The following is a 288,358-nucleotide window of genomic DNA, read 5'->3' as shown; positions in this document are numbered from 1 at the left end:
CTCGTAGTTGTCCTTGTCAGCTGGGTTGACCTGAAGAGTCAAAGTTCAAAGGGTATAGGTTAATAATTTGAAAAAGCTTTCAGACAAGTTTATCAATGTGGGTTGTGGGTTTGATCCCCGACACGGCACTAATGTCTTTAAGCAAGGCATTACTCTTCGTTTGCCACTCCATACCCAGGAGAAAAATGGGGACCTGATAGGATGACAAAAGCCTTTGTGTTCGTAATTACCAAAGGTCATCACGATGACCATATGGTAGGACTACTTCCCAGGGAGTAGAGATGGTGCACATTGTGCATGAATGAATCCGATGACTGGTGCAATAATATCTGTAAAGCGCTAAGAAACAGTATTTTGTATTGAGCGCTACATACATGTAAATCCAGATTATTACATCATTATTATAATTATTATTTTTTACTAGCTTACCCCGTTCTCTTCGGTAGCCAAAGCCGAGTAGAGGTTGCAGAAGGAAGCTACTCCGTTAAGCTCCGAGATGGTGACCAGCTCCTTGCAGTTGTGACGTTTGAAGTCCTGTATCTTCATCAGGTACTTGTCGATGAGGTGCTGAATGATGTCTTGTTGTTGCTATTGAAGAGGAATGGTAGCAAACGTATGTGGATTAACACAATAACATTACACTTTAACAGTGGCTGATTGAATGATGAAGGATTTGATCAGTGAACTTTTACAAACTTTTTTTCTTCAACATCCAATGACAAATGCTGATGCTAAATAAAAGATTTGCAACCCTTGTAACTACAGTACCTAGACATGTTTTTTATCATTAATTTTACACTTTGAAGCAAATAAAACAACAAAAACAGATCTTAATCAAAGATCCCATCTATGCAGATAGAGATTTCATTTTTACAGCATTAATTGATATTCTTTCACTTATTTTACATCAAAGACTAGTAGAGTCGAACCCGCTTTAGTGATCACTTGTCTACAAAGACCACATTTTTTGTTTCCCTTGAAAATGGTTTCTCGTTGAAACATGTACTAAAGGAACCTGTCTACAAAGACAACTTTTCGTGTCTCCCTTCGGTGGTCGCTATAAACAGGTTTGAAAGTATTATGAAGCATAGCCAAACAACTATCCCATAAGGAAAACTACCCTCTCCCCCTAAATTGATACCTTGTAAATAATATCTGTTATATTCTACATACTAAGAATCTTGCTCTACGATTGGTCAAAAGTAAATCACGTGATGAAAGATAGTTCGCCCATTATTGATGGGAGAAGCAAAAAGTTCGTTTAACTGTGTAGATAGTACTACTATCTACACAGTGTAGATAGTACTACTATCTACACAGTGCAACACACTTTCACTGAAGATAGAGGTACTATCTACACAGGGCAACGCACTTTCACTGAAGATTATCCAAAAGCGCACTAAAACAGGCGTAATTAAGCGCGCATTACCAATGAGCGCAATTAAATAAAACACATACGCGCACCGTACCCTCAAGTGGTTGGGTTAAACTTAAAATTTTTTGTTGTGAATTTGGGCCTAGGTGTCTTTTATGTAGATGCATACACGTCCTTTTCTTTTTGTAGTTAAATTGTTTTAGATGTGGAATATAAAGCAAATAACCACCTTTTGGTTTCAGGCGATTGCAAACTATCACTTCCTCGTCGATCAGAATGTATACGCTATCTTTCCTCAGCTTCGCTTCGGAAAGATAGCTACACCCAGATCGCCTCGGAAGTGATAGTTTGTCCCATCACCTTCACCAACGGTAATTATTTGCTTACTATCTAATAACATATATGTGATTTGTAAGGTGCCAAATCCACCTGAAATAAATGCTCAAGGCACACCATCTATGATCTTGTCTATAGGGGAACGATGGTCGTTCAAAAGAGAAAACAAAAGGAGTACGAAAATCAGCTGAAGATTTGAGATCAAGTTTCATACCTTGTCCTTGATCTTAGAGAGCCATGAGGTCACGTAAGATTGATAGCCGAGGTCAGCGTAGTCGGTGTACACCATACCGCAACGGCTTACAGTAGCAGGAGACGCTACCGCTAAATCTTCAGTCTCAAACAGCAGGGTCACCTGATACACAAACAGAATCACAATATTACATAACTATGAAACTGGTGGAAAATTTAAACACAATTTCTACTTCTCCTTTGAATAGCTCATATTGTGTTCCAATTAAATCTGTAAAATCAGCTTTTTTTTTCTTTCTACTCTGCATATGACGATAGCGTCACTTTGATACAAGAGTTAATTTGGCCTTTTCTCCGCCTAAGGGCTCCCCATGCATCCTTCATTTGATTTTTTACTATTAATACAACCATTCAAGGTTATTAGAATTTTACATGTTTAAATGTCCATATGAAATTCTATTGTATTTTGTTCCAAATTAGGACTACATTTGGACCATCTCCTGGGCAGTGGGCTTTGCAATACATCTGTCATTTCACTCTGCGGGCAGAGAAAGTCGCACTGCTTGAAGACCCTATCCAATGAAAATACAACTTTATATCAATAGAAAGCTGAATGGATGTAGAATACAAACATAAAGGAATGACAAATATTTTCCCTTTCAGTATTGCACAAAATCAGATTAAAACCTCATTTTCGTCCCCCTTCCAAATTAAGGGTCAACAGGGATCAGAATCACCATAGTTACGGTGACGACAAAACATGTAGAACAATCAGCTTGCCTGCAAAGCTGAGGCGATGAGCCGTGCTTCTTAATTAATGTAAAGTCATTATGTATGCACACTCCACATGAGATGATACCATCAAGTCGATAGCTAGTGTTCAGCTCGACAAATTGCAATTTTCAAAGCTTTAGATTTTGAGTTGTCAGATGATAAACCTAGATCCTTACGATACTCCTATCACTTCACTGTAACAGAAATACTATAAATATTATAAATATTCCCTTTGCTATAAGACAATCAATGGATATTTTCCACATACCTGATCAGGCATAGCAATACGTTCACCGTTGATGAGAGTCAAGACCTTGTTGTCGTCCATAACAGAGTTCATGCTTTCAATCCACAGGGTGTCGACGGGAGCATCAAAGAGTAGCCATTTCTCATCGGGCTTCTCATCTAGGTGAGTCAGGGAAAGTCAAAGAAAGAGAAGGGACTACCTAGTTAATAAAGCATGTATGACTGATTAGGATTGTTTCAAAGAAAAATAGTACCCTTTGGTAAAACCCCAAATGTTAACATTTTCAGTATCCCTTTATTTACATTGCACAAAAAATGTTTTGACAAAATTTATCTTCATAATCATCATCATTACTATCGCCGTCATGGTCATAATCATCATCACCATCATGATCTTCCTCATTGTAATCATCATCATCCATCATCTTTACCATAATTTTCAGCAAATGTCAATATTTTAAACACAATTATTTTGTTAATACTGTCATGGTTGTTTTCATCATCAACATCATTGTTACTTTATCATCACACGATCATCATCTGCAACATTACAGCCAAATTTATAATCATCATCATCATCATCATCATCATTTCCCACACCACCATCACCATCCCCATGATAATAATAATAATCATATCAGTCACATATGTATTCTACCTAATACTACGCCTCTAAGTGCTTTACATAGTAATTATCATTACCCCGGTCATTTGATTCAATTGCTTACGCAATGTTAGTGCACACGCTCCGCTTCCTGGGGAGGGTTCCGGCCAGGTGCCATTTTACAAGTGCTCACATATGCCAATCCAATATCCTAGACACTTACCAGCACAAGTTTGTCTCATAACGTTAGACAGGACCCCGTCCGTCCATTCATTTGTGTTGAGATCAAACTCTCCGTACAACTCTCCTAGAGACAGCGCTTTAGGGTTGATGGGAAACTCCTACAAACAAAAACAAAAGGAGTCGATGGTCAGTCATTGAATTTTTTTAAAATCTAGCAAACACTTCCACTGAGTATTCAACACTACAAATATTATCCTTTATCAGTGCAAAACAATAAAACAGCAAAGTAATGAGTAAAGAAAGATAACCAGAACGTCAATGACATAGCGCTCATCCGCATCTCGCAACAACAAATATCGTAAATTTTATGGTACACTTTTGAACTGGTCAAAAATTTAAAATTTGATACCCTGGAAGGGACATAATTTTATTCAGCTCTACAAGATTAGATAGAAACTAAAGGAACAAAACTTTAAAAATGAAATGAAGGAGAAGAAGCATTTTTTGTTATTTTTGGAATAAATTTGAATAAATTACCATAATTAATCAATGGAGCAAAATCTCAAAATTCTGTGTATATTTTTAGTAAACCAAATTTAGCTCTACCAGATAGAGCAAACCAAATCAAAATCGGTCAAAAATATGAAGAAGAAGCATTTTTTGTGATTTTAAAATTATTTTTGGAATAAATTTGCATAAAATACCATAATTAATCAATGGAGCAAAATCTCAAAATTCTGTGTAGAAGTTTAGTGTACCAAAGTTAGCTCTTCCAGATAAAGCAAACCAAATCAAAATCGGTCGAGAAATGAAGGAGAAGAATCATTTTTTGTGATTTTGAATAAATTTGCATAAATTAGCATAGATAATGAATTTCACGATTCTGTGGAGAAGTTTTAAATCTTTTTTCTAGAAATTTTTTTCTAGTCTTAACACTCCTTTCGCTATACAATGATTCTTTGAACGTTTTCTTTATAGAAGTTTCGTATAACTTTTCTGTAGTCTGATCATGCTATAATATGTAGTTTTGATGAGCAAGTGATGATTACTTATTATGCAGGCATACAAAGCAAGCTTTTGTGAGTTTGTTTATATTTTGCTGATTGAAATACCCTATCTACTCCATGAAAAACTATCAATAATCAATTTAAAACCTATATTTATTGACATGCTATTCTTTTACCGGAGTGTTATTCTGAAAATCATGTTATATTTTACGTTAGCAAAATGGTGTTCATTGTCTAAACAAATCAAAATTAGGACAATTAAGACATTGGTTAATGTCCGGACTTAGCTGGTTGTGTTTGCGCTTAGTCAAAAGAGACATCTGTGCAAGCACATGTTGTAAGTGTAAGTTCTGTGCAATTTGGATGTGTTACCTCTATCAACCTCATTTTCCCTAACATCAAAGATAACATCGTTTTCAGAATACAGCTTCAGCAGCTCAAAGTTAGCTTAAAGGCATTGTTTAACAATGATCCAGTTTTTCAAATCTGAGATGCGGCCCTACGTGTCTGTGATATGGTGTAATATTAAAGCCCTACAAAAATTGCGCTTCAAAATGATCATGAAGTGCTTCAAAAAATTAAAAATAGACTGTAGTGTTCTAAAAACTGTGGGGAAAACAGTTTTTGAAATTTTGTGATTGGCTTGTAAATGTCATGGCAATTCCTGACTGACCTAGAGGTTTAAAATTATAATAGCAGCATCAGCTAAATCCAGGATTTATTTGAGAATCTGAGGCAAAGATACCCAATCCCTTTAATGAATTCCGTACCTTGACAAGATTGTAGGTGTCATCGCCTTCTTTCTTCAGCCTGGACAGCGTCGACTGGAGGATACGCCACGACGTCGTCTTCCCGCTGTTGGTCTTACCGACGATCATGACGGAGTGACGGGAGTTCTTGGTCTCGTAAAGCTGTATGACCTTGAGGACGGATGATGGGAGGGGCTGAAGGCCAGCGTTGACCAGCTCTGACTCGATCACCACTTTCATCTGGTATTGAGAAAGAAAAAGATAATTATAACGAGAAAGAAGATGAGTTGATAAAGTGCATAACTAATAGACGGTGCAATCTCTCTTTGCCATTAACAATACAACTAAAACAAAGGCACCTACTTTACAAAGTGCTATTATTACTCAGCTGCTCTAAGGTGCTCAACACATTCAAGGAATAAATTCCTTTCATGTTCTACACCTGGGTGGTAAATGTGGATTGATGTCTAGATCTTGCCCTAATCTCTACATATTCCTTCATCATTCATGAAATGGAGTACACATAACAAAACCACCTACACGCCAATAGCCCGAGTTCCCAAATGACATTAAATCTATACCGTGATCTAAACCGTAGGTTAAACATCCACGATGGACTGAATTAGCATATATAAGCATGTAATCGTTAGAGTCTTATTGGCCACTGGACATGAGAACACGCGCATACTACGCTTGTGGAGGTTTAGACCATCGATTCAGATAAACCTCCTTTGAATTTGGGCCAACGAGTTCTCTTTTCACGTCTTGGTTTAATCTGAACGTACCTTTCCGTATTCGATCACCGGAGCATCGATGCCAGGGAAGAGATCAGAAACAATACCGTTGAAGAGAGGGAGATCATTTGTGGTCATCTTGGGAGTGTTCATGTCTTTCATGGCCAACAAAAGCACCTAGAAAAACAAAAGAAGTGAGTGAGTGTTTACAGATATTTCATATATGGAAAGTCAAATCTACCTTTTGCAGTACTTTATAGTTAACCACTTATATGGGATACTATACCTAAATATTTTTTTACTTGCTCAACTACATCCGCTTTAAAAAAAAAACTTAAAGATCATCTCATACTTGAATATGAATGATTTATATCAGTCGCAATAATCTGATTATTTTATCTACATATTTCTGATACTGTACTTGTTTTTTCTGTTGTGTTTGTTATATGTTTGAAGTAAAACTGAAAATATTTCTGCAAACTATTAACATTTTTCTTTGTGGGAATTTACCCCACAAGGCCTATCAGGCTTTATTCTAATTCTCTCTTTTCATTTTCCAATTTAATTTGTACTTGTGTATTTGCATCAAAATTGTTCATATTTATAGATGCATATTTTTCTGTTTTTTATTCGAGAATGAAATAAAATAAATGAAAGATGAAAGAAATGACAATTATTTCAAGTTATCTTCTTATTACCCGGCATATCTATATGTATGTATGTAAGTTCTGCTGGCAAGATCGTTGCTCTTTAATAAATTTGGTTTTTGATCTCTTTGTTCTTGCAACATAAATATTAACTGCATGCCATACCTCTTCATCTGGGAGATTGGGGAATCCCCTCTTCTTCCTGCCAGCGTAGCGCAGCACGGAGGTGAGAGCACGTAAACCAAAGTCATAATGGTCCTGCTTGGACAGCTGCTGCACGGCCAGCGAGTACAGAGTGTGGACTTTCTTGGCCAGAACCTGTTTAAGATGAGACAAGCAGTATTTCATTATAAACATCAATGCTATAAAACAACAACAAAAAGTAAGCACTATTCTACCGTATTTGCCGGCAATAAGGCTGCAGCGCCGCATAGGCCGCACCCCAACTTTGACATTTCAAAGAGGGAAAAAAATTTCGTCTTCATGTCAACAATGCAAGATAAAATTGTTGGTAAGATGTGTTGAAATGTCCTGTACCAAATTCATGCTGGTTTTGACTTGATTTTTTTTTTTTTTACTCTTTCGCCGCAAAGGCCGCACCCCGACTTTTTGGTATTTTCTATTCCAAAAATACTGCGGCCCTTACGCCGGCAAATACGGTATGCAACTCTAGAAAAAAACCTTGTCTTATCGTCTTCCCCAGTATCATATCTGCGCATGCACTGACCTGCGCAGAGTTGGAAGGAAGGTTAATTGCCATCTGTTTTCGAACATATTTGATGTAGAGTCAATTGGTTGAAAATCACATTCAGTCTATTTTGGAGTTGTGTATTATTGCAACTTCCTATTTCAAGCGGCCATACTGTACATCATTAGCACTTCTTTCACAGGCTCATTTATATACTTCACTTCAGAAAAACAAGGGCCAGTAATATGTCAGAAATATATTTTACTGGTAAGAACAGGCAAGTAAGATCTTTGCTCTTTAATGAGAAAAGATTTGTTGGGGTTTACTTGTACATGTTTCTATATGATTCCACGGTTTATATCGTGTTTTTTTTTAAAAGATGAAACGTCGTATTTTCAAGAGCCAAAATCATATTTCGTTGGTTGGCATCTCTGTAAGTGCCTTTAAAAAACGTCTCTAACACAAGCTAAAAACCATTTGCATTTGCAATGAATTGCAATAAGGAAATATAAGTCTCTCTTACCCTGGTATTCCCTAACCCTTCACCAAAGAGGATGGTTTCAGCAATCATAGCAGAGTCAGGAACGACCATAGAGATAGGTCTGAACGTGGATTTTTATCCCTGGACACCGACAAGCCCGAAAGCTTTTAGTAAGGCCTCGAAACCCATTTTTTTCAAGCAAATGTGTAGTCCATGACTACTGGAGGAGCGGGCGCCTTTGAATATTTGAAACAGATAAATGGCGCCATACAAGTCTCATTCATCAACATTCATACACAGTAAAGGCCTTAAAAAAAACTGCCACAAAATGAAAACTATTTAAAATGAAAGGGATGAAGTAAATATATATCTATCTTACCCTGGTATTATTGAAACCTTCACCAAAGAGGATGATTTCAGCAATCATAGCAGAGTCAGGAACGACCATAGAGATAGGTCTGAACATGGATTTGAGATTGTCTGGCAACTCAGAACGTCCAGCGTATCCTGCAAATGATGAGGAAAAAACGATAAAGAGAGAAGGGTGCAAGGGAGTGGGGCAGAAAAGCACAAAGAGGAAAAAAAATCTTTGAAAAAAGGTGCGTTTTCTACTTGCAATTTAGGGAAATGCACTTTAAATTTATTTAAGATAATCAAATGGAGGTAAATCTTCTTTCTTACTGCAGTAGTCAATACAAATTTAACTTACAACTCTTATTACATCAGTTTTCCTACGATTCAAATTAGATTTATGCAAAATTCAATCAAAGAGCAGCACTGAAAAAGACATACGTCAACATAGGCAGAAGCGAATGAGTTAGAAATCTTAAACTCAACATAAACCGTTTAAACTAATGGAAAAACACTATGGCCTGAATTCACAACGGAGCTCTGACTGTGTCGGGTTTATTTTGCATTAATTTTCGACCATGGGTTATGTAAATGAAGATTTAAACCATGAGTTAAATTCAAACCTCTTTTGTGAATTTGGGCCTTAATTAAATAACAATCATTGTTTGTGCTTTATTCCGATAAGTGACAGATAAATAGATTCTGTATGTCTCTATTTAATTTTATTATTTGATCTCGTACCAATCACCGGTTTATTTTCAAAATTGAATATTAATTCTGTATGTCTCTATTTAATTTTATTATTTGATCTCGTACCAATCACCGGTTTATTTTCAAAATTGAATATTCTGTTAAGTAATATTTAACCCTTCAACTCACCAGGGTTCATGGTGATGAAGATACCACAGGACCAGACCAGGTTGATCTCCCGCCCCTCAAAGACAAAGCGAGAGGACCCCGCAGCTAGGGCAGAGAGGATGGAGAGAATCTGCTGGGCCACCACGGACAATACCTCAATGTTGATACGGTTGAACTCATCAAAGCAACCCCAGGCGCCAGTCTACACAAAAGAGAATGGTTTGGTTGGTTGATTTGTTTTACCTGACTGCTAAGAAAGCATGTGTGTGCTTCTAAGTAAGCAATCAGGGGACCAACGGCTTTAAAGGCATCGTTTAACAATGTTAAATCTTAGATGCATGGCCCTACGTGTTATCAGTGTCTGTGATATGGTGTAATATTGAAGCCCTCAAAAAATTGCCCTTCAAAATGATCATGAAGTGCCTCAAAAAAGTAAAAATCTTTGAGTGACTGGTTTTACCATACTCATTTTTTCCAATAGACTGTAGTGTTATCAAATTTTGTTTCATAATCTGAGGCAATGTTACTGAGTCACTTTCACGGGGACATGTAATTCATATCCTGTAATACAGAGTTACTGATCGATCTTTTGGCTTTTATCATATAGTTCTTACCTGAGCTAAACCAGAGAACATCCGTCCCATAGACTTGAAATCCAGACCCTCTGAACAATTGACCACGATGACATAGTTGCCCAGGGCCTTGCCCAGATCTTTGACGGTCTCGGTCTTGCCGGTACCGGCCGGTCCCTTGGGGCTACCGCCACGGTGGAGATGCAGAGCAGTGGTCAGGGTCATGTAACACCTGAAAAGAAGCGAGAGAGGAGATAAGATGAGTTTGTATTGCAAAATTCTAGTTCAGTTCAGTTCAGTCTAATTCAGTTCATTACAAATCAGTTCAATTGTTCATATTATGTCAACTCTGTTCTGTGTTATTTTTCCAGTTCACATTGGTCATTTATTCATTCTGTTTAGTTCAGTTCATTCCATTCCGTTCCATTCCATTCCATTCAATTCAGTTCAGTTCAGTTTAGCTCTGGCCAGGCCAAGTCAACTCATTTGAGTCGTACAATTAAGTTCAGTTCATTTTGATTCCATTGATCAAAAAAGGTCATTGAATTAAAATCAGAACATTTTAGTTCACTTTACTTTGCTTCAGTGCAAATCAAATCAATGCAATGCAGGTCAGTTTATGTCAGTTCTTGACAGATCATGCAGGTCAGGTCATTTTCATTTAAACTCTTTGGCCCGAATTCACAAAGCAAGGTTTGAGCTCAGACCAAGGTTTGAGCTCAAACCTCCTTTTGTTTCGCCAAACCTCCTTTTGTTCTTTACAAACCAGGTTTGTAAAAAACGCGTAAAACGCGTCATATGACATACGAAAACCAAGGTTTGTCGACAAACCTCCTTTGTGAATTCGGGCCATTTAGTACATTGGGACAGCTTATAAACAGCTCATGGTTAGCTGAGATCAGTTCAGTTCAGATAAGATCAGTTCAGTTAAGTTCAGTTAGTTCAGTTCAGTTCATTTCAGTTCATTTTTAGTTATGTTCAGTTTGGTTAGTTCAGTTCAGTGCAGTTCAAGTCGGTTTGGTTAGTTCAGTTCAGTTCAGTTAAAATCAGTTCAGTTCAGTTCGGTTAGTTCATTACGGTTCCATTCAATTCAGTTCACCCATTCAATTCAAACCTACCTGTCAGTCAATGGAGTGATAACCAGACGTCCAGAGTTGCCCAAGTACTCGTATCCATACTGGAACTGAGTGTTAGTCTGCCTCACCACGCAGTCATCAATCTCCTTGTCCCAATAGACACGGAGCTGCATCAGCCATTCAAAGGCGGTCACATCGTTCACACTGGCCTTGATCAGCTTCTCGATCACATCCCTGGCGTGGACCTCGATGGTGACCAGGGCCACCACCTTGGCTCGTACCATCTTGGGCAAGTTGCCCCGGATCATCTCTGAGAACTTGTTCAGCATGGAGATCTGGAAGAAGGCATCACAAATAAGAATTGATGATAATAATGATAAGAATAACTACATCTAGATCTATGAATGTCTCTTAAAGGTAAAGACCAGTTCTGGTCATGCGATTGCATTGTGATCATCTAGCATATAAGTATTGGTGTGTTCTGCAAGGTTCTGGAATCATCAAAATGATAAGAAATTTGGCCCAGTCTTGGTAAAGTTACAAGCACTGTACACAGAAAAATGTATATGGGACTACGCGACACGTGCGCGATATCTATCAGGGCCCGTAGCGTTGATGGTATCTTTACCATTATTGATAACTTCCATGGTAACCTCAATAAGATCGGCTGTTGGGTGATGTTGCCATGGTAGTAGTTAATATTGATGTCATAGTTACCGTCAGTGGTAAGTTTTATCACACGGGGCCCATGACATAGCATCAACATTGAAGCTGAAGAAATCTTTTTACCTGTTTCTTCTTCATACTCTTGAGTGCTTTCTTGTCTCCTCTTTCCTTGGTAGTGGCCAGGGCTTTAGTGACATCAGCAGTCCATTGCATTTGACTTGATGTGATCAACATCTATAAGAACAAAGGAAGGCATACAGGCTAACTACATATATCTGGTAAATACAATGTAAAATATCTACATATGTCTGGTAAATACAATGTAAACTATCTACATATATCAGGTAAATACAATGTAAACTGTCTACACATGTCTGGTGAATACAAATTAAACTATCTACACATGTCTGGTAAATACAAAGTAGAATATCTACACATGTTTGGTAAATACCATATACACTGTCTACATATGTCTGGTAAATACAATGTAAACCATCTACACACACATGTCTGGTAAATATAATGTAAACTATCTACACACACATGTCTGGTAAATAAAATGTAAACTATCTGCACATATCTGGTAAATACAATGTTAAACTGAGGTGATCTTACCTGTCCAGGCCATTCCTTGGCCCACTTGTCTCTCTTGCTGAGACTCTTCTTCAGAGCGATCTTACACTGCTTGAGGATATCCTTCAAAGTCCATCTCATCGTCCTCTCAATGTCACACAGCCATGCCTGTCAAAAATAAATTTAGTATAGTGACGGTAGCATGTTAAATCTTTGATTGATACAAATAATTAACATGAAATGAACATTTATTCTCTTTTAACAGTCATTCTTCATATGATTCTTCATATCGTTCATCGATTTAATAAATATAAAATTGTATTAATAGTAATGCTTCTATTCATACATTCATTTTCATTTTGATGCAATGCAACTTATGTCCACTGAGGTATTCACAAATACATAAATACAGATTACAACTAGATCATTCATAGCCCTTGTAAATTTGATGTTTGTGTTTTTCATAACTCAAGAATGAAAGGTGAACTGGTTGAATTAAGACCCTTGGTGAATACTTACTTTGATGTAAGCTTTGATATACAGTCAAACCTGTCTATAGCGACCACCCAAGGGAAACACAAAAAGTGGTCTTTGTAGACAGGTTCCTTTAGTACATGATTCAATGAGAAACCATTATCAAGGGAAACAACAAATGTGGCCTTTGTAGACAGGTGGTCTTTGTAGACAGGTGGTCACTAAAGCAGGTTTGACTGTATGTCACATTCACAAAAAAACATAAATTGGGACAACATAAAAATATTACAAAAGTTAGTAAGGTATGAATTATTTAGCTGTACAATGTTTATGTGCAAATATTTGTCCTTCCACTTATTCAGTCATTATTTAATCACTACGTTTCTCCATATCATGCTGTCTATTACTAATACGTTCATTTAATGTCAACACTATTAGATATAGATGTAGTTTCACTACTCACAACCCAAAAGCATCTAAACTAATCATCCAAGTCAGACAAACTGTACAGCCATAATATAACTGTTCTTATCTTACACCAGATGACTATTAAAATATTAACATAATAAAACATTTTCATATGTGCTTTTTGCCGGTATACCATTAATATATCCTACATTAATTGCTTGATTTACCTCAACAGGGCCCTCTAGGAGCACCGGGTGTCCAAACTCCACATACTCTCCGTCGGCCGAGTACATTCCCTGGGCCTCAAACTTCTGAGTGATACCCATCTTGTGCATCTTAAGGGTCTTGATGTTATCGAAACATTTCTTCAGATGTGGCTGAACCTATTTGTAGAAGAAAAAAAAAGGTTGAGAGAATTTTTAAGAAAATGAATTAACTAAAGCAATGAGAAAAAAAACATATGATCTTGGTATGCTAGTAATATCGCCTAGGCCTTAGCCTCTGATTGTTATGTTTTGTTTGTGCAATTCCACTAATGTAGTCAAAGCATTATTGGAAAGAGCCCATACATGCTCTTTTTCCTTTTGGGGTTACAAAGAGAAAAAAAAGATCAAATACTACGATTGCAGTATTTAAGATATATATAAAATGTTTAAGTACTAACAAAAAATGAGTGTATATATTAAAAACAAGTGGAGGCATGCAATTACAGATAAAGAGGCCTTTACAGCGAATGCCTTCATATTTGATTACAAATAAAGAACTTGTTCCCTCATATCCAACACTGACTCCCCCGATTAATTTTTATCTCACATCTTTGAGATTTATTTTACAGCTATGACAGGTTTGGCTAAGCCATTAACTTACTGCTTCAGGATTCTTTGACTGGCCAAGGATCTCTAGGAGGTCGTCATTGGAGAGGAAGTAGAAGCGAGGGAAGATCTGTCTCTTGGTCTCCAGGTACATGTCTAGAGATTTCTGGATCTCTTCTAGCTTGTTGTTCATCTCATTCAATGTCTCCAGTAAACCTGCATGTTAAACAGAATTGAAAAGATACCTTAATCCGTTTCATAACAGGAATTATTATTTTAGGGCTACCTTGATCACATATTGTTCTTTAAATTGGAAACAGTCATATTCATCTTTTATTGCTACATTGTTAAAGTATAATGTAATGTCTTTGAAAACAATATACATGGGAAAGAATGTTGGCAAAAAGTTGGAAAAATCACCAATTTTGATTGAGAAACAATGATTTTAAATTACGTTTGTGTTGCCAACTTAGGGATTTTAGAGCTTATTGGCCTTTTTAAAACTCCCATTCTCATTCAACGTCTCCAGTAGATCTGTGTATTAAACAGAATGAAAAAGATATGTTTAACCCATTGACTGGGGAATCAGATCTAACCGATACACATCTGTAAAACCTATTGCACTTAGAAACACACATGATAGCATGCTAATCATAACAAGAAGGCTATCAGTACCAAGAGAAAAAAGATTGCCCACTGATTTCTTTCTTAAACCAGATTAAAGGGCGATGGCTCATTGGTAGAGTAGTTGGCTTGTAACTAGGAGGTCCCAGATTCGAAACCAATTCAACAAGCTAGTGACCTTTGGTAATGCATTAATCCTTATTACCAAGAGCATCGTAGAGGACTTAAAGCCGTCAATCCCCTGGTTGCTTACTTACGAGTAAACCTATATTTTCTTAGCAGTCAGGTAAAACAAACCAACCAACCAACCAAGATAAAAATTGACTAGAAACTGTATTCAATGCTTTCATGTGAATTCTTTTGATATATTTACCTTCATGGTGTGTGCCCCGTAGAGCATTGTTGTCCTTGTGTAGCCTGGACATGATGATCTTCCAGTTGGCGTTAACGCTGTCAAACTCCGCTGACTCACGAGGGAGCTGCTTACGGATATCTTCACCCAAGAAGATGTTCTACACAGTTACAAAATAAAATTGGGAATTTCTTTTATGGCTAGGACATCAATCACATGCTTAGTAGACGTATGATATGGTGTCTGCAATTGACTAATTATTCCTTTCATATAGCATTAGCAAGTCATGAGAAATTCTTCAAAATTTTCAATTAGATGGTCTAAAGTTAAAGTGGTTGAATATTGAGCATAATAAATTTACTTAGGTCCAAAATAAACCGTTATTTTGTCAAGTTCAATTCAATCACACCTTTGCACTTCTTCCTTCCTTCCAACTGACCAACTTCCCCACCAATCCAACTATCCTAACCAACCAACCAACCAATCAATCTATCAATCAGACATGTTCAAGTACAGTTTGGTGAAGGATGATTAAGATTCACATGTGAAGATTTTGAACCCCTACCTCTAGGTACATCCACTGTCTCTGGACAGTCAGGGTCATCTCTATGACCTCCAGGATATGTGACAGGGTCCTCTCCCAGTAGTCCACCTCCTTCTCAAAGGCCTTGACGAAGCGGGAGGCTTTCATCGTTGACAGGGTCACCTGGTTGTCCTCAAGGACCTGGAAGACCTCATCGGTGGCTCTGTGAAAATGAAAGGTCAAGGGTTAACAGGAAGGTCAAAGGTCAAAGGTTAGTGGAAGGTGAAGGTTAATGGCAGTTTAAATGAAAAAGTGTGAAGGCTAAAACAAATTCTCATTGGTAACTCTGTGAGAATTGGAGGTCGACAGTTAATGAAAGATCAAAAATAAATGCAAACAGATTCTTAAAGATAGCAGCATTAACTATCCCACTTGTTATAACTGGTCCAAAAGATATCTAGAGGATTACTAGTAAAGGTCGGCTGGAGTGATATGATTAAGGCAGTCCAGATTCCAGAGGGTTGTATTGAATCAAGTCTTTAAATGGTTTGTTACAGCTAGACCAAACAAGACCGAAACATTGATTATTTGCAACCATCATTACCCATATGACACAAAATCAAGTAGCCAATTATCAAACTTTTTTGAGCATTGCTTTCCACTCAACATTACCAAAACGGCCAGCATAGCCAACTTACTTCAGTCTGTAATGGCCTCTGTCTTTGTAAGGTGATACATCAAGGATTGTCTCCTCCCATACATCTCTGATCCCTGACAGAGACTGCTCAATGGCCAACTCTTTACTGGCTGCACCGGATATCTCGGACACCTTCTCGGCGTGGGCGTCGAACCCCAGCTCAATGATCCTCTCAAGTGTGAACTCATCGGCTGTATGGTCAAACGTCTTCTCGAGCTCATCTGATGATGGGTTGCACAAAGAGAAAGATGGGAATTAGAAATCTGAACCTACTACATTCCTACTGACATACCACCAAAAAGAAGAGCTTGTTGAGCTCCAATTATATCCCATTATACTGTCATGGAAATCTATGCTATTATGGGACATTTCTCTCTACCAGACTCAGAGCTGTATGGTCAAACATCTTCTCAAGCTCATCTGATGATGGGTTGGGAAAGAAAAAGGGCAGATTTGGAAGTTAGAGTTGGTAAAACTTCGAAATCAAAACATACTATACTCCTACTGACATACCACCCAAAAAGAAGAGCTTGTTGAGCTCCAATTATATCCCATTATACTGTCACGGCAACCTATGCTATTATAGGACCTTTCTCTCTACCAGAGTCAGATGAAAGTTATGAAAGAAATCCCATGAACATCTATCACACTTCTTCACAGTCATTTAAAATTTGAACTTGATTTCAACAGCTAATATCTGAAAATGGATAACTGGGTGAAATAACCACTTACGTATCAGAACATATTACACGGTGAGGACCAGATATATATCACAATTTTGCAATATTTTTCTTTCAAAATATTGAACACACTATCCGCAGTCTCAAATGAAGAATGAAATATGGCAAAAAAGGTGTCTCTGTTCTTTACCTTGCAATTGCTGCCAATGACGTTGTCTCATGGCATGGTTGTGAAGATCTGTGACTAGGGGCATCGTACGACGGAACTGATCCACACGGTTCTTGGAGAAATCCACAACCTCCCAACTTTTGTCCTGATCAGAAACAAAGAATAAATTTTTAAGGTATTGCACACTTTAGGTGTATCCCAAATGATTATGGGACAACATGGTTATGGGACAACAACAACAATGTTTTGGTTATACACAAATTATGACAAAATCAAAAAATTATCTTTTAAGAATCAGAAGGGTGTCGAGATATTGCTCAGATGTTTAGATAGGTGCAGGAAAACCACTGTGTTTTTTTAACGCCGTGTAAAGTTTAATATACTTCCCATTTATGTTTCTTATAACACAGAGCTGGGTGAATACGTTGAAGTCTGTAGTTGCGCACAGTTGCTATTCATTTACACGTTTAAAAAAACAACATGGAGGCATTTTGCGGCAGTTTACTGTGTCTTATCTGAACAAGCCTTTGGTCACCAAGGATCAAAACCCAACATAAGCCTCTTCACATCACCTAGTAGATGCTTTGTGTTCCTTGCCAAACCTGACTCAACTGACACTAAGAGGAAAGGATTTCAAGGACTTCTATTGTACACTGAATGCAAAGGCGTCAACCTAAAGGTATGTATGTCTGTTTGTACTCTATATTCTTGCCATGATGAATTTAAGTACACATGTAGCAGTGGAATTTAGTTTGAAGAGTTATTACCTTCATTTAAAAATAAAAAGGATAGTCTTTGAGCCTCTTTGGCATCATGTATGAACCAATCACCAGGATGTACGAATGTGCTCTCTCACCTTGAGTTCTCTGCTGAGTTTATTGAGCTTCTTGAAGAGTTGACCGGCAGTCATCTCCATCTCCGTGGTAACCAGGGATGCAAATGTGCCGACCTTCCACGTGTTCCATAGCTCCTCCCACTCCTTGGTCAGCTGCCATACGTTCTCAATGAAGTCCAAGTCCTATCAAATAAGAATTATCAAGGAATATTTCTTATCATCGGTGTCATTGGCTAGCGGATAAGTTAATAGACTATAGATACATTTAATCACTAGAGGGTGAGTCAAATTACCAAGCTAATTTGACTATCCATCCTCCGAATCTTGATCCTCAAAAGAGTATTCAATGCCAGTAGTCCAGACAGACTTGACTTGAGGCCTTTTGCGTAAAAGTCACATATAAACTCAGCTTTTAACAAAATCAAGTGCAACTATATTTTCAACAAATCAGGATGGCCTACTTCAGATTTGCATTTAATTTCTGAAGTTCCATATCTTTTGCTCTCATCCCTGGTCTCAAAAGTTTAGCTTAGATTCAACTAAAATTTAAACCGAACTTTAATTTCAACCAGTCAGGAGTGCCTATTCAGGACTTCTGGCAAGTTCTGGGCCCCGTTTTACAAAGAGCTGCGATTGAACCAAATCAATCGCAAGGCCTCCAATCAATAGCAAGTTTGCAGTCTCCTACATGTATCTCTTATATCTCTTATGTTCATAGTTGAGATTGATATCAATCGCAAATAAGTTGCATAAGACCCTTGACTTGCATATGTTAAACAAATACAACCATCATACCTTATCTAGCTGTTGGATCTCTTTAGAAGGAGGCTGGTCAATCTTGAAGATGTTCAGCCCTCGCCTGATGGTCGCTTCCTGGGCCTTCAGGTCAGTGACCTTTTCCCTGGTCGCAGCAATGGACACCAGCGCATCGTCACACGACATCTGACTGCTGAACGGACCTGATATATTAGAAGCAGAATATAAATCAAGGTTCAAAGTCAATTCAGAAATTAGATGAAAGGATTGCCACATTGACGGTATTTATAGGGCAAAATTGATCACATATTTTTTTTCAAATTGGTAACTATAATATTGTCATTTTTATCACTAAAATGATTGAATGATATATAATGTCTCTGAAAACAATTTACACGGTCAAGAGTGTTGTGGATTTTTTTTTTTTAAACGACCAGTTTTTATCGATTTTCTTTTTTAAATATCTCAATGTGTTGCTAATTTAGGGGTTTTAAAACCCATTTTCCTTATTGAAATTCCTAGCATCAAATAAAAACAAAAATGGATGCAGTGTGTGTAGACATCTTTTACCTTTCTACTTGTGGTCATCTGGTATATTTTTAGGGCTCTCAATAAAAAGTTATTGAGCCAAACCACAAAATGTAGAATAATTGTTGCGAAAGGGTTAATTAAAAACGTAATGACTGAACCGCTCTACCAAGACACATTAAATGCAAAGTTTAATAGTTCAAGACTTCACCACTTGTTTAAAAGTCTTCTAGGTTTCAGGCTGGTTTCAGGCTGGGATTTGAACCCTAATCCTCTCTATTAAAAAAAAAGTGACTACTTCACCAAGACACATTTGACCTGTCTACTTGCAAAGTTCAATAGTTCTGGGGGGTGTTTCACAAATCTTGTCATCAGTGACATATGACAATTGTTCTTATAAGCTACTGAAATCCTTGCTTCTGATTGGTTCTCAGCAGATTAATTGCCACTGATGTTTGTCATTTGTCATTGAAAAAAGGCTTTGTGAAAAGGGTCCCTGGGCTTTACCACTTGTTTGGAAGTCCTCCAGGGTCTGATGGGAGGTTTTCTTGAACTCTTCTGCAGAGTGGATCAGACCCGTCTTGAACTTCTCCTTGTGTTTCTTGAGCATTACGTCGCTGTCGATCAGGCACTCCTGGAAGGACACCCACTCATTTCCAAGGTCGTCCAAGGTAGCTCGGACCTGCGGAAGATACCAAAGTAGGATGTTGAGACCAACTTAAGGTGTCTCCTCATGCACTATGGAATCATGGTATCTAGTTTGACCTGTTTTTTTAACACTAAATATGATTGCAACTTCCATTATCATGACACCAACTCAATTGTCAACTCCATTTTAAAGGGCAACCCAACCTCTGTATTGAGTTAATTAGTATAAAGAAATGAATAAGAGAAACAGAATGGCGGAAGTTTAAAATAAATCCAATCGATAATAAGAAAGTGTTTGGAATATGAGATAACTATATCTAAGCAAATCTCAAATTGGCAATTTGGTCAGTGGATTGTGACATATGCATGGACTTCCCTCCTGTTTGTCAAGTACAAAAATACCATTAATTTCTGTTTTCTCCTAAGTGCTTTCTTCCATTCATTTACACCTAGATGGAGAGAAGCAAACCTGGATTATTAATTGGATTCTAAATGGGTACCCAGTAGGATGTGAAAGTTAATGTAGTTGGATTAGCAAGTGGCGCTTGTAAAATGGCGACTGGCTAGAATGCTCCCCAGGGAGTGGAAAATGTGCATACAATGTGTTGCGGGTAAACCTGAATCTGCGATGACCGGATATATGTGCTGCGCCTAGAACCAAAATATTAGGCACATAGTGAGCTATTATTATTATTATTGCTGTCTTGCCGAGGGGAGTTGGTGCCGGACTGGGATTCGAACCCCAACCTTTAGATTGAAAGTCAAGTGACTGAACCACCACACCATATCAGTTTGAATTTTCACATCATTACAGCCAAAGCCACCTACGTTATCTGGGATAGGGACGTCGTATTTCTCTAGGATTGAGAACTGCTCGTAGAGGGGAGGGAAGCGAGCTTCGATGCCGGACTGGTCTTTCTGAAGCTCTTCCAACAGTTCTAAGCTGTCGCCTAACTCATCTAGTGTCTGTGGAGGCTTGCTCAGTCTGTAAATGTAAATAGTAAATGTAAATGTAAATATAAATAGTGAATGTAAATAGTAAATGTAAATGGTAAGTGTAAGTGAAAAAAGTAAATGTAAATAGTAAATGTAAATAGTAAATGTAAATAGTAAATGTAAATCTAAATGTAAATGTAAATAGTAAATGTAAATGTAAATGTTTTTCATAACACTACAGTCTATCGGGGAAAACGAGTATGGTTAAACCGATCACTCAAAGATTTTTACTTTTTTGAGGCACTTCTTGATCATATTGAAGCGCAATTTTTTAAGAGCTTCAATATTACACCATATCACAGACACTGATAACACCTAGGGCCGTGCATCTCAGATTTAACATTGTTAAATGATGCCTTGAACATGCATTTTCGTTTAAAAAAGTTTCATCTCCAGTTTCTGCTGGCAATGGGGTAATAACTAAGACAATTCAAATTTAAAAAATAAATGTCAAAACATTCCTTTTATGATTTCTTACTTTTCTTGGTTCTCCTTGAGGAACTTGTGAAGGTCAGAGAGCTTCTGGCTAGCCATCTCAGCAAGGAGAGTGGTGAACTTATTTTGCCACTCATTACAGTGGCTCAGTAGTGCAAACTTGAGTGGAGAGCAGTCAAGCATGACAAACTGAATGTTGAGAACAGTCTCTTCCTTCTGGACATTGTTAGCCACCTCTGTGTATCTGTTAGGTTAAGGAATATTAAAATGTTTAGTTTGACACTGCATTTCTCACTGCATTATTCTAAGTACAGTACATGTAGCATCCTTCTGAAATTGCCTTTTCTTATTAAATGAACAAATTTAGGCACAAAATATATAGAAATTCATAATTGTATTTCTAGCATGGTACACTAAAAATACAGCAATCAATCAAGCTATTTGACTATCTCACCTTCCAATATCCGCATCAAAGGATGAGACAGGGGGCTCACACTTCTGATACCTTCTGATGAATGCATCCTTGTTGACCTCCCAGATCTCACGGTAGCTGTGTACATAATGGAAAATGAAAGAAGAATCATTATTCCATCTACAAAACCAAGACTAACTTTCAAAAAATGTCATGCTCCACCATAGGATAAAGAGTATTTGCCATGATAAACCAAAAATGGATTGGTAACACATGCACTGCTTTAAACTCATTTAATGGCAAATTTGAAAGTTCCAATTTCTAGCATGTCATTCATTTGCAGATCATCATACGTAATAGTCTCCAACAATGGGAGTATGGCAAAATTATCTTTATATAAAAACTGAATTCTTTTCTTACCTATCCCATGTACCCAGGTATGTCATGAGATGTTGAGCGTTGGCTTGCATACCGGTATTGATACTCTTCTGAATCTTCTTGGTTTCTTCATCATTCTCTATCACGACATAGATAGGCTGATGAGAGAAAAGGACAGGAAATAATTGAAATTCGATTCATATTCATCGTTATCTATTACAACAAAGATAGGCTGAGGAGAGAAGGACAAGAATCATTTCAAACACGATTAGTATCTCTTTCACTTTCTGTTTATATATCCCAAATAAATGAAACTGACTATATAGTGTACACAATGGTTACTACAGATTCTCTGACACACGTGCATGTACAGTATAGCCTTTCTTCTTTAAGTGTGTTTCCCATATTTGGACCAACAAAAGAGATTATCTTGGAAACTTACAGAGCTTCTTTGTATGTGATAACTTCATCAAGATGATTTACAAGTGTAAATATCCATGTTATTGTTATATTCATTTAAAATCAAAACTCAAAATGACAAATGATAGTTCTTGAAAACCTCGCAAAAATGTTCACTCATGCAACTTTGGCTGGAATGTGTAACATATATGGCAAAAAATATAGGAATCAAACAAAGCAGGCACATCTAAAATTCAATGTTTCCTCTTTTTTATGTAGCCATCTTTTCAGAAGACACAACTTCCTCCAAGTATCTCTCACTGTATTACTTAAAATCACAACTATTTCTGCAAACATCACAAGCCCAGCCACTAAAGCTTCATGGCCATCACAGTACATTAGACCTGTTTATGTAAATCTATCTTATTTCATGGTGGCTGTCCAGACAAACCCACTAGGGTTTTTATACAGCAACCAAATTCCAATTTTTTTTACTGTCAATATTTTACTATTATGTTAACTTCAACCAAAGTATAATAATTATGTATATGTAGTACTTCCATTATATCTACTGCATGTTGATGTTACTGTTTTTATTATGGAATTATGGAATTGAATTGAATTGACCTACCTCTTTCTGCGATCTTTTCCTGGTCAGGAGATCCGGCAATCGTTGGATGACGGACACGGCAGCCGTCAGCTTGCTGCTTGTGTTCATGACGATGAGTGCAAGGTTCTTCAGGGTGGGGGAGAACTCAACCTGGATAAAAGAAAATCGGATGAGATATTTGCATATGACATAGAGATGTGCGATGTTTGCCCAGAATACGGAAATTCGAGGGGGATAATGTTATATGTTTTGGGCGCTTCGACGTTTTGCTTCTGCTGACTGTTCCACTCAATATTCAACTTATTTTCTCAATTAGCCATGTTTATTAAAGTATGATTCGAATTAGTGACTTTGTGGCCAATTCAAGGATTTGAAAGCAAATTCATCTGTCAAACTTTCTCTGCTCTTTCTTTCTATTTAGGCACCCAGTTTATCTTTTAGACTCTAAAGCGATATAGAGCCACACCCCAACAATTGTGCAATTGCCCTGCACGTGTCAATAGCATTAAATAGGATGTATGCCAATGTATAGGGTAAGTGAAAGTGACATAAGCCAGGGTAATCATATGATTGCAGGGCCCTTAGGGAGGAATGACAATACGGCAGTATCAGTCATCAGTTTTAATACTAATGAGGCTACCCTGGGTAAACAAGACATATCATCATCATCATATCATAAAAATATTCCATGATTTCTCACCTTTGTCTTATCAAGGACCACTTTGACCCTGAAGAGGGGGTTCGGGGTACTCTTGCCGTCCCCGTTGATGGCCCTAGAGAGCTCCTGGAGGGACCACTTGACATTGAGACGGAACGCTTCTTCCACCATCCTGTCCATCTTCTCTGTGTAACGATGCCAGTAACCTTGAACCTAAAGCAGACAAAAATGAAGATAGATTCCCCATTCAGAAGTGGAATACTATACATTTCTGCGATGATAGTCCGCTTTGTGCAAAAACTCTGCAGCTTAATGTGATATTCACTGTCTGACATCACCAATATGTATACTAATTTGTTTAGGATGTAAGTTGTCTAGAATAAGAAACATTGTACCTTGCAGCTACGCTCCACAGGAAATTATGATGAATGGGATTTTTGTTTTAATGTAGGTGGTCATCCCACAATAGGAATACTTTATCAACATTCCTTTAGCTATACGTACTGCCCAGCAGTCAGTAGTGAAATTGAAGCCTGCAGTTTCGACCAATCAGAGGCCTAGAACCTTCATATGCTGTATAGAATATATTTATATAGCACTTGAGTATATCAAGCTCTCTATAAATCGAGGGGGAGTGTTTCACAAAGATCCTAAGTTGAACTTATACTCTAAGTTGGAATTAAATATGGAGAGCCATTTGTAGCCTTAAAATAAAATATATTTAAAAGCAAAAATTTAAGTATTTTAGACTTTTCAAAAATTATGCATCAAGAACTTGAAATCTCCCATGATAATAGAACATATGAATGATTTGAATCCACATTTTGCGCCTTTTAAAATAACTTTTACAAAATATTTCAAAGAGGCTAACGGCTTTTCATAATTTTTAAGTCCACCTTAGAGATAAGTTCAACTTAGGATCGTTGTGAAACACCCCCTAGATGAACTTCTGCAGGATTCCTACCTCTTGACCGTCCGCCCTGAACACCTCATAGGTCTGTCTCATAGTGTTGACGATCTCCTCGTGGATCATCTGCAGTCGTTTGGTCGCGTTGGTCCGATGAAGCTTCTGCTCCTCCTCAAACTCCATGTCCTCATAGATGCGCTTCCCGTCGATCTTGACGAGCAACGTCTCGCTGATCCGCTTGCAGCTGCGCGAGATGGTCAGGTTGGCGATCTTGTAGTCGTCCACAATCGCTTGAACCTGATAGAAAAGTGGATAAAACATTGATGGATATATGGATTAAGAGGATTAAGCCATCACTAAACAGGGACTCTGGGTTCCTATTGTCACCTATCTTTGGTCCAGTGATCACAGGACACCAAGATGCAGCTAAGAAAACGTGTGACATAGACTGATCACTTAGCTTGAGAAAGTCTACAGGAGTGGACAATAGCTTGCACAACAAATTCAAGGTTGGTAGAAGCTTAAATAACTAGATTTGATCATTATCCTCAACCAATGAAAGTTTTGTGTATCATTGATGGAGTCATCGGACAGCAGTGTTAAGAAACAATGTCGTACCAGACATGAGTTGTCTTTACACTGAAGAATACTCTACGATGATTACAGTGCTACAAGAATAATTTAATCAAAGTTATAAAGGGCTAGTATTCTAAACTGCTTGATTTTTAAACTGTTGTAATCTACCACCTACTCACTATCAGTTCTTGGGGCTAATACAAATGTATTTGATTGACTGTAGAAATTCACCTGATAGATACCTATTAAATGCTTCTCTTTAAAATCAGTTTTAGAATTACCATGTGAACAAAAGAATCGCAAAAGCCATAGGGTCAGTCAATGCCTGAACCTAATCTACACATATCTGACTGAGCATATCTTTAAGTACCATCCGATTTCTTTCATCTTTAACGATGCGCTTTATCGTTGCTTTAATCAAAACTATCATGCATCTTTATTAGACGAAAAATAAACATTTGGATGTAAATACTGTTATCATTCACGTACCTTGCCGGCATGCAATCTACACTCTGCTACAAAGAAGTCTGAGATACCCTTGGAGGCCCAGGTGAGCTTGGTCAGGCCTGGATGGATCTTCTTGTCAAGGTGCCGAATCCGTTCCTTGAAGAGCCCCCTCTCCTCCAAGGACAAGGCGGCTATTATTCTGAAATAGCAGAGGGAAGGAGACATAAGATAAGCATGAGGTCAAGGAGGACATATCTGTGGATGTTACGTTACAGTACGATTTACAATAATCTTGTAAAGATAGTACTATTTGGCTTTTTGATATGGTCAAACAAGTCTTTGAATACTTCAGTAAGTCTTAGAATGTCAGTAAATGCAAACTCTAATGAACAAACTCAATAAAAATTAACAAAGCTTGAAAGGGAGAAGAAAAAAAAAAATATTATTAGAAAACTATAAACAACTTTCTTGTCTTTCAAAATATCCTAGGTGTTCATGAGCAATTACACTGGAAGTACCCTTCCCAGTCAAACATATGATTTGCTTGCTGAAAGATGTAGCGCACCACTATTATTGGGATTTGGAGAGCTATATGAGACAGGAAGAGTTCACAAGGTGATTGAACTTGCCATCCTGAAATAAAGTGTTGATCTTACCTCTGGGCTGAATTTACTTCAAAACACTTTTTTTAAATATAAATATAGTGACAAATAGATTTAAAAGACGGGAACGTGTCTTCAGCATTTAAGATTTTAAATGTGGACCTTTTGCAAATTAGATTATTAATTTTTCCATGACCTATAGCTAATATTAACGACATCAATGAGGTTGCTAACCTGTTGTAATCTCTGACGACCAGTAGGACGTTCTCTCTGAGGTTCCTTAAATCTTCTCTCTTCTGGTAAACCTCTGTGACGTAGTGAGGAATCTCAAACATCAACTTCTCCCAATACTGGATCTCGTTGAACATCTTCAACAGATTCCTGTACAAGGCAAAAAGAATGGATTTAAAAAACATCATCAACTACAACGACAATTGACAAATACAGATCTGAATTTCTGTATAAAAAAATCTACACTAGTGGCTATAGTTCAAATCAAAGAGATACAGATTAGAGAACTGAAGTGATCAGATCTTTAAAATAATTTAGTACTTTAGGATACTCATGGTCTGCGATTTAGAGTCAGTTTGAAATTCTGTTTAAGGATTTAAAAGTCAAACTTTGAAAAATACATTCAAACCTGTCTATAATGGCCACTATTCATGTTTCCCTTGGGCGGTCGCTATAGACAGGTTTGACTGTAAAAGTATTATCAATAGAAAGGTAAAATAATAGTGGACACTGGAATTCTGTAAAGCTAATCAATCTGTGTCAGTTTTGTATAACTGCAACATAACATATAGTGGCTACTATTAAACTGAAGAAAGAATTCCTAAACCTCATGAATAAAGTGCAGGAGGCAAGTTGATTTTCCCTGCACTAAGTTTTCTAAGCTCCTTTTACACTTTGCTTCTCTAAATCTTTCAACCATACAGTGCCACTACTTTTTAAAAATTAAGAATACAAAATTAGATAGCTTCAAACCGGGCCATGTCTTGTAAAGAGTTGCGATTGATCAAAATCAATCGCAAGTTTGCAGTCCCCTATCTCTTATGTACATAGCTGCCATTAATGGCAACTGTTTATAAGACGGGACCAGCGTTTAATCATAGTACTTCTTTCAAACTACTTGTCTCCAAGCAAGTTGATCCTTTCTGAATTTTTTGAAGAAGACAAAAATACAACATGCAACCTAGAAATGCTGGTATATTTTAAACCTACAACACCAGTGGCAGATTTGATCAATGAGGGTAATTATAGACTAACCTGTCAAAGTTGACATCCAGCATGCCCATCTTCTCATTGCTACGGCACAGGAGAGGGCTGTCCAGGAGCTTGATGGATTCCTTGTCCACGGTGGCGGCCCACTCGTTGAAGGTCTTCCGGATGAATTCATCCAGGGCGGTGCTGAGCTGGCTGTACTGGGTCCGGGTCTCGGCGCCGCTCCCGATGTTAGGCAAGAAGTAGGCTTTATTGAGCACCTATGGAGATGGTAAAAATTTGAAGGGATTAAAGGAAATACTCGTACAAATTCACCGTAAAATCTGAAGTACTGGGTGCAGCATCGTCTTTCTTCATTTCAACAAATCTTTAAAATATATCATAAAATTCTAAATCTAAATGTTACAAGGGAATATTTACAAAGAAGGAAAAAAGAACTTCACTTCATTATCAAAACTAAATGATGGTCTCCAGTCGTAAATGATCATATCTGATCGATGCATGTCTGTAAAAAAAAAACATAACATACACATACACACACATCCACCGACCAGACCCATCCGTACACTAGCTTTAAAGACCTGGCCAAAAGAGCCTGGCCTACATACTGCGGCTTGAGCAAGCCCAGGTCAAAAACCTTCCTCATACTGTATGTGACAATCAAACAGAAATTCCTTCATTTCAAGATCAAATCTACACCTTACCTCCATACATCTATCTATCCTCCTCTTCAAGGACCTGGCCCAGTGAGCCTGGCCCGCATAGTGGGGCTTGAGGAAGCCCAGGTCCGGAATCTTCTTGGTGAATTCTTTCTTGACGGCGTTGAGTTCATTGTTGAAGAGATGATACACCTCCACAGTCTTCTTGTCAATGGTTCTACGGATAGCCTAAATATGAGAGATACAGCATGAAAAGTGTATTATTCACTGTTAAAATATACTTTAATAACTTTTAATATATATTTAAATAAACTGAACTCGAAATCCACCCCCTTTTCCCCCTCCCATCCCCCCTCCCCCCAAAAAGGCAATAAATTTCAATCAAGGCAGGATGAATGGATGAATTGCAAGTTCTAATCTTTACAGATGAATACAGTGGAAAATGAAGCCATTAATAAGTGACGTATTGGTTTCAAATATTTGTCATAACACTTTGCTAGCAAATATTCAACTCAATTTTCTATAATTGTAATTAATACAGGATTTATACAGGAAATATAAGGGATAATGTATTCAGGTCTTAGCCACTGAAAACTACAATTTCCAGAAAGCCATGAAAAGTTCTAACCAAGTCCTACACAAACTTGAAATTTTACTCCAACCTACATCATCCCCTTCCATATCCTATCAATTATCTAAATGACTGAAAATATTTTTGAGGTCATAATGGATGCTACATCAATATTATCAATATTATTATTTATTCGGCATCCTGAGGATACAATCAAATGAAGACATGAGATTCAGCATCCCAAAGTTGCCTGGAGGGAAAAAAGGAATGTAAAATTTGTATGACCCTTTTGTCTTTCCCATTAACTCGTAAAAACACACTAGGGGATACCTTGAACATTAATTATAAAAACAAAATATAACCGCTTCCCCTTCGCAATGATATGAATTTTGCATCAATTCAAAACTTGTTAGATTCTTTGGGTGACTTCTTTAACCCACGAACAAGGAGATGCATATATCTCACCTCTCTGGACGAGAGATGCTGGAAGGCATCCAGGAGTTCCACTCCCTGTTCCACCGTCTTGGCCGTCTCGAAGGCCGTCGTGATGACATTCTGCATCATGACCTCCAAATCTTTGATTCCTGCTCGAAATCTGTCAGATACAAGAAGAAAAAAAAGATGGTTAGGGTCACTTGTTTGGTTGTTTGTTTATTTATTTAAATACTGTGATAAAAAACATGCTTTCAGCTTAGCATAGCTGTTTTTCAGCATGTCCGTACATAGTACATTAAAATACATATGAATTAACCTGAACTGGATAACTGGGTTATTTTCTTGAATGGATCTTTTCTCCATATGACACTTTCGCAGTGTATATCATATATGTTTATGTTTGTAATTCCTTTTTGTGTATTAGACTACTCTTCACTTTGTTTTATATACAGTATGTCATCTTAAAGTTGTTTTTCCTATGAATTTATGTTCAATTTGGTGTCTATATATGATCTGTTTTATGTTTGCAACACAGACTTGCTGAAAAGCAGTCTTTTAAGGTTGATATAAGTTTCACTATTGTGATGTATACCGGCGAATTTTAAGTGTTCATATTATTATTATTACTATCAATAAACTTTGTATGAATTAAAATGAAGAAAATTTCATTCTCTTACTTGTTGTAGTCATCATGCCACGAGGTTGCTTTCACATCCAAGATTGTCTTCTTCACGTTCCTCAGGATCAGCAGATTCTTGGCGAACGCTGCCTCGATCTCAAGCAGTCCTCGCGTGACCTCTGGCCCCCTTTGACCTGCAAAGGTCGGCATGGGTATCTTGTCCCCGTCGTTCATCCTGGCAAAGTGGATCTGGCACTCGCACACCTGTGAAAATTAGGTAAATGTTATGATACATCATTGAGTATGTCTGTTTTATGGATTAATGTGCTTTTCACTGATGGCTTGATAGTAGAGTCCTTCACTTCTACCAAGAAATCAACATTTGACTGCAGAATAATAGTTGCCATATATGAGAGAATCATCCAAATGTAATATGACAATTAATGGCTTAAAAAATTTTAATAAGGAAGAAAGTTCCAGTGCAGTTTTTGTTGTTGTTGTTGTTGTCACAAAAACTCAATATTAGAGAGCAAAACAGATTTACAATAACTATGGGTACACAAGTAGAGATTACAAGGAATGGATTATTTATGGTTACACAAATTTTCTTTAGGGCATAATTCACACACATACCTTTACCGGCCACCTACATCATGATTGACTTATCTTTCAAAACACTGACATTTTTCAAAAATTACACAACTTTACACAGGTTTACTGCACGTTCTTTTAAAGCGTCGTTAAGCATACTGCACTTCACATCTATGTGTCTCATAACAAACAGATAGGTGAGTTCACACAGGACCACTGTTGAGATCAAACACTGTTTTTACCCCCACTCTCCATTCATTTCATACACACACAAAATAATCCATCATGATTTACAAGGGCATATGTGAACAAGTCTTCAATGTTTCATCTGAAGGGCTCCAGGGGGGTGTTTCATAAAGCTGTTCGTAAAATTACGCATGAATTTACAAATGACTTAAATATGAAAAGCCAAATGGGATGCTCAATCACTTTTATTAACTGCATCAACTAATGTTGAACTGTGCAGATGAAGATTAACATTCTTGTTATAACAAACATTTTTAATGCAAAGTATATTTTTGCCATAATTTAATTGAGGTTATTGGAAATATAGTCACACTTTGTTAGAACATCAGGAAAAACTTTGGGCATCCTATCTGGCATTTCATATTTAAGTCATTTGTAAAGTCATGCGTAACTTTACGGACAGCTTTATGAAACACCCCCAGGCCACATTAATGCACTGAATATACGTTTTATTTTACCTCCAGAAGGTCCTTGCACCTCTGAACGAAGGCATCCACCTGAGCAAAGATACTGCTCTGATCCAGAACCCAACTATCTGATGAGAACCGATGATGCATCTGCCGAATCTGCAAGAAGAATATGAAGAACACATTTACTGGGTGCTTCAGTGTCTCAGGGGCCCGTTTCACAAAACTTGTCATCAGCGACAAATGACAGTCTTTACTGAAATCCTTGCTTCTGATTGGTTGTCAGCAGATTTTTCACTGATTTTTGTTATTTTTCATTGAAAAAAGGCTTTGTAAAACAGGTCCCAGGCCTACTAATCCCAGAGGGAATGTTTTTTCCTCCTCTCAAACTAAATGATATTAACCAAGCAATTCTGTTGCTTGCCCCCTCCCCCCTCTCATTACCTCTTCTCCTTTTTTTTGTTGCTGCATGTGCCAAACTGCTTCTTTCAATTGAGAAATTTCAGTGTGCAAGAAGTCAGCGAGTAAAACTGTACCTTATTTAAAGAAATGGAGACCAACGAAAATCTGTTTCCTTGAATTGCTTATATCAGACAGTATTCAAGGTTGCTTTTCACTACTGGATACCCATTACTAAACATGTGGGTCAAGTGAGACATATGCCTAATCTCTTCTGAGAGTATGAACACTTGGTTTGGACCCAGGACCCACACGTTTGAAATCCAAGGGCACAAACCACTGAACCACACTCACCCATGCGTACTGTTCTTTCCACTGCTTACAGCACTCGATACTCTCATGAACTTAGGATCCTCATAATTGGAACCCAAGGGCACTTACCACTGAACCACACTAACCCATGCGTACTGTTCTTTCCACTGCTTACAGCACTTGATAGTTTCATGAACCCAGGACCCTCATAAATGGAATCCAAGGGCACAAACCACTGAACCACACTCACCCATGCGTACTGTTCTTTCCACTGCTTACAGCACTCAATACTCTCATGGACCCAGGACCCTCATAATAGGAATCCAAGGGCACAAACCATTAACCACACTCACCCATGCGTACTGCTCTTTCCACTGCTTACAGCACTCAATACTCTCATGGAGGCTGTTCATGGATGATTTGACGCAGCCATCGAAGAGACGATCTAAGGAGATGTCTTTACAGCAACGCTTGATGATCTCGTTACTTATCTGTAAAAAGCAACATGGATAAGAAATGGTCAGTACGATTCATTGTTGTTGTTGTTTTTTTTTTAAAGAAACCTCAGGGGTGTTTCACAAAGATCGACTTTAAGTTGGACTTAACTATGGCAGGCCGTTTATGCCACTATTTGCTTTCACCATTTACTGGCATTGGTCTCAAGGGACGTACATATCATAGTCACATATCTACAGAATTTACACTTTTTAATAGTTCATTATTAAAGAAAAATATTATCTACAGATCATAATGGTGAGAGCAAACAGGGGCATTAGCGGCCTGCCATAGTTAAGTCCAACTTAGAGTCGATCATTGTTTTTGTGAAACACTCCCCATATCATTAATTCATTGTTAAAACAAATCTTGTGGTAATTAAGAACCAGAGGGACGTCAATACAGGATCCACCTGGTTGCCGAAGGCCCATGGATTTGGTATATCATCTACTTCAGTATCATCTCTGATTCTGGTGTATATCTTTAGGCCCTAGTTTTTTATCCTGTAATGGAAGCAATCTCACACCAGCAAGTCTACTCATATCTATTTGAAACGATGCAAAATACTTTTCATTATCTATTACTTCTGTTAAATAAATATATGGGAAATATACCAGGAAAATATGGGCCCTGTTTCATAAAGCTTGTTATCAATAACATGTTGCAATATGTGTTATATGCTACTGAAATTGAAGCATTTGATTGACTGAGAGCAATTTTTTTATAGAAATGTGACAGTTATTATTGATAGCAAGATTTATGAAACAGGACCCTGCTTACATGTAACTCTCTTACTCAATGTGAAAATGCACAACCTCAGTGAATAAATGAACCCAGAAATGAATCTAGAAAACAGATTTTGTTGTGTTGGAAGGTTTCTGTGAATAAAAAAGCAGTCTGAACTCTGTTCCTTCTAATGAATAAATCAACAAGAATGCACAAAGTCTTAAATAGGCATTGTTTAACAATGTTTCCAGCTTTACAAATCTGAGATGCATGGCCCTACATGTTATCAGTGTCTGTGATATGGTGTAATATTGAAGCCCTAAAGAAATTGCGCTACAAAATGATCATGAAGTGCCTCAAAAAGTAAGAATCTTTGAGTAACCGGTTTTACCATACTCTTTTTCCCCAAAAGATTGTAGTGTTATACACAACGGTTTTTGAAATTTTGAATTCCAATCATAAATATCTTGGTAATTAAACATGCGTTTGGCTTGTAAAAGTGATGGGATTCATTTCTGACCTAAAGGTTTATAATTATGATTGCAGCGGGAGCTAATTAGATCCAGGATTTTCTTTAGAATCAGAGGCAAAGATACTCAATCCCTTTAAAGAGCATTTGGGTTAAGATCTCACCTTCCTGAATAGACCCGTCAGCCTCTCCCTGCTCTTGTAGTGGTCTGAGTTAACCCATATCATCCTGACCCTGTTGATGATGCCGGGCAGCATGTTGGGGATGTCTGCTGGCTTGGCCTTGTTGAGTTCCTCGCACTTCTCCGACAGGGTGGAGAGGAACTTGAGGTTGCTCTGTGCTTGAGCAGATCCATCCTGCAAACATGGAGAATAGCAATCAAAAAACAATACTTTATACATTTTTAATGGCATTGAACACTAATGCTTCTTAGGGCTGCACAAGTTCATTCAGAGATTCCGGTTGCATTTCTTCAATCTGCTCTATTCGTATAAGAGTAGGGGGAAACCCCGGTGTAGTGGTCCACCTGCACACCCCAGTATACCAGATGGACCTTGTGGAAGATTAACCCTGTGCTAAACAAGTTATCAAATAAAGTCTACTACTACTACAATCGGCTTGAAGACATATACATGTAGATGCATAGATGTTTAAAAAAACCTTAGCCCTATAACCTTTTGCTTGATTCAACATCTTCATAACACTGGAGAATTGACATTTCATGACTGCATAATACATTACTCAAAATGTGACTATTTTCTAATTAAATTATCAGAACTCATCACAAACATGAAATTCTTTTCAACCCATTCACTACTCAATTCTCCCATTACCATAGGCTTAACACAAAAATTGCCCAGTTCCTGTAGACAGTGGGTTAATAGACGTTCATTTCTGATAGATTAGAGCTTCTCCTCCATACCTGAATCAGTTTGGAGAGTTTCTTGAAGGGGCTGACGTAGGATGATTTGGCCTGTTCAAGGATGGCCTGCACCCTTAGGACCCCGTCCTTTTGTAGCTGTTCACTGATCCCCGACAGGTCCTGGCACCGGCTTCTCCAGAACTGGATCTCTTCCAGGGGACCGGCGTTCTCAGAGGTCTCGATGGCATCCTGTGAGGCCAGGACCTCCTTGATCTGTCTGGTCCAGTGCACCATGGCAGCTGTCATGAATATTCATAATATTAATCAGTATGGCAGCTATTATGAATATTCATGTTATTGATCAATATGGCAGCTGTCATGAATATTCATTCATCAATCAGTATAGCAGCTATCATCAATATTTGCATCAGAAATCAGTATGGCAGCTGTCATGATTATTCGATGTAGATGACTTTCATCATGCTTAATACAAGTTTCTTCAATTCTAGAAAATAAAGAAACCAAATATATTGCTCCCAAAGAAAGGAAGATATTGGTGTGCCTGCAAAATGTGTTGAATTTGTTTCAATGGAACACGAGAAGAAGGGCAAGTCCAAGAAGTTTGTTCCATAATTTTATTTTTCATTTTTTAGTATGCCTGATCAATGTTTTAGATTTATACCCCTGCTAGAGGCTGGATTAGACCAAATATGAAATGAAATGACACATTTGAAGTCTGTATACTTTTGTTAAAAACTATTCAATACTTGGTAATGTATATGACATCAATGACCGAATACCTCAGACTTTCCTAGAAATTCTCAAATACTGGGTAAAGAATTTCAATACTCACTTTCTAGTCTTTGTACAAGTTCCTTGTCCTTGGCGGCCTTCTCCGGTGGAATGTTCATGCCTTCTTTGGGGATGTAGAGGACAGTGTGTCCCTGGATCTTATAATGTGTGTCTGTCAGACTGGCCATGAACCTGTGAAGCTGTGCGGAGAAATCATTCTTAATGCCTGGTTGAGGTGGGAGAGGGGAGAGTTCTAGTTAAGGAAAATAACATGTTACCCCTTGCAGTGCCAGAAAGTTTTCAAGCATATATTTCAACAATAAAAAGGAAAAAAAGAAAACATTTCATGACATAAGTTTTTCACTCAGAGTCAATTTTCACTTTTCATCTTGGTACCAAAATGTTTATGAGATCTTACTTCACCAGTAAACTCTGGTCAAGTTGTTTTATTTTTTTTAAATAATAATTTTTAGCTCTTGTTCCAGTTCACATCATATTTTTGGCTTCTCACAGAAGCAACATTCAAATAACATGCGACTACATCTCGTTAACTTGAATTTCTTTGAATCCTGTTAAAGATTTGTAACTTTTTTCAGTTTACTCATTGCCAACAGTGAACCGGGTGGCTCCCATTTAAGGCTATGGGAAAGAGAGAATACAACCTACTTGCTACCATTGGCATTTTAGGTAAATTAATAAATAGATGGGAGTACGTACTGTAATCAAAAGCATGGGAATTAACTAAAAAATTGGGGCTTGATCGCCCATGCTGCGGGCAATGCCACCGTGGTAGTTTTTTTGATATTATAGAAATAGAATGTGGGTCATACTATACAAAATGTACAGTGCAGTATACTGAATATGCCTTCTTTTTTAAATCTTGGGAAATGACCCAGTTTAACATGGCGAATGTGAACGAGGTTTTAACATCATATGAAAGGATACTGTCAGGCCAGGTGGTGTTATCGAAGAAGAGCGGTGCGAAGATACTGTGCATGATCCTCAGGAGGCTCTCCACGTGGCCGCTCCTGACCGTGCCGTACTGCACCGCCTTCTCCACGTTCGCTCCGGTCATCTTGACCCCGGGTCGCCGGATGAAGTAGTTGAGCTCCTCCACCCCCTGCGGGGGGATGTTGTTGCTGACGACAAGGCCCATCTGGGGGTCGACAAACACGGTGAGGAGCCGGTCGTTGGAGGCTGGGTCGAAGAAGGCGTCGATGGTCTCGTGGTGGGCGTCGGCCCACATGTCTGGCTCGCTGGCTGCAAGGATAACCCTCTGTTTCACAAAGTCAACCTGGAATTCACCAATTTGCAAAACAATGATGTTATTATGGAGTCTTTGTTAATATCGAGTCTTTGGTGAACAAAGTTAAACATAAAACAACTTTAAACATCCTAAATTAGTTGATTTAACAGCTATTACTCCATTTTTCAATGCAATGTGAACAAAAATTCTAAGCTTGTTTCTAGGTCATCACTCACTATATATTTTCCTGTACAACCTGTTTCTTTGACCTTGTTAAGAGTTAATACAGTCAAACCTGTCTATAGCGACTGCCCTAGGGAAACACAAAGAGTGGTCTTTGTAGGCAGGTTCCTTTAGTACATGTTTTAATAAGAAACCATTTTCAAGGGAAACAAGAAATGTGCTTGTTGTAGACAGGTAGTCAATAAAGCAGGTTCGAATGTATTATGCAAATACATTAAGTATATTGCTATATTTTTCTTTGATGATTAAAACAAAAGTAAAATGAAAATGAATGACACTAACAAAGATGGATGAGATTGATAACTCATTGTAAACTGCATAAATAAAAACACAATTTACACTGTAAGCATAACATTTACCCCCCCCCCCCCCCAAACCCATCAACTATTGATATAAATAACAAGGCCTTGGAGAGCCAAAGAAAGTCTCAATTCTCAATTCTTACACATTATGATGTTTCCTACATAGATCTCATAAAATCAGCAAGGGAGATCATGAAACCCAAACAGTACTTTAGTATAATAAGTAATTAGTTGACACTGCAGTACATTCTCTATAAAAGCTGGAAGACCTCTGAAACATCTAATCAACACTTACATAATCAATATGAACTGGGGTAGGTGCTTCATCGTGCCCTATTGAAGGAGAGCTACCATTTGCAAAGGCCATGTCTCCTCCATTCATCAGATCACCACTGGTAGTATGGTGGGAACCTGAGGCTGGTGTGGCCGTCATTCTTCCTGCTCCTGTTTCAGTAAAGGGGAAAAAGATTTTAAAAAGATAATGAAACAGCTGTTATAAAGATCGCTCAAGGGAGTGAAAACAGGGAGCCTTTATAAAAGCTAGGAGGGTGTTTCACAAAGCCTTTTTCCAATGACAAATGACAAATATCAGTGACAAATCTGCTGATTACCAATCAGAAGCAAGGATTTCACTAGCTTATAACAAAACTGTTATTTGTCACTGATGACAAGTTTTCTGGAACACCCTCCTGGAAGGAGGGGAGTTGGGTCTGCCTGTCGAACCAAAGGTTGTGGGTTCAAATCTATCCCAGTTGGAGGACTGAAGCCTGCATTGTGTGTTTTAAAAGGCGTCCTTCCCCTATGTCAAAGAATGCAGGCTATGTTAAGTGGAAAACACTCTGTCCCTAGGATTTTAAATGGAGGCCGCATGTAGAGGAGAGTCACCACCTTTGCATGTTGAAAATCCACTGCACTATTCTTATCAGAGTAGGGGAAAACCCAGGTGTAATGGTCCACCTGCACACTCCCAATCAGTTATAATGGGAGGAGAGACCCAAGGGTTTCACAGTGATTCTGTTCACTTTTCGCCTTCCAGGCACAGGTGATGCTAAATAATAATAATATTAATACAATAAGTTTTGATGATGGAAGACTGACAGAAAATATTTCCAAAATGTCCATCACAGAATTGTACTCAGGAAATGTACAATAAACAATTATACATTCAAGATTGTTTCTTCCTTTTCATACTTTCCTCCGGTTTGTAAGTGTGTGTGATGACTGAGAAGCATAAGAAATAGTTTCCTTACAGATATTTTGAGGATCTACATAGTTTTCATATATATGTACAGTATCTCTGGAATTATTTCAAATGCCTAACCGATATACAGTCAAATCTGTCTACAGCGACCGCCCAAGGGAAACACAAAAAGTGGTCTTTGTAGACAGGTTCCTATCGTACATGTGTCAATAAGAAACCATTTTCAAGGGAAACAAGAAATGTGGTCTTTGTAGACAGGTGGTCACTAAAGCAGGTTTGACTGTACATGTATACATACCTGAGGTCAATGCACTTCTGGGTTCGGACCCCTCGGGTAGTTTGATGGCTGGTGGAGACTCTGACTTGCGCCCGTTTGGTAGACCGTTCTGCACGGGGGTCTGCGGGGTCTCCTCCTCCACCCCGTTGGTCAGGGGCTCTTCATTGGTGGCAGGGGCTGCTTCAGCTGAATCTGCCATCTTCTCTTGATACTACAATATCACAGGTGGCGATTCCTTTAAAAAAAGAGAGAGAAGGGGGAAGCAAAAAATCGCACATTAAAAAAAAAGACAACTCACTGTTATGTACTAAATGCGTGTGCATGAAGTTAGCGACCAATTAATTAGAGATTACAGTCGATAACTTCACGCACGCTTGCGCGTCGGCACCTTTTCGTCTGTACAGTATGTTATTGTATTGTAATTTGTGCAGCGATTTGCCATGAAACCTGTGTGTGAGAAAGTGTTTATTATATGAAAATGACAAGAAAATTGACACGAAACAGGTAGATCTAATAAACAATATTTTCTTCATTTTGGGTAGGCTATGTTTTAGTACGATATCTCCATGCCGGAGTTACAGGTCAAATTTTGGATAGGTTTCTGAACAAGCGCCGAACATTGTTCTCATTCAATTTCAAATTCAAATTGTCATGCGATTTTTGGCACACTTTGACTTAGACTAGACCTACTCTTCAGAATATCATATTAAACATTAGTCTTAGAGTTAGAGCAATATTAAAGGAAATCTTTGTCAGTTTCAAGTCAAATATTACTAGGCCTATTATTAGGTGCGGAGACTTCGAGGGTTCCGTCTACTCTAAGACATTCATAGAATTCGCTGTCATCTCGTCGCACAATTCCGCAAGACCAAGGCTCAAGCCCAGACCGCGGCCGAGCCAAGGGCAAGAGTAGACGTAGTCGACCGACACAGATGCAGACCGAGGTGCCGAAGGCGAAGCTAGACACAATTTTCAAGATTTTGCAGCTAATCTACTATCTCCTGTTTAATAACATTTCGACATTAATTAATTGTAACATTTATACATCAGCTTAATGAGATATTTACCTATTTTCACTTTGCTGCATTCTCAAAACTTATAATAAAAGCATTTCTACTTGCACTCTCGTTTTCGTAACTGATTATTGGCGATGCAGCTTCGCTTGTGATCACCCTGACGACAACATATTTTATTAAAAAATTGGCAACACTGTAAAGACTTACTTTCTTAAATTGATATAAATATTTATTTATACATTAATTTTTATATTTTCAAAACAAATTAAACTATTTAGGAGCTAATAATATTTTATAATTGTAAATATTAGGTCAAAATATTGTAAAAGTGTTATTTTGTATATTTTTGTTGTCGGAGTTTATAGCGATTCGTAATTTGAATGGTGTATATCCCCTATTCCATTATTATATTGCGATCGCAAAAGCTACGGGGGCCCTGGAAAGAGACTGGTGACTTAAGTGATTGTTCTAATAGGTTTCTGCATGTTTTGAAAATCATGTACACTACTCAACTGCATTTTCTTCCTATTCCCACTCCCGAGAAAAACAAACTTTATTTAGAGGTTTAAATGGGTAATAATAATAATAATAATAATAATAATAGTGGGTTCTCTACTTCCTCTCTGATTTTCTTCTTCTCATTATTATATATTTTATTTCAATTCATCATCATCATTATTGTACAATATCATCATTATTTTGTTAAACACATTACTCGTATTGTAATTAATATTATTATTATCATATTTATTAGGGGCCTATTATCATTATTATTATTATTAGGGCCTATTATTATTATTATATAACAAGGATACTTGAAATCCCTGGGGTGCGTATACTGCATATAATGAGGGAGGGGTAGGGGCTGGGAGGGTAGCCCCCTCCCCTCCAATAAAATTCAAAAATGATTTGAATTATGCTTATTTCTCCCTTTTGCCCATTATACCACCCGGTGGTGATGATTTTTTTTTCTTTCTGACACCAACCCTCTCACAAATTTTCTGCTCGTTATACTACTGCTTGAAATAGTGAGGGGCATTGTGCCCCCCCCCCCCCTCCGGAGCACCGACAAATTCAAATTAAAATTCACACTTTATTGATTTCAATCCAAACTGGCGAGGGCAGAGGCCCAGGGGGGGGGGGGCTAATTCGTAAGATAATATTAGCGGTGAATCAGCTTATTCGGACACAGTCCATATTTCCTTGTGCATTCCATTTCCCCTTATACTCCTATTTCTCTCACTTTTTTTGTTTACATATTTCTCTGCTATCTTTATGAATTCTCTTTCTATACCTTTTCCATAATTGTGTATCATCATTTTCTATGGATATCATCATTTTCTTTCCTCTTTACTTTTACATAATTTGTTCATTTTTTTTCTTCTGCGCTTTTTCTTTTTTTTCTCTTCACGTTGGCCCGTTTCTTGATCGGAGGCCGATTTCTTTCTTCCCACTTTCTGTTCTCGGTACATTGTCTTCTGAGCCGCTGTATCAAAAGCCGTCCATTCTTTCTCTATAATTTTTTAATTTTTTCTTTCCTCTGATCTCTTTTCACCCTTCTGCTTATTTAAACAATTTCCTTATCTTCAACTTATCCTCTTTCTTGTTTCTTCATTTTCATTTTCTCTTCTTTGTTTTGGTTAAATATCATATTGAATTAAATTGGAGATTTTTCTACAAGATTACTGGTGCAACGGATGCCAGTATTAGCTTATATTTTCACATAGACAATCATGTGTAGATAAGATCATAATTTTTAACCCTTTAACCTTCATCTTTTTCTGCAATATATCTTAGCTAATAATTATTCAATATACTTAAGCCTAATAATTAGTCACTTCCAGTTGTATATTCGCATGATACAGTATATTTGCAATATTATCAATTCTTTATATTTGTAAAGCGCTTAGAGACATTTGTATTAAGCGCTATATACAAATTAAATATTATTATCATTATTATTATTAGTATGTATCATTGAATTGAATTTATTAAATTGAATTTATTTTCTTCTGCAAAACTCACAAATCAAATTACATTTGAATATCAGGCGCGTATGCAGGGGGTGTTTTGGGGGATAAACCCCCCTTCAATTAAATTTTGTTTTTGCTCAAGGGAGGGCGGGGGGTGCTGAGTAAAAATATATATATATATATATTGATATATTTTAAATTAATGCTCCGTAACCCCCCCCCCCCCTTGAGCGAAATATCTGTCAGCGCGATTTTCAATTTTTCAAACACCCTCCTTCGCCACTGACATATAATATACAAAATATAATAATTTGTTTGAACGTATACACAATATAATAATAATAATAGAAATGTTGACAAAATGTAACTGATGACACACTATCGAGAAATATTCATTAATAAATTTGCAGAAGAAGAAAAGAAGAAGGGCTGGATATATTTATATCCAGCCCACTGTTTTGACTTATAACAATTTGTGTCCAGTTTATTATCTTCAATGACTGTTGATGACATTATGTTTTATATTTATGACTGGATATACCAGGTGATGTTATTGTTTACTCTGAAAACTATTTCGACTCGGCCATTGAAATTTTAATCACTACATTTCTATTCAATTAAATTACTTCACTGTTCGTGGACCTCGAAATATACCCTATCGGTCTACTGATCTGTTGCCCCCCCCCCCCCCAAGCCGGACTTTGTAATATTCGGGCAATTAACCCACACCTAAATTTCGGGCAACGAGATGCCCTACCTAGCAAGGTGCCCGAATATCCACACATTTATTTTCGAGCTGCGAGATCAGTGGCGTAATGAGCGAAACATTAATTTTGAGGGGCTGTGACTCGGGTATCAATCCCTTAAAACTTTGGGGGGAGGGGGGGGGGGGGGGGGGTGGGGGGGAGAAAAGAAGTTTATCACCGTATTTTCCCCGAAATGAGACAATTTTTCATTTTATGTTATTCACATTTTTGATTATCATCGAAGCGCCCTTTAATTACTTATACACTCGATTTTTCCCGATTTTTTTGTTTTGTTTTGTTTTTTGGTTGTTGTTTGAAATATTGCAACTAAATTTAAGGCCTCTTTTGATCTCCTGACAGGTAAATAATACTCTAAGCCTTCTTTGCTCTATTTCTATTTGGATAAGCAGCGTAAAATAATCACTAATGAGTTTAACCACTGAACATTTCAAGGGACAACTATATACTCAAAGAATATGCATATTTAAGGTTTACGGCTATATAGGGGTTATATAGTATATTTCGTGAGGTCACGGCGCAGCAACTTAGAAGGGAGACTTTCCCTTGTTATACTTTAGTAGTGAAACTTTGCATTACATAATATTTCAGAGCCTAAAGGGGCCTAAAGGCTGGTATAAAACTATAGGGGAATTAGAATTAGATCATTCCCTACCACTGTAAGACAATCGTGATTAAACAAACATTTATTGCATTCGAGAGATTAGGAGGGGAGTTAATTATTACATGTACAAAGTACATACATATTTCAGAGCCTAAATTAAGGCTGGTATAAAACTATAGGGGAACGGGAATTAGAGTTATTCCCTATACCATTGTAAGAAAATCGTAATTAAACAAATATTTATTGCATTCGAGAGATTAGGAGGGGAGTTAATTACTACATGTACAAACATGCAGCCATATATACTAGATGGTCTCCTGTAACTGTGTAGTAACGCATTTTTCTAAGGCTTTAGAAAGGGCATGGACTTCATACATTTTCAATGAACCGGGGTGGGTGCTTCATCGTGCCCCAATAAAGGAGAGCTACCATTTGCAAAGGCCCGACAAAACTTACATTTGACGGTAGGCCTACGTAAGGGATTGTTACAAAAGAAAGTGGCTGGGGTAAAACGGCATGAAATTTTAAAGGAAGCTCTTTTCCCCTTCTTAAATGCTTCTTCTATTCATACTTCCTTCTTTATATCTTTCTTCTTTCCTTAATTCTTCCGTTTTCCTTTTCTCCCTTTAATTTTTTTGTTTGGGGCAACTTCGGAAGTTTTAAGGGGACAGAAGCCCCCAACCACCTAGGCCTCCAGTAGGCATAGTGGCATACGCCACTGTGAGCAAGATGCGCTAGACTTTAGTGTCATATAAGGGCAGGTTAAAGTGCCCGAATATGAATTTTTCAAAATATGAAGAAATTTATTTTATTTTGATTTGCGCGTTCGCTTGTGAGAGTCAGAGAGTGTGTAGTCCTAGCTGAAAAGGACTATTGGTAATCTTTCTTAAGCTTATTACTTTCTTGAGCTTCTTTCTTGTGTTTTCGTTTATCAAATTACTTTCGTTTAGCGCTTTTTCTTTTTCATAATTTATAAATGATGATTTTGCGGGATTTTGCGATTTATACTCGTTTCTCATTGTGCGCTGAAAAATTTACTTGGTTTTATCCAAACCCTTGAGCAAAAAGGGAAAAAGGTAGATTTGTGGTGACCATCATTTTTGTTGTTGCCAGGGGTGCCCCCCTTTTTTTTACCAGGGGGGGGGGGGTGGGGCGCCAGTCGCCCGTCGTCCCTAGCTCCCCCACCCGTGGATCCTCGCCTGTTCCAATGCATGCATGCATGAACCTCGCCTCTTTTGGGTGACTGTACTGTTGGCGCGCTGCTTTGTGATTAATCCATGTATATTGCCTCTTGGCGGCTCTTGACGGTTGTAAGCGGCTTTCGACGGCTCTTAAAGCTGACATGTACATAGTAGCAAAGCGCAGCGAGCAGACATGTACGGTAGAAGCGTTGATCTCGATGACTCTTTGCGAATTGTTGCGGTCCATTGCGGCTTCTAAAACGGATGAAAACAACATTGACCCTGGCACTCTAGGAACAAATATTCAGGGTTTTATCTACATTATTGGAGACATTGGACATCTTTGAAGAAATCACTTGCTTTGCAGACATATTTTCTTTGAGAAAGAGGATAAAATGGACTCAGAAAGTGATACAGAAGAATTTTATGACGCCCCAGAAGAAGTCTCTTCCAGTCCTGCCAGGCAAGTAGAGTTTTACGTTGTCCCGTGTATCCATTGCAGTGTAGTGTTTTTTGTGCTTATTTATTGACGATGAAATTTAATTCACTCGGCTCAGCCTCAGTTCACTAAAAATGTACGACTTCCGTGGCGTGATTGTCCGAGGTCCGTGCTCTAAATCCTTCTATTTCATAAATAACTGGTTTCCTATTTATGTTTTATTAGCATGATTAGAGGTCTAGATCTAGTGTTTGGTGTCATATTTTTTTACAATGGCTTCACTTTCAGTGACTTTCAGTTTCACTTTTAATTTAATTAGTCTAGGCCCTAATTAATAATAATTAATATTGCTTTTAATTATTCAAGCTTTGCCTTTCCCTGGCCTTGGATTTGAGTTTTGCTTTTCAATTTGACTTGATTTCCAATAATTTTCATTCATAAATTTTAACCTGTTTTGTTTTGGGTAGTTTGAATATTTTGTTGGTTCAGACAAGCTTTCTACTATCTAGTTTAATTCTATGGCATGAATAACAATTGTGATGTTGCGTTTTGGTTATAATTTTATGACATTTTAAAAGTGATTATCATGAATTTTCTGTTTCTGTTGTTAAGGAAAGCGGCAAGAGAGCGAGGAAACCGGCAGTCAACCACCAACCAGTATGAAGACGAGTTGCGTCATTTGGAGGAGGAGAAAAGAAAAGCGGAAGAGAAGAGAGAGAAAGAGGATGCCATTATGCAACACAAGATAAGGGAACTGGAGGAGAAGAAGAGAGAAGAACAAGAAAGAGAAGAGCAGGTGGGTTTTTCAAATGATTTCAAATGAACAAAAGTCTGTGTTTCATGACTAGAATGTATACCAACTGTAATGAGTGACATAAGTTGTCTCAAGAGTAATTGTTTTTCTATTTGTAGGTTCTGCACAGTTAGTGTTAAATCTGTTAATGATATTATAGGGATTGATATCGTGATAACCGATACCGATACCGATATGATCGGGAGAGGGATGGAGAGAGGAGAAAATGGACGATTGTCTGTAAGATTCCGATTGTTGTTTCTAAGGCCGTTGTCGCCTTATTAAAGGTGTTTTTAACCCAATTCCTGTCTGAGATCTAATCCTTCCTGTCTGTACATAGTGAACCCCCTTATACTGGCGTAATCGGCAGGGATTTCTTTGTGCTATGGCTTTTTTGGAAATCTAAGGATTGGGTGAGAAATTAATTGACACGGTTGTTTCATGCAGTGTGTGACTGTTGCCCCACTTATTGTGCAGGCCTATAGGCCTACGTAGTGCTTGTTGATTTAGCAGTAGATCTAGGGTCTAGATCTAGGTCTAGACTCTACAGATAGACTAATCAAAGTTAAGGTAGCTATTAAACAAGTAGTCTAGTATTGAAGTAACATTAAAAATGAAATAGAAAAATAAATAAATACATAGGGTCTAGACTAGACTAAATAAATAAAAGTTTGATTAAAATAGTAGATTTAGAAGTCTAGACCACTCTCACTAACCAAAAACCATACACTAAAACACACACGTTCAATAGGTCACTAAATTAAATTTAAACTAGATCTAGACTAGTCTAGTATAATATTCAGTGCTCAATAAAAGATAAAATTAACCATGACAGACCGATCAGCATATCTCGGCAGATTTACAGCTGAGCACATAGCACACTTGTGTGAATTGAATCATATTGATACCAATGCTGTAAAGACCAAGCAAGAGCGGATCTCATGTTTATGTGATTTGCCTAAGCTGGTAGAGGATGAACCAAAAAATACAGGTGTGGGTGTGGATGACCTTTTGCGGGTCATGAAGCACCTTGAAGATTCTCATCATCATGAGACTGAGAAACTATGCAAATCCTTACTGTCTGCTGCAATCGGTAGCTCTGCACAAACTGGTCCTCCGTTAAAGGGATTACATCAGCTAAGTAACGATGATGATATGGTGTGCTACCTTAGCACTTTTGAGCGACTAGCCCTGGCAGCAAACAAGCCAAAGAGTGAATGGCCTCGGCTGTTAGAACCATATCTTACTGGAAGAGCTCAGCAGGCATTCCACGCCCTGAGTACTAGAGAACAAAACAACTATGATGATGTTGTCCTGGCCATAAAGAGAAGGTACCACCTCACTCCGGAGGCATACAGAATAAAGTTCAAAAAAGAACATAAGAAGACCAATGAAAGTTATGAAGAATTCGCTAGTCATTTACAAGATTATTTTTTGAAGTGGGTTGAGATACTCCAGGAGGCAGTAGAGATGCCTGAAGTCTCTAAAGGGCTCAATCTGGTCATGATTGACCAATTCTTAGAGAGAGTACCCGATGAAGTATTGAGGTTAAAACTAAGGGAGCTACAAGCCACATCTCTCATGGTAGTTGCGCGCAAGGCGGACGAATTAGTAATCCAGAGGGGGGCGAATGCGGGTAACACAACCCCAGTTAGTGATCCCTCCACTCCACGACGGACAGGTGCAGGCAGTAACCCCACGGGACGTAGATCCTTTAATGCTGCCTGCTACCGGTGTGGCCAGCTCGGGCACAGAATTGCCAACTGTCCGGTACCTCCGGGGGCCACAGGGTCGGGTTTCCAGGGAGGACCTCCACAGGGCTTTACTCGAGAACCGTCACCAAGGTGCAATTTCATTGCAAAGGATAGGGGTGATGCTACAATTGCAGATGTTGTTGTTCAGGGTCTAGATGACAGAGTGGTGAAGACCCAAGCCCTGCTGGACTCGGGGTCAGAGGTTTCCCTGGTTTTCAGATTTCAGTTTGAAGGGAATGGTGTTGTATAAGAATGAATGTGTAGTTATCCCCAAGGCACTTCAGAATGCAGTGTTAGTTGAGTGTCATTGCAAGCCAATAGCTGGGCATCTTGGGAGAAAGAAGACACTTCAAAGGTTGAAGTCGATGGGTCTCTGGTGGAGTGGTATGTCGCAGTATGTAAGAAGCTTTATTCGCAGTTGTAAGGTTTGTCTTCAAACAAAGCCTTCTTACCAGAGACGTCAAGGGAAGATGTTGTCTAGTACCTCCACGAGGCCTTGGGAAAAGGTTGGTGTAGATCTCATGGGGCCTTTGCCAAAGTCGTATGCTGGGCATGAGTATATTCTGGTGGCTGTCGACCATTTCTCAAAGTTTGTGGAGATTCTGCCTTTGAAGTCAGCTACCAGCCAGTCGGTTGCAACCACTCTAGTGAGGGAGCTGTTCTGCAGATATGGACCTCCAGGAGCCCTGCTCTCGGACAATGGCCCCCAATTCAGAGGGAAGGTTCTGCGAGCTGTCTGCACAGATTGGGGGATTGAGCAGATCTTCATCACGCCATATCACCCCCAAACGAACTGGGTCGAAAGGGTGAATCGTAACATCAAGGCCATGCTTCAAGCTTACACCGGATCTGACCATCGACAGTGGGATGTTCATCTCGCTGAACTCGCCTTTGCCCTGAACAGCAGTAGTCATGACACACTTGGTGTAGAACCATCAGTAGTTATGTTTGGACGGCGCTTGGCTTCTCCCTTGACTAACCGCCTGCAGACTGAGGGAAACAAAGACATTCCTACGCAAGAAGAAATCGCACACAATCGTCGACGCGCTGTTAGTAGCTCCAAACAATACTACGACCAGAGCCGTGATGAGTGCCGCATCACTGAAGGAAGCCAAGTCATGGTGAAGACTAAACCTCTATCAAATGCGGAAAAGAACTTCTCAGCTAAGCTAGCACCACGATGGACTGGGCCGTTTGTTGTGCAGAAAAAACTAACCCCAGTGAATTTTCTTGTGGTGAACGCTGCCAACAAGAAGATAACTCGCATTGTTCATGTGGACCAATTGAAAGGGTGCTAATTACTTCGAACATAGACTTCGCATGTTGTCAACGCTGTTAAAATTGTCGCTTATTGTAGCATATTGGATCAGGACTGGTTGAAAGTTCGCGACTCACGATTACATTGACTTACCTCTATAGCCGAGTAAGATTGCAGTTTGGTCGAGAGCGGGACTGTCACAGTTGGGCTATGGATCGCGAAACTAAATGGACGCTAAGTTTAATTGATCTGGACTCTTAATATAGATTCTAACAGACTCTTATTTCAACTGATGTTATATGTTTAATGTCAACCATTTATATTGGTGCGTGCCCATGTGCTTTAATTCTGGCTCGTGCAGAATTATGCACTCTTCAGAATTGTTGATGACTATTATAATATTAACATGTCGGATCCTTATCTTTACAGTTAAAGGATAAATACAACCGGTTGGAAATTGTTGAAAATTGGAACTGTATATAAACTTGTGATTCCCTGCGAATTTTCTGTCTTTGCATCTAGTGTTTTTACTTAGAGTTATACATGTACACTGAATTTTTGTGCACATGAAATTGTTATACAGTATGTACACAGAATTTGTGTTTCAAAAGATAAACGAAACAAAAGGACTACCAATTGAGTGTAGTTTATAATTTACACATATACAGATGTTAGTTTTGCTAACGTCCTACACTTTGGTAAACACTATATCTGACCTGACATTGGGTATAACAATATATATATAATATATTGTTATATATATTTAAATGTTTTTGCCGGACCTGCTGAACGGATTTAAATTAATAGAGGATACGAAGTATGTTTAGTTGTCATTCATCCTACACTTTAGCCATGCAGGTAGGGATAAATTACAAATTTGTCTAAGGGTTATTTCTTTTAGAAAGAAATCAAACAAAAGAGCACTCAGCTGTGCTGGTGCTGTGTTACTTCTTTTGATTTTTCTTTGAAAAGGTATTCATGGATATGTTTGAACATGTTCAGACGATAATCTGTATTGGACGTTTTTTCTTGTTGGTTTTTGGCATTATGTATTTTGCATCTCTGTTTTAAAGGGGGAAAAGCTATCCTTTGGGGTGCGGTGTTCGTTATTCTTACAGTGTACATTTTTTGAGTACTGATGGTATCTTGCGCAGACAAGCGAACTGGGTGTATAGATTTACCCTGAACTCAACATAGAAAGAGTCGATAGCGATCACAGCAAATTAAGAGAACTGGTGGTCGTCTGTTTTGTCTGTACGCGCGCTTGGTTGCAAAATTGTTGCTTCACATGTATATGTCTCGGGCGAGATTTGGCTTGTTTTATGAGCAGTTTGGAAATGTTTGAATATAATTTGAAAAAACCCTGTAGGGTATTTTTGGTGGGGGAGAGTATAGGGATTGATATCGTGATAACCGATACCGATACCGATATGATCGGGAGAGGGATGGAGAGAGGAGAAAATGGACGATTGTCTGTAAGATTCCGATTGTTGTTTCTAAGGCCGTTGTCGCCTTATTAAAGGTGTTTTTAACCCAATTCCTGTCTGAGATCTAATCCTTCCTGTCTGTACATAGTGAACCCCCTTATAATATGACCGGGGAAAGAGAGTGGTTCCACATGTCATTTTAGACTTGGCCCCAATCGTTCCAAATTCAAAATATGACGTTTGTATATTTGTGTAAGATCATATCACAACAACTGATGAATTATCTCCTTGAAATATTGAATAGAAGTCAAGAAGAAGTATCAATCATTTTATTATGAATGATTTGGCGTCAGCTTTGCCTGGGAGGGGAAGAGCAAAGGTAATCACTATGACTCTTGGGGTCCCCCTGCCTTTTCCCTTTATAACTGAATTGGCTCAGTCAGTAGAGCGTCCCCCTCACAACCGGGAGGTCGTGGGTTCGAACCCTGGCCACGTCATACCACAAGACGTTAAAAGACGGGAGTTGATGCTACCTTGTTTGGTGTTCAACAATAAGGGATAGAGCAACGTCGATCTGGCGCTGTTCAGTGGCTACAGGGCTCACGATCAATTGGGCAAAAAGAATTTTCATTTTCGGTTTAACTTAATAAAATTTGGAGTGGACCTTAACAGATTATTATTATTACAGGTATTATTATTATTATTAGTATTATATTTCTTTCCATTATTTTGACACAGAGGCTTAGAGAAGAGATGGAAAGATTACAGAAAGAGAGAGAGGCAGAAGTAAAGAGACGATTGGAAGAGGAAGAGCGGCAAAGAGAAGAGCAGGTACATGTACATGTGTAATATTTTGACCCGTAGACATAAAAACTCGGTGGCATTCATAATATCCTGTTTTTGTTGAGCTCTCATCTTAATTAATTAATTAATTAATTAATTTATTTATTTATTTATTTATTTATTTATTTATTTATTTATTTATTTATTTATTTATTTATTTATTTATTTATTTAATTATTTCTGCATGGTTCAACAGTTTACATTGTATGATCATGACCATCATGGTAGTAAATACTAGGAGATTACGATCATTACCAGTATACATTTGCAATTGTAAATAACACAGAAGCATACAGAGGTACGACAATATAAGCTTAAAGGGATAGTTGAGTTCTGTATTCAGACCGCAAATGCCTTCAAAGTGCATTGTTATTGCTCTTATTCTTATCTATGACATTTCTAGTGCCCTTTTAGAACCTAAAATTGCTATGAAGGTAATTTTAGACCCCAAAATGTGTGAAATTTAGCCATGACGATCATACCAATTCAGCTCCACTTTCAAAAAACATGGTGACTGTTAATTGATTATTTTATTAAAAATAACAATAAATGGGTCGGCTGGTTCTGCGTAACACGCAACACGAAAAAGCCAACATCGGCATTGGCTGAAATATGACGTAAAAGGCGTTATTTCGTTTTTTTCAACGGTTTTTTCAAATTTGTCAAAATAACTAATATTTGCGGTGGTACACAAGTATTAGAAATCGTTATATTTCAGCCGTCTCTGAACCGATTTTGATCAAACAAAGATGATTTTGTCATTTAAATATGTTCTTTCAAATTTGACACTCAGTTTTCATTATCTCACAAAAAAATATTTTGTGTAGCGCCCTCTGCAACAGAACTCAACTATCCCTTTAATGCTTGAGAGATTGCCACACCTTATCATGTCTGATTGTACTATGTAGTGTGCCTGAAGAATATCTTTAATATCAGTGTTTGAATTAATTTTCATTTATTTCCATTAGCATGACAAATTGATGTAATATAAACAAAGATAAAATACGTAATATCATAACAGATAATGATATCAAAATTCAAAATTTACGTAAAAGCATTCAAAATAGAATATGAAAGTATTTAACCGTATTACAAATGGAAAATGGTGCATCCGTAAAAGCCAATAAGGCTTGACAATTGAATGCACCAGACGCAGAAGTGATAATAACATGCTTAGAAAAAAAAGGAGGAAAAAAATGGAGGGATATCATTTTACTGTGAGAGATGTGGTCTTTAAATAATACATTATAAAGAGAGAGAAGACGTTCATGTAAAGTCTTTTGAATGAATTGTTAAATCGGACAGACTGTAAAATAGCAGGTAGGGAATTCCAAATTTTAGGACCAACCCTAACAGAGAATCGATCTATAAATTGAATTTAATATATTGATTAATGGTCTTTTATTGAGAAAATGTGCTAGAAATATGATATGTGATCCATGTCGTGTATCACTTGATGAGGAAATGAAATTGAGCCCGTCATGTTTGAGAAGAAAATGAACATAAGTTCAAATTACAGCTATTTGATATTCGTCCTTGAAAACGAACTTTCAGCTATATTAGCAGCACGTGTTTGAACTCAGATATCAATGATATCAGACCATGTGCATTGTATGTGTACATGTACATGTAGACTTTGAAGTCTGAACAGCCCCCTGTGTAGAAAATGTAGAGGTGTCCTCATTTTGTAGTCCATTCACACAACTTTCTTTTTAATGTAAAAGGTTGAAAGGTTGATCCTAGCCTGGCACTACTGTCCTATGGCAAGATGTCAATCTGCATTTTGCACTATCTACCGAGATGCGATGTGAATAGGGTCCTCAGGCGTACTGCTTTACCAGAGTATAGAATTGTAGCTCACCAGGGGCGTGTTTTACAAAGATCCTAAGTTGAATTCATCTCTAAGTTGGACTTAACAATTATGGAAAGTTGTTAGCATCTATGAAAATATTTTTATAAAAGTTATTTTTATATGCATAAAATGTTGATTCAAATCCTTCATATTTTCTATTATCATGGGAAATTTCTAAAAGTCTAAAATACTTGAATTTTTGCTTTTGAATATATTTTTTTAAAGGCTACAAACGACTCTCCATAAGATAAGTTCGACTTTAATAGGATCTTTGTGAAACACCCCCAGGAGTGTTTTCTTACGTATGACACAAGTGCTTTCCAAAAATGACTCTGATTAAATAATTCCTTCTTCAACATTACAGGAAGCTGAAGATCGCCGCCAAGAAGCCATTAGGAGGAGAAAGCGATTGGAACAGATGAGGCGCAACGAAGATGGTGAAGTGAGTTATGAAATCTTTCTATGTTCTGATAGGATATGTTGTACAGTTCTAGGTAATGAAATAAAATAGTCCATGAGGACATTTGATAATGGTGTGTTACATGTAGCTCAGTCAGTCGAGCGTCCGCCTCACAACCGGGAGGTCGTAGGTTCAAACCCCGGTCGCGTCATACCAAAAGACGTTAAAAGACGGGAGTTGCTGCTACCTTGTTTGGCGTTCAAAAATAAGGGATAGAGCAATGTCGATCTGGCGCTGCTCAGTGGCTGCCGGGCTCACGATCACTTGGGCAAAAAGAATTTCCATTTTCGGTTTAACCAAATAAAATTTGGATTGGACTTTAAAAGATGAATATTATTATTATTATTATTATTATTATTATGGTGGTGATAGATATCATGACCAAATAACAGTTGGCAAAGGTTGCATGTATGTGGACAGTATTTTTGTCCTTGTGGAGATCTTGATGTGATAACAAAGGACAGTGTTTGTTGACAGAAAGAAACAAAATGTTGAATTACCGGTACTGAGATTGTCGACTTGAAGGATATGGAATTGCCTTTGAGCCAAATCTTCAACTCTCTTTAAAGAGGGTGCAGCATGACGAGACTATGTGTCTTTCCCGTGGCCTGACTCGGGGCCAATCGGGTATAAATAGACTACGGACGATGCGACCGCAGTATTCACGTGTGTGCAACATACACGATACCGAAGCGTGAGGAGAACTTTGGTCTGTTTGGCGAACACTAGCGCTCCCTGACCGTTAATCTAGTCCATTCGTTCACGAGCAGTTGTCCGAAAGAAGTTGTAGATGGCGTTAACCAGTATTGGCCATGCTACACCCCCTTTAAGTGCACAGACATTGTATTGACTATATGTAACTTCTTAACTTTAAATTAACAAGTTATCAGTCAAAGATAAATGAAAGAGGTGACTTCCCTTGCAGGAGATTGCTGGCACCATACCTGGTAACCAGGGACAGCCGGACCTTGGGATGCCCTCGGATGCAGAACCCACAGCGGAGGAATCCAATCAAGCGACAGACCAATCCCAGGACCAGGATCTCTCGCAGAGGCTGGAGCGAGAACCTGGTCTGGCTAACCGGAACGTGGAACCGGACGTCATCGCGAGCACCAAAGAGCGCCCTAGTGAGCTCCCGCTGTCGGGAGCTGCGCCCTCCTCGCCCAGTGCGGACGAGCCAAGCCCCTCGAGTGCGGCTCCCGCCCAAGATGATATGCCTCCACCTGTCGCTCCTCCTAGGAGAAAGAAGAAGCAGAAGAAGATAGCGGAGATTCCGAGGCAGGAGAGCTTCGAAAGCCAGACAAGCTCGGCCCTTTCCATCTCATTTAGAGAGGTAATACCATTGTTTTATCAGAGTTTAAAGCCTGGCTGCACTAGTTTGGCCAGAAGGGATTAGACCTCCCTGCGTGATCATTAACAGGTGGTAATCTCATCAAATCAGCTCTCACTTAACATAAGAAAAAGGGGATCATTGGGGACCAACGGGTACTGTTTAGGCGTTGTTTGCTGTATATATAGAGGGCGCAAGTAGCTATAAGTAGTGCAGTGGGGCTTTAACATGATGTAGTTTCCATTCTATCTTCTCTGTGTGTTTTGATGCAGTAAATGAATACAATGTAATAAATTCTCTAAAGAGGTATGATCAAACAGAATTGATGATGGATAATTTGAATATGTTTCTGTGTCAATTTGAAATTTGGTTTGTTACAAGTAGGTCGAAAGAGAAAAAGTTTCATTTTATGTCATACTTTTTTCCTTTTAGGTAGATAGTCTTTATATACCTTTAATAAATATACATGTTCCTGTGATATAGTCTTTTAATTAGAAAGATCTCCAGGGAAAGACAGAAAAACCAGAAATGCTAAAAATCAAGATTTTTCAAATAAAATGAGAAAAGTTCAGGAGGGAAAAAGGAAAATCAAAAATTACATACTGTACCAGTATTTAAATATCTTGAAAATCTGACCAAAAATAATTTATAGTGCTTGAAAAGTAGGAGTTTGAATTGTGTTAGTGTTACTGTTCACTACTCTCATTTCGGTCTGATTTCTCAATGTCTGAATGTTTGTTCATGTTTTTTAAAACTTCCTTGCGACATCTTTGAACAAACAAACAAAAAATATAGTAAGTCGATTGCTAAAGCAACTTTGTCTTGTACTTTGTAAAGGATCTTGCAGTTGGTAATCACTGTTACATCGCCTCTAATCGGCACATCATTTCATTTGTTCAATATTCAAACATAGGCTGGTACGTGCCATATAATTATTTTGTAATAATTACCACTGTATACACAAGCTACATTGATTATTGTTAATTTGTGATTACTCACAAAACTATACCACTTGTGATTTTCTTGTACATAATTGTTTTATTTATGTATTGTGAAACAAAATGTTCATGTATATGAATGAAGTTCAAATTCAAATTCAATATAGCCGTCCGAGGAAGGATCATTGGCAGGGGGTGATGAGCAACCCATCGGTCTGCCCCCGGAGAGTCAAAGCCGGCCCCTCAGCGGTCTCCTGACGCCCACCACCACCATCGAGAGCATAACGAGGGAGCTTGAGCACTCTTTGGATCTAGCCAGCGCGGTGCACGGGGGAGACTACATCGTATTCCATAAGGTGAGACAGACCTTAATAATAATAAAAGGCATTTATATAGCGCCGTCTATCTAGAAATTCTATTCCGAAGCGCACAATTTAATTATTACCACGGCTTTAGCCTAGCTGCCATTACAGCGCTCTAGCATTTCAAGGAATTAATTCCTGCCAGGTACCCATTTACCTCACCTGGGTCGAGTGTGGCAGATTAATGCCTTGCCAAAGGACATTAGTACCTTGTCGGTATCGAACCACGACCTTTGAATTTCAAGTCAAGTGCTTAAACCACTAGATTCGACACTTGACTGTTGTAAAAATCTTGCAATGGGACAACTCGCTTCTTTGATTTGTACCCGCCATATACATTCCATAGATTTGTTTAATTTATTAATTTATTTATTTAAAAAAAATTATTTATAAGACATCACCCGCCACCCAAATTGGAGATTCTTTTACAATCATAATAAATAAAATAGATAATAAATAATAATAATAATAGGCATTTCTATAGTGCCTAAATAACCCCAGGTTTTCGCCTAGCTACCATTACAGCGCTCTAGCTTTTCAAGGAATTAAATCCTGCCAGCTACCCATTTACATCACCTTGGTCGAATGTGGCAAATTAAGATTAATGCCTTGCCAAAGGACATTAGTGCCGTGTAGGGCATTAAAAACCACAATATAGATACATAAACTAATTACTATAATACATTAGTATCAGTGAAAATGCAATGTTTTTGACAAATGACACAAGCCAGGACGTCAATTAAGGTTTATCATGATAAATATCAGCTATAGCAACAGGTTGTGACATACATGTATATGTTTAGTGATTAGACAGGTAAAAATTGACATAGATGTATTATAAACTTTATACACTTTGAGTATTACTTAATTTATCTGTTAGTCCTTCTTGGATGATGAGAGTTTCTTGTATACTACTGACATATGCCTCTCATGGCACGTAGAACTTTACGCATTGAGCGCTGTACATTTATAAAATGCGCTCCCATGACATTGGCCGAACCGCTCGAGTGGCTTTGAATTTAAGTGAGAGAGGGCCTACTTAACTTAAGCGCAACTTAATTGCAATGGAAATGCTAATACATAATATTACATAACACACTGACATGTCATGCTTTAAACAGGTGACGCACTTCACACATAACTGACGCACACTCAGCATAGGTGCACACAAAAGATAGAAAAATTAACAAACATGTCAGTATGAGAAAATGAGAATTTTTCAAGCTTTTCAATAAAAAGGGCCCTTGTAGGCGCCAATTTAATGAAATGAGGCTGAGATCGAATGAACGCTAAATGTATCACATACATGTACCTCAATCTTATTCAACATCGAAGAGAGTTTATTTATTCTCATTGTTAGCATTATTCTTGCAATGATGTCGTAGCATGGAACAGATAGGTCTTGAGCATTGGCATCTTAAAAAGTCTTTTTTTTTTATCTCTGATGAACAGTTTGGTAGTTTATTTTCTGAGCATGAATTTGCAATATGACTATACCCCTCTCTGTGTCTCCTTTTCTATATCTATCGACTGCCACCTCACTCTCTCTCTCTCCATCTCTTCGTTAAAACCATAGATCATTTGAAAAAAAACAGGCAGACCACCTCATTCGTCTTTCAAGTGACAAATTCTTATCTCGTGTTTAATTTTTTTCGTTCCGTGTAACTTCTCATGAACTTTCATATATTTAATGTATTTACCTTGTGAGGTGCCTTGAGCATCCCTTAGGGTGGATATGTGCGCTTTATAAATGATGTTATTATTATTATTATGAATTTTCAAAGACTTCTTTTTATATTATTTCTTTCAGGACACCCAAAGCATCAAGGGAGAATCCAGGCAAGATCTGAAAGTTCAGCGGGCCATGCCGAAAGGGGTCAAACAGGGCGGGGCTCCTGTCAGCACCACATCTCAGCCCCCCGAAAAACCAAGCAGGGGCGCATCTCAGCCCCCTGAAAAACCAAGCAGGGGCAACACCCCCGAGACGGAGAAACTACTCAAGTATTACAACCTGATGCAGGGACAGTCCATGACGGGGGAGGAACTGACGGATGAGGTAATGAAAAGGGGTTTATTCCTGTTTGGTCTACAACCAGTTTGTCTAAGTACTACCCAATTAGTCTCTTCCCATATGGTCCACATCCAGCCCGTCATTTTGTCTACTTATTACTTGGTCTGATGACCATTTAGGCTAATAGTCTTTTGGTCTAATTTCCATTCGGTCTAATCTTTTAATCGGAATTTCATTTGTTTTTAATGGGCTAGTTGATGACAGGGGAGGTACTGACTGATGAGGTAATGATAAGGGATTCATTGTCGTTTGGTCTACAACCAGTTTGTCTAAGTACTACCAAATTAGTCTATTCCCATATGGTCTACATTCAGCCCGTCTACTATCCACTAAAATGTGGAATAACAGGGTATGTGAAAGTCTCCACATATACACACACAATCAGTTTATCTTCATCACCTTGCAGCAGCACTTACACTGGAAGAAGAAGAAGAAGAAGAATTTTATCTATTAATCTTTTGGTCTAATGACCATTAAGGCTAATAGTCTTTTGGTCTAATTTTCATTTGGTCTAATCTCAAATAGGTCTACTACCTATGGTCTAATAATCATTTAATTGTACATGTAAATGTGTAGAGGTGTCTTGGTCGAGTGGATACATGTATGTCACCGGACTGTCGATCACAAGGTCCGCAGTTTGAGTCCCGCCGCGGCACTACTATCCTTTGGCAAGACATTGATCTACATTTGCCACTCTCAACCCTGGTGATGTAAATGGGTACCTGGCAGGAATTCCTTGAAATGCTTGAGCGCTGTAATGGCAGCACAGCTAAAGCCGAGGGTAATAATATCCAAGTTTGGAAGTGCTTAGAGCCTTAATTGTACTTTCCGCTATATGAAAGCTGAGTATTATTTTGCCCGTTATCCATATGGTCTAATAATGATTTAATTGTAAATAATAATAATCTTTAAATGATTAAATTAGAAATGCAATCTTCCCCCCCCCCCCCAAAGGAAATTCTATCGCAAGTGATCGTTAAGAACCTGGACAACGGTGAGACAGTGCCTTTGCTTCTGGCTGAGGAGAGACTACCACAGTGCGTTAACCCTCTCTCCCTTCACATCATGCGAATCACCTCAGAATATGTCAGGTAAGATTGTACATAATAATAATAGGTCCTTTTTATATTGCGCAGCTACTGTGTAAATATACTCTACTGAGCATAAAACAAAGTATCATATATTATTAGAATTCAAAAGACTTTTGATTAAGGACCCATTACTAAACAGTCTTATAATATAAGTTACAAACAGTCATTATTTGATAAGTTATTCATTATATAGATATTCATTGTTTATTGTCCATGTATGGAGATTAATCTTGTAAAATACATGAATTATCAAAGGAAAATCTGGATACATAAAAAAAAAGGATAAAGAGATAGATAAAAATGGATCATTATTGTCATTATTACTTTATTTATTTGTTTCTTCATTCTATTCAGTAATTCAAGTCTAGACAAGGAGGCTGGCAGTGATGGAGAGAAGGAGACTGGTGCCACTGAAGTTGCTCACCAGATCAAGGAAAAGAAGTAAGATCAAAGAAAGATATTACACCAGTCTTCAATGTTTTCAATGCCCTAACCAAATAAAAGCTGCAACTTATCAGTTATAAATTTTATTTTTAACATCAGATACATGCTTTCTTGATTCATTGTAATTTGTCACTTTACCAAACGGAAGTGAAATATTTATTTTTACAAAATTGTATTTAGCACAGTATTTTAGTACAATTTTAGGCCGAAAGGATACTGTAAAAAAAAGAAAGAAAAGAAGAAAAAAAATCTCATTTAGCATTTGTTTAGTCTTATTCAAAAGTGTGAGCATTTGTGATAATCTTAATTGAAATATAATGAAAAATTCTTGGCCAAAATCTAGAACTGTTTCATTCATGGTTATCTATTACAGTCAAACTTGCTTTAGTGACCACCTGTCTACAAAGACCACATTTTTGTTTTCCTTGAAAATGGTTTCTCATTGAAACATATGAAGGGACCTGTCTTCAAAGATCACTTTTTGTGTTTTCCTTGGGCGGTCGCTATAGACAGGTTTGACTGTATTTATTCTTAATTTAGGAATAGTGCCCTTGAATGAAAGTAGATAGAAATTTTGCTCTCATAGTTAAGTGACTGTACAGGAAATTCTGTTCCGGTGTTCTGAAGCTGAAAATGCATTGATTTTATTAATTATAAAAAACAAAACTTTTCTAATCTCAGGAAAAAGCTTAAGAAGTTCCTTGGGAAGACGGTGCACAAGTTAAAGACAGCTGCAGATGAAGCATTCCGGCACGACGATCAGGAAATAAGCGAAGAAGAATCAATACCAGACACCCGCTACTGCAAGGTATATATCTCTCTTTCGTATTCTCTCGAGTCTACGTCAACTTTCATGTCAGCCCTCATGGCTTTCCTGATCCCAGTGCCAATGATGATCACTCTTATCTAGTTTCAAGACGGAGCTGACAAACAAATCGTTTGTTGGAGACATCCTTACTCACCTGAGGCACACTGATATGATACCATACATTTGTATTGACAGCAAATGAAATAAAACTGATAAATGTTATCAATCTGTTTAAGAAAAAAAAAGGCTTTCCTGATCCCAGCTACGACATCATCTCAAGAATGATGAATTTTAATGCCAAAAAAAGGCTAATGGTTTATAATCTGAATTTGAAACACTGACTAGTCTATACGAATCTCAAATTGGCAGTTTGGTCAGTGGATTGTGACATAGTCACAGACTCTTTTCCCATTGTCGTGTACAAAAATATCATTGATTGATGTTTTTCTTCTACATAATGGCATATTTGTCTGCACTTGGTCTCGAACCCTGGACCTCCCAATAACGAGGCCACTGCTCTACAACTGATCAATTTCATACAGTTAAACATGTATATGAAGACCGCTCAAAAGATACATGAAAAGGGGTCTTTATAGGCTGGTGGTCTTTATGTACAGATTCATTTAGTACATGTTTCAATGAGAAACCATATTCAACAGGAAACATAACATGTGGTCTTTATAGACAGGTAGTCTTTCTATATAGGAGGTGGTTGCTAATACTACTACTAATAAAAATAATCCGCTTTTATATAGCGCTTAATATATCAACGATGTCTCTAAGCGCTTTACAGATATATTAGTACCCCTGACATCAGATTCAGGCTTGCCCGCACACAATGTATGCACATTCTCCACTCCCGTGGAAGCATTCCAGCCAGGCGCCAATTTACAGAAGCTCACAATGCTGAGCAAACTATATTAACTTTCGGATCCTACCGGATACCCATTCAACACCTGGGTGGAGAGTGGCAAATCTAGAGTAACGCCTCGCTAAAGCAGGTTTGACTTTATTTGACCTTTGCACTTCTTTTCTTCCCGTAGTTCAAGGCAGCGTCCAGTCACAAGGGTAGCTATGACTTTGATCAGCTTGTTAACTGTCAGGATCTGAGTGGCGAACACACAGGAGCCATCTGGACTATGAGGTTCTCCCACTGTGGAAGACTACTGGTAAGTCTTCTAGATCAGGGGTTCTTATAGGACAATCCAACCCTTGTAATAAATTCATTTGTACAAAAATGGTTAATAATTAATTTCTGTATTTCTCTTAAAGCTAATCTTGAGCTCTAGTATGAGAATAGTATGTCGAGAGAACACAGCTATAATTCATTCTGGATTGTTGATCCTGCAGTAGATTGTTTGTTTGAACTATTAAAATTAAAAAAAAAAACTCACAAAACCTTGCTTGAAATTATCTTCAATAAAAACCGCAACCCCTTTGAAAGTAGTGACCTGTGTTAGCAGGGATTTGCACCGTGACAGTCCCAAAACTTGTGAAAGGGCCAAAAAGTATAATGGCAAAATTTTAGTCATTATTCTTTTCAAGTTTGATGATGATGATTTTTTCTTTGCCAACTACCACTAGGCTACAGGAGGGCAGGACCACCTGCTGCGGGTGTGGGTGCTCAAGGACTACTACAAGTACTTTGACGACATGCGGCAGCGCTACAACAACGAGTCGCGGGCCAAGTCGGCAACCCAGGGCAGCTCGGACAGCTCCAGCTCCAGCCTGGAGCGGGACCGCAAGCCCGAGGAGATCGAGGAGGAGCGGGAGCAGCTCAAGAAGGAGGTGATGGAGATGGAGGGCTCCATCGAGAAGGAGAAGGAGGAGGAGGCCAGGAGGGCGGCCGAGGAGGACGTGGATGGAGCGCAGGAGGAGAACGGGGAGGCCGTCTTCGCCAAGGCGCCGTTCTTCACCTACTCGGGTCACACGGCGGATCTCCTCGATATCTCGTGGTCGAAGGTAAGTGATGGAGATGTTTTGGGGATCAAGACTAGTCGTGATTATAGTTGAATCATATGCCGAGTCCCAGAAAGGTTTCAACTCATAACTTGTTCATAAGAATTAACACCCTTAAGGCTAACAGCAGATAATATTCAATTTAAAGGGATAACAAATTAAAGCAAAACAAAATAGAACAATTTTTGTTTGAACTCAATGTTGCTATCCATTTTATTTAGCATTGTTCCCCTACTTGTATTGCAAGAGCAAAAATTAGATTAAAAATTTAGATGATTTTAGATGCTATTTATCAATCTCTATATTCCATTAGTTTTTTTTTTTATATACCTTATAAATAGATTGTCATTCACTGATTGGTCAAGACTATATCACATGATAAGGAGCATCTCGATCTATCATTGCGTCGTTCTATCAAACCCTGTGATAGTACTCCAAAGCCCTGTGATAGAACTCCTAACCCCTGCGCGACTTTCGCACACACACAGAGCGCACAAGATTCCCCCCAGCACGCAACTCACGCGTTGTCACGGCGCTCTAGCTCAAAATGGTTTCTTCATGTCAACACAGCTCAAACCAAATTTGTTGTATTTTCTCGTGGTAAAGTTCGAAAAATTCATATATTTAAATTTGATGATGATATTGTAGAAGTTGTTGATGAAAACGTCCATCTTGGAACGGATGAGGTATATAAAACAAATATGGACTGCTCTGTGATCGGTTGGTGGTGGGAATTATCACTTCCTCGGTGGTGTTCATACCGGCCGTTCTATCGCCCCTCGGCCCTGCCACGGGGGTGATAGAAGGGCCGATATGAACACCACCTTGGGAGTGATAATTCCCACCATCATCCTCATGAGCAGTCAATATTTGTATACTAGTAAGTAGAATATTTCTGTGAAATTTGATTTCTTTCTTCTTTTCAGATAGACATGTGTCTAGATACAAAGATACTCTACTCTATTCCTGATTAATCCATTTCATTCCATTTAAACAGAAGGTTAGTATAAGATTGAATTAATTCAGTTCCCTTTTAAAAATTTTATTTCAATTTATCTCTTCACCTTCACAATCTCAGAACTACTTCATTCTATCGTCGTCCATGGACAAGATGGTTCGTTTGTGGCATGTCTCACGCAGTGAATGTCTCTGTTGCTTCCAACACATTGACTTTGTGACTGCTATCGCCTTCCATCCAAGGGTAGGTTTAATTGAATTGAATTTATTAAACCATATACAGTGAAACCTGTCTATAAAGACCACCAAAGGGAGACAAGAAAAGTGGTCTTTATAGGCAGGTGGTCCTTATATACAGGTTCGTTTAGTACATGTTTTGATGAGAAACCATGTTCCGGAGAAACAAAAAATGTGGTCTTTGTAGACAGGTGGTCTTTCTATACAGGTGATCGCTAAAGAATGTTTGACTGTACATGTAAAAGCAAATTATAAAATAGAAAATAGAATACATCAAACATACAAAATACAAAGCAAATATATATATTGCTTATAAAATAGGGCCCCCACAAAAAACAAATTTATTTAAAAATAATTCAGTCACCATACCCACACACGCACACATAAAAACTACTGCATACACAATTTCTTAAAACAGAAAAAAATGTAAATGTATTATAAATTTTCTCCAAGTGGCTAATATTTACATTCATTTATTTTCTATTTCTAATCTGTTAAAATGTTCTAAACGAAAAGCAAAATGATTGATGTTTACTGTCTAGAAGGAAAGAAATATTAGACAAAGTCAACCCTTTGTTTTTTTCACAGTTAAGCTATTAAATGATCTGAAATACCCACAAATATATGCCACCTTCTTAGAAATTCCATGAGCTCTTTGTTTGAAATGCATTCTCTATGTGACAGAATTGACATCAATCAAATCCAATTTCTATATTCTTAGGATGATCGTTACTTTCTGAGCGGCTCGTTGGACGGCAAGCTCCGTCTCTGGAACATTCCCGACAAGAAGGTCGCACTCTGGAACGAGGTCGACGGCCCAACCAAGCTCATCACGGCAGCCAACTTCATCCAGAACGGCAGGTTCTCGGTCGTGGGTACCTACGACGGTAGATGCATCTTCTATGATACAGAGGTAAGTGAGGGGAGGTGGCAGCTCATCTAGTTTTATTGTCAAATTAACTTTTGATCGGCCAGCTGATGCTGTCATGAAAAGTTGCAATTAAACTTGATAGTAATACAGTCAAACCTGTCTATAGCGACTGTCCAAGGGAAACACAAAACGTGGTCTTTGTAGACAGGTGGTCACTAAACCAGGTTTGACTGTATATCATACTGTATACTGGTCACCAATGATGGTAGATCATCTTTTATGAAAGTGAAGTGAGAGCAAGACGTTTGCAACTTCCTTGGAAATTGAATGTTCATGTTTTTGTGACAAATACATTATTTGACTGATCAGGGGAGTGTTTCACAGAGACTAAGATCTACTTGAAGTTGAACTTAACTATGGCAGGCCATTCACGCCACTGGTTGCTCTCACCATTATGATATTTAGAATGAATGAACTATCAAAAAATGTAAATTCGTAGATTTGTGACCATGATTTGAACGTCCCTTGAGAGACCAATGCCAGTAAATGGTGAGAGAGACCATTGGCACAAATGGCCTGCCATAGTTAAGTCCAACTTAAAGTTGGTTTTAGTCTTTGTGAAACATTCCCCAGACCTTCTATTAGGCTGTCTCATAGCCAATTAATATATGTCATTGAGGGTCACAGACATCGTTGATGTTGATTATGTTTAAGAATTTTTTGTGTTACTTTTCTGTACAATATTTGAGGTTATAAAAAAAGTTTCACATCATCACCAATATATACTATGTTATGTTCCTAAATTGCAAGTAGAAAAAACACAAGAGGCCAGCATTAAATCTACTTCATGTCATTTTCTTTGTAATTTGTCTTCCTTTCTCTACTATAGCACTTGAAATACTACACCCAGATCCACGTGAGGTCAACGAGGGGTCGCAATGCCAAGGGGCGTAAGATCACAGCTATTGAGCCCCTCCCAGGTCAAGACAAGGTCAGTTGATGTAGAGGTTGTCGGTAGGATGGATGTTAAAGAGAAGGTTGAGTTCTGGGGAGAGGTGAAAAATAATTTGTGAGCATTATCATTGTTATTATGCAAGTGTTGAAGAACATCAGAGAAAAAATGTTACCTAAAAGACATGGCTCTTAAAATGCCTTCATATTATAAATATGACAAGTAACAGCTTAAAAATGAGGGCCGATTTTTATGCCACATGTTTGTGTAGTCCCATATACATTTTCTGTGTACAGTGCTTGTTACTTTACCAAGACTGGGCCAATTGTTTGTATCATTTTGATGACTCCAGAACCTTGCAGTACACACCAATACTTATATGCTACACCATCAGCTTTTTCTGATCAATTCCACACCGTTTCTTTCACAATGCAATTGCATGACCAGGACTCAACCTTATCTTTAAGGCTGTCAGAGGTTGGATTGGATTTTTAAATTGCATGTACAGTGAAACCTGTCTATAAAGACTACCCAAGGGAGACAAAAAATGTGGTCTTTGTAGGCAGGTGGTCACTAAAGCAGGTTTGACTGTAATATGAATTGCATGTATTTATCCATCAACAAGATATGATATTCACTAGCTGTGTGTTTTGATACTTCTCAAGTAGTTACATGTATGATCTACAAAATAAATAGAATACATGTTAAAACCTATAACTTCAGGAATAATAATAATATTCTGGATTGATATAGCGCTTGATACAAAATACCATCTTTTAACGCTTTACAATTACTACCCCGGGTCATTGGATTCATTCTTGCGTTATGTGCACCATCTCCCCTTTCCTGGGGAGTATTCCTACCATATGATCACAAGGCTATTGCGCAATCTTACATACTGATGTCGTGTACATGGGGAGTACATTTGTTACATTCCTTTGAAAATCATGCAGTCATATCTGTGAGGACATTGCCTTTTCCTTTCAATTGTCAGATTCTCGTCACTTCCAACGATTCCCGGATACGGCTGTATGACCTGCGTGACCTCTCACTGTCATGCAAGTACAAAGGTTGCGCCAACGTCAGCAGTCAAATCAAGGCATCTTTCAGGTGAGTTGACTTTAGCTTTGATAATACAAATATTAATATTCCATGCTCAATTAGCACTTGATACATCAACAATGTCTCTAAGCACTTCACAGATATATTACTACCCCTGTCGGATATAGGCCTGCCCGCACACAATGTATGCATATTCTCTACTCCCTGTGGATCATTCCAGTCAGGCGCCAGTTTACAGATGCTCATAATGCTGAGCAAACAACATTAACGTTCAGATCTTACCGGTTGCCCAATTAACACCTGGGTGGAGAGTGGCAAATGTAGATTAACATCTTGCCAAAGGACGTTAGTGTTGGGCTGGATCCCAGCATAGGCAGGTACCTTTTCAGAAAATCTTGGTCATCGTCATCTTTATCACCATCGTCAGTGGTGTTTTAGTTTTGTCTCTATGATGTGTGTTTTTAAAACTCCTTTTCCAGTCACAATCATCGTTATATTATCTGCGGATCTGAGGACCATGCCTTCTATATATGGAAGACGCACTATGACTTTGCCAAGTTTACATCGGTCAGAAGAGACCGCAATGACTTCTGGGAGTCCATTAGAGGTAAGGATGTAATATAATGTCATGAGGGCTTAAAGGTATAGCCCAGTTTTAGAAATGCCCCCCTCCCAGTCTCAAAAAATGAAATGGAAGCTCTTATTACCAATCATGTGAAAGAATATTTTTTGACTAATACGTAAAGATACAAATTTTGCCGGGAAACCGCCTACTAATTGATATATTTGATAAATTACTATATTTATCCGGACCGGATTGATATCGTGCACGTGTCGCGTAGTCCCATATACATCTTTCTGTGTACAGTGCTTGTAACTTTACCAAGACTGGGCCAAATTTCTTATCATTTTGACGAATCCAGAACCTTGCAGTACACACCAATACTTATATGCTAGATGATCAACCTTTTCTAATCGATTCCACAACGTTTCTTTCACAATGCAATCGCATGACCAGAACTAGTCTTTATCTTTAATGGCGGCAATGCACATCATCAACTCACACAAAATCTCAGGTTATTCTAAAAGATCATTCAGATATGACGGGGCATATCTGAACTTAATTGCTGTCAATTTGGATCAATCTTAATGCTTTGCAAGTTTGGGCCCAGATTTATTGCAGATATGACTTGTGTGAAATGGATTTTGGTTGTGTTATACCCTATGACTGGCATTGGAATGCAGTACCAGGATAATATGTAATCTTTCAAAAGAACAAAAAGAATTTTTAATGAAATTTTGATATACATATACATCTCCTTTGTTAACTTAGTCATGCATATCATCATCTTTTCTTTAAAGGATTCATACATGTAGATCTTATTTAGTATTCATCGTGATAACTTATTACCATTACTCCCCATTTTTGTTCTGTAGTTCACGATGCAGTGACGACATCCGTAGTCTTCTCTCCAAACCCCAAGCTCGTCCTCGGACCCGCTCCCTCGGCCATCCAGACCGCTTCGGGTCTTGACCCCCAGCAGCTGGTCAAGGGGTCATCCTCCCCCTCCCCTACCTCCAAGAAGGACCGATCGGACTCGGTCAAGGGGGAGCCAGGAGCGAAGGAGGGCAAGCATTCATCGCTGAAACGGCCGCCAGATCTTGGCGAGGTGCTCGTCTCTGCAGACTTCAACGGAGCGATCAAAGTCTTCATCAAACATCCAAAATAAGCATCTCCATCTCGATCAGAGAGAGAGAGAGAGCGCATCACATCTCTCTTTCTCTCTCTCTCTCTCTCTCTCTCTCGAACCTCCATGCCAGTTGTTGCCGATGGTTACAGGGTCATGTCCTGTGCAGATGCTAAATTTTAATGGAGCGATCAAATTCTTCATAAAACATCCAAAATAAGATCCAGATAGCATCTCCATCTCGATCGGAGAGAGAGAGAGAGTACATCACATCTCTCTTTCTCTCTGTGTGGAGAACCTTCATGCCAGTTGTTGCCATGGTTACAGGGTCGTGTCCTGTGCAGGTGCTACATTTTGTAAGAGTGCAGAGATGCCTGTAGTCCGGCTGTAGTCTAGTTTCAGGCCCTGACAACTTCCAATTTCAGGCTTTTTCAGGCTTTATATTGTACAGCACATATGGGGATTTAACGTGTTCTGGCTTATTGTCAGGCTCGGTGAGTAAAGCCGACTGGCACCCCTGCATTTAAGAGTGCAGAGATGCCTGTACTCCAGCTACAGTCTGGTTACAGGTCCAGGGGGTGTTTGACAAAGATCCTAAGTTGGACTTATCTCTAAGTTGGACTGAACAATTATGGAGAGCCATTTGTAGCCTTAAAATATAATATATTCAAAAGTGAAAATTCAAGTATTTTAGACTTTTCATGAATTTCACATCAAGAACATGAAATTTCCCATGATAATTGAAAATATGAATGATTTGAATCAACATTTTTTGCCTTTTAAAATAATTTTAGAAAGATATTTTCAAAGGTGCTAACGGCTTTCCATAGTTGTTAAGTTCAACTTAGGATTTTTGTGAAACACCCCCCTGGTACCTCCCCATTCTCAGGCTTCAGAAGGCTATCTTCATGGAGCCTCCTATTGTACAGCACATATGGGACTTCAGCATGTCAGAATCTCCTTTCAGGGCCCCTGTTTCACAAAACTTGTTATCAATAACAAGTTACAATTACTGTTATAAGCTACTGAAATCGTGGCATTTGATTGGCTGAGAGCCAATTTGTCATAGATACTTGCATTTGTTATTGATAAGAAGTTTCATGAAACAGGGCCCAGGCTCACCGGGTGAAACCAACCAGTGTCCATGAAGAAAGACTGCTTGAATAATTTGCATACGGACAAGATGAAAAGTGCCATCAATCAATCTTTGTAGGGTGTCTGTGTCGCCCTTCAGACAGTGAACTGGACCCCCCCCCCCTCCCTCCCTCCACTTCCTCTTTTTTTTATCTCCATGGGGAGGTTGGGGAATCTACATGTGCCACTCTCCACCCAGGTGCTTAATGGGTACCGGTAGGAAGGAATTCCTTGACTGCTGTGATCACCGTAGCCAAGGCAATAGCTGAGTGCCTTGAGCACCTACGTGGTCGATATGTACCCTACAAAACATCAAATACTGTATTATTGTTGTTATTTCTGAACTTCATATATGTATGTATGTAATATAAACTAAACATGTATTGTGTATGTAATTAGAAGAGATTAACTTCATATGCATACTGTCTTTTTTATCCCTTTTTGTAATGTCTTCTTTTTGGAAGAAGGGTAACCTTTCACCCATGTGTGAATTATCAAATGATGGTCTCAAAACTGTAGGAGACTTGATGAAAACCCGCCCTGTCATATTATTTGTTGAGAGGCAGAAGGTCAAAGGTAAAATTATACTGAACTTAACTTTCCATCATTACATACAATGTGATACAAACTCATTTGCATTTGCACATATCAAATTGAAAGTGTGGTAAATGCATTGGATTTTTATAAAAATGTGTGCTGTATGTGCTCGTAGCTGTAAAATTCATTTTTTATAAGCTTAAGGTCATTGTCAGTTTCATAAATTAATGTAAAACCGATATTCATAATGTCGTTTATATTTGTCAGTGATTTTTGATAAGCAGGTCACTGGAAGTATTTAATACTTAGGAATACATAGGATTATGATTACATAAAAAATTTATTGCATATGCATGTAGGTGGGGTGTGTTTTTTATGCAACAGTGTTAATGTGACAGTATTTATCTCATGTTTTATTTCTCTTTAAATGAAAAACATTGTTTATGTTAATGGGCATTGGAAAAGAAGTTCCCTGAACAAAACAGTATGAATTATCCATAAATGCTTCCATTTATATTTGTTTACAAATGCATGATGCAGAATTATTATTTGGTTATTAAAAATATATTTACTTGTTTTGTATTTATGCCTACATTTTAATAAGTTACATGTTGTTCCTTGAAAACAATGAGAACATGGCTAGTTTATATCATTTTATAGTATGGCATGTGGTTATGTATATTATATATTATATATTTTGTTTTATATTGCTTTATATCTATTTGCCATCATTGTTTTGTAGCTGTATTTCCATCTCGGTCACTTGACAAATGAGGCCGATTTTTATGTAACAGGTTTTTTTTCTTTTAAACACAGAATTGTTTAATCTGTATAATTATGCCACACATATAATCTCCCTGTTCTAAAGTGTGTATTTATCGTGGGATAGATATGACAAAAGTTTCAAAATTATTTAAGGGGGTGGGGGTCACAAGGGCTTGGTTTTGTATGTACTGGTTTTCCTTTTGTGTACTTAAGGGTGTGCCAGATTGAGTTTTGGGGGAGTGGGAGGAGGGGGGGGGGGCAGGTGTGCCCCTCTCCTGGATCTGGTACTGATACAAAAATGATATCGCATGGAATCTTGAGAGTTAATAGAGAACCTGCACTTTTAAGTCCTATCCTAGGGACTTAATTTGTTGTCCTGAGTCAATTAATATGAGACCTTCCATGTGCATTGAGCTCCCTCTCCCCTGTTTTTTTCTCAAATGGTTGATACAACCATTCAGCTTAGAAATGTCACTTTTCGTTCATTAGTTCCATCTGTATAAAACAAGTCACTGTAAAAAGGTATTATGTTACCTCCCCTCTCCATTTGTAATTTGACTATTATTAATATATCACTTAACACAGTTGGTCACAATGCATTTATTTAGACACATACGTTCATTCATTATCATTATATTTAAAGCATTCATAATTATCCAAAATTAATGGCAGGATTAATGACAGTGGGCAAAGTAAAACATGGGTCGAACTTGGGTCCACCAATTTATGGTATGCCAAATGTCAAATTTTTTATTTGGTATGAATTAATGTAATTCTGTTTAAAGATTTTTTTTTTAAATGAAGAAAAAAAAATAATGAAATTAATTTAATTAAGTCATGAAATGAAAAAAGAACTCAACTTTATGACATTATTACTTATGTTTATTGATTTCTATAAAGTACTGTCAGGGGTCATCTATCTTTAATGTAAAAATGTGACCACTTGGCACTCCATAATAAATTTCTCGCATTGCCTAACCGACTTCAACCTAGGAGCCAGTTTCACAAAGCCATCATAAGTCTAACTGTAACATCCCCATAGAATCGTGAGAATTTACACATGTTTCTATCGGATGTCTGCGAACTTAAGACTTTTGACAGTTTTGAGAAACTGGCCCCTGATTCCAAACAGACCGATTTTCTTCCATTCAGGCTAATATACATTTTTGTTATATCTATTATCGTTCTGGTTTTTATCTCGTTGGTTTGACTGAAGAATGAATCAGTCGATCAAATCGACCTTCTTCTAAGAAAGGTTGAGAGTGGCAAATGTGAATTAGAGTCTTGCAAATGTGAATTAATGTCTGGCAAATGTGGATTAGAGTCTTGCAAATGCGAATTAATGTCTGGCAAATGTGGATTAGAGTCTTGCAAATGCGAATTAATGTCTGGCAAATGTGGATTAGAGTCTTGCAAATGTGGATTAATGTCTGGCAAATTTGGATTAATGTCTGGCAAATGTGGATTAATGTCTGGCATTCATCTACATTAGTCACTCTCCACCCAGTTGGAAAGTTATACCCAATAGTGATTCTAATAAGCGCTATATAAAAACTGAGTATTACTATTATTATCATTATAAGCTAAAGCGCTACATTCTTGGGCCCAAGCTGTGACTGGGGTAGACATGTGCGCTATATAAGAGGTCACCATTACCATTAAACATAACATGGATTAGGGCTGGCATACTTTTATGATTACCCGTCAACATGTATGTATATTCGCAATCTTTATCATGTTCATCGTGTATTTATCTTTGTTATGTTGCTCTGCGATGGTAATTTGTATATTCCTTTGCATTCTATATAATACAACTGGGGGGTGTTTCACAAAGACTAAGATCGACTTTAGGTTGGACTTAACTATGGCAGGCAATTCATGCCACTAGTTGCTCTCACCATTCGTCTCTCAATTATGATCTTCAGATAATATTTTTTCCTTTAATAATGAACCATCAAAAAATGTAAATTCTGTAGATTAGTGACCACGGTTTGTACCGTCCCTTGAGAGACCAATGCCAGTAAATAGTGAGAGCAAACAGTGGCATGAACAGCCTGCCATAGTTAAGTCCAACTTAAAGTTAATCTTAGTCTTTGTGAAACACTCCCCTGATCTGTAATTTATGCGTGGCTTTATGTATATGCAACGGGAGTGAAAGATGAGCACAGAGTCTGTGTATTGTAGGGGGGTAATGAGGAAATTCATCTTGAATATTTGATATATTTGGAGATGGTCAAGTGTACAGTGATGGTGATACCTAATTCCAATTTTTTGATCATGCATATTCAGAGAAAATAAATGATTTGTGCAATAGCAAAACTGATTGTATATCTTTTTTGTAAAGTAGAAATTTATTCTTTTTTTTTGTTTGTTCTTTTTGTTTAACCATGTTCATGTACATGGGGCTTTTGAATTTGATTAGGAGCTGAGATAAGAAAGAGAGAGTGAGGGAGGGAGGGAGAGAGACATGAATAGTGAGAGATAAAAGAGATAAGGTTAAAAAGAAAGGGAGAGATTAGAGAGAGAGAGAGAGAGAGAGAGAGAGAGAGAAGGGGGGTAGAAGAGATAAAAATGGTGAGAGATAAAAGAGAAAAGGTTACAAAGAGAGAGAGAGAAAAAAAAAGTGGGAGAGAGGTAAGAGAGATAGGAGGGAGGTAGTCTGAGAGAGAGATATATATATATATATATATATATATATATATATATATATATATATATAGGAGTAGCGAGAGATAAAAGAGATAAGGTTATAAATAATAAATAATAATAATTATAGTGCTTACATAGCGCCCAAAACTTTGTCAGAAGTCTCTAAGCGCTCTACAATAGTGCAGCATAATTACCCTGGCTTTAGCAGTGCAGCTGTTACGCGCGCTGCGTTTCAAGGAATAAATTCCTACCAGGTACCCATTTACTTCACCTGGGTGGAGTGTGGCAAATGTAGATTAATGTCTTGCCAAAGGACATTAGTGCAGCGGCGGGACTCGAACCACGGACCTTGTGATCGACAGTCCGGCGACGTATTCACTCGACCACAACACCTCTAAAGAGAGGGAGAGATGAGAGAGAGAGAGAGAGAGATGAGAGAGAGAGAGAGAGAGAGAGAGAGAGAGAGAGAGAGAGGGGGGGATAGAAGAGAGATAGGAATAGTGAGAGATAAAAGAGATGAATAAGGTTAGAAAGAGAGGGAGAGAAAAGAGTGATAGGAGAGAGAGAGAGAGAAAGAGGGGGGCAAGAGAGATGAGAGGGAGATTATGAGAGAGATAGGAGAGAGAGAGAAAGAAAGATAGAGGAGAGATACTGGCGAGAGATATGAGGTAGATAATGAGAGAGAAAGGAGAGAGAGAGAGAGAGAGAGAGAGAGAGAGAGAGAGAGAAATAGGGGGGGGGAGAGAAAGAGGGGGTGGGGATTAAAATTAGCAAGTTAATTGGATGTTGAAAAGTAACGATTCCAAATTTCCAGGGGCTATTTCGTATCCTGAAAATTACTTATTCTCTGCATTTTGTTTGATTCTTTTTTTTAAACGAATTGAAATGATAATAAGATTGGCCGGTGTTACAACAGGTCTACTCGCTCTGGATTATATATTCTTTTGTTCATTACACTTAAAGTCTTAAAGTCTTTGACATTGTACAAAAAAAGCTTTGCTACAAGAGGGCAACTACCATTTATTATCATGGTAGTTTGTACTTAGAAAGTCTTCTTGATAAAGCATATAACGGTGAGCTTCTCTGTTTCCGTAATGATCTCTTTTGCGCCCTTTGACTGTGACATGCCTGCCTTCTGTCTGCGGATTATACCCCAAAATCCTTTTACTTTTGGGACACACTCAATGCCTTTTTACAAAAGGGCAACCCTCCTTGAGCAATAGTATACAACCATGTTAAAAAGAATCTTTTGTGAAAGAAAAGAACACCGATATAGTGCATGTATGCGTAAGCAAATGAATGGGGAAAGGGAACTCGAGAGCTTTCTCTTTTACGTAACGCACGACGGGAGCTTTTGGACGTACTGTATGGTATGTGCGCCATAAATGCGTACACGTAATGTATAGCTACCTAGTAGATCCACACCGGTGTTCACTCTTGCCGGCGGATCAGAGAGTAATGCTAAGGAATTTTGATTCAGTCATATTTATATATTATTTATTCACGGTGTATATATCATAGGCTTCTGAGCAGTCAACATTTTTGAAATAGTGTGCTATTCTACAGCTTCGCAAGCTGAGAGTTATAACTTGACACGCGCCAAACTGGTGGATAATTCTCTTACGGATTTTGCAGACGACGAGGAACTATATGAAATCGAAATAAAACCGGCATTACAGCGATCGTCTCATGGTGCTCCTTTAGATATCTGGTTGCAAATGATGTCATCTGGTAAAGGCACCGAAACGAGATCGTTGGCGATGTCACGATCAGTCGATGTCAATTCACAATCAGACATGAAAGATGTCATAAAGGTAATTGAGAATATTTGTTGTGATTGAAACGATGAGAGCTATACTGACTATAATGTGCCGATTTCAGAATGATTTATATCTCTCTCTTTCTCCTATTTCATCATACCTCTTCCCCTATTTTATTATTTTCACCAGATCATTTTATATAGGGTCATTTTCATATTTCTTTTTTTCTCTTCATTTCTCATACAGTATTCTCCCCTCCTTAATTCTCCTCTTCACCTTCGTCATGATGTTCCTCTCCTCCCCACTTTTCACTTTCACTCAGAATCATCATCATCATCATCATCATCATCACCATCATCATCATCATCATCATCACCATCATCATCATCATCACTATCATCATTATCATCATCATCATCATCATCATCACCATCATCACTATCACCATCATCACCATCATCACCATCATCATCATCATCATCATCACCATCATCATCATCATCATCATCACCATCATCATCATCATCATCACCATCATCATCATCATCATCATCATCACTATCACCATCATCACCATCATCATCACCACCATCACCATCATCACCATCACCATCATCACCATCATCATCATCATCACCATCATCACCATCATCACCATCATCATCATCATCATTATCATCATCACCATCATCATCATCACCATCATTATCACTATCACCATCATCACCATCATCATCACCACCATCACCATCATCACTATCACCACCATCATTGTTGTCAACATCTCGATCGTTCACATTCTTTAGTGCTTCTGCTGGACAAAATTTCTTCTTCAGTTGTTGGCCCTTAATATAATAGGCTATCTTTAGTTTCATCTCCTCTTCAATCTGACATTATCTTTAAAAAATTTTTTTTCTTTAGTTATCCGTTTTATATATTTTGATTTCCATATGTTTCTTCATTTATGCTAGCAATTGAATATTATGCAAGAGACTATATGAATATTAAATTGCAAACTATAATAAGAAACTGTCAGTTGTAGCAGTTATTGTAGTGGCAGTGCATGTACATGTATAATAGAAGTAGTAGTAGTAGTAGTAGTAGTAGTAGTTAGCAGTCTTCGTCGTCATCGTCATAGTACGTAACAGCTCAATCAACTGCATGAGCAGGATATATAAATACCACCACGATAATAAATAAATTTAATTACACATATACATTAGTTTCGAATCATGGATTTATGCCAAAGTACATTTAAATACTAATTTCTTTTCCGGATATTTCGAAAACGATGTTTATAATTAACTGTCAATTTAATACAAATGTTATCGAGTCAATGTCAACACAAATTGTCTCAATTTCCTTCAATGCACTAAAGAGGCTAAAAACAGGTAACATTTGATTTACATTACATTTGTGTTACCTCCTCTTCAGATTCGTATATATTTATATCACTTTCAGACGAAATATCAAGGAAGGGGGAGGGGGGGGGGGGGGGGGGGGGAGGGGGGGAGGGGGGAGGTACATGTAGAAGGGGAAGAGAAAAATAAGGAATCAATATCAATTTTAGTAGGCAAAGATATCGACAGAGGTGATTGTTGCCCATAAAGTTTGAATAATTTTTCGTATCTCTTTTCATAAAATGTTTGCGACAAAATGATTTATTCTTGCTAGATTCTTAGATAAATATTTCTTTCAAAACTTATATATATATATATATATATATATATATATATTTCTTTCAGAACAAATATCGGGTGGGGGTTGAAAATGGTAGGAGGGAAAGATAAAATAGGAATCAGTATTATTTTTAGTTGGCAAAGGTATAGACAGATCAAGAGGTATATATCTACACTGTTGCCAATGAAGTTGTAGCAATATTAATTTTCTCACCTCTTGTCATCAAATGATTGTGATAACATGGTTTATTGTTGATAGATAATCTTAGATCTTCTCAGAACTTCAGGGTTAAAAGTATAGACCAGTTTCGGAATATGTTTTGACTAATACGTGGTGATACAAATTTTGCCGGGAAACCGCCTACTAATTGATGTATTTTGTAAATTATCATATCGATCCGGCCTGGATAGATATTGCGAATGTATTTCAAATTGAACATTTGGGCATATATTTCTGCTTTTTTGCGAATGTAGGTTGAAGTATTGCGATCTAAACCTCTGAAGGCAATATTTAAACAATATTGAATAGACATTTTTCACCCAAAATCCTTGAACCGCAATTTTACCACTACCAGTCTTTACCTTAAATCTTTGTTGATCAATAAACTTTTGAGGAAGTACAAAACTTTATCAATAAAAAATAAACCCCTTTCTTAAAATAACTAGGAGGTAAGAAAAAATTGTTCCAACTTTAAGGGCATCAGTTTTGTTTTTTTCTCTTTCAAATGAGAAGGGTATGTTATAACTTCAGAATGAAACCTTGTTTTTTCTCCAAACGTCCTTGCCATGTTCGTGTATTTTGGCAACCATGCGTCAACTTTTGCCCTCCATTCTTTCTCTTTAGAATTTGGATAATGGAGTGTTCTTAACCAAAGGATACAATGAGAGTGTGCATATGAGTCCATACAATCGACTAGCATTGTTACTTTGTGTAAATAATAAATCAGATGGTAATCTGTACCTTCAGCCTTCTGTGTATTTGAATCGATGGGCGAGGGCTGCGCTATTATGAATATTCATTTTTAAAACAACTGGTGGAGTGGAATAATTACCCCCTCACATTTTGGGTATAGAGACAAGGTATCGAATGACGTAAATGTGGCACATGACGAGGCAGGTTCGTTTACAAGCTGAATGTTAGAAAAACAGAACATATCACTCCTAAATTGATGAATAATACCTTGAAAATTGCACAACAAAATTAAAATTAATATACACTACATGTAATTGAATTATAAATAAAATCTCCTTAGTTCTGAAGTTTATGAGCTAGTCACAATGTCTGACAATTCTATTGAAAAGCGTATTGAAATGTAAATTAATGTTTTATGTCACCTTTTGAAATACTAAGATCATATCAGACACTTCGGGTAATTGAAGGATGTACATTTTTTACATGTAACTTTTTGAAGTTTACTTTGCTTTCAATGAAATTATTATTTTCAGTACAGATGCTTTATTTTACTATTCAATCACATAAAGCAGGCGATGTGTTTGCTTTATACATTCGACATTGTCATGCCGCTTAAGATTAATTATTGCAGAGTGACACATGACATGTCTTCCACGAAAATGCCAATTTGTAGACTGTGGAGAATGTTAAGGGGGCATTGTTGTATGGGTGGGGTCTGTCTTTACCCACTTTAAACGCATTCTTGACCTCTTGGCGACTGCTAGTATAGTTCAAATGTCTCTCATGTTTGCAAAGTGTAGCTATGCCACTCAGGGTAAATATGGGGTCAAGATACAAAAGGGCAAGAATGGAAAAGGCCATGATTCTATTCAAATGTTCTTCATGAGAGCAAACATCTTCTTCCACTTGTCCTCTGTGAGATAAGTATTTGGGTAAACTCTTCATCATTCATACCCCTTCCACGTGGTATCGTTGCGTTGTCTAGATACCAGCGGTGGGAATATAGGAGAGGGGCTTATAAATGGGTGTGGTCCATGCAGTAGCGGTTTAAGCCCCCCCCCCCCCACAGCTTAAAAATAAATAAATTGCAAGGCACATATAGGAAATGATTGTAAGAACCAAAGGTCCTCAATCCCCTTCTCCCAACAAATTATTTCTCCAGAACCGCCTTCGATGCGGCCCTTTCCATACGTGGCAGTATGATTAAAGGAGGAACATATTATGGATGCCTCAAAATATTTAAAAATGTTGATACTAATGATTTCCTGGCAGCAGGGATGTCGATCTTTGTCTTACAGTAACTAATAAATTGTAATTATGATTTGGACGTAAAATGCAGCAACGGTGTGTATAACTGTAATGAAGTGTCCAAATAAAGAAACTGGAAAGTTGATATTCAGGGAAAAAGACGCCACGCAGATTTCTCGTGACTAAATGTTGCCTGTATGCAGTGGTGCTTGTAGCAAGATTGTACGACACAGGCATGCACCTGCAACAATTGTTCCTCGTCAGTTTCCTACTCAACCAAATTTCGACTCCAACCCTGGACCTAAAGCTGTACCTAAGCCTATAGACCTAAGCCTAAACCTAACCTGAATCCTATTTGCAACCCTTACCATAACCCTTTGATGAACTAAAGCCCCGATCAATTGTCGTAGAAGCAATTTATTGTTTGGTCACCCGTACAAGTGCAGGGACACAGCGTAGACATATTACTATGTCAAAGGCACAATATTCCCTTTTGAATGGCAAGAAATTGCGGGAGAGGGAAAGAGATAGAAAAGGAGTAAAAAGGTTAAGGAGGGGTGCCATGGTAATATGAATAAGGACAATATTTTATGACTCGTTCCTCAACAATTTTTTCCTCAAGGATTTCATACAACCTAATCTAGTCAGGGGTGGATATAGGGGGGGGGGGGGGTTCGGCGGTTTACCCCCCCCCCCCCCTGGGCGCCCAAGTGAAAAAAGAGGGAAAAGAGGGGGGGGGGGGGAGAAGAAGAACAAAAAGAAGGAAAAAAAGCAAAAGAGTAAAACGGCGCGATATTTGGAAAGTCCTGGATCCGCCACTGGGTCAACCCCCCCCTTGTCAAAAAGCTAGATGCGCCCCTGCTAGTAACTATACCGTTGCCCCCCGTGATAACAGTGCCCCTTCAAAATGCCGAACCCATATGCTACGCCGCTTCCCTGACGCCTATGAATAAATTGGTATAACATTTTACAGATGGGTGTGGTTCTATTGTGTCACACAGTCAATGAAAGAAATTTATGAATGAAGTTTTAAGCATTTTGGTACACTCGTTGTTCTACCCGTGTGAAATACCGTTGCTTTGTTCCACGAGGGTGGGAGGAGGGCGCTGGCGGCAGTGAGAAAGAAGAAGTAAATATTTAAGTACTTGGAGGACATCAGCTGTCGGCTAAATGCTAGCGCTGGACGCTTAATGTAAAGTTTTAATGAAGCTTCTATATTCACGGTTAAAGTTCGTTTGTTGTAACTGGTGTAGATTTGTTGAAGGAAGGGGAGGGGGGGGGGGGGTGATAGGGTTAAAGTCTTCATGGATGATGGACATTTTTTCATTTAGCGGATGAGCAGGGGGGGGGGCATCCACTGTGCCCTTGTGTGCCTTGGCTACGCCTATGTTTGTAGTTGACGACGTAATATATACAAGAATGTTGCTGGTCTAGATTAACTTATTTATGACTGAGATAACCTTTTCTACTTGTACAAAAATGCGTAATTTGTCTAGTATGGCCTTCTGCCTTTAAAATCGCCTCTAGTTTCAATTTTAATTTTGAATTGTTGTATCCACAGAAGTGTCCAAATTAACACATTTATTTTCAGTAAAATGATTGTAACGTGGTGTTTCACACTGACTATACAGTGGCGTACCCACCTTGTTTAAGCAATGTATTTTACTTTTGGCGGTGTGGAAGGATTTTACACAGGATTACCAAAATTCTATTTTGAATATCGGTATCTTGATTTTAGAAAAGGAGAATGTGTGCTATACACACATCATGAATTATTCTGTATAATAGCAGTTTTCAGCATTGAAGTATAACTGAATCATAATCACATTTACAAAAGCTTAGATACAATGAAAAAAGATCAACGTTGGAACTTAAAAAAAAAAACGCTACCCATCTTTGAAAGAATGTAGTAGCAGTCTGTGTAGTAGTGATGCATTTTCTTCTCATGAGGGTGATATGCCGTTTGCCCACGAGGCGTCATTTCGAAAGCGTCATTAATGATATATCCCAGGACCAAAATCCAGTTGAAACCAATTGGAGCAAAACCAATTGAAACCAGTTGCCAACTGGTTTCAATAGGGAAATTGGAACAACTGGTTCCTATTGAAACCAGTTGCCAACTGGTTCCAATTGAAACCAGTTGAAATAAATTGCCAACTGGTTCCAGTTGCCTAATTGGTTTCAACTGGAACCAGTTGTTCCAATTTCCCTATTGAAACCAGTTGGCTTCAACTGGTTTCAACTGGTTTCAACTGGTTTCAAATGGTTTCAATTGGATCCAATTGAAACTTACAGTTGGCATAAACTTAATTAGTTATAAGTTAATTAGCTCTTGCACTAATTATCGCTCATGTCAACACAGAATCATTGTTATATGTGTCTACATTAAGTACAATGTAAAGGGCATTATAATATGCAGACCATATAATATATTTAACAAGGAAGGCATTGCCATTATATATGTTTGTATTTGATGTATTTTGTACATGGTTAGTGTTTTACTAATCAACTTTTAATCTGTGTAATTAAAAAAATATGTTACTAATGAACATGCTTATCATTGCTTATTAATCTTTATATTTATCTAAAACAAATGCATTACTTGCAAATGAAAATTAATTAATAAGTACATTGTAAATCAAAAAAAAATTACATAAAACATTGTTCTGCACACAAGCATATAATATGCAAATTAACTGGTTTCAATTGGATCCAGTTGGGTAACTGGAAATATTTCCAATTGGAACCAATTGGGTAACTGGAATGAATTCTAACTGGAACCAGTTGGGTAACTGGAAATTACTTCTAACTGGAAATGAATGCTAACTGGAACCAATTGGGTAACTGGAAATGAATTCTAACTGCAACCAGTTGGGTAACTGGAAATGACTTCTAACTGGAAATGAATTCTAACTGGAACCAGTTGGGTAACTGGAAATAAATTCTAACTGGAACCAGTTGGGTAACTGGAAATGACTTCTAACTGGAACCAGTTGGTAACTGGAAATGACTTCTAACTGGAAATGAATGCTAACTGGAACCAGTTGGGTAACTGGAAATGAATTCTAACTGGAACCAGTTGGGTAACTGGAAATGAATTCTAACTGGAACCAGTAACTGGAAATGACTTCTAACTGGAAATGAATGCTAACTGGAACCAGTTGGGTAACTGGAAATGACTTCTAACTGGAACCAATTGGGTAACTGGAAATGAATTCTAACTGGAACCAGTTGGGTAACTGGAAATGAATTCTAACTGGAACCAGTAACTGGAAATGACTTCTAACTGGAAATGAATGCTAACTGGAACCAGTTGGGTTAACTGGAAATGACTTCTAACTGGAACCAGTTGGGTAACTGGAAATGAATTCTAACTGGAACCAGTAACTGGAAATGACTTCTAACTGGAACCAATTGGGTAATTGGAAATGAATTCTAACTGGAACCAGTTGAGTAACTGGAAATGACTTCTAACTGGAAATGAATGCTAACTGGAACCAGTTGGGTAACTGGAAATGAATTCTAACTGGAACCAATTGAGTAACAGGAAAATCATCTCACCGTTTCCAGTTGAACTTCTAATTGGAACCAGTTGGGTAACTGGAAATGACTTCTAACTGGAACCAATTGAGTAACTGGAAAAATTACCTTACTGGTTCCAGTTGCACTTCTTATTGGTTTGAACAGGAAATTTTCTATTCCAATTGAAACCAATTGAAACCAATTGAAACCAGTTGAAACCAATTGAAACCAGTTGGAGATTTCAACTGGTTTCAATTGGATTTTGGTCCTGGGTACTGCAGGCTATATGAAGCCAATAGCGTACATGCTCCAGTAATTCAGAGCAATGTTGTACTTCTTCTTTTAAATTACCATCGTGTACGATATCATTTTACATGGTGCGTCAAACACACTGACGGTCATTGACGCAGCCCTATGCTTGTCAGCAAATGACGCATCCTAATGTAGTGCGCATCGCCTCCTAAACCATATTCTAATTCTTTCTTTCATTGTATTTCATTGATCTACAGGTTGTTCTCCTGAAGGTGGCAAACAAGACAACTTCTCGTTATGGCGTCACCCTCTTCCTCTTCTGTTCATCCCTGTGGCTTCTCATTCAGGCCTTTCTCGCCCTGCACAACGGCTGCTGGATAAGCAACCCACAGATTCTCAGCAAGATCAAGGAAAAGACGTCAGCCGACTGTCGAATGTCGCCAAATTTGGCGGGAATCCACAGAGAAGAAACCGAGGGTGTGCACAGTCGAGAGCGCATCCCAGATGCCTTGCATCTCTTATCGCGGCAGGAAAGCGGCGGTGCTGTTGATGTTGAAAGGGCAGTGTTTAATGTCATTGTCGAAATGGGAGTCGCTGCCCCCGCCGAGGTGCCGGTTACTATGGCCGAGGGGGATGCACAAGGGGGGCAGCGAAAAGAGAGTTTGAATGTTCCCGAGAGTGAACGAGAAAAGAGGTCGGAGGATAAATCAGTGGCCACTCAAAATGGTACAGAGTCAAAGAACGACAAGAAAATAATATCGCAAGAAAAGACTATTGTTCCAGAGAGACAGACTGTCAATGAAAACGTCCCGGTTAATACCCAGGCAATCAAAACAAACAATGAGACGACAATGAAACAGTTAGGTAGGGAGCCTACATTGAAACCGTACATTCCGCTTCTACCTGGGTCGGGTGTCTCGGCCCTGAAGCCTGTCCCTTACACGCTTCCAAGGAACATTTCCAAGGATATCGTCAAGATCACCAAAGATTCTTGGGAGACCATGGGTTGCTTCAACCGCGTCACGATTTTAACCCCTGGTACGAACGCACTGCCCAACGACAGCGAGTGGCAGGAACTGTACCAATCCTTTAGGAAATACCGCATGGGATACTACCTTCTCCAATGCCCTGAGAATGTGTGTGATCTCATCTTACGTGCGAGTACTTCAGCGAAGACTATCGCAGAAGGCAGCGCAGTGCTCGTAGGACCAGGCACGAAGAGCATGCGCAATAAGACGCGCGTGATTATGGAAGAAGTGAAGCGTCTTACTCCGGACAATCTCCTTAAGATCTACCTTTTCTCTCTGGACAGCTCTCCGATGATGAACTACTACGATCCATCCATGGCGAATTTCGAGTACCATTACAGCATGACGTATCATTCCCAATCGGATGTGCCGATACCTTACGGTCGGTATCGCAAAGGGGTTGGCGAAGAAAGCGCGCGGAATTGGGCAGAAGGCAAGAAGGGTCTCGTAGCATGGGTTGAAGACAACTGCGACAGAACATTCTGGCCGCGCATCGAGTACGTACGCGAGCTCAGCAAACACATTTCTGTTGATATGTATGGGAAATGCGGGAACAGGACGTGCGCGTCGACGCACTGCAAGGAAGAACTTAAAGGCTACAAATTTTACCTCTCGCTGGAGGAGGCGGCCTGCGACGAATTCATTACGCTAAACTTTTGGCAGCGCGCTCTGTCGTCTGGTGCAGTGCCCGTGGTTTACGGCGGAAAGAAATTCGCCTACACGAAAGTTGCTCCTCCAGATTCGTTCATCCACATAGCTGACTTTGAGTCTCCTGCAGCACTGGCAACCTATCTTTACAAACTCAGCGCGTCAGATTTGGAGTACAACAAATTCCACCAGTGGCGGACTTTGGGTTCCGTCCAAATTTCCGGGCCAGGGTTCAGCTTAGATTCTCTATGCGGTATGGTGCCACAGCTTATACATTTGTCACCGCCTAATAGGAGAGTGATGTCTAGAGGGAAGTTTTACAGGAGTTGTCGGAAGGGTATCTATGTGAATGGGTTAGCAGGGTCAGGTGACCTTAGCAACTGGGCACCTTGGAGATAACCTAGACATCATTATAGTTCCTATACAAAGAGACATAAAATTACAGTTCAGCGTCCTGCGATCAAATGAGAGATTCATACAAGGAGATGATGCGATGAAAATCTTTTTTTTTTGCTGAATTATATTATAAAAGAAAGCAGTATTATTTGAGAATTAACATGCTATTGGTCTTCAAAGATTGTATCACTCAGTACATTTAATGTAATTTGGTTTCATTTAGTCATCTTTGCCGGCTGCAGACGCTACGTCATTATCTTTGCGGCTCTGCGTCAATACAGACATTCAAGCCTACTGAATGCCGGCTGCCCGTGGGTCCCTTGTGTACGTCGTTCTATGGCGTTTTAGACATACGAATGCAAAAGACACCAGACAACGACGCAACACGTTGACGCAGGGGTGCCTTGGCCTATAGTGTAAGACTATGCATTTGTCCAAACAAAGTCGGCGTTGACGCAACAGCAGCGTAGCAAATGATCAAATCCACACAAGCCAAAATTACGCACGGAAAATTGGGTTGGATAATCTTGTGAACAGTCGCTCACTGTTTAATTTGGATTGAGTGACTTTTAAATGAGCAATTGACGGAGGGACTTAATTGACGCTTCGTGAGCAGCCGGGATATGTGTAGCTTGAATTCTCTTCAACTGGCCGAATCAAATGACGCCGGGAAGTTACGTTTTATGTGCAGTTGCTATTTATGTGATATGAATTATTGGATGAATCATTTTTTGTAAGTGACGCATGTCTGCAGCCGGCATTAGAAACTATGAATTAATGTCGTCCCTGAAATATCTAGGCAAATCATTCATTCTTGAAAGGACGGAGAGTTGCATTGTCATTTGAATACATATATTAGATTACAAAGATCTTTTTTATTAAATATGAAGGTGAATTGGTACGTTTAGTGAAATATCAATTTGTATCAAAGGGGTAATATTGTCGCATAACAATTCAAAGGCCTGTTATTGGCAGAAATGTGAATAATCCTTTAACCTGTATTTGATTGATTAATGTCGGAAGGAGTTTTTTTTTTAGATGAAGGAAAAACGGTGCCGAAATTTCATTTGAAGTACGGCTTTAAGCAAACAGAGCCTTTTGATCTTTAATAATACCGTGTTTAGTATATCATAGTTTTCGGGAAGTTTAAATAGTGCCACAAGGAGTGTTCTATGTGATGCGATGACAGGTATTCGTCTGCTAAACTTTGTTAAAGGTCGAGACTTGTTTGGAAGCTTATAATGTTTAATTTGATTAATCTCTTGTGTTATTTATTCATCGGTTGGGTGAAGCTTGTATGTGGGCGAATTTAAAGTGGGGTCTAAAAGACGCCGATATTTTTCGTGCAAGATTAAAGTGTGTCAATATACGATACTGACAATGATAGAAGTTCTTTTTTTTCGACGAGTGTTTTTTCGGGGGCCGTGCTTGCTGTCTGTAATGCGTGTAAGGGATGACAGCGATAATTGAAGAATAACAAAATTGAACTGACAAAAACAGACAGATCAAGGACTTTGCAGATTATTGAAATGATCAAACTGGAGTAGGGCAGTAGGCCTACTATACGTTATTTGACGACAATCGTTCGAGGGAATCTTTCCAGGAATTACTTGCTATCAATACAAGGACAAGGGTTGATTACGTGTTCATTCCTAGCCTCGGTTGGGTGATCGAGGCTCGTATATGGGCGATTTTTAAGTGGAGCTTGAAACACGCCGACATTTTACGGGCAAAATTGTAAAAGTGTGTCAATACGAAATTGACAGTTATAAAAAAGCGCCCAATAAACTCTCAAAAGGGCCCTTTTTATAGGTACATTGTCTATCAATGTGTAAGGATGAGAAGGATGATATAAGAGTTATACAGTCAAACCTGCTTGAGTGACCACCTGTCTACAAAGACCACATTTTTTGTTTCCCTTGAAAATGGTTTCTCGTTGAAACATGTACTTAAAGGTAAAGACCAGTTATGGTCATGCGATTGCATTGTGAAAGAAACGTTGTGGAATCGATCAGAAAAGGTTGATCATCTAGCATCTAGCATCTGCAAGGTTCTGGAATCATCAAAATGATAAGAAATTTGGCCCATTCTTCGTAAAGTTACAAGCACTATACACAGAAAGATGTATATGGGACTACCCTATATCTCTCACAGACCATGAGAGAAACAAATTTACCAAATATATGAATTAGTAGGCGGTTTCCCGGCAAATTTGTTATCATCATGTATTAGTCAAAACATATTCTTTCACATGAATGGTAATGAGAGCTTCCATTTCATTTTTTGAAATTGGGGCGTTTCCAATACTGGTCTTTACCTTTAAGAATCCCGTCTACAAAGACCACCTGTCTACAGAGACCACTTTTTGTGTTTCCCTTGGGCGGCCGCTATAGATAGGTTTGACTGTACATGGAATGGTGTCACATTTAACATACTTATTTTACTTGAATCTTTGGTTGTTCCATTGACTGGAATTGTTAACAAGTAAATACAGACAACCACAAACAAATAATATGGAGTTTTATTGACTGAAGCACAAACAAGCCAGACACAAAATAATGTTTTCTTTGTCTATATGCTCTTTATTCACAATTTCTTCCTCCAAATGTCCATCGGGAAACAGCATGATCTACATATTTGATGGTTCATATATTGCGATGTAAAATCCAAGGCTTGTACTCACAAAGGTGGAATACGATAAAAGGTAGGCATTATGTAGTCAGGTGTGATGGCACATTTATAAATATAGCCACAATACATTTGCACTCAGCTCCCTCTATTTGAGCAAGTGAAATCCTCGCTTCTGATTATTTAGCAGCAGATTTGTCACTGATTTTTGTCATTTGTCATTGAAAAAAGGCTTTGTGAAACGGGTCCCAGGTAGGCTTAGGGTATTAAAGGGTCGTGGCTATTTTTTTTAAATTATAGAAACACGCCTTTACAACTGATTACATAATGCCTACCCTAAGATAATCCAATCCCATCTCCCTGCCTAGACCAAGCCCATCGAATCACAGGAGATACAGAGCAGCAAGTGTCTTGCTTTTTATTCCGTACAAATTACTGTAATTCTATTTTAACAAAAAATGGAACAAATCCAGTTAGGAAATGAAAATGCGAAATTTATTTAATGCTGACATGATTTTATATTTGGTCACCCAGTTACAGAAAGTTACAGAAGATTGGCACATGGTGCTCCACAATTCCACTTTAAAGTTAGTGCACATTGTATGAATATGGGCCTAAGTCCTCATTAATCTCCCTTGGTGCACTGGCACAGAGCAATATACATATATATGATATAGCGACATAGCAAATTTCCATCTTTTGTGAATAGTTTCTATCATTTGTATATAATATATATTTATTATACATACACAGACTTTATACCATATGTACACTTTATACAGCTTTCTTCATTGGTTTAAATACACTATCAAATTTTGGTATTCCATAATTGTAAAACAAATAGTTGGAAATGTATATATTTCCTTGGTCTTCTGTAGTTGGTGCTATGTCAGGAATAATTCTCCCACCCTCAGGCAAGATGATGAATAGTAAATGAGAGGAGTAATGGACATAAGTTTAGACTGGCTTCACCTCTTTAATGTTGCAAATGCAGACCACATGTCAGATTTGCTTATATTTGCATACATGACTATTTGATGAGTAAACAAATTGTGTTTTTATATGATATACATGTATACATCTCTCTTTTGTGAATAATGCTGCAAGAAGTATTTCTGCCATAAATAATTGTTTTTCTTTCAAAATTAAAAGTATTATACATGGGTGGCATTTTTGTATAAATATTCAATCTATCAATATATTTATTTATTATAACTCTGTATTTGATATACTCTTCTTAATTGTTATTTTATTACACACTTAAAAGGTGGGCTCAAAAAGTGTTTAACATTTCGAATAAATATTTCCAGGAAAAAAAAAATCAAGATGACAAAATCAAGCTGTCATTACAACATTAATGGAAACAACTTATCATTACTTTTATATATATTTTTGTTTTATATAATCAACATTAATCTTTAGTTTAAAACAGTTCTACTGTTATGTGATTGTGGGTAATATTTCTTTGAAAATATTTTACACCTAACAATCATTTATTTTTGTATTAAATCATGATTTATAACCCGAATACATTGCTTTGATATCCCTTTTTTTAAACATACAATAGATGTTAAGAGAGAGAAAAGATGAAAGAAAAGTGACTGTGTGTCTGTGAGAGAGAGATAGAGAGTGGGTATACAAATAAGAAGGGGAAAGGGAAAGAGAGAGAGAGGGATGAAGGAAAGGGAGTGGGACGAAGGAAACACGAGGAGAGATAAAAAGAGGGAAAGAGAAAGAGAGAGAGAGTGAAAGAGGTGGATTGAGAAGTTGTGACATGAGAAAAGAAGAGTAGAGAATGGAGAGAAAAAACAGAATAAGAAAAAGATGATTTTAAGAAGGAAAATCCAAACAAAATGGAGGAAGAATGTTGAAAAAATAAGGAAAGGATAGATATATATCGATATGGATTCAAAGTCCTAACTCTTTGGCCCATTTCCCCACTGTTGAATTTTACTGAACCATAAAACACATTTCCATTTCTGGCATTGGTATGTAAAACATGATTTTCTGGGAATATACAATTTTCTCTATAAATGCGATACTTCTTTGGCTCAATTAAAGATAGATTTGCACATAAACAATTATAAATGTACATGTATATGGAATCTGGCATAAATAAAATTGATCCTACTTGAACAAATTTAATTTGTCTAGAAAATAGAAGTATGAGAATGAATAGTAACATAACAAAAAACACTATAAAACCAAGTATAAATACATAAATAATTCAATTCATTTACAGAACACAACAAAATCTGATAGCTTGCAAGTAATTTATAACAGATATACATTTAAGCACATACGCCAATAGTTATTCTCACCATGGATGTTCATAATGCACGCATACCCAAACAATGATGTTTAATAGCAAGTTGCTATGCATTGCAAGCAGGAATATATAAATGTAATGGCTAATTTATATGTTCATTCTATGAGATTAATGCTGCAAAATAACTCCTTTCTTCCAAAGCAAACACAAATGGAGAGTGATATCGGATGAATTACAGTGAAGGTTTGAATAAGTGATAAATGTTTATGAACCATCATGCAAAAACCACAAGGGCAAATAGAAACTGCTTCTTGATATAGCATGTACAAATCACTAATAAAAGACGAATGTCACTGAAATCAAATATATTGCAAAACAAATCGGTCATTCATTCACAACCTGATTTATACAAAGAAAAAACACCCTGTAAAATATTTAGACCTCTTGACTTTTTGACAATGGTACACTGAACATAATTGTTATGTCATGCTCAAAGTGAAAAGTGTTTTCTATAAAACCATAAAATCATATTCTACCGATATATTTATCTCTTATGCCAAACAACAAATGCAACTAAAATTTTCCATGAAAAGACAGCAAAGAAGGAAAATATATAATATTACATGAAATAAAATCATTTACTTTTCTCAATGGATATGTGGAAACATAAAACAAAGGCTACTGTTCTACGCACTGGCAAGTTAATCATTAAGCATCTTCACATTGGCAATTTTTATTATATATTTACATACAATCATAATTTCATTATTTTTCAAGTCTCATTTTAATCTTACAGAAAAGTTGTTATAGCAACAACAGCAACAAAATCAACAACCAAATTAAAATAATGAATGGATGAGTGAAACATCTGACTCTAAATAAACATTACTTTTTGAATAAAATACTAATAGAAGCATGAATTATTGCTGATAAAAAGAAAATGAACTGCATTTTGTGCACCACAGAACAAAAAGTTAGCATGACAACAAAAAATTGGAAGATTAAATCAATTCATTTCAGATTTTTTAAAAGTTGTACATACATTATGAAATTCTACGAGCACATAACATAATATGACTGTAAGTAGAGGTAGAACGTAAAGATTTTTTGGTAGATGTCGAGAATAACCCATTTTCGTAATGTAACCAAATTTAATGCACAAGTCTTTGTGAAGTGCCTCAATACAAATGATTTAATTCACCTGTTACAAATTATTGTATTTCAATAGTCAGAATACGAATGGCATGCATTATATGTTGCTTGGTAGGACAAACATTATGGCTTGCCCTACCTAACATAGCACAATATATGCAACTTGCATTCTCACTATTGAAATATAATTACTTGTAACAGGCGATTGGACTCATTTGTATCGAGGCACTAATTCACATAGACGTATGCATTAAATTTGATTACAATACGAAAAATGGCATATCGACACACCTTCTCAAGTATTTGCTCGTTCCTACCAATATATAAAAACAAAATCTAACAAGTAATTAGAAATGCCCATATTGGTTTAAGTATGCTGTATATAGTAATACAATTAGTGAGTATATATCTTTTTTTCTTCCAAAAGGTATAGTTTATCAAGGATATATGTTCCACTTAAAAAGTCTATTAAAAGAAAGTAAGTTTCTTGCAAAACTGTAGTTATGGATCACTTTACTAAGAATATTATTTTAAAGAGAGCCTGAAACTAGTAAAAAACAGTGAGTATTTGGTAATCTCTGTCTTTACTCTTTTGAATAAATCAATTAAATGTGACAGCTGAAACAAATTTAAGCAGATACTTTCTGAGGAATATGTTCTTTAACACAGTTAGTGCCCTTTTGGTTCAGAACAGATCGTATGTATATGTAGGTTGGTAAGCATTATGAGACCGTACATGATTATGTAATACATTAAACACTATTAGTAGTGTATATTTCTTTCCCTAACGCTGTATATTGGAAAAGACATCATAGGTGAGCTAACATCTTTCACGACATATATAAATTTATTGTGAGAAGAGAGAAAATAAGTAGATATTACGATGAGGGCGCCATACAGTCCTGACATCCATTCTCCATCTTTGTTGTCATGGTGATGCTCCACGGAATGTATTCTCCAAGATGCTGTTCCATCTGGTCTGCTGGTTATGTCACTGGCGTGCAATTGTAGGGTCAGAGGTTCAAATCCAAGCCACCTGATCTTTCCCCCTGTCATTGGGCATTTCATCCACAGTTGCCTCTCTCTACACAGGAATAGCAGTAAAGCCTACATGTATATATGTAGGTGGTGCTTTGTAGCTAGGTACATGTTTCTTTATGATCAATCAAATGCTGTATTTCAACTTCTAAAGATGACAGGTCTCTCGATCTGCTAAACGGTGCCACTTCATAAAGTCAAGTGTCCAATATTCAGAGTCACCATCATCCACAATAACAAAATTGTTGTCCAATTCTTGCAGTTTTTTTGGAAATCTCTCCACATATCCGCAACATCTAAATCAGAAAATAGCTACAGTTTTGTCTTCCATACGCTTTGAGCATGGAAGCGGGAATGTTGTATGACATGGGAAGTTTTTAGTTATGTATGCTTGACTGCTGGAGGGCACTTAACCCTTGACTCCTGGAAACCGGGTGTGTCCCTGTGTCAAGCCTATGGGAACTTGAGCATTCAGTGGTCTGAGGGTTAAGAGTGTCTGACTGTGTGACCAGCACGCAACGAAGATAGGTAGGTCAAGGTAGGTCAAGGGGTCACGGTGTCTCATCTCTTCCCGTTCACTCTTCTGTGTTTACCGTTCATCCGGACTCTCTGTTGGAAAGGATGGACATAGAAAGAAAGACAGAAAACGATTAGTTTAAAGCCCGTCTGCACTAGTTTGGCCAGGAGGGATTAGACCACCCTGCTGGTACGTCACTGACAGGTGGTTAATTCATCAACTCAGCTCTCAATTAACATAAGAAAAAGAGGCTCATGGGGGACCAATGGTCACCGATTACCGGTAGGCATTGTTTTCTATATAGAGGGAGCAAGTAGCTACAAGTAGTGCAGTGGGGCTTAAAGTTGGGTACGAAATGTACAGCATGAGACACACATGTAAAGGTGTGGTGGTAGAGTGGATACGTCACCGGACTGCGGATCGCAAGGTCCATGGTTTGAGTCCCGCCATGGAACTAATGTCCTTTGGGAAGACATTAATCTACATTTGCCACACTTGTCCCAGGCCAGGTGATGTAAATTGTTACCTGACAGGAATTAATTCCTTGAAATGCTAGAGTGTCATAATGACAACCATGCTAAAGCTAGAGTTACAATTCTGGAGCGCCAAGAGTGTCAAGTCTGACAGACGTGAGCGCTATACAAGAAGCCACTATTATCATTATTATTATGTGTACATGTATGTAGCTCTCATCGAAGTACATTTTATATACAGTAGAACAATGCACAATGAAAGTAACTGCAAATTTATCCACTCAATACAGGGGCAGACTGGCTTTCCAGTTTTCCCCATGAGCCATTCAAACTGTTGGGCTTGAGCGCTGATCCATTTCTGGAACGAAGGCCAGTTGATATGTATCTTATATGCCGAAGGGGCCAGTCGAATTTCAGTCCAAATCCTCCCCTGACTCTACACATTATTCAGATGAAACTCTTTACCCCAATGGTCCATGCTAGGTTAGTTATGATTATGAGCAAATGTTAGATTATATTGTCACAATGGAAGTTAGTAATGAAGAATGCAGACAGCAAATTTGAGAAAAATAGTAATTTAGTAAAAAGAAAAAATGGTAATTTAGTAAAAGAAAATAATGGGTGAGTGTTATATTCTTTTACAAAAATTGGATAATTAATGGGTTGCAAAAAGTGCCAATCTTGATTTTTTTCTGCAATACTTTAGCGGAGGGTTATGCAATATGATATCAGAATAGAGCAATAAATGTTAGTGCCTAACAATGCAAGCTTTCTTCAATTACAATTGTTGATAGAAAAACACCTAAATAAATATCAAGAAAAGTCTGAATACTGAAATAGGCATTGAAAACAGGGCATTCAGTATCAAGTCAATGTTTGCCATGAAATTCATGTACAATGTACCCTTTAAATAAAGTTTAAATCCCTCATTTACAAGTTCGGTCTAACTTTGTATGAGAACAAGTCTGCATGCACTTCACTTCAAGACAAAAGAAAACCTTTCAACTCCCTAATCGGCCCTTCCTAAAAAAGGCTCGCTCTATAACCCACTAGTTACTAATCAGTCTACTAACTTAATCATAGAAAAAATGTCACTTCCGGAATTAATCACTGCAAAAAGTGTACGAGAACAAGTCTGCACTTCAATTCAAAACACATCAACCCTAACCTCCCTTTAATCTGAAGAGCTCCCTCTATAGCCCACTGGTCAAAATTAGCTGACTTACGGTACTCATAATATATAAACAAAATTTGTCTAAAGAAGTAGAAACTACAAAAACTGTCACTTCTTGAATTCTATATAATCACTGCAAAAGTCTACAAGAACAAGTCTGCACTTCAAGTCACGGCACGATCAACCCTTGAACTCTCTTACCTCTGAAGAGCTCCCTCTCTAGCCCACGCACTGATCAATGATCAGCTGACCTCCTCAGATGTAGAAGGAGTCTGTTTGGCCGCAATGGATGATGGGAAGGGACGAGATGAAGGAGGATGGCGTCGGCAAGCATGTGATGGGGGTTAATAACGCATGAGAGATGAAGAGTTGTTAGCATGGTTGGGATGGAGGTGGGTGGGGTTAAGTTTTCATTAAATGAGAGAGAGATGAAGAAAGTGATAGTGATATGGTTAGGTTAATACGAAATGGAAAAATAATAATTGCTATTTCAAAAATATTTATTCACAAAATTTATTTTCTATAGATCGAAACTCTACTGAATCGTTTGGAGCGAATGGACACAGTACACGTATGTGTACATGGATGTGTGCCGAAAGTTGGTTGTGGTAAACCATTGTATTTCTAATAGTTGACCAATGCCCTTATAGAGTTAAATTTACCATCTGAAAATTCATAATGGTAATATCCAACTGTTATCACTCCCTTAATTACTAATTACTAATTAATCTTTTGCTCAAAAGAAGAAAAAACGGGTGTGGGTGTGGGAGAACCTAAGAATGGGTGTGAACTATCAATAACTATTTATAGAAATTCCCTTCGCAGTCAAAACAAAATTAACACAAGGTGACAAAAATCGAGCAAAACACATCATGAAAATAATGTGCATGTTACATTGAAGTCTTCATGCCATCCAACACTATCATATTCTACCACCAATCACCTTTGGTATCCTCCGTCTCTTGTATTGTTGTTTCTTTGCATATCAATGATTTAGTGACATGTCTGTTAAAGGCAACCTCACCCCAAGAAATAACTTATTCTGAGAAATCTTTTGTATTATTGCCATTAATCTACAAGATTCTCTACAAAGTGTAAATATATTTTTTATCTTCTCAGCTATGATTTTCTCGAATTGAAAAGAAAGGGTTTTGTTGTTGAATTAAAAAGTATTTCGGACTAAAACTTGGCGCATGATACATGTACATGTATAATTTCGACCATGTCATGCTGAAAGGCATTTAATTTACTTCTTGCCAAGAATATCTAAATTTATGTATATTTTTTAAATTACTGTACATTCACATCAGGCAGGGAATTTTTTTCTTCATATCTTAGCATACCTACACTCTTTCTTTAGGGTGAGGTTTTCTTTAATGTACGGGTAAATGTATAAGAGTGTGAGTTGTGGCTTTGTGAAAATGAAGACAAAAAAGTGAAATGAATCCTCTAGTGAAAATTCTTTTTTTGGATATGTTTCAAAATCAATTTTTTTTTTCTCCAACCGCTAGTAGACCAATTTTTGGCATATTTAAACGGGCGCAGCCTTACCGTTTATTGAAATTGGGCTTGGATACAGATACTGCATTGATAACAAGTCAAGTACCACATACAATAAGCATGCTAAGTTAAGCATAAATTCATAATGCAACGGTATAAGAACAAAAATGAAAACAATGCAAGGAGTGATTTGAATATACAATTGTACAGTAAGCCTAGTAACAGATATATATTTTTTTGAGAGCCAGAAGGGCGATAAGTCTGTGTTAAAGTATATGAGTTAATACCTTTCTGGCTCCAACAGAGAATTTTGTTTAATCAAATGAAGGTTTAAACCAATGGACACTATGCCCAAGAAATCTTGGACTAGCGTCCATGGACAATGCATGATATACACAACTGTAACATACCCCATGGGTGATCTTCACATAGGGATTTGAGAATTTTGTTAAATTAAGTAATTTTTTTTTGTTATGGCATCAGGGATTAATAATCTGATCTGGGCCCTGTCTTAAAAAAGATTTGAATAAATTAACCGTTAGCTATTGATATCAATCGCAACTATGCAAATCAGAGACAGGAGAGTGCAAACTTGCAATCGATTAGGACTAGAGATTGGTTTGAATCAATCACAACTCTTTTTAATACAGGACCCTAGTATTCCTTCCATATGATGATATAAAGGAAGCAACTTCCATGTACATGTATATGCAGGTTATATTCAGTATTTGTATCTATTAGAGAAGTGCTGTTTTCTAACTATGCAATGCTTGCAGCAGGCGCAAAAATATAAGAGAAATCATAACAGAAAATATGGTAAAATAACAGACTAAACAGTGGACAAAAAAAAGAAAAAAGTAAGATAAATAAAAAACTCAAATAAATTTTTTTTTTAGATCTTGAGGGAAGCAAAAAACTAAAAACAAATTACATAATAAAATCATACATCATAAAAATCAATCAAAAATCAAACAGAAAATCATAACAAAAATGAAATGAAATTTGCATTAGAATCAAACAAAATGAATAAAAAAATCATACAATAATCATAAAATTCAAACACAATCATAGAGAAATCATAATGTGAACAAAATTCAAACAAAATATAAAATAAAATCATAGAGAAATCATAAAACAAAACGTAAAGCATGCAAACCTTGACTGCTTAGGGAGTGGTTTGAACGTGAGATGCGACTAGCAAGCATTTCCAGGTAGCTGGCCGGCACCCAGCCCTGGTCGGCGTTCGAGTGCTTGCGCACCAGCCACCACCCTGATTTACCGACCTTCTGCACGTCTACGATCTCCCCCTCCCGCACGGACAGCTCCCCGGGCTCGACCACGTTGTACTCGGCAAGCACCACGTACTGGTTCATGTCGACGGGCTGGAGAGAGAGAGAGAGAGAGGGATGGATACACACTGATGAGAATAGTATTCTTGCAAATGTCATTTTGAGGGTCTCCAAATTTAAGACCTTAAAGACCTCTGTAACATTGCCTCAGATTCTCATGCTGCAACCATAATTATAAACCTTTAGGTCAGTCAGGAATCCAATGACTATACCAAGCCAATCGCCTGACTGATTATCAAGATATTTATAATGGAAATCAAAATTTCATTTTTCGTTTTTCTAACGGTTTTTCAAACACTACAGTCTATTGGGGAAAATAAGTATGGTAAAACTGGTCACTCAAAGATTTTTACTTTTTTGAGGCACTTCATGATCATCTTTAAGTGGCTTCAATATTACACCATATCACAGACACTGATAACACGATGCATCTCAGATTTAACATTGTTAAATGATGCCTTTAAGAGAAGTATGTGATGGATTGGAGAAAGATAGGTAGAAAGAGAAAGAGACAGAGAGGATGTAAATGTTGAGATAGTTTTGAGAGGAAGAGGTCACAAACAAAAATAGATAAACTAGGAGAGAAAAAAGCGAGAGAGAAAAATGGAAAGATGGAGTACGGAAGGAAGAGAAATGTCTGACATGACGTTACGTAAAAGTGAAAAGAATTGATGCCATCAAGTAAAAGATATTGTGATTGGTGTTTTGTTGTTGTTGTTGCCTAACATACATTTAATTAGCTAATTAATTCTCTAGTCTCTAGGAGAAAAAGTGACAGTGCAGTAAAACAAAGTATGAATGAGAGAAAAAACAGAGAGAGATGAAAAAAGGAGATGGTGAGAGAGAGAGAGAGAGAGAGATAGAGAGAAAGAGAGAGAGAGAGGAAAAGAGACAGAGAGACCGAGAGAGACATAGAGAGAGACAGAGATAGACAGAAGAAAACAGTCCTCCTCTACTAGTACTCACTTCAGACAGGCAATCCCGATCTAAAATCTCATCTTCCGAATCGGTGAACTCTGCGCTGCCCCAGTCGTCGTATTCCTCATCGTTCTCTAACGAGGGTTCACTTGTAAGCGAGGGATTTGCGCTACCCGCTGACGACGAGTCGCTGGTCGGTGAAGGGAGCGAGAGACCGTTGTTGTTACCAGCATTGGTGTTGGCGTGCAATGCTTCTACGTGATTCTCAATGATTGGCTTCTGTGTAGCTGAGATTTTTCTCCCTGAATTAATAAATAGAAATAAAAATAATAATAATACAGATATTTATAAAGCGCCGGTAGCCGCCAGGCTGTCAAGCTCATGGCGCTTTACACATATTACCCTGGTTATAAGCCAAGCTGCCAAAGTAACTAGCGCTCAAGCATATCAGGTACCCATTTACACATGGGTGAAGAGTGGCAAATGTAGATTTTAACGTCTTGACCTATGAATTTTGACATCTAATTTACCCATTCACTACTTAATTCTCATATTGCCTATAGGTTTAGTACAGGAACCACCCAGTCGCAGTAATATCTATCTAGAGGAAGACCATGCACCTCTCTATACCAATCCCATGTTCCAAAATAACAATATTTCTCATAAAAACTAGTGTATTATTAGGAAATAGTACATAAGGATTTGTCCATAGAGGCCACTTTTCATACCTCCCTTGAGCTCTTTAAGAAAAAAAAATTAAATATACATATGGGACAAACAATAACATCCTAGGCTATGTTTTTACAGCAGCATTATTATTTGTCTGTTCTATGGATACCTTTAAATTTGTTTACCCGTGTGAAGGGTACACATATTTTAATTATCCTTCTTCAAATTTTGCAACCATTTGACATTAGCAAGTCTGTCGCATCCCCAAAATGTCCTTGATGATATCAAACAAATAAACCGCACTGCAACTGACCATAGTACATTCCTATATGGAATCACCTTACATATTCACTTGAAGTCAGGAATGGGGTGCTACAAAAAAAGAAAACAGCTAAATGTGAAAGGTCCCCCATACACATATGATGTGGTTCTGTTCATACCTGTCTGATTGACAACTGATTCTGTTTAATTTTATAGTACATTCCTATAGAGAATCACCTAACATTTTCACTTGAAGTCAGGAATGGGGTACTACAAAAAAAGGAAACAGCCGAGTGTGAAAGGTCCCCATACATATATCATGTGGTTCTGTTCATACCTGTCTGCTCCTTGTTGGTTAGAAGGGCTTGTCTGATTGCCTTAGTCCATGCTATCTTGTCAGATTCTGTTGGTGCCTAGATTTGGAGGGTGACAAGATAACAGTATTACATACATACTTAGTTTTTTTAGGGATGAAAAGAGTAAAATGAAATAATTGGAATAATAGAGTGTCCTTCTAGTTAAATTATTATCATAATCCTTATCATCAACATCATCTTCCTTATCATAATCATCATCCTTATCATCTTTATCACCCTCCTCCTCCTCCTTATCACCATCATCATCATCATCATCATTGCCACCAACATCATCTCCATCTTATGTCCATAACAAGTACCATGTTATGTTAACGCCATTCCTCTTTTCAGAGTCATTTATCAATAACTCCCTCCTTCTTATCATCATAATTCCAAACATTATAGGGACTGCAACCATCGTCATCATCATCACCATTACCATTAATATAACCATCACCCCCCTCCTCCTCCTCCTCACTAGTATCATCATTAACATCAACACAATTTTCCCTCCTTATCATCCCCAACATCTTATTCCTCCTCCTCCTCCCCTATATCATTCCAAACATTATAGCCACCACTACCACCATCATCATCATAACCACCACCACTACCACCACCACCACCATCACCATCATCATCATCATCATCACCAACACCACCATCACGATCACCACCACCACCACCACCACCACCACCATCACCACCACCACCACCACCACCACCACCACCACCACCATCAACATCATCATCATCACCACCACCACCATCACCACCACCACCACCACCACCACCACCACCACCACCACCACCACCACCACCACCACCACCACCACCACCACCACCACCACCACCATCATCATAATCATCACCATCTTTTCTTCCTCCATCCTCATCTCATTATCCTGCTCACCTGTAAGATGAAGACCTCCACTCGGCCACCGAGCCATAACTCAAACTTCTTCTTGTCTCCTTTCACATGCTCTGTCAAACCTAAGGACGGTGTCTGGAAAATAACAACATGCAAAACAGGTGAAAATCAAATCAGATTCATGGTTATACTCCACAAATTTTTTCTCTCCATATATTGAATGTTTGGAAGCTTTATAGAAGAGATTTTATAAAAAGGTAATTAAATGTTAATCCCGGTGCTGAGATCTCTGCTGCATGATTTACATATAGAGTTCTCGCAGCTGAATCAAATTGAGGAGTCACGGCAAAATCCCTTCTTGAAATAATCCAGGATTAATCAGAACACGAATCAAGTCTCTTTAATACAACTCTTAGCGATTATTATATATGTAAATGAACCTAAAATAAAACCTGATGCTTTGATTCATATTTATCACATGTATTAATCAACTTGTTGTTTAAACAGTGATAAGGTCATAAGGCACATACACATTTAAAGAGCCTATAATATAGTCTGTTTGGAGCCAGAAGGACGTTAACTCATATACTGTAAAACAGAATTAACATCTTTTTGGCTCTCAAAATACGAAAGACATGGAAACATCACTACTGTTATCATACAGGATATTATGTAACCAACTCTTTCACAAAAGAATAATAATAATACAAAAAGAAGGTAATTTATTTATATACTAGAGGTGCACTTTGTTATGCTTTTGACTGAAGTCCTACTTTAATAACTACATGCACAGTTATGAAAACCTGTAACGAGCATACACTTACGGGAATACTGTTTTTGTAGCCGTAGAATGTTTTGTCGCTGATGTCTCCCCTCCGCTTGCAGAAGAGCACCGCCTTCTCGTAGAGGAAGATGTGACGTTGCATGCGCTTCTGTCGGATGTCTTTGAGATTGTGACGACTCTTGTGTTCCGTCCACATGTGGAGGGGTCCTTGCATGAGCAGCTTGCCAAGATCAGAAAGGGTTCCCTGTGAATCGAGAAGAAAATAAAAAAGTGTAGTGGTTCGTTTGTTTGTGTCTCATTAGGTCAAGATTAATGTAAAGTTCCTAAATTAACTTCTTCCATCGCCGGATGGCTGCAATGCCCGTCTCATTTACAAGGGCCAGGTCTTCATCTTCAACAATATCGTTTGCAGCAAAAAGCTGAATTGTTTAGGTCTTCATCTGTGCAACCCGTTTCACCGCACTGCAAGATGTGGTCCAAGATGTGTTGTGGTGGTGGCAGAGAGGAGAGGTTTAAAGCCTTTTGTGATTATCTAAAGGCTGGTAACACCATATGGTAGCTTAACTGAAAAGGCTGTTTATACATGTATATTCTTTCGTCAAAGAACCCACAAGCAGGCACTTTTGATGTTACCACCAGGCTCCTATTGAAAATACTCACTGACCATGGAAACCTACAGAAAAGAACAAGGTACTGCGACACCTCCTTGAGCAATGGAGCTCCAACACATTTGCACTAGCTTACATCTTTCCTCTAGGTATCATTTTGTCAAAAGTATAGGGTTAGGGTTAGATTAGCAATTGGGCTTTAGGTTAGGCTTAAGATCAGGGTTAGGGTCATAGGTATTAGGTGCTCGGTTCAGGGTTGAACTTGAGAATTTGCTTGATTTGAAATTGCCAGTGCAGCGATTATAACTGGAGCAAGTGTCTCACTATTCCAGTGACAATTGCTCCTCAGTCGATTTTTAAAACTAATCATATGCCCCAACTTCAATCATACACAAAGGCAAACAAGTGCCATTGCCTGTACCTCAGTAGCCAGCTTCAAGACTGAGGTGTGGAAAACATAGTTGCGCTAGGATTGCGCCTGTTTTTTTTAACCGCACATAGATTAGATCTTCCATGGCACTGTACATATATATCTGCACAACCTCAAAGTAGTACAAAGATACACCAACCACATGGTGGCCTGTACTTCAACAGAAGAAGAAGAAGAAGAAAAAGAAGAAGAAGAAGAAGAAAAAGAAGAAGAAGAAGAAGAAAAAGAAGAAGAAGAAGAAACGGACAAAATGCAGACTTACCTCATAACCAGTAATGGCTACTTGATGCATGGAGTCATTGACATATTTGAGTACTGTTAGCATGCAGTCAAGAGCAGCCTGAAGATCGTCCGCTCCTTTCTCCATCGGAGAGTATCTCATCATCTCCTGATCAAAACAAAAATAAGAAAGATTAACGATGGTACAGTCAAACCTGTATATAGTGACCGCCAAAGGAATACACAAAAAGTGGTCTTTGTAGATAGGTTCCTTTAATACACGTTCCCATGAGAAACCATTTTCAAGGGAAACAATAAAAGTGGTCTTTCTAGACAGGTAGTCACTAAAGCGGGTTTAACTGTATAGGGTTGCCAATTTGTAAGTTTACGTCTTCGTACCTTCAGTAGGAGTTGATACTTTAATATCCTCCGCTCTAAAATGGTTTCATTTATTCTTTCATTCATATTTGCATGACAAATAAACATTATACTCTAATGGGAACATGACGTAAAGTCACATACAAATGTTAGTGTTGCCAATTTGTTAAGTGTTGCCAATTTGTTAGTTGACGCTATCGTACCTTCAGTAGGAGTTGATACTTTGTTATCCTCTGAACGGGTTTCAGGAGGTACGCACTCAGGGGTAGTTTGTGACCTAATTGCTTTTGGCATTCCTGATGAAAGAAAACACAACAAAATACATGGTTTAATACACAAATTATTTCAATACGACTTTGCATAATGACATTAAAAAACAAAAACTGTTCAGACACTTTAAAATGATTTATAAAAATAATATTCATATTATATTTATTCTTGGGAATTTACACAAAACAAGCTATGCTTTCCAGTACGTTCCTGTTTCATTTCATAATTTTGAACTTACTTTGTGAACTACAGTACATGTATGTTCTTCATTGTGCAAACAATTGATATGAAATGAAATCAATTTGAATTAATCAATCAAGTCAATGCACTCGTGCACTTTCGTAAGGCATTAACGCTCGTTACCAAGTCCCTCAGAGAGGACTCACAGCTGTCGGTCCCCTGGTTGCGTAGTTACAAGCACATGCTTTCATCAATAGCAGTACGGTAAACAATCATCAAACATCAAAGAACTTGAAGACTTACTTGGAAAAATGTGTTGTTTGAGCCACATTCTCTCCTTAATAACTCAGACCTGGGTTTGTTTTGGCAATAAACACTGTACAGCTGATCCAGCTCATCTTTCTGTAACAAGACAACAAATTTAAGAATAAGATATTTATAATAACATTGAAGATACTTCATGCATTTGAGAATGCCCCAGCAACACTCCCCGGCTGCAGAAAACCCAATCTCGCTTGCCATGCATGACACCCATACAAAAAAACAAAAAAACAAAATGTGAAAAACTTTGTGTCTATGTCTAACTCATATTTTTGGACTAAACAATTAATGCTCCTGCAGAGAGGCGATAGATTTATTTTTGCTTTTTAGAGAATCAAAAAAAGAGAGCATTTTCTTTAAAAAGAAGAAATATGATAGAAAATAACATAAACTATATAATACTGGTAGCTTGAATCTCCATAAACAAATATGTATGAATTATTTATTAAAAAAAGGGGGAAAAAAAGGATTAAAAATATATAAATGTGTATCATACTTACCATATCTACAAAGCACTTGCCGACAAGGGTGGGTGTGTTTCTGTAATTCTCCAGTTCTACCAAGAATTTACTGTTTTTAAAGAAGAAATATAAATATCATATGACTTTAATATAAAAATCATTAACATCAGTTGATGATAATTTTACATGAATACCCTCATACATACATTTAGGTCAGCACATTATCATTATTAGACGTACATTGTAGCATCAAAAACAGCAGAACTATTATCATTATCACCATCTACATCACTACTCTCAAAATTGCAATCATCTTCATCATCATGGTTATCATCATGCATTGCCACCCTCCTCCTCCTCCTCCTCCTCCTCCTCTTCAACAAAAATCACCATTACCGTCATTACCACTACCACAATCATCATAACTGTCACCATCATTATCATCATCATCATCAACACTATCGTCACCATATCATCGCCATCACTGTCACCATCACCATCACCGTCCACACCATCAACATCACCATCATCATTCATCATCAAAATCACAATAAAACCACCTTCATCATCATCATCATCATCATCACCGCCATCACCACCTTCATCATCATCATCATCATCATCATCATCATCATCACTGCCATCACCACCATCACCATCATTATCATCATCATCATCATCATCATCATCACCACCATCATCATCATCACCATCATTATCATCATCATCATCCAACTACTCCCTCATCACCATCCCCACTAGAAACAATACCACCATCACCGACTCATTCCCCTCATCGTCTCTCACTTTTTGTGGAAGTTGTAGAGCTGCTCCCAGTTGGCAAATAGTACGTCTGTGTGGCCCTGCAGCGAGGGAGGGATCTGTCCCGCAAAGGCGGGGCTATCCATCTGCTTGATGTAGCCGTTTAAAACCGCCTCTAACTCCTTCACGTAGATCTTCTCTGTCTCTATCAACTCCTTGATCACATGCCTGTTTAATAAACAAAATAATGCAAATATTAAAGCCTGTCTGTACTTCTTTGACCAGGGGGATTAGACCACCCTGCAAGGTCACTGGCAGGTGGTTATCTCATCAAATCAGCTCTCATTCAACATAAGAAAAAGGGCATCATGGGGGATCAACAGGCAACGCTTAGGCATTGTTGGCTGTATAGATGGTGCAAGTAACTATAAGTAGTGCAGTGGGGCTTAACATAAAAAGTTCATTTTTTAATTCTAAAGTAATGATTGAAATATCATCATGAGGTGGTCACTGCAGCAACATATGATGGGAAATCTTTGGAAGATGGATTTGGGAGCAGTGAGCATGCAAAATACATAACTTTGGTCAAGGATTTCAAAGACATGGTTTTTCAGAAAGAGTAGAAAGTGAAATGATTACTGGAGTTTTTTCTCCACGGATAATTTCTACTACTAGTAACCTCAAAGTACATGCACAACACAATGATGAGAACATACAGTATCGTCTGTAAACAACCATTGTGGTTCCAAAAAGACAATTTTTGTTATAATGCATCATTGCACTATTGGCATTCTTTTCTGTTTGTCTCAACAATATTAATTGACACAGAGCTGGCAACAGATTTAAAAATAAACAATATCTGCATAAAAGGTATATCGGGTAAAAGGTATTGTATCTTCATAACATATCCTATGCTTATTCTGTCTATTCCAAAGACAATCTGTGAATGCTATCAAAAGATGCTCATGCATGATGCTGCAATGTCCAATTTATACAAAACTTTTAAAGTTTTAATACACAAAATGTAGGCCCCCAAATAATGAACCAAAAGTTTAATACCAAGCAAATATTTGGTCTAAAAGTGGGTCATATCATCTGAAAACTGCAGGATTTCTATTCGAGTCTAAATTTGTTGTGAGTGAACGGTCTCAATTCGTAGAGTGAGCAGACTCAATTTATTGTGAACAGTCTCAAGTTGTTGTGAGTGAACAGTCTCAAGTTGTTGTGAGTGAACAGTCTCAAGTTGTTGTAAGTGAACAGTCTCAATTTGTTGAGAGTAAACAGACTCAATTTGTTGTGAGTAAACAGACTCAATTTGTTGTGAGTGAACAGACTCAATTTGTTGTGAGTAAACAGACTCAATTTGTTGTGAGTGAACAGACCCAATTTGTTGTGAACAGTCTCTGTTTGTTGTGAGTGAACAAACTCAATTTGTTGTGAGTGAACAGACTCAATTTGTTGTGAGTAAACAGACTCAATTTGTTGTGAGTGAACAGACTCAATTTGTTGTGAACAGTCTCTGTTTGTTGTGAGTGAACAAACTCAATTTGTTGTGAGTGAACAGTCTCTTTTTGTTGTGAACAGTCTCAATTTGTTGTGAGTGAACAGACTTAATTTGTTGTGAACAATCTCTGTTTGTTGTGAGTGAACAAACTCAATTTGTTGTGAGTGAACAGTCTCAATTTGTTGTGAGTGAACAGTCTCAATTTGTTGCGAGTGAACAGACTCAATTTGTTGTAAACAGTTTCCGTTTGTTGTGAACACTTTCAATTTGTTGTGAAACAACTTTATCGCTGCATGCTCTAAAACCATGCTCCATGTAACGTATGCATAATGTCATATCAGTGACATACATGTGTATATGCACAAGTGAAGACTATTCATAAAAAATTAAAAAAAGATACATCCTAATATCCTGTAAGGAAAAATGGATTCGATTTTAATTTCGTAGTGCTCAAGACTTTACAAACAGAACTAGCAGGGAAACAAAACAAAAAATCAGGCCATTCGAGCCACTATCAAGCACATGCTGTTCATGCTGTTGTCTATGTGGTTCTTTGCTTTCTTAGATCCGTGTAGAGGTGTCTTGGTCGAGCGGATATGTATCTAACCCAAAGACTACTGAATTCTTTCATTCCCATAGGCTTAACACATGGACCAATTGGTTTGTGTGTGCCATGGGTTAATGAAATCAAAGACATGCAAACACACAGGACAAACAGGCAGCAGCAAGCCAACCATGCAGTGAGTCGTGCACGCAGTCGTGTACAGAGCTGAGCATATAGTCGAGCAGGCAAGCCTAGATGCAGTCAGGCACAGAGGGAGGCAGACTGACCTCAGCTTATACTGAGCAAGGGATCTAAAGGAGTTGGAGTGGTTCTTCTCCATTACGAAGTGATGGAACCCGTTGTCTTGGTGAGCGTAGGACTTGGGACACACACCCATTTTCATGAGGATTCTTCACACAGAACGGGATACAGAGGAAACAAGATGGCGGTGAGGTGCAAGGAAAGGATTAACAACTTTTAAATATTCTAAATCAGTGCAATGATTATAGGTTCTAATAATATCCATGCAATTATGTGAACATATATGTATAATGTATACATGTATCGACTTCAATCGATATACACAATTAATTATGCTTGAATTAAAAGAGTGAGAAAACATTGTAACCATTACTCTTAAACTCAATTTAAAAAAAACAATAATCATAAAAATGCATTTGATATAATCAACAGATGGCAGACAACTATTCAGTTTTATTATATTTCAATCTAGTTATCTCATTAAGATTTTTTAATATAAATCAAACTGAAAAATGTCCATAAAAATGCTCAATATCGGTAACTACTACACTAACTTTATATATTTTTTAAAATTAGTTACAGGCTTATTAATTTGACTAAGAATTTGTTCAATGTGCTTTTAGGTTATTGAGTCTTTCTGCTTTACTAACCGAGACAATATCCTTACAAATAGATTAAAAATGATTTCACAACTGTATAATTAATGGTTCAACGAAACCTATGCCCCCCCCCCCAAAAAAAAAAAATCAGTTTCATTAATAAGACAAGGGCTTTTAAACGTCACGTAATTCTACCTGCGCTTATAACTGAGAGAGTTGCAATCCACTTCATCCTGGAATTCCCCGTCGCTGCTGAAACTCATGGGCTGAGAGTCGTCGCGGATGATCTCGATCTTACGGTCCAACTGAAGATGAACAGGAGAGAAAAAGAGGGAAAGTGGAGATTAAAATCATTGTTTCTTGAAAGAATAACAGAGAGTGAATGAATTTTATAAATAAATAAGTTGGGTCTATATGACAACAAATTATGGCACTCAATCTATATGTCCTTCTATTATCTTAAAAAACTATAATGAATTTATTTTTTAAATGAATAAGTTGGATCTATATATGACAACTAATTATGGTACTTTTTAAATCTAATATATATCCATCTATAACTATATTTACAGTGAATGTATGATTGATCATTTTCCCAAGGGAAAATATAATTTTTGAAGTTTTCTAAGTACAGGCAATTGGGAGGGGACCTCGTATTAACATACGTCACAGAGTTGCCAACTTGTGTTTATATAATTATGCTCTTCTATAGATTGCCTGTGAAGAGCCAGAAGGGTGTTAACTCATCCATACATGTACATATATATATTTTAAAGAGTTAGCGCCCTTCTGGTCCTCTACAGATGATACATTCATTTTTAGAAAAATCAGGGCCCCATTTCACAAAACTTGTCATCAGTGACAAATGACATTTTTCGTTATAAGCTACTGAAATCCTTCCTTCTGATTGGTTATCAGCAGATTTGTCACTGATTTTTGTCATTTGTCATTGAAAAAGGCTTTGTGAAAAGGGTCCCTGTTCTACAATATTCTAACTTGCTATTCCACGCATGCGCATGTGCATGAATTTCCATGTTGCTTTTCCCAAAGTATGCAGCACAATTTTGTTAATTAAGTTGTTTGCAGATATTCCTATTTCACACCACATCCATTTCACTCAGCAAAATTCATCATGAAAACTATTCTAAAAAGTGAAATTAATGAACTCCTTGCCCCCACCAATTTTATAGCATGCAGGTACGGTAAAGAGAAGGAAAAATGATAAGAGTCTTTTTTTGTACAAGAATTATGACAATGGATAAGCAAAAATGATGCTAAGAAACCACTACATGTTTACGCCAAATGGTTCTACATGTTGCTGAGCATCTAGAAAATTCCCCCAAAACCAATTTACTGAAAAGACCCAAAACATACAAACCAACAAACAAAAACTCTAGGGTATACTTGTTTGAGCCTTATCTATATGGATAGTAATAATATGAATAGTGTTTACTCTTTAAACCTGCTCATGATGAAAACAAAGGTTAACTCTCATTAAGGTGCACAAGAAAGTCTATGGTCTCTCTGCCATTTCCTTGAAAGCATTGTTTTCTTTTAACAAATCAAGAGCACGGAAGCACCATAACATCACCTTCCAGATGCACCAAGCCAAAAGCGCCATAGACAAGTCTGCATTTGCCCAACGTTCTATCCCAGAATGGAACAGCCTTCCGGCAAATGTAGCGCACGCAGACAGTCCAGAGAACTTCCAGGGACTAACTAACCCTGAGGCATCTAATGTAGCAAATAATGTTTTGGTCATTGTTTTGTACAAGAAATTATTATCTAATTTCTGTGATCCTTTAAATGTTTTTCTTGACACAATTTTGCTCATCATATAAATGTGTCCACACTGAGGACTTTGATGACCACCCCTGTGTCCTAGCTGTTGTCTTTCACGTCTAGCTTTTTCTTTCTGACTCACTCAGTCAATAAACCTTGATAGTTTTTTATACAGGATAGACCTCACATCGTCTTTCAAACCCTTTTCCGCTTTTACCCCTCCTCGCCCCAACCCCCTGGATTTGGGTATGTGTATCTTTTGTCTCGCAGGACATTAAATCTGAATGTGGCTGTCTGGAGCCCTCTATTGATAACAGCCAGGGAGAGATGCATATCACAGTAGTAAACAGACTTTTAATAATAACTAGACTCACAAGAGTGTCCTTAAACTTTAAGTTTAAATTGTGGTTGTAAACTTTGCGGTTTTCTTGAAGTGAAGGTTCACACGAACGAACGCAGATGAGAAAGAAAGGAAAGAGGGACAGAGACAGACAGGGGATACAGACAGAGAGAAGGATAGATAGTAAACAAGAGAGGGGCGAATGCAGTGTAATTGCATTGTCTGCTGGGAGGCATAAGGGAATTTCATTCATCGCAACTTTTACCTCTTTTACCCCTTTCTGTCTCCCATCACAATGAACAAAGTTGCAGTCAAGTTGTCGTGGGAGTACATTTCTCGCAACAATCACCCATTATTCACAGTAAACAATGCAGTCAAGAGCAACAGGTGGTGGCCGTCGCAAGGTAGGGGGAAGGGGGAGGGGGGCAACTCGCTGCATTCAACCCTGCTCTTTATCATTCCCCTGTCACTCTTATTAATGAAAACAATGCTAAAGAAAGCCTTCACTTCTTATTCCTAAGGTTGAGGTTAACCAACCCTGGGCAGGCTGGGTTTAGTCATGCAACAGTTTGGAAACATTTCCTTGCAAGACTCCAGAGGAGCGTCTTTCCGAGATATCTAGCGGATGAGGTTTAAAGGACATTGTATCTGCTTTGATAAAGACAGAAGCGAATTACCCATACAGAAACTTAAGCTTGCAGCAAGCTTGTGGCAATCTTAATAAGTTTGCATTAAAAATTTATGCTTGCAAAACTTGCTCGCAATCTTACAACAAACTTGCTGCAAGCTTGCAGGAGCGCAATCTAAAGCTCTTGCAAGCTTGCCGCAAACTTATACAGGCAAGAGGATGTATATCTTTATGTTAAAGTATAGGGGTTAACATCCTTCTGGCTCTGAACAAATGGTTGCAAACACAAACATTCATTAACAGAGAGAAGAGATGAGAAGGACAATCGAATCTAGCGATGATTGCTACAAATCAGCTAAGCCTTGAAATGTTTGCCATTAAGACAAATGCTCCAGTGAAAATCGTTCCAACGCTAACCAATTCCTAACTTCAACCCTTGACCAAACACTGTACCTAACCCTTACCCCAAGCTTAACTTAAAAGCCAAATGCAACCTAAACATTAACCATACAGCTTTGATGAAATGAAGACCGGAGCATTATGCTGAGGCACCCATGAAATCTGGATAGAGAATACTCTAGTCTTGCATTAATTCTTTGATACTGCGATCAATTCTCAACATTTCTGGGAGTTAATATGGAGTGTTGTATCAGAAGTGAATCTATCTTTCCATAATGCATCGCTTTTAAATTTAGCACTGGTCTTTAAAACGTGGAAAACATAGTTATACAAATTAGAAGCATTATTTGAAGTAAAAGCGGTAACATCAACTACATTTTAAAGAAGAGTAGACACCATAATGTTACAACAGACATTACTTCTACCACTACCTACTTATCTATAGAAGGTACTTTGCCTGTTGGAGTTGAAAGGGAATTAATTCTGTGTGAAATGATATTCGGTTAAAGCCCTTCTGGATCCAAACAGAAGAGTTGATCTAGCAACAAAGTGATGCGATGATGACGGTGATGATAACTAATAGCATCTAAACAGTGCCATATTTTCTGTTGAAAAACCCCAAAGTTTCTGAGGAATATATCATAGAGTTTAACAGGAATGATAAACAATACAAGGAGAAAAAAATGCTTACACTGCATTGTAATATGATACAATAGTTGCCTCATACTTGAATTTGTAACTACTTAGTCCCACTAATACATAGTTATGACTCACACCCTGCTCCTTCGCTAGCTCATAATTGATTGATTGCCAATGCTCACACACGAAACAAGAGACCCTCAACAACAAAACAAAGCAACATGGTGAGTTATTCCCAGACAGAACTTGTCTTGCCATCTCCACCGTTTTTCCATCCATGGATTTGACAGCGAGGAAGCAAGATATTAAAGTGGATTTGGTGCTTGAGATGGACTCGAGAGGGTTTGCTAACGAAGCAGAGGGGTGAAAAGAAAACTTGTCAAAATCCGCTAATACCCCATGATGACTATCACAGATTTTGCCGTAATTTGATCAGTTTCGGCCGCAGGTCACGTCGGGACGTGAAAGCCGGTGGCCTTTTTCAAATTTCTTCAAAAACAAAACTAAGGAATAAAAAAGAGTTGTTTCCCATTATTAAGGATTATAATTAATAACCACATCTTAGAAGTTAATTAAATGCAGCAGCAATTGAGCCAAACTGAAATGGAATGGAGAGACATAATGATCACATTCAATCCATCATGTGGAACATCTTGATTGATTTTCTTTACTCTTCTTTTTTGGATCAAGAATAGGGTTTTCGGTTCATATTTTGTTCATTGCCAGTGACATCGTAATGGTTCGAGTCCCGCCGCGGCACTAATGTTCTTTGGCAAGACATTGATCTACATTTGCCACTCTCCACCCAGGTGTTAAATGGGTACCGGTAGGAAGGAATTCCTTAAAATGCTGTGAGCGTCGAAATAGGCAGCCTAGCATAGTTGGGTAATGTTGAGGACCTTGCAAGGTCGAAACGTGCGCTATATAAGAATCCAATATTATTATTATTATTAAACAAATAAAAAATATAAAGAAAGATTCAAGGAATTTTTTAATGTAACAATAAGAAGAATGTTCATGCTACATCATGTATGTATCCATTATTACTTCTTCTCAAACACTGTACTTTAAAATTTACTTCATTTAATTAATAGCTCAACCTTGAAACCAAAGTCTGTGTTTTTCTTTATGCACATGATGTACATTAGAATCAATATGATGGTAATTTAATAAAACAATTAACCTTTTCTTTTACGATTAATTCTTTTTCAGGTTGTTTTGATTGTTTTATGGAAAGGAATGATGATGGGAGAGAGGGCTTACCTAGAATCATCACATTACCAAACCTTTTGTGAAAACATGCCCCTTTATTCACGAAATTTCAGGGGTAATCTTTGTGAAATAAACCCCTCTCATCTACAAACGGTCTGGTCCAATGAACCCCACACTTTGTGATAGCCCTATGACAATTCTACGAAAGGTCGCGTCATCTTCCGCTTTTGTCTCATGAAAGGTCGTGTAACGCGACCACCCGACCGCACAATGAATAGAAGTTAGCCAGGTGAGAGGTATGATGATTGTAATCTATTACAAAAGTCATTAGTAAAAACAAGTGAACATTTTCTTTCAAAATTAAATCGCTAAATGAGCCCTTTTTTTAAGGAAGGGAATAAGAATAGAGGAGGGGGGGGGGGGGGGTATGCAACAAAAAGAGGAGTCAAAGAGATGTCCTAAAGAAAGGCAGTGTATAATCACCTGTGGTTATACAGGAGCTTCTAAAGCTATGTGGTCAAAATCCTACTGCCCTTTGTCCAACTATAACGATGACAACCCTAACAATCATCTGGGCGGAAGACACTAGGAAGGATCACGAGCAAAGCAGACGAGCGACTCATCCTACTTAACTTATAGAATGCCAGGACTGTTCAGTGGTCACCCTATAAAGCCTCGAGCACCACCATGCATTCAGGACAGGATTTTTGTTATGTTGATCATCAAATTGGCAACAAACATATTTTTCTCTTATCGCTACATAATAATAGTTCGTCCTTATATAGCGTATTTCAGGACCGCAGGCCCTCTCAATGCGCTTTATTTTACAGATAATACCCCGGTCATCGGATTCATGCTTACCTGCACACAAGGTATGCACATTCTCCACTCCCTGGGGAGCATTCCAGCCAGTCGCCATTTTACAAGCGCCATTGCTAATCAAACCACATTAGCGTTCGCATCCTACCAGGTACCCATTTAACACCTGGGTCTCGAGTGGCAAATGTAGATCAATGTCTTGCCAAAGGACATTAGTGCCGCGGTGGGACTTGAACCGCGGACCTTGTGATCCACAGTCCGCTGACATATCCACTCGACAAAGACACTTCTACATTGTTCTAGTAAAATGTAAGGTCTCTGAAACAATTTACAATTTTGTAAAGTCTTTGTCAAAAAGATGAGAAATTTCCAATTTTTATAGAAATACAATGTTTTTGAACCTCTCAGCGTGTTGCCAATTTAAGGATTTTAAAGGTTACTTCAATTTTTAAAATCCTGGCATCGAACGCAGTAATAATTAAATGATCTTGCAACAAATAAGATGCAGTAATTACAGACATTTCCCCCTTTCTATTCAAGCATCTGGTTTATTTATGAGGGTTTGGGATCAAAAGTTATTGAGTCGAACCACAGACTGTGGAATGGGTGTCTTGGGAGGGCTACAGTATGGGCCAGAGTCAGAGGGTTAATGTGATTGGCAGTGAAGATATACCTGGACACATGCAAGCCCTGTTCCTGACAACACTGAATCAGCTTCCTATTCTAATTATCTGCTTCTCTTGCTCTTTCACCGTTTCTCTATCTCTTTCTCTGTCTCTTCTCTGTCTCTTTCTCTGTCTCTTTTCTCTGTCTTCTTATCTCTCTCTTCTCTCTGTCTTTCTCTGTCTCTTCCCTCTTTTTATGTCTCTTTTCTCTCTCTTTCTCTATCTCTTTCTCTGTCTCTTTTTCTGTCTCTGTCTGTTTCTCCGTCTCTTCTCCCTTTCTCTATCTCTTCTTGCTCTTTCTCTGTCTCTTCTCTGTCTTTCTCCTCTTTTCTCTCTTTCTCTATCTCTGCTTGCACTTTCTCTGTCTCTAATGCTCTCTCTTTCAATCTGTTTTGTCATTCTTTGTCCCTCCTTCACTTTCTCAAGACTTGTTTCTCTTTGTTTCTACATATATCTACTTCTTGATCTCTCTCTCTTATCTCTATCTTATAGATTGTTTCTCTTCAGTCTCTATCTAAGGTCTTCTGTTAACTAAGGTGAGCAATCATGAAAGTCTACATCCAGATTTAATCTACATCATTATTTTGAAATAGCTTAGAATACCAAGATGTTTTATCACTTTCTCCTCTCCCCCTCTCTCTCTCTCTCTCTCTCTCTCTCTCTCACTGAATCACATCCCCTTTGTCTCTCTCTCTCATACTATCATTCACTCTCTACTGATGTCATTTTCTATCTCTAGCTATACCTCCACCTTGCTGTATCGGTCTATTTATAAAGTGGCTAAACCCTACAGTGACGGTGAGTCAGATAGATACAAAGAAGCTGAAATCTGGGTGACGAAAGTTGTCGAAAACTGATACCAAATTGAGCATGAAATGAAAAATAATTCAATCATTCCCGAATGTCAAACGAATGAAAGCATGGAGTGAAATTTTTGAAGCGTGTAGTTGCTCTGATGATTTTATACCAATTTTCTTTTTAAGAAAAAATTTGTTTTAAAGTTGAAATTTAAAAAAAAATAATCTGAAAACTAAGATTACAACGATCAAAAGTTGAAGAAAAAGAAGAAAGCATCCATCCCAAAATTACAAATCCCTTGTTGCCGGGTGTTAACTTCTAAACAACAACAAAATTGAGTATTTAATATTAAAACTGTTTATGAAAGAATGCACTTAGTTGGTGAACCAAGACAAAACAATGTTTGAAAATCTCACCTAATATCAATATCTTAAAGCACCTAAATCAGTATCATGAACCCCAACAGCACTATCTGGCTTTTCCTTTAGCAAATGCAAGTAAAACTATATGAACTGCCACACAACCCACCATTACAAAACGAAAGCAGCTGAAAGAAAAAATATATATACATGTAACTAACCCCAAAGTACCCAACTTTAATGTAATGTGAACACAACAAAATGAACAGCTCAATATCATTCAAATCATTTGCGTCAGAAAAAAAAGAAAATAATTATCCTGCACTTCCCAAAAAGTTTCCAACTTCAACTTTTGTGAACACTACAAAATGAAATGCTCAATATCATTCAAATCCTGCTTTGGTCAAATTTCCCTGCACTTCCCTAAACTTCAACTTTTGTGAACACTACAAAATGTAATGCTATCATTGAAATCCTGCTTTGCTAAAATTTTTAAGAGAGATCTATTTTTTGCAGGAAATTAAAAAAAAAAATCCAGCATTTCCCCGCATGCAAATAGGAAAAAGAAACGTAATAAGCCAAGTACAATTTGGAAAATCGTTTCAAAACTACAAATGTACATTTATATAATTATGTCAGTGTGAAATGTATGAAACTGTCAGTTACAACCAAGTTGTTTAATACTTTTCCCAAAAAAATTGCGCACTTTTTGCATTTCACAACAGTTTCCTACTGCAAAAAATGGTTGTCTTAGATAATTAAAAAAAATATTGTCTATTGGTTTATACCTCAACTATACTTGGCTTATTTTGGCAACAGAACCATAAGGGGAAAAAAACCCAGAAAAATACATGTAAGAAGAGAAAGATAGAAAATGTCTCCAAAATGATTTATTTATTTATTTGTTCCTTATTTTGTTGCAAGTTTGAATTTGAACAAGCAGACCTGACTAACATCAGTGAAAAATACAGGCTGGTAGTCAGTCCATGGGTGAAGCTAATTGTAACGAAAGAATCAAAATAATAAAAGAATAGACAGTCAAAATCAAATAAAAAAAGAGATAAGAATGATCTAAAGTCATTCAAATAAAACGAAATATTCAACTAATAATAATGATACAATGTACATATCATTTGAAAATTATAAATGGTTCTATTTGAATTTTAACTAGGGGAATTGTATTTTTTAAAATTCTAACAAGCAAACATTCTATGTACAACATTTGCTGCATTTTTAAATGAGAAAAGACAGGAAAATAATGTGTTTAATTAATTTACATAACTCTATTTTGCTCTCTCTATCTGTCCAACCCCCTCCCTCCTTCCCTCCCTCCCTCCCTCTCTGTGTGTCTCTTTCTCTCTGAATTGAGATGTATGTTAATGTTTCAAACGAGCCTTTAATTGAAGCGGCCTTTTTTAATAGGGTTAGTAAAGTTATCTCATGTCTTCTAAGCATGCAATTGAGTTACATGAATGCTATATATTTGCCTTCTTGCATAAAAGTTAGGAGAAAAATATAAACAACGGTTGTAATGCCACATTAAAAATATTGTCTGTTCAGCGACAGAAAGGCACTATCTGAGTGTTAAAGTACATGTATATGAATTAATGTTCATCTGGCTCCGAACAGAAAACTTTTTCTTGATCGACCGAATCCAAGAAATGGTCTGCTTGGAGTTAGAATGATGTCAAGGTGATGCTTAAAAGACAAAATTTTGCAGTAGAAAATAACCTAAATGGTGACATTTTTTGTCCCTTACATATCTTTAAATGGGAATGAAGTCTTAAAATTCTAGACTTTTCTAAACAATATCATGAATTTGTTGAAGGTATTGCATACTTTGAGCCATGTGGGCGTCAACTTTAAAGTTGCTCAAGCGTGGGTATATAGAGGGCAGCACACGAACGTACGCACGGGAGCGTAATACCTATTGGCTCAGTGTTATGTAGTGATCGGGAGTAATCGCCAAGTTGTCTACTTCACGAAAGACTATATACCCACGCATGAACATCTTTCATATATACACCTTAACACAGTGTTAATGCCCTTGCTGGCTCCAAACAGAATATATGAAGGAAGTGAGTATCGAAAATCATTGCATTATTGGTATATCTTACCCGTTGCCCTTTGCCCTTTTTATGCTTCTGCCTGGGCGAGACCGGGGCGGAGGTGCCGTTGTGGGGGACACCCAGCCTGCCTCCGGAGGGCGAGCTGTGGGGCGTGGTCGAGGTGGAGGAGTGGGGCGAGTGCTGGAGGGGGGCCACGGGGGCCATCTTGACGATCGGCCTCTCAAACTTGGCGATGATGTTCTTCAGGCCTTCCCGGCGCTTCTGGAAAAGCGACCTGACATCTTCCATCTTTGTCACAGCTTCTCTTACCAGATTCTTTGAGAGAATGGGATAGAAACATTCAAAGGAAGTAATTAAAATAATATTAAAAAAAAACACTGATTGTACAAATTACATTCTTTCTTGATAATTTATTTTTGTTTGGTCATAACAGAAACTATAACATTCTTTACTTGAAATTAAAGTAACACAAAGACTGTTCACAGTTCATAGATGAACAGTATAATATCCTTTTCATTGTAAGTATGCGACAGGGTAAATTTCTGTTTAGTAATCCTAACTATCAAAAAATAAAAATGTTCAAAAACGCTTACATGACTGTACTACTGATAGTCTACCACAATGCTACATGAACGTTCGTCATTGATATTCTCAAACGTATTGTATGTGTATCTATATGTAGTTCTACGCTTGGGCAAGTTCAATTATAATTTCAGATCCCAAATGTTCCTGACCATATCTAAGATGTTAGTAGACGTGTTTATTGCATTAATTTTTAATTAAAATAGCCCAACGAGAGCCTAGACTAGACCAAAAAGGTACTAAAATGACTAAAAAAACAATGTTAATATATGTTCACAAAGGCATAATACTGGGTGATATGGAACACTGGACAGCCAAGATATTTGAACTTGCTCAGGTCTATCAATGACATGTACACAATTAAAATCAAACCAAACTAAAATGGTTAATCTCAATTGAGATAAAAATACTAATGAATGACCATCTAAGAGCTTAATATTTATCCACCATTTTGGACATCTACATTTATCTATTTCATCTATTAAAAATGAAATCAAATTGGAAGCATAGCAACATGCAAATGAAAATGGAAATCTTTCAAAATGCAAATCACATTATAGTCTTGACAAGAATTTGAAGAGGAAAATAAAAGTAAAATGCAATGAATTAATCAAATGTAGAAATGAGAAAATGATGCAGCCAATCATATTCGTTGGTAAAGCATGCTGGAACAAAGAAGAAAATATAAAAACATAAAATTAATGAAATATCGTAAATGCCAATGTTTAAAAGAAAATTGAAAAAAATGGGAAATTGAGACTAAATACAGAATAAGAATTCATAGTCATGGATAAAAATATAAGGTTAGAGAAAAAGAAAATGTACACTTCGAAATTAAAACCATTTACCCCCCCCCCCCCAAAAAAAAAAAAAAATCATAAGAAAAATCAATACTACATGCAATCTGACTGCTTTCATCAATTTGTTTCTCATCATTTATTTGAGCTTCTTTCTCTTTTCCCCCTTTTCTCCTGCTCAAACTAAAACTACATTCTTCTTCTTCTTCTCCCTTCAAAATGTGTCTTCTTCCTGTTCTTCTTTCTTACCCTTTCTGTTTCATTTTTCTTCTTGTCTCTTTCCCTCTCATTTAATAAAATGAAAATCAATGTTAGAAATATCAGCAAACTAAAAATAAAGAAAATAAAACAATGAGCTTGATTACAATATGTAAAGCTACAAATATAGTAAATGAAAGAGGATGACAAAAAGCAAAGTGGAGCTTAACAAAAACAACAAAAAAGAAGAGAAAAATCAAATCAACTATACAAAGGGTGCAAAGTTACATGCATGAGCTCATGCCCTCATGAATAATGCATTTTGTGGGAGGGGCTCATCATCAAATCAACATAAATTATGCAAAGAGCAAGGTGCTGTACATATACCCGCTAGTTACCTTTTGCCGCTCAAACTTGGATGACAAAAAGGAGCGATTGGATTGAAGGAAGGAAGGAAGGAAGGAGTTGATGGTGGGAGGGACAAAGATAAAAGGATGGAAAGATAGTGAGATTTATAGACATAGAGATGGAAAGTAGCGACAGGAAAAAATAAAAAAAACACAACAGACAAACAGAGAGAGGGGGAGAGAGAACAAGAGTGTGTGTAAGAGAGAGAGAGAGAGAGAGAGAGAGAGAGAGAGATAATTGAAAAAGTTGTGATTCCAAAAGTGTGCATTCATGAAAAGAAAGAAGGAAAGCAAAGAAGAAAAGAAAAAAAGAGAAAGAAATAGAAAGAAATGTCCCATGGAATCCAGGTTATTCGGGAGGGGAAAGATATAGACAAAGAACAATATAACGTCAGATATACATATAATAAAATACAACGTAGCATGGTGACATGATAATGCATACACATATACATGTATATAATGCAACAAAAACATGTTCAACGTGTAAAAATGGTATAAAAATCTGTGGACTTGCTACAAGGAAACTATCAATAGATTGCGTTTCTCACACAATGGTATCAGACCTGAAATCTACAGTATAGTGTATGCATCTTCTTTTTAAACAAAAAATTTGCCAGTTAGCCCACCTTAGCCCAGCTCATATCGTATGAGCCCAGCTCATCGTATGAGCCTAACACAAACTCTGGATGGTCAAAAAGTCATACACTAATCCAAAACATCCATAGCAAATGAAATTGATTTAGATTTTAGAGTCCCCCTGGCAATTTTTATTCAGGATATTAAGTAATTTATGAATTTAAGGTATGAAGCCTATGATTGTTGAAGAAGGCCGAGATTGTGGACTACAAATTTATTTTCTGCTTTAATTTCCTGGACAAGATCTTGGCATATGAGTCAAAAGTGTCATCAAAAGTTATTTTTAGTTGCCGGTCCTAGCATGATACAGCATATATAAATAGTTTTGATACCTGAGAATTTGCAATCTTGCACACAAACTTGTCTATAGTGGCGAAAAACTGTACATGAAGCATGTCTATGCATTAGAATACGCTTATGTTACGTGCAATATGAAAATTAGACACCTGTAGAATTCAATTATTGAATAAACTAAATTATCGAATCGATCCATTTGACAGAAACACTTTTGTTATCATACACCCGTAGTAATTCTCTTCAAAATATCCTTTATTTGAGTCCTAAAATGATGTGAATAAATAATGCATGCTGATATTTATCGCTTTTTGTACATATCCAAAATGATGCTCCCTTCCCATATTTTTAAACTAAGACTTAGCATTTTGTGCAATTACCCAGCATGCAATTGGTGCAAAACTTCTCAAACCTGCCTAAATGTAAATTACATAATATTCATAAACCCACTTCCTTTAAATATTCAATCAAACTTATAATGAAACTAACAATTCATGGTGTATTTTCTTGAAGTACATGTATTTGTAAATCAGGAAAATAAATTCATTTCAGTTTCAAAATGATATGAAGAACAAATTCTCTCATTGGATCAAGCATACAATTTTAAGGTTCTTGGGTTTATAAATATAAGCCTATATATGAGTGCAAAAATCAATGAATTTTCTAGCATTTTTGCAACCCATCACCGAAAAAACAAAAGGAACCTTGAAATTTGAACATACATCCAGAATTTTAGCTGACTATTCACTTACAAATAATCTCTATGGAACAAGCATAGATAAAGAATAGAAAATCCAATACAAAAATAAAATATAAAAATCATAGGAAATAGCATAAATGCACTGACAATAGACTGGTAAAAGAGCTACACAAAATTTTGCAATTAATCATATTTGTTTGGTGATTCCAGTTAATGATAAATATTGTATTTCATCTAGGATTTTCTGACTTCTTGACTGTTTTATTTGTATAACAAGGTCACTATTATTAAAATGACAATTTTAAATCATGGTTTTGATACCCGCAATTCATTTTTTTCCAGTAGATTTGGCTAATAGGACCTCAGGCTTAAAGAAATAATCTTTACTTTCTGACAGATTATGAAACGTTGGCTGTTTGGAGCCAGAAGGATGTTAACGCATACGCTTTAAAGCCCCACTGCACTACTGGTAGCTACTTGCGCCCTCTATATAGCAAACAATGCCTAATTGGTGACCATTGGTCTCCCATGATCCCCTTTTTCTTATGTTAATTGAGAGCTGATTTGATGAGATAACCACCTGTCAGTGACCACGCAGGGAGGTCTAATCCCTTGTGGCAAAACTAGTGCGGTGGGGCTTTAGGACAGAGTTAACATCCTTCTTACTCTCAGCAGACGATACCATATATTTACTGATTAGATTTGATGTTCATAAAGGGTGAAACATATAAAGCAATTTGACATTAATTTAAATCTAATATTGGAATGCATTCATGTACATGTAACAATCAAAGCAAACAACAAATAAATGGAAGACACAGAACAATTGAAAATAGAGGAACAGTAAGTGCACGACAATCTTGCTAAAAATGTTACCTATGTAGCTATTAAATTAATTATAATTAACTCTATAGGATTGAGGAAAGAAATCACACAAAAGTTGAAAAAAATAGAGGAATTGAAAGTGAACAACAATCTTGCTATAAATGTTTCCTATACATGTAGCTATTGAAGTAATTAAACTTCATTCTATGGGATTGAGGAAAGGTCACACAAAAGTTTTAAAAAATGGAAGCAATCACATAAATGCGGGTCAGGTCACATATTGTTGAAGGGTACACTATGCAACAAAAATAGGCATTGAAGTTATCAGAAGACGTACTGCACAACTCATACACATTTAAAAATGATTTGGAAACATATATGTATTCTTTCAAGTTTCCTCTTGTTTAAACTGAGACAAATTCACAAGAGAATGCTGAAGTTATATAGTGAATATTCCTTTAGAAGACTTATGTGGTTAAACCTTCATTTCAGAAGAGTTTAAATGGTGATCAGTTTGGATACACAACTAAGGTCAAAGAAAAGTGAAAAGTTCATAGGAAAAATGCTGGCAACTGTAATATAAAGCTAATGAGTGGATAGGTGTTGTAATGTGAAAGGAAATACAAAGTTACTAACACAATTGATGTGCGATGGCTCAGTGGTAGCCAGCAGGATTTGAAACAAGGTCAACGTGCTACTATCCTTTGGCATGGCATAATCCTCAATTACCAAGTCCCATGGTTAGGACATAAAGCTGCAGGTCCCCTAGCTGCTTATTGACAAGCATACATTTGCTTTCATCACAGTCAGCTAAATAAAGGCATCATCCTATGAAAAAAAATCTCAGAAAGTTCCCCGCTAGTATCCTTTGGCATGGCATTAATCCTCAATAACCAAGTACCTTGGTTAGGATATAAAGCTGGAGGTCCCCTAGCTGATTAACTACAAGCATACATTTGCTTACATCACAGTCAGTTATTAAAATAAAGGCATCATCCTACGAAAAGAAATCTCAGAAAGTTCCCCGCTTACCTTCCCCTCGACGCTGAGTATATCCGCAAACATCTGACGGAACTCTCGCGGGTCGCTGAGCTTGAGTTCCCGAAACCTTCGTAGCTCCTCGTCGATCTGGCGCAGGTACTTCTCGGCTCCCTCTTTGGACTGGGACTGATCCATTTCCTGCGAGGCCAGAAGCTTCATGCCATCGCTACACCAATCATCAGCCTGGCACAGACGGGGAAGGGGGCAGAGAGAGGGAGAGAGGGAGAGAGAGAGAGGTGGGGAGAAGGGGGTCAGATAATTTTGTGTATTACCCTAGAGGAAATGGATTTTAACGAAGGCTCGGTTATTCATTCCCAAAACAAAATTGAAATTTGGGTTATTAACTGAAGTAAGATTCTGCTATGTGGTGATAGAGGGTGAGGAACACACATGTACATGTTAAAAACAGGAGAGCTAAAGTAATATCAGTCTTGAAAGGGAGCTATACAACATAAAGATTTATTATTTACAATTTCATCATTTTAGACTCGATTTTAACCGCGAAAACAATCATTGAATATTGTAAAATCGCATATACTTCCAATATATTCATTTGAACCAAATGCCGCCAACATGAATCACACCCATACAACATCCTTTTGGATAAGAGTAATATTAAAATACATCATTGGTCATGAATGTATTTAAAAGTGGACTAACTTTAGTCTGATTTTTTAAAGATGTAAATTGACCCCCCCCAAAAAAAAAAAGAAGTTTAGGCTCAGCAAATTTTTAAAGATAGATGAAAGATATATTTAGAGTTTACTCTTATGAACATTGGCCACTGGCTTCTATGAACTTTTTATATTCTGCTTCTTCCAAAGTTGCCAACAGCGTTAATGAGTCCCCTCTGCTTGACTGCTGCCACCTGTAGTTAATTGATAGCCAGGAGCCAGCGTACAATCCGCCCCAAACGAGGTCAATCTTTGGAGGGGTACAAACGCGGGAAATAAAAGTGGAGGGGGGGCAAACGGATACCAATTACAGGTGCTAATTCCTTCCCCCTAATGAATTCCGTACCCTCTCTCCGTTACCTCAGACAAGTGCGTGAACCGGTGTTATGACTGGGGTTGTAATTAATATAATTTGTTGCCAATTTGGTTGCTCGTTTTGCCTATTTTTACAGTCGCTTGCTCGCTTGCCACATGTGCACTTTTGCACAAAACACCTGGGCCTGTTACATAAAACTTACCATTGATGGTAACTTTGCCATCAATGGCATCTACCATGGTTATAGGGCTCAACAGCCAATCAAAATCATGGTTTCCATCATGGTAGTTACCATTGATGGCAAAGTTATCATCAATGGTAAGTTTTGTGCAACAGGACCCAGGCATGCACCGATAGAGAAAGATTGCGTTGTGGAAAACAATGGCTTTGCAAATTATACCCATTTCTGGTCTCGATCTGCTCCATGACAACTTGCTTTGGAAATATTAAAATAATGTTAAAGCTTCAGGTATATCTATCCAATGATACATGAAATGTGGCACAGGGAGATTATTTGTTTGGCATTTACAGAGTTATAAGTGGAAATAAAGAAAAAAAAAGGGGGGGGGGGTGAAATTGCTAAAAGTTCAGAAGTCCACAATAGGAATCGCCAGCGAGAGAGGATAAAAGATCTATGGATACATGTGTAACCTTGTCAGAAAAAACGGTAAGGAAAGGGTATGTGGATTTCAGCAACTTTAACCGCTTTGTTTATGTTCGTGGCTGGCCAGAACTAGGTTACAACTTTATTATTTAATCATTTCAAAATATGATTACACGATAACAATTCACAATGATTCATATAAACTGTTTTCTTGAAATGAAACCGCACTGTGTGTCCTCAGAATTGACTTTTGCACAGAGAGAGAAAAAGAGAGAGAAAGAGAGAGAGAGAGAGAGAGAGAGAGAGAGAAAGAGACTTAAGAGAGAGCTTCAGAAAATTTGAAATGGAATGTTGAGGGTTCACTGAACTTTTGTGAAAAACATTAAGACAGGATAGAGCTAATCCTAATAACAAATTCAGTTAATCTTCTTTCCTTGGCTTCTTTTCTATTCCTTACTTATGAGTGAATGACTGAAAATTATCTTAGCCATATTTCACCCCCCAAAAAATCATCTGTTCAGAGCCAAAAGGGCATTAACTCTGTGTTAAAGTATAAGTCTTTTGGCGCCAACAGAAGATATTCATTTCGAATGTTAAAAAATTTAAACGTTCAAACCTGCTTTAGCGACCACTTATACATGAAAATCACCTGCGTACAGAGACAATATTTTTGGTTCCCTTGAACAATAGTTTTCATTGAAATACATGTATGTACAAAGGTGACCTGCACATAAAGATCACCTTTCTATAAAGACAACATTTCTTGTCTCCCTTGAGCAGTCTTCATTAATAGGTTTCCGTTTTTTTTTTTTTAACGTTACAAATATAAACTTGAATAATCTATATGGATATCAAATACATTTAAAACCTTCAAATATGATTTCTTTTTCATGCCTTGTCTCACAGCTAAAGTGTTTTGAAAATGACAGTTTTAAGGCATATCACTTCTGACTCGAGCCCACTTACTTGTCACAAAGTTTATTAGGACACTTTTTATTTAGTTTAACAAATTTGGGGTCAATCTTTCTAGGTTAAATTCAAGTAGAGGCAGCTAGGAAGTTGTTCGGAGCTCGGACAGAAAGAAAAAAAAGGGAAAGCAAAGATACATATAGAAGATAAAGAGAGAGAGAGAAAGAAACAGGAGAGAAATATGAAGAGACAGAAGAGAGAGAGAGAGAGAGAGAGAGAGAGAGAGAGGAGAGAAAGAGAGAGAGAGAAGAGAAAGAAAGAGATAGAGTGAGAGATAAATAAAAAGAGACAGAGAGATTAAGGAAGAAAGATTAAGGAAGAGAGACAAAAAGAGTGAAAGAGCGTGAGAACAAGAGAGACAGAGAAAGACAAAGAAAGACAGAGAGGGACTGACAGAAAAAGAGAGGAAGAAGGAAGAGGTACAAATAAAAATATTGACAGGAAGAGAGGGGAAAGACAGAGAGAGAAGAGAATGAGAGAGAGGGAGAGAGAGACACACACACAAACACAAGGGGAGGGGGTGACAGAGAGAGAAAGAGAGAGAGAGAGAGAGAGTACCCAGACTAAACAGGAAATAGACAGAAATGGGTGGTCACAAGGTCATTTTTACAATGATCCTGGAAAAATTATATTGGACCTTTATTATGACCTACGCAGACACTGCCTTCACTTTCAACTTCATCCTGTCATTTCTTTCCTCTTCCTTTCGAGACGAACGAGAAATGGAAGGAAATGAATAGTGTCCTTTGTGTTTTCAATGTTCGTTCAAATGTCTGACTTGGTGAAAAACACACAGGATTATTTTGACGTTTGCATCGGAACAATTCATTCAATGACATCCTGAACAAGTCTGAACTTCCGCTTTTTTATCTTCAAACGGTAAACAGGTTGTATGGTAATTCTTCTAGATTCCTGCAAAATGGGTTCTAACTAACTTAATTGTTAAAAAGATGTACATTTTCAAAATATATGTATTCGTAGGGTCTTTTATTTTTATCGGACGCGCTATAATACTCCTGAATTAAACAGTTCTTTGTATACTCCACATTTGTTTTCAAATGTTTTAGGTATACCTGTGCATAATTTATCTATGCTGTAAAGGGCAAGTTCATGTATTATGTGCTCAATATGCATTCTCAATTATTATTGTTATTATCATTATCATTTTTAATATTATGATTATTATTTTTATAGTTATCATTATTATTATTATCATTATTATTTATCATTATAATTATCATCATTGTCATTTTTATTATCATTATGGTTATTATTAAATTTATAATTCTAATCATCATCATTATCATTATCAATATCATTAACATAATTGTTATCATTAGTATTATCATCATTATCAATTTTATCATTATTATCATAATAATTATTACCATCATCATTTAAATTATTCATTTCATGAATAGTATGATATGTAATCTGATTATGAAATATTAACATAATTTCTTTCTCCATGACCTCTCTCACCTTTTGTATCCTCTGGTGCAGTTCCAGAGACCTCTCCAGCATGGTGCGTCGGTTGGCGAGGCTGTCCTGCAGGTCGGAGGTCCTGCTGACCAGCTCGGTGCACTTGGGCTCCACGATGGCCACCTCCATGGGGTACTTGTTGTTCTTCATCAGGTCCTCGCCCGTCTGGGTCAGCTTGTCTGATCGGTCTAAGGCCTCCTGCAAGTCAAGACACACAAACAGACAATCAGACAATGAATAAGACATACACAGACAAGGATAACATATTAAAGTAAATTGTCTGTTTGAACACAGTGTTAATGCCCTTCTGGCTCTGAATGGATAAAATATCATTACTTCTGTATGTACTACACTGTATTACGATTATCGTTATGAATACTTTTACTAGCATTACGGCACATTTTACATTAACAATCATACTACTACTGCTACTGCTTCTACTAGTACTGCTACTACTGCTACTTCTACTAATACTACTACTACTACTACTACTACTACTACTACTACTACTACTACTACTCTACTACTACTACTCTACTACTACTTCTACTACTTCTACTGCTGCTACTACTGCTGCTACTATTGTCATCACTACGACTGCTACTACTACTACTACTACTACTACTACTACTACTACTACTACTACATTAACTACTACTACTAATACTACTACTACTACTACTCTACTACTACTTCTACTACTTCTACTGCTGCTACTACTGCTGCTACTATTGTCATCACTACGAATACTACTACTACTACTACTACTACTACTACATTAACTACTACTACTACTACTACTACTCTACTACTACTTCTACTACTTCTACTGCTGCTACTACTGCTGCTACTATTGTCATCACTACATTAACTACTACTACTATCAATCATCATCATCATCATCATCATAACAAAAATGGTAAAATGATAATAATTATGATAGACAGTAATCAAAAAGTTATAGTTACCTTGCTCTCTGCTTCTAATTCGGCATGTCTTTCCAAAAATGTGTTGCATTCTTCCACAGCATTGCCTATGCTGCTTTCTGGGTTGATCTTCTCTGAGATGTTTTCTAACAGTAATAATACCTGTTGAAAAAGAAAACACAAAAGAAACACTGTAATGTTCAATGAATTTGTTTAAAAAAGGATAATACAATTGCAGGGTGACTACACAAAATTAAGTTTGATACAATTTGTGTTCTGCTAGAATAAACTATGTTGCAATCATGTTATGTGCCAATGTTAATAATTTAAATGAGAGAATATCCATCATATCTGTATGCAATCTTCATAAGATATCCACACATTTCATTATTATTGTAATTAAAGGGGGCGTACATAGCATGGCAAATACTGGTTAACGCCATATGCGACTTCTTTTGGACAACTGCACGTAAACGAATGGACTTGATTAACGCTTCAGTTTCACGTATGTTGCACGCAAGTGAATACTGCGGTTGCGTCGTCTGTAGTCATATTATACAGGAAAGACACGTAGCCTTGTTTTGCTACTCCCCCTTTAAAATGACAAGCTAATTGCTCCAGATTAATGATGCTATTAATCCCATTCAACTAAGTTGTATTACCCAATGTCATGTTATTTGAGATCCAAAGGACTTGGCTCTGCTTGACTTTCTGCCAATTCGAAATCTGAAAACATTTCCGAACTAGAGATACAACCAATCAAAGAGCTGGAGCACGTTTCATATTTCATCAACTTGGGAAATGTTTAGATAATTTAATCACCCTCAGGCGCCAAAGGTATTCCTGACCTAAAAAAAACCCAAGTCCCCCCCCCCCCCCTCCCAACAAAAAAAATGACACTGCTTCTAGAGCTGTGTTTTCATTATTCTCTTGTCTTCACACCAGGCCCCTGTTTCATAGAACTTGTTATCAATAAAAGTTACAAATAAGTGTTATAGGCTACTGAAATCATGGCAGTTGATTGGCTGACAGCAAAGTTGCCTTCAAAATTTAGCATTTGTTATTGATAGCAAGTTTTATGAAACAGGGCGCATTAAGTTCTACATCTATAGCATGTATAATGCTGAGGACGTCTTTCAGCACGGTTAATTTTTGCACAGGTGCCTGGTGGAAGAGTCTAATTACACGCAAGAAGAACTGTGGCAACCCGAATTCCCAGCTCGCATTCACAAGAATGAACAAAAGAGGGGGCACTTTCAGGTACGTAGCTTTTCATTGTTACAAGCTCATAGATGTATTTCTTAGAGGGCTTGACAGCATGAAAAATAAATTAAAAGGGCCACCCCCCAAAAAAATCAAATTCTAGAACATAAATGAATTCTTTGAAATATATATATATAATATATAAACCAGACAAATTATTATTATTATTATTATTATTATATATATATTTTTTTTGTAGGAGGGGGAGAGTAGGCGGGGGAGAGGGATGCCTAGTTGATTTCAATGCAGTCCTAAACAGAGTTGAAAATACACAGGGGCATAGAGTGAATCCCCCTCCCCCTCTTCCCTCCTCCCCCTCCCCCTAGGAATTATATGTACGTGTTTTTTTGTTTTTGTTTTTGTTTTTGTTTTTGTTTTTGTTTTTTGTTGTTTTTGTTTTTTTTGGGGGGGGGGCTTAAGGCGGCAGCAGCATTAGGGTTCTTGCACTAATTTTTATCATGTGCCTTGTTTGAATATGTATATATTTTTTGGGGGGAGGGGGGGGGGGGCAGTTGAGCCCCTCACCCCCTACCACCATAACCTCATTTGTATGTGCATGTGTCACAACATGGTGTCTATTATACCTGTAGCGGTAAACGTCTCATGATAGGATATTAATAACATGCCATGAATGACGGGCAAATGGCTATACCGGTAATGTTGTCGGTGTCTTGAAAGGTGACATTAATAACCAGAAACAGGGCATAAATTGGTGTTTTATCATGGGACATAAATATGCTTTTGTACAGTATTCCTAGCTAATGCCTCTCTGACAATAATAAACATTTATTTTATTTACAAGGTTTATGGTAATTAAGAGAAGGACTAATGAAGGATTAAGTAGAATTATGTATCAAACAATATGCTCAAACTATCATATCACTGATATGCTTCTGATATTCCAGTTTCTACTGAATCGTTTTATTCCACTGTACCTTATACATATAGGGTTAATTACTTCTACTACTCGAGAGGACTATGGATTGAAATCATACAATTCTTAATTGCTTTCTGAATTTCTTTTGGTAAAAAAGCGTTAACAATATTGCTGTTCAAAATTGCTGCGCTGTCTTCTTTGTCATTTTCTATTGATATTTTGAAATTGTAATCCATGTCACTCTCTTAACCCCTACCTACATGTACATGTATTTATATCTTCGATATTTTGATTGGCAGCAGTAGGTAACCACAATAGAGGGCAGCAGAGCATGATAACAGAAGTTCAAAATGTCTGTGAAAACAATGAGTGATATCATCAGCTACATCTCAAAAGAAGCCGAAATTAAGAACGCAGAAAGTTTTAGCAGGAGGCGCGAAGTGTTTCTGTGTTAAATGTGTTCATGTTTTTAATTTATATTGTAAAATTTGCATCTGAGGAACTAACACTTCAACAAGCTCTGCTTCAAGTTAGTTCCTCTTTTCTCGTGCTATTTCCACTATATTTATTTATGTTGTGATATAATTATTTTTGTATTATGTTTTGCATGAGAAATAAAAATCAATCAATCAATCAACTGTTGAACTATGCCATCATTCTCTTTCTTAAAATAAGGTGATAGTGTATTGATAGGATATGACGATCAGACTAGAAGTAGACCTTGAATCTTTATTGAGTTTTTGTTCAAAATGATGTCGAAATACAGGTACAGTATCTGTTTTGTAAACCGTTTAGACTAGGAAATAATTAGCAACTTCTTGAACACATCAGCTATGCAGTTTTGCTATAGCTTTACATAAATCTTGATAGTCTGAACAGGGGGTACGTAACTGATTGTCTCAACATCCATGAGAGGAAGTGATCGGGGTGACTAACGAAGCACTGATCGACCTCATTGTTGTGATCTGCCACAGAGTAAATCTCTCTGTGGTTAGTGATATTTTGGGCACCCGCCAGCGGTGAAACAAAAAACTCATCCATCGATAGTTGGCGCCTGTGGGACGCTAGACTGTTCAGAGGTGATTTCCATGAACGCTATTAAAAGGTCGAGGTCTGGAAAATAAGATGACATTTGTGCGAAATTCATACGGTCTGTATCAAATGAATGCTTCTTGAGAGCCAGGCATTAATGTATTAAGTTTATGTTAAAGGGATTTAAGAGTAGTGGTCTATGTTATTCTGAAATAAAAAAAAGACTAATTAAGAGCCACAAGGGCATAAATTCTATGTTTTAAAGTATTTGAGTTAACATCCTTCTGGCACTGTGGGCTTCTGGAATACTACTAATAATTATATTTAGCTTTATATAGCGCTTAATACGAATGTCTCTAAGCGCTTTTACAAATATACTAATCACCCGGGTCATTGGATCCAGTGCTTGCCCGCACACACTGTGTGCACAATCTCCACTCCCTGGGGAGTATTCCAGGCAGGCGTTACTTGACGCCTGGAATTGTGATCCAATGTGATACGCCTGTATATTTCACTCTAGAGCTTGCAGCTTTGAAAGTTTTTGATTTTTTCAACAGAAGTATAACTGCTGTGAATCATCAGCATCATCAAATAAATACTCACGAGAGTAAGAAGGGCACAAACTCTCTGTTAACCTTTTTACAAAAATTATTTCACATTTCTTGGTTTGGGTCAATAACCTGATTCAGAGCCCTCAAAATAAACCAGATACACAATTAGAAACTAGAAGGGGCAAACATTTCTGCACACACTGCATCCATTTTTATTCATGACTATATTCCATTTGATGCTAGGAATTATTAAAAGGAAATTAAGTTTTAAAATGCTTAAATTGGCAACAATTTGAGAGATTACAAATCCTTGTTTTTTAAATAATAACTGGGCATTTTTCAAACATTTCAACAACATTCTCGCTGTATATTTTTTTCAGAGACATTTTATGCATTTTATTCTGTTATTGTAGTGATAAAAGAAAATATTATTGTTGCCAATTTGAAGAGCAATATGTGATCAATTTAGCCCTAACAATATATCCTGTCCTCAAAGGGTTAAAGTACATGAGTGAAAACCCTTATGACGATTAGCAAGATTGAGATACATGTTTATGAGCAGGTTTTCTCTGTATGGGCAGGAAGAGATTTTGAAAACAGCTCATCACTCAAGACAACCTCCCCCTGTTCTTTGTTTGTGCAGCCTTGTGATTCAGCAGAAAAACCTTGTTCATGATTCTAAATTCGGAATTATGATAGCATCATCGCGGTGGAGCACTTATTAACTTTTCACGGAAAATGGGAGATGAAAGACATTCTAGTACTCACTTCAGTCTCGAATGTGAGAGGAAGTGTCACAGGTGTTTTTTTAGTTGATCGATGAATGTTGACTCCTAATATCCACCTTACACAGCCAAGGCTGGTTACAGATTCACAACAGCTCAACAAAAAATATTAAAGTACCCCAAATAACCAAGATTGGTTTCTTCGTGATTTTGGGGTTGGTTTGAAATCGGACGGGAGATGGTTTGGGGGAATAAACGAGGTGTATAACCAAGAAATAAAAAATGGTAATGGTAAAATGTAGAGAGAAGAGGGAGAAGGAAAAGGAAATGAAAAATGAAAGAGAGAGAGAGAGAGAGAAGGAAAAAGGAAAATGAAAAATGAAAAGAAGATGACACAACTCCATCCCATACCCTCCTCTGCTTGGTCGCTTTGCTCCCTCACATTTTTTCTAACTCAACTCTCTACATTCTCGATAGACAGCTAACAGTCATGATGATTCAATCAACTGTATTGGGCAATACTGACAAGTTCTGAATCTGGGTCAAACACGACTAAAATTGTATTACCCGATTGCTAACTCCCATCCTCTGTTTTTCACTCATCTGTAACTATCCAATTCTTAGTTTTTACGGATGATTTAGTTCCCTCTCATCGCCTCTGCGCCGTTGTTTGAGAAAGTAAGATGGGGGCTCATGAGAATGAAATTCATCTCTCTAAATTTTCTTTGGAGTGTTCCAGTGTTGACCACTCACTTACGTGTGATGTTGGTCTAGACCGCATCGGGACCCAAAGAAAAGACAGTTTCTTGGCAAATCCAAGTTTTTTGTGCCTGAAGTTGGTCCATGTCCAGAATTTAAAGCCTTTTTGGCCATGTGGGATTAGACCTCCCTGCATGGTCACTGACAGATGGTTATCTCATCAAATCAGCTCTCACTTAACATAAGAAAAAGGGGATCATGGGGGACTAACGGGTACCGTTTAGGCATTGTTTGCTATATAGAGGGCGCAAGTAGCTACAAGTAGTGCAGTCCCTCTTCAAGTCAGTATAAAGCAGAAATCTTGCACAGAACTAATTTGTAATGTTGTTGATGATGACAGAGAAAGGCTTTTGGCTTGTGCAAGGACTTGTGGCAAATTATCCAACCATGTGATATGATATATGCTGACAGTGTGTACTTTCAAATAGGTTTTACATCTATAGAACAGAATGTACGTGTTCATGAAGAGAAGAGAAGCACAAAAATTGGAATGGGAGAGGAACAACATGGAACAATTCATAACTTTTCTAATCATTTAAATGATTGTATTCATACTTTCACCGATCTGTTTCTTTGATTTGCAGTTCAATTAAACTTGTTATTAAGAGTTTGGGTTGTCTTTTAAGAAAGTAAAACCATCTGCTAGTGGTCTGCTAGTTACCGTTGCAAAATGGGGTTGTAGACCTGGTCCTGGTGTGGATAACTGGACCTAGACTTACCACTTTGAATTCCTCTTCGTACTTCCGGACTTTGAGGCAGAATATTAACCTGGATTCTTGGTCGCACCAGGTGTCGTCAAACTCCTTCTCCAAGACTTCCAGTTCTTCTAATAGTCTGTCAAGGAAGAAAAATAAAGAAGGATATTATGGTTTATTGCCGTTTGGTCTACAGCCAGTTCGTCTACAACCCAATTAGTCTATTCCCATATGGTCTACACCAAGCCTGTCTACTATCTACATGATCTAATAATCAATTGGTCTATTTACCATTTGGTCTAATGACCATTTAGGGTGCCTAATAATCATTTGGTCTAATCTTAAATAAGTCTACTACCCATTTTGTCTATTGCTCATTTAGTCTAATTCCCAGTTTATCTGATCCCCATTTTTGTCTAATATCTATATGGCCTAATAATCATTTAATCCTAAATAATAATGGCCATCAAATTATTATTAGACCTTATTGATAGTACACGGAATGACATCACACTCCGGGACTCTATAATCCCATCATATTACAGCTTTAAACAATACTTGCTTTCTTTCCAGGAAGAACCCAACTCCACTTGTTCAATTAATGGAATATTTTGTCACAAAGCGAAGACTTTGTCCATTGAAATCTGGTTATCTGACATTAGGTGTGGTGACATTTGCTTCAGACTTTATGTTGTAGAAGATAGTGGGTTAGTGTAGGGTTTACAATTGGGTCTCATGGAAATTTTACGGTAACGGTTAGGGTTGGATATACTGTTCGTACCAGGGGTGAGGTTAGGACTTTGGTAAGTGTAAGAAGCTGTTGTACAACTACTTGATAGGCTTATGATAGAAATGAAAGAGAGATGTTTACTTTTCTATTGCACATGTTGTGAGTAGTTTATCGGGGTTCTTCTCCTTCCCATCGCCGGTGACCTTTCGTAGACAGCTGAGCAGCGTCTGACCGTACTTGACCGCGGACGTCAGGTCCTCCTTGACCTCCATACGACGCTTCCGCTGTTCGATCAGCAGCATGGTGGCGTTCTCCGCATTATTGGGCATCTCCATCAGCTGCAGCTCCTCCGTCAGGGCGCGCACCGTCGTCGACCGCTCCCGACAGTTGCTGGCGAACCGCTCGATGGCCTGAAGGGTAAGATAAAATGAAATATGCAAAATGTGAAAGTGATGGGAAAAATGTCCAACTTTTATTGATTTTCATACATTTAACCACAATATAAAAACAAAAGGGAAAAGAAGACAGCATGTGGCATTTTTTGCACTGTCCCCTAGGTCATTAGCTGGAGTACCTCAGTCTGGGCGCAAACTGTTGTTGAATGCTTCTTGACAGTTGCTGTTAAACTTCTCAATGGCCTGATGAGAACGATGCAGTGACATAAAAAAAATAATTGGAAAGTAGTCAAATGTCTTCATGCTGTTCAGGTGGATATACAAATTATTTATATTTTTGGCATTTTCACTTTAAAAAAATATGGCAGTCATCTTGGACCTGAGAAACCAAACTACAGAAAGCCTCCCCCATATCCAATGATGAAAAGTGTTATTGACAAGTAGTGCCTGGGACTAGACTTCAAGCTGTAGGTCCCCTGGGAACATCAAGCAGTATAGCTCCCCTTGGAGCTCCAATAAAAACATGTCGAGATAGAACTTATAAGACCATCCATATCATGACAAATGGCTGTGTCATCAAACAAGTTCAATTAAATTTCTTTTTACTACTTAACAAGGGTGACAAATTAGTTTCCGATTATTCCCCTGAACTTGTAGCAAGTCGTCAGACTAGTGCAAGAATAACAAGATGATATGATAACTTTCTGATTTGTCACCCGAAGTTCATAACCTTTCGTAAGAAGTCAGTCTGCTTGTTTCAGACACTTTTCCATGGCCAAGTATTGTACCTCAAATGGCTTCTACAAGTACTTTCAAGTGTATATATGCAACCGCAAACTTAGCTCATAAATATGTTTATATATGTATATTTATATATATGTATGATGTACCAGCACTTCTCTGACTCTATTGGAATAAGTTACAGTAATGGTGATTTTGCACATATTCCACGAGGATTTGAGCCATGTTTGACATTCCCAGAGCAGAAAAGGGATACTGTTGTTAAATTCATGTACAAAACGGATAGAGAAAAGTGAGGGGATGAGATCATCAAATCGCTCATTTGCATACAGCCTAACGTATGTGATACATATCACCGTTTCATAAAGTTATGCTTTTGAAATTAACTTTAAAATTCCAGAATTTTTCTTATTTTTGGTCTGATTTTGAAGAAACTATCACTGTATTCTTTGTTTAATTTTTCTCTACTTATTCAATTAACTTGCCCATTAAAGATTTGAGATTCAGAAAAGAGTTAAATTTATTCAAATTAAAAGATTATTTAGTTATCATACTATTTCGATTGCATTATTGTCATAATTGAGATATTAGTTGATCAATTGTTGTAAAGAAATTTGTAAAACAAAAATTAAAAAGGAATTCTTTACAACAAGATTTAATACCCTTCTGGTCCAAACAAACAATATTTAAACACTCTAAACAAGGGGTCTGATTCTGCAGACTACTAGTCTGTCTGACCATGTCCATATGGACAGTAGTGAGAGGGGACATGATTTCCCTTCCTCTGTTTCGACCAATCACGTCTCATTTCCTCGTTTGCCGATGACGGTCAGCTGATCAACGGGCTCGAAACTCTATCTTGGGTTTTGGAAATGAAAGTCTGAATTATTTTGATAGAAATTCTCTGAAGTCTCTCTGAACTGATGCTTGTAGAAGGAAATAACTAGCTTAAAATAAATGTATCCGGTAGCATAGCTACAAGGTGCCCCTTTTAATACCAATAGGTTAAAGAGAGAGAGAGAGAGAGAGAGAGAGAGGGAATGAGAAAGAGAAAACAAATTATTTCCTTGTACAATAAAATATTTCACACCTATAACTATGCCATTATATGAAATCATTTCACTTGACTACCTAATCATCTCATTTTTCTTTTGCTGTACATCTAGTTGTTAAAGTAGCATTACAGATTGTGTTGAGCCTTTGAAGACATTTAAATGTTCTTTCATGATATATTCCTAATCTTATTGAACCTGACTTATATTCTCAGACGTGATCTCCAGACTTGATCTTCTTAAACTTGGCAACATTCTTTCTAAAAATCCCTAAGGGAGAGATTTCATTTCTCGTCCTCTTCATGTTCCTTTCCACTTCCTCTTCCCTTATATCAGATGGCTCTTAGGCTGTATTCATAATATTTAGCTCTTGATAATTCTTTCGAAATGCACTTGGTTTGAATAAAACACTGCTTGTTTGTAAACTCCTTTGCTCTTGGTGACCTCACATATACATGCTCCATCGACAATTGCTCCGGCCCCTACTATTAAGTATACTATTAGAGTTATGGTTGTGATTGGGTGTTAGGTTAGGATAGGCTTAGGTTTAGGTTTAGGGTTAAATTAAGGTTTAGATTTAGGGTTTGAATTAGGACTAGTGTCGGGTCAAGGGTTGAAGTTAGGAATTCAGCTACTGTAGGATAATACCGCGGAGCAATTGTCGCAGGAGCATGCGTAGCACAACCTATTTTTTTAAAGGGCAGTTTATAATGCATCACATTACATGTTCAGATCCAGAAGGATATTAAGTCTTCATGACAATACATGTATATGAGTCAATGCACTTCTGGCTCCAAACAGATGATATGTGTACAAGGCCTTATTATGTAACCATGTAACCATGTACTTCATGTAAATTTACTGAATGTATTTTTTCCTTTACTGTGTGTAAAATGCAATGTTTTAAATTGTACTTAATAGGGGCAGTTACACTGTCATCCAAACACGCCAAAAAATGCCAAACCGGAGCCTGGCCGCGATGTTACCAAGGGCAACTACGCTTTACCGGCAGACATGCCAAGCCCCAAACATTCCAAAACGAAGTGTGATCTTTTGGCGTGTTTTGGCGTGTTTGGCAAGTATAACCGCTCGCAGTTGTAACATCGCGATGTTAGGCACGTGACTTCTGGCACTTCCGGATTGTTACCCGCGCTCTTTTAAACCACGTTCTTCCCGTGTGATATTTATAGCATTTCCATCGTCGCGCGTGTTATCCGTTCATTCAGCTCCGTTTGTTCCAATTCCGTTAACTCATCCTTTATTTAATCTTCGTTATTCCCGTCTGGCCATATCTGTCTAGAAGTAGTATTTGAGTGTTTTGTTAGATTAATTAATATGGAAGTGAACAATTCCCATTGGACTGATGATGAGATGAAGTTCTTGATTTCGATGTGGAGGCAGGGAGAGCTCCTCCACCAGACTTCCAAGCGTCCCTGCAAACGTGGGTAAAAGGGCTTCAGAGAAATGAGTGAAAGCATGAAATTAACGATGATTTTCTTAACCTTCCCATATCGTTTTTACTACTAGATTTCGATTGAATTTGGGAAAACTGAATCAGCAGCCGTAGTCCGTACTTCGTAACTTATCCACTCTTGCCTCAAATACTACACGCGAGATAAACAAAACATATCGCATGCATGCGCATGGGATGTATCGCTATTTAGCTAGCTATAGCGCTAGCTGGAAATTGCGCGCGCTAAAAATCTTATAGCAGGCCGGGGTCAAAGGTCGGGAAGACTGCACATGCGCATTACCAACCGAAACACGCCAAAACATCGCTGAACAGCTCCGTCGGTGATGTTTCAGCACAAGTGTAACCGGGTGCACGAAACATCGCGACTTTTCAAAATGAGGTATTTGACAGTATAAATGCGCCTGCTGTTTTGTAAAGGAGATGTGGAAAAATAAACTTGAAACTTGAAACTATAAAGGGATTTTAATCGCCTCAGGCCAAATTAGAGAGAGAAGCTTGGAAGAAGAGGGGGAAATCAGAAGCAGGGTTAAGGGAAGGGGCGAAGCAGGACCGGAGGAAAGGGGGTCAGGGAAGCACCCCTAGGCGATGGTGTGGCTCTTTCCAGGGTGCCATGATGGCTAGGTAACCCCTCCCTTACCCCTCCTAATTTATTCTACTCTATGATTAATGTGAATCAAATAGTTGCATTTATTGCTTCTTTCAATGAAGTTTCAAGATGTTTCAAGTCAAAATGCATCATTGAATTCTATGGTTACTATGAACATCTCCAGAAAAGTATAAAAATCCTGGTCTTAGTGCATTACTGTGAATAAATTCTCTTGAAATACAATGCATCTATTGAGGAAAAAAAAGGGCAATGACCCAAATAAATTTACAAACAATTCATCCCCATCTTTGTAAAGGTGTTGAGGTCTAGTGGATAAGTCACCAGAGAACGGCTCACAAGGTACAGGATTCAATTTTCTGCCATGGTACTAATTAAAGTCTGTTGGCAAGACATAAATACCAAATACATATAACCCTAAACCAAAAAGTCTGATGGGGAGAGGGTAATACCCCCCCCCCCAGTAATATATCGACTTATATTACCACCATTCTATTGCCAAGTCCCTAAAGTATACCCCATGCAATACAAACCCCTCTCATTACAAGGGTAATACTTTACACCCCTTTACAAGGACCCCTCCCACTTCTTTATCCTCTTCAACTATCTGTTGTATTTAATAAGGCGGATTACAATAAAGAAAATCTTGTAAATGTAGATTCAACCTTAAATATTTTCTCAAACTATTTGCCTGCTTTGATTGGTTGACTAATAAAACACAAAATGGACTGCCACATTCAATCTTTTTCACACATTCAATGTACATGTACATGTACATGTACCATATATTCTAAATAATATGGCAGTCTGAGATTTTTATCAATAGCAAGTAGAGTTTATGCCAAGTTCCTGTATATACCATGTTACAATCACCCCACCTTTAGGGGTAATACTCTACACCCCTTCAAACTATTTACACCCCTCGCTTCCAGCACCGGCTGTACTCTATGGAGGAAGGTGTAAGAGGAAGGTTCTCTCTCCTGTACCCGTGGAGATTGCAATCCCATATTAAACATAGGGGTAATACTCTACACCCCTCGCTTCCACACCTGCTGTACTCTATGGAGGAAGGTGTAAGAGGAAGGTTCTCTCTCCTGTAACTGGAGATTGCAATCCCATATTAAACATAGGGGTAATACTCTACACCCCTTCAAACTCTTTACACCCCTCGCTTCCAGCACCTGTTATACTCTATGGAGGAAGAAGTAAAAGGAAGGTTCTCTCTCCTGTAAATGGAGATTGCAATCCTATATTAAACAAGGTGACTGGCAACTTTCTTAATATCCTTTAAGACGAAATCAAAACTATAATAAAACCAGCGCTCTCACATACAGCCGCTGGCATCGGTGTGGAAATTTCCCGATATAAATACAATTTTTTTTAATTGTCATCCTCCTGTTGAAGTCTACAAAGTGGTAATTTTTAGTATCGACATTATAAATAGAAGATCATAGATTTTAAGTGGATTGAAACAAAAAACGCAACTGTAAAGACATTCAATCAATCAACTTTAGGGTAATTTCAAATACACTATGGTATTATATCCCATAGAAACCATCACCTTCTGTAACACATAATTGGAATGTTTGCAAATTTTTTATTTCTGTAGGTGACGGACAAGGCTATTGAAATTGCTTTCAGCTTACAACATACCTTCCTAAAGTCTTTGTAATTGCGTAGTTTCTGCTAGAGTACAAGACTACAGGGAAAAATACAGTTTGCATGCACTAGTTTGAACAAATATCCATTTGTATCCAGTGAGATGAGATGGAAATTCTTCAATTCCTTTACTAACTTCATATCTTAATTAGATACTGGCTTACACCAAACACTCACTTCAGAGTTTGCACGAAGATCACTCCTTTATTGATTATATATGAATAATATGTGAGCAGTCTAGCTTTAAGATTAAGATTAGCATTGGCTTAAGGAAAATAAAATGGAAAACAACAACAATATCATTCTCTGTGATAAACGTACTATATATAAATAGTATGCACTGTCACTCTTTTATTTAAAAGCACTCCTGTACGGCACTCCACCAAATCAATAAAAAGATGTATTCATTCAATGAAAACGACTCCTAAAACCATTTCAAAATACTCTGGATATTTAGACTTACCGGTACCTTTTTCCGCATGCCAAACAAAATGAACAGGTTCCTTAAGTTACAAACAAATCACTACTGCCATTCCGGGTCTTATGATTCAAAGAAAAAATTGTGTCAACTCTTTTTCCACCTTTCAGCAAAGTGACCCCGTTTCATACCCGTAGACAAACACAAAAATTAATGATCTTCCTGCAAAAAAATCCCTCTTCCTCGATCCGATCAGGGGCAGAAAGTTGGACGCTGGCCCAAAGAGAAATATCTGTCATTGCGTAAAGGGGTGACCTCATGCAGGTTCCCAAGGGAGCAAGAAAGACACAGGTTCCCAAGGGAGGAAGAAGGGTTACTTACTCAGAAGATCGACCTTAAAGGGGAGGTCGTTGAGAAGTGGTAGAGTAAGAAGAGTCCAAGACTCATATAATTGATCAATTATATGAATTATGATGCAAAGTTGCAAACCTCAAGCACTTTTCAAGAGTTGGAAACTTGGAATACTTTTATGATTTGTTTTCTCTGATTGATTTTTTTATATCTTTGAGTAGTCCATATAAATGTGCCTGCTATGGTACATAAATCAGTGAGATGGAGAGGAATTGTATGGTGGTCTTTAAAGCAAGGTGTCATCACAGACAGGAAACGGAGACTGTGGTCATTGTGGAAGCTAGGGAGAGGAAGAGGGGGATAGGTAGGAGATCATGACAAAGGAAAGGAATGTAGAGGGGTGGGATGAGGACTGGGAGGGGGAGGGGAGGAGTGGAAAGAGAAGATGAGCGGGAAGGGAGGGGCAGGAGGAGCGAGGAGGGAGTGGGTTCAGGAGGGGGAAGGAAGAAGGAAACACACTATACAATGCGACAGGTGTTTATGTGGTTCTTGAGAATAGATAAAAGAAGGACTGGGAAAATAAATATATTTATATGAGGGAGGGAGAGAAGAAGAGAGAAAGAGAAAGAGAAAAAAAAATAGGCAGACAGGAAAACAAGAGACAAGAGAGGGATGGAGATAGGAAAAGTAGGGAGTGGGCAAGGGAGAGAGAGAGAGGGGGAGAGGGCGGGACAATGAGGGAGAGAGAGAGAGAGAGAGAGGAGAGAGAGAGAGAGAGAGGAGAGAGAGAGGGAGAAAGAGAGGTAATAATCGCAGAGAGAGAGAGAGAGAGAGAGGAGGGAGAGAGAGAGAGAGAGGAGGGAGAGAGAGGGAGAGAGAGGAAGAGAGAGAGGGAGTGAGAGAGGTAATAATCGCAGAGAGAGAGAGAGAGAGAGAAAGGGGGTGATAATCAGACACGGGGTGGCAAGCGGGAAGGGATAAAAAATGCACATAAAACATTGATGATGTTTAGTAACATCCCAAAGTAAGTGAGAGAATAAGAAACAAAAGTGACAGCAAATGGTTTAAAATTGAGGTCCCCTCAGACCGATAAAATATAAATACTACTTGACCAATGTTTCCTGTTTAGGATGATGCTTCCTAAACGAATATCATATCCACTGACATAAATCATACCATGGACACACAATTCACAAGGTTATTCAGTTGCTATGGCAACCCTGGACTGTCTACATCTCAAGTGACAGGATACAGGTATTTTCTGCCCTAGGCTCAAGCTCTCACTGCCTTCAAACTGACCCATCTTTGGAAAATGAGGGTGAAGGGAAATGAGTTATAATAGTCCCTCGCTCTAGAATGGAAATTGAAGTGCATATGTAATTTGAAATAGAAATAACAGTCACTTGCTTGAAATCATACATAAAATGCTACTTGCATCATGAAAATGTTCAAAAGTGTATAAGAGTTGCTTAAATATTTTAAAGATTGTACAACCTTCCTGACAAAACAAAACAAGAGTAAAGGGAAATGAGTTATAATAGTCCCTCGCTCGAGAATGGAAATTGAAGCGCAAATATAGTTTGAAATAGAAATAACAGTCAACTGCTTGAAATCATACATAAAATGCTACTTGTATCATGAAAATCTTCAAAAGTGTACTTAAGAGTTGCTTAAATCTTTTTAAGATTGTACAACCTTCCTGAAAAAACAAAACAAGAGTGAAGGGAAATGAGTTATAATAGTCCCTCGCTCGAGAATGGGAATTGAAGCGCAAATATAATTTGAAATAGAAATAACAGTCAACTGCTTGAAATCATACACAAAATGCTACTTGTATCATGAAAATGTTAAAAACTGTACTTTAACAGTTGCTTAAATCTTTTAAAGATTATGAACCTTCCTTACAAAGAAAAAAGCCCCTTCACTTCCATACGATAACATGCAGAGTAGCAATAAGTCACACATGCGCATTACTCACAAAAGATCTGAATGAACAAATATCAATTTTTGTGACATTTTTTTTCCTTCGGTAGCAGTCAAAAACAAAAATCAGTGATTTTTCAAATTGGCGTTTGGGCTGTGCAAATGGGCCTAATTAATGTCCCTCATGTCACGACACCTGTCTTACATTATTGTAACACAATGACAGGCAGAGAGGGGATCATGAATTATTAAAAAAAAATGCTAGCTCATCCATCATGTTGTCTGCTGAGAGCAAGAAAGTGTTTACTCCTATACTTTGACACAGACTCAATGCCCTTCTGGCTCTGAACACTGAACAGACAATGTATTTTAAGAATTTGGGTAAATAAGGGCATAAGAGAGAGAGAGAGAGAGAGAGAGAGAGAGAGAGAGAGAGAGAGAGAGAATGGGGAGAGAGAGAGATGAAGAGGGGAAAGAGAGAGAGAAGGTGGAGAGAGAGATGAAGAGGGATTGAGGGAGGGAGGAGAGAGAGGGGAGGAGAGAGAGGGGAAAGAGAGAGAGAGGGGGAGAAGGAGAGGGGGAGGAGAGGGGGAAGAGAGAAGAGAGAGAGAGAGAGAGAGAGAGAGAGAGCGAGAGAGAGAGAGAGAGAGAGAGAGAGAGAGAGAGTAGACTGAGAAGTCTAATTTAAGCAAGGAATAACAGGATACATGGGTCTCTGTATACTGCGGTTGTCATTTAATATTAGACATCCCATTTCCTGCCCTTATTCAAGCCCACTTTAAGAATGTCACCAATATATTTGGTGACCTGTTAACAAGGTGTATGACAAAATTAATACAAAACATACCGTTAACAACTAATTTATTCATACCCCTTGTAAAATCGATGCTTGTGCGTTTTTCGTAGCTCTGGTTGAATTTTTCACGTTCTTAAAAAATGAAAAAACTTGGTAAGGGTATGAATAACTTAATTGTTAGCTGTAACTGTATGAATGCATATGAGATAACGCCCTTCTGGCTTTCCAAACAGATATATACCTGTACTGTTCGCTAAAAGCCAGAAAGGGTGTTTATATAAGTTGGCAAGTGATAGAGTACAGTGTATAAAAAAAGAAAGCGATATCATTAACTAAGAACTGTGTAGCACCACCACCTCTTTTCTTTTCTAAAACCCCCCAAAGAAATGCATGAATATCAGAAATTATTTTTGGGTGTGAACAATTTGTAAGAATATACATGTATAAAACCTAACTATATCTACATAGGTTCATGAAAATGTGTTCTTACTTGGTGATTTTAATCAGTGCTAAACATGATAGATTTTTGGTTTCAAAGAGTTATATGAACGCAGCCCCATCCTAACAACATTGGGATGTATACTGGTCATAGGTTATCACCTACACAAATCAATAAACATGATCGCAAATTAAAGACACGAGGACTAAAAAAAAATCAACCATTGAAATGTGCGAACATTACAATGACATTACATAATCTGAACACGATTTCTACTGGATATACAACAGCGTAATAAAATTGCCCCCAAGATTACTACAACCAATAGCTTGTTTAACAACATCACACAATTTTGATGCTGATCGAAGGTAAAAATAGACTTGGGAAAGGAAAAGGGGGTGGATTATATTTCTCTTTTTTCTTCTGAGGCACCCCTGTTGAGAGATTCCCAAGAGGTCACTATCCAAGAGTTACCGGTAAACAGGTGTAGAAGATCTTGAGGTATGACTTAACATCGCGTAAACACTGACTCATCTTATGTTAGAGTATGCGCAAAGGTGAAATTAAATTAGGCTCTTTTATACCTGTAGCCTAAACACTATTTTGAAAATTGTCAATTAGAAAAAAAAAATACTGGAAAAACCCTTAAAGCGAGGAGAGTCACGTGACCAAAAAGCGGTATGTTTCGAGAGCGGACATTCACACTGCAAAAATTCAGTGAAGTTTCTGCCGGCATTTAAAAACAACCACACTCCAGAGGTGGGATTTTTTTCAATTTCGGTTTTGCGTCCTGTTTGCCGGTAGTTGCTCAGTATAGATACTTCCAACGAACCACCGGAATGTGAGAAAAATCAATGATTTTTGCTTGCGGTGTAAGTGCAGCTAAAGATTAGTCTTTGAAATACTGATCCTGATAGTTAAAATTACATCGTTGCCCCATTAAGTTGGAATAAATCTGGTTTACCTCTTTTTATGACGTGATTGTGAGAACATGCTATAATTAAAGCTTACTAGCTCTTCTTCAAAGTTTATTGATTAATCTAAAGAGTCATAGAGATTGATTTTTAAAATTAAGAGAAGACTTCAATAATCTATCAAGAATAAATCATATTGCCATAAATACATCATGAAAAAGGTGAGAAAAAATATATTCCAACTTTATGAGCAACAGTGGATAGGTAGGATGTAATATGAATTAACTAAAATCGCATGAATTACTAAGGATAATCAGGATCTTTGTTTCTAAGATACATATTCATATATATGATATCATGAGGAATGTAGTCTCAGTTGGGAGGGGGAGGGGGTTAAAATGTACCTAGATATTACCCCCCCCCCCCTCCCCGGTCTAGGTTATCAATCTTCTTTACCATATGCCTATACATATACATCAAGATTTTAAGAGAGAGAGTGTGATTGTCAGGAAGGGGAGACACCATTTGATATCGACCCTATGCCCTTTCCAATTTTCAAGAAATGTGGAAAATGAGGGGGTGGGGGCTAATATATCCCCCTCCCCTGACACCATTATCAATCAATGCCACTTGCTAACCTTTTGTTAAGTTTACACAGGGAAGTGGTTATGAGGAAGAGGAGATCTCATTCATATTGATCCCGTAACCTTATACTCAAGATGAGAGGGAAATAGTTTCAGTTGGGATTAAAATAGGGGGGGGGGGGGGTTGTCCCCCTCCCCAATCTCCATCATTAATCTATATGTCCCTTGCTGATTACTTGAGAGGTTTCAAGAGAAAATGGTTGTTAAGAAGGGGAGACCCCATTAATATTGATCCAATAACCTTTCTCATATTCAGAAAATCATGAGGAAAATGGTCTAAGTTGGAGAGGGGTGGCTGGGTAGCATAACCCCTACCCTTCCCCGAGACCATCTCCCTTGCCAATATTTCTGAAGATTTTAAGGGGAAATGGTTGTCAGGAAGGGGAGACCCCATTAATATTGATCCTGAAACCTTTCTTGTATTCAAGATATACGAGGAGAGTGGATTAGGGAGGGGGCAAGGGGTAGGTAGCATACCCCCCTGCCCACAACACCATCTCCCCTATTAATCTCTATGCCACTTTCCTACCGGTACCTTCCTAAAGATTTTTTTACGGGAAGTGGTTATGGGAGAGGGGAGACCCCACTAATATCAATCCAATACCCCGTCACATACGCAGGATATCAATCTATTCCTGTCAGTGTAAAAGGGGCCTCTCATTCAAATGACACTTAAGGACAAACTGACGTGCACTTTCACACTTGGAAGATAGTGGCCCCTATACAAAGCTTCACTAGGTGTAAAGCATATTCCTGTCAGTGTAAAAGGGGCCTCTCATTCAAATGACACTGAAGGCAAACTGGCGTGCACTTTCACACTTGGAAGATAGTGGGCTCTATACAAAGCTTCCCCAGGTGAATAGCGTATTATCTCCCTTTGCACCTCCCATGGTGGACATGAGCGCTACATAAGTATCCAATATGCCCCGAACAGCCAAGACTTTCTCAGCTTGGAGTCAGTTTGGCAGTGTACCTGAGGTATTAACAAAGGATCATGGACCCCCCCCCCCACTTTTGCAAATCACGTCTAAACATATTTTTCCTGTATATATAGCCGACCTGTATGTTGATATAGCATTACTGATATCCTGATTCCTGACATATGATTCGATACTGATGTCACACCAATGTCACACGAGCACGAGCCCTCACCTTTCAAAAAAAATGCTGGCATTTATCTTCCTATAAATCAACAATTTTTTATAACAAACTTCCTGAAAATAATCTTCTGAAAGCTTTCTGATTCTATACAGCCGTTAATTCAAACAAATTCTTGTCATCTATAAATAAACAGCTGAAATGTATCACACATTAGTGGAAAAATAATATTCTGAAAAATATATTCTTGAACAGATTCGTCCACTTAACATTATTTTATCTCTCAATGAATCTTATCCTCATACACTATTCTTTTGAGATCAAATAATACCAGTAATAATGATGATGATCATCATCATCATAATAAGAATAACAACAACAATAATGATATTGATAACAATACTACTTCTACTACAACTACTACTACTACTACTACTACTATTACTACTACAACTACTACATGTACTTCTACTTCTACTTCTCCTTCTACTTTTACTTCTACTACTACTACTAATACTAATGATGATGATCATCATCATTACCATCAAAGTTTTCTTACATTGCTCTTGGAGAAGATTTGACTTTTACAGGCAGCTCTTCTCTCTCGTTTGATCGTGAACCACGACTGACGCCTGATTGCTTTACTCTCTTTACTACTTCTACTACAACTACTACTACTACTACTACTACTTCTACTACTACTTCTACTTCTACTACAACTTCTACTACTACTACCACTACTCCTACTATTAATACTAACGATCATCATCATCATTACCATCAAAGTTTTCTTACATTGCTCTTGGAGAAGATTTGACTTTTACAAGCAGCTCTTCTCTCTCGTTTAATCGTGAACCATGACTGACGCCTGATTGCTTTACTCTCTTTACTACTTCTACTACAACTACTACTACTACTACTACTTCTACTACTACTTCTACTTCTACTACAACTTCTACTACTACTACCACTACTACTACTATTAATACTAACGATCATCATCATCATAATCATCTAAGTTTTCTTACATTGCTCTTGGAGAAGATTTGACTTTTACAAGCAGCTCTCCTCTCTCGTTTAATCGTGAACCACGACTGACGCCTGATTGCTTTACTCTCCATTCTACCAAATAATCAGTACACTAGACTTCTCCTCCTCCTAAAACCAGAGACAAGAATGCCAGCACTCGGATCTATGGAAGCATTGCTCATCCAGTCAAGATTGAATCATTGCTTGATTCGCTTTCCAATTCTTCTATTTTAAGTTGGTTGCTAATCCACTGTCGTTTAATAGCTGGTTTGATAGTGCAACGTACTACTCCAAATAAATGAATATATTCCAAATAATATCACACTGCATTCTGTTTCTCCCGGGCTAATACAATGTCCTTTCGAACTCACAAACAGGAATGGAACATCACTAAAAACTTGCTGCTTAATTTCATTTCCAAATGAAAACACTGGATCAAAATGCACAACTATACTTCAAATGAATGAATATATTCCAAAATAATTCCAGAATATACATCTCTTCATGAGCAGGATAGGTGACGAATATATCATGTCCAAGTTGATGCTGGTTCATACAATACAAGCTACACATACAGGTAGGGTATGTATATAGGCTTACATGAGGAAGTATTCCGTAAAACCAGTCTTTTTGTAAGTCGCTTGGGTTTCATACTATTCCAAAGCTGACATTTTGATGGTTCCACTCGACTCTGTACACAAGGATTGATTGCTGTGGATTTCACTTCAAGTGCATTATGAGAACAATTTCACTTCTCTTGGAAAAAGCCATTCAAGATAAAAACAAAGACCTAACAAGTAGTTAGGCTGGTTCACACAAGTGTCTATATAAAGTTAAACTCTATTAAAGTTTACTCTAAGGTTAAATTGTAGTTATGGACTGTGCGAACACACTTGCATCATTGTGAATTTCCTGAGTTACCTGAAAAGTTTTAAACCATGAGCAATCTAATACAGGAGAACTACGGGTTCACACAATTGTCCATATAAACTCTATTAAAGTTTACTCTACGGTTAAATTGTAGTTATGGACTTTGTGAACACACTCACATAATTAGAGTTTTCTGAAAAGTTTTAAACCATGAGTGATCTCATGGTAAACAGGAGAACTGAGAGCTGCTGGGGGTCTATGCTCATAGTAATGTCCCATGTAGACAGTATTAACTTTAAGATTTACAACAAGTATAACAATTACATACTCAGTTTGTAGTTTTAAACCTTAATAAGTTGTTGTTTCAGTGTCATGTGAACCCGTGTTGTTACTAGCAGGTCGTTTTAAAACATTGTGGTTTCACTAATGTTGTTGTTCGGTGTCGTGTAAACCTGTCTTTTTGCTAGCAGGTCATTTAAACACTTTGCGGTTTCACTAACTTTGTATTTTGGTGTCGTGTAAACCTATGTCGTCATCTTTTGTAGATCGTTTTGATACCTTGAGGTATCACTGACAGAACGTTAAAAACTATAAAGGTGCGATATGAACATTGCTATTATCACTGAATGATAAACAAGGCTAATGCATCCATACACGATCAAGCAGTGGAAGAGTTCTCAGGTAGATCCTTAATTAATCCAGAAAGTTTGGGCATCCAACTAAAACAAAATACCACTCAACAAATAACGTGTGCAATTCAGCCAAAACCTACAAATGAAAAGCTATGCCAATGCTGGAACAGGGCAATACATGTTTATGTATTTACGTTTAGTTTGCATAGCCAGCATTGATTTCAACTGAGCAATAGTTTGCCAAGAAATGATACAGTGGAACCATGCATCCTGAAACGGATGCAACTTAAAGCTATAGATTAGATGCTAGGATATCGGGTACCGTATGGACTGCAGTTTTTACAACGATATATAGACTGGTCATGATCCAAGAAGGAATAGATATAGATATGGGAAATGTCAGAGAGAGGGAGAGAGAGTGAGAGAGAGAGAGAGAGAGAGAGAGGGGCAAAAGGGGGGGGGGGGGAGGGGCAGAGAGATAGAGAAGGGGGAGGGGAACAATAAAGAATATTATAACAGACAGAGCACCAGAAAGAGATAAAGAGAGATATAGAGGGAAAGAGGGAGAGAGAAAGAGAGAGAGAGACATAAAGATTATAACCAGAAACACAGAAGGAGATGGAGTGATACCTGGAGAGAAAGCCAATAAGAGAGAGAGAGAGAGAGAGAGAGAGAGAGAGAGAGAGAGAGATAGAGAGATAGAGAGATAGAGAGAGAGAGAGAGAGAGAGAGAGAGAGAAAAATGAGAAACAAATAAAGAGAATTTCAAGTACAGGAAGAATGCTCTTGAAAATGTCAACATCAACAAGAGGAATACATCCCCTTTTCCACTTCCCCTTTAGTAAATGAGCTAAAACCATATATATTTATATATATGTTATTATGTATCCAGTACTCTTTCCAAAAAAAATATCTTTGGAAAGTTTCATTCTCGAAAGACCACCTTCACTACATGTATGTATGAGTGATCTTGCATGAGAGCTTTACTGGATAATAGTCAACTAAATGTTAAGTGTTTAAAACATATCATTTTACACAGACTTAATGCCCTTCTAGTTCCAAACAGACAATGTACTTTTCAATGAATCGATACTTCCCTATTTTAAATACAAAAATACATACCATTTTCAATGTCCTATTCCTCTCAGCGAAAGAATTGAAAGAAGTTTATCACGTAACTTTCTTTCTCCTTCTTAGATCTATGAGCTTGGAAATGCTTCCTTAAATGCCTAGAATAGATCTTCTTCTTTCCTCGAATGTGTCGTGAGATTTTACGTAAAATATGAGAAATGAGGGTAGGATCAAGTTTATAGAGAAGGGTATCAGGTTTGGATCTGATTCTTAAAATGAAGAATAAACAACTTTAATGAGCCTGTCAAAGAAGGGGACAGTCTATCAGCGTTTCAACAAACAAAAAGAATTATCCCGAAACTCTATAAAGAAACGTTGAATAAAGAATAATCGTATAGCGAACTGGGCGTCCACATACGCAAGAACAAGTCTCCGAAACTCTACTCTACAGTATTTTTTCTAAAAGCATTTGTTATCTTGTTGCAGTATCATCTTCAAAATTATCAAAATAGCATGAAAAACAAAATAATGAAAAATCAGATGTGCAGTACAGTGATAAGAACTATATATTAATGAAAACCTGGGTCACAAAACCGCAATAAGCTGATTTCTTCCCACATTATAATTCAATTTTTTAAAATTATGTTGCAGGACATATACATTTGAAAGTATAAAGGAGAAAAGCGTTAAAATATATATATATATATATATATATATATATATATATATATATATATCATAATCATACACTGTCAAATGATATTCCCTAGAAAGAAAACTATTTAACCTTGACTTGTTTATGTATATCCTTTAAAAAGTATTTCTATTACAGTTCAACCATGAGTGTTATTTTAGAGGAAATCCTTTACAAATTTGTTTCAAGAATGCCCTTTTATGTTAATTTTCTTTCTTCAACAGTCAGAATTTCACCACTTTGTTTCACCGATATCACTGAAACCCTAACCCTAACCATATATACTTTTGGTGTAATAAACTTTCTTCGCCTTATTCAAAATTAAGAATGCATAAAGGAAATTACAAGCTCCTGGGTAAAAAGTAAAAATTTGTTTTACAAGGCCAAGTTGTAAACAAAATTGCTAACAATTAATGAGTCTCAATTTTTTTCTTCTATTAGGGTCTCTCCATTTTTGAAAGTATTAACGATCGTATTTGTCCTTAAAAAAAAAGGATTTCTGGTTTCAGCTGAACCATGTGCACTATTGTACAAGATATCCTTTACAAATTTGTTTCAAGACTATACTCTTTTATTTCATATTTTTAAAGGTCAAAGTCTCACCACTTTATTGTATTGATATTTTTTGGAAAGCAGTTGCTATCATGTTGTCTTTCAATGTTTTTTTTGTATCCCAATCCACGATACTTTCTTACACTGTGGAATTCAAATTGACAGCAGCCCTCTATTCAAATAATGAGGGAAATCACTCAGTATTTCCTTCACTACCAGCGTTTAAGCCAATGGAACCTCTTGGCTCATCACAACGACAATGTTAAGATTTCTCAATCCCCTTTCAGACTTCCATAATTTATTGTACAGTTATAGGAGAATCATATTTTTGTTACAGTCTGAATGGGGTATAAAGACACATGCATGTGTGAGCATCATTTTGAATAAAAGAAGATAAAGAATCAGGGCCCTGATCTGGTCTGAAAGCTGTGTTGTATGAACTCACGTTGACCTCTTCAAAACTAGACAGTTTCTTTAAACAATATTCCTTTTTTAATAATACGAGGTTGTTATCTAGTCTGTACGCCCCTTTCCTTACGCAATGATTCTTTATATGTTTCGTTAAAATTTGCTATACCCCTATACAAATTTCAGTACGCTTACACGCGAGCTCGTCAGCGTGCTCGCCAACGAGTTCGTTGACGAGCAAGCAGACGAACTCGCCAGCGAGCTCGTTTCGTTCCAAATATGCAAATTAGCTACGAGCTCGTTGGCGAGCTCGTTGGCATGCTCCAAATATACACGCTCGTCACTGGCCGATAAGCTCGTTGGCGAGCTCGTTGGTGTGCTCATCAACGAGTTCGTCGGCGAGTTCGTCAACGAGTTCGTCGGCGAGTTCGTCAACGAGTTCGTCGGCGAGTTCGTCAACGAGTTTGTCGGCGAGTTCGTCAATGAGTTTGTCGACAATCTCGTGGAAAAAATGGCTGCAAGCTTAATGGCGTGCTTAACAGCAGGTTGGCATTGAGAACAAATTTGTGTCTACATATAGAGGTGAACTTGATGATCCTGTTGAGCTATTGGCAAGCATATATATATATATTTATCTAACTTATCAACCTTTCAATATCCTGGTAACATCTGCAGGCTGGCCATGCAGGGACAATTCAGTTGGCTAGCTGGTGAAGAATACATTGATACTCTTAGGGCAATTTAAAAGCTCATTACTTCTGGGATATCAATCAATTAAATCACTAATATATCAAAGAACAGAAAGAAAAGATATAACATAAAATGTAACTTAAAACAAGTAGCTCTTTATTAAAGGCAATACATACCCTGTATAAAGCGTGTTACCTGTATGCAGGGTTAACAACTTCACACAACAATATGAATGAATAAATGATTTCCAAATTATATAATTACACTGAAATTAAATATGTGAGTAATTACATTGTAGAATGCTCTGCCTTTGAAGAAATATTATTATCCCTTTTGGTAATTATCCATCATTCTAATCACTCATAATATTACAAAGATCCAAACTAATAAAGCGGTATTCATACAATAACTATATAGCATATCCCCCCTTCTTGTCAGTGTATTCACCAACCCAGGGTACTAAGTATAAGTAATGATACATGTACATATACTATAGGATCTCTAGAACAATCCATTCTTTATATCCGCTAGCAAACTAGTTTTCAGTATTCAGACCAAATGCATTCTTGTGCTCTCATGTTGCCTAAAAGATAGGGTTTGTCATTCAAGATACAGAAATATTTACATGAATATAACCTTATCACATAGATTATATCTAATGTTACTTTAATGAAGTGAATATACTATGTAGATAGATAAACAAACTTCCCAATATATGAAAAGGATATCTCACTAGATTTAGAAAGAGAATAAATACTTTATCTCATTAATCATTACTCTACACTTCTCTTTCATAAATGTATAAGAGAGGTAGGCCTAACTGTTGGCCTAGTCTTATTATAAATACACAAGTAGAACATTTAGTTATAAGGTGTGAGAAATAAGTTTTTCTCTTACCTAAAACAAAGGAGCTTCAGCATGCAGTACCATTCAAAACCCATGTCTGCTCTCCACAACAACAAGATAGAAAATGGCTGACCAAATCAATTCATTCTTATCAGGAATGCTACCAGTGGTAATTCCACAAGAGAGAGTAGATAAGAAAGTGAGAGAGGGGAGAAGAGAGGAATAGGGATTTGTGTGTAAGCAGGGGGAATCCTATGTACATAAGGAGAGAGCAAGATAAAAACAGGGAGTTGACCTCGAATCAAGCACTGGGGTTGTGCTCTTATGTAATACCTGATAGTGACATTTCAAGGTGTTAAATATATGATACAGTCAGAATAAATGGCAACCCCCCCCCCCCCCCCCCCCTTCCCAATCTGGTATGCTGCAAATAAATGTTTCAAAGTTTCAAAAGAATTTAATTACATTTACAAGTAATTTGACAGGTTACTTCAGGATGAAAAAGCTATTGTTTAAATTTCAACACAAATTTTCTGAACTTTCAATGTAATTGCATATGTGTATTTTTATGATACTGGAGAGATTTCACCATGGATATTTCAGATCCAAGTATAAAAATAAAAGAGTATTCTATGGTGATAATTTTGTCCATGTCTTAATGCAGATATGTAGAGGAGATAACTTAAATAACATTGTGTTTGAAAACCCCAGGTTTAAATTTTTATGTAACGTGAAACCCATTTTTTTTTGCCCTATTTAGGACACCAAAACGTGACATGAAAAAACCTAGTTCCTGGTAATGAGTATTCTCTAAATTTGTATGACTATCTGATGTTCAATTATTGTCTGGTAGTAAGTGCTGAATCTATTTATGCTCATGTCATTAATAATCTTAGGTTGCTTGGCAAAGTTTTTTCATAATCACCATATTTCACATCTTGTACAGTTGTTATGCATGGTGTCCACCATGCAACATACGTTCCATTTGGTGCTTCTGCAAGATGAATGCACATTATATGAACAACTTTGACAATTCCCAGTTTATTTCTTGGAAGAACTCCATGGATCAAATCAATAAAAAAAAGATGAAGCTTGAAATGTAATAGTTAAAAAAACAGCACATGTTTGAAATTCTAAAAATTCTTTGGTGTCCACCCATAACACGCGTTATATGAAAAATACAAAATACAATTTTGTTAAGAAAACTTAATTTATAATCTTTCTAATCTTTCACAAGAAAGGCTTTCTACATTGTGTATATAAAATTCATTGAATTGTTCAATTTTGATTCAAATAGATATTTAAAAGAAAATTATGAACCTTTGGTGTCTCGGACTGGGTTTACCAGTTTACCCCAGAGTTCGCCACAAGCTCCCGAGTTTACCCCCGAGCTCGCCACGAGCTCCCCAGTTTAACCCGAGCTCGCCATGAACTCCCCCTTTTACCCACGAGCTCGTCACAAGCTCCCCAGTTTATACCCGAGCTCACCACGAGCTCCACCTTTTACCCACGAGCTCGCCACGAGTTCCCCCTTTTACCAAAGAGCTCGTCACGAGCTCCCCCTTTTACCCACGAGCTCGTCACAAGCTCCCCCTTTTACCCACGAGCTCGCCACTTGCTCCCCAGTTTACCCCCGAGCTCGCACACGAGCTCCCCAGTTGAGGCCCGAGCTCGCCACGAGCTCCCCCTTTTACCAACGAGCTCGTCACGAGCTCCCCCTTTTACCCCTGAGCTCGCCCACGAGCTCCCCAGTTTACCTGCGAGTTCGCCACGAGCTCGTGACGAACTCGCGCACAAGCTCGCCAACATTTTGTAAGACCGTTACTAGCGTCCTGGAAGCGTGTTACGAGCTTAAAGCCTAAAAAACGATCTTATTAAGCTTACCACGAGCATAATACGAGTTCGCGCCGAACTTAAATTTGTATAGGGGTAGTCTGAACTAGACTGTTTTCTTTATACAAGATTATTATCTCATCTGTCCGCCCCTTTCCTCACGAGACGATTCTTTATACGTTTCATACAAGAAATAATAATGATAATATTTCAGCTTATATAGCGCTTAATACATTGGCAATGTCCGAGTTTCTAAGTGCTTTACAGTTATTACCCAGGCCATCGTACAAATTTCCTACAGTCTGAACTAGACTGTTTCTTTATATAACGTCCCTTTTTATACAAGGTTATCATCTAGTTTCATTTAAAAAAAACGTTGTGTGAACAGGCTATAAGACAATTGAAACTTGGCTCATCACAGTGACAATGTCAAAGTTTCTCAGATGTTCGGAGATGACAAACTTCCAGCTATTCTCCGTAATATGTCTTTTTTCTAATGACTCACTGTCCTGCTAATCGTGACTTGAATCGGCTACTCCTAAATTCTACCCCAGACATTGTCTAAATTTATCACAGCAGGCAACCACAATATACAAGGATGAACACTTGGAATGAAAAAAAAAAATAGATAGCTCGCTATGTTCGCACAGCACCCTTGCAAGTTTAAAGTTGCTCATGCGTGGGTATATGGAGGGCAGAACACGACCGTACGCACGGGAGCGTAATACCCGTTGGCTCAGTGTTATGTATTGATCGCCAAGTTGCCTACTTCATGCGTGACTATATACCCATGCATGAAAATCTTTAAACTGTAAGTTTCCAAAACCCACTAAGAGGCAACAACTATGCAAGTTCACATGGGTCAGAAACAATGAGTGTTGTTTTGAAGTTTTAAAAGTTTAAAGGTTAAAACTCTGAGCTGAGCAAGCAATCCTCGTAGCAACTAACTGGAGAAAAATCTCTAAGTTAATTGCATTCATACGGCATATATCTTTAATTGAAGACTCCTAGTTGCTTGTAGTTTTCTCTTTAACTATACGATTGCTCACGGTTTAAAACTTTGAGTAAATTTAAAATTTCTGAATGAGTGCATCTGTCGCATTGTCCTTATAACCTTGAAGATTAAAACCGTAAAATTAAAGTTTGCAGGCTTTCATATAAACATACCTATTGTGACGAAGCAACCGCACTTAATTTTGCATTCAAGCAGCTCTATAATTAGGCGGAGGACAATCAAGGAAGTATCCGAAGGTAAGGGAACAAAACAATAATTACATGCCGTGATTCAAGTGAAAGTCTGAGCATGCAATACCACTACACGTATGTTCTTTATGTACATTGGAAGGTTAAGTATGATGCTTAGAATGTTTATTAACATAGCAGTTTAGCAGCCCTGAAAAAAATGAGGAATTAATGATAGTAAAATATGTATATATATTAACATTAAGCAAATATGCGATGACATAAATAATTCATAGAAATTGACGCCAAATGTTTTGTATGATTTCAATAATCCTTTGGCTTCATTTGCTTAAATTGTATTGCATTCCCTGCAAAGTATTTACTAATTAAATTTCAAATACATTGATGTTTCCATGCTTTCTAGTGTCTATATGCAAAAGATTATCAGCATAACATAGTATATTGCACTCTGTGTATCGTCGTGCATGTCTGTGATCAGTAGAACTATTTGCACAAGCACAAATTCATAAGATGCACCTAAAAAAAATCCACATGGCCAATAAAGGTAAAAGTATACATGAACTACTTTAAAAAGTGAATTTTTGTTTGTTTGTTTGTTACTCTTGCCTTTATGGACAAAGATTTGTTTTAAAGACAGAAAAAGAGGAGGAAATATCCAAAGGGGTTGGCAAAGGAAGAGGTGTAATGCCAAATTATTAAATATAGCACATACGCAGACAAGATGAATGTTCCAAATAAAATGTACTATCTCTCTTCTCCCTAATCTCTCTCTCTCCCTCTCTGTCTCTATCACTATTTAGGTATTTGCCTCTCTCTGCCTATATACATGTACATTACATTTCACTGTACTCCCAACTCTCTATATATGCCCCCTTTTATTCATCTAACGTATAAACCTTTTCCCTTTTTTCTGTCTTATTTCGCCTTTGTTTCTCCACTTTCCGTACATATGTCTTTTTTATTATCTCTCTCTCTCTCTCACAAAATACCACAAGGCCAGCTCATGTCTGTCATTTTCCTCCAGATATTTTGGGACTATTTCAGGGCTACATACTTCTTGGCTCTAGATCTTATTCCTTCACATACAACAGCTGTGAAAAAACAAGACTTTTGTTTTAATTTTTTTTAGAATTTAGGGGGTACAAATGGCTTATGCCCCCCTGCTCTCTAAGATACATACAAACATGTTAGTGTCGAATATAAGTACAAATGTATAAGTTAGTTTTATTTTCTTGCGTGCCCCAAAAATCCAAGACTAAAAAGGCACTATAAAAATCTGAACAACTGTTTTTGAGGGGCAGCAAATTTAGTCTTTTTTTTGCCCCCACTTTTACAAAATCCTGGATCCGCCACTGTATTTATGGTAGGTGTGTGTCTATCTATCAATCTCATAAAAACAATGCATATTATACTCAAAACAATGGCATTTAACTTTGGATTTTGCTCGAGCCCCTTTATAAAATGAGGCTCGCATGGGGGAAGAATTACGGTGAAAAAACCCAAAACAATGTTGACAGAAATCTCAATACTGTAGGCACAATACATGTCCTCTGTTGTCATACGATACATGTAGCATAATTTAGCTGGGGGAAATGAGGGTAAAAAAAACATATTTAATTTTTGACCTTCACTATAGAAACAGAGGCTGATGACCTTAAAAGGATTAAAACTCATCAAGTTGTTTGTATTCATTTTTATCTTGTCCATGAAATATCCATATAAATAGAGATGTGCATAATGAAAAATTAAATTGTATTCTATCAACAAATAAAGTTAAGCATTTAAAATATAAATATATATACAAAACAAGGATATCTTGACTGATACATTTCAACACATTCAATGGATATTCCCAATAACTATTTGTTGTAAATTTTGTTAAAAACAAGGCCTCACTTGTTTGGCAAATAAAGTAAAGAAATCTATTTTGCGGTAATTTGAGACCAAAAAAAAAGTGCAGGGGACATGCTCCGTAGATAATTCAATTACCCGAATTAAAAATAGGACTAATTGCTTGTTGTTTATTACACTTCGGTGAACCAAGGAGCTATTCAATATTTAGTTAAGTATCAGCGCCAATTTTTATGAGGTTTGTTAAAATCCTTTGGAAACGTTCCAGACTTGGAAGTAGAAAAGGGGGGTATATGATTGATTAAAACCTTGTTGTGTATCATGGAGGCGAGTTGGCTCAGTCGGTAAAGCATGTGCCTGTAGAACCGAAGATCATGGGTTCAAATCCAGCCCAGGCAGATGACTGAAGCCTGTGTTGGGTGTTAACGTGCCCCTCAATAGTTTCATAGACGCAGGTTGTGCTACAGTGAAAAAAAACACTCCGTCCCTCGGATAGGATGGAAATGGAGGCCCCGCGCAGAAAGGAGAGTTACCACCTTTGCACGTTCAGAACCCTCTGCACTATTCGTATAAGCGTAGGGTTAAACCCCTGGTGTAGTGGTCCACCTGCACACTCCTAATCAGTTATACAGGGAGGAGAGACCCAAGGGTTACAGTGATTCAGTTCACTACACAAATCCTGATTATTACACGAATCATTATTATTATTAATTTAAACATTATTTCTATTGGCAATAAAAAGGGATATTGAGATTGCCCTCGAGTTTAATCTTGAAAGTCTTTACAATTGTGCTACGAATAGTTTCGCTGGGTATCAGTCCTTGGGAGTGTTTCACAAAAATCCCAAGCCAAACTTAACTCTAAGTTGGACTTAAATGTTATGGAGAGCCATTTGTAGCCTTAAAATATAACATATTTAAAAGCAAAAATTCAAGTATTTTAGATTTTTCATAAATTCCATGACAAGAACATGAAATCTCCTTGATAATAGAAAATATGAATGGTTTGAATCAACATTTTATGCCTTTTAAAATGACTTTTACAAAATATTTTCAAAGATGCTAATGGCTTTCCATCATTCTTAAGTCCAACTTAGAGATAAGTTCAACTTAGGATTTTTGTGAAACACCCCCCTTGTCTTTTTTGGCAGACACAGAAGTGGGAGTCGACTCTAGCGGGCATTCCGGATATTATATGTGAAGATCATATTTCTGAAGTCACGATCGATGTTGCCAACTTTGAAAATGATACATGTATCTACAATAAGAAAGCACATTCAGGGAGTCTCGGAAACTTCACGGTGAAACAGGGAGATAAGGCCTTGCCTGTCCAGGCAACGATTCCCTTAGATTCTGTCTCGTCTTAAGAATCAGGTGACCTTTCAAAAGATGATACATAAATTGTACAACACAGGTACACTATGAGGAAGCTGGACAAATAATACTTGTTTGATTCAATGCAACCAACTCCTTAATATTTATTTCATATGGTGTCTTTTCTTTGCATTTACTTCACATATAAACTGTAGAGTACCATAAAACAGGAACAATCTTGTATGCTGTAGTTAGGCAGACAATGGACTTATGGTTTAAACTCCTATCCAGGGTACTTGATAATTAAGGATGAATACCAGCCCTAAACATTCAAAATGCCTTTCCCCAACAAGAGTTCCTAACAATAATCTAACTTGATTCCAAGTGTTTGCACTCCTATTATAAGCAACACATTCATTCATAATTACTTTTGTACATTTCTAAACTTGATAAACGTAAAATTATCATTATCGTGAATAAACATCAAAAATTATAGTGTAATCTCTTATCATTTTTATAGAATTCATTAAAAAAACCTCAATTTTATGCTGATGCTGGGGTTCTGTTTTGTGTAATCACGATGGCTCATCGAAAGGGGGGGGGGGGGGGGGGGCGGCTAATACAAATATATTGGGGCCACCGATTTATAAAACAGCTGAAGGGCTTTTAGGATTCCAGCGGGAGCCTGGACTGTCTCGATTCACTACATATGTATGGGGAACTCGGGGGCAAGAAAGAAAGAAACAAAACTAGCTATTCAAAATGAATTTATAGGTTAAAAATCAGATGTTTTTGTTTTGTTTAGACAGAATACAGAAGATATGACAATATACATCGATGTATAATGAGAAGGAAACAATAATATTAATAAGAATAACAATCACAACAACAATGAAAATAAAATAATAATAATATCCTGGCTTTATATATATGTCAAAAGCTTTAAAAAAAAGAGCGTATGTGTGAGTGTGTGTGTGTGTGAGAGAGATAGAGAGAGAGAAGAAAAGAGAGAGAGAGAAAAAGAGAGAGAGAGAGAGAGAGAGAGAGAAAAAGAGAAAGAGAGAGAGAGAGAGAGAGAGAGATCTGAAAAACTATAAGATGGGTATTCAATTAACATGCAAAAAGATGTGAAGCATGAACATGCTGATTGTCTACAAATGGAAACCATTCCATGACCTCAAAATGAATTTTGAACCCGAGAGCTTGCTAATTATTGGTTTTCAATATGGAAATTACTAGGGGCAGGAAGAAACACATCTAGCAAACAAGTCCCTGGGGAAATTGAGCTGAACAAGAAAAAAAATGACAGACAAAATTAAGAAAGATTTTTTGAACAAGGATAACCCTGCAGGGTAGCAAGAACAGAAAGTTGAATGTAAAAGGGGAATAGCAGTTGCCTCCGAGTCGATCGGAAGCTTTGTATTAATCACATCTATCTTCATGGATTATGATGAGTTCATAATGACAGGGTTTATTAGGCATGGGACTGCATCAAATACCTGATCGCTATCTAGCTGTTTGAGTGTATGAGCAAACTCATGTGAACTCATTTTGTAAATCTTGAGCAAGTTATTAAAAGTGTGGCATTGTGTATGATAGTAAATATAGAATAGAGAAATGGGAAATTTGTTTAAAACATTAAAAATAATAATAAGCATTTCTATTGCGCCGTCTATCTAGAAATTCTATTCCGAGGCGCATTTATTAGCTTCAGCCTAGCTGCCATTACAGCACTCCAGCATTTCAAGCCATTGCCTGTGAAACGCTGTAAACTCGTGGATTCATTATAAAAAAAAACCAAGGCAAAATCATGATGAGAGTATATACCTTATGAATTTGTGCATGAGGGTGAGACAAAGAGAGGAAGAGAGAGAGAAAAAGAAGAGAGAGAGAGAAAAAAAAGAGCGAGAGAAAAAAAGAGAGAGAGAAAAAAAAAGAGAGAGAAAAAAAAAAAGAGAGAGAAAAGAGAAAGAAGAGAAAGAGAGAAGAGAGAGAAGAGAGAAAGAGAGAGAGAAAGAGAGAAAGAGAGAGAAAGAGAGAAAAATACATTAAGAGAGTCAGAGGATGAGAGAGAAAGAGATAGTGTGTACCGGTAAGTAAGAAACAGCAAAAATAGAAGAATACAGAAGAAATTCTGGAACTGTAAATGATATTGGTATTAATGCCAAATTATAATCTAGATAAGTCCACTAAATCAAAGAGATGACTTGTGGTCAACATCAGTCATAAATGGTCCAACTTGAAAATGACAGCTGTAACAAACTGATTCGGTTTAACCCTATCATTACCAAATTCTCTCCTTCTCATAAACTTAATGCAGGAACAACTCGGTTCCAATACGCAAGGGGTTAAAGGAATCTCCGCAAACATTCAAGTGGACTCAACAGGCTATACATCTCATGATCTATCTGGGACTGACGATTACGTTGCAATACCAGTGCTTAACGTAAGGCCAGCCAATATACTGCTGGACTTGAACGGTTCTGGACTCTTGGTATGTTTAACGGTAGTCTAATTAAAACACAGAAGGATACTAATTGACCTAATTTTCCGCTAATCCTTTCTATGACACACAGCCCTACGCTATACATTCATGGAAACATGCGATGCTACTATAGGTTGTACAACACTTGTTTCTGGGACAATTTTTCCGCATCAATTTCCTACACTAACCATATTCTTCACTTCAACATACCTAACACTAACCTCAAGCACCTAACATAAAACCTAATTGTAACCCTAACCCTTACATGATGAAATAAATGAAGCCTTGAGTAATTGATCAAATAAGTAGGGTCAGCACCGCAATTGAGGTGCTATCTCTTGAAATGCGGTGCTACGACCTCAAGTGAGAACAGGAAAAGAGTTGCTAATCCTTGAAGGCGAAAACGATGTATTCAACCAGAGATAGTCCGGGAGTAACGATGTCGAGTGAGAACAGCGTGGATTTTAGTACAGGGCTAAGGTCAGTACTAGGCTAAGGAAAATATGGGGCTAAGAAAACTGAGTGTGAAAAGCATATTTGAGCAATTAAGAGAGAAAATCGCCATATTAAAGTCCTACTAGCGTTTGAGTTTGTATGTATGATGAGTAAGTATGTACTATTGGCCTGTGTATGAAACAATGTGGCAAATGCAACTACAATATAAATGATCTAAATTCCAAAGCAAGCCCACCACTCGATATACTAGATGTACATAGGGGAATTTTTCTTTTTCTTTTTCAGACCACGGTTGTGTATCGCCATCTATTTTGCCTAAAGCTTGAAACATAGGTAGGCCTATACACTACAGGTGTTGTACTTTAGAGGCTTGTCGGAGCATATCCCATAATCCTCGGGACAGGATGTGAGGGTGTGGAGCACCGTTACAAATTTAAATTGATCCCTCTGATCCATTGTCATGCGACAGCCAGATCAGACACTAAATAGCAGCTCTCTATAGGCCTGCCTTCATCAGCTCGAGTTTGCCAATTCCCGCTATTTTCAGACTCGGGATATTGATCGATTGATTGATTTTATTCATTTCATACAACAATTGTTTGCAGAATAAAGAACAACGTTTACAAAGTAAGTTCAAAATTATGAAATGAAACAGGAACCTACTGGAAATCATAGCTTGTTTTTGTAGGTTCCCAATAATAAATATAATATTCCGAAGCTCGAAATTGCCGCTTCACCAGACCGATAGGCTCATCACAAACTAGCTCGGACGCGTGCAGCAAATTAGCCTGCTATTTCCTAAATAGCGGGATCTTTTGGAAACAATACTACCTAATATCCCGCTAATTGCAACTGCGGCCTGATGAAGACGCAAATTAACATGCAGTTAAAAAAAGCTGGTTATTTGGCAAACTCAAGCTGATGAAGACAGGCCTTATAATGATCTAAAAACTATATATATGTATTGTAGTAAATGGATTGTGCCTAAATGTTGATGGTATACTAGCTATTTCAGCACACATCAACAAGTATGACACATCAGTGTAATTGGATATTTAAATCCTGTTCTCCATAAACTGGTAATGCAAAGAAAAAGTTATGTATACTGTAGTTTTATCCAATGCTCTTAAGAGACTAGCCTGATAACCTAAATCGTCATCTCTTTCGACGATTCAAAATGGTTTCCAAGCTCAGCACTAATGTCCTTTGGCAAGATATTAATCCAAATTTGCCCATGTAAAAATACTTTTCTGTTTGCAGGAGCTATTCATGCTGAAAAACCCTTTCAGATACATCCTTTATTTCCACAAGTAGAGGTTATAAATATATTAATAGAAGACAGCACTTGAACTAGGGCATATACTCTTAGAAAAATAACCTATCACGGTTAAACTGCTCAGATGACTGTACAACCAATCAAGCTGGATCTAAATTCAGTTAACCAAAACAAAGTAGGGCCTAAACGTATACCTCAGAAAATAACCTTTCACATCAAAGTTTTGCAAGTGATTGTACAACAACTATTCAAGATGAATCTAAATACAGTTTAGCATAAGCCCTTCAAAGTATATCCTTCATTTCCACAAATAGAGATCATGAATATATTAATAGAAGATAGCTGTTGAACAAGGGCATATATGTACACTAGAAAAAAACTTTTCACAATTTTATATAGAGGGGCCTGGACTACCAAGGTCAAATTGTGTCAATGCTAGTTTTACTTTCTTTTTGATGACATAACAAATTAGAGGCACCAAAAGTAAGGGGCCTACCAAATTAAAACTCTATACTGTTTTTAACACAGATTTTCCAATCATGAATTTGATGACATTGCTATTTTCAAAGTTTTTTCTCCAATTGAACACAGAATTAAACTGAGATAAAGAATCTTTAAAATCTTTAACATTCTGCAAAAAATATTTCTTTCACGTTGAGGGGCCTCGGATATATTCCACTGTTTCCTGTCTGAAAAAAGATACATTGAAAACAACAACAAAAAATCCTCAAGGCATCAACATTTTCTTCATGTACGGTCTTATGCCCAAGCCACACTGATGACACCAACATCAGACCTAAATGACAGTTGACCTGACCCGAGGTGACCCGAGGTGACCCGATCTGACCTGAACTGACCTCAATGGCCAAATAGTCTGTTAGGAGCAAGAAGGGCATTCAACTCATACCATATTACATGATTTGGCGGTGTGACTGAATTATTATTTTTTCTTGTGAAAACGTTTTTACTTACCATCCTGTCTTCTATCCACCCTTTGAGGTCAAAGTTCAAAGTACCACCGAATTCGTTGGTAAGCTGCGTGGGGTCTATCCGAGCATGGAGTTCGGTGGTGCTGTCCACAAGGTCAATCTGAACGAGAAAGAGTTACAAAAACAAAACGAAATGAAGTTCATTGGTGACTTTTAATTAAGATCCCGAGATGAGCGAATACAACGTTGACGATAGTTCCTTGAGAATAATCCAAGCGGGGCAGAAGATGCGTTGGTGTCTGTGATCGGTCACCAGTGGGTCATCAAAGGCAACCACATATATATTCCAAGAATGTGTCTTGAGGTGGGGGAAGGATTCCCGACTGCCTTGTAAGTTGGCAAAGAACAGTCCCCAGAGTGTTGATAGGTCCAATTGGTGCGGTGAAGGGACGTCGACACTCCTAAGGGGCAGTTACGAACAATAATAGAGATTTCCTGTGGGGAAGCGCGGCAATTCCTTCCTTCCTTTCGTTAACCGTTTACTGCTACCCGTGTTTGTTCTCCAAACCTGGGTTTTGAATACCACAGGTGCGAGCACAAGGGAACAGTCGTAGAACAAGAAGGAGATAGAGAGAGGAAGAGAGAGAGGGGGAGAGAGTGGGCGTCCACTGCGATCTCCAAACAACTTATCTGTCTGTTGCTTTGGTCTCTGACTCACGTCCACACAGTGCTCTATTAAAACATTGTTCAGTAGACGCTGGCTCGGTAGCGCACACTGCTGAACATGACTACACCTACCTACACGGTAGCGGCAAGCGCTCGCACAAAGGGGGCACGTGACGTCACGCATGTGCCTCATATCCCTTTTGGGATCAAGGGGAGGGGGGCAGCGTCCAACTCTTGGGTCTGTCAGGACGGGCAAGGGGAAACCCAGTGCACGGAACACCGAGCAGGAGTTCCTATCTCCTACTCTAGGATTACAAACCTTTATTTTGAGCAAAAATTTAGATTAATCCAAAACAAAATCATTTTCCGAGGAGATTTTTCCATCTATGCAGATTTATTTCCCCAAATATACAGGTATGCATTTACATGTATGACTACACGTTTATGAAATTCAGTTTTATATACATTTATGTACATTTGCCAATCTTATTGAATTGATGAAAGGAGCGAAGGTGGGAAAGGGCTTGGGTCTTGTGCAATTCTCAAATAGTTATTTAACTTTGCCAGATATTTTTTCATAATAACTCCCAATGGGCTAATAAAATCAACCAGATTCTGAAAAGAAAAATAATTGTACAGTGTGTACTAATGTTTTATAGCCCATTCGTAATGTATTCATCAGAATGTCCCTTGCTTTACAAAACACCACCAACACCAACAGTTTAAATTTAAAACCTTTCCTCTAATCATGAAAAAGTTTTGTAATAAGTGAACAAGAAACTTAAACTTTCATTACTTTTTGCATAGAAATTCCATGACATATATATTTCCACCTTATTTGGCTACTGTAAACCCAGAAAACTTTGCGTGCATGAAATGTTTTGCAAATTTTGTGAGTCTACGTTTAGATTCGTCAAAGTATCATGCTGCAAAAAAGGGCTGCCCTTAATACATTGCAACAGTTTCATGTCATAATAGGTTCTGTTTTACAGTTTGCTGATCATTACCCACATACTCCACGGTCGGGTCTGCAAGCACGAAGACTAATCTCTGGCAGGATACTGGGGGCATTGGAAGGGGGAAATCAATGATTCGTCGGGTCACGTCACTCAGAAAAAAAAAAAACCCTCTCAAAAAGCTTGCCGGATCCAAGAACTTCTGGTCCCCCTACACCGCAGTCCCGATAATTCTAGCTGTGCTAATGCTATATAAGATCGAGATGTAGGTCTTTTTTTTCTTCTTCAAGGAATGAATATTGGCAGATCTTGATAGCCTCTCGAGAACTTGCACTAGATACTTGGAATAATCTGCCCCTTTCCAAATTGCTCTCTCTCTCTCCTTCTCTTTGATTCTCCCTTTAGCTCTCATTCGCTATGTCTCTCTCTCTCCTCTTATCCCCCAGACTTTCCTTTTCTGTCTCCCCCCACTCTCTTTCTCTCTCCCCCTCTCCCTCCCCCCCCCCCCTCTCTCTCTCTCTCTCTCTCTCTCTCTCTCTCCCCCCTCTCCCTCCCCCCCTCTCTCTCTCTCTCTCTCTCTCTCAACAGTGGATGGGACTTGTGACTTCTAGCAAGACTGTGTGGTTTACTTATCATTTCCATGATGCCAAAACCTCAGACAACTGAACAATTTTTTCCCCTCAATAAACCAGTTTACTAACATTTTCCAGTTTTGTGCATACCAGTACTTTTTAAACACTTGTCTGGATTCAAAGTATTGAAGTTCATTCAATAATCATTAATAAAAGGTTAATGCAATAACCTGTCAACTAGGTTCCTAGGAAAGAAACATCCATAGATTTGAATATGTTAGTAAACCGGTCTCCTTCTTCCAGGTTTCTTTCATAATTTATTCACTTGACCTCTGTACTCAGAAAAATATTATTCAAAGCTCGTCTGCATGACTTTGGCCAGGAGGGATTAGACCTCCCTGCATGGTCACTGACAGGTGGTTATCTCATTAAATCAGCTCTCATAAGAAAAAAGGGGATCATGGGGGACCAACAGGCACCAATTTGGCATAGTTTGCTATATTGAGGGTGCAAGTAGCAACAAGTAGAGCAGTCCTGCTTTAAGGTTGATAAAGGGAATACTAAGCTTGAATTTAAATTCATCCTCGAGTCCTTTGAAGCGCATCTCTGAGAAGGTCTTCTGGAGAAACCCTCTGGGTTTGATGACGTACACACCTTGGATGATACTGGGGAAGTAGCCGTGCTGTAACTAGTACGGACAGGCTTTGAGGTTGATATAAGGGAGTACTAACCTTGAATTTGAATTCATCCTTGAGTCCTTTGAAGTGCATCTCTGAGAAGGTTTTCTGGAGGAAGCCTCTGGGTTTGATGACGTACACACCTTGGATGATACCAGGGAAGTAGCCCTGCTGTCACTAGTACGGACAGGCTTTAAAATTGATATAAGGGAGAACTAACCTTGAATTTGAATTCATCCTTGAGTCCTTTGAAGCGCATCTCTGAGAAGGTCTTCTGGAGGAAGCCTCTGGGTTTGATGACGTACACACCTTGGATGATACCGGGGAAGTAACCCTGCTGTAACTAGTACAGACAGGCTTTAAGGTTGATAAAGGAATACTAACCTTGAATTTGGATTCATCCTTGAGTCCTTTGAAGCGCATCTCTGAGAAGGTCTTCTGGAGGAAGCCTCTGGGTTTGATGACGTACACACCTTGGATGATACCGGGGAAGAAGCCCTGCTGTAACTAGTACAGACAGGCTTTAAGGTTGATAAAGGGAAAACTAACCTTGAATTTGATCATCCTTGAGTCCTTTGAAGCGCATCTCTGAGAAGGTCTTCTGGAGGAAGCCTCTGGGTTTGATGGCGTACACACCTTGGATGATACCGGGGAAGTAGCCCTGCTGTAACTAGTACAGACAGGCTTTAAAGTTGATAAAGGAATACTAACCTTGAATTTGAATTCATCCTTGAGTCCTTTGAAGCGCATCTCTGAGAAGGTCTTCTGGAGGAAGCCTCTGGGTTTGATGACGTACACGCCTTGGATGATACCGGGGAAGTAGCCCTGCTGTAAGAAGCATAAGGAAATGGGTGGTCCAAGCTCATCAGAGAGTGTTTAGTGGTTAGTATGGCCGGCAGATAGCATGAATGAGGCAGATAGCATGAATGAGGCAGTTAGTAATTAGTAATTTCTATACTGTATATTGTTTAATTGATGATAATCATGATTAATGAAAAAGTTATCAATATGAGGCAGTCAGTATTTTCTAAACTGTCTACTATTCAGTGATACTACTAATTACAGTAAATCTGAGAGCGCAGTTAGTAATTTCTATACCAAAGTTTAGAATATTTATAAAGAATGCTCAAGATGGTCCGAGCTCATAAGAGACTGTTAATTAGTGGTTAGTATGGCACTGCAGATAGAATGAATGAGGCAGTTAGAAATTAGTAATTTCTATACTGTATATTATTTCATTTCAAGACATATTTCATTTCTTAGTATGTATGTTTGTTGTCTTGATTTGTGTACATTGTATAATATTTAGTAATGAATATATTTCATATTTTTTATTATAAAAAAGGGTCAACCTTTATATAAGGATTATGTTTCCTTTCAGGTTGAAACCATTTAGTTTATTTTACATCCTTGTCAAATAAGTTAATTTTATGTTGACTTTTTAACTGAATGAAATAAAATTGAATTGAATTGAATTGAATTGATAGTACTAATTACAGTAAATCATCATGATAAATGAAGCATTGAGTAATTTTTACAATGCGCACTTATTGGATTTGTGCTAGTTATGATTAATGAAGCAGTTAGTAATTTCTTTACTATTTTGTTGGTGCTAAAATCATAATTAAATCATGTTTAAGGGGGAAGTTTGTAATTTCTAAATGTACATTTCAAAATATTCATAAAGAAAGATCAATGTATTTTAAGCTCATTAGGAAGGGTTTAGTGGTCAAATAGTATGGCACTACAGATCCACTATCTGCCACTCTCTACTCAGGAGTAGAATGCATAGAATAAAGATTCAATTACTTGACAAACACTGTGTACTGGTACATGCTGTTACCGCCAAAGAACATTAGAAGTGCAACTATAGAGATGCAAGTGCTATACTAAAATGCCATATTCATCTACATGTACATTCAGAATCCAATTTCATAATACTCTATCAGTCATATGACATCAAAAACAAATTTTAAAAAAAAGTGTGATTATTTTCTCTAAATTACAATAGTATGTTAATATCTATGGAAGATAAAAATGAGTGTGAAATTATAAAAGTCGCAGAAATGCAGAGATATTTTTGAAAGAAAGAACTGCCAATGTTTATCGCATCACAAATGAATAAGCTTTAAGAGGGGTTTAAGTGATGACATTTGACAATGATACCACAGAGGTGTCTTGGTATAGTGGTTCATTCACTAGATTCTCAATTTAAGGGATGAGGGCTCAAATGCCAGCCTGGCACTAACATCCTTTGCCAATACATGAATCCATATTTGCCACTCTCCACCAAAGTGTAAATGGGTATCTAACAATTGCTGAGGGTAATTATAATTGTAGGGCCCACAGGGAGAGCAGTATTAATCATGATGTGGCTACCATTTGTAAATAATTAAGCCCCAATTGTTATCATCATTTGTTGATAATAATAATATTCTGCATTTGCATAGCACTTAATACATGGACGATGTCTCTACATGCTTTGCAGATAAATCATAAGATTATTATGTAGTTTAACCATGCAGGAGCGAAGAACAAATAAACCCAATCTTTATGTGCTTTAACAATAGGAAAGAGATTTATTTTAAGGTTATGGACAAAAGCCAAACATTTAAAGCAATTCCCTATAGCAGGCCCTTCGCATTCTGTAATTTGACCTTTACATACAATGGGAACAACATAAACGTGAACGTCATGGATTTCACCTTCAATTAATCAAGGAGAGAAAATCATTGCCAATGGGAGCTACTATACAACCGCAAATTCAAAGACGCATGAAACTTCACAAATTCTGTGTGTGTGGTGCAGGTTGGTGAAAGGTTCATGCTGCAAAACGATTGAATTACCCCCGTATGACGATGAAAATGTAGCATATGAATTGTGAAAGTTGCTAGCCATGAAAGTGGCCATTGTTATTAAGTTCCACTTTTTTTTACAGTATTTGGTTGGCGTAAGTTGCGGTGCTTTCTGTAATATGAAGACAGTGAAATGAATATCTCGTCATCATAACAGGACTACTAATACCAAGGTGTATTCGAAGGGTGATTTATGGCCAAGTGTGACTTTATTTTGAAGACTCTTTGAAAGAAGAATCTTCTCCCCTAAATCAATATTTCTAAAACCACACAAAGGTGGGTAAAATTTTTCTATTTTTTTTTTCCTGCTAGATATCAAATTCATGAGGAGGGGGAGGGGGGATTCCGGTCCATGCCCCCTTTTAAACCATATCTCAAGTATAGCAGAGACATCATCCCTGAGAACACATATCCAAGATGTGCCCCCCCCCACTCCCCTCCTCTTTAAATGATACTATTTTTGTCCCTTTGTGTTTTGCTTGTCAGAGAATTTTCAAATACAAAGGCATCACAGAATCATGATTTGGTTCTTCCTTTTGGGTTTTCGCATGCCATCAAATTTTCATGAATATTGAACCCCCTCTTTTACAAGTCCTTCATTCACCCCAAGTATACCTTTAACACAGTTTTGATAATATTACATGTACAATGTATTTGCAGTTATTTATTTATCATAATTTGCTAATTGATTTTCCTATGATCCCCCCTCTCTGGGCCATTAATTGCCGCACACAGGCAATTAACACTGATCCAACAATGACTAATTTTTATGTGCTACATATTATTTTTAACACAGAGTTAATCCATACACCTGTTTGTATGTATGTTGTAATTTTGTCTGTATGTTTCTCTGTTGTTTGGTGCCTTTTGCTTTGTTTTTATGACGTGCTTTTGTTTTTCGAAGAATTATATGAATTATGCCCCCTTGAAATGTGGTAACTTTTGTGTGTATGCTTGGCGGCACTTTTTGAAACATGTGACGTCTCCCCTTCTGTAAATCGAGTCACATAATTCTGGATCCGTCACTGACTGTGACTTGAGAGTTACAAATGATGTGGATAAAAGTTAGGTTCATACGACACTCCACTAACTTAAAGTTTAGGTCATGGTTTTAAACTTCAAAGTTATTTAGTAGTTGGGGACCGTGCAGACCCACTTGTGGTACAAAACTTTTAATTAGGTAACTCAATGTTAAAAAACCACAAACAAGCTGAAGGTTAGCGTGATAACTACAAGCAGCATAGGGGGGGGGGGGTATGGGGTAGGTCCTCGCTGTTACTCACTCGAACTTCAACGCCAGGCTGGTGCGCTTGATTTCATGGTGACACCAGTTTGTAGTTAAAATGAATTTTTTCCTGGTTTGTAGTTTAAAACTTTGAATACTCATCGTTTCCATTTTGTGTGAACACTTGTCGTTGTTAATTAATAGTGGATGATAATGTTTATAACTTTGAAGCTTCCCAAACTTGATAGTTGAAACAACAACGTACCATGTGAATATATTTATGTCGCCAATCCATACACCTGTTTGGTCTGACTTTGGCCTGGCTTTGTCATGGTGTGGTCACTATTTCAGAAGCTCTAATAAGGGGCAGCTCCAGTATTTGTAAAATGGAGGGTTTAAAAGAATTTGCTGATATGGGAAACAAATATAAAAAATAAGAATTCTAAAAATCTTCATTAGGATTTTTCAGGGGATTTTAATAGAAAAATCTATGACAAGCAAAGAAAAAAAAAATAGGTCATCATCTCAAATGGGTCGAAGCCACAATTTCAGACTTGTGTACTAAAGCTAAAGGCAAAGTCACTTCATAGGTCTCAAAAGGGGGGGGGGGGGGGGTGCCAGTTGTCCCTCCCTAAATTTACCATTGCTTTAAAAGTAACTATTACAGCACATCAAATCCCACCCCCCCCCCCCCCATTACGCCAAGCTATACTTCTTTACATGAATACCGTAGTATTTACCTGTACATCAAGTTTTTAAATACTTGTCATCCACAGTTTACATAATGATGTGTGAAATGGTGGAAAAGATATTTCAGCATTGTTTCAAATGAAAACTTTATAATGAATTGGGGTCATTGTCCTTGAAAACATTGAAAACTACTCCACTAGACAGGTCTTATCCTCATATGACCTGGCAATATCTCTTAATAATTTCTTTTGTGGAGGAGGGGGGGGGGGGGGAATACCATAACTTTACTTTGGCTTTCAACAATTCAAGAGAAATATAGAGCTGGACATATTGCCTTGTTTGCCTTGCTAACTCTCAATATCCGCTCCTTAACTGTGATCTGATTGGGACCCGCTTGCACCCCTCCAAGAGCTAGTAGAGGCACAGGATGCGTCCCTATGTCGTCATGAGACTCGGTGAGTCAGCCAGGCAGACGGTTTATTATTAGGCACACTTGTGGTTTTACTTAGGAAGATGACTCCCACCAGAGAGGGCGCCAAACAATTAACATCACAGCATATCAAGTGAGATGGCTGTGACACACATATTATGCCAGTGTTGTCATATGTTCAAATCATGAATCGTTCTCTTCCACATGATATTTCTATGGGAGAAACTATTTGGAGCTCCATGAACTGGCCAATCAGGAATAACTTCCAGTGTTATAACTATCTCTCTCAGCTAGCTGTGATGCACTTGCGCTCTGATGATGTCTATATTTGTGTGATTTCTGTTAAACAAAACAAGCACTTTGTACAATTCTGAATAAGCAATAAGGGAAAACTTTAGAGCCACCTGTATCTGAGGGAGTTGGCTAAAAGAACAAGTTAGGTTTGTCGTTGGCATGTTTTGTCTTTTTTTTTTGGGGGGGGGGGGGTGGTGGGGCTTGTATAACTTTGGTGAGGGGGAGGGGGTTTGAGACTCCCAAGCCTAGCTTCCTCTAGATCTGCTACTGGGTATGTTGCTTGATAAAAGTGAAGTCCACTCTCCTAAGCAGCCGAATGGGGTCAAAATCCCTACAAGTACCTATGATTATGTGTTTTTCATGCAATACCAAAAGGAACCGGATCATCAACTTGGTTTTGAACCCACGACCTCCGGTTACGGACCACTGTTCTTCTACCACTGAGCCACTGTACTTCTACAGGTAATGCCTCACCCTTTAGCTTAATATATGAAGAACCCTTCCTGAGAACGTATGGTATGTTGTATACAACATCTGTGTTGGTCTTCCAATAGAGGGCAGTATGTTAGACTGAAGAGAAGCCAACATTAATGCAAACCGGCTAACATCCCAAAAATCACTGCCTACATTGGTACTCTCTAAAAAAAATCGAGTGATCACGGACGTCACTCCTCTGGAGAGTGAAAATGTAGTGAAAATAGAGTGAACATTCACTCTTTTCTTCTTAGAGAGCACTCTAAAATCAATCGATTTTCACTCCTAAACAAGTGATCACGGACGTCACTCCCAAGAAAGTGAAAATAGAGTGAAAATTCACTCTTTTTTTTAAAGAGAGTAGGCAGACTAAAGATACATGAGTAGTTGCTATTACAAATTTTCTGATTCTGATTATAATGATCAAATAGAAAATAGGAATCAATTTGTGTTTTTTTGGTGACAATTTTGGATTGATAAACATGGCTTCTAAATTTGACAAGACTAAAATTCAAACTAATAGTACTTCAGTTCAGGAAAAATTGAGCAAGTTAGATGAAAACTTGACATGAAATCTAAAAAGAACATGTGAAATAGAGAACAGAGAGAGTTTTTATAATTTTATTTCAGGAAAAGTGATTAATTTAAGAATTAATGTTAATGAGGGATTGCAATGAATCAGGACTAATGCATATACTTTAAAAAGCACTCGAACAAATACAAAACTGCTACTCGTTAGCGCCTGCACAGCCAAACATCCAAACAGATGATATACTAGTTCTAAGACATCAACTGATCTAGAATTACAGGTACATAAACACTTTGCTATGAGCATTTGGAGCTATCATGGTAATACCAAATTATTATAAAAAAATACTAAAACACAAGCTTGCTAATGACATGATGAAGCCTATCCTAAGTGCATGCAAAAATAAAAGGCAAAATTAGATTCTTACATAATAATCCTTCAGGAAATATTAAAACAAAAACAAGACAAAAAACAATAAATATAGTGATTTTACAGATGCATTATAAGTGATGCATGCAGGTAGGATACATAGCATGATAAATATAATCATATTCTAAAAAAAAAGAATATTCAGGAAAAACATACTTAAAGAAATAATAAACATGTTGCGTTTCATGCTCAACATGAAGAAAAAAATATCTTACTAAACATATCGTCCTTGTTTTCACGAAGTGACGGTAGTGAGGAAAATTGTAACGCAAAGTGAAAGCAATTTTTTTCACTACCGTCACTTCGTGAAAACCGCGACGATATGTTGCATAATTGTTAAACCCATAGTGGCTTTTAGCATGTATTACATGTACAATGTATGTCGCCTCAGTAAATTATTGTTTATCTGATATTCCTGAGGCTTCAAATTGCTTCATTAATCAACTTATTTATCTGTTTGCTTATTGTTTGTTTATCTATTCATTTAATTAATTTATATCTTTATGAACATATTTACTATGTACTTATTTATTGTTAATTTATCTATTCATTCATCAATTGATTATTTATTTATTTATTTTATCTATTCATTTATATTTATTTATAGTTATTTATTATCAATATCATGAATACTAATACTATGAATACTATTATTACTACTATAATATCATTATTATTAATATTGTTACTGTTATCACAATTGGTATCATTATCATTATTATTACCATTACCGGTACTATTATTAGTAGTATTATGATTACTATTATCATTATTATTGTTATTATCTTCATTATCACGTTCATCATCGTTAAAACAATAATCACTTTTATATACTCTGGTATTATGGACACTGTTACACATTATACACAAACCAATTCCAACAAGATTAAATTGGGTGGAGAAAAAACAATTGTTTCATACGTACCGCTATTCTAATCAAGGTCGTTTTGACGTCTCCCCATGAGTTTGTAGATCGATCGATGATTATGACGAACCCCCTGTCAAATTCCAGACGACTAGGGGAGACAAGATACAAGAGAATATAATGTAATGATTAATTTATTCATAATCTGAAGAAGAACGAATCATAAAAAAAATTAGAGGAAGGATGTTTTCAAAGCCAAAGTATTGTCACCAAAATCCACATGCAAGTACATAAGAGATTACAAATATATACAATATAAAAATGTACAAACAGACAACAGAAAACTACCGGTATGTAAATAAAATACAAAAAGACATATTCAATTACAAAATGTCAAGAATCCACCAAAAATATAAAGGGTAGAACAAATGTAAATACTCTGTACGATATCAAAAGGCACGTCAAATTACAAACTAATGTACATATACGTCTACATAGATGACAGAAAAGTGTGCATTCAATAACAAAGATAACAAGATTTAAATAAGACAATTAATTAAAATGACCTATAACCAAGACTTAAAACAATAAATATGCTTATCAATACTGAGTAGGGAATAAACAAAAAGCAGTAAAAAAAAAGTACACTGCAAACCTTAATCATAAAGCAGCATAACAAAACCAAGAAATACTCAGAGATAAAATTCATTCAAGGAATTCAATTTTGTGTAAAACTGATATGACTAAATGCCAATCTGGATCTAAGCACATGATATTAACATAACGTGTACAATGTGCTCTATGGAAATAACTGTCAAAACACAAATCACTAACACACACCAGGGGGGTGTTTCACAAAGATCCTAAGTTGAACTTAACTCTAAGTTGGACTTAACAATTATGGAGAGCCATTTGTAGCCTTAAAATAAAATATATTAAAAAGCAAAAAATCAAGTACTTTAGACTTTTTATAAATTCCACATCAAGAACATGAAATCTCCTTGATAATAGACAATATGAATGATTTGAATCAACATGTTATGCCTTTTAAAATAACTTTTACAAAATATTTTCATAGATGCTAACGGCTTTCCATAATTTTTAAGTCCAACTAAGACATAAGTTCAACTTAGGATCTTTGTGAAACACCCCCCAGTACTTTAACTTCAGCAGCAAAATAATTATTGGAGACATCCAGTGAAATAGCTCCCTCTAGGTCAGAACTTATAAAGGTTCCAAATATTAAGATGTATCCCTTGTACGGCAAATGTAAACAAATGAATGGCATATGTGTATTCCATGCTAGAACAATCTTTACGCATATTTGACCTCATATAATTGACTCTGGTGTTATCATACTCCAGTGTAGTGCGAAATTATAAAGTAATTACTATTTATATATTTCTCATTGATTGGGATATATATTAATAGATAGGGCTATTCACATGTTGTATTGCCCTCCCCCATGAGATACCTGAAATATCACATAGCAAGATGCAGAATATTATTAAAATGCTGCATGCCATGGATCTCAAAATATTAATATAATATCAGGGCACCGTTTCATAAAACGTGTTATCAATAACACATGCTTAATTTCTATAGCAAATTTGCTCTCAGCCAATTAAATGCCACAATTTCAGTAGCTTATAACAGTTACGGTAACTTGTTATTGATAACAAGTTTTTTAAACAGAGCCCAGGGGCCTGTTGCATAAAACTTTTTATCTATAACAAATGCTAAATTTCTATGGCAAATTTGCTCTCAGCCAATCAAGTGCCACAATTTCAGTAGCTTATAACAGTTGTGGTAACTTGTTCTTGATAACAAGTTTCATGAAACAGGGCCCAGATCGCAGTCAGATCATGTAGCTGCTATCTGAAGTAGATGTGAATGTGTGGGAGAATGTGTCATGTACAAGTACATGACAAAAAAATAATAGTACCCCAAAATGATCTCTGTAGTAAGTTTTAGTAGTAGTACTTATAGGAGTAGTAGTAATAGTAGTAGTAGTAGTAGTAGTTGTTGTTGTAGTAGTAGTAGTAGTAGTGGTAGTGGTAGTGGTAGTGGTGGTGGTGGTGGTGGTGGTGGTGGTGTTGGTAGTGGTAATGGGGTTGTGGTAGTTGTTTTAAGAGTGGGGTTGAAGTTGTTTCAGTTTGGTAGTGGTAGTGGTAGTGGTAGTGGTGGTTGCTTCAGTTTGGTAGGGGTAGTGAAAGTGGTAGTAGTGAGTATAGTGAAAGTGGTAGTGGTAATGGTCTAATGGTAGTGGTATTTGTTTCATTTTGGTAGTGGTAGTTTTATTGGTAGTGGTAGTAGTAGAGGTAGCTGTTTCAGTTTGGTAGTGATAGTGGTAGTTATAGTGGCAGTGGTAGTGGTAGTGGCAGTGGTAGTGGTAGTGGTAGTGGTAGTTATAGTGGCAGTGGTAGTGGTAGTGGTAGTGGTAGTTATAGTGGCAGTGGTAGTGGTAGTGGCAGTGGTAGTGGTAGTGGTAGTGGTAGTTATAGTGGCAGTGGTAGTGGTAGTGGTAGTGGTAGTGGTAGAGGTATTTCTATCAGTTCGGTAGTGGTAGTAGCAGTTTTATTGGTAGTGGGAGAAGTAGTGATATGAATTAGAAATGACAATAGAGAGAAGAGGAAGGAGGAAAGAAGAGGGAAAGCAGGACAGAGAGAGAGAGAGAGAGAGAGAGATAAAGAGACGGACATACAGAGACAAAGGGGGAGACAGAGACAGAGAGGAAGCGGTAGAGAAACAGGGAGACAGTGAGAACAAGACAGACAGAGAGAGATGAGTGGGCCTTGATCATTGGATTAATACATCATTACCACGACCCTTTGGGATAGGAAGACTTCCAATCCATTACACCCTGGTAATTCCCTCAAGCAATGTATCCCATGAATAATGATACACACATTAATATCACAGAACATCCCACAGCACCACTGCCATGCAAAATGCAATGAATTTCTAAGTATGTATACCAAGCATACATTCATCACTGTAGTACCCCACAATATAAATAATTCGCTGCCCACAAGAAAGTCATAAGGGCTTTGTATTATCAATAACACCAAACACCCTCTTGCAGGGAGCTTCCAAAATACATAATGCCCTGGATCATATCCCAGGGGGGTGTTTCACAAAAATCCAAAGTTGAACTTATCTTTTAAAGATGAAGTTGAGTTCTGGTCATGCAATTGCATTGTGAAAGAAACGGTGTGGAACCGACCAGAAAAGGTTGATCATCTAGCATATGAGAATTTGTGTGTATTGCAAGGTTCTGGAATCATCAAAATGATAAGAAATTTGGCCAAGTCTTGGTAAAGTTACAAACACTTGCACAGAAAGATGTATATGGGACTACAGGAACACGTGGCGTAAAAAGCCGGCCCCCCGATTTTTACGATGTTACATGCATATTTAGAATATGAAGGCATTTGAAGAGCCATGCTTTTCAGGGAACATGTCTTAACTGATGTTCTCCCACACTTGCATAATAAGAATGAGTAATGCTCACAAATTATTTTTCACCTCTTTCCAGAACTCAACCTTCTCTTTAAGTTAGACTTAACAATTATGGAAAGCTGTAGCATCTTTGAAAATATTTTGTAAAAGTTATTTTAGAGGCATAAAATGTCGATTCAAATCATTCATATTTTATATTTTTAAATGAGATTTCATGTTCTTGATGTGGAATTTATGAAAAGTCTAAAATACTTCAATTAAAAAAAATTAAAAAAAATTATGTTAAGGCTACAAATGGATCTCCATCATTTTTAAGTCCAACTTAGAGTTAAGTTTGAGGGTAAACAAAACACCCACATGTTTGGTCAATGGAAGCTCTTTTTGGATTTATGGAAGGAAAAGTGAGATTTTAAGCACAGTAATTTGAGTCTTTTTCTCCCAACCAGTGCTCTTAAAGAAATAATTTAGATCTCTTTTAGAGCATTCCAAAACTATTTTATTCACCACTACCACCTTTCTTTTTCACATCCAAGCTTAAAATATTACCCCAAAAAAAATTGTGAAAAGAGAAGTCTGGCATTCTCCACAGAGAAGCTTTAAGGTCCCCTACTCAATGAAAAACAGTTATTTCACTTGTCGTCTGGATCCAAGTACACAAGCACAATATGATACAAATTAACACAGTTTCATATATGCAATAAACTATTACATGTACAGTGAAGCCAAAAATTATTTGGACACCATGTAAAAAAGTCAAAAGTCAAATACAAAAATATTCATGTGACTTTCAGCCAGATTGCGTCTATTTCTAATTTTTGATGCATTTAAAACCTCAAATTATAAATCAATTCTTATGTGATCTATTTATATCAATCCTTTTCAAGATACTTTGAAAAACAGGGTCTCTTACGCTGCAACCTCCAAAACCTAATTCTATCTTTAAAGGCATCGATCGTTTAACAATGTTAAATCTGAGATGCACGGCCCTACGTGTTATCAGTGTCTGTGATTTGGTGTAATATTGAAGCCCTAAAAAAATTGTACTTCAAATGATCATGAAATGCCTCAAAAAAGTAAAAAACTTTAGAGTGACAGGTTTTACCATACTCATTTTCCCCAATAGACTGTAGTGTTATAAAAACCGTTAGGAAAACAAATTTTAAAATTTTGATTGCCAATCATAAATATCTTGATAATCAGACAGACGATCCGCTTGTAAAAGTCATGGGATTCCTGACTGACTTAAAGGTTTATAATCATGATTGCAGCATGAGCTATAAATCCAGGATTTTGTTTCAGAATCTAAGGCAATGTTACCGAGTCGCTTTAAGAAAACCTATTTCCTTTCATCGCACTTATAATGTTTCCTGAAGTGGTACTCAAGTACATTGCAAAATAATTCACAAATACTTCTTGCCAAGACTGAAGGGTGAATAAACAGGAGAGTGAGAGAGGGAGAGAGAGAAAGGGAGAAAGAGAGAGGGAGAAAGAGAGAGAGAGAGAGAGAGAGAGAGAGAGAGAGAGAGGGAGAGAGAGGGAGAGAAGGGGAGAGAGAAATAGAAAGGAAAGAGAGAGGGGGAGGGGGAGAGAGAGAAAGAGAGGGAGAGATATGAGAGGGAGAGAAAGAGAGAGAGAGAGAGAGAAAGAGAGAAAGAGGGAGAGGGAGAGAGAGAGAGAGAGACAGGGAGAAGGAGGGAAAGGGAGGGAGGGAGGGAGAAAAGGAGAAACAGAGAGACAGTCAAAGCAGAGAGGGTGGGGGGGGGGGGTTAGAAAGAAAGAGTGTGTGTGAGAGAGAGAGAGATAGAGAGAGATAGAGAGAGAGAGAGAGAGAGAGAGAGAAAGAAAAAGAGAGGGGGGAGGGTCAAGCTCGAGTGCACTAAACGTCACCGTCTGCTGACGAGAAAATATCTCCTTGCATGAGATCAAATGAAAAATAACAAGTGTCAGAGACTTGATTGATTATTGTAAAACAAATGCACACACTACAAACAAACAAGGTGAAAAAGGGAGAGGTTAGGGGAAAGTTCAAATAAAAAAGACGTCAGAAGACAGCACACTAAACAAAAAAAAAGAAGTAAACTCTATTTATCTTTAAAAACACACAGCATACCACAAGAACATGAACAACTACGCTTTACGGAAATCAATAATAAAACTGGCACAAAATATTTTTACTGAAAGGGAATAAAAGTTGAGGAGTTTGATTTAGCATGAATATCTTTGAAAAAAATAAATCTGGAGCAGTCTTTAAAACAAACAAAAGCTTCCACATACCGGTATATATGTACATTGTTATATTATTTAATAAAATTGTTAAGTTTGGGGAGTTGACTGTAAATTGTTGTACAATAAAGACATATTATTCTAATATACATAGATGTACATGCACTTAAGAGCCAGAAAGCATTAACTCGATATTAAGAGATTAAGGCCTTTTGACTCTCATCAGGAAACATACAATACATCGGAGCTGGGGCAGTCACTACTTATAAAACCTTGTTCAGATATGAGGCAATAAACCGCCACAAAAAAAAATGCCACGTTTTTTTAATTGTGTAAATGAATGGCAACAGAGCTACATGTAGACTTGTGCTTATTGCCGCCTTATTCACTGAGCTCTGTGTTATAAGTAAGATAGAAATGTGATGCGGATTACACTTTATATGTCTTTGTAAAACAAAAACGCCACTGTTTTGCCAGGTCACATTTGAACAAGCCTTTATATGGGGGCTAGAAGAGTGTGAACTCATACCATTTAAAGAGGAGGTTGAGTTCTGGGAAGAGGTGAAAAATAATTTGTGAGCATTATCATTGTTATTATGCAAGTGTGGAAGAACATAAAATGTTCCCTGAAAAGCATGGCTCTTCAAATGCCTTCATATTCTAAATATGTCATGTAACATCATAAATATCTGGACATATTTTTACGCCACGTGTTCATGTAGTCCCATATACATCTTTCTGTGTACAGTGCTTGTAACTTTATGAAGACAGGGCCAAATTTCTTATCATTTTGATGATTCCAGAACCTTGCAATACACACAAATACTTATATGCTAGATGATCAACCTTTTCTGGTCGATTTCACAATGTTTGTTTCACAATGCAATCGCATGACCATAACTGGTCTTTATCTTTAACACCTAACAACCTTCCGTCTCCAAACAGAAAATATGTATCTGCCCCTCACCAAGAGAATCTCTTTAACCCATTTAAAGATGGTCATGCTATTACATGTGTCCTTGAGATTAAATCGAATTCATTGAGGGGATGGCATACACAGGCATTCCATTGCGTATCTCTTGCACTTTAGATTGTATTACCACGGAATCACTACCCACAACTACACGTACATGTATGATGCATCGACAGATATCACTGCATCGCTCTTTACCACAAACAACTACGTTTTTTTTTCTCACTTAGACCTATATTCTTGTGGAGAGAACATGCAATAAACATGTATGCTTTTGTAAACAACAATATGTACATGTATGAATACTACAAATAAACAGACAGTTGTGCACAATCAAACACACACACACATCATAAATAAAACAATTAATAAAAAAGTAAATAAATGAATAAACAAATAGGTAAAGAAATTCATCAATTCAATAAATTAATTGAATAAATAAATTGAATAAACAAATGAATAAACAAACAAAACAGATAAACAAACAACACAAATGAATGAACAACACAAATAAACAAACAGTACAAGTAAACGCACATTACAAACAAACAAACAATTAAATAAAGAAACAAAAAAACAAACAACACAAAATAAACTGTTCAAACATTAAGTACAATCAGAAGATGATTGAGGTACATTCCCATTTTTTAAAATTTATGCACATTTACTGCATGCCTTAATTCAAATAATACGGCCTAGGATAAAGTGCAGTAAACTGTGCCATATGGGAATGTACCCTGCGATTAAACACTCATCAGGTGGGTACCTCTCACATCGTAGGCCTTGGAAATAACTATGTGATGAGGAAAGCATGATGACGAATGAGAGAAAAGAGAGGGATGAAAAGGGTGGAAAGATGAGTAACATGACATGATGAAAATGGAAATGGAAAATGTTCCCATGTTATATTTTATTTCTATGAACAGTGATGAAAGAGAAGGTTGAGTTCTGGGAAGGGGTTAAAAATAATTTGTGAGCGTTATCATTGTATTATGAAGTGTGGAAGAACATCAGATAATGTTCCCTGAAAAGCATGGCTCTTCAAATACCTTAATATTTTAAATATGGCATGTAACACAGAGATGCCAACTTTTGGAAAACATAAATAGGGAGGATTTGTAACGGACACCAAATAATGTGCGCGTAGCGCACATCTCGAGCGCGTAGCGCCCGACCCATGCGGCCGGGGTCCAGGGCCCGCCTTAGGGCCCTGGAAGCTCTGGGGTTCTAGATGCTCTCTGGTGCAATCTGAGCCTTATTTTGCAGCATTTTACATGTGTATTTAGTTCAATAATTCCCACTTTTTTTTAAAATAACATACAAATTGTACAAAATGCATGATGAATTCCTTTCATATATATGATACAGTGTTCGGTCTTATACTTCTGATACCATTTCTTGGTCTTCTTTAGCTGATTTTCCGCCATTTGGATTCTGTGTCAATATCCACGCATTGGTTACGGCGATCCATATGCTGAAACAATCTTTCGCTACTCTTAATTTGTCTTTTAATATAGTGGATTTACTACATGCTAAAGTTAACAGACGATATTTCTCATTCAATTCACAGATATATATACTGATAAGCGCCAAAAAAAAAAAAAAAAAAAAAAAAAAAAAAAAAAAAAAAAAAAAAAAAAAAAATCATTTTTTTAATTTTTTATAATAAATCGGGAGGATAAGGATGGTGATCGTAAGGTCGGGAGTTGGGGTGAATTATCGGGAGCCTCCCGATGAAATCGGGAGGGTTGGCATCTCTGTGTAACATCATAAAAATCGGGACAGACTTGTACGCATCATGTTTGTGTAGTCCCACATGTACATCTTTTTGTGTACAGTCACTACAGTGCTTGTAACTTTACCAAGACTGGGTCAAATTTCTTATCATTTCGATGATTCTAGTACCTTGCTAGATGATCAACCTGATGGATTCTGATGGATTCCACAATGTTTCTTTCACAATTCAATCGCATGACCAGAACTCAACTTTATCTTTAAGAATATGAAAATGACAAAGAATGACTGTATGTCAACGATGAAGAAAACAACCAGGTAGCTTATTTGTGCATAGGAATAAGAAACACATTTGCAAAGACTATCAAAAAGACAACTTAAGAGCATTTTCAATACCTATTGCATTTCCAATAGAAACTCATGTCCTGATAACGTTCATTACAAAATATGTAATATGAATAATATAAATATTTATAAATATAAATATAAATATAAATATAAATATCCTATTGTCATGTGCACACATTTCAGAGGGTGAGGCACTACTGATATTGTCCTTTGGTTGATTTCTGAAAAGTCTTTGCGATTGTGGTTAGAATAAAGAAAAAGCTTCTGAACAAAAACCTGAACCTCATTAAGTGATAGAAATTATGAAATAAACGATCATTATAAGAACATTGAATCATCATGATCTGACATAAAAATTCAGTCATGTACATTTAATTCACAGATATAATTCAACATCAAAACGGAAAAAGGTTGTGAATATTCAAAGTGAAAAGAGAACAAAACATTGTGTTGATTAATCATAACTGCAGGTTGTAGACGACCAACAGAAAGAGAATCTGAATGGGAATGATCACCTACATGTAATTGACATTATTCCCTGGTATCATACCAAAATTATGCCATATAAATGTATATAAAATACAAGGAAAAGTATGAATAAAGTGATAAAGTAAAAAAACTAGATGGAACTTCGACTGCGCGCAGTCGAAAATGATGCCTCCGTCATAGAGCAATTTTACAAACCAAAACAGAAGAAATTTTTCAAATTCAAGTTCAATTGTAATCCATTAAGAGGTTCTCAGAATATCGTGATTACAAGCAATTTCTCATATACATATATGACCCTTTGATCTTTGACCTGATGACCCTAAAATCTACTCAGTTCATTGGCTCTGCAAGATGTCCTGAGTTAAATAGTAATCCATCTGTCAGTTCTAATGAGAATGCGTTCACAAGTTATTTTTGGATACATAATGAGCCCTTGACCTTTGACCTCATGACCCATGAATCTACTCAGTTCATTGGCTCTGCAAGATACATACATGATCGAAATTTGGCAGGAATCCATCAATCTGTTCTAATGAGAATGCGATCACAAGCTATTTTTGCATACATAATGAGCCCTGTGACCTTTGACCTTTGACCTCGTGACCCCAAAATCTATTCAGTTCATCGGCTCTGCAAGATACATACATGACCAAAGTTTGGCAGGAATCCATCGATCGGTTCTTGAGATAATGCGATCACGAGCTCTTTTTGCATACCTAATGAGCCCTGTGACCTGTGACCTTTGACCTTGTGACCCCAAAATCTAATCAGTTCATCGGCTCTGCAAGATACATACAAGACCAAAGTTTGGCAGGAATCCATCAATCGGTTCTTCAGATAACGCGATCACGAGCTGTTTTTGCATACATAATGAGCCCTGCGACCTTTGACCTTTGACCTCGTGACCCCAAAATCTAATCAGTTCATCGGCTCTGCAAGTAACATACATGACCAAAGTTTGGCAGGAATCCATCAATCGGTTCTTCAGATAACGCGATCACGAGAACGGGACGTACGGACGGACGGACGTACGGACGTACGGACGTACGGACGGACGGACGGACAACCCGAAAACATAATGCCTCCGGCTACTTCGTAACGGAGGCATAAAAATGGTATGAAACAGGACATTGTGTGCTGAGGAACATTTTACACCGAAACACTTCTGACCCCGAACAGACAATACTGACTGATATACATCATTTAAAATTTGAGAAGACTGGTGAATTTTGTTGTCCTGTGCTAAGAAACAGCATTGATGGTATGACATGAAAATAATATCCCCCTAGAGCTTTTTGTATCTATATGTACATGTAAGCATTCACAGATTCATTGCCTTTTTAGAGCCAAAAGGGCATTAACGATGTGTCAGTGAAAAAATTACACGGGGGCTCGGGGCGAAATAGCCCCGAAATGCCCCAAACAGCCCCCGAAAGTCATAAAAGAGCCCCCCAAAAATTGCATAGAGTTCAATGCAAAACAAATTAAAGAGTGCTTTTTTCATGCAAGCAAGCTTGAAAAGTAGCCTCCGACATTTTTAAGTACGGTATTTTTTTCCCTGCTATGTGTTAATGGAGTTGACACCCTTCTGGCTTCCATCAGACAATACACCAAATGTCATTAGATGATGTCAGCTCACCTAATAATGAAGATAACAACCCCCTAGCTGGCTAGCTGAATCTTCATAAAGTCTACAGCAGGGGGTCTTTAAAACATGAAGCCCCATTTAGACAGGGGACAGAAAGTGTGTGTGTGTGTGGGGGGGGGGGGGGTAGGTAAGAATTATGGCCCCATTACACAAGAACTTTAATATCTGTGTGTTACAAGTTAATGAAATTTGAAAGCCACTATAATAGATCTTTTAAAAATGCTGTTGCCGGTTCTTTTTTATACCTTGTCTAGCAAAGTTCATACAGTTTTTGTACAGCTAGACAATAAGTACTAATTTTTCCCCCCTGTCTGAATGTCACATAAAAAAATCGTACCGGTAAAGCAAAATAGAAATTTGAGCATCGCTTCGAACAAAAACGTGATAATGATTAACTTATTGTTCATATTTCATATAATGTTGTATAGACAAAAATTGTACAACTGGGCATCATCATCATCATTGCGCAATGATGACGACTGCGTGGCCAGCTGTCACCCAAGCTGACACTAAACATATGCCAACTGCCCTCTTATACACTATTTATTTTAATACAATGTTTCTTTATATACTTTTCACATGTGTCTGTGCTTTTTGCTATATGATGATTCTTACTATGGGATTTTGTTTCATGAGTTTCGCGTAACTTTTTTGTAGTGTGAACAGAATATTGTATATACGGTACATGTACCACCTCAGGTCTGAAAGGGCCCTTAACTGAGGAAATTTGACTTAACGCTTGAGCTCCATGTAGCGCACAGAAACACATCCTGTTTCCTCCGAGTCGTTACGATCTAAGGAGTGAATGGCCATGGGGGCGACACTCTCACAAGGCCTGTCCTCATCAGCTCGAGTTTGCCGAATGACCCGTTATTTTCAGACTCTAGATATTATCCTGAAACTCGAAATAGCGTCTTCATCTGACCGATACGCTCATCACAAACTAGCTCGGACAGGCGCAAATTAGCCTGCTATTTTGGAAACAAGACCAAGATATCTCAGGATATTTTCTTGACCAAATATCCCACTAATTGCAACTGCGGGCTGATGATGACGCAAATTAACTACCGGTAGCTAATTTGCGATCGGGATACTTATAATAGCGAGTTATTTGGCAAACTCGAGCTGATGAAGACACACTCACAGAGCAGGTACCAGTGAGGATAATTGCAATCAGGGGAGCAGGGTGGCAGGATACCACCGAAAATTCCCCTCCTTGTTAGAGTCTTGACTGACAAACCGCAATGTAACATTTGACCTTTCATTGTGATGCCCAATTTTGCACACTATTGTTAATGCTATCTGCAGGCATTGAATAGTGATAAGGTTTTGTAGCAATCATGACATGGCAATTCAGATCAAATGGTGTTCAAGTTTTTAATTCATTTGCTTATTTCTCCCCAATTTACGAAAGTCGGGAAGGAGCTTACTTGTTTTGTTGTTTACTTTTTTTTAAATACCCGACACTCCTTGACACAAGAGAGGTCCAGGGATGAGCGAGCAGACCGTTAGCTAGTGTATGGGAGTGTGAATGGGAGTGTGTATAAGAGTGTAAATGTGAGTGTTTATGAGAGTGTCCAAGGTACAGGAGTGAGAATAGGAGCGTGTATAGGAATGAGAGCGTGTATTGAAGAGCAAAGGGCCTGCTTGCTCATCCTTTGACCTACTCTTGTGTCACCTCACAAAATATATTTTAAACGTGAATTAATTTGCCTGTTATTGCCTTAGTCATATTAGTTACGAACTTTGCTATGAATTTTGTTATATACTGTATATTATACTTTGTGACAATGTCAACCACATTTGTATGTATTATAATTCATTGCCAATGTAAATTGTTCATAATTCAGCCATCTGGCTGCGAAGTGCAATCAATAAAACCTTTTCAATCAATCAAATCAATCAATCAATTTGGGTGCATTTCAATTTCAATTTTTCATCATTATTGCAATATGATTTGGGACTACCGAAAGATACCAAAGTACCCCTGACTTTCCCTGCAAGACTCATATAAAGAAACGTTTAAAGATTTATCCTAAAGCGAAAGGGGTATACAGACTGGAAAACCAAATCGTAAAATGAAATATTGTATCAAGAAACTACTTTGAAGAGGTCCATTAACGTAACAGCTGGCTGATCACCAGTGCGTGCTCACAATAAGCTCCGCCACCGCCGCCGAGTGGTACAACTTCCATAGGATAGTGATACAATGTAAAATGGTCATTATACCAAATGATAAATAGACAAATGATTATTAGACTTATTATTATCATATTGGATGGTAGACGCGGGCTGGGTGTTGACCGGGTGTTGACCATAAGGGAATAGACCAATTGGAAAGTAGACGAACTGGTTGTGGACCAAATGGCAATTCACCATTTGAAAACTATTTGATTTGTTTATTGTATTTCATTTCCAGGGACATAAAGGAGTATAACCATAACAAAGAATACAAGAAAACAAATTACAATAATAAATACAATAACAGAAAAAAAAAATCCTTTAACTAATGCCTGGGGACTACCGAAACATTTACTACATTTCTGTAGGAGGCTCTCCTCATTAGTTGATGGTATAATATGTAATTATACACAAATACACATAAATATACATAATTACATGATATATAATTCAATACCAAAAATGTTTACCTTGGTATCCTGACGAGGTAGGTCATGAGTCTGACAAAGTCTTCATCTCGGACCAGGTTAAACTTGGGACACTCCGGCATGTTGATGATGGGATACCCCTCCTGAGTCTTACCACCTAGAAATCAAAGAGAAAGAAAAGAATGGAATGTGATAATTATTTATTTGTTAAACAATCTAGAAGTGAAATGGTGGATAGATGATACATTAATAAAGGTGGACAAGCCTGTTCTCTCTCTCTCTCTCTCTCTCTCTCTTTCTCTCTCTTCCTCCTCTCTGTTCCCATTTTTCAACCTCACCTCCTTGTATCTAACCTCTATGTTCCATCTTTATCTCTTTCTCCCCCTCCCCCTCAACTCTGTGCTAAAAAAGGGTCAGCATTGATGTTATCCCATAGAGCTCCGATACTGTTTTCACACTAGCAATATTTTTCTTAACCCCGTACTATAGGTGGGGTTAAGGGGGGGGGGGGGTCTTAGCCCCACCTATAGTACGGGGTTAAGCCTATTCCACTTTCTGTTCAGACTGGTTTTTACCAAAGTGGGCTAAAGTTGGCTAACCCCACCTATAGTACGGGGTTAACTAACCCTGCAAAATAGCAGGGCTAACTCCGCAATTGTGGTGCTAACTCCTGCTAACCCCGCAATTGTGGTGCTAAGCAAATGAATGAGAACAGAAACAAAAAATAGTCCGGTACTACGCAATGGAGCGTATCGCAGCTGGCCAGATGCGAAGTATGTCCAATCAGAACATTCACGATATCCGGGGTTAACGAAATGCAGTGAGAACAGCGGGAATTTTCTTATTCCGGAATAGGCGCTAGTACGGGACTAAAAACATCGTGTGTGAAAAGCCAAAAAAATAGTCCGGGGTTAAGGATAGTACGGGGCTAAGCAAAGTACGGGGTTAAGCAAAACCAGTGTGAAAAGAGTATAAGTAATTATCTACATTCACAGGTACATCATCGTATCAGAGCCAAAAGGGCAATATCTCTGTGCCCCCCTCCCCATATATCCCCCTATTGAGTCCCTTCCTCCATCCTTCCCTCTCCTTCCTTCTCCTTCTCTCTATCTCTCCCTCCATCTCATCTTCTCTCTCTCTCCCTCCCCCTTCTCTCTCTCCCTCCCCCTTCTCTCTCTCCCTCCCCCTTCTCTCTCTCTTCCCCCTGATCCAATTATGGGACCAAACTCCACACTGCATGTGTTCTGTGCAATAATGAGATTTTTTTCAATGGCGACATCTGCCCTCGAGAAATACACTGTCTGTACATACATGTAAATGCATACCCCAAAGACAGACGGCGAGACAAAATCATTTTGAACCAGTATTAAATGCACCCTATAAGTTCAAGCAATATTCAGTTTGAAAGCATTTCAGAGATTTGGTTTGTGTTTGGACCTACTGTAATTAAAAGGTACTACAAAATGAGAGAACAAAATGGGTATTACATAATAATCAATTTGCACTTAATTAAGTTTTGTCTGACTCTCAGCAAATATCAGATGGTAATAGCTAAATTGAAATCCGCTAAATAAATCCACCTTCATAGATAAATGCTGATTAATTGAAGTTTCATTAGTATTATATTTTAATGCTGTAACTAAATTCATCTACTTCTGAATTTCAAACAAATAATCAAACACATAAGTTCAAACATATACTGTTATTCACACACATATTCAAATACATTCTCAATATATAACTATACTGAAATATATATTTGAATTTCAAGCATCAAAGAAAACAGGAATTATAGTTTGAAATTCTAATCTGCCAAATAAATCCACCTTCATAGACAAATGTTGATCAATTGTAGTTTTATTTGTATTATATTTTAATTCTGTAACTAAATTCAACAAATAATGCATCTGATTCTGAATTTCTAACAAATAATCAAACACATCAGTTTAAATATATTCACACACAATATTCAAACACATTCTCAATATATAACTATATACTGAAATAAATATTTCAATTGCAAGCATATCGAATCCGAAATCCAAATCAAAGAAAACAGGAATGATATTTCAATTTGAAACTTGTCAAGTGCCTACTGTGACAGATTGTTCTTGAAGCAAGTGTTCTGTACAATGTGTTTGCATGGATTTAATTAATCCTTAGTAATTCAACTATTCAAGAGTTGTTTATCATATACTGGTATGTAAATATTACCCATCTTCGTCTACTTCCTTTTTGGAAAATGAATCTTGCTGGCATTCTCAACGGTGTTTGTAGAAACTCGTATTTCAGGATGTAAAGAAGGAAATAATCCGCTGAGAGCTGAGTCATTTGATAATTTGTTAATCATCAAAACAATATAAAAAACATACCATGCTTAAAAGTCGACAGGAGCCAAGAAATGTGAAGCTTATTAGTGATACCTTCTTGAATTCAGCTCTATAGGTGCGTCTTCATCATCTCGAGATTGCCACCCCTATACAAATTTAAGTTCGTCGCGAACTCGTATTATGCTCGTGGTAAGCTTAATAAGATCGTTTTTTAGGCTTTAAGCTCGTAACACGCTCCCAGGACGCTTGTAACGATCTTACAAAATCTTGGCGAGCTCGTGCACGAGTTCGCCACGAGCTCGTGGCAAACTCGCGGGTAAACTGGGGAGCTCGTGGCGAGCTCGTGGATAAAAGAGGGAGCTCGTGGCGAGCTCATTGGTAAAAGGGGGAGCTCGTGGCGAGCTCGTGGGTAAAAGGGGGAGTTCGTGGCGAGCTCGGGGGTAAACTCGGGAGCTCGTGGGGAGCTCGTGGGTAAAAGGGGGAGCTCGTGGCGAGCTCGTGGGTAAAAGGGGGAGTTCGTGGCGAGCTCGGGGTTAAACTGGGGAGCTCGTGGCGAGCTCGGGGGTAAACTCGGGAGCTTGTGGGGAGCTCGTGGGTAAAAGGGGGAGCTCGTGGCGAGCTCGTGGTTAAAAGGGGGAGTTCGTGGCGAGCTCGGGGTTACACTGAGGAGCTCGTGGCGAGCTTCCCAGAGCTCCCCAGAGCTCGCCACGATCTCGCTGGTAAACAGGTGATCCAGCTCCCAGGAAAACAGTTAGGTATACAGTGTGAGTCCCAAAAAAATTTACACCTAGAAAATTGCTAATTATTTTAAAAATTATCTGTGAACAGTAAATTATTATACATTTTATGAAAGAGTGTTTTATCTTGAATCATTTAGTATCATTTTTGTGTGGTATGTTTGGATGAACAGGAGGCATTGTATGCGAGAGTGCAAAAATCGACTTGCGCCAAAGTTGCTAATGTGATGTTTGAATAAAACAATTGCGATATGGGTATTATTTCAGTCATTACAGATCAACATAACATCCCAAACAAAATTAATCATGCCACACATATCAAAAATTGAATATAAAATATCAACGAACATTGTTAGTGTGTTTGCTTGTGACTTTGCTTCTGCAAAAAACATATGCAATGCATTTCATTTGATACATTCAATTCATTCTCTCACTCCGCTGATCCCAACATAATACATACTGTAGGCATCACTTTGGCGCAAGTCAATTTTTGCACTTTCACAAACAATGCCTCCTGTTCATCTAAGCGTGAACACATACCACACAAAAGTGATACCAAACGATTTGGAATAAAACACTCTTTCATAAGATGTATAATGATTTACTGTTCATAGATGATTTTTAGAATAATTAGCATTTTTCTAGTTGTAAACTTTTTTTTGACTCACACGGTATACATGTATATGTATTTTAAAGTTCCCTTCAGGATGCCAATTTCTTTTATTTATTCTATTAATATATGTACATGTATTTTTAAAATGTCTTGGGCCAAGGAAAATGAGTTCCTACTTCCTAGTTTCTTGTCTCCACCAGCATCCTTTTTATGTAATTTTTTTTAAAATAAAAAATATTGATCTGAAGATATCTCTCACCTGAAATAATTAAGGTAAACAAATGCATACTTTATTATTTTGATACATTTTTGAGCCTCTTTGTCAGAACATAAATTGTATATGCAATTACATTGAAAGTTCAGAAAATTTGTGTTGAAATTGAAACAATAGCTTTTTCATGCTGAAGTAACCTGTCAAATTACTTGTAAATTTAATTAAATTCTTTTGAAACTTTGAAACATTTATTTGCAGCATACCAGATTGGGAAGGGGGGGGGGGGGTTGCCATTTATTCTGACTGTATCATATATTTAACACCTTGAAATGTCACTATCAGGTATTACATAAGAGCACACACCCAGACCTTGATTCGAGGTCAACTCCCTGTTTCTAACTTGCTCTCTCCTTATGTACATAGGATTCCCCAGTGCTAAGACACAAATCTCTATTCCTCTCTTCTCCCCACTCTCACTTTCTTGTTTACTCTCTCTTGTGGAATTACCAATGGTAGCATTCCTGATAAGAATGAATTGATGTGTTAGTTATAGGCCACTTTGGGCAAGTCTTTCTCCATCTTGCTTTTGTAGAGAGCAGACATGGGTTTTGAATGGTATTGCAGCTCCTTTGTTTTAGGTAAGAGAAAAACTAATTCCTCACACCTTATAACTAAATGTTCTACTTGTGTATTTATAGGCCAACAGTTAGGCCTACCTCTCTTATACATTTATGAAAGAGAAGTGTAGAGTAATGATTAATGAGATAAAGTATTTATTCTCTTTCTAGTGAGATATCTTTTCATATATTGGGAAGTTTGTTTCTCTATCTATATAGCACATAGTATATTCACTTCATTAAAGTAACATTAGATATAATCTATGTGATAAGGTTATATTCATGTAAATATTCCTGTATCTTGACTGACAAACCCTATCATTTAGGCAACATGAGAGCACATTAATGCATTTTGTCTGAATACTGAAAACTAGTTTGCTAGCGGATATAAAGAAGGGATTGTTCTAGAGATCCTATAGTATATGTACATGTATCATTACTTGGTACCCTGGGTTGGTGATACACTGACAAGAAGGGGGATGCTATATAGTTATTGTATGAATACCGCTTTATTAGTTTGGATCTTTGTAATATTATGAGTGATTAGAATGATGGAATAATTACCAAAATGGATAATAATATTTCTTCAAAGGCAGAGTATTATACAGTGTAATTACTCACATATTTAATTTCATTATACAGTGTAATTATATAATTTGGAAATCATTTATTCATTCATATCGTTGTGTGTAGTTGTGAACCCTGCATACAGGTAACATGTATTTTACAGGGTTTGTATTGACTCTAATAAAAAGATACTTGTTTTAAGTTATATTTTATGTTATATCTTTTCTTTCTGTACTTTGATATATTAGTGTTTTCATTGATTGATATCCCAGAAGTAATGAGCTTTTAACTTTCCCTTATTCTAAAGAGGATCACTGTATTCTTCACCAGCTTGCCAACTGAATTGTCCCTGCACAGCCAGCCTGCAGATGTTAACAGGATATTGGAAGGTTGATAAGTTAGATAAATATATATGCATGCCAATAGCTCAACAGGATCATCAAGTTCACCTCTATATGTAGACACAAATTAGTTCTCAATAGGGACTTTTAGATTTGCACGAAGACAATGTGGATTGCTACGGTCGATGTCCTTTTTATGCACTGCCTTCAATGGACGTCACAGGTTTCAGTCCACGCAAATCTAAAAGTCCCTAATGCCAACATGCTGTTGAGCACGCCATTAAGCTCGCAGCCATTTTTTTTCCACAAGATTGTCGACGAACTCGTTGACGAGCTTGTCGACGAACTCGTACGAACTCGTTGACGAACTCGTTGACGAACTCGTACGAACTCGTTGACGAGTTTGTCGACGAACTCGTACGAACTCGTACGAACTCGCCAACGAGCACGCCAACGAGCTCGCCAACGAGCTTATCGGCCAGTGACGAGCTGCATATTTGGAGCACGCCAACGAGCTCGTCAACGAGCTCGCGTGCATGCTCGTAGCTAATTTGCATATTTGGAACGAAACGAGTTCGTCTGCGAGTTCGTCTGCGAGTTCGTCGACGAACTCGTGGGCGAGCACGCTGACGAGCTCGCGTGTTAGCGTACTGAAATTTGTATAGGGGCAAATAGCCCGCTATTTGGGAAATAATCCCGAAGTAACAAATCGCGTCTTCACTATCTCGAGATTCGACCTCGAAACTTGAAACTCGACCTTGAGAAATTAGCTCGAGATATTTTGCTCAGCGTTAGCGTGTATTGCGAATCTTCGGTCTAGTGAAGACGCACGGGACAAATAGCTGGATATTTTGCCAAATAGTAGGATATTTTGCAAACTATCCCAAGATATCTTGGGATATTATCCCGACCAACTATCCAGCTAATTTGCTACTTCGTTCTAATGAAGACGCAATTGGCTGGATAGTTTGCGATCGGGATAGTTCAAATAGCTGGATATTTGGCAATCTCGAGATAGTGAAGACGGGCCTAATGGCATAAGAAATTTCATTGAAAAAAATCATTCCTCATAGAAATAATATCCCCAAAAAACTTTTTTTTGTGGGGGGTGACATGCTTTCGAGTAATAGCAATTTCAATTGCTTTTGTCACCCCTGACCAGCAGATTGTATCCTTCTCTCTCTCGCCTCTCCACTTCCCTAAAGCTGTTTGTATGTATTATGATATTTCTTACATGTGTTATCTGATTGTTATACTCACTGTGTGTTTTCCGATTGGTCAAATAAATAATAATAATAAATAATAATGTTCCAATAAACCCTGTTTTACAATACTTCAAATAAATATTAAATGATATTTAGGGAGCTCTCTCGATCTTTCAGAAAACAGTTGGCAATCTTAATCATACACTAACTGAAAAAAACCTAAATAAATCACTCTTTGGAGCAGGAAGGCATTAACTCTGTATTCAGATATTTGAAGTAATGCCCTTCTGGCTCCAAACAGATGAATTAATGAATAAATCAATGAATGAATAAATGAATAAATGAATTAATGAATAAATGAATAAATGAATAAATGAATGAATTCATATTGCATTTTTTTTCAACTTTGTCCATGTACATTTGTCTAGGTAATGCAGATATTTAAGAGCACACATTCTGGTATTTCTAATTCATAAATATTTATAAATCAGGAAATTTAAGTAATTAGGCACTCCCACTCTACTAGAGAAAAAAATATATGACGTTTAGCAATCACTTTCACTTGCAATTGATAGGGACTTTTCACAACAATGTAAATGTACAGCAGCAGGCCTTTTGTTTAATTAGGCAGACATTTCATTTGTTTTTTCAGGGACCTGACGCCAGATTGTACAGCTTGGACTAAAAACAAACAATTTCTTCAGCTTATGGATTCTAGTCTTGCCCTGAGGCTAATAGCATTATTTTTTTAATTTACATCCAAAATGAAAGCTAATGGAAATATAATTTCCATCTCTGGTGATTTCAGAGATGTCTGATTTTGTCTGATTTCATTCAAACTTTACCTTTATGCTATGATTTTTCTGCTTTCTTCTGTGTTGGAGTGAATGTTTTAAGAGTTTTGACATTTCGTCGCCTGGCTGGCAGAGGGGCGTTAGCTCGAATTTCAGGTAAAAAATAAAGCGTTAAGCAGAAGGGCGTTAGCACTAAATCGCCTCAAACTTTTATAAAACTGACTTATTTCTGAGAAAAAATTGTGCCGTGTTCTGCTATAACATTTCTATTAGTCTTTTAAGTTTTAAACCAATTTTTCGGGACGGAAAGCAGTTTAAATATAAAATAAATCTTTAAATGCTAATAATTAGAAAAGTAGTTTTCAAGTCGCTTGCCCAGAAGGGCATTAATTACAGAGTAAACACCCTTCTGGCTCTCAACAGAGGATTTGAGTTTAGACAACTTTTCCTCCCCAGAAAATTTAATCTGCATAGAGACGACCTAGGCCTATTAGTTTGGATCAAGGATACAAAATCAGCTGATCGCAAGACTGATGTCATATTCATACCCATGTTTGAATATCAAGTTAATCCTATCTGGCTATATGGAGGATTAAGGATTATACATCAATTTTGCCAAAACAGAACATTATATAAACTAACCTTCAACTAAGTTATCTCATAAAATTTGTAGATTCCTGAGAAATATCAATATTGTCTACAGCTAAAACAGCTGAACCTGAAAAGTCAACAACATGGAATTTAAATTTTCATTATAGAAGTGTGGACAGAAGCATTTTATTTGTTCAAGACTGTCTTTTTTGTTTTAGCATCTACTAAATTTAAAAAATAAAAACTATAAGTTGCTTTCATTAATCTTAATTTTTTATTAAAAAAAAAAAATTTTGATTACATTTTTTAATGCTGTTTATAACAGTGCCAATCAAAAATTGATAATAAGGTTTTTACAAATAAAAAGATTTATGATAAAAATTCCATAATTGTAATGCTTAAATCAGCAAAACTTCTTACAATTATTTCAATAATTTACAAATAAAAATTGGTTAACTGCATTATGTTGTAAATCATATTCATTATTAACCTATACTCCTTTGATTTTTAAGCATCCTGAGCTTCAACCATTTCTTCCCTCTCGTATTTATCAATGATTTTAGTCTGATGAAGTGAAATTTTTAAACCCACCATAACCTATTATTAAACATACATGTGCATTACATGGAAGTCAAAGGACAACATCACTGGTGACGTCAGACAATATCAAAAATACCACAAAATTTACACAACCGCTCGATTGCCTGAAGTTCTGACACACATCACTCTAGATGTTTATCCACCCATCCATCATACTTGGGTACGTACGTAAGTCATTAACTTTGCACTTCATATTTCCCTTGTTTGAAGCCAGAAGGGCGTTAATTCATACACAATAAACCCTTTTGACAAAAAAATCATTCCACATTTTGTAGTTTGGCTCAATCTTGTTGGATTCAGAGCCCTTAGATGCATAAGAAGAAAGGGCAATTAAAAAAAAAAAAAAAAAAAAAAAAAAAAAAAAAAAAAAAAAAAAAAAAATCATTTTTTTTGTTTTATGACTATTATGTTTGATGCCAGGAATTAAAAAAAAGAAAGGAAATACACATTAAAATCCTTCAATTGGAAACATGTTGAGAGATTCAAAATCATTGTTTTTCTATCAGATTTTACCAGTTTTCAACTTTTCGATAGGATTCTTGCCAATTTTTATTGTGTTCAGAGACATTACATTTTATTTTAAAAATGTAGCAATGAAAGAAAATGTAATTGTTGCCAATTTGAAGAACAAAAGTTGATCAATTTAGCCCTAGAAATAAATCCCGTCCTGATAGAATGATATCACAGCAGTAATTCATACACATTAACACTTTCGTGAAAAATAATTCCACATTTTGTAGTTTGGCTCAATCAAGTTTATTTCAGAGCCCATATGTTTGGTTTCACGACTATATTATGTTTGATGCCAGAAATTAAAAAAATAAAAGGAAATATACATTAAAATCCTTCAATTGGAAACATGTTGAGAGATTCAAAATCATTGTTTTTCTGTCAAAATATCCAGTTTTCATCTTTTTCGATAAGATTCTTGCCAATATTTATTGTTTAACAGAGACATTGCATTTCGTTTCAACAATGTAGCCATAAAAGAAAATATTATTGTTGCCAATTTGAATTAACAAAAGGTAATTGATTTAGCCCTAGAAATAAATCCTGTCCTGAAAGAGTTAACACAGAGTGAACGCCCTTGTGGCTGCAAAAGGAGTTTTTATTATTCAAATATAAAAGTGAGAAGCATAACATATTATATCTGCTCTATGATTTGAAGAGTGTAAACATTACCTACAAATCATTTTGACCATCTGTTTTATATTGTACGACACAGAGTTCAACTTTCAGACTCTTAAATTCATTTATGTGTCTGATCACTTTATTATTGCTGTGTTAACAGGATTTGATAATATGCATAAGTTATAGCACCAGTTATATTTATAATAGTAATAATAATAACAGTCACATTTGAATAGAGCATAATATTTTTCTAAGTGCTTTAACATAATTATTACCCCAGCCAATGGATTTAGTTGCTCATCCACACAAAATAGTGCACACACACCACTCCCTAGGGAGCATTTGGGCCTAGTTGTTACACTATTGGACAGCATGTGAAGCATACTGCAAAACAATTAATTTTCTGCACAAATTTACCGTTCGTTCGTGGTTATCATGAGAGTTTCAGAAGTATTTTGTGGTGATTAGTCCATGTAAGCATTAGGAAAACATGTAATTATCATTTTGATAATATCGTCATAAAGATAAACGAATGGCCATTTTGGGGGTATACATTGCACAATTGCAAACAAAACCAATTTCAGGTATCAACAGATAATTGTTGACAGCTGGCCACACCAGCAGTCCCTTCAAGTAAGGAGAGTCTCAAATAGGCTAATCAAAGTAATACTCTGTTGCTCAGATGATGTATCACTGATCTATTTTAAAAATAAGTAACAAAAGTCTCTCTGTCTCTCTTTCCCTCTCTATCCCTCCACCCTCCCTCTAAATCTGCACCCCGCTCTTTCATACCTCACTTCTGCCTTCTGCCCAATTCTCTTTATCTCTTCAGCACAGCCATATCAACTTTTATCGCTCTTATATCTACCATCTCCTCCTGTCATCTTCTCATAAATCTTTTGCATCCCATCCCCAACATCATTTTTGCATATCGGAATTATAAAGTTTTATAAACGATTACCACGCATTCAAGCTTAGCTGATGTGACAATCCTTCTTCATGATTATAGTCCTACAATGTAAGCATTTTACGTTGACGATGTATTAATTACATAATTTGTTTATTATCACAATTATGTTGTAATTGGTTTATGTCTTTGGAAACAGATCACAAAGAGAAAAAAAAGAAATATACTCAAATTGAATAAGTAAACTGACAATCACACTAACCTGTGATGAATGCCACCCGGTGGTTGAGCTGGTCGATGATGTCGGTGATCAGGATCTCATCCGACATGTCCATGTCAAAGTCTGAAATATGAGGAAAAGAGGAAAATATATTATTTGAATATTAAGAACTAAGGTTACTCATCTATCACCATATAGATTTTGTCTGATTTACCTAGAGTATAGCTACATCAGTATGAATAATGCTCTTTCAGTAAGCCCTGCAATCATTATTACACCTGAGTCAAGAGGGGCAGATGTGGGTAAAATACCTTGTTCAATAGCACAGAGCAAGGTTTGAACCTAGGACATTTTGTATGAGAGTCCACAGTCTTCATCTCTAGTCCACAGTGCTCCCCCCAATTATTCAGTACAAGAAGCATTTACTCTACATTTTTACTCAAGTGAATCAAAAATGGAGAGATTTGTAAATTAAAGTCTGTTGAAATGATAGGAATCGCTGGTAATCGTATCTTCCTATCTTCTGAGACACTGCTATGTCTGATGAAGCTCATGCAAACCAAATAGGCACATTTTCTCACCTTCAATGCATAAGCAATCCCACATGTTGTAAAAGAAAATCATCTTGAATAAATCTTGGATAAAAATCCTTGTTCAAAAATAATTGCTCCACAAATAAATTAATTCACAAGGCTTAAAAATCCACTTTATATCAACAGTATATCATTATTTCCACAGGGTATAATCAGTGTGGTAAGTCCATGATGTTTATTTATGGCGTAAACAGCCGATGAGCTCTACTAAATTAGCTTCTGACTTTTTCCGTGATTAATAAGAATGAAGTAAGATTACTCCAGGAGTGAGATGCAGTGATATATGTAATGCTGCCGTAATTCATACGGGCAGCGCTTCAAAGTTTGGGGAGAATCGAATGACATTTTTGGCAACTGCTAGATTAAATCAAAGTTCTTGACAGTTGGGTTTGTATTTGTGAGTCCCTATTTTGTAACATAAGTCAAAACAACTGTTCTCCTGTTACAATGTGCATAGGTCATCAAATAGCTCATTTTCCGTAATCTAATTAAAAGTGCAAATAAACAAATGGACATTAATTTGATGAAAGTATCGGCTACTTTGCAGCGTTAATTCGCAAGGCCATTGAACTGAAAGCATTTATTATATAAAATGTAGAGGGTGTTTTATTGAGATTTCCGAAATACATTCATGGAGACCTTTCTATGAAAGACACAGGATTTATTCACACACACACAGCTAATAGCCTGTTGAGACCCAAGGGGGGGGGGGGGGTTACTCACATGTTGGGGGTGTGCCGCTCTAATGGGTCACTTTTTAACAAAATATCCCTAAACAAGGTTCCACTTTTAACACAAATACCATTAAAAATGGGTTCGTTCTTTCAAATTTTGCAAAATTTTCGGGTGCTTGTCATGCGAACACCCCAAAACACCAGAAATTTGTAAAAAATGGGATTTTTATTGGAGAAAAATGCCCCCAAATGACCCCTCATAATGGGTAGGGGTTTCGAGGCTTGAGCGGCATACCCCTCGTCTTAACCAAATCTGAGTATCCCCCCCCCCCCCCCCCCCCCCCCCGGGTTGAGACTACAGAAAATGTATGCAAAGTCTACATGTATATACAAATTATCATATAAAGAATCATTACTTGGCGAAAGTAGCGTACAGATTACAGAACATCATCGCATAAACAAATGCCTTTTAAAAAAATAGAAACAGGGGTGTGATACATGAATGTCATGATGAGCATTTTATATTGAGTGTTTGGGCTTCAGCAGCTACAGAAGTATATAGGTGACTTTATACACCTCCAAATTGTTGGAATAGACAATTGTATGGTTTTATAAAATGCTCAATGATTATTTAATGACACACATGAGTGATATTCTCAACACAGTTTCTAAGTTACTAAACTTGTATTTGGCCTACACAAAAAGAAATCAACCAATCAATCATCTACATGCATTGTAGCTATGTAAACACATTTTGAGAATACAAACACCCCCTGAAACCACAATATTAATCAACAATGCTTTCTCCTTCAAGTGTAAACTCGAATCCTTGAAATCATCCAGCATGAATAATTTGTTTAATTAAATATGCAACAGTAATCAACAATGTGTGGGTATTACATGGATAAGCATAAGTCATGCATCGTCATCAAGTTGCATTACATTACCATTACATTAGGAAATCATATACATTGTATTCCACACATTTTGTTCATGTACTGTACTGTATCATTTTTGTGTGATTATTACACACAGTTTTACTGGTATTGCATATAAATATCAAACACAATAGAAAAATGCAGTATATTACCAATTTGTGGGTATATATGTACATGGATAAGCTTGAATCATGCATCGTCATCAAGTTGCATTACATTACCATTGCATTAGGAAATCATATACATTGTATTCTACACATTTTGCTCATGTACTGTACATAGTTATAATTTTTGTGTGATTTTTACACGCACAGTTTTACTGGTATTGCATATAAATATCAAACACATATATTTGTGGGTATATATGTACATGGATAAGCTTGAATTATGCATCATGATAAAGTTGCATTACATTACCATTGCATTAGGAAATCATATACATTGTATTCTACACATTTTGCTCATGTATACTGTACATACAGTTATAATTTTTGTGTGATTTTTACACACACAGTTTTACTGGTATTGCATATAAATATCCCAACACAATAGAAAAATGCAATATGGATTTCGAGCTACAGACACAGGCTTAGCAATCAGGGCCATGTTTCATCAAATTGTAATCAATAACAAGATACAATGATTGTTATAAGCTACTGAAATCATTGCATTTGATGATAAGCAATTTGTTTAAACAGTGCTCTGATTTCAATACACATATAGTGGACCTTTTAGTTTATTTCATATATTCAATGAATGAATATGCAGCTGTACCACTGTTGTTCTACATCATATGTAGACAGCACAAAAAGGCATAACTTTTGGCTGTTAGCATACTGTACAGCAAAAATGTTTTTCAATTTCCTGCGAGCAAATTCTCTCTTCCAAATCCAATCAAATTCTACTTCATTCTGCACCATTACACTACAGTACATTCACGTTTTCTACACACACATGCTTGTATACAGCATATAGCCTGTTCACACTACAGCTGATTTGTATGAAACTTGTTTCAAGAAATGTTAATTGTATCACAGGAACCACCATATCAGAGACGCCAAGTTCAAAGATCGGCAATGCGTGACATTTTAATGATTGTGCGAGGGTATAACACACGTATAAGGTATAGCGTTTTTTCAAAATCTAGCACGCGCATTGTGCGCAAGAGCATTTTCAGACCCTCGAAATGCGTGATGTCACGCCTAATGCGTGATACTTGGTATCTCTGCTATATACATGTAGCGATAGGGACATATATACAGCCTGGAAAATAACATTGTATAAAGAAACTAGCTTTGAAGAGTGATCAGTTGACAACTTGACATGACAGCTGTCCAATCAGCAGCGCGCACTAACGATAAGCCCCACCCACTTATTCTATTTTCATACAATGCGATGTTCAGACGAGTACAGGACCTTGAGTTTTTTTACCGAGTTTTCGTTTCAAACGATGCTCAAACAAACGTTTCATCATACGTTTCGTTATGCGGTGTTCAGACTAAAAATATTTAATTAATGATGGTATGTTGATTTTCATATAGCCATGCACTGAATCTCGGTAGTGTGAAAGAGAGGTCATATGACATGCATCTTCTATGCGGCTGCTCTATTTTTCAATCATAAACAAGCTGTGTTCTTTTCTGCATCGTCTGAAGAAGAAAAAACGGCAGATGTGCGATTCTCACACTGCAAGCCATGTGTGAGGGAATTCTGCTTACGATTAAATGGGGCATGCAATAGAATTGGAAGCAAGATGAACAGCTCTTAGTCTGTTAATCTGAAGGGAGGGGAGGGGAGGGGAGGGGAGGGGAGGGGAGGGGAGGGGAGGGGGGGAGGGGAGGGGAGGGGAGGGGAGGGGAGGGGAGGGGAGGGGAGGGGAGGGGAGGGGAGGGGAGGGGAGGGGAGGGGAGGGGAGGGGAGGGGAGGGGAGGGGAGGGGAGGGGAGGGGAGGGGAGGGGAGGGGAGGGGAGGGGAGGGGAGGGGAGGGGAGGGGAGGGGAGGGGAGGGGAGGGGAGGGGAGGGGAGGGGAGTGGAAGGGAGGGGAGGGGGTATTTTCGTAAAATAGAATGAATTCTTGAGGCGAGGATTATAAAGAGCAAAAGTGACGCTCCACATTATGCAAGGCTTGTCATCTTTTAGTCATCAATCATTTTTTTAATGGTTACTTGTTAAAGCTTATGTGTACAGATTTAGCAGCAACAAGGAAATTGGAAAGAAATGTGTTTAACATAGTCCCATGTTGATCTCCTTGTTGTATCACAAAATATACAAGGTCATTTGGTACTCTATCCATGATTTCCGGTGGATTGTCAATAATGTAAACATCTGTAAAATAGAGGAACACTTTACACTAGAACAGGACCCTAATCCTTTAATGCGCTTTCATTTGGAAATGAAGCTGAAATCTCTGATATGTTAAATGGGTACCCAGTAGGATGCAAACGTTCATGTGGTTGAACGAACAAGTGTGCGCTTGTAAAATGGCGACTGGCTGGAATGCTCCCCAGTGAGTGGAAAATGTGCATACATTGTGTGCGGGTAAGCCTGAATACGATGACCGGGGTAATAATATATCTGTAAAGCGCTTAGGCACATCGTCGGATCGATGTATTGAGCGCTATATAAACACAGAATATTATTATTATTACTACGCTCTTTTAACGTACGTTACGCCAACATTTCAGTAAATAATGTTCAGACTAGAAAAAGAACATTACTTTTCGTACAGCTATAATAATTTTATAAATAAACAATGATTTTTGTAGTGTGAATGGGGCAAGAAGACTAACAGACACTATCAACATGGCTGACAAAGAAAGCGGACAAAATATACAGTTCCTCAGGTAGACAAAGGAACATCCCTTCACTGCTATTATGTAAAAATGTGTAGAACAGGTGTGACATGCATATTCACCTTTTTACATAATAGCAGTGAAGGGATGTTCCTTTGTCTACCTGAGGAAGTGTATATTTTGTCCGCTTTCTTTGTCAGTCATGTTCATAGTGAGATACTGCTGTAGGACTGCCCAGAATTAAACAGTCGTATATCATTTGTTAAGAACCAGAAGGGCGTTAACTCTATGCGTACGTATGTGAGATAACGGCCTTCTGGCTCAGAGCGGACGATATCGTGATTCACTGCAATCAAAGTCTAAAGGATGACTCAGCGATAAAGCTGCCACATACGTACACTGGCAATATGTTAATTGAAGAGCAGATCGACTACACCCACTCTCTCTCTAAACATATATACAGACATTAAAGGGGGAAGTCCACCCGGATATGAAGTTGGTTTTGATAGAAGCAAAAAAATGAGGGAAATGGGTCAGTGAAAGTTTGAGCAAAATCCAATGAAAATTAAGAAAGTTATGAATGTTTGATCAATCAAACACAAATTGGCAACTCTGTGACGTACATGTATCTTGCGAGGTTTTCTCCCATTTACTCTGTTCTAAAAAAATCAGAAATGTGTAATATTGTCCCTAAAGAAATGTCATCAATGCACTCTAAATATAATTATTGCAAATGTGTTTCTATCGATCCAACCTTTGTATAAACAAATCTTTTCCGTCATCAATAACTAAGAAAATGAAAGTTTATGAAATGTTCTATGCAGAGCAAATTGGAGAAGAATTTGCAAGATATGTCAAAGTGTTGGCAACTTGTATTTTGACTGACTGATGACAACTTTACAAATACATAACTTTCTTAATTTTAATCAAATATATTGCTCAAACGTTCACCAATTTGTTTCTCTTTGTTTTTCTGCTTTTATCAATACCATAAAAGTATTATGGACTTCCCCTTTAAACTCACCATAATTCACTAGAATTGTAATAAGGAATGAGTCACAGACATAGTCCTATAAAAGCCTCATTCATTTGAGTGCCGGTATACATCCTTCAAATGTACACTTAAGCATTGCACATGTATCTGGTATATTATCTATGATTTGAAATATGTTGTACTTTGACTATATATAATGAGTTTAGTGTATATAAATGTAATGGCATTTCCAACTATTCAAAGGGGGATATGACCCGATTCTGATAACTAAAATATTTTGCTTGTAAATACACAGGATAGGGGTTAATTAACAATCAAAGAAACCAGACTTTCAAATTGAAAACCTCCGGAATGATATTAAGGACGGCATTTGTTCCCTCTTGACACGCCGAACATACCCCGGTGTGTATAGTTGAATATACAATCGCGTCTTATTTTGTTTACAGGCGACAGATTCCTTTATTTTTTTTTATCGCTGCATTTGTCATCAAAATAAAACCATGCGCGGGGATTAGAGTGAGGTAATAGATTATACATTTAGCCTGACGGTATTGAAGTAAGAGAAAGAACTTGAGAGAAGATGAAAACACAGGCACTGAAAATGTGCATACATGTATATGTGCATATATACATAAAATGTCCATACTGTTATCTCACACATCCCAGCAGCGTTCGGAGAGCTCTTCAGGTGCTATGCCAGGGCTGTATTAAAGCGTTTTGTAATTTATAATAATCATTACTTCGAATGTTTCCAAGCATTGAATTTTGATAACTTTGTCGAATTAAAGTTTCAACTTTGCAATAATGAAAATAAAGTTCGTTTTTAAAATCAATGAATATCTACTTTAAAACAACCTCTATTTCTACAGAAAATAAAAATAAATTAAGAAAGTGAACTATTACTGTATATTTGAAAGATGTCATGAATCAAAACAACAATTGTCCAATTCAGAAGTCTACACTGAATCTGAGACTTGTTATTTCAAATACATGTCGGTATTATCTGTTTTCCGTTCCATTTTATTTTTACCTGAAATCACTAGACTTTGAAATTTGATCCTATTGTATCTTATTTGAAATTTTTGGTTTTTTGGAATACATAAATCACAGGATTTGTAGCCATTTCTCTAATCCATACAACTCTCACACATTAATTCTCAATTTGCTATGTAACATGTTTGGCTTTTTTTATTTTTATTTTCTATTCACAATAAAACATTTATTACAAGAAAAATTACCAGCAACCTTTCGATTTCTAATTATACTTATCACATGACCTATAATTGATATAATCATTTTCAGGAAATTAAAAAAAAAACATTATTAACTACAAACCTTGAATGTATACCATACCATCTAATTTCTTTCCTTTTTTTCCTTCATGTTGTTGGTTTATTAATTGGCAATTAATTTGCCAGGGTTATATCTCCATGAACATGTACATGTATATGCCTCTAAAACCGGTGTATCCATATGGCTGTAAACTGTATGGGAGGTCAATGAATTTTCTGCTGAGACATGTTGGAATCTGTTGAAAATACTCAATTTAATTACTTCATGGTAGGTCTATATCTCTATTGGGATAGGGTTAATGCAAACTGAAATAAAAATATGAATCATGCATAAAGATAATCTACAGTGTACATTGGCTGGCCTCAGGAGGCCTTTATTGCAATTCACAAAATTAACATACAGTACATAGCTCTTACGGCCCTCTTGCAGGTTGCCAATGATTTGCCACTCCCCACTCAGGTGCCTTGAATGCTTTCAGTGCCTTTGGGCAGCTTGGCACTACCGGTATGTCCCTTTTGCAGCCAACATCAAATTCTGTAGAACTTTGCAGGAATTATGAATATGTCCTATCTGTAAAATTTAAACGTTAGCAGTGTCCTAATATTCAAATTATGCATGGAAACCTGTTTACTTGCTAGACTTCACTGTCAGACACTATTGAGTGACTGACTGGCTTTTTTCTTCTTTGGTAATAACATACATAAAATGAGCTGTAAAGGGTACATGAGCATTTGTCTACATCAATAACCCACTTCTTGTAATGGCCAAAATTAAACTGATTGAATCTTTGCGCAGCATAAAACCGTACGACCATTCGGTATAATGGTCTGAAAATCAGACTATTACTTACTGGCTCTATAGCTCTTAAGTCGATTCGACAACTAATAGTCGTTATTTTCCCACTTAAAGACATTTTCAAGCCCCCCTTTTTTAGGGAAGTTCTAAATTAGTATTAACTTTCAAATGCTGTTAGAATTTAACCTTTTCATTTTTGGGGCCTGCAAATGGGACATACAGTAGTACTTTTAAGGCAGGTCAGGAAAACTTGGTACTTTGTAGGTGTCTTGACGAGCATCCCCTGAGATGAATATGTGCATTATAAATGTCGCTATTAGTAGTATGATTATTTAGTGTGATTCATTAAATGAGTTAACCTCAATCACTAAATCATTCCTCATTGTATTCAATCTATTTTATATATGCACCAAACATTACTATCATTGATATCCATTTGATGCAGAATAGAAAAATATATTGAGAACAACCTATCTAGGAAATAAGAATCACACAACAGATGTTCATAATGGAAGACTGTTTGACCCCCGATTCACATCACATAGACATTTTCGTCTCACATGACCCACAAATGTCAGAAGGAACCAACATGCGCGAATATTTCTTGATCGACCGAATCATCCTAGATTTCCCAGGATGCCTCATCATCCTATGCTCGGCTAAGACCCATTTCATGATGGAGTGGATGCATTGCATTATGGGTAAGTAAACGCAATCTGCCTGCGCATGCATTACTGATGTATTCCGGTCAGGCGGTCCCGTAAGTGTGGCTAGTTTACGAGGGGGTTTCGAAGAAAGGGGTTGAAATAGAAATGACCTTTTCCATTTGCATGAATTACTCCATATGTACAGGCAGTATTGCAAGATTTTTAGGTGAAGAAGCATTCCCCTACAGGGGCATAGTATTTTCCACAAATAATATATGGCACATGAAATTGGATTAATGATAAAGAGATTAAGAGAGAGACAGGGGTAGGAGTCGGATGAAAAACTTGTGTGTTCATGCAGAGCCAGAATGGTGGGTGTTAAAGCTAATCTTGATTGAGCTCTGGGCCCCGTCTTACAAAGAATTGATATCAATCGCAACTTACTTGCAATTGATATGTACATAAGAGGAGACTGCAAACTTGCAATTGATTTAATTGGATCAATCGCAACTCTCTGCGAGATGGGGCCCAGGTATATGGGCATCATATGTTGAGAGAAAATAGCTATAATTTATTCTGGATTGTTTATCCTGCAGTAGATTGATTGTTTGAACCAGTAAAATTGTATTAAAAAACTCACAAACTTGCTGGAAATCATTTTCAATAAAAACCATGCCTCTCATAAATTTGCACATACTGGTAAGTCAAGCAAATGCTGTCGGGCCTACGTAACTTGATTTCCTTATCTTTTTATGCTCATTACTCAGCCCCTATACATTTTCTACCAAAATCAGTTGGCACATGTCATTTATTTGTAATCTTGAACATTCAGTTTATTTTCAAAAGATTACCAGAACTCAAGCTTATCTTTAAAGATAAACTTTAGTACTGGTAATGCAATTGCATTGTGAAAGAAAAGGTGTGAAAGGATCAGAAACAGTTGATCATGTAGCATGTAAGTATTGGTGTGCACTGCAAGGTTCTGGAGTCATCAAAATCATAATAAATTTGACCGAGTCTTGGTAAAGTAACAAGCACTCACATAGAAAGCTATATATGGGACAACACACATGGTGTCGGGGCTAGTACTACCTTGATTTCCTTGTCTTTCTATGCTCATTACTCAGCCAGTATACATTTTCTTCCAAAATTGTTTGGCACATAACATTTATTTGTAATCTTGAACATTCAGTGTAAGTTTCGTTTGATTCTGTGAGAATTAATTATTTTTTTTAACCATGCAGTACTGGAGTTTATCTTTAACTCTGTGTTAAAGTACAACAGTTTAGCACCCTTCTGGCTCAAACAGACAAACTCTCTGTTGAAGGGTTGAAGTAATACCCTTCTGGCTCTCAACATATCACCTGACATATTATGTGTAGTGAGACATGGCTTCCTAACCCCCCCCCCCCTATCCATCCCCCTCCTCCTGGTTGGTCCTATATAACATCCATGGTCCTAATCAGCTAGCAAATTCAATTTGTTCGACGCGATTCATCCAGTTAACTGGCGCATTGTATCACCCCTTTCTAATCCATTCAAGGCGGAAATCGACATTATAGGGGGAACCCTAACAGGCGTAGAGGATGAGAAAGGGGTAGGGAGTCGCTTGTTAACCTCGTTCATTACTGCCCTGTTCAGACCAAAGCAAGTTCTATGAACTCGTATAAATGAATGAATAAATGAATGTCGTATATAAAGAATCATAATAATAGATGGATTTTTAAAACACCTTTTTCCAGGGGATACAGGGCACTGTTTCTTAGTCCATGAAAGAATTAAGAAGAATTGTTGAATGTATTCAGATTTTAAAAATAAGTCAAGTGAAGTACTATTGTAAAGAATCAATCATATAGCAAACTGGGTTTACACGTAAAATAACAACGATTATATGAAGAAACAGGGTGTGAAGAAACTTGTTTAGAAGAGGCCAATTGACATATAACGGTTGACCAATCATCAGTCTGCACTCACGATTAAAGCCCCCTCAAGTTACATCGTTATTGTACGATTTGACATTCAGACGAGGGTGGGAGTTTTTCATTCGAAACGATGCTCAAACATGCATTTTGCTAAATGACATTTTGTTATACAGTTGTACATGTATATGACGTTTTTTCGTAGGTCATTCAGACTAGAAAAAAGATCATTACTTATTATTAAATATTTCATAACTACATGGTTTTTGCATAAGAACACACTAAATTCTGGTAGTCTAAACTGGGGATAGGGGTAAGGAGTCTCTCGTTACCTTCCCTAATTAAAAGGATAAGACACAGAGGGCAGATAAGGGGCAAGGCTATTAGGTTCCTCATAAGGAAGTTCACCACATTGTTCAAACCTTCAAGGTGAAGAATATCAGCTTGCTAAAAGGTCGGAGAGGTCATTTCCTTTTTTTTATATTTCAAAATAAGACACTTAGTGCTTTAAAAAACAACATCTGTTTGTGTTTGTTGAATTTCTTTCTTTTTTTAAAGGAAATTACCAAATTGCATGGTGTTGATTTTGTCATAGTTATTCCTATTGAATTCTCCGTCCTGAAACAACCTTTTACTCTGGATTTGCATAAACAAGAATGAACTTGAAGCATTGGGGTGTTTCTGCACTTGAGAGGTTGTTCTACATCATAACCAAGATTATTTACTAAAGGGAAGTTCATCCCCACATTAAGTTGTTTTTAATAGTAGAAGGAAAATGAGTCGAACGGTTCAGTGAAAGTTTGAGCAAATTCTAATTAAAAATATTAAAGCAAGTTATAGCATTTTGAAGTTGCAATCAATCAAACACAAATTGGCAACACTGTGAATTATCTTGCGAGTTCTCCTCAATTTGCTACATGTGCATGTATACAATTTTATAAACTTTCATTTTCTTCATTATTCATAATGGATTTGATTTTTGTTCTCCATACAGGGGTTGTATAGAAACATACCAGTACTTGCAATAATCATATTCAGGGTGCATGTCTGATTGATATTTTTCTTGAGGGAAAATAAAATTTCTGATTGAAAAAAAAAATCAGTTAGAACGAGATAACATAAATGAAACTGGTGGATTTGTCTCAACATTCACACCATTGCATGAGAGTCGATGGCTAGGAATATGGGATACTAGTAGTCAGATTTTGAGTCTGTGCATATAATGTTTTGATATCTACCTCTGATATACCTGTCCCTTGAAAGCCAGAAGGGTGCACTTAACCCATTGACTACTGAATTATCTCAGTCCCATAGGCTTAATACAAGAACCACCCAGTTCCAGTAAGTAATGGATTTACAACATTTACTTGTTAAAACTATTGAGTTAAAGGTAAAGACCGGTATTGGAAACGCCCCAATTTCAAAAAATGAAATGGAAGCTCTTATTACCAATCATGTGAAAGAATATGTTTTGAATAATACACGATGATAACATTTTTGCTGGGAAACTGTCTACTAATTGATATATTTGGTAAATTAGTTTATCTATTGGGATGTGAGAGATAAAAACGCACGTGTCGAGCACGTGTGCGTAGTTCCATATACATCTTTCTGTGTACAGTGCTTGTAACTTTATGAAGACAGGGCCAAATTTCTTAACATGTTGACGATTCCAGAACCTTGCAGTACATCTATGCTAGATAATCAACCTTTTCTGATCGATTTCACAACGTTTCTTTCAAAATGCAATCGCATGACCAGAACTGGTCTTTACCTTTAAAGCATTTGAGATAACGCCCTTCTGGCTCTCAACAGACATAGTACACAGTCATCGTTTAGCATGTTTGAAAAAGTGGGGGGAAAATTCTGAGCCTGCACATTTTTTTTTTTTTGCGAAAAAGAAATGACACATTCGATTCAGCAAGTCATGCAGAATTATATAATTAGATAGAAACATTATGGGGACACAACAGGTTGAGAAAAAATGATTCATGCCAAAATGAATATGGTAGTTTTATAAATCGCATTTGTTGCTTTGAATGTTGCTTTGAATGTTGTCATAATGTGACTGTCTTCTTTAAAATGTGATTAGCTGAACTATACATGTACATGTATACTTTCTCTCAAATTGAACATTTTCTGTACACTCCACACTCCCTGCTACATGAAAAACAGACACTCCTGAAAATCCTTGTAACACCCTAAACTGACACGGAGTGATCAAATTGCTTTCCTCTAGTAGTCTGTTCAGACAGCTTGATATCATACAATAGTGGTATAAAGAAACGTTATATGAAGAATCATTGTATGACGTATAGTGAAAGGAGCATACAGACAAGGTAAAATCATTGTATAAAGAAACATATAAAGAAACGTTGTATAAAGAAATGTATAAAGAAATGTTGTATGAAGAAACGTATGAACAAAAGTTGTATAAAGAAATGTTAACTAAAGAAATGTTGTATAAAGAAACGTTAACTAAAGAAATGTTGTATGAAGAAAGAAACGTTGTATGAACAAACGTTGTATAAAGAAATGTTAACTAAAGAAATGTTGTATAAAGAAACGTTAACTAAAGAAATGTTGTATAAAGAAACGTTATATAAGGAATCATTTTATAATGCTTACGGTAGTGAAAGGAGTATACAGACTAGATAAAAACATTGTATAAAGAAACGTCGTATAAAGCAACTAGTTTTGAAGAGGTCTATATGGACATGACAGCTGGCCAATCACCAGTCCACGTTCACTATAAGCCCCGCCCAGCTTTACGAGTTTCGTATGACATTCAAACTCGAGAGGGACCCTGATTCATTATAGAGTTTATGTTTGAAACGACGCTCAAACGTGCCTTTCATTATACAGTATGAACGTTTCTTTTAATAACATGTACAATGTTCAGACAAGAAAAAAGTATGATTCCTGTGTAGCTATATGATGAATTCTCGATGCATGGTCATCTTGAAAAGCCATGTGGTATGGTAAAAAGCACGAGGAAGAAATAATAAGGAAATAACTGTGTGATCATATTCCTATTTCGGATATTTACAGGCAAATAGAAAGAAAATCTGTTCTCTTGAAATATATTTAGAGGAGAGATAGAAAAAATGATACCATATTAAAAGTTTATATAAACATATACACAAATTACATAAACTATATACACTGTATAAACTAGCAGGACCCGCGGAAATCCGCGGGATTCTAGAGGGGGGCGGGGGGTGTAAATAGATATATAGAGACTGCCTAAATTAAAACCACCAAGAACTTTATTTGCCATTCAGGCCATTATAAAAATATACATGTTTAGCGTCCCCGCCCGCTTCCTTTTTGGGGGCCGCCTCCTATTTTTTTTTTGTTGAAATGTTTTTGAATTTTTTTTGAATTTTTTTGTTTTTTTTTTGAAAGAAAAAAAAACAGCGTCCCCGCCTGCTTCCTTTTTGGGGGCCGCCTTCTATTTTTTTTAATTTTTTTTTTATTTTTTTATTTTTTTTAAAATTTTTAAAAAAAAATTTGGAATTGTTTAATATCTTTTTTTTTTTTTTTTTTTTTTTTGAAAGAAAAAAAAACAGCGTCCCCGCCTGCTTCCTTTTTGGGGGCCGCCTCCTATTTTTATTGTTCTTAAATTTCTTTTTTCATTTTTATTTTTTTATTTTTTGAAAGAAAAAAAACATGAAAAGCACTGCTAAAATGTATTTCTGATTTTAAAAAAGAAAAAAAAAAATTGTCGGCCGCCATCTTGAAAAATAGCCAGAGTGTCAGGGAAAATGTACGGAGCGGCCATTTTGAAAGAAAAAAAAAAAAAAGAAAAAAAAAGGGCCTCCTCCTTCCCATTTTTCAAAAAAACAGGACGCTAAACATGTTTTTTTTTTAATTTGGCCTTATATAAAAAAAAAAACGATCCAACTGTACCTGTAGTTATTCTATAAGCCACTGGAACTGCGTAGAGTTCCGTAGTGTGGCGTACCGACTACGCAGAAATTAGGCTGCGTATTAATGGGAAAATAGTCCCTGCGTAGGTTATGCGTAGGCTGGCGTACTGGTTTGCTTATGGTTGCTTACTGTGTAGAAAGCTTTTACTGCTTTGACGATCTGGCGTAGGGTAGCGTACTGTTGCGTAGTGTTGCGTAAAAAGGCGTACTTTCTGCGTCAAGTTTCTACGCCGAAACTACGCGAAAAAAATTAAACATGTTGAATTGTTTTCGTTCATCTTGCGTACCTCTTTCCGTCCCTCAGCATATAGTAATGAGGCCAGCGTAGTTGGTACGCAACACTACGCAACTCTACGTATTGACCCCACGCCAATTAGTGACCCGCAAGTGTCACAAATAAAGTATTAAAAATATGCTCATCTGACCCTAATTAAACGCCTAAACCCCCCAAGCTTTCGGGGGTTTATGGCCCCTTGAAACCTGTGGACCCCACGCCTATATTGTATATACACTCAACTCGCCGTGATCTGATCTCTCCCCCCCCCCCCCCAACTTTGAAGAACGTAACCCCCAAGCTTTTGGGGGTTTATGGCCCCTTGAAACCCATGGACCCCACGCCTATATTATATATACACTCCACTCAGGACCCGCGAAAAACCGCGGGATTCTAGAGGGGGGGGGCGCAGGCAAAAAATTAAGTTTTTTCATTTCGGGGGCTCCATTTCAAATTTTTGGGAAATTTTTGGGGGCTACTTTTTCAACTTTCGGGGGCTCTTTTTTCTGGGGCTACTTTTTCATTAATTCATAAAAGGATAGGCCTACACTTTGTTGAGATTTGTTTAGTAGGCGAAGGTTTCAGGCTTAATACTTCATAGGTCTAGACCCTAATTGCCTATTTAAAAAAAAACAACATTTTTCTAGTTCAATAACTAAGTTTTCATGCATTGATTTGATGCAAGAACTGTAACATAATTAATAGACCCTAGATTGTGATTATTTCTGACCATGAATTTCGATAATCATTTTTCAAAGTAAAATTTTCACACGAAAATCAGACAGTCGTTTAAAAACGTAGACATTAGTAATACTTTTACTAATTCTAAGCTCAGGTTTCGTAAATCTATTCACGAAACTATATTGAAATCGCGGCAATAATGATGCAAACCAACAGATAACAATTTCAAAGTGTCGAATCTCTTCGATTCGAGCTCAGCTCAGCTGAACTCACACACACTCCAGCGTAACTCCAGACAGCTCGAACACCGACGCCGCAGGCCTCGGACGCCTGCGGTGCGTGGTGCCGGTGTTACACTGCACTGTGTGTTCTGTATGTGTGAGGACTGAAGGCAGCTTGCGACAGAACTGTCAGTCCAATGGTTTTCTTGTGAAAACTTTCCTTTAGAAAATGATAATCAAAATGTAGTATACATTAACCGTCATAATCACAAAATAAGCTTTGATTTCATACCTCCATTCACGAAAACTATATAAAAATCGCGGCAATAATGATGGAAATAGGTCTCTAAGTTTGGACGTGGACGGGAAGCTTCGTGTGTATCTCTGTTGCTTGTGCAGCTACTACAAAGGATATCCTATAGAAAGATGCTTTACTCGGGTAATCCCGACCCTGCTATCGTGCATTTAATACGCAACTTAATGTGAGTGGATAGTCATCGGTCGTGTGTCTACGGATGTAATGTTGAATATCCATGAGGTATCTCTGTCGTCACGCATATCCTGCATTATGCATGTCGCGTCTGTTTTCGCCCTGGACGTTGACACGGAGGAGGACCTCAGGCGGACTATAGCCAATTCCACAGAGTAGACTCTCCCGCGGACGATGGCACCGGGCACGGGTACCCCGAGGGGAGGGTTCAGGAGGAGATAGCCGCACCAACTTCGGTCGGCGATCTCATTAAAAAACAATAGAATACAAAGGCTGGCGGAGACGTTGCGCCCCCCGCGGAGCCTTAGCGTATTACTTATATAGATATATTTCAAAAATCATAAAAATATGCCAATGCACATTATTTACATTACTCGCAATCAGAAATGTATAGAATTCCTTCCTTATTATTATATCATTTGAGCTAGAAAAATATTTTTCATTCCTATTCATAAACACATTCTCTTCCTCCTATTCAGTTCTTAATTAGAAATATTGCTATATCATCTGTTTGGGGCCATAATGGCATTGGCTCCTATACTTCAACAGTGTTAAATTAACACAGCGCTAATGCCCTTGTTGCTCTGGGTTATCTCTGGACATGTATTTCCTGCTGAGGGCCAGAAAGACATTAAGTCAGATCATTTGCATAGAATTAATAACGCCTCCGCCGGATGAATTACGTCTGGTCACACACCCATGAATCTGATTCCTTCCCTACGTGTGCATTCTAAAAAAAAATTGCTTAGTTCCAGAAGGGCGTTAACTTGATATCCTCTTGCAACTAATTATAATGCCTTTTTTGCTCTCAGCGGATGAATTACGTCCGGCCACACACCCAGGGTTTCTCATTCCATTCCCTACGTGTGCATTCTAAATGAATCTGCTGAGTTCCAGAAGGGTGTTAGTTCATATACTAAGAGCGTGTAGTTAATGCCTTTTTGGCTCTCAGTAGACTTGTCTTTTTAATGTAATGTCACACACCCATGTATCTTATTCCATTCCCTACGTGTGCATTCTAAATAAATCTGCTGAGACTTAGAAGGGCGTTAGTTCATATACTTTAATAACTAGTTAATGCCTTTTTGGCTCCCAGCCAACAGTATATAAAGTAACACACCAATGTATCTGATTTCACTCCCCACTTGTGCATTCTGAATATGAGACAGAAGAATATTAAATACTGAGTTACCCCCAAAACACCCATTCTACATGTCTGAAACAAGCATTTCACATTGACTATGGACTTGGAGCTAGAAAGGCATTAGTTGATTTAGTTCATGTCATTTTGCATACAGAGGTAATGTATACTCTCAGCAGACAATATCTTAAGTCACACACCCATGTATCTAATATTCCACTCCCTACTTATGCCATCTAAAAAAGTAGAATTAACTAGTACTGCCCCAAACACCACCCAATCTAAAGATTAGTCTGCTACATAATACAATGAACAGGCCATTAGAAATGCTTGAGCCACAATGGCATATACTCAGTGTAAAATGATACATGAGTTTAACGCCCTTGTCGTTCTAAACGGACGATACAATAATTAAGTTTGAAGAATGAAGATCATTATGAATATAGGGAGGGGGTTGTCAGAATATTGCAGGCTTTAACTCATTGTAAAATAATATGAGTTATAAATTAAAGCCATAGCAATTTCAAACAGACAATATATTCATTAGCTTTGATGATTATTTTTTAGGGGGGGGGGGCTGATATAAATACACCCCACAGCCTTCTAGCAATGGCCCTGTTTAAAGCATTTGTGTGCTTCACTATACAAAGGTCAATGTACAGTACTCATGTATCAATCACACACTTTCAATCAAGGGATTTCTAGAGTTCAACTGCAAAGATTGCATAAATATTTCAAGCAGTAATTACGTATGCAACGAAAATTTCTCAGCCTCTGCACCCTAGCTGTATTTTTCTCCCTCTCTCTCTCTGTCTGTCTGTCTCTCTCTCCTTCTCTATCCTTCTTTTTCACCATCTTATGTTTCTTGTGCAATTATAAATAAAGACATCCTTCCCCCCCCCCAAAAAAAAAACAAAAAAAACCACAATTATGTCTACACCAATGTTTCTAAAATAACCTTTACTTAAACATGAAAATGGGATAAATCGGGTATAGCTGGTGTGTGCCAACTGCTAAAGCACACGTATGTAATTATTGCTGATTGCTGACTGATCGGTTTTAATGAGTACATCATGTCTCATCTAGCCACAGAATGATGTCATAGCTTGTGAAATGAAAAGAACATTCATAATAATTTTGAATATTCCAACCTTGAATTTCATTTAGGATATTAAATCACCCACATTCAATGAGATATTTTCAACTACATGCATGTACTATACCATTAACAGAAGCACGTCTCTATAGGCCTGTCCTCATCAACTTGAGATTGCCAAATAACTCGCTATTTTAACTATCCTGATTGCAAATTATCCAGCTAATTTGCGTCTTCATCAGCCTGAAGTTGCAATTAGCAGGATATGGGCTAGTTTGCAAAATATCCCGCTATTTGGCATAATATCCCACTATTTGTCCGGTGCGTTCTCACCAGCCGGAAGAGCCGCACTATGCATGAACGTTGAGCAATATATCTCGAGCTTGAGTTTCGAGGTCAAGTCTCGAGCTGATGAAGATGCAATTTGTAACTTCAGGCTTATTTCCCAAATCAGAAATAGCGGGCTATTTGGTAATCTCAAGCTGATGAAGACATACCTGATGAGCTGGCATTTCAGATTTAGCGATTAAAAAAATGAATTTTTAGTAGCTCAATTCACACGAGGGAGATAATTGGAAAACCATGCGCATTGAAAGGTACGGTGTGATGAGCATATCAGAACTTAATTTAGTTAAAGTAATTATTCACATGCTGATAATTGGTCTGAAAGGTACCATGCCTGCTGAGCAAGGTATATGCATGGGTGGTGACTAGTGGTGATATCAGTATAGAATACCTTGGAAACTATGTCTGTATTCATAATTACAGTATGCATTACTATGATGCTATGGTGATTCAAACTGCAACATAAAATAGAATTCTATACACCCTTTTGGAAAAATTGACATCGATTCTTCGATCCTTTACTGAATATTGATCCCTTTTTTGATACTCTATCACAAAATTGTCAATTACTGCTGCTTTTTTGACCCGGGCAAAATGTTTACAAGGCCCATTTACACAGCCCAAACGCCATTTTGAAAATCATCAATCTTATGGAATATTATTGCATGGGTTAACCATAAAAACCGTTGGTGTTAAATTTGCTCATTCCAATTATGCATGACTTGTCATTGCTCTGCATGCGATTGCACAGAAGCGAGGAAAATCACATGACCAAATATTGGAATCATTCACTGATGTTTTAAGAGCAGGCATTAATTAACATTGCAAAAATCAGTAAAATTTCTGCTGGCTTAAAAAAATAACACACTTCAGTCTCCAGAGGTGGATTTTTCGATTTTCGTTTTTTCATCATGTTTGCTGGTAGCTGCTTATATCAGCAACTACCAACAAAACGCCAGAATGTGAGAATAATCGAGAAAAAAAATTTCTTGCAGTGTAAACGCACCCAGTGTGTAATATCCCGAGGCTATTACAGCTGATGTGTTGTTTACTTGCATTCGCTCCCGAATCAGGGTAAAAATTCTCATTTTGTTTGTCTTTTGGTGGAATTAACAGCTGCAAGTATTGATTAATAATATGTTGTAATGAAATAGGTGAAACGAATCTGTGTGTGCACTCAGAACCAGAACCAACAGAGAGAAAAGGGCATTAAGTGTTTTGCAAATATATAAAGCCATTTAAATTTTACGAAATGAGAAATATATTTCATCCTTTCGGAGCCACGAAGATGTTAACCCATATACGTCAACACACGCTTAACGTCCATGTGGCTACAAAGATGGTTTATATTAACAAATTAGGACAAATTACCATCTGTTTATAGCCAAAAGGGCGTTAACTCTGTGGTAAAGTACATGAGATGATGCCCTTCTGGCTCTCAACAGACTATATATGGGAATACAATTAATCTATTCAGAGCTAAAAAGGGGTTTACTCTGTCCTAACTGTTAAAGTAATATGAGTTAATGTCCTTCTGGCTCCAAACAGAAGACACATCTGTATTGATATGAAGGTACCAGCTGTACAGAGTAGCAATGCATTGTGGCAAATGGAGCTGAAGAAAAGTAATGCATGCAGTAGCATTATCATTAGCAGCAACAGCAATGGTTCAGTACACTGTACAGTTACTATAGCTGTGCTTGTGTCATTATCATAATGGTGCTAGATGAACAATGCACCTAAAAGTTTTGATAGACAAAATGTACAACTTTTCAATAACATATAAAAAGAACCAACTACAATAGGAAAATGTTAATTCTCTCTTTCTCTCTCTCTCTCCCACATATACTCCCACATACACAAACACACAATGTCATGCACTTTCTCTCTCTCCTTCTGTCTGTCTGTCTGTCTGTCTCTCTCTCTCCCTCTCTCTCTTGGATTTTTAATGTACATGTATGCACATTTTTCCCTTTATACTTCCTTTCTCCTCATCTATTTTCGACAACTTATTACAGAAGATACATGTACACAAAGTGACAGATATCAACAGAGGGAATTATATAACATTTTCAATCAGACTAAACCACTTACTCATATGATTCTCTGACCATTCAAATTCCATGAAGAAGGATGCTACTGACTGCATTGTTTCCCAAACGCTCCCAAGAGACATCTTTATCAGATCCAAAAAATACTATATCTCTCCAACAACATCAAAGTCAAACTGAACAAAGTAGAGAAGACGATTGAAGCTTTAGCGGTGCAATATCCAATTTAAATCCAACTGCACGTTCTACTTGGTTTGTCAGTTTCCCAAACATTCCCAAGAGACATCTTTATCAGATCCAAAAAATAATATCTCTCCAAAAACATAAAAGTCAAACTGAACAAAGTAGAGAAGAAGATTGGAGCTTTAGTGATGCAATATCCAATTTAAATCCAACTGTATGTTCTACTTGGTTTGTCAGTATATAGACCATTCCACCATAGATTCTGCAGAAGTGCTTAACGAACAAGTTGAGGATACACCTGCAGGATCCGAGATGACAGTCTGCTGTCAACATCCAGATTTTCCAGGCATTTAAAAAAAGGAATAGTCATTTTGCTTGAAAGCTGGAAGGCATGTGACCCTTCAGCATCCTTGGGACACCAGGTTGCCGATCTAGTCGCTCTTGCAATGAGTGATAAAACTTTGACAAGGTCCTGTCTTTTCTTCTTGTAACAAAGAAAAATCAGAAAGTATTGAGGCAATGTCCAAGAACTACATGTACCATGGACTTGTACACCAAGATGGCTACTTGAGAAGAGTTTTAAAACTTGGACAAGTTCCTGTCTTCTCTTCTTGAAAGAAAAATCTGATTGAGGCGATGTATAATCACAATCATGGACTTGTACACCCAGATGGCTACTTGAGACAGTTAGTCAAGGTACAGCTCAGCGATTGCTGCAGAAGTGATGATTCTGCCCAAAGGATATTGCTTGTGACTCGCCTGGCCCTTTGGCCAGGAGACAGGTTTCACAACGTTTCACAAAGTATCACAGGTGGAACCTAATCAGGATTTCCATGACACATAAGGTGTTGGCTGAGAATTATTAAAAGAGCCGATATACTACTCCTGTTTCACGCATCAACCGTCTCCTACTTTCTACAGCAATCCACTTAAGACTACTCTTCCTTGTAGTTCTCCCGTTTTAGTTCCGTCTCTGGACGATTAATTTTAATTTGTCATGAGTGACATAATCAGAAAGATAATGAAACTTGATCTTGTTGTTGAATTATGTTTTTCTTCTTAGGACAACATATCATATGACAAAATTTTGCAGGGATGACATTGAGACGAGCGAACAGGCAGTACTGTCCAAGATCTTCAACAACAAAGGCAAGGGATGTGCTTAGTTTTTTGCTGTCTATTGGTTCAAATCAGCAGTTGGTTGTATCTCGGGTCTGTTGATTATCAAACTGCAGCTCAAATCTCAAAAGGAAATATATCCAAATCTACTCATGAACTATCTGATTCTCTATGCATCCTCCCTTCCTCTTTAACTTTAAGGGCCTCATAAACAGGCAATGATCCAATTCTTAGAAAGCAAAATGAAAATAGTCATTTCCTTTTAGTGACATTCTCGACAGTTTGACTAATTCTGCGAAGCTGATCGATGCAGACGAGCAATGATCCTGTTTTGCCGATTAAACTGCACCTAAATAACACGACTAGTCCAAGAGCTTATCAACAGTCGACGAGACAGACGACAAGGTGACAAATTTGCAACTTTTTTTCCGTTCAAGAAGCGATCTCTCTGTCTCGGCAGCTGAAATAAGAAGGCGGGACAACTGTCTTTGTTTCAAGGAGTGTCTCTCTCTTTCCCTCTCTTTCTGTCTGCGCCTCAAGGAATGAAGTTCTTTTTGCAAGGAACACAATCTTTCCCTCGACGGTACTAAGTTTAGACGGAGAGACGATGTGTTTCATCCCAAGGATGGCTCTATGTTTATCATTGTCTTGATGTACAATCCTTATACAATCCTTTATTCAAACACGGTTCGATTAGGACGTCTCTGCAGGACCCCCTTTTATTGTCCTCTTGGAGATCACATAGGCATAATATATCATTGACATCCCACATTACTGAAGAAAAAAATTAATGCTTGATCCTTCATAAATCTCAGAGAGGTACAATGAAATCTGACTTTGTCCAGTCCTTTGTAGCATGTCTTTCCTAATCCACAACTTGATTTGGGTTTTATATCCAGAGTGATTAGTTGATCTTGACGCTATTAAAGAGGGGATCATGCTATAAAGGACTAGTCCTTGAGACAGATTTGTATTCCACAAGCTGAAGGTGAAGTTCCACTGGCGATTCTCACTATTGGCTAGAAATTGAGCAAAAAGTTATTTTTTCCTTCAAAATCTGAGGGTAAAGTTCCATGAAATATTCATTTTTGCTTGTGGCTAATTCAATGCACGCACCATTGCAGACTTGATCGGATCACCCTGGATAAGGACTCAGAGACTTGGAGGATTCCTAATCCACTTGACTCGTCAAATCAGAGTTCAATGGCTTCCAAGTGCCTTAAAATGCACGTTCATGGCACGATCATGGCTCTATCCCGATTTTTCTTTTTCCTTGGAACTGAAATACTCTGCTGCTCTTTCAACTCAAATTTCAATTTACCAATTGCAACTATAGAGACATCCTTCCAGCACAAGTTCATAACGCTACCACTAACAATCTTCTAGAGAAGTGCGTCTGTCAAAGACATAGATCAGGAATACCAATGATGGAAAAAGAAATCGTACTGCAGGCGCATTCCACCAGATGTCCAGACTTCTGATGCATATGTACGTAATTCGTGGTGGTTACAATCTCATTTCAATCAACTGATACTGTATGTTCATCATGCATAAAACTCATCATCCCGTAACGAGCTTGTAATTTCCAACACGCTCAGCGGCTCAGGGCAGGTGATCCATGCAGGTTGCCTACCTACACCCCCACGACGGGAGAAGAGTTCATCTGATGATGTCTGGTTATTATTTCTCACTAACTGGCAAGGTATGTATATATTTAGGCTTGATCCAATCTACCAAATTTAAATGATGGCCGAGTTCGGTGCAATGCTGAGACAGAGCTTTCCAGTTTAATGCTCTCTCGACTCTTCCCTACCACATCAGGACACAGAGTGAGGGATGCTTCCCGACAGCCATAAGGGGGAGGAGAGTTCTTTCGATGATGTGTGATTATTATTTCTCGCATACGTGTATAATAAAGCTTGCATGGTATCTCCTCAAATGCATAGACTAGATCCAATCACAGAAATTTAAATGACGGCTGAGTTTGGTGCAGTGCTGAGACAGATGACAGAGCTTTCCAGTTTAATGCTCTCTCGACTCTTTCTTAACCTCGTCAGGACACAGAATGAGGGGTGACACCGAGTGAGGGGTGCTTCCCGACAGCCGAAGGGGGAGGAGATCATCGACAGGAGGGGGGAAGGTGCTAATTAATCCCTTTTCCCTTTCCACCAATAGTGACACAACACAATGCTATCCCGGCATATGGAAGTGTTAAAGTGCTGGTAATCGTTTGCTCAAGCCCAACAAACGATTGTTTTCCAACTGTCGCAGCAGATCGAGTGCCAGCTAAGCCCGCCTGACACACGAGGGTGAGGAGTCTATGATTGATCAGACGACATACTTAATTGAGTACAACGCTATATTTATCCCAAGGTGTGATCCTTATGGATTTGTTTGGGGTTAGATTTAAACATTTGCAGTGTATAATCCCTCCCCATTACCAACCTTGCAACTGTCGTATGATTCAGACGGCTTTACCGAAATGAGTAAAACTACAAAAATATGTCATCTTTTTTTTGTTTCATCATAATTTTCATTCTTTTAAGCTAAATTAATAAAATAAAAGTATGTACATGTACATGTATGCAATATTCACATATATTTAATTTTGTTGACCTCATCTTCAAAAACTTCTTCATCTCTCACTTTCTATCTGTTTTTCTCTGTCTTTCTCTGTCTCTCTCTCTCTGTCTCTCTCATGCTTTTTCCCTTCCCCTGTCACTCTCTCTATCTCTCTTCCCTCCCCCTCCTGTCACTCTCTCTATCTCTCTTCCCTCCCCCTCCTGTCACTCTCTCTATCTCTGCACAGCAATCTCACCTATAGGTACATCTTTATATCTACATGTATGTATCTGTCCACCCATCCATCCATCCATCCTCTCTCAAGTCAAGATACTTTTCTCATTCCAACCCTAGCGGCATTTACACTGCAAGCAAAACCTGTCAATTTTTCTCACATTTTGTCTTTCCGTTGGAAGTTGCTAGGCAACTACACACAAACACAACAAAAAACTGAATTGAAAAATCCACTTCTGGATTGTAGTTTACCTAAACGCCTGTCGAAACCAGCTTTTGCAGTGTAAAAGCTCGCTATTAGAGAGAGAGAGAGAGAGAGAGAGAGAGAGAGAGAGAGAGAGACAGAGAGGGGGAAGAGAGAAGAGGGGGAAGAGAGAAGAGGGGGAAGAGAGAGGAGGGGGGGGGCGGTAATATCATACATGATACGTAAAGGAATAATTAATCTCTGGGAAAATTAAAAAGGAGATGAACAGGGACAGAGAGAGAAAGAGAGAGAGAGAGAGAGATAAAGAGAGAGAAAGAGAGAAAGAGAGAGAAAGAGAGGAAAGGGGGCAGCTAGTAACATGATACATGTATACAGGAAAGAGTAATTAAGCTCTGAGAATGTTGAAAAGAGCCCTATTAAAATAAACCATGAATATGAAACAATATTTCTACACCTACCTGGTAAAGTATTGCCACCACAACATTGCAATATAAATGGGGATATATATAAGCTTTAGCCTAGATACATCCACACTATGCATTGTAATTTATGTATCTACAATAATTCTACTTCAAACCATCAAAATCGTTTTGCCAATTCACGTGTATGTACTGTATACATGTTGGCAACATAATAAGGGCAACATAATAAGTGCAGCACATGTACGTGTACTGTGTACACCTATACTCCAGTTGCCGCACATGCAATACATGTACATACAGCGGTGCTAGCACTAAATTGGCTTTAGCAGGCAAACTCTCATCCCCATCTCAACACATTCCGGCATGCACCGTTTGTCTTGTGATGAATGACCATGCATGCAGCCACTCGTTCGTCACACTCTCAAAGAATATAAATACCTACCCAGTTTGGAGGGATCGATCTTCAGCTCGGCCGGCCAAAAGAGAATCTGCGAGAAATCTGCTGCGTCCGCCCCCGTCGACATTACCCACGTAACCAGGGAGGCCATTTTGAAATGTTAATGATGGCAAAGCTGTATGATAAGCAAGTGATCACAGTCTCCCCTTAGGCAAAATGTAATGGTGATCTTCTCTGGAAAGTGCATGTAGTCCCACATGTATGTATTTGTGTGTAGCTCCTGGAGGCTTTTACAACGGAGGATTGATGAGAGATAGCAAACACAAGTTCAAAGAAATACAGAGGCCTACAAGTTCTCCACTGTCCAACATAAACACGGTCTATTATTTTAAAGTCTATGGAGCTCTTTAATAAGTTGTTGATTCACAAGAAAAAACATCAGTGCTAGCTCTTTCCTCTTTGTCATGCCATCCCATACAGCGAAGATCGTCTCTAACGTAGTAATCTCCAGGCAGAAAAATGACAGTGACATTATTACAGATTACATCTCAAGGTGATACATACAACGCAGGATATTGCGCAAGAGCCTACAGCACAACACGTTACCTGTCCCATCACAAGAACGAATTCCATCGCACATTGATAACACTATATCAAGAACAGACATCATTTCTTCGAGACATAGTAGACAATGAAAACAAAATACCCACAAGGCTTCAGTAGTGAGATCATAATGATTTTCTGGGGGGGGGGGGGGGGTTATTGTTCAGCTGGCCGCAGGAAGGATATTGCTCAGTCATCGCTCGTAAAGAGATGGTTAAAGAGAAAACAACTTGCTCCAAGGTCCTATAGCATTCATTCCCTTCTAAGGCAGATGTTCATCATTGATGACTACTCAGAGTAGCAAAGAAGAAACATACATGTATGAAGTCAGTCTGTATTTCAATAAGAATCCAATAACCATAAAGCTCACAAAACCAGACAATGCTTTTATAAAGTCATAGCACATAACAATTTCACTGTAATAAAACCATTGGAACATTAGAATCCATGTTCAACAATACCCGCCTACACAAAAAGAGATGATTGCTTTTTGATCCCTTTGTTGTATTACAATATCCACAAGATATGTAACCGCTAGGATGACGAGGAACATACCACAGTTAACGCCAAATATAGACCCTTTAAAAAACATCGCCAACTGGCAAGCAATTGAGAAAGAAAATTACTTCACGCTTCAGCAGTGCATGGTTAGCACTTAGCAAGGAAAATCCATGGATGGTGTACATAGATCTGCACTAAACAGCTGTGTCTTAGGAAACACGAATGTTGTCCAATTTCGAAATCCTCCTTCTTATCGTCGTCGTCTCGCTCTCTTCCTTGGGACAACAGCTTATTTTGAAAGAGCTAGGGCAAGAACAAGAGGAAAAAAGGGCGGCAACATCTGCCGCGGAGACTCCGCAGGGAATAAGGTTCCTTCGGAGTGCAGTGCCAAGTTTGGCAGGTGTAAAGCAAGGGGCTTCAATGTTACCGGGAGAGGGGGGGGGGGGTACTGAAGATCTTACTCACTATTCCAAATTACATCAGAATGCATCCGTTTGGGTAAAAAAAAACGTGGCCAAGTATAATAGCGGTGAAATAGGTGAATGAAGAGAATATTCCTTGAAGAAATATCTTCATTTTTCAACATTTTCAGTGCATATATACAGCAAAAACAATCTCCATGTATTTTCAAGCAAAAAGTTCTCCTTTTCTTTTGAAACATGGCCCAGCAAGACATTGTTGGGTCAACTTTTAGTAAGTCACAAATTTGAGTTTCCATTTTAATAAAGTGTCCAATTAGGGTCTGTGCTTACAGAGATCAAAATAAAGACAATTACAAATATATACAGAAATACAAGTCAAATTCACATTGTTTTAAATCCCCTTCAATATGCAGAATAAACATGTACTTAATATGCATAACGCAAAATACTCACACATTTTTAACTATTTTATTTTTAGCTTTAAAAAAACTTGGAATATCTTTTAATTTTGTTACAATTTTTTAAACAGGATTTAAATGCTTGTGTTAAGGGTCTGAGCATATTTCCCCACTCACCCCTTTTTACAAATTTGTTAAAGTTCAATGGAAAATCTTTAGCTGATTGAGATTCCTAAACCCTTGGGAGACCAGCTAAGCAATTATCCCAACATATTAACCCACATGTAGGGATAAGGGTGTACTGTAGATATTTTGGCTGGACAATATATTGTTAAAGGTGGTACGTGTATGACCCAACATTCGAAAGGGAAGGAGGGAAGGAAGAGAAGGAGGGAAGGAAGAGAAGGAGGGAAAGAAGAGAAGGAGATGAAGAGGAGAAGGGGAAGGGTTTGCAAGAACAAAATTAATTTGTAGCAGAAAGTCCATCACTCAATTCTTCCAAATCAAATCTTGATACGTACTGGTCACTGAAGAAGGACAAGTTTAATCCTGGTGAATTATTCAACTGTCCATGTTCATCCATAACTGCACAACACCAATTTCAAGAGTATTAACACACTAGCGGACACCAAGGGGCAAATTAGTTTTGTATAATCTTATGCCTACTTCCAAGGTATGATATCCAAGGTATGGTAGTTTGCTCAGCATTGCTAACTTCTAAAAAATGGCGCTGGCTGTAATGCTTCCAATGGAGTGCAGAATGTGCATATATGCATTTTAATTGTTGGACAATAGGTTGATGTCAGTTGATATATGATTATTGGTCCTGTGAAGTCCTATTTACCTTTTAATTATGTTTAAATGCAATTGCTCTTGAGTGTATTTTTTTTCTTTTCTTCTTTTCATATCTATGTATTTAAAGTGTCAATTTATACAGTTTTATTGTACAAAGTATATATATATATATATATATATATATATATATATATATATATATATATATATATATATATATATATATATATATATAACTATATTGTGAACCATTTATATGCCTGCCTTTTTTACTGTATGAAATCCAACTTATGGTTGCAATAAATGAATGATTTAATATATTGTGTGGGCAAGGCATTTTGGCTGGACAATAAATTGTTAAAGGTGGTGACCTAACATTTGAAAGGGAAGGAAGAGAAGGAGAAGAAGAGGAGAAGGGAAAAGGTTTGCAAGAACAGAAGGAGAGATGGAAAAGGCTGAAAATGGAACAGAAAGAGAGGTGGATAACAGGAAAAAGGAGACAAGATTGAAAAATGAGCAAGAAAATGAGAAATGAGGGGATGTGAAAGTATAGGAGAAAAAAGATCTCAATGGTACAACCCTCTAACCTCTCCCAATCTTCAAATTGGCAATGCAAGTAATCCCTCTCCAAAGATAATTCAATGATGATTCTGCCCCTGGGATTTCAAACACAATGTGGCTTTGGACATGAGTCACAAATTTTCCATGTAAAAATACATAAATCAGCAAGAGAAAAGAAAATCTCAAAATTTACAAAACAAGACCGCATAATTTGATAAAAATGAAGAGAAGTATAGTCACATACTGATTCATACTGGATCTACAATGGTACAGTTAAAGAGACTTAACTTTTAGAGGCTTATTTCAAAACCACATGACACATTATGGGCTGCATGACAGAATAAAATACAGGTACCCTATAAAATGGTTATACTCTTGCTAAATTCACATAGAAAGCAAAAAAATGGAATATAAACTTAAATTGATTTTTTACATAGTAAACAATAAAAACCTTCAGTTGTTTTTAAACTTTCTGATTTCATTTCATCACTATTGACAAATAAAGCACAATTTAACCAATAATTATAATTAGGGAGAATGTATCATCAAAATTTTCTTGAAGGAAATTAAAAAACTTGAAGTTTTTTAGTACAAGGCAAATGGGAAGGGAGCTCGCAAGATGCGTCACAGAGTTGTCAAGTTGTATTTGATTGATCGCACCTTCAAAAAGGAATAAAATTATTATTTTTAATCAGTTTTTGCTCAAACTTTCACTGACCTGTTTCTCTAATTTGTCTTCTTCTAGTCAAACCAACTTAATATCAGGGTGGACATCCCCTTTAATAAATAATAATAATAGAGTAAATTTGTGTAGCGCTTAATAAATTGTAAATTTCTCTATGCGCTAAGTTCAGCAAAATAAGGTTCTTCTACTTGTCATAGCACAGCACGCATTATAAAATAGGGTGATTAATTGGTGTGACCAATATAAGAGGCACATCTGTGTTGCATTTGAGTGATACGTGACCAAGATAAAATATCAATCTAATTAATCAAAACCTGCAGCCTACCAGTTCAAGTTGCCTGTTTGGAGCCAAAACGGGTGTTAAAAACATACTAGTTAACAGCTTTCTGGCAAAAAACAGCAAAATGACTACTAAAGGAAGTGTGCATGTAATCTGCAATCATTTACAACAGAACAAATATTTTATTTGAAGCTGATAATTGAAATATACCTATAAAGATTCAAGATGACTCCATTGTGCTGTATTATCATTTTGCATGGTATTGCTTCTGCTATTTCATCCTTACTTTTCCTTAAAGATCTTCTAGCAATAAACAGACAAAATGTCTTATTGACTATCAAAGGATGTGTGCATGTGTTGAAATCTACAATCATTTGCAACAGAGCTAACATTTTATTTGAAGCTGTTTATTGAATTAGGCCTATATTATGGATACAAAATGACTCCACTGTGTTGTAACATCATGGTATTACTTGTGTTATTTCAGCCTTACTTTTCCTTGAAGATCTGTTTCCTGGCTGTGACGTTTCAAGCAAACTTGCCCTTGCAAATGAGGATATCCTGACATGTCCCCCCCCCCCCCCATGACACTGTACTATAGTGTACAAAACTCCCAAGTACATTATACTGTACATGTTATACATTGTAGGTACTAAATGTTTATGATGGGTACTACATGTTTATGTCTTATACTTTATTTTGTAAACTAAACCAAATATCAAATTTCATGACTAGCTATAATTTACTATATTTTGGTCGCCATATATCGTTCCTATTTTCACGAAGTGACGGTAGTGACGACAATCGTCACGCAAATTGAATGCGATTTTCCTCACTACCGTCACTTCGTGAAAATAAAAACGATATATCAAATGTATTAGACCTACTTGTTGTTATGCAGAAATTCAATGTATTTTGAACTCTTTGGTAATAAATGAATGAATAAACAAATCGTCGCTGTTTTCACGAAGTGACGGCAGTGAGAAAAAAAATTGCATTCACTTTGCGTTACGATTTTCCTCACTACCGTCACTTCGTGAAAACAAGGACGAAATGAATGATGACCCTGTACTGGCAATTATGAATTCAGGAGTATATACTTGTAGGGTAGATATATATGTGTATAATTAATACACTTTATTTTATCAACTAAACACATATTTTATCTACCAGTACATGTATTTAATGAGATAACTTGATGAGCGAAACCTCATAATCATGGCTGAATATATGTAATTCATGGACATATTGTATCATTTTACATCAACTTATCTTGTTACGAGATTCAACAACAGATTGATATACACATACATTTTTATAGGTGTCATTTACAACTTGACCTGATGATCTCATTTTGAGGCAGGTAATTTTTTCTTTTGCAAAAAAAACTAAATGCAGGAATGTTATTAAGTGCAATTTTCTTTGAAAATAGTCATATCCCATTTCCTGATACAGCTAGTGTACATCGAAACAATAAAGCTAGTTTTTACTTTCATTTTCATACCTAAACTTGTACTTTTCATTCCAAAAATATAATGACATGACTTGCATCTTCACATTATTAGATTCAACCACTTTAGCAAGAACGTCTCTGCAGTTTTACTAGTGCTCACACAACAGGCTGTTCTGCTGTGCTGGTGATTCAAGATCAATAGATCATTTTCATGTCATCAAATTTAAAGCCCAAATCTTTAAGTTCCTCATTACAAGTTATTTCAGTCACCTGTTACAAATAATTGTATTTCAATAGTCAGAATGCCAATTGCATACATTACACATCGTTCGGTAGGACAAGCCATAACAGTTAATGTCTGCAATTTGCATTTTGACAATTAACTCTTTTAACTCTTTTAAATCTAAAATAAAAAAATACTTCATCTGTTTTTAAATCTATAATAATATTTGCATGTTAATACGTCTCCTATGTTTTGTACACTGTTTTGTTATTGTTATATTTTTTATAGCCAATTGTTGGAACTTGTATATGTATCTTTTAATAACAGGGAGCTGCCTCGACAGAACCTTATGGTTTTATTTGCAGTTTCCCCAATTCATTTCTATTGCTGATTAACTTTTTATAATTCCGATATATTTGTAGACATGTTTCCATTTTGTGTGTGTTTTGTGTTTTCTATATTGTATATAATCTGTATCTTATATGTTTTATTTTATGGATTTGAATTGAAATAAAACTTGAACTTGAACTTGAACTTAAAATACAATCATTTGTAACAGGAGACTGAAATAATTTGTAAAGAGGCACTCCAAGATTTATGCATTAAATTTGATTACATTACGAAAATGGTCTATTGCTCTGCGCTTATTTCATCAAAGGTGATATGGTTAGGGTTGAGGTAGAAATTGGGTTTTAGGTTTGGTTGTAAGTATAGTTTTGGGTCCACAGCAGAAGTTAAGAACTCAGATAGTTGGTGTAAGAAACTGACACAGAGCAATCACGACAGGAGCGACCGAGTGTCATACAACTGCTGTATCATTTCAAATAAAGATCTTCCAACTTTTACATACATTAAAATTGTATATTTGTAGGAATTCCTTTTTCAAATGCCTTTTATTAACAAAAATCTGTAATATGCCTCTTTCCCCTCTATTTTCCCTCTTTCAAGTTCTACTTGAAAACATGTTTTATTCTTCAACTTCATGCCAAAAAGAGGGATGTATTCATGGGGGGGGGGGGGGGGGTTCTAATTTGATCCAATTTACAAATGTCTGGATAAACATGGCTGTTCCCCATAATCCAGTTTTAGTTGACATTTGAAAGCAAAAACAATTTCTTTCCATGTGGTTCAGTAAAATCTCATTACACTAGTCTTGGGCCCAGTGAGAGGCATTTTACATTAAAATGATACACAACTTTTGAATATGTTCCAATTTTTTATATATAATTGTGATTCAGGAGAAACCCTAAATTGATGAAGTATTAAGAGTACCCTAAGAATGGTAACATTCATGAAACTGGTGAAACAGCAAAATACAAATTTCCACAAAAATGTGTTAAAATAAAAGTAAATGGAAAAACTGGATATGGTCACAATCTAAACCAAATTCAAGTACAGTCAAACCTGCTCTAGTGACCACCTGTCTATAAAGACCACCCTTTTTTGTTTCCCTTGAAAATGGTTTCTCATTGAAACATATACTATTAAAGGCAGACTGTCCTAATTGTAGCTACTTGCTCCCTCTATGTAGAAAACTTCCCCAATTGGTGCCTGTTGGTCCCCCATGATCCTCTTTTTGTTATGTTAAATGAGAGCTGAGTTAATGAGATACTACTCGATAGCCACCTGTCACAGTGACCTCGCTGGCTCGCTGGGTGGTCTAATCTCTTCTGGCTGAAGTAGTAAAGCCTGCCTTTAAAGGAACCTGAACATAGACACCACCTGCCTACATGTATAAAGACCACTTTTTCTTGTCTCACTTGAGCGGTCTTTATATAAGGTTTTACTGCACAAATCGTTACAAATCGTTACAAATCGTTTGTTTGGAGCCAGAAGGGTGCTAATTCATTACCCCAACACACATTTAATAACCTTCTGACTCTCAACAGATGAGATATGGGTCTAAAACAAATAGACGAATACTCAAGACGCTAAATAAATCAAAGACATATTTTCAATTCCTCCATCCACTAAATAGCTGTCAAAGACGATTACCGGTAATGACCGTTAAACAAATTTACAAGTACTCCATACAAGAGTAAGTCTCCTTGTCTCGTTGCATAGGATGTCACTAAAAAAGGTTGTGTACAACTTAAATGTATAAAATCAACTAAAAAAACGTTATAGGAGTATACAGAGAAAACAAAGGATTGCATAAAACGGATGCCAAGTCGGACTTGGGCCATACTTCATTAAAGTCGAGAAGTATACTCGCAAGCTTGATGTAAGTCGAGAATGTAATTCAACTTGATAAATCTCATTATAAAAGAAATACATGAAGCTCATACTTTGTGAGTAAAGTATAGCGACATGGAACCCCTAACTTACATAGAACAATTATTTTTAGGTGATTAGTAGTCTTCAAAAGTAGGTACAAAAGTAAACAAACTGGACGCAACTGAAAGCCAACTCAGTATCGATCGAATCAACCAAGACTCAACGCAGAAAGTTTCATTCTGAGGAGTGATGTGGCATTCCATAGGAAATACACAAACCATGTTTAATTCCTCAGGTCTAGACGAAAGGAAAACATCTCTCTCGGTCGAGAAAAAACAAACAAAACAAGTACAGCATCTTGTCAAAACCTCACCAAAAACTTTCAAACAGAAGATGAAACAGAAAGTCAGAAACGATTAACTCCAAGAATACGCATCGTACAGGAGCATACACTGTAGATCCATTACCGGTACACACAACGTTTGAGAAACAACATCCAAATGTAATCACTGTTAATTTCCAGCATGAAATGTGATCCAAGGCAAGATATTGTGACACTGCTTTTGGCTGGTTACCAAAGATGAGCACTGGGACACAAACAGATATCCACCTGACCCGTGAAAGTAGAAACGTGTTGATGATGAATCCGTTTTACGACAGTTACACGTGAATCGGTGGATTCCTCTGCCAAAAATCCTTGACTTTGTCTGTGGGATAAGACTTGTAGTCATACAGCATGTAAAAGATAGAGAAGGAGAAAAAAACAAATAACAGATCGAGTCACACTATGATCAAGTCTGATTGCGGAAGGAGAGTAGTCTGCAGGAAGAGACTCCAATTTGACTCTTACTCTTACTCACAATTCCTAAAGCCTTGAACCGAGCCTATCTCTGTCAGTCATTGTATTGGCTTTGACATCAGGAGCAGCTAAGGTACATAGGCTATGGTGTGCAATAGAGCGCGCAGTCTGGATAGTCTTACAGAGCAGACACTACGTGACAAAGCACAACGACTGGCAACGGTTTGCGACTTAAAACTAGAAGGAGAGTTCTAGCGAAAGAAATGAGGAAATTACAGCCAACGATGAATTGCACACCGGAGCAGGAAACAGCTACTCTATGCCGGTTCACGTTTAGTAAACCCAATTCTGAACACCCCCCCCCCCCCCAAATTGACAACAGGAAAACTGTCTTTGATTTTGCAGACAAGCATTGCACGTTACCATGACAAAACCACATTAATGGTCTGGAAGAAAGTGATGAATAATGACTTTCAACTTACCGTTGCATACATTTATTGTCTGCCATGAGCCAGAAGGCATTGACCAAAGGGTGCGTTCAAGCAACACCTTTTCACTCTAGAAACGCGGTTTTCAAAGACGTTAAGTTTAAAACCGGTTGCGTTCAAGTGATTTCAGGCGATTTTTTGTCGGTCGTAAACAACAAAAGTGTTTTAAAACACATACATGAAACGCTGGAAAAGATGCGTTTTGTAACGTGATTCAGCAGAATCAAGGTCGCTAAAAATCGCTTGAACGTAACGTAGATCTCAATCATAATTCTATGACGTCATTATCGTGGCCTGCTTCCGCGGTTTGGGCAAAAACCGTGCGCCTGCTTTGCATGCTATTTGCGTACACTAGCACTGTGCATACGCTCTGCTCCGAAGTTGACCTATACTTCCTGGGTCAAACTGTGCAGTGTGATGTGCAGTTGCTTGGCTTGAAATGAGCAAGAATCAGCGTTGATGGAAAATCGCTTGAATGATCTCCCGCAGTAACCGTGTTTTGTAATGGCGTTTTGATAAGTTTGTGATTCATGTTTGTGATTCCATCTTCAAAAAATTGCTTGAACGCACCCTAAAATTAATTGAAATTCTGATGACTTTGTGCCTTTCTAGCTCTTAGCCAACATTAGCTGCATTTACACTACAAGCGAAAATCATTGATTTTTCTCACATTCCGTTGTTTCATCAGATATTGCCAAGCAACTACATGTACCAGCCAACACAACAAAGAACAAAAATGTTAAAATCCATCTCTGGAGTGTACATGTTTTTTCCAAACGGCGGCAGAAATTATATTTCCCCGCTTTTCGCAGTGTAAATGCCCGCTCTTGAAACATTGGTGAATGATTCAGGCATTGGGTCAAGTGTAGGTGAAGAAGAAATAATGAAACAACCCTAATAGATACAAAATATATGAAATTTTGGCTTCAAGCCTTTGTCAAGTAATGGCAAAAGTATTTGAAACCATATTCAAAACTAGATGTACATAATAATAACAATAATATCGATCTTGTATACCGGTAAGCAAATGTTAAATTAAGATACAATGTCTCCCTGTGTTTCCATATACTTTGCACATTTTCCCCCAGCTTTAATTACATGTAGCTCCAGCACAGAAAGCACTGCATTCAGGGAATAAATCCTACCAGGTACTCATGCAATTACACGTTCTATGCCTGACATATGGAGATTGTAGACGTCGCAAGATACACGTCACATTGTTGCCAATTTCTTTTTCACTGATGACAACTTTAAAAATTCACAACTTCCATTTTTTTCATTGAGATTTTGCTCAAACTTTCAGTGACCTGCATGTTCCTCTTATTTTTCGGCCTCTATTAAAACCAACTTGATATCAGGGTGGAGTTCCCCTTAAATGTCTTGCCAAAAGACATCATCATTGCCATAGACGGTAGGGAATTGAACTCTGTAAATTGTTATTCAAAGTTCAGTGACTGAGACTCCAAATGTATTTCCACCAGATCACGACAACTCTATGAGTACGCAGCATGCATAATGTACATGGTTTTGCTACTCCAGGGGGGTGTTTCACAAAGATCCTAAGTTGAACTTATCTCTATTAAGTTGGATTTAAAAATTATAGAAAGCCATTAGCATCTTTGAAAATATTTTGTAAAAGTTATTTTAAAAGGCATAAAATGCTAATTCAAATCATTAATATGTTCTTTTATCAAGGAGATGACATGTTCTTGATGTGGAATTAATGAGAAGTCTAAAATAATTAAGTTTTTGCTTTTGAATATATTTTATTTTATGGCTACAAATGGCTCTCCATAATATTTAAGTCCAACTTAGAGTTAAGTTCAGCTTAGGATCTTTGTGAAACACCACCCTGGTCTTTAATGAAAGAGCTGGTGAATGTCCAAGTTTGCATATAGCATCAAATTAAATCCGGTATCTATCTTGAAGGCAATGCTTAGCTCCACGGAAATGAAACGTCACCACAGTTCTCCATCATTAAATTAAATCTTTCAAAGATACAAAACCCAAACTTGGAAGTTGCTTTATTAAGTTAACCCACTTCATCACTGTATCACTTTGTATAGTACCGGTACCCTTTCACAGTGAGAGCCTATGGAGCAAACAGATATATTTCTATTCTCATGCACACTGTGCATACATAGAAACATGCATAATTAGGCCCATTTACACATTCCAAGCACCATTTTGAAAAATCTTTGATTTTTTGGTGTCTACGGTTGCGTTTATCAGGTTTCAGGTTTCAGGTTTCTCAAACGTCTTTCAGGCAAATTTAGAAGTAGATAAACGCAAAGCCTTTTTTAAACGTCTTTAGATATGGGCATATCTAAAGACGCAAAAAGGTGCATTTTGAATGTGACATACATGTACAGCCAGAATCACGTTTCTGAGAGATCGATAAACGCAAAGCTGTTTTGAACCTCACATACAAATATGACCACCCAGGTGTTGTGTACAAGCATACGTGTGAAGTTGACCTCCGAGAAACTGTCTGCTTCCCGGGTCAAAACAGCTGGGCAGACACAAGGCCTTTATTTTGAATCGTGAAGGGTCGATAAACGTGACATCCCGAAAATCACGATCGTATAGTGGGGTACGATAGTGGGGTACGATATGTACATATCTAGTGGCAAGCCTTGATAAACGCGCTCTACATTTACACTACAGGGGAAAACCCATAAAAACAGTCAAAGTTTGCTAATACTGTACATGTACCAATTTTTTTGGTGAGTAATTTTATTTTGCAGGTGTTAGCACGGAAGCGAGGAGATTCTTGTGAACAAAAAATTCTTACCAAAGTTTGCTTTTATAAACTTTTTCAGGTGTTTAAAAAGTTCACACTTCAGAGGTTGATTTTTCAATTTCAAATTTTCGCCTGTTTGCCAGTAGTTGCTACATTGTATGCAACTATATTCTTACAAGGGCTTAGCGTGTAAACTAGAAAGGTCCTACAGTGTCTTTACTGAGGCATTCTAGCAATGACATTGGTCTAGTAACCAGACTAGTGTCTCATTAGTGGAGCAATCAGACAAATGTACATTGTGTTAACAGGTTAAGTACTTCCTGCTAGTGTTAGACAGCTTAAGTATAGCACCATTCACACTCAAGTCAAAAGACGTACAGCCGTTTACAACTACATACACCCACATCAATGTCATTGTAAACTAATAGAATGCAAATAGGTCTGAAATTAAAATTGCAAAGACTACTCCAGGGAGAGAAAAAAAGTGGTCTTCATAGGCAGGTGGTCTTTCTATACAGGTGGTTGCTTAAAAACTTTTTGCATTGAAGGAGAGATAAAAAATATAGTAAAAGGTACTAATCATTTTAAAAATATGAAAATTATTGAAACACTATAAATCCATCTTAAATTGCTTTACATAAGAAAGGTAATAATTAATTTTCAATTCATTCGTAGTCTATTTAGATACCCTTTGCCCTGTGTCAGAGGACAGAATCTCCGGCCTTGTCAGATCTCGGCTGCGCATAGAGATGTGTGCATTTAATCAAATGTTGTCTCATTCTCCAAACCTACTTTAGACTTTCTTTTCTTTTTCATCATTTTTGTCCCGAAACTAACTAAGACGAGAGAATACAGCGAAAGGACAAAATGAACTAACAATCCAAAGTTTAAAGAAACTGGTTGTTAATACCAATCAAAAATTGTGTCATATATATAATATGAATTGATCCTCGCCTGTGACACGGACACACAACGAATCATTAAAAAGTGCCTTTAAAGCCCTTCTGCAGTAGTTTGGCCAGGAGGGATTAGACCTCCCTACAAGGTCACTGACAGGTGGTTATCTCATCAACTCAGCTCTCAATTAACATAAGAAAAAGAGCATCATGGGGTCACCTATTAGGCATTGTTTGTTATATAGAGGGCGCAAGTAGCTATAAGTAGTGCAGTGGGGCTTTAAAAAGGGCCTTTAAAGATTTAACTGGATCGTCTCATCGATACAAGGCTACAGGGGGGTGACACAGTTTCACAGCAATAGCTGATGGGCGCTGCAGACAGATAACAAGTGTGTGGCGGCATGGTTAACAAATGAGTCACCCATCTTCGTAATTACCGCTGGAAACTCCCAAACGATTCATAAATACCTCAAAAGACTCAAGGGGGCTTACTGCAGAGATATACTCAAGGATTTGACCTGGCAGGGACAGAGATTGAATTTCCTCTTCCAGGTCTTGGAAACAACCGGGTATTGTTTCCAATAATACGAAAATAACCTCTTATTAATGACTGTTGGTGAGGTGATGATAAAGGGGTGAGCGGTCAAGTTTCCTCGGATAACTTAAGCCCCCCCATTCAGACTACCAGTTTTTATCGTACAGCTTTACAAGTCTTATATATGATTTATATTTAAGGTTCATATTTATATGTATACATATGTATATGGGTTCGTCCAGAAAGTTGGGGCACTTTTTGTGACATACCAGAAGTGAGAATCATATTGAGTTTTGCATAAAAAAGCATAGCCAACTATCTTCAGAAGTACTCAAGCTTCATGGTTTTAATAGTCCCAAACTTTAGTAATGATGAATACGGTGTCCATGTAACGCTGGTAAAATGTACTAAGCAAGATTTCAAAGAAAAACAACTTAAAAATGATTCTGGCAGAGCACTACTGTACGTTACATGGACATCGTCATATTTTTTGCTCCAACTTTATGGAACGACCCATATAGTCAAACATGCTTTAGTGACCACCTGTCTACAAAGACCATATTTTTGTTGTTTCCCTTGAAAATGGTTTCTCATTGAAACATGTACTACATGCACCTGTAAATAAAGACCACCTGCCTATAAAGACCACTTTTTGTTGTCTCCCTTGGGTGGTTTTTATAGACAGGTTTCACTGTATATATATTCATATTCCTAAACAATAATTAATCAAATTTGTCCTAGCCTGAACAGCATATAAAGAAGTCTTATAGTCAAACACCTGTTTGAACATCGTTTCAAATGAAAACTCTACAAAGAATATTAGAGGGTCCCACCTTTATAGTCATATCGTTCAATAAAAGTTTTTAAAAATTAAAAATTGTATAACTGGACGGGGCTTAACCCAAGCATGCGTAGACGATTGGCCCGCTGTCATGGCAACTAACCTCTTAAAAACAAGTTTCTCCATACAACTTTTTTATAGGATACAATGTTGTTATCCAGTGTTCCATTAATATGACGTTTCTCAACACGATTTCCGTATCAATTTTTTCTTGTCTGAACAGGCCATCTGTAGCACAAAAGAGGAGCACCCACAAGATGAAATTCCATAGCTTCAGGGCTGAGAAACTAGAGGTATCATTTCACTAATTTTAAAAATAACCTGTTATGATAACAACTGTCGTTGCAATGACAGGGTCAGTGCTGTCCTGGTAAATTGAAACTTCCAAGCTGCATCTCCAAGTAAACTGATAATAACACAGAATCAAGTTTTAGAATTTAAAGGTAATACATAGTTTTGGGCAATTTTGAAAATTGGATGGATAGTAATTCTTTAAAATGTTGATATATTTGGATGCCCCTGTTGGATGTATATAAGCACTATAAATTTAACCCCTAAAACACTTTCAAAAATTTCAAATAGCGCATGAGGCCATTCAATGGTAGCTACGATCATGAAAAACTCAGAACATGTAGTTCTGATATATAATTTCCAAATGGGAATAGCAAATCGGTCGATTGTAGTCAAGAAACATTGTTTTAAAGCTAAAGTAATATCAGTCTTGAGAGGGCGCTTTACAACATAAAGAGTTTATTTTCTACAATTTCATCACTGTAAATTTGGTTTCAACCGCGACAACGATCACTGAATATTGTAAAATCGCAAATGCTTCCAATATGTTCATTTGAACCAAATTCATGATCCCATACCAAAACTTTGTATTACCTTTAAGATTTTATGGCTGCTTGAATAAGCTTTAGCCCAGTTTTCATTATTGGAATTAGTATTCAAATGCTAAATTTATCAAAGGGTCAGAGCAGATGCTACTTACAGGTACCTCTTTCTAAGGTAAAGTATAACAGTAAAAAGGACATTTTCAATTAAACCTACATGTACATGTAAAAAGCAGTACATTTGTGTTGTAGTGCTACTTGTTACATGTAACTAGAATATAATTAATCTACTAATAAAGAATATGATGCAGAACAGCTGTCCTTATGGCAATTAAAACAATGCTCCTACTACAGAAAAGAGTAAATAAAAAAAATTCCTATAAAAAGAAAAAGGAGCAGAACAATTTTCCTCATCCCCTTCCTTTAACCATTTAAATGAGAGGGTCGAGGGTCGTGGATCCCCCCCCCCCATCCCATATCGCCCCATTTCCATAGCTACACCACTGACTTGCCAAATTCAAACTCAATTACATGTAGGCACATTACGAATCTGAAGTATGTAATCAGGCCTACATCGGTAGTACGATATATGTACATCAATTTGCTCCCCTTTCGAGAAGGAACGATGAAAAGTATAGCCGTTCAATAATTCATAACTAAATGGTGCCCCTCCATGCATCATCTATCAGATGGTGCCAGTTTGATCACCTGGAGGAATATAATGATTCCTTAGATACAATTTTGCATGAATGATATATCTGTAAAGCGCTAAGAGATATCGTTGATTTATTAAGCACTACTTAAAAGCGGAATATTATTATTAGTTGTGGTAGTTTTTGTGGTGATTTTCTCAGGTAATATTTGTTGCTGGCTCTTTGAGAGAAAAAAATCAAACATGAGGTTACGGCTTCAAGTGCTGCATGTAGTTTTTTCTGATTAAAAAAAGAAGGAAAAATTTGGTGTGGTAGGGGGGGGGGGGGCAGTGGTGGTTAGAATCAGTAGCTACATGTATGCATGTTCACACAGGGCCATTGAAGTTTTAAACCATGTTCACACAGGGCCATTGAAGTTTTAAACCATGTTCACACAGGGCCATTGAAGATTTAAACCATGTTCACACAGGGCCATTGAAGTTTTAAACCATGTTCACACAGGGCCATTGAAGTTTTAAACCATGTTCACACAGGGCCATTGAAGTTTTAAACCATGTTCACACAGGGCCATTGAAGTTTTAAACCATGTTCACACAGGGCCATTGAAGTTTTAAACCATGTTCACACAGGGCCATTGAAGTTTTAAACCATGTTCACACAGGGCCATTGAAGTTTTAAACCATGTTCACACAGGGCCATTGAAGTTTTAAACCATGTTCACACAGGGCCATTGAAGTTTTAAACCATGTTCACACAGGGCCATTGAAGTTTTAAACCATGTTCACACAGGGCCATTGAAGTTTTAAACCATGTTCACACAGGGCCATTGAAGTTTTAAACCATGTTCACACAGGGCCATTGAAGTTTTAAACCATGTTCACATAGGGCCATTGAAGTTTTAAACCATGTTCACACAGGGCCATTGAAGTTTTAAACCATGTTCACACAGGGCCATTGAAGTTTTAAACTTTATTCACATTTGCCCCCTTTACCCAGGTGTAAATGGGTACCTGGCGATTGCGAGGGTAATATATAATTGCAGGGCCCATATGAAGAGCATTATTAATACTGATGCGGCTACCCTGGGTAGATATGCCGAATTAATAAGTTTATGAAATTTTGAAGTTATGAAAAATGATCCACTCTATTAACAATGACAAGGGTTCACACAAGAACGAAACAATTCATGAGTACTCAAAGTCTTAAACTTACAAGCTGGGAATGCATTCATTTTAACTGCAACCTGGCGTAATTAATCGGAACGCATGGCACATATCTTCAAGTGAGGACCCCACTACTCGTAGTTATCAGGCTAATATTAAGATCGCTCATGGTTTTTAACTTGAACTAAAGTTTTGTAACCATGAGTGCGTCCACACTGTCTCTATACAACAAGATAAGGTTTAAACCATGACCTAAACTTAACGTTACAGACTGTCGTATAAACCTAACTCATGACTACCGGTATTAAAAATTAAAGCATTCAATTCAAGGGTTATTTTTTTCCTCCTGAAATCAATTCAATTGCGCTACAATGGGACTAAATAAAATTAAATAGATCAAGGCCGATCAAGCATGATAAATCCTATCATTGCAGGTGAATTCCCACTTGAATAACTGGATATTCTTTTCCAAAAGGATTTCACTAATGACACTCCCCATTTCCGAACCATTAAAAAGCAGACTGTGTTTGCTTAAAAAGCAATAAGATGCAGAGAGAATGACCCGCTCAGTATCAACAAATTTGTGCATGCTCAATACAGAACAATTCATAATACATGGGTTTTCAGAATAGCCTCATCAACATGGAGAGTGTTTCACAAAGACTAAGATTGACTTTAAGTTGGACTAAAATATGGCAAGCTGTTCATGCCACAGTTTGCCCTCACCCTCATTTTTTCCCTTCAATAATGAATTATCAAAAAAGGTTCAGTAGTAAATGTTGGATAGTGCAAGCATTTCAATGAGCGGAGAGAAATTTAACTCTGGGAAGTAACCTCCAAAGTATTTTTTGGAAAACTCAAAAAGAATTCTGGCAAGTTGTAAACAAGGACAACGATAATATCACGATATAGATGTGCATTTGCAAATTGAAATAATTCAATTTTCTTTGAAGAAACATCAATTTGACAATAACCCAGATTTGAGGATATTAATAAATGGGACTTTCATATATCACCCAATTTAGGGGTTAGGTTGTAACATGTACAGGCCCATGGTCTGCATTTACAACTACAAGCATAAATTTTTTTTTTTTGCTCACATTCTGGTACACTGTAGTTCTTCCGAATTTGCCAAGCAAATACTGGGAAACACAACGATTTATAAATCAAAATTGGTAAACACAACCAAAAAATAATAATAAAAAAACCCACCTCTGGAGAGTGGTGTTTCTGAAACACGGGCAGAAGTTTCACCGGCTTTCGCAGCTTATATGATCACTCTCAAAACAAAGGCGTATAATTCTGATTTTTGGTCATGGGACTCTTTTCGCTTCCAAAGTTGGATATTCCTTAATACAGTTCATTCCTTAACACAGGATAGAACAAACTTAAGGTACAAAGGAGGCCCTGCATGCATGTACAGTATGTCTCCCAAACTATATCAAAATCCAATAATAGTGTCATCTGACTCAGAGTACCCAGTAGGCCTACTGTATAAAGAATGCCCATACAGGTACATGTACATGTACATGTACATGTATGTGTCTAGACATGGTCACAGATTTTGTATGCAGTCAAATGGGACAAATAAGTAAACAAAGTTGTTGATCTAACCCACTGATTCAACTAACAAATTCAATCAAAGTCTTATACATTGTACATGTACATGCAGCTTGTTCAGATTACAGGAAATTTATATGAAACTAGTATTTAAAGAAATTGTAAAGTCATATAAACAATTATTGTATCTAGGGAAGGAGGCGTTGAAGACAGTACATTATAACAACATCATATTAAGAAATGTTGCATAAATTAGTTTTGAGCCAGAAAATGCATTATAATTTCATAAACTGGATTTAAAGTCAAACCAATCCTGATTACCGGTAGCTAATACAATAAGCAAACAATTATTAAAGTCTGTTTCTTAGAAGTGTCTCCCAGCAATAAATGTTGTACTAGTATACTGGTATTAAAGGGCCAACACTAATATGACACAAACCGCTGAAGCCTTGAAATAAAGGCCTCTTAGAATAGACTGCCATAGAAAATAAAGTATTTATTAAAAGGTTAAATGTGTGAAAGTTTATGTTATAATGACCCCCCCCCCCCCCTACCATCCTTGCATTCCTGTCTGTAATGTACATGTTTGTTGAGTAATTAAAAACTTAACACTTATACATGTACTTGAGCTAGAGAATATATTTACATTATAACTGTATTGAATTCTCGGTTGGATTTAAACTGACACTGATTAAAGTTTAATGCACAAAAAAAATATATATATATACATGTATATATAAGGGGGAGGAGGGCTTCCCCCTTCCCAAGAGCCTGATTATCTGTACTTCTAAACAAACAAATAAATTGTTCTGATGGAAATGGGTTTCATAACTTCTCTAAGTTCTGGAATTACAAATCAGTGTGCTTTTTTCTTTTGTCATGTAGACCTGCACTGTAGAACTGTACAATCGATTCATTAGTCATCCATTTACATACACAATGGATTGCTCATAAAAAAGGGTTCAAATTCTATTTGTTTTATGAGTGTGACTTTGCACAAGTTTGCATTTTTTGTGATTGTATTGTACATGGGCTATTGTCAAAATTTCTTTATCAAAATGAGTAATGCAAGAAATAATTGTTGTCATATTTAGTATTGACTTAATGCCTCATGACTTTACTCATGACACATTTTGATAAAGCTAAATACACTGTAGGTCACACAGAATTTACCACAACTACATTTACATGGGAGTTTTGGCAAGCTATAGGGCAAATGATTACCTCACGGTCTTGCATACATGTAGTAAAAAAAGTGGAATTAATCAAAACCTAAAAACAGATTAAAAGTTGCACTTCGTTGGTTAACATTATGATTAAAAACCTATCAATTTGTTATACATTTATCTACCGAACAGTTTTCATGTTTCAACTAGGGAGAACAAAAAAGCTGTTTAGATTTTAAAACAGAGACCTATATTTCAATGCCTGTTTCTCTTCAGAACCTTTGGGGGCCATTTCTCGAAAGTCGAAACTGTCATTAAATCTGTTTTCCTTGGACATCCCATAGAGTCATGTGTGATAGAAATAACACGATACTCCGACATGTCCATGAACTTGCACTTATGACAGTTTCGAGAAACTGGCCCCTGGTTACCAACTTTTTTCTGCTAATGCATAATAGAATCTATGTAGGGTTTATAGGTCTGCGTTAAGATGTAAACTTTAATATGTCACGTTCTCAAGAAACATAAATTGGGACAATTCAATTTTTCACACACTTATACAAAAACTCGGTAAGGGTATGAATAATTAAGTTATTATATTCATGTACATGTATGTCACAGTCAAACAAAATCTGACATATAGTTAACAACTGAATAATTCATACCCTTACCAAGTTTCGTATTTTTGTTTATATGTTAAAAATTGATTTGTCCTGATTTATGTTTTTTGAGAATGTGACAAATTAAAGCTTACATCTTAAAAGTAATCAACTGTTTCAACAAAGGCCCTAATTCAACCAGTCTGCCTTTTATTCTTGAGATACACACACACACACACACACACACACAAAATCAAATTTACGAGGAGTATGAATTATTTAGTTGTTGGCTGTACATTTAATATGACTACTAATATTACTATTATAATTAGGTTGACAGATATTAAAGGGCAACTAGCTAATGGATGATAATGGATGGCACAGTATGAATCCAGAGTCATATTACATGTCTATTGTGTCATGCTCTGAATTAAAAAAACTTGTGCATTATGCATGCAAAGCCCAGTTGTTAGTTGTTACACTGTATTGCCAGGGGTAAAGTGCTCGCCCATATGCTGCTCGCTCAGTTGTATTCACTGCACGGCACCTGTCATATAAATGCTTTTATATCACCAGTGCTGTTATAATACTTGCAAATTTTGCTGAAATTGTGTTTTTATGTATTTTGATGTATTTTGATGTATTTATTATCAATTTGTGAATATTTTCACAATTACTGTACACAACATATTGCTGCGATAACAATATTTACAATATAATAAAACAACTGAATTGAGATAGAAATAAGAACGCCTACAGCATTTAACTTATAAATTACATACAGTCAAAACTGCTTTAGCGACCACCTGTATAGAAAGACGTCTTATTTTTAAAGACCACACATTTTGTTTCCCTTGAAAATAGTTTCTCATTGGAATATGAAATGCGTTTTTTACAGGCAGGTGGTCTTTATGTACATTATAGTGCAGGTACTTTTAATGAGAAACCATATTCGAAGGAAACAATTAAGTATGTGGTCTTTATAGGCAGGTGATCTTTATGTACAGGTGGTCTCTAAAGCAGGTTGACTGTACTATTAAGTTAAAGTTTCTGGCTTAACTTCAACAGCTCAGAAAAGACATTGTAACCAACATTAAGGATGTTTCATATGATTGATTTACGTTTTTTTTAAAGTAATATTTTGATTCAACTTAAAAACTACAGTGTTGAATTTACCATTCCCCGCAATAATATAGACACGGCTCCCCACAGAAAACATTTTGTAATAGAACTCGAGAAGAATCAGAAATAATCAATGTTCTTTCAACGACTCCAGCCTCCCGTTCGAGGCACCTACAACAGAACTATTGTCATGTAAATAAAAGAGTTTGTTAGATCCTTTCATCAGGAAATGAAATGCAATGGCCGTACCAGTCCAAAGAGTGCAGTCTCTTCCTTCTATACTTGCAACCAATACCAACCTTGCACAAGTTTTTGCTGGAGACTGTTCAGTTCCTTCAAATCCCCCCCCCCCCAGTGTTATTTAGGGTACCAAACGCATGTTCCTTCTTTTTGAAATCACCCCCCCCCCCCCCTATCTCCAGTGTGAAGGTCAATGGCGGGCCGGACTTTGCCCCCGTGAAAAAGTAACCCTTCACCAGAAATTTTGGAAACATGCAAGCGGTCCCTCTGTCCCAAGAGTCAGGGGAGGGGCGGGCTTCAAATACCATTCAGTGAATTCATGAGCTAGAATACACCATTTTCGTAATGTAATCAAATTTAAAGCAAAAATCTTTGTTATAAAGTGCCATGTTACAAAATATTTCATTCACCTGTTATGAATAAAATATGTAATTCAAATAGCTAGAATGTGAATTGCATTATATTACCATGTTGTTAGGTAGGAGAAGCCATAACGTTTGCCCTACCTAGCAACGACTGTTATTATACTGTTAAATTAAAATGATACTTTACGTACATTTGTACATGTAGATCTCGATCAAGACATTTAAGTTACTGCACAATAATCCTTGGTAATGTACATGTATGGGGTCTCGCAAAATGACTAAATATCTAGTGGACTAACCCTGATACTTGTGGTGGGAAGAAATACTATTCTAGGATCAATATCAAGTACATTGATGACGACATATCAATATCATAACCAATCCATTTAGAGATATCCCCCATTCAACTTCTTGCAAATAAAACAATGAAACACATGTGACATGACATTTGTACGTAATGTTCTGTAATTTATGTTCACGGTCTACTTGCAGTATCAATTTAAATTCAGTGTAAATTATACATTCGTACAATGTACACGTGTACAGCATACAATGTACATTATATGTGTTCCTCAATTTTTCAAAGAAAGTATTTTGGTATTGTCTATCTGTGCAGAATTGGCCTTTAAAAATCTCAGCATGACAATAGCAAATTAATACTTCAGATTATTATTTATCAGATCAGCCACTAACATACATGGTGTATAGACCGAAAAAAGTATTTTTCAGCTATGTGGAAAAGGAGGAAAGCAGCAAAAGTCAAAATATATATATTAAAAACTCCTCCAAGCAGAGCTTTAAGTTCTACCACTAACATTGATACCCGAGTAGATCCACATCATCTTCTCCTCCTCCTCTCCTCCTCCTCCTCCTCCTCCTCCTCCTCCTCCCCCCCCTCCTCCTCCTCCTCCTCCTCCTCCTCCTCCCCCCTCCTCCTCCTCCTCCTCCTCCTCCTCCTCCCCCTCCTCCTCCTCCTCCTCCTCCTCCTCCTCCTCCTCCTCCTCCTCCCTCCTCCTCCTCCTCCTCCTCTCCTCCTCCTCCTCCTTCCCCCTCCTCCTCCTCCTCCTCCTCCTCCTCCCCCCCTCCTCCTCCTCCTCCTCCTCCTCCTCCTCCTTCCCCCTCCTCCTCCTCCTCCTCCTCCTCCTCCTCCTCCTCCTCCTCCCCCCTCCTCCTTCCCCCTCCTCCTCCTCCTCCTACTCCTCCTCCTCCTCCTCCTCCTCCTCCTCCTCCTCCTCCTCCTTCCCCCTCCTCCTCCTCCTCCTCCTCCTCCTCCTCCTCCTCCTCCTCCTTCCCCCTCCTCCTCCTCCTCCTCCTCCTCCTCCTCCTCCTCCTCCCTCATCATCATAAACCGTATCATCATCATTCTCATCGCCTTTGCCATCACCAATGACCTAATCATCATCATCATCTGCATCACTAAAAAATACCAAAACCATCACCACCATCGTAATTACTTTCATCATCACCATCCTCAACATCAACATCATCAACATTACCATCATCATCGGTAGCAGCAGCATCGTCATCATCATCATAAAAAAAAATCATCAACATTATCATCATCCTCCTCCTTCCATCCAGTATAATCCCGCATAATGACCATCTCATCTGTATCACTTCCAAAACCATCACCATGCACCATCTTCATCGTCATCACCATCATCATCATCATTTCCATCACCACCATCTTCATCGTCATCACCACCACCATCATCATTTCCATCATCATCATCCTTGTCTGCGTCATCACTACCATACACCACCACTGGTCCATGACATCAGACAACATGCTTGCATGGCATTTATGGCATTTGGAATGCGATGAGTCATCTCCATCCGGAACACGATCATCACAAAATCATGTAAATGCAAGCATTTGTATCTTTGTCGACATGGTCAAGATCAAGTAAACTGGTAGTAAAATTAACAAATTTCAAGACCGACATGACTGAGAACAGATTTTCTTCTTTCTTTTGCTAGAACTATGCATTCTATATGTATGTTTTACACGAAAATACAATGAATTAGACCCTAGTAGATGTTATGCTATAGTATAGAATGTTTCTTGAAACAGGCTGCGCTCATTTTACTCAAGAGTTGATTTCTATAAAAAAGGAGACTTACCGCATCCCTCGGTATCCGAGCTAGCAGTCGAGGAAGACATGTCCGCTTCCAACAACAAAACCACCTGCAGATGCACAAGCCGACACCACCACTACTACGGTCAAGCTGGTCTTAAAACACACGGATCGTTCCAATGTTTAATCCAACAAATTACGTCGACGGCATCTTTAAACCCTCCGGGCGACGAGAGAATAGTCTACACATGATGACAACCTTTCCATATCAGATATATTAAGTTCCAGATGTAGCATACCTCCGTTCCTCCATCGTTTTCACACCGGTAATTAATTCCTAAACATACCGTGAGAAATTTTAGGAGCTGGAGCTGCACGATCTTTCGCGCTGTTTCTGTTATACCGCCATCTGTCGTCAGAAACATTTTAACTACCCAAGTAATTTTTTTTATCGAGTCGATAAAATTAGACCGGTCTCGATTGGAGATAGGAGAATAATTTTACACATTTCTTTTCTATTTTTCTGGATAAACCTGGTATAATTCGTGATATATCAGTGAGCTTGTCACCATTCATAGAATCATTTTGATATATACTTTATTACAATACAACCTAAATTCGAGAGGGAGAAACTCGTCGTTAAGTATCATTGTTGACATGGGTTACGCGCTCTCGTCTTGAGTGAGTTGTGTCATTTTTCAACGTTAATACAACCCTCTATTTCCGTATAAATAAGTGATTATTTCATCAACATGACGGAGGTGGAAGAAAACGCAACTATAGAACCGGTTAAGGAGGAGCCCGCCGCTCCAAATACCTACACGATCCGTCCAAATTTCCTGAAGAAGTAAGTTTCAGTTCTTTGTCTACAGTCCCATCTATTCATTTTCCTGTGCTGATCATGCTGATACAAAGTGGCTGTGGCCGGATGGTTTCATTCAGCCAATTGAGCCAACAAGGCATCAGTGACTTCAGTCATCAAGTTATTTTAATGACCTTGTATTACATGCTTATGTGGCCTGTACACATTTCTATGAACATGTATTTGTTTGCTTCAAGTTCAAACTTATGAGGGTGGGATATTAGGGTCATTTGATAGTCTTTCAGATCTTGTTTAATAATAATAGACTAGACTAATCACAATAATTAGACCCTATGTTATTCAACTCATAAGTTAAGAAGAGAAATGTGACATTCGTAAGAAAACATGACAATTTCGCTTGCATGAAATGATCAAGAATTTTGCAATTTCCCAGCTTCCAAGTCTTGCACCATGGTCATTTTACTTCTGTATCAGTGACTCAATCTTTATTTTATGTCTTTCTTGCTATCAAATTCAGTTCCAACATTTTTGTATTTCATTCTGAAACCTATAATATACATATGTACAAGCTTTGCTTCTGGATAGCTTCCCCATATTTCACATGATCATCATGTCTATCATTGTTTTTTTTTATGCATTCTCTTGTGTGAGACAATTTATTTTGTGGAATATGGAACAATAGATTGAGCAGACAAAACAAACAAATATTGTAAAAATACTCTACCGGTAGTCATAGATTTCATATTGAATACTAGCATGACCAAGTTTGATTCCTTTATTCACTTTAGATTTCGCTCTGCTGCAGTCAAGGCAGTGATCCACACAGTACTCAACGAGGAGCTAACAGACAAGCAGTACAGTGCAGAGGAGACGACTGCCTGGTGTAAGCAAATCAGTGAGAAGATTAAGGAAAGGTTAAAAGGTAATTATGGGTGCTCCTGCGAAGTTGGGAGAGGGGGCAAGATACTTAGGCTACTTCAAAACATTGGGGCATTGCGTCCGGTCAGGTGGTCGTGTTACACAATCTTTTGTGAAACAAAAAATGTGAAGATGCACGTTAACTTTAAAACGATGGCGCCTTTCGTAGATTTACCAAAGGGTTCTCACAAAATGTTAGGGAAATCAGACCAGACCATTTTTAGACACATGATTTTTTTTACACACATTACCCCCGACATTTCGTGAATAAAGGGGCATGTTTCAACGAAAGGTCGGGTAGCGCAACCACCCAACCCCACGCGATGACCGGTGCTTTGAAGTATTAAAGCCCAATACATTAATTGGCCTGTATTTACATGTATATAACTATGAATAGCACAAGCAACTTTGGCTTGAAAACATGGGAAAAAAATTGTTCATCGTGTGTAGTCAGGAACTGCTATGTGCACCAAAGAACATCTGGAAACACTGACCCCCCCCCCCCCCCCTCTCCTTTTAAATACCGGTAAATGAATAGCACAAAATAGCAAGCCACAACAAATAATTAACTACAATGAGAAGGTGAAAAACAAGAATAATGTCACTTCCTGTACCTACATACATGTGTCTCTTCAAAAGGTTACAGAATTATATCCATTTATATTAAACTTGAAAGCCTAAAGCATAGAATGTTGTTGCTGATTGGAGCATTAGGAGGTAAGGAAAGTAATCTCTCTGTTTTGCTCATAAATTCTTTGTGTGTCTTTGCAGAACTCGAATTAGACCGCTACAAGTTCATCATCCAAGTCGTGATAGGAGAACAGAGAGGTGAAGGAGTCAAGTAAGTAGTGATTCTACTTGATTTATATCTTCTCTAATCAGTGTCTTAAAGGTATAGACCAGTTCTGGTCATGCAATTGCAGTGTGAAAGAAACGTTGTGGAATCGATCAGAAAAGGTTGATCATCTAGCGTATACTGTAAGTATTGGTGTGTATACTGCAAGGTTCTGGAATCATCAAAATGATAAGAAATTTGGCCCAGTCTTGGTAAAGTTACAAGCACTGTATACACAAAGACGTATGTGGGACTACACGATATCTATCCAGTCCGGATAGATATAATAATAATTTACCAAATTAATCAATAAGTAGATGGTTTCCCGGCCAAACTTGTATCATCACGTATTAGTCAAAACATATTCTTTCATATGATTGGTAATAAGAGCTTCCATTTCAGTTTTTGAGAGGGGGGCGTTTCCAAAACTGGTCTATACCTTTAATTACGTGAGGTAATTATTTTTCATGGTAGAAGTGCGTCGCCCACTAGTAAAACTCTCTCTCTCATGGCTGTTTGTAGTTTTTATTGTTTGTATCAGATGAAGCGCTTTTAGTTCACTATGTAAAAAAAGTAAATAATTATTCAAAAAGGGACCCAGGCATTTTAAAAGTCTTCTTTTACTAAGCAAGACAAATGAAGAACGGGGATGCGTGTTTATTCTCATGTTTGAAATGGAGAGACAACAGCAAGTTAAAGCCCCACTGTCCTACTTGTAGCTACTTGCGCCCTCTGAATATAGAAAACTTCCCCAATCGGTGCCTGTTTGTACCCCATGATCCTCTTTTTCTTATGTTAGTTGAGAGCTGAGTTAATGAGATAGCCACCTGTCAGTGACCTCGCTGTGTGGTCTAATCCTTTCTGGCCTAGTAGTATTGACGGTCTTTAAAAGAAAAAGTTTCTAATTGCATCTGATGTTTGCTAGTTAAAACATGTAATGCCATGAGAAATACATTTCATTTACAAGAGATAACTTTGATTTAAAATTAATATAAGGAAATGGACAAGAGAGGGTGCTCTGCATTATTACAGCCCAGAGCCATCTATATACAGAGTTTGGCAAACTTGGTTTCCCTGGGTCGATCACAACATGGCGTATATTCTTTTGCTTTGTGCTTGCCCAACAAAGCAGTAGTCGCCATATTGTGTCCAACTCGAATCAGGTTGGCCACACTCTGTGTATAGATGGCTCTGTTACAGCCATCCATTCATACTCTGTTTCTGTCTGTTTTTTCTGTCCATATACCTCCCCCCCCCCCCCCCCCCCTCCCCCTCACTCTGCCTAGCTCTCTCTCTCTCTCTCTCTTTCTCTGTCTCTTTTTCTCTCTCACTCTCTCTTTCTCTGTCTCTTTTTCTCTCTCACTCTCTCTCTCCCCCTCTCTCTCTCTCTCTCTCTCTCTCTCTCTATTTTCTCTCTCACTCTCTCTCTCTCTCTCTCTCTCTCTTTTTCCCTTTCTGACTCTGAGTCATACAACATTGTACATACATGTACATTGTCTGTGTATGACAAATGTAAAATGTGAGCTGATATCACATGCCTATCATCCTAAGATAATTGTCGTGAAACTTATAGAGCTAGCCTAGCTGATCGACCCAATTCCCTTAATTGATTGTTTCCCAGGAGTTTATCATACACCATGGGTGTGTCTTATTAAACACCTTTGTATTACTAGTTGAGTATAGCCCCTTTTACACCAGAGGAAACTATTACAAAGAAACATTAATATTCTACAACATTTTTGCATATTTACTTATCTGAACCCTGGTATTCAGGATGAGCTTTGTTTCTCCTTATCCAATCGAAAATACATTCATTTGTTCTACAGTGAAACCTGTATGTAAAGATCACTCAAGAGAGACATGAAAAGTGGTCTTTATATAAATACAGGTGGTCACTAAAGCAGGTTTGACTTTATCTCTATATCTCTCTTTGGGGAAAGTTTTTTATGATGAAAGGGGATTAAATGCCCCTTTACCACCCCCCCCCCCTCCTCCCCTGCATGTACGCAATCATTATCCAGCGGAACCTGTATATTGAGACCATTCCCATCCAAAGGAAACACTAGAAGCGGTCTTTATAGACAGGTGGTCTTTAATTGTTCCAATGTAAATCACTATCCAGGGAAATAAAAAAAGATGGTCTTTACAGACAGGTGGTCTTTATTTACAGTAAGCTGCATGTTCCAATGATGATCACTATTCCATGGAAATAAAAAAGATGCCTTTATAGACAGGTGGTCTTTCTATACAGGTGTCCAATAAAGCGGTCTTGACTGCACATGTACATTATATCGAACCGACTTCTTGCCTCACCTGGGACCTGACCCAAACACAAATATTAACAGATGGTAGTACTCGAGACCCGGCCATCACTTCCTGTCATCCCGAAATTTCCTGTCATTATTATTGTGTTTTGACGCCACAAAAGTGGTCAGTTTCCCTCATAAAATACATTCCCTCTATTGCCATGACAACTGAGAGGAAATGAGCAGGCTAGAAATGTAGGAAGAAAAACCAACTGAAATAACGATCTCATGAAGTTTGGTTAGAGGACTCCAATATAATAAACGTTTTTCAGTAGGTGCATTTATACTGTCGAGTACCTCATCATTGGATTTTTTGTAAAGTCATGTACATTGATATGTACAGTCAAACCTGGCTATTGAGAATACTCAAGGGAGACAAAGAAAGGGGCCATTTGTATCTTTCTGTCTTTTTGTCTTCTACAATTTTCCTCCATTTTTTACTCTCTTTTATTATTTCCCCTAAAAAATCTATAATTTCTTAGCTACCAATTTTTTCCATTTGTTGATTTTCTATGCATACTCTGTTCATGTTATATTGTGAAACAGCATCTGAGGAACTAACACTTCAACAAGCTCTGCTTCTAGTTAGTTCCTCTTTTCTCGTGCTTTTTTTCTACTATATTTGTCGTTTCATTGCATATTTTTGTAATATAATTATTCATCGTATTATCTTTTGCATGAGAAATAAAATCATTTGAACATTGTAGATAGGTGGCCTTTCTAGACAGGTTCTACAACACACATAATTCCACCCTCAAGGGAGATAAAATGTGTGGCCACCAGGCGCGTACGCAGGATTTTTTCAAGGGGGGAGTTTTAACATTTTTAAATCGGGCCGAAAATTTCGCATCGACTCAGCCAGCCGCTGAATAAGCGGGGGTGGGGGGGGGGGGGGGGGGGGGGGGGAAGAGGACACTTTTTTTGTTTTTGTCCCCAAAAAATCGCAACAACTCAGCTGGCCGCTGAATAAGGGGGGGGGGGGGGGGGGGGGGGGGGGGGTAAGAGGACACTTTTTTTTGTTTGGTCTCGAAATTTGAAAATTTGACATTTTGCTCCTGTGGGGGGGGGGGGGGGGTTTAGGGGGGTTTATACACATAAAAATACCAAAGGGGGGGGGGGGGGTTTAACCCCCCAAACACCCCCCCCCCCCTGCGTACGCGCCTGGTGGCCACTATAAACAGGTGGCGACTTTAAAAGACAAGTTTCACTGTATGTATGTCATCCTTCTTCTTCAGTCTTCACAGATTAGTGGTGTAGATAATTGAAACCAAAACCATGCACTCTGAAACTTGCCAGACTGAAGGTTAATTAGAGTTGATCCAGACACAAACTAGACTAATTATAGGCTCTTGAAGATATGAATCTGTCAATGGCCCCAAAATAATGCTGCATTTTGTCTGAAGTGTTGTAATGAATGGCAACTACTGCAGTTAACAAAGGCCTTGTGCTTATTCACTTTAAAGGTAAAGACCAGTACTGGAAACGCCCCAATTTCAAAAAATGAAATGGAAGCTCTCATTACCAATCATGTGAAAGAATATGTTTCGACTAATACATGATGATAAAAATTTTGCCGGGAAACCGCCTACTAATTCATATATTTGGTAAATTTGTTTCTCTCATGGTCTGTGAGAGATATAGGGTAGTCCCATATACATCTTTCTGTGTATAGTGCTTGTAACTTTACAAAGAATGGGCCAAATTTCTTATCATTTTGATGATTCCAGAACCTTGCAGATGCTAGATGCTAGATGATCAACCTTTTCTGATCGATTCCGCAACGTTTCTTTCACAATGCAATCGCATGACCATAACTGGTCTTTACCTTTAACAAAGGACTTGTGCTTATTCACTTTAATAGCTCTACATGTATATATGTGCAGCATATTACACTTTTCTTTGTCATATATTTGTCAGATATTATTACCTCCGGTCATTAGATTCATTCATGCACACATTGGGTGCACCATCTCCACTCTGTGGGGAGTAGATTTAGAAACACACGATTACTGTGAGGCATAAAGATATATGTACACTGTATGGCAGTTCCCATCAAGAAGGCTTTTGTCGTGTCCCCATTTGTGATTTTTATTTGTTTAACTTTTTGCTTATGAAATTGTATTTTATTTCTTTTGTAGGATGGGCTGTAGATGCTTCTGGGACTCCGATACTGACAACTATGCACAGGATATTTACATGAGCGTAAGTTAACATTGTTCCCTTCCCTTCTCAATTTGTCTTTTTTATTACAGTAACTTTGTTGTCTTTTTTTCCCTTTGGTGAAATATCTAGTGCATATTATTTAGTTTTCCAGAAACTTTCCAGAGCTACTGTAGGTCGTTCATTATCCCCTCTTATATTTCTGGCTCTATTTATTATATCATAGATATGCTTCAGAATTTTCACTCATACTCCTAATTAGCATTGTTCTTGTCTCATTATTACATTTTAAGGGTTTTAATCACACACCCCCCCCCCCCCCCCCAAAAAAAAAAAAAAAAAAAAAAAAAAAAAAAAAATGTGCCAATACTGTGGGCTAACAGTTTTTTTTTAATGCTTTAATTGAAACCAATTTACTGTCAGATAGCACTCCTTCCTTTAATTAAGGTATGCCAGATTGCTGGGTGGGGGGGGGGGGGGGGGCTTATTTCATTTTGCTTTGATTTTAAGGGAACAAATTCTTCCCAAAGAAGCTATTATTACTTCTATTAAATTTCCATGCATCCTTGCACTTTATGCCTTTATTGTAAACAAAAGACCTTGGAAACAAAGAAAAAGGAAGGGAAATACCAACTATATATCGTAACAATGAAAATGTTCTCTGACTCATACCAAAACTGAAATTTCAATAAAAGGAAATGTAGGTAGCGGTATATACGTACATATAGGCTATTGGGTGGGGATGGCAGAGTGTGAAATTTTGAATTGTTGTATCGTTGGATATGCAAGGAAAACATGTGACAGGTAACAGAAAGTTCAACATTGTTTTTTATTGGTCTGGTACATGTCTTTACTGGTTTTCTTGTACAGGAAAACTAATGGTCGTTATTTTCCAACTGAAAGCCATTTTAAAGCCCTTTCGTTTTGAAGGAAGTTCTAAATTACTATTGTCTTTCAAATGCCCAAGGAATTTAACCTTTTCATTTTTTTGGCCTGCAAATGATACAGTAATACCGTTAAGGGAAAATATAGAGTTTTTTATAATTTTTTGTTACAGACAAATGGAAGGGGATCGAGCTTGCAAGATACTTCACAGAGTTGCCAATTTGTGTTTGGTTGATTGCACCTTCCGAAATACATAACTTCCTTATTTTCTCACAGACCTGTTTCTCACTTTTTTTCTGCTTCTATTCGAACCAACTTAATATCAGGGTGGACTGCCCCTTTAATTGTTCTATCACTTACAAGGTATATGATACCTGGAGGCACCAATACAATTACCTTGTTGTAACGAGTCTTAAAATAACAGTGCTGTACAACAAGGTTTCACTGTTCAAGTATAAATAAACGGACTTGAAATCTGCTTAAACCATCATAAAGTTGATTGTTTATATGTAATAAAGTGCTGCTAGGTAGATAAATGGAGCTAGATAAGAAGTAAGGTATACTGAATTTGTAGAAAAATGGAGGTCTTCTTTATCTCTTTGTTGCCCAGCACTGAACTGAAGTGTAGTAGTTGTCTGTTTTGGCAACTGCAAATAACTGGCACATTGTACTTACTTAACACATGCATATGTGCATACAGTTGGGCCTGAAAGTTTATACTTGTACATGTACATCTGGGAAAAGACAAACATATTTGACTCGAATTTCAAAAAATTCACTCATTCCTGTCATATCTCAGAGGGATTAATGAATAATAGTAATAATAATACTCAGTTCTTTTATAGCGCATAACACATGACAGGATAGCATGTCCCTATGCGCTTTAAATAGAAAACGAAAGAATTACAAGAAAAAGTCATACAAATTAGAAAATGCACTTAGAAGCAAAAAAGTACATGTAGTGTAGTTTGACGCTGAGTTCATGGGTGTACACTAGTCTAGAGATCAAACTAGTCTATCTTCCTGAAGTGAAAACTTGGCAGGAATGAGTGAAGTTGTGATAATGGATATTGCTTTACTACCAGGTGTCCATGTATGTAAACTTTGTTTACCCATATGACTGTATTATCTGTATACAAGGGGAAGCATCAGTGTTCTTGTATTACTTCCAGAATGCTTACAGTTTCTCTACGGTACTTCCTTCCAACAGGCATAGTGCAATGTACAGGGACGGTGCGCGACAAATATAGGTTTTTATTTACTTCCATCTTCGCTATAGAATGATTAAATAAAAACATGTATGTACATTTGTAAAGTTGTGCTGTGTTTTTTTTTTTTGCAAGGATACTGAAAAATTGAAATATTCTGTTCATTTCGAACAGTGAAAAAATACATGGGGGATCGGGGCGAATGAAATGCCCGAAAGAGCCCCTGTAAATTTGCATAGAGTTCAATGCAAAACAAATTTTAGAGTGTTATTTTCATGCAGGCAAGCTTGAAAAGTAGCCCCAGAAAAATAAATATTAATTTTTTCCCTGCTTTCTAAGGAAGATATAGTCAGTAGTTGCTGTCTTAATTGTCCTCATGTTATCATTATTTTCTGTATTTCATAAAACTAAAGTTTTATATTTGATTAATGGGGAGTGTTTCAATTCACAAAGACTAAGATCAACCTAAGTTGGACTTGAACTATGTCGATCTTAGTCTTTGTGAAACACCCCCCCCCCCCAGGTGATGTTGAAGTTATGATGAAATAGTTATCTTCCTTTCAATCCTTAAGCATTCAACCGTTTTTATTGGCTAAATATGAAAAGCTATTAAAGATATTTTTACACAAACTTATACAAATGCTCTTTAAAGATGTCAAAGAGATCTAGCAATAACCCCAAAGACCAATGACCAAATGCATGAGACTGACATTCCACTTTTCAGGCCTTCTAAAAGTTATTACAGGATTCAAGATCATCAGCCCAGGAGACCGACATTAAAGATAAAGATGTATATGGGACTATCCCAACACGTGCGTGACAAGTGCGTTATATCTGTCAGGTCCAAATAGATATAATAATTTATCAAATATATCATTTAGTAGGCAGTTTCTCTGCAAAATTTGTATGATCACGTATTAGTCAAACATATTTTTTCACATGATTGGTAATAGAGCTTCCATTTCATTTTTTGAGAGGGGGGCATTTCCAAAACTGGTCTTTACCTTTAAGGTTCACTAGTCTTTGGTCTGATGGGCCAATGGTCTCGCGAGCCGTCGGTCAAGTGGCGTATCCTAAAAGACCTACCTTTATGATCTGTAGTAGGCTTCTCCAGACATGTAAATTCCCCCTCCATCTTATCATACATCTCAAACTGGTTGCCATGGTGACCTTGTTTCTTCTTGTTCAGACCCAGCCTCTTCTTTAACCTGAGTTTCTTTCCTCTCTTTTTCTTTTTCATCTTTTCTCCTCCATCTCTACAGGACTCTCTGTTTTGTGTAGCGGCTGCATTTGGAGTCTTCTACTACTAGGCCAATGTGCAAGATCACAGCGAAAAGCTAGACTAGGTCTAGTCCAGGTCCTCCTTTGTCCTTCTAGTTCCAAGCCTCCAATCTGGATCCAAGACCAGCGCAGAAGGCTAACTTCCTTTGTTCAATTTCTGTTGTCTGCTCCTAGCAGTCGACTATGGATTTTGACCAGATTAGAATTCTATTTTGTTCTAAAAAAGAAGAGCAAGAGAAAAGTGATGTAATATTATGGCAAAAACTGTTAATAAAATAACAAGAAGTTCATATTTCTGTTTCAGTAAAATGAGTAAATACAGTGACATACCAAACTCCCTTAGGAAAGATATTAAAAAAAAAAAAAATGCCATTTGTTTGTCTATTTTTAAATCTGGTTGTAAGAAAGGATGAATATTTCTTGCAACATTTTTTTCAGGTATGTGATTTCAGAAAGAGACTTTATATTTCCTAAGTACAGAATATCCTTTGATGGGTACCCTGTAGAAAAAAAACTCATTGAATGCTCTAAACCTTATGATCATTGTTATTCCAAAAGGAAATGAAACTTTGGTTTTGTTATATTATCTGTAAAAAGGTGAAATTAATGGGTACTCGGTTAGAAGGAATCCCTTTGAATGCTCTAAAGCTAATGATCTTTGTTATTCCAAAAGGAAATGAAACTTTGGTTTTGTTATATTATCTGTAAATATAAAAGTATATATATTTGTATATTGTTGAACTGTTCATAAAATTGAAGTAGCATAGCTTTAAAGGGCACCAGTCACTTGCAAAAATAATATGTGTACAGCTATCAACCTCAAGAAACTAGTTTTACCGCTTTCTAATTCTATGGGCTTACAGGTAAAGCCCCAGTCCCATATAAAGCCGGACCAGCACGGACGAGCACGGACCACTCCGGACCATCCCGGATCACCCCAGGGGTGATCCGGGATGGTCCGGGATGTTTTGTTCAAAAAAGTGTGATGCTTTAAAAGCTACAGTCCCATATACGTCCCGGACCGTCCCGGACCATCCCGGACCCCATCCGGGGTGATCCGGGATTCGGTCCGTGTTGACACCGTGTTGGCACCGGGGTGGTCCTGGATGGTCCTGGATGGTCCTGGATGGTCCTGGGCGGTCAATAACTCACTCCCGGACTGCCACGGATCAACACGGACCGCCCCGGCGCCACTACGGATGACCCCGGACCCAGCACGGTGGCTACACGGATCACCCCGGATCAAACTATTGCCCCGGACCGTCCCGGACCACCCCGGCAGTTTTTGACCGTCAAAAACATCCGGGGTCGACTCCCGGACCGCCCAGGACCATCCAGGACCATCCAGGACCATCCAGGACCATCCAGGACCACCCCGGAGCCAACACGGTGTCAACACGGACCGAATCCCGGATCACCCCGGATGGGGTCCGGGATGGTCCGGGATGGTCCGGGACGGTCCGGGACGTATATGGGACTGTAGCTTTATGAGTGTGAAGGATAACCTAAAACTGCACACATGGACCCCAAGTTGGACTTAGTCTGCAAGCACAAACCCTGGTCAGTCGTAAAAGTGAGTCTGCAATATAAGACTACCATAGGCCATGTACTGTAGCTGCTCCTGATTTTGGCCTTCTGAAACAGTTTTGATAAACCTGTACAGACCCTATATTGACACAACCAGTAGGTAGCTGGGCTAGGCTTCTCTCAAGATACAATGATTTTTTGATAAAGTGTCAAATTTGGGTCTGTTTGCAGACTAAGTTGGACTTGGGTTGATATACATTAAAGGAGAGCTAACAAACTCTTTACTGTTAGAATTATACAAGACTGTACAACAATGGTAACCTTGACCCTAGAATTAATTAAGATAATTTTGGTCAAGCCCTCTAAATACTAGATTAGTTTGATTACATTAGGCCCCTTCCTCCTGCCATAATACTATGACTTATATAAATTTGTTTGTCTTCTCTCTTTCTCTCTCTCTCTCTCTATCCCTCTCTTTCCTGTTATCTCCCTCTCCCTCTTTCCCTCTTTTCCTCTCTCTCTCTTTCCCTCTCTCTCTCCTTTTATCCCCTCCCTCTCCTTCTCCCTCCTTTCTAGCTCTCTCTCTCATTTTCTCTCTCCCTCCCTCCCTCCCTCCTTCCTAGCTGTCTCCCTCTCCTTGTCTCTCCTTTTCTCTCTCTCCCTCCTTCCTAGCTCTCTTCCTCTTGCTCTTTTTTTTTTCCTCTCTCCCTTCCTCCCTCATAACTCTCTGCCTCTCTCTATACATATATATCTCTCCATTATATATCTCTCCTGCTTCCCTTCTCCCACTCCCATCTTTTCCTCTCTCTCTGTCTTTCTTTTTCTCTCCTCTCTCCTGCTGCAATCTTTCTCTCTCTCCTTTGCTATTTTACACTCTCACTTTTTGCTACTATGTACGTCTTTAAAGTTGTTTCAGTACGGTAGCTTCCCAATTTCCACTTTCTGGGGCCACTGCTATGATATTCTATTGTTAATTCATCCGGAAAATGGCTTATATTATGTACCTCCTTTCCATTTTATTCACTTTCAATTATCCATCGCATCATACTAACAGTCTCACGAAGCTCTGTATGATAACACACGGCTAAAATCATATTACCATGTGTTCCAATTTACCAGGGGCTTGTAGCATTAAGAGTTGAGGTTCGATAATGATAATGATAATAATAATGATTAATAGTTATAATAATCATAATGGTTAATGATGGTTAATGATATGGTCTCATTTACCAAGATTAGCCTCATCAGTATTAGATATCATTCTCATTGAAGGCTCTGCAATCATATTATTCCCCCAGCTTTATCCAATACCTAACCTGATTTCCAACTTATCAGGATTATGTATTTATGACTTTTCGTCTATTTATATTATTGTTATTATATGCATCTAGACAAAATTTGTTACGCAAGAAGCCCCAGGGCTAATGACTGATACATGATAGATTTTTTTGTACACATGTATAGATCATATATGTACATTAGCCAGTGGCATGGCATAGCTACAGGGGGCGTTGAAGGGGGGGGGGGACCATGTAAAATGGAAGGGGAAAAGATGGGAAAGAAGATAAAGGATAGAGGAAAGAGAACATGAAAGGAAGTTGCTACGTCTCCTCCTTCACATTCTTTTCAAGAAATGATATTGTCAATTTACGATTCATCTACTGAGCAGGTCTGGTCCCCCCCCCCCCATTTTTGGACCCATGCAGCGCTACTACATGAAGCATAATGTTCATTGTTTGGTTATATATCTACATAATAACACTATGTACTATCAGCAAGGAAATCAAATGTATCCCTGTAAAAAAATGTTTTTAGTTTGTAATTAAAGGTTTCCTGTGCTTCAAATCAATTAAGCTTCAGAATGACACTATATTGCTTCGGTACTTTGTTGATGTTTTGCTGAACTTGTTGTCAGGTAGCTAGAGAGGGGGGATGGAGAGAGATGGAGATTGATAGAGAGAGAGAGAGAGAGAGAGAGAGAGAGAGGAGGTAAGAGGAATTGAGAGATTGAGAGAAAGAGAAGAGAGAAGAGAGAGAGAGAGAGAGACTGGTTGATTTGGTATATTATTATTATTATAATAATTATTATTATTATTATGATTATTATTATCAATAACAACATTATCATTATTAGAGCACGATGCAGGAAGAAAAGGAAACTGCTTTCGTTTTTAATATCAGAAGAGAAAACAAAATCAAAGAGGGAGTTATTTACCTATGATTACTTTCGATCATGACATTATCAACCCATAGAAAATAGATTGGGCCAATTAAGATTGATTGAATTGAATTCATATTTATTTCATTCATCATAAAAACATCATAACAAACATATAAAATAAAAAACATAGTGTACACGTTAAAGAGAAACATCTACAATAGAATACAACAACAAATTATATATATATATATATATATATGAATGTGGAGACAGCTAGGAAAGCCAAAGGCTTTATTGGTGCAGCCACCATCAAAATAGTAATAAAGTATAATACAGTATTACATTGTTGTTTGAGAAGGTGATTTAATAAATATATATGTAAAAAATAAACAAGATGCCAGCAATAACAATTAAAGGGAGTACTGAGTATTGGAAAAGGTCAATTCCAAGCGGTACGGATTGACCTTTCGAGAGAGCAGAGTACTGTTATGGGTAGTTTTATAAAATTCTACAAATTACTGATATGGTACATAAGGTGCTACCACCACATTTTGGTTCCAATCAACCATTCATCAAATAACCATTTCTGGTCTTCTTTATTTCCTCATAATAATATAAACATCTTCACATGTTTAGCACTTGCCTCCATTTCTGGAAGTATATACATGTTTTTTTTAAATATTTTCTTCTATCTGTAAACGATAATTCAATAGGTAAAACTAAATATGAAGAAGTCTTTGTTTTGTTCTTTTCTTTTTAAATTCTTTTCCAACAAAGCTTTTGTAAAGAGTGAAACGTGCTTGATTCAAAATAATATCAACATCAAGTTGATGAAATATTGAATTTCATATAGATCTAGCTTTGTTATAGAATGACTAGAATTTTTTTTTTTTTTTTTTTTTTTGGGGGGGGGGGGGGGTATTCCGTAACAAAGCTATTTGAAACAACGTAGACGCCCTTCTCCTCGTCATGCACTTTCGAAAAATCCGGACGAGAAACTATTTTTACTTGGCCTAAGAAAAACAATAAAACAAAAACGACAAAAAATGATCACAACTCGATGAAGGGGAAAGGAAAGGAGAATTACAACCATGTCGGAATGATCCACGCTCATGTCGTTTTGAGGAGCACCTGCGCTAATTACTAACAGACAGTAGATCTTGATCGTTAAAATGATATTTTCAGACTACGCATGACTATTATCGCAGGCTGTATGCCAGTACATTCATTCATCAGCTGTTGTTTGACCGTGTTAGAGTACATTCTGTAAATATATGACTGACTTTCGAGGTATGAGTAGTTTAAATTCATTTATTCATTTAAAGCCTCGATTATTATTTTTTTTTTTAATATCCAAATATTCATCAACATTATGAGGGTCTTAACGATTTTAATTGTTTGTTTATATACCATAATTCAAGATGAATCCCAGTTCATGAACAAAACGGATCGAACACGTCACCTGCATACAACCATATGCACACACTTGCAATTTTCTTCTTTTTCTTTTCTTCTTTTTTTTCTTTCTTCAAACTATTTATTTATATACTTTCTGGAGAAAAAAATCTGTATACGTGACACTCTATTCTCCTACAACTTCCTGTAACAGCGTCAAGTCAAACATTTGAAATAAATCTTACCAAGAAAGTAATGAGTGTTCGAAAACTAAACTGTGCTATCAGAATCTCAAATGACAAATGGCTGATTTAGTTAGTGGATTGTTTCGTAGTGGCGAATAAATCTCTTGTTTTGTCGTGTAACAGAACTATAATGAATTTCTGTAGTTTTCTTAAGCGCCTTCTCAAAATAATATTGTGGATAGCACATTATCCGAGGCTCTTTCAGAAGAAAAAACACTCCCCTGTAATTTTTCAATTATTGACTTTTTACTCCTTTTGTGCTAGAATTTTTGTTTTAATTGTTCGCCACAAAAATCAACTCTCAGTGGATTTGAAATAACCCAACCTTGATTGGGCCTTTAACAGTTTCTCCTTCTTTTCCATATTGCCATATTCAACTTAGTCTTGAATTCATCATGACATATTTGTTATTATAATTATATTTACAAATTTTTGTGTTAGAACATGATGTCCCTTATTCCATGAATTGCACTGCATACTATTTTTTCCTCTTTTTAAATGAAAACGGAAATAAACGAACGACATACTGGTAATTTCCTTTATCTGGATCGATAGGTTTTAAGTAATATATAGTTATTCAACTTACAAATTTAAATCTACTCACAATTTTCAGAGTTAAGCTCTGGCAATGTGATTAGTTCTCGAGGCAGACTTGCACTGACCGAGTGTACCTTCCTCTGTTTACCAAATTCGGTTCCAAATTTCAGATCATTTTCATTAGGTGATGTTTTTTTAATTATTTTTTAAAACTTGTATTTGCGTCTGTATTTACTCTACTCAGGCGGAATATCCGAAAGGATAGGAAAGGATATGATTGCATAAGTGTATTTGTAACATATTGTTGATGTTGTCGTAGCAGCAGTAGTAGTAGTAGCAGTAGTAGTAGTAGTAGCAGTGGTAGTAGTAGTAGTAGTAGAAGTAGTAGTAGTAGTAGTAGTAGTAGTAGTAGTGGTAGTATAGTAGTAGAAGTAGTAGTAGTATTAATATAGTAGTAATAGTATTAGCAGCAGCAGCAGTTATAGTAGTTGTTTTTATTATTGTGCAGATAGTGTAAAAACATAATACTCTGTATTAAGGACAATATTTCATTTAAAAACGTACGTATATTCGTCGATAAAGTATCAATATACTTACTTGCAGTATGTATAACACAGTATAGGCCCTCAGTTAATCAGAAGCTATATATCCTTCCATATACATAACCAAGCATAATAAGAGATATATAATTCGTCATCTCCATAGCCAAATTCCTTTCGCACTATGTAGGGCTTGAAATAAACCAACAAACACCCGTGGTCCAAATCCTCTTTGTAAACATATCCTTCGAAGAACCCACAGAAAACAAAACAAAGTTAGTTCGCGCTGGCTAAACGCACTTCTGCCGTCCAGGCCTATGGAGCAAACGCCACAACAGGGATTACATGAACATCCGATTATGGATTTCACAATCACGGCAACGTAGGAATAGGTCGATCAATCGATCTTCCGTTGACCGAGCGACTTCGGACAGTGTTACTCGGAGATGGTCTCGGTCAAGAGAACTTTTGTCCAGGGTTGTTCCAGTGATTAAGTTCAAAGACTTTACCACTACGCACAGATGACCAATTACCAGTCATGCATTTCGACCTGTTGTTCTTAGCCAATGCAAGCTAAATACCGCTGAGTAAAGGAGGCCCGCCTACATTTGTCTAAATGTAGTACCAGTGGCGTACGCGGGATTTTTTCAAGGGGGGGGGGGGGGGGGGGGGGGTTCAACATTTTTTTTTAAATCGGGCCGAAAATTTCGCAACGATTCAGCCAGCCGCTGAATAAACGGGGGTTAGAGTTTTTTATTATTTTTGTTTTGGTCCCCCCCCCCCCCCCCCAAAAAAAAAAAAAAAAAAATCGCTACGACTCAGCCAGCCGCCGCTGAATAAGCGGGGGGGGGGGGGGGGGGGGGATCTTGTTTGGTCTCGAAATTTGAAAATTTGTCGTTTTGCTCCGTTGGGGGGGGGGGGGGGTAAGTTCATCTTTTTTAGGTCAGCCATTGGCAAAAATTTTGTTTTATATTACAAAAATAACAAAGGGGGGGGGGGGGTAAGTTTATCTTTTTTAGGTCAGCCATTGGCAAAAATTTTGTTTTATATTACAAAAATAACAAGGGGGGGGGGGTTCTTTCCTTATTGAAAAAAAAACATATTTAGCCTATTGGAATTTCCCATATGTTTGGTGATAATTAACCACTCAAAAATTCATACTGACTTTCTTATCTTTCGTCCGATCTCGTTCAAATCTGCACCAGACGAGTGTGCTTCTCTGTTTTCTATAGGATTAGTTAATTGTTTGTAAGGTTAAAGTTTCCTGTAACTTTTCTCTCTTTAATAACCTTTATCTTTACTCTAAAAAACAACAACATGAACTGAAAATATTACTTAGGCCTATATAAACAATAAAACATTCCTGTTTATTCCAAATATGATATCCTGAATCATATTATATGGCAATGTGTGATTGTCTGACTATGTAATTTGGTACGAACTTGTGACAAGTTTATTTTTTAATTTTGTATTTGCCTCATCAGAGGATTTATTGATTATATATACATGGTTACAGTCAAAGATACAATACTACAAATCAAATTTACATAATCACAAATACATTATTATTGTCATAACAAAGAGTTGAAATTAAGTTTTGCTTTGCAAAGCAATTGAATCATAGTTGACATTACAGTATACTGATAGTTTCGTTTCCCTCTCTTTTTTTTTCCTTCTTCTTTTCTTAAATAACACCTAACAATTATTTTGGTAAAAGTATTCTGGTCATATTTATGTTTGATTTACTTTTCAATCTTTTTATAATTTCTCTGACAAGTTTATTTCTAAGTTATTTTTATTACAACTTATTTAAAAAAACACAACAACAACAGCAACAACAAACAAACATTAATAAACTACCCGAATGGCCAGGAATTATGTAGTTAGGTCGCTTTGAGGTCGGTTTTGAATCGGTTTAGAGAAGTGACTGTGGTTTAGTGTCAAGTGGTCAATAAATCTTCATCGAAACAGTTTAGAAGTTTCTATATACCCGGGTTTTTTTACAATAATTAATTGCAGTGTGAGAACGTGCATTTATCGCAAATGAATCGAAACTCTTGATGAGAAATATCACAATTGCGTCATATCCGTGACTGTAAATATTTCTCGCGATTTCATTAGCTTAAAAATGCCATAGATATATATGGGATTATTTATCATATCGGTCGACTGGTAGACAATGTATGCTCAAGTACAGTGGGGTGGTGTGGGTATAGACATACAGGCCCGAATTCATAAATGAGGTTTGTCGACAAACCGAGGGTTATGTACGTCATATTATGACGCCTTTTGACGCCTTTTTTACACATGGTTTGTAAAAACGCGTCGAAACGCATTATGACGCACGAAAACCAAGGTTTGTCGACAAACCTCCTTTGTGAATTCGGGCCAAAGAGGCTGGGATCACTGGGGCGGCCAATTTTACAGGGTGGATGAAATGGAAATTAATAAGCCATCGATTGTGTGTATATGGGAGGGGTCGTAATCTTGCATGCCTTCTTTTCAGGTAACAACCCCCCTTCTCTCTCTCTCTCTCTCTCTCCATCAGTCTCTCCTCTCCTCTCATTCTCTCGCTTTCCTTTCTTCCTTTCTTTTCCTCATTCTGTTCATTTTTTTTCTTCAATTTGAATGAAGGGGCACGTACATGCCCCCTTCCCCCTGCAACTATAAGCTACTGTTCACAAAAAATACAGTAAGCTGAGTCCTTTGACTGCCTTCATTCTTTAAAAAGCGATATAGCGAAACAGAATCGCGAACAATAATTATTAACTTCCTTAAGGGCACATAACACGCATTTCTCGCTAAGCTAAGATAAGCTTTAGTAGTTCTGGTAATGATACAAAATAAATTCTCAAAGAATTCAACACAACTTACACTGAATTTTCAAGATAACAAACAAATGACATGTGCCAAGCGATGTTGGTATAAAATGTATAGGGGCTGAGTAATGAGCATAGAAAGACAAGGAAATAAAGGTAATTTATTAAGTAGGCCCGACACTATTGTGCTTAACACCGGTCACCATCGTCACTATGTGCAAATGAGAGTGCAAGCCTTTTGTGAGATTGTTACCCGCCCCCCCCCCCCCCCCACTCAGTGTTATTTAGGGTACGCGTATGCTCGTTCCCTCTTTTTGAAAGCACCCCCTATCTGAGGACTGCCAACATTTCCGAACCCCCCTTTCGCGGGCTTTTTGCGGCCTTTTCCTGCCTTGGAGACCCCCTAAATACGGAAAAATGCTCAATATACCCCCCTAAATTCGGAATATTATTTTTCAGGAGTCCAAAAAGATGAGAGAAAAAAGGAAAAACACCCCCTTTTTAAAGAAATCTCCGGGCCGGACATTGTCGCACGAAAAGTACCCCTTTATTGGACATTTTGGTAACACGCATGCGGTCATTCCGACCCCGGAGTCGGGGGGCCTGGGATTGTTATTATTTCAACGATCAATCTACTGCAGGATAAACAATCCAGAATCAATTACAGGCTTCAGCCATGTTAACTCGACTAACGATGCCCATACCAGAGCTGAGATTAGCTTCAATATTCATACATCAAAGTACTAGAAGCACTGCTATAAAGGGACACTACTGCAAAGTAGTGTCCCTTTATAATAAAGAGACATTACTGGAAATTAAGTCCTCTCTAGCGCCACCTCAGGTCATCTGTAGCGGTATTATGGTTCCAAACTCGCTTCTTCCCTAGCTGTGATGTAATAGACATAGGCCTTTTCAAAATTCGTTTCTCATTTTTAGACAAAGGTCGTTTTGACAACCCGGAAGCTTGCCCGAGGCTCGCCAGACATAGCGACAAATAATGTACTCAGACTGCCGAGGCTCGCCAGACATAGCGACAAATAATGTATTCAGATGCCGAGGCTCGCCAGACATAGCGACAAATAATGTATTCAGACTGCCGAGGCTCGCCAGACATAGCGACAAATAATGTATTCAGATGCCGAGGCTCGCCAGACATAGCGACAAATAATGTATTCAGACTGCCGAGGCTCGCCAGACATAGCGACAAATAATGTATTCAGACTGCCGAAGCTCGCCAGACATAGCGACAAATAATGTATTCAGACTGGATTTCATGTATTGTAGTTCATTCATTAACATCGACCTATAATAGAATAACTCGTCACTACGTATGTCCCCAGCCCGGGTCCCCGGAAGAGAAACAATCATACATTTGAATATGTTAAAGGTACTATGTCCCTTTTGCAGCCAACCTCAAATTCTGTAGAACTTTGCAGGAATTATGAATATGTCATGTATGTCCTATCTGTGAAATTTAAACGTTAGCAGTGTCCTCATATTCAAATTATGCAAGGAAACCCGTTTACTTGCTAGACTTCACTGTCAGACACTATTGAATGACTGACTGGCTTTTTTTCTTCTTTGGTAATAACATACATGAAAAGAGTTGTAAAGGGTACATGAGCATTTGTCTACATCAATAACCCACTTCTTGTGATGGCCAAGATTAAACTGATTTAATCTTTACGCAGCATAAAACATATGACCATTCGGTCCATTTGTCTGAAAATCAAGACTATTACTTTTGGGCTCTATAGCCGATATAGCCTAAAGTCGATTTGACAACTAATAGTCGTTATTTTCCACTTGAACACATTTTCAAGCCCCACTTTTTTTAGGGAAGTTCTAAATTAGTATTATATTTCAAATGCAGTTGGAATTTATATTTTTCATTTTTTTTGGCCTGCAAATGGGACATAGTACCTTTAATACACCGGTCTAATGAATTCCGCATCGAGCCCTCTCTTGACAAAGTGAGAATTATGTAATGGGCTCATCGAAATCCAAGTAAGGTTTGAGTTCGTTGAATGGGCTATACGCACTGTTGGCAGGTTGACCATGAGATGGCGCTGTGCAAAAAAGTACGCAAGGGAAGATTTAGTTCATCAATTCAATTAATAATAATAATAATAATAATAATAATAATAATAATAACTAGACTTTAATTCGTCACTTTGACGATGATTGAGGCATACACGTGCATAAACATTACATATTCCGTGGTAAGAATAAAGTACGCGAGGAAAATGAAGGCAATGACAAACGAGAGCGAGAGAGAGAGAGACAGAATATGGTCGGGTTCAAATTAAGTTTTCTTTAAATCAGACCCAGTACTGAGGATCTTTTCATGTGCCATGTTTTTGTTATTTGATGGACTTTGAAGCTACATAGAAATGCCGTCTTTTGTCACCAAATATTGTTCAAATAGCATTGTAGAGACGATGAACAACTACGAACGCAAAGTTCGTAGATTGTATTGATTGTATTCTCTATTTATTTCTCCTATATAATTTATTTCAATTTAGAATAGAAATTCTAATGTTCCTTCTTTTGGCTTAATTTTTTCAGCAACGAATTGACAGTTTTGGTAGACATCTTGGATGTATCGTAGCAATAAATTCTTGGCACATGACGTATTGTGTATACGATAATAATGATAAGAAGAAGAAGCATACAAATAATTATAAGAATAATAACAATATACACATAATTACTATAATAATGATTATAATTACGATATTTACTATGATAATCAATATAACAATGATAATAATAATGATTATTATGATACTGCTGCTATTACTACTACTACTACAACTACTAAGAAGAAGTAGATGAAGAAAAAGTGGTAGGAGTAGAATCATTTCAGCGATATTAGTGAGTATATTCTCAATGATTGAGGCATACACGTGCATTAACATTACATATTCCGTGGTAAGAATAGAGTACGCGAGGAAAATGAAGGCAATGACAAACGAGAGCGAGAGAGAGAGAGAGACAGAATATGGTCCGGTTCAAATTAAGTTTTCTTTAAATCAGACCCAGTACTGAGGATCTTTTCATGTACCATGCTTTTGTTATTTGATGGCCTTTGAAGCTACATACTGGAAATGCCGTCTTTTGTCACCAAATATTGTTCAAATAGACGATGAACAACTACGAACGCAAAGTCGTTAGCCATGAGAATGTCAATTTCTATCTCGTTCTGCTAAATAATCCGAACAATAGAATCAACCAAGTAGAATCAACTGTTAAATGAATTTATCATGAATTCTGAAATTTCAACTTGTTACTGCACGTCATAATAGTATTAAAGAGCAGCAATGATGAACGATTGTCGCTAAAATTCAAAAATTGTTGCTTAGATTGATTAAATTACCATGAGACATCAAGCTACATAAAACTATGATCGACAAACATGATATTGTTTTGAAAACAGTCTGAAAACATTGGAGGTAGAATGAATAAGAGATAATGTGGTCATGTAAACAAGTGCATTATGTCCATGTTAATCCCCTAGTTCCAAAATCATGACTGTATTCTCTATTTATTTCTCCTATATAATTTATTTCAATTTAAAATAGAAATTCTAATGTTCCTTCTTTTGGCTTAATTTTTTCAGCAACGAATTGACAGTTTTGATAGACATCTTGGATGTATCATAGCAATAAATTCTTGGCACATGACGTATTGTGTATACGATAATTATGTTCAGAGGAAGAAGCATACAAATAACTATAAGAATGATAATAAAAAATAAGCTTTATAATAAAGAATATAATTACGATATTTACTATAATCATAAATATAACAATGATTATTATGATACTGCTGCTATTACTACTCCAACTGCTACTACTAGGAAGTAGAAGATGAAGAAGAAGGGGAAGGAGGAGAATCGTTTCAGCGAAATTAGTGGTTATATTCTCTTTATATGATTGAGGCATACACTCAAATTTAAATCATAATCAAACAGGCATCTGAAGTTTTTAAATGCTTACTATTTGCTTCATGTTGTTGAAAATCGCCCCGGCTGGATCGCGCCCTGCTTCCCTGCATCAACGAACAAACTTTGAGAAAAGATTTTGTCTCCCTTTAATTCAAAGTCGTTTTACAAACTTTTGACCATCGAATAATACCCGCATTCATTCAGCTAAACTTGACACGAGGTTATTTTGGCTAATTGTTTATCGTGTATTTTGTAGAAAGATACAAACCCTCGTGTAATTTAAATAACGTTGGAAATTTGGAATTGAATTGGGGCCTTGAGCAAAGAATACACGTTAAGATGACCAAAAGTGCGAGGTAGTTTCCACTGCCCGTGGGATCATACAATATGTCATCTAAATCGTTTGCCTGTAGGTCTGGAGTATCAAAGGTCGATACATTTAAGATTAGACGTGTTTAAATAATCAAAGGAGATGGTACAGTGAAGGTCAAAAGGAAAAAAAAGTGAAGCAAAAAATTGTTGGAGACACCTGGACTCGAACCAGGGATCTCTAGGTTGGAAGTCAAGTGCGTTACCGATATACCAAAACATCTCCCATAGCGGTTACACGTAAACGGGAAATGGAATTCTGAAATCCTACTTTGCAAGTGAAATATGAGCATGATCCCGGCATCTAATCGAAAAAGAAGGCACACTTGTGATAGCTCATTGTCTCAGCTACAACATATCCGAAGCTCAACGAAAACGAAGCTAAACGGAAATTTTGCTCGCGAAAGACAGGAGTGTAGAATCCAGTTTTGAGAAAAAGTCATGTCCCATAGAGAATACACGCAAAATGTGAAAAAATGACATGCCTCCTTTAATCGCAAAAATACACCATGATACTTTTGTCAAAAATAAAAATTGTGAATACTGCATTCGTAGAAAATTGTCTCAGCTAGAACATATCAAAATTTGAAAGAAAATTGATCGATATTTACAGAGATACAATCAATTTTCCAAAAATATGCTGACGTCATAATATGCAAATTGAAATTTTGAGTTTGGAGGCCATTATGATGACGTCATGAGTTAATTGAGGATCAAATGAGGAGTTTCTATCTATTCTAAAGAGTTACAATGAATTTTATATAGGCATGTTTTTGCCCATGTATTGTGGATAAAGATAACGCAAATCCGCGCGTGCTGTCAACTTTGACGGACGCTCATTGCGTTATTAAAAGGTGAACAAGTTATCAAAATGCTTGGAAAAATGTACCAAGTATGATGACAGAAAAAAATCGGCGATTCTATGTTGCAAAATGCCAGTACGCGCGAAAACGCGCGCGCATGCGCGTGTGCGTAATTTTTTTTATCAAATGCTCCATATGGCCTAAAACGTATGTAAAAAAAAAAAAAATTTCGCGCGCGTAAACGCGCGGACATACGCGTACGCGCATTTTTGCGTGCATTTTTTGACCTGAAATTGACCGGACGGATATTGATCTTAATCATGGTAAATATGAATGAAAAATTACTTTCCGTTGCTAGTCACGCATCAGTAATAAAACAAAACTATCTTCGTTGGGATCAATAATAATTATGCATAATCATGGCAATGAATGATAACATGTTATAAGATCGTTTTAAGTTGTTTATATACTAAATGAATAGTAGGGGAACTAGTAGTGATCCTTGTGTTACGCCACATGTGATCTCTTCCATGTGAGATTCGCAGCCATTAACAAAATCATATTGGGTAATACCTGTTACCATGGGTGTCGATCCTTACGTAATACCTATTCATCAGGGGGGGGGGGATGAATGAATAGATAATCCCCCCCCCCCCATGATGAATAGGTATCAGTTACAGATCGACACCCATGCCTGTTAAATAGTTCATGTACCACTCCTTAGCCCTTCCTCTAATACCATAATGAGAAAATTGGTATAAAAGGATCATCATGATTTATCGTGTCAAAAGATGAATGATTATAATAATAATAATAGCCTAATAGTCCACTCCAAATTTTATTAACCGAAACGGAAATTCTTTTTGCCCAATTGATCGTGAGCCCGACAGCCACTGAGCAGCGCCAGATCGACGTTGCTCTATCCCTTATTGTTGAACGCCAAACAAGGTAGCAACAACTCCCATCTTTAAACATCTTTTGGTATGACGCGGCCGGGGTTCGAACCCACGACCTTCCCGGTTGTGAGGCGGACGCTCTACTGACAGAGCCAAGTCAATTAGTGGGTCTTCAACTCTATAAATCACTCGGATATGAACTAAGCGATGACGGTGGTTCCTCTAAACCTTCCAGGTCAATCAAATCGCGATACAAATTCAAAGATGTTTCCACCAAACTTCTGTCTTCCTTTGAGAATGGATCCAAGGTTGTATTCCTCTTTGGTCTATGAAACTGACCCTCTGCATTCGTAACTGCACATGCAAGCCTTTCTTCATCTATGGTTATATGCAAGTATTCAAGGATTCGTCGCAGCTCGTCCTTGAGATGCAGTTTGAGTTGCTCATAATACACGATCAACGTCGACTTGCAGGTGTTGCCCGAATGATGACATTTGGAGATGAAAGCTCTATATAGTTGGAGCCAACTACGAGAGTTTCCGCTGACATATTTACGCCACTCTATAGGAAAGTAGAATTGAATAGTCATAATTATGATTGTAATTTTTATGGAATTATTAATTAACCGTAATAACAAAATAATTTAACTAGCAAAAAGTAGCAGTAGTAGTCATCGTAGTCGTAAGTGGTACTAGTCATATGAGTAGAAGTTAATGTTGTGGATGTCGTTGTTGTACGTAGTAGTAGTAGTAGTAGTAGTAGTAGTTGTTGTAGGAGCATTATTAAAGTGGTACTTGCTGTTGAAGTAAATTTAGGAGTTTTACGAGCAGTCGTAGTAGTAGTATTACAACAGTAGTAGTAGTAGTAGTAGTTTTAGGAGCATGTAGTAGTAGTACAATAGTAGTAGTAGTAGTAGTAGTAGTAGTACAATATCAGTAGTAGTAGTATTAGTAGTAGTAGTACACAGTAAAAACGCTGCTTAAAAAAGTGATGTTCACTTACAGTTGTACACTATCTTAAACAACAGTTGAACAAATTGTAAACAATGTTGCTTGAAACGAAAGTAATTTTGTTAAACATTCGCTGTTTAAAATTTAATGACTGCTATATTTACTATACGAGAGCTTTTAGACAGTGTTGTTTACATATGACGTCATGTGTCTCGTGCCAGTAAAGTGCGCGTTGGCTAAAAGCTTTATTACACATTGTTATGTTTATCAGGTTCCTTGAAACTAACATGCAATTGAAATTAACATGCCACTTAGAAATGCTGTGCAGCTGTTTAGGCACAGCTCATTGTTATTCATATTAGATGCATACACACAATGCAAGTGTATGCAAGGGTCTTCTGTTGACTACACAGATTGATACATATGTAAAAGCACATGGATATTGGGTCTGGATTAAACTACCAGAGCAACCACACGTGTTTCTGCAGGCTCCATTTTGTTTGTCTCTATACTTACATTTATTTAGCTTAATAGTTGTTACTTTCCAACCCACAACACAACACACATCATGGCCGACCAAGCTACCGACGCGCTTCTAAGTGACTGGTGATTCAATGGCTTAATTGAAATCACTTTTCTATTAACCAATTTGAAGTTTTTAACTTATAGCGTAAGTTCACAGTGAAAATTGTCAGTATCTGTACGCAAATGTCAGAATATAGGTTGACTTAAAATCGTCGCGTCATGCAGTGCGGCACTGATCGCGCACTCGGTTATATGTGCTAAATTATTTGCCATAGAGATTGCATGCATCCCTATATAATGCAGTTTATACGTGCGTGCATGCGCGCTCATGCAAAATGGGCACTGTTTTGGCGCTAATTCATGAATTGCAGAATTACCCTACCATATTGTTAGTCTTCATATACCTATAATATAGAGACCCAGAAGTAGTGGTGCACTTATTCAGAGTATCAAACCCAAATTATACGCCATTATACAACCTTTTTGTTGTAAACAACCCCCACTGAACAACAGCTCCTTTTTAAACAACTTTCTTTAAACATTAACCCAGTTGGTGTAAACAACCCCCACTGAACAACAGCCCCTTTTTAAACAACTTTCTTTAAACAACCCAGTTGGTGTAAACAACCCCCACTGAATAACAGCTCCTAAGTTTAAAAAAACTTTCTTTAAACAACCCAGTTGGTGTAAACAACCCCCACTGAACAACAGCTCCTTTTTAAACAACTTTCTTTAAACAACCCAGTTGGAGTAAACAACCCCCACTGAACAACAGCTCCATTTTAAACAACCGTCTTTAAACAACACCAGTTGTTTAAATTGTGATTTTAAACAAGTTGTTTAAAATGTTGATCAACTAAGTGTTTAAACTTTAAACAACTCGAGATGCTAACCATTTTAAACAACTTTCAGATCAGGTCACCCGTTAATCAAGAGTTGTTTAAACTTTTAAACAACTTGTTCACAAAATTTTTAACTGTGTAGTTTTAGGAGTGGTAGTACAGTAGTAGTAGTAGAAGTACTATAACAGTAGTAGTAATAATAGTTTTAGGAGCAGTAGTAGTAGTAGTAGTAGTACAATAGTAGTAGTAGTAGTAGTTTTAGGAGCAGTAAGAGTATTATTAGTAGTACAATAGTAGTAGTAGAAGTAGTATTAGTAGTATCAGTAGTAGTAGTAGTAGTAGTAGTAGAGGTATTAGTAGTCGTAGTAGTAGTAGTAGTAGTAGCAAGACAGTCGTAGTTGAATGAAAAGTGGTAGTTGTGCAGTAGTAGTAGTAGTAGTAGTAGTAGAAGTAGTAGATATTAGATGGGTAGAAGTGGTAAGAATGGAATTACGTGACTCCCTGTAGTGCAGTAGTAGAAGCGATATTAGTAGTAGTAATGGTGGTCGACGTAGTAAAGTAGTAGTAGTAGTACTAGGAGTCGTAGTAAATGTAATAGCAGAAGCAGTTGTATGATACTAGCAGTGGAAGTGGTCGTAGTTAATAGTATACAAATGATGCATGCGCACGAGTTCATTATACTATCTATCCGCACTCGAGTTGAGGCTGTGTGTAGTTATATTCCACATACAAAGAATCTTGCGCTACGGTTGGTCAAACATAAAGCATGTGATGAAAGATAGTTCGCCCTTCATTGATGGAAGAACAAACGTTCGTTGCACTTTGTAGATAATATATCTACACAGTGCAACGCACTTTTTTTTGTATACGTTGCGTATACGTACGTGGGCCTACGTAAGTACTGTATGCACTGTACGTGTCGTACACCGTTTGCTGGCTGTTAATGGACGATTTGTTCCTCTAACATGACGGAAGAAGTGAAATGTTTCCGATGTAGAATATAAAGCAAATAAGTACCGTTGGTGAAGGTGATGGGACAAACTATCACTTCCGAGGCGATCTGGATGTATAACTATCTTTCCGAAGCGAAGCTGAGGAAAGGTGGCGTCAGATCGCCGAGGAAGTGATAGTTTGGCATCGCCTGAAAGCTGTGCGATACACACACACCATCAACGAGGGCGTTAGATCGTATAATAGGGACATTTAGATTGAGTGGACGAGAACACGACGAACGCCGACTGATCGTGCGTGTCGACGTACTCAATTGCCCATGTTGAATACAATTAGAAATCTTTTAGATTGCACTCGACGATATACAAGCATGCAGGAAGTAACACCATGGACGTGACGGACAAAGAAAGAGGACAAAATATACAGTTCCTCATTCTACCCTCAACAATTGCTGTGGTAGACAAAAGAACATCCCTTCACTAATATGTAAAAATGTGTAGAACAAATAAATATGCATGTGACACCTGTTCTACACATTTTTACATAATTGCAGGGAAGGGATGTTCCTTTGTCTACCTAAGGAATTGTATATTTTATGCGCACGCGGCATATACTAGTACCGTACTAGATTTAGGAAAATGAGGGTTGACGCATTCTCGATCGCCGACTGAGACGACGTGACGCATGTGCAGTGCCTTAAAATGACGTCACACGTTGCAGTCAAAGCTGTCGACGTGCAAATCTAAATGTCCCTAATGAACGAACGAAAACATGCATCATTTGTTTTATACAACGAAACTTCTAGATCCTTGTTATATGATGAACAAAGATTTAATTCAAGATTGTTTTGAGGCTAACGAATAAAATCTCAAATCTCAATTATGAAAACTCAAGTTTAATAGACTTAATTTAGTGCGCACACATAGATAAGTACACTTACCTCTATACTCATTTGCGCATAGTGCTGCGCAAGAATAGGCCCATACGCAGTATATGCGCCCTCAAGGCCTATACGCGCACTACTGCGCATCATGTAGACGCACTAGAAAAAAGGCGTGCAATAGTACTGGAAACTATTGCACGCCTTTTCATGAAAAAAAACGTGCAATTGTATCAGTAAATGAATCACACGTGACCGCGCATGACCAATCATTTGATAAGGATCTGCATAAAAGTAGTTGTTACTTTTGTCGTATAGTAGAAATAGTAGTAGTTTCAGTAGTAAGAAGAAGTAGTAGTGGTAGTAGTATAAGTAGTAGTCCGAGGGCCAGAGGGGGCTACCGTGCACCCCCCTATGATCCTACTTCTTGGGTGTCATTTTGTTCATTGGGATCCATTTTATCAGAAAAAAGATGTTCCCAAGAAAAAAACTCATTTGGAAAATGTTTTTTGCCCCTTTTTTGAAGATATGTAAAAATGTGTTTTTCGTGTTTTGCACACTTTCTTAGGGTTTGTGAATTATTTGCTTAATATGCAAATATCTGTTTAAAAAAACCAGTCAAAATCACCTGAAAGTTGTATTTTGTCTGCTATTATCATGAAATAAGTTTTTTTAACCCCCTAATTTTGTGTAAAATTATTCATTGATATGTTATCTGATGTTTCCCGCAAAATAAATTTAGTCAACTCATGTAGATATTGTTTTTTCCCCTTATTTTGTATGTAAACAAATCAATTATTCGTTAATTGTACAGTTTCTTAGGGTTTGTGAATTATGTGCTTACATTTTACCCTGTTTCTCAGCAGATATAAGTCTAATCTCCACCAAATAAACAAACAATCTTTGTAAATCATACAACAATACGTAGACCAAATTATTTTAATATATTTTATTGTCTTCAATTATTAATGACTTCATAAATTTGCATATATATTTTAATATGCAAATTCCTGTCTCAAAACCTGTCAAAATCACCCTAAAAGTTGTATTTTGTCTGCTATTATCATGAAATAAGTTTCCCAGCCCCCTAATTTGGTGTAAAATTATTCATTGATATGGTATGTGATGTTTCCCGCAAATTTTGTTCTATATAATGTTCATTCAATTAAAGTTCCTGTTTAAAAAAACAAAAGCTCAACAAGCAGTATTTTAATTACTATTTGGGCTAGCCTGTTAACATCAAACTAAATCAACTACAGTATATTACCACATACAACATTGTTTCCTTTTCTAGTATCAGCCTGAACAGGGGGGGGGGGGGATCAGACAAAGCCAACTTATTCACCAGTTGGTCATTAATCCCATTATATGCTATAATATAGGTTTTTTGTTTATACAAATGAATGAACAAACGTATACGAGGTACAATTTCACGAATTTCAACTAACTTGACACAATGAGCAATGGAAGAAGCATGCATCCTCGTTCTTGAAGACATTTCAAATGTGCCCGGTTATAATCGGGAGTGCTAGCAACTTTTTACCAAGAATCTCAATCGACTGTCAGAGATCTTATCTGATGCCACAGAACATTCAACATCCCGTCCACCCAGATCGTCAATTGATGAAGTCATCTTCAAACCTGATTGTATCTTTTGTAAAAAAGGAAGGCCCAAAATCAATCAAATTGAAAAGCTCTTGGACAACAGAAAGTACATCAATGTTAGATTTTGGTGGGTAGCAAAATGTTGTAGATGTTCCGAAGAGAGTTGGTGATAAATACCTACATGTACCTTTGAGAATCCTGGAAGTTGATTTGTTTGCTGCAGAATCAAGATATCACAAGAGATGTCGGAAGAAATATGTGACGAACTAAGATCCAGATAAATTGAGAAGTAGCAAGTACGACGAAGTCGCTAAACAGAGAAATATTGAAGTAGCCCACAAGAAAGCATTTACCAGCATATGTAGATTAAATTGTAGATGATGAAATATCAGGTATTTTGGAGTATGCACAAATCAAATGGAAAGTGCCAATCAACACAATGTGTTTCTTGCACTTTTATGGATGACTCCAAATGAGAGGATATACCTTCATGCACACGCCCAAGTCAAATATTGTTGTGACTTAGTCTTAGCCAACCTCGCGGCTTGCTTCTTCTGCAGCTCTCATGCACTCTCAGATTGTATCAAATTCTGTTATGGGATATTTTATTACAGAATAGTAATCTATGGTCGTCACATTTGAAGGCACCTCCCATGTTACTGAGACAAATCCAGCCCAACCTGGAAGCTCTTGACCTGTCTCTCCACTACTTTTTTGGACAAGCATCCACGCAACATCATTTCTGGCACATTGTTTGAATGCTTTATATCGGTTGAAATAGCAAGGTGGAAGAGGACCTTCATGTTTAATAGCCAAGGAACGTTCTTTGGTTCATGTACGTGCTACTGAGGGTACTTTGCTATTTTAAGATTCAACTGTCTCATTGTTAGAAATTTCCTGCAGCATAATCCCATTGGCTGTGTCGACAGAGCCAGAACCACTTAAGCTTGAAATGTATTGGTTGAAAAAAACTGACAAAAAAAAACTGACGAAAAACTGACATTTTTACATATCTTCAAATAAGGGGCAAAAAAAACATTGTCCAAATGAGTTTTTTTCTTGGGAACATTTTTTTCTTCTGATAAAATGGATCCCAATGAGCAACATGACACCCAAGAAGTAGGATCATAGGAGGGGGGGGGGTGCACGGTAGCCCCCTCTGGCCCACGGAATACAGTAGTAGATGAATTACCTTTTGTGTTGAATGTTTCTTCATGGGCATGTCCCGTTTTGCCAGCCTTCCCCCTGTTATACTCAGACACCAATGCTCGATATGGATTGCGTACAAGCAAAATAGCACCGACCGTATCCTTATTGAAAATGTGTGTCTTGATTGTCAGAGCCCTACCTGAAAGGGCTGGTTGCAATTCGCCTATAAAACCTGTAGTGAATATTGGTTAAAAAAATTTGGTAAAAATGTGCGAAATTAATGGAAAGCATTCATTTTCATAAACTATTAAGTAGTAGTCTAGTAACGGAATCGCATTTCAAGAGAATATAGGCTTTTTAAAAAAAACCTCCAGAAGAATGCTTTTTTGGATGGCAAATATGGCGTAGACCTGCAGGAATTTAAAATCATATTTACTAAAATACTCAACTCTTTTATTGCCCAAATGAGGTGTCTCAATTTCCTCAATTATTCTTTGCTCACTACACTTTTTTTTACCTGAAAATAATTTGACCGATGCCATACTTTTATAGATTTGAACATCCACATTTGGTTGATTCGGTTAAGAAAAAGTAATAATAATCTGTGGTCTTCATTGATTTTTTTTGCAGTAAAGTTAGATTATTTTCATCATGGGATTTTGTTGTTCGGGACTTGGCCATAATAAAACTAGTCGGTGATATAATGTGTTTACCATCACACCCCTCCCTGTCTAACCTCTGGCAAGGGATATACCCCCATTTACATAAGGCCTAACATAAAAAGACGTTCTATTGCTCTTTGCGACCGACCCCAAAATATTAAATCATTAAAAAGGTTTAAGGTTCAAGGTTCATTTTATTTATTTCTTTCTTTCACAACATTTTTACATATGATAGTAGAACAAAAAACAGCATAAGAAAAAGCAATTTAAGTGCAATTTTAAGTCGATATATAATCCAAATGAAAGATAGTGGAGACCTTAGAAAAGCTGGGCTTGTAAGAGCAAGGTCCCCATATAAAATAATCCATCAATGTTTCACTTTTAAAAAATGTTTCAAAGTTATCAAAAACTGAGAAATATCAGTCCAAAGAGGGAGAGAAAAAAAGAAGAATAAAATCAGACCGACCCATGATTTGGCACCTAAATGGCAATACAACATCTAGTTTTCTTTTTCATTTACGTCGGTGACAGACTGGTGACAGACAGGCTACGAATAATTGATTGGCCATTGCGCAAGCGTCGTTTAGGTAGATAAGCATTGTGACATCACACGTTCAATCAAAATTAATGCGCAATTAACGCGTCTCATTAAATGCGCGCTAATATAATTGTGCGTGGGTTATGATAGCCAAATGTTGACCTTACACTGACCTTTAAAGGGGATTATTTCAACATTGGTGGTGTCGGACAGAAAAATCCCTTGAAAAATCCTTGCTTCATATGAGGTTTTTTGAAGGGATTTTTGAAGGGATTTTCGAAGGGATAATTGATGTCAGACAGCCAAAAAGAGGATAATTAAAAACCGGATAACTAAAATCCGAATTTTTGGCCTCTGTGTGACACCGCCTGTAATCATTTGAAACAGTTGGAACAAAATTTAAGAAAAGGGCAAGATTTGCAAGTTTGTACACGACACAAAAGTACTTCAGGAATTGTCTAGCGATTTTTGCGATTTTATGCTCATGTACAATTTGGATTTGACAGCTATAAATAAAACGTCAAAAGATGAAATCCAACTGCTACGTATTTTTTAATTGTTTGTTGTTTATTTGTAACCAAATACGTAGCTAATGGCAATACACATACATGATCATGTAGCGTCTAATCAAGTGTGTCTAGGATTAATGTTTACCCTATGCTTAACACCGCGCCCGATTTTTCAATGATCCTTCAGAAGCACCACCCCGGATTTTTGGCCTCTGTGTGACACCGCCTATTAAGTCAAACGTTGACCTTACACTGATCTTAAAGTAAGGGGACTATTTCAAAATTGTTGTCAGACAGAAAATCCCTTGAAAAATCCTTTCAAGGGAGAATTATCTTGCTTTGTTAGAGGATTTTTGAAGGGATTTTTGAAGGGATAATTGATGACTGACAGCTAATTAAGAGGATAATTCAAATCCGGATAACTAAAATCCGGATTTTTGGCCTCTGTGTGACACCGCCTATTAAGTCAAACGTTGACCTTACACTGATCTTAAAGTAAGGGGACTATTTCAAAATTGGTGTCAGACAGAAAATCCCTTGAAAAATCCTTTCAAGGGAGAATTATCTTGCTTTGTTAGAGGATTTTTGAAGGGATAATTGATAACAGACAGCTAATAAAGAGGATAATTCAAATCCGGATAACTAAAATCCGGATTTTGGGCCTCTGTGTGACACCGCCTATTAAGTCAAACGTTGACCTTACACTGATCTTAAAGTAAGGGGACTATTTCAAAATTGGTGTCAGACAGAAAAATCCCTTGAAAAATCCTTTCAAGGGAGAATATTTTTGATTCGTTAGAGGATTTTTGAAGGGATTTTTGAAGGGGTAACAGACAGCCAATTAAAAGGATATCTAAATTCTGGATAACTAGAATCAAGTTTTTTAGTGTGCAAACGCGATTTTTAGAACCGTTATTAGGCGGTGTCACATAGAAAAATCCCGACCCATCGTGAATAAACCAGATTTTAGAAATCTATTTTTTTTCATTTACGTCGGTGACAGACTGGTGACAGACAGGCTACGAATAATCCGATTTTTGATGGGCCATTGCGCACGCGCCGTTTAAGGTAGATAAGCATTGTGACATCACACGTTCAATCGAAAGTATATGCGCCGTTTAGGTAGATACGCATTGTGACATCACATGTTTAAATGCGCGCATTTAAACGTGTGATGTCACAATGCTTATTAAAAGGGATAATTTCAACATTGGTGTCAGACAGAAAAATCCCTTCAAAAAACACTTGAAAAATCCTTTCAAGAGAGAATTATCTTGCTTCATATGAGGTTTTTTGAAGGGATTTTTGAAGGGATTTTCGGAAGGGATAATTGATGTCAGACAGCCAAAAAGAGGATAATTAAAAACCGGATAACTAAAATCCGAATTTTTGGCCTCTGTGTGACACCGCCTCTTTATAAAATAAAAAAAAATGGTCTGCCATTATTCATGATTGCATTTTGTTGAGAAACCTCATAAATTCAAGTAGACAATATTGGTTTGTGTATAAAATATTAGGCTTTGAATATGAGTCTCCCTGACTCACATTGGATTGCGCGTTTAAATAGTTAATTTCTCACAATTTCGGGGATCATCACACCACTGTTCTTAAGGGCCGAGGGTCTCGTGAACTCTCTGAAACAAGAAAGAGGCCTACGAGACTGAAAAGTTCGCATGAGGTCTGTCTTCTTCAGCTTGAGTTTGCCAAATAAACCATTTGAACTATTCCGATCGCAAATTAGCTAGTAAATTTGCGTCTTCATCAGTCCGCAATTGCAATTAGCGGGATATTTGGTCGAGAAAATCTTGGTCTTGTTTCCAAAATATCCCGGTATTTGGGAAATAGCGGGCTAGTAATTTGCGCCCGTCCGAGCTAATTGTGATGAGTGTATTGGTCTGGTGAAGACGCAATTCCGAGCTTCGTGATAATATCCCGGGTCTAAAAATGGCAGGTTGTTTGGCAAACTCGAGCTGATGACAACAGGCCTATGGGCTGATTGGCGGGGGGGGGGGGGGGAGGGGGGAGGGTAAGTAGTAGTTATTCGTACCTCGGCTACTAAGTATTGTGCTCGTATACACACTTCCTGTGGCATAACCAGTTGCAGTCTCTATGAGATGTCTGACCCACGTATTACCCGACCCGGGAAAGCTAGCCAGCGCTATAGGTGGGAAGGTCCCTTTTGGCATCAGTCGTGTGTCATTGCAGAAAACCAAACCTGCCCGTGTGAAACGATACATTGCATAAAAAGACAATTATATGCATATTGATATATTTATTAATTTATTTTGTTTTCTTTCAAAAGCAGTGCCACAGAAGGCCTGGTTTACTAGGCAGCCCTGCTATGAACAAAATGATACATTATAAAATATTAAATATAAAAACTATATGGTAACGATAATAACAGCTTTAAAGCGGGACTACACTACTTGTAGCTACTCGCACCCTCTGTATAGTAAACAATGCCTAAGCGGTACCCGTCGGTCCCCCATGGTACCCCTTTTCTTATGTTTGATGAGATAACCTGTCAGCGACCAGGCAGAAATGTCAATCCCTCCTGGCCAACACAAACCAAAGATGTGTGGTGATTTATACAAAGAAAAAGGAAAAGAAAAACGAAAGACATTAGAGTAAAATTCGTTAAATGGTTATAAGTTACATATAATAAAATCAAGAGATGGATGGGAAAAGTCTTAGGCTGGTTTTAAAACTTTGTAGGGAAGGAGATGTTTGAATGAAAATTGATAGTGAGTTGTACAGTTGTATTGCAAAGTATGAGAAAGAGCCTTTTTCTTTTTATGTCGTATATTTAGGGTAGGTACAGTCGGTTAGAAAGAACATGTCTAATTGGGGTATATGGGGTTGCTTCGAAATAATGCAATGGACGAAACACTAGAGTCTCTTTTTATCGAAATCAATGTTCCGGATAATAAGAATATAATCATGGTATTGTGTATAGACCTCCAAGATCAAATATTTAAACTAAAACATTACGATTAGCCAAAAAAACTTACTTTACGAACCAGTTAACTGATTTTCATTCCAAAACAAATTTCGATCGCAATTTCTGGATTATTCATGAATTAAGGATTTTGAATAATGTTATGATGAAAAAGAAAATTAATTTGAAGAAATAGTTGTATTGTTTTTATATTGAATGATATCAAGATAAAAACTAGAACTGCAATCGTATTAAAAAGATATGCATGCATTGACGCCCATGTTTCCTACGAGACAGACGAAAGAGCGTCTCTTTTACGATTTAGAGGAATGTATTAGAAGTCTGTAGCATCTATGACAGTGGGTTAGGGGTTAGTAGGACGTGAATCGGGATAGAAGAAAGGAAAAGGAAAGGAAGGAATGGATCACACGTTATGACGCGTGCTGTGACCCAAATGGCTTTCCATACTCAGATAATCATGCAGAATATCAAATGGCGTCTAAAATGCCCCTCCCCCTTGACGGATTTTCAAAAAAAATCCAGCTTCGAGATGCCCTGCATTTGGTCACCCAAATATGGTTGCAAAATTTCAAGTAAAAAAGGAACGGAAAGGGGGCGAAAAGCGTTCTGAAAAATGACGCCGTAGCCAATACATGTTATGATTGTGCGGAAACCCAGTATAGTAGACCAGCTAAGACACAATTTTGTAATACTTTTGACGGCATATTGGGGGAATGCATGGCATTCATGCGAAAACCCGTGCGTAAATACTAAAGAATAAAAATGGGAAAGGGTGCAACACGCATTTCTTTGTTCAAATTTGAAAGAATGTCCAAAATCATGATTTTAAATTTTTTGACAAATGTATCATCTGAGAAAAAGACCTTTCAATTGATATCATTTTCAATGAATTTGAAGTTACAAACCTGTTTGATATACATTTGAAAGTTGGATATTACACACATAATGTATGGCACGATGAAAAGAATGAAACTCAGTATATGGGGTTATCAAAACTAATCATATTTCAAAGTTTTTAAAACACCATAAAGCTGTTTATTGAAACACTTTTTCTTGATTAAACATATAATATATGTTGTCGTACCACACATAGAAAAGACATGATCCGATAATGTGATGGATATTACATCATTTTATACTATCCCAAATGAGTTGATGCCCTTTTACACAATAAGTATTTTAGCCGGGTCAATATAAAGGTTGACCGCTAACAAATTTGATGAAATTTGATGCAAATTCTTTCTCCTACGACCACCATTGTCCACGTTAATTATGATATTGTGTCTATACTCACTTGTCATTGATTCGCGTTACAATGTTGTAATCTTAGTCCGAATTAAAAGACGATATTCATACACGTAAATTTAAAGCTATAGAGTGTACAAGGAATATTTCTTATTACACTCAGTGCTTGTAGCATTTAAACGTTTCAACTTCTGTCTTTTTCGCATTATAAATCTCAATGTTTGTATGGTTATAAGTTTTGTCTATTCGTTTGTCTGGTCTTGTAATTTTAACGGAAAAAAACAATTGATTAATAGTACTAACAAACCTATTCGAATACCTTATTGAATTACCTGTCTCTATAGGCTTTGCTGTTGTGTGTCGTGTTATAATCTGGTGGTCGGGTTCAATTTTAAACGGAGTCAGCCTATCTCCCAAGTGTCGGACTCTACTTCGAACGCCATCTTCGCCGATGCTGGAAATGTAATATGTCGTTAGTCCCCACAATACAACCAGGAGTAAAGTGAGCATCTGATTCAAGGAGTATCCCATGGTTATTCTTAGGACAATCTAAAGACAGACACGGAAGAGAAATGTTTTATGATTAAATCCTGTACCTTGAACATTGCTGTGTATATCGTACATTCTAATTAAAAAGAAAACAATTAATGAGTGATTTAGGAAGATCGTCGTGGAATTTTAATTAGGAATTTGAAGTTAATCCATGTATATTTTTACAACCTGTGTCCCTTTTTCCAGTCGTGGCATTGCCAGTTGCTTTGACCTTATAATGGGTATTTATGACTTGGTGTTGAATCATGTGATCCAGGTCCAGATTCAGCGTAGTTCGGATATAGCTCGACTAGATCTACCCCCCTCAACAAAAAGTCTCTTCCTAGCTTCCCAATCCTACACCCCTCCCCTGATTGTGCTCTTATGGTACTGTGCCTTGATCGAAATAT

The 288,358-nt window shown here is 37.4% G+C and overlaps 6 protein-coding genes across 6 annotated transcripts in view; 3 read left to right on the top strand and 3 right to left on the bottom strand.

Annotated features, from left to right (window-relative positions):
• The window catches only part of LOC593353 (dynein heavy chain 2, axonemal), an 80,392-nt gene extending 41,110 nt beyond the window's left edge, over positions 1 to 39,282 (bottom strand). The window contains exons 1-45 of the mRNA XM_030981848.1: positions 39,179 to 39,282; positions 38,133 to 38,346; positions 36,929 to 37,077; positions 35,788 to 36,136; positions 34,904 to 35,068; positions 34,111 to 34,349; positions 33,353 to 33,544; positions 31,852 to 31,989; positions 30,839 to 30,946; positions 29,602 to 29,807; positions 28,955 to 29,084; positions 27,964 to 28,146; positions 27,305 to 27,519; positions 26,273 to 26,419; positions 25,479 to 25,635; positions 24,471 to 24,710; positions 23,549 to 23,719; positions 22,870 to 22,998; positions 21,882 to 21,997; positions 21,504 to 21,599; positions 21,093 to 21,293; positions 20,447 to 20,603; positions 19,478 to 19,652; positions 18,482 to 18,645; positions 17,708 to 17,869; positions 16,873 to 16,996; positions 16,004 to 16,223; positions 15,348 to 15,528; positions 14,804 to 14,942; positions 13,862 to 14,022; positions 13,222 to 13,377; positions 12,155 to 12,280; positions 11,663 to 11,773; positions 10,916 to 11,208; positions 9,840 to 10,029; positions 9,247 to 9,427; positions 8,396 to 8,523; positions 7,013 to 7,165; positions 6,252 to 6,377; positions 5,488 to 5,706; positions 3,751 to 3,868; positions 2,946 to 3,082; positions 1,926 to 2,066; positions 430 to 588; positions 1 to 30 (exon numbers count right to left, since the gene is read on the bottom strand). The exon at positions 1 to 30 is cut by the window's left edge and continues 215 nt beyond it. Coding sequence (XP_030837708.1) covers positions 1 to 30; positions 430 to 588; positions 1,926 to 2,066; positions 2,946 to 3,082; positions 3,751 to 3,868; positions 5,488 to 5,706; positions 6,252 to 6,377; positions 7,013 to 7,165; positions 8,396 to 8,523; positions 9,247 to 9,427; positions 9,840 to 10,029; positions 10,916 to 11,208; positions 11,663 to 11,773; positions 12,155 to 12,280; positions 13,222 to 13,377; positions 13,862 to 14,022; positions 14,804 to 14,942; positions 15,348 to 15,528; positions 16,004 to 16,223; positions 16,873 to 16,996; positions 17,708 to 17,869; positions 18,482 to 18,645; positions 19,478 to 19,652; positions 20,447 to 20,603; positions 21,093 to 21,293; positions 21,504 to 21,599; positions 21,882 to 21,997; positions 22,870 to 22,998; positions 23,549 to 23,719; positions 24,471 to 24,710; positions 25,479 to 25,635; positions 26,273 to 26,419; positions 27,305 to 27,519; positions 27,964 to 28,146; positions 28,955 to 29,084; positions 29,602 to 29,807; positions 30,839 to 30,946; positions 31,852 to 31,989; positions 33,353 to 33,544; positions 34,111 to 34,349; positions 34,904 to 35,068; positions 35,788 to 36,136; positions 36,929 to 37,077; positions 38,133 to 38,310 — 7,260 coding nt within the window. The 5' untranslated portion in view covers positions 38,311 to 38,346; positions 39,179 to 39,282. The remainder of the gene's footprint in view (positions 31 to 429; positions 589 to 1,925; positions 2,067 to 2,945; positions 3,083 to 3,750; positions 3,869 to 5,487; positions 5,707 to 6,251; positions 6,378 to 7,012; positions 7,166 to 8,395; positions 8,524 to 9,246; positions 9,428 to 9,839; positions 10,030 to 10,915; positions 11,209 to 11,662; positions 11,774 to 12,154; positions 12,281 to 13,221; positions 13,378 to 13,861; positions 14,023 to 14,803; positions 14,943 to 15,347; positions 15,529 to 16,003; positions 16,224 to 16,872; positions 16,997 to 17,707; positions 17,870 to 18,481; positions 18,646 to 19,477; positions 19,653 to 20,446; positions 20,604 to 21,092; positions 21,294 to 21,503; positions 21,600 to 21,881; positions 21,998 to 22,869; positions 22,999 to 23,548; positions 23,720 to 24,470; positions 24,711 to 25,478; positions 25,636 to 26,272; positions 26,420 to 27,304; positions 27,520 to 27,963; positions 28,147 to 28,954; positions 29,085 to 29,601; positions 29,808 to 30,838; positions 30,947 to 31,851; positions 31,990 to 33,352; positions 33,545 to 34,110; positions 34,350 to 34,903; positions 35,069 to 35,787; positions 36,137 to 36,928; positions 37,078 to 38,132; positions 38,347 to 39,178) is intronic.
• Positions 39,283 to 43,836: 4,554 nt separating this feature from the next.
• Positions 43,837 to 67,902, top strand: LOC575825 (WD repeat-containing protein 44). The gene is made up of 18 exons (XM_030981847.1): positions 43,837 to 44,112; positions 44,701 to 44,884; positions 50,059 to 50,151; positions 52,380 to 52,457; positions 53,401 to 53,808; positions 54,911 to 55,099; positions 56,916 to 57,161; positions 58,131 to 58,267; positions 58,622 to 58,708; positions 59,393 to 59,519; positions 60,563 to 60,688; positions 61,104 to 61,481; positions 62,557 to 62,679; positions 63,394 to 63,585; positions 64,433 to 64,534; positions 65,490 to 65,605; positions 66,037 to 66,164; positions 66,995 to 67,902. The coding sequence occupies exons 1-18, from the start codon at positions 44,045 to 44,047 to the stop codon at positions 67,285 to 67,287; spliced, it is 3,075 nt and encodes a 1,024-aa protein (XP_030837707.1). The 5' UTR covers positions 43,837 to 44,044; the 3' UTR covers positions 67,288 to 67,902.
• Positions 67,903 to 73,855: 5,953 nt separating this feature from the next.
• LOC115922635 lies at positions 73,856 to 85,165 on the top strand. The gene is made up of 2 exons (XM_030981846.1): positions 73,856 to 74,144; positions 81,962 to 85,165. The coding sequence occupies exons 1-2, from the start codon at positions 74,049 to 74,051 to the stop codon at positions 83,777 to 83,779; spliced, it is 1,914 nt and encodes a 637-aa protein (XP_030837706.1). The 5' UTR covers positions 73,856 to 74,048; the 3' UTR covers positions 83,780 to 85,165.
• Positions 85,166 to 91,131: 5,966 nt separating this feature from the next.
• Positions 91,132 to 219,745, bottom strand: LOC581982 (guanine nucleotide exchange factor DBS). Its single transcript, XM_030981845.1, has 27 exons — positions 219,649 to 219,745; positions 198,772 to 198,852; positions 187,905 to 188,019; positions 174,437 to 174,527; positions 173,510 to 173,518; positions 167,297 to 167,413; positions 163,758 to 163,874; positions 133,210 to 133,478; positions 132,363 to 132,477; positions 126,479 to 126,598; positions 125,511 to 125,708; positions 121,457 to 121,648; positions 117,958 to 117,972; positions 116,031 to 116,297; positions 106,468 to 106,577; positions 105,700 to 105,822; positions 103,410 to 103,592; positions 102,642 to 102,711; positions 102,124 to 102,222; positions 101,574 to 101,666; positions 101,036 to 101,161; positions 99,776 to 99,979; positions 98,994 to 99,086; positions 98,062 to 98,137; positions 96,843 to 97,096; positions 95,684 to 95,909; positions 91,132 to 91,472 (listed from the first exon to the last, which is right to left on the bottom strand). Exons 1-27 carry the CDS (start codon positions 219,728 to 219,730, stop codon positions 91,453 to 91,455), a joined length of 3,465 nt encoding a protein of 1,154 aa, XP_030837705.1. The 5' UTR covers positions 219,731 to 219,745; the 3' UTR covers positions 91,132 to 91,452.
• A 29,820-nt stretch (positions 219,746 to 249,565) lies between these two features.
• LOC593032 (tctex1 domain-containing protein 2) lies at positions 249,566 to 259,410 on the top strand. Its single transcript, XM_030981844.1, has 5 exons — positions 249,566 to 249,793; positions 250,558 to 250,691; positions 251,459 to 251,528; positions 255,967 to 256,030; positions 259,344 to 259,410. Exons 1-5 carry the CDS (start codon positions 249,699 to 249,701, stop codon positions 259,389 to 259,391), a joined length of 411 nt encoding a protein of 136 aa, XP_030837704.1. The 5' UTR covers positions 249,566 to 249,698; the 3' UTR covers positions 259,392 to 259,410.
• Positions 259,411 to 274,699: 15,289 nt separating this feature from the next.
• LOC115922634 (WSC domain-containing protein 1-like) lies at positions 274,700 to 287,953 on the bottom strand. The gene is made up of 4 exons (XM_030981843.1): positions 287,750 to 287,953; positions 285,261 to 285,428; positions 281,548 to 281,736; positions 274,700 to 275,163 (listed from the first exon to the last, which is right to left on the bottom strand). The coding sequence occupies exons 1-4, from the start codon at positions 287,946 to 287,948 to the stop codon at positions 274,781 to 274,783; spliced, it is 939 nt and encodes a 312-aa protein (XP_030837703.1). The 5' UTR covers positions 287,949 to 287,953; the 3' UTR covers positions 274,700 to 274,780.
• Positions 287,954 to 288,358: the final 405 nt, after the last annotated feature.

The sequence above is a fragment of the Strongylocentrotus purpuratus genome, unplaced genomic scaffold (genome assembly GCF_000002235.5).
Source record: "Strongylocentrotus purpuratus isolate Spur 01 unplaced genomic scaffold, Spur_5.0 spur5_scaffold_12, whole genome shotgun sequence".
In the NCBI taxonomy this organism is placed as follows: Eukaryota; Metazoa; Echinodermata; class Echinoidea; order Camarodonta; family Strongylocentrotidae; genus Strongylocentrotus; species Strongylocentrotus purpuratus.
This window is presented reverse-complemented; position numbering and strand designations above follow the sequence as displayed.

Bases quoted from the DNA above. Each gene is read 5' to 3' on its own strand.
- LOC115922635 (XM_030981846.1), top strand. From the start codon at position 74,049: ATGATGTCATCTGGTAAAGGCACCGAAACGAGATCGTTGGCGATGTCA. The intron at 74,145-81,961 runs GTAATTGAGAAT...ATTGATCTACAG, and splicing joins ACATGAAAGATGTCATAAAG to GTTGTTCTCCTGAAGGTGGC.
- LOC581982 (XM_030981845.1), bottom strand. From the start codon at position 219,730: ATGTCTCTTGGGAGCGTTTGGGAAACAATGCAGTCAGTAGCATCCTTC. The intron at 188,020-198,771 runs GTTAGTGTGATT...TTTGATTTCTAG, and splicing joins CCGGGTGGCATTCATCACAG to GTGGTAAGACTCAGGAGGGG. The intron at 101,162-101,573 runs GTACGATAGCGT...TGTTTTGATCAG, and splicing joins AGTATCAACTCCTACTGAAG to GAGATGATGAGATACTCTCC.
- LOC115922634 (XM_030981843.1), bottom strand. From the start codon at position 287,948: ATGGGATACTCCTTGAATCAGATGCTCACTTTACTCCTGGTTGTATTG. The intron at 281,737-285,260 runs GTACGAATAACT...TATTCACTACAG, and splicing joins CACAATACTTAGTAGCCGAG to GTTTTATAGGCGAATTGCAA. The intron at 275,164-281,547 runs GTAATTCATCTA...ACTTTCCTATAG, and splicing joins AGAAACATTCAACACAAAAG to AGTGGCGTAAATATGTCAGC.
- LOC593032 (XM_030981844.1), top strand. From the start codon at position 249,699: ATGACGGAGGTGGAAGAAAACGCAACTATAGAACCGGTTAAGGAGGAG. The intron at 250,692-251,458 runs GTAATTATGGGT...GTGTCTTTGCAG, and splicing joins GATTAAGGAAAGGTTAAAAG to AACTCGAATTAGACCGCTAC. The intron at 256,031-259,343 runs GTAAGTTAACAT...CCATCTCTACAG, and splicing joins CACAGGATATTTACATGAGC to GACTCTCTGTTTTGTGTAGC.
- LOC575825 (XM_030981847.1), top strand. From the start codon at position 44,045: ATGGACTCAGAAAGTGATACAGAAGAATTTTATGACGCCCCAGAAGAA. The intron at 52,458-53,400 runs GTGAGTTATGAA...CTTCCCTTGCAG, and splicing joins GGCGCAACGAAGATGGTGAA to GAGATTGCTGGCACCATACC. The intron at 57,162-58,130 runs GTAATGAAAAGG...CCCCCCCCAAAG, and splicing joins GGGAGGAACTGACGGATGAG to GAAATTCTATCGCAAGTGAT.